General features: G+C 43.7%; 4 protein-coding genes and 1 pseudogene across 10 annotated transcripts in view; 3 read left to right on the forward strand and 2 right to left on the reverse strand.

Annotated features, from left to right (window-relative positions):
* The first annotated feature begins 1,292 nt into the window (after window positions 1-1,292).
* Window positions 1,293-158,911, forward strand: EPB41L5 (erythrocyte membrane protein band 4.1 like 5). 5 transcript variants are annotated; one of them, XR_006820281.1, is made up of 27 exons: window positions 1,293-1,460; window positions 8,717-8,904; window positions 22,434-22,538; window positions 42,153-42,195; window positions 43,181-43,259; window positions 44,719-44,763; window positions 44,933-44,985; window positions 48,768-48,888; window positions 49,021-49,108; window positions 50,067-50,155; window positions 52,886-52,955; window positions 57,346-57,515; window positions 58,579-58,685; window positions 60,136-60,163; window positions 67,610-67,652; window positions 68,226-68,341; window positions 103,258-103,421; window positions 111,271-111,368; window positions 118,624-118,752; window positions 121,875-121,939; window positions 126,631-126,721; window positions 128,895-128,969; window positions 131,230-131,271; window positions 131,631-131,761; window positions 137,055-140,695; window positions 142,732-142,735; window positions 158,901-158,911. XR_006820281.1 is itself a non-coding variant. In XM_046019079.1 (25 exons), the coding sequence occupies exons 2-25, from the start codon at window positions 8,725-8,727 to the stop codon at window positions 137,119-137,121; spliced, it is 2,199 nt and encodes a 732-aa protein (XP_045875035.1). In that variant the 5' UTR covers window positions 1,293-1,460; window positions 8,717-8,724; the 3' UTR covers window positions 137,122-141,777. The 5 variants fall into 5 exon arrangements, 3 of the variants coding, with proteins under 3 accessions (XP_045875035.1, XP_045875036.1, XP_045875037.1); XR_006820282.1 differs by lacking the exons at window positions 142,732-142,735; window positions 158,901-158,911 and adding an exon at window positions 142,005-142,083 and having other exon boundaries at window positions 137,055-137,229; XM_046019079.1 differs by lacking the exons at window positions 142,732-142,735; window positions 158,901-158,911 and having other exon boundaries at window positions 137,055-141,777.
* On the reverse strand, window positions 77,177-77,530 carry LOC123950740 (annotated as a pseudogene).
* A 4,960-nt stretch (window positions 158,912-163,871) lies between the features above and the next one.
* On the reverse strand, window positions 163,872-166,216 carry TMEM185B (transmembrane protein 185B). The gene has a single exon (XM_046019089.1). The coding sequence runs from the start codon at window positions 165,771-165,773 to the stop codon at window positions 164,721-164,723; it is 1,053 nt and encodes a 350-aa protein (XP_045875045.1). The 5' UTR covers window positions 165,774-166,216; the 3' UTR covers window positions 163,872-164,720.
* A 16,033-nt stretch (window positions 166,217-182,249) lies between these two features.
* On the forward strand, window positions 182,250-238,251 carry RALB (RAS like proto-oncogene B). 3 transcript variants are annotated; one of them, XM_046019093.1, is made up of 5 exons: window positions 182,250-182,583; window positions 217,315-217,480; window positions 225,891-226,099; window positions 230,504-230,681; window positions 236,696-238,251. In XM_046019093.1, exons 2-5 carry the CDS (start codon window positions 217,367-217,369, stop codon window positions 236,813-236,815), a joined length of 621 nt encoding a protein of 206 aa, XP_045875049.1. In that variant the 5' UTR covers window positions 182,250-182,583; window positions 217,315-217,366; the 3' UTR covers window positions 236,816-238,251. The 3 variants fall into 3 exon arrangements, with proteins under 3 accessions (XP_045875049.1, XP_045875047.1, XP_045875048.1); XM_046019091.1 differs by lacking the exon at window positions 182,250-182,583 and adding an exon at window positions 192,648-192,799; XM_046019092.1 differs by lacking the exon at window positions 182,250-182,583 and adding an exon at window positions 193,425-193,554.
* Window positions 238,252-283,627: 45,376 nt separating this feature from the next.
* INHBB (inhibin subunit beta B) overlaps window positions 283,628-288,358 on the forward strand; it is a 5,883-nt gene continuing 1,152 nt past the window's right edge. The window contains exons 1-2 of the mRNA XM_046019267.1: window positions 283,628-285,430; window positions 287,948-288,358. The exon at window positions 287,948-288,358 is cut by the window's right edge and continues 1,152 nt beyond it. Coding sequence (XP_045875223.1) covers window positions 284,983-285,430; window positions 287,948-288,358 — 859 coding nt within the window. The 5' untranslated portion in view covers window positions 283,628-284,982. The remainder of the gene's footprint in view (window positions 285,431-287,947) is intronic.

The raw sequence follows: 288,358 nt of genomic DNA on the forward strand, positions 1-288,358 counted from the left end.
GGTCCACAAAACCATTCCTTCACCTCCTTTCGATTTTCACTCAAAGGTTATCTTCTTGTTGAGGCCTTCCTCCTTACCTAGCTGGTATCTAAAATGACCACTTTCTTAGTCCCTTTCTCCGTCCCGTGCTTTGATTTTTCTCTATCATTCAGCACTGCCTAACACAGTATCTAATTTTACTAATCTATCTCATTTATTTTCTGTCACTCCTAATAGCACTTAAGCTGCATGAGGGATTTTTTTTTTTTTTTTTTTTTTTTTTTTTGACAGAGAGAGAGAGGTCACAAGTAGGCAGAGAGGCAGGCAGAGAGAGAGGGAGAAACAGGCTCCTCACTGAGCAGAGAGCCTGATGCGGGGCTCGATCCCAGGACCCTGAGATCATGACCTGAGCCGAAGGCAGATGCTTAAACCATTGAGCCACCCAGGCGCCCCGCATGAGGGATTTTTGTCTGTCTTGATTATCTGGTGTATCTCCGGTGTCTAGAAAACAGCCTGGCCCATAATAGCTAAGTTCACAAATTATCTGTAGAAAGAACGGATGAAATGTCCCCTGGTCACGAAGGATCTCCTTGACCATGCTATGTTAAACAGAAATCTATTTCCCGTTTTTATTTTTTTTTTTCTTCATCATAGCACTATTTAATACGTATTTGTTACCGTCTTCTTCCTGACTACAATGAAAAAGTTCCTCTAACTACAGGGCACTAAAGATTTGCTTAATGAGGGGCACCTGGGTGGCTCAGTGGGTTAAGCCCCTGCCTACGGCTTGGGTCATGATATCCGGGTCCTAGGAGTCCCCTGCCGGGCTCTCTGCTCAGCAGGCAGTCTGCTCCGCCCCCGCCCCCCCCCCCGCCCCGCTTGCCTATCTATCTACTTGTGATCGCTGTCAAATGAATAAATAAAAAATCTTTAAAAAAAAAGATTTGCTTAGTGAATTAATTTCTCGAACGAGTGAGTAAATGAATCTAGCAGCACCTGACGCTGGCCTCAGACAGGACTAAACTACTTTTGGGATGGGACTAATCTGGGGGCTCTCCGCGGGCGTGCACCCCCTCCCAAGGAGGAGTCTGATAGCCAGAGCTAGATTTCGGCAGCGCCCCTTTAAACCAGCCCGGGACGCCGGGCATCTCGCAGTGGTGGCAGATTCAGCAGGGCCTGCCATCGCCGGTTTAACAGGAGTCTCACCCAGCCGGGCGATTTCCGGGGCGGTGTCATTGCCCATTTAAGAGCAGAGCGCCCCGCCCCCCGGAGGGCGGAGCCTAGAGGGGGCTTTAAGGGGCGGGCAGGCGGACGGCTGGGGTCCTTCAGAAGATTAACGCCGGGTGGGCGCGCGTCTCGGGCCGCCATTTCTTGGCGTCTCCAGAGGAGCCGCCCCCTCTTCAGTCGCTCACGGGACCTCCACCGTCGCGTCGCCGGCTTTCCGCGCCACCTTAGCCACCGCGCCTCGGTCCCCAGCCCAGGTAAGCGCGAGGCCCAGTGGCCCCGGCCGCACTGCCCGTATCGGGCTCGGTCCACACCCCGTTTCCTCTCACCGCTCCGCGGGCCCATTCTGGTTCGCGCCGAAGGTCTGTTCTCGCGGCCTCGCTTCGGGGCGCTCCAGCCCCAGCTGCTCCCTTGGCCGGCCGGCAAAATATTAAACCTGCCGGGAGGGGAGGGGCGGCGGCGGCCAATGGGGCCGGGCCGCTGAGTTTCAGGCGATACTGGGCAGCGCGGCAGGAGCGGAGAGCCGGGGGTGAGGCGGGTTACTGTGTGCCGGCCCGACCCCTGCCCGGTCCCGGCCCCCTCCGGAGCAGCCGGGGGTCGCTCTTCTCTAAGAGGTCTCGACTTAGCTGTCTGGCTGGCGAGGGGGATGTGGCAGGTCAAAGGAAAAAAACCGCCGCGATTCGTGGCAAGATCTTAGAACAAAAACCCGGGTGGACATCTGGGGTTGGTTTGCGTAGGACTGCAAGTTCGGCCACTTGGAAATTGTGAGAGGCAGGTGGGTTACCAGCAATGGCGCGATCCAAAGGACCCTCCCCTGACTCGGCGTATTAAGGTTGGGGTTTTTCGATGTGTAAACATTAATTGTACCTGTCACTATCTTTATGATTACTAAGTCTCATGAATTTTAGCTAAGAGCGAGAAGACCCAAGTCTTTTACCCGCCCCGCTTTTTAAAAGAGATTTTATTTGTTTGGAAGAGTGAGAGAGAGGAGCAGGGGTAGAGACAGAGGGTAACGCTGACTCCCTGCTGAGCAGGGAGCCAGACGTGGGGGCTTAATCCTGGGACTCCAGGATCATGACCTGAGCCTAAGGCAGATGCCTCACCGACTGAGCCACCCAGGCGCTCCTCTTTTAAACCTTCTGACAACATTTTAAGTTAATATCAGGAATATTTTGTTAAGAATTAGGGGAGAAATTACCCATAACTCTATTTCTGACATTGCTAAAACAAGCTGAACCCTACTTAACATAGTGAATTATTCGTACAGGTAAGCTAGTTTGCAGGCTTGTTTTCTTTTTATAGGTAGTGGGGCGCCTGGGTGGCTCAGTGGGTTAAAGCCTCTGCCTTCAGCTTAAGTCATGATCTCAGAGTCAAGAGATCAAGCCCCACATCAGGCTCTCTGCTCAGCGGGGAGCCTGCTTCCCTTCCTCTCTGCCTATCTGTGATCTCTGTCTGTCAGTAAATAAAATCTTTAAAAAAAATTGATATGTATTCTGTTGAATTACAGTCTTGCAGGCATTTTCTGTGTTGGGACCAGTGGGTTAAAGATATATCTGTGGCAGTTGCTGTAAATTGGTATATTGCTTTATCAGAAAGCCAATGCCTACCAAAGAATGTGGCCACCAGTCACATTTGACAATATACACATTTCACGACAAACTTGAGTTTTAGATACATATTTAAAAACAACTTCAGTGTGGGGCGCCTGGGTGGCTCAGTGGGTTAAGCCACTGCCTTTGGCTCAGGTCATGATCTCAGGGTCCTGGGATCAAGTCCCGCATCCGGCTCTCTGCTTGGCAGGGAACCTGCTTCCCTCTCTCTCTCTCTCTGCCTGCCTCTCTGCTTGCTTGTGATCTCTCTATGTCAAATAAATAAATAAAATCTAAAATAAAAAAAAAAAACAACTTCAGTGAATTTAGGTAGTAAATGGATTACTTCAGTTTGCATTTTTATGATTGTAATCAGAGATTAAAATGCTTTAAAAAATGTAAATCTATTCTTTGAGAATTCCACTGTATCATTTTAGTGTCAGACAAATTCTTTATTGAGTGCCTAATATTCTGATTGTTGTGCTAGCTAGGTCATCTTGCTGACTCAGTCAGACGAGATCCTTGAGTCTTTAGTGGGGAAGTACCCAGTAAAAAAGATAATTAAGCAATTGGGTATTTAATTACAGTTTTGGTAAAAGTTATAAAGAAGAGTCTAAGGGTACTAAAAGGAGCACTTAGACTCAGGAGTTAGGGAATGCTTTTCTGAAGAAATGGGAGAGGTGAAGTGGAAAGAGAGCATTCCAGAAAGATGGAACAGCCAAAAAACAAAACAAAACAAAAAAGGTCCGCAGTTAAAAAGATCGTTGGATTGAGCAGCAGGGATATCAGGGCAGACTGAACAGCTGGGAGTAGGCTGCCTGAAAGGTGAGGCAGGAGGAAGAGCTGGATCCAGAGCAAGACCATTAATGATTTTTTTAACTGGCATCAGATTTGTGGTTGCTAAAAACCCACTGCTGTAGCATTTAGAATGAAAGTGGTAGTGGGGGATGGAGAAAGAATGAATACGGGAAAACTTTTCTTCTTTTAACAGTTTGTTTTTACATAGGCTTCATGTCCATTGTGGAGCCCAACGCTGGGCTTAAACTCAGAACCCTGAGATCAAGACCTGAACTGAAATCAAACAAGAATTGGATGCTCAACTGACTGAGCCATCCAGGTGTCACTTAACAATTTTTTAAGAACTCTTTTGAGGGGCGCCTGACTGGTTCAGTGCGCTAAGCATTTTCCCAGGTCATGATCCCCAGATCCTGGAGTCAGCCCCACATCCCACTCCTTGCTTAGTGGTGAGCCTGCTTCTCCCTCCCCCTCTGCCTGCAGCTTCCCCTGGTTCTGTGTTTGTTCTCTCTCGCTTGCTCTCTTGCTATCTCTGTCTCTGTCAAATAAAATCTTAAAACAAAGAAAATAAACTCTTCTGACACAGTCATATATTCTTATAGAGGACTTTAGTACCTCTACATGACCCTCCCTCTCCAGCGATAACCTCACTTACCAGTTTGCATGTCTTAGTCCTTTTGTGAATATGTAGGTATCCCACCTTAGAGTGGGATAAAACGTACCACTTTCCTCTGATTTCATTTTTCACTTAGAAATTTTGTCTATGTCTAAGTCAGTTGTATTTAAAAAACAGCTGAGTTGTATAGCATTAATTTGTTTAACTACAGCATGTTGATGGACATATTTAAAATTATGCCCTGAAAATCCTTACTTCTACAATTCGGATCATATCCTATTTTTTAGGATATCCTACCAGCGGTATAATTGCTGAGTGAAAGTGGGAGCACATTAACATTTTTGATAGTGTGGTTAAATGCTCTGAAGAGGACAGTGTAGGAAGGTGATTGTTTTTCCTATATCCTTTTCAACACTGGCTATCTTGAGTCTTAAATGACAGATAATATCTCATTTTTTAGTTTAGATTTCGTTTGTTATTGTTGAGGTCAAATTTTTTTGTTTTTTTAATTTTTGTTTTTTTAATTTATTTATTTGACAGACAGAGATCACAAGTAGGCGGAGAGGCAGGCAGAGAGAGAGGAGGAAGCAGGCTCCCCGCGGAGCAGAGAGCCTGATGTGGGGCTCGATCCCAGGACCCTGAGACCATGACCTGAGCGGAAGGCAGAGGCTTTAACCCACTGAGCCACCCAGGTGCCCCAGAGGTCAAATTTTTTTATACACATTTTCATTTCATATCATCTTTTAGAACTGAGCTTGTTTCTTCATATCTTGCCCATTTTTTTTCTGTTGCATTGTCTTAATTGTTTGTGATAGTTCTTCATTAAACTGCATATTAATCATTCAATTTAAAAGCTCTTTAATATATTGTTTCCTTCTAGTACTTTATCATTTCTTTGATTTTAAATTCTTAGTCTATCTGGAATTTATTTTCATATAACTTCCTTTTATATTTTGTAAAAATAAGTTGTTTGTGGCATTGGGTTTTATGGTTCAAAATACATAGATATTAAATCCTAAAGAAGCTTTGTTTTTCCTTAGCAGGTTAACTGTACTTGAATAATGAATTTTTGTTTTCAAGGTAGAAGATAAGGTGAAAGTCAGAAAGCTTATTTTAAAGATTTTTTTAAATTTATTTGACAGAGAGAGATCACAAGTAGACAGAGAGGCAGGCAGAGAGAGAGAGAGAGAGGGAAGCAGGCTCCCTGCTGAGCAGAGAACCCAATGCGGGACTCGATCCCAGGACCCTGAGATGACCTGAGCCGAAGGCAGAGGCTTAACCCACTGAGCCACCCAGGTGCCCCTCAGAAAGCTTATTTTATAGTTTATTTGCTTTCTAGGACTCGCACAGTTATAGTGCATTTTGAACATTATTTTCCCTTAGAAAAACTTCTGTTTTGTTGTTGTTTTTCTGTTGTGTGTGTGTGTGCTTTTTTTTTTTTTAGAGATTTTATTTATTTATTCGACAAGTGGGCAGAGAGGCAGGCAGAGAGTGAGAGGGGGAAGCAGGCTCCCCACTGAGCAGAGAGCCTGATGCGGGGTTTGATCCCAGGACCCCTGAATCATGACCTGAGCTGAAGGCAGCCCCTCAACAGACAGAGCCACCCACGTGCCCCTCCCATTTATCTTTGACCTAGCTTTCCCTAATGATAACATCAGACAACTTAAAAAAAAAAAATGTTTATTTAAATTAGGATCTAATGTATGTGCATTGTGATTGATGGATTTGTATTTTAAGTCCCTTTTTTTTTTTTAAGATTTTATTTATATATTTGACAAATAGAGATCACAAGTAGGCGGAGAGGCAGGGAGAGAGGGGAAAGTAGGCTCCCCACTGAGCAGAGAGCCAGACTGGGGAGGGGGGGACACCATCCCAGGACCTTGGGATCATGATCTGAGCCAAAGGCAGAGGCTCAACCCACTGAGCTACCCAGGTTCCCCTAGTCTGTTTTAATCTGTAGTTCTCTTTGCATTTCTTTTCCCCTTCCAATTTGTTGTCGAATAAGCTGAAGTAAGTTTAAAAATCCCCAAATTTATCATGTATGTTTTTGCTTGTATTTTCATTCAGACTCTTTTTCGCTATGATCTTTGATGTTTTCTTACCTCTAAAATACAAGTTTTACATGAATTGTTCTGTGGTGTAGTAGAAAGATCAAGAATTTGGAATCAGAAAAATCAACAGTTTGAATCCCTGTCTTCATCATTTACTAAATAATGGATGTGCGCTGAGTGCGGAGCCTGATGCAGAGCTCCATCCCATAACCCAGAGGAAACCTGAGCGGAAACCAAGAGTCAGAGGCTTAACTGACTTAGCCACCTAGGAGCCCCATTAATAAATCTTTTGACACAGAACAAAGACATTTGTGTTAGTAAATACCTCAGAAATTAATGTTTACACATCGAAAAACCCCAACCTTAATACGCCGAGTCAGGGGAGGGTCCTTTGGATCCTTAGTTTACTTATCAAAATAAGATAAAATTTTGGGAGTTTTTCTGAGATGCAAGTAAGATTATTTACTAACCATTTGTTGTACTTAATGAGATGTTCTGGGTGGCTGGCTATTCAAAATAGGAATTATGTCTCAGGAGTTTATAATAAATGAGACAGACATGTAAATAAATAAAATCTGATTAGTGATACAGTAAAATATTTTCATGTTTCAGTGGAAGTGTGATGATGGGAGTGACTAACTCTTTGGTTATCAGAGAATGTTTCTCAGGGGAAATATAGGTAGAGTTGAATTAAAAAATAGGTAGGGAGTCTCTGACACATGGGCTTTCCACATCTGGGATAACAAGTACCTTTCTTAGGCAGCTGAAACAAGAATGGATAGCAAAGTGCAAAAGGAGCAATGTCTGAAGAGAAACCTGAAGATAAAGAGACTGCAGCCAGATGTTATATATGAGTGCTTTGTAAACTTAATCTAAAGTTTTATTTTCTTGGAATTTAAGTAGATGAATATACAAAGGACAAGTATCATGGCTTTGCCAGTTTACTCAGTTATGTAGGACTATTCATATGTGTGATATGTGTATGATAATCTTCAGTTTATAGGGACTTGTTTTTTAATGTACTTGTATTTACTTTTAAATTAGCTTTATTTTAGTCAAGTTTATAAATGTATAAACTACATTTGAGTCACCTAACCTGAAAGCTTCTTTTTAAAAATAGCACTCTGCTGAGTTCTATTCTGTCCTCAAGGCAAACACTTTCACATTTTAAGTAACATGCTTTTATTTCACTTCTTGATATTTGGTTTCAGGAATTATCTGTTGAATTCCAACTTGGCAAGATGAGGAATTGGCTCTCTGCATCTCCTTGTTATATATCTCTTCTTAGTTAATTTACAGTTACGCTTAGATCAGTACTTAGTGTTTATAGTATTATGAATATTAAAACATTAGCTAAGTCATGTAGTATACTGTGATTACCTTCCCTTTTCTGCTCAACTTCTTGTTTTCTCTGGAGTTAATCATTGTCTTTAACTTATTTTTCTCATTCTCTTATTTGCATAAATTAAACATTAGGTTAGCAAGATGATTTTTACGGTATTACCATTTGGGTTTGCTGTATTTTTAAAATTACTAACCAGGGGTGCTGGGATGGCTCAGTTGGTTAAGTGTCTGCCTTCAGCTCAGGTTATGATCTTGAGGTCCTGGAATCAAGTGTCACATTGGGCTCCTGCTTCGTGGGAAGCCTGCTTCCCCCTCTTCCTCTGCCTGCTGTTCCTCCTGTTTATGTGCTCTCTCTCTCTCTCTCTCTCTCAAATAAATAAAATCTTTAAAAAATTAAAAAAAATTACTAAACCTGTTTTATTTTGATTAGACTTAGCATTCTCAATAAAGATAAGAAAAGTGGCCTTAATATAATTTAAGATTATAAAGAATTGACTGTTAAATAGTAATTTAAAATCTTTAAATAATAGACTATTTAACAAAAATGTATTTGAATTTTATTTGTATATTAGCTGAATTAGGTGATTATTTATTTATTTTTTAAGATTTTATTTTTAAGTAATCTCCACAACCTACAACCTACAACCCTGAGATCAAGAGTTGAGTTTTTCATCCACTGAGTGAGGCAGGCACCCGTTTTTGTGTTTTTATTGTGATTGCTCAGAAAAGAAATGGGACTTTTTAGAATTGTTAATGATCATCAAAGGATACATTAGTGTGTGGATTGTCTCCTAATATTTGTAGAGTTATATGGCAATTGTACATAAAATTCATTGACTCGGAAGACCTGATAAACTTCATAAATATTTGTTGTCTCCTGTCAGCTCCTTATAAAATAGACCAGTAAATTTAGAAATGCTGTAAGTCATAACTCTATTTTATATAAAAGTTTTCAAGAACTTTGAGGTAAGTAGCTAGTTTTAATTATATTTTTCAAATTTACTTGCTCCTTTTAACAGTATGTTCATAGTGGTCACAAGATTTTACTAAATAACACCATTTGTCTGACTGCACATTGTGGGAGTCAGCTAATACCTTTTTCTCTCTGGTTTTATTAGTGACAAAAATGCTGAGCTTCTTCCGTAGAACGCTTGGGCGTCGGTCAATGCGTAAACAAGCCGAAAAGGAACGACTCCGAGAAGCTCAACGAGCTGCCACACACATTCCTGCAGCTGGAGACTCTAAGTCTGTCATCACATGTCGGGTGTCTCTTCTGGATGGTACTGATGTTAGTGTGGACTTGCCGGTATGTAGGTTCAGCTGACCATTGTAGATTCTATATGAGACCACTTTCTTCATTTGAACTTTCTCTTGGTAACTTCTGGGGAAATTAGGTAATACGGGTTAGTGTGGATCAGGCAGTGTAACATTGAGGTACATGGATCAGGTAACCTTAGATACCCAGCATGATAGTATTTTTCTGGGATTGTGGAAGTTACTGAAATATTTAATGATATGGCATTTATTGGCATAGATCATTTGTGAATTCTTTATGTGTGTTCTTTATGATGGCAATACGTAGGGTACCCTAGTGGATTTCTCACAATCCTTGTTGAGCAATTATTAAAACAGTGAGAGTATTTGGGAATAATGATACATGTGTACTATAAGACTTTTAATTCTCTGTATTTTTCTCTAACTTTCAAAACACTTCTCACTTTTCCTCAAAACAAATACTTCTTCAGCAGTTTGTTGTGCTTGCCTAAATTTTAAGGAAATGGAGTAAAAGAACCTCATACTTCTCAGCTCTGTTTATGTCTTTGCTCCCAAAGTAGTTTGCAGAGGAGGTTTTTTAATACATTGTCATCTTCATTTCAAGACAGGATGTTGTGATTTTATGAAGATTTTAGATGGTTTCTTTTTACAGTTATGAATGTATAATTATAGCTCATGGTGTGAAACAGTCTGATGTATTTGAAAGGGGTTAACTTATGCATTTATGAGGGGCAAGAGAGGTAACTGTATGGTTCAGAGGGCAGTTGAGTTTCTTTCTGAGGTATTTACTAACACAAATGTCTTTGTTCTGTGTCAAAAGATTTATTAATGGGGCTCCTAGGTGGCTAAGTCAGTTAAGCCTCTGACTCTTGGTTTCCGCTCAGGTTTCCTCTGGGTTATGGGATGGAGCTCTGCATCAGGCTCCGCACTCAGCGCAGGGGTCTGCTTGAGATTCTTTCTCCCTCCCTCTTCCTTCCTCTCTGTTCCTTCCCTTGTGTACATTTTTTCTCTCTCTCAAATAAATAAATCAAACCTTAAAAAAAAGATTTATGTAACTAAGCTATAAAATGTATGATTTGATGTGTCATTGGATGTTCAGTCTTCCCTCTCTGCACATCGTTTTAGTTTACACCTTATATACCAAAATACAATAAAAAATGTCTTTATGCAAGGTGATAGCCTAAATGCTGCTACAGTATACAGTTGAATAAACTCTGAAAGAACTTTAACTTAACCTTTAACTGTGACCTTTAACTCACAGAGTGAGATTAAGGAATTAGTTAATTTAAATGAATATTCTGATTAATAGGATAATTTAGAATGTACTAGGTATATACCTTACACATTTTAAAAATAATGGAATGTAAAAAAAAACAATGGAATGTGATAAAATTAAACATAAGATTTCTTGAAATGTTTGAAGTCATCATCATGGGTATGTTTTATTATCTTTGTACATTAGACTGGACATCTTTAGGGTTTTTGAATCTGGAGGACTTGAGGCATTTACATTTTCTTCCTATAAGGGCTTCTTGAGGGTTTGTCAAGCATTCCAATACATGATATCTCTTTGAGGAGTTTTCATATTCATTTTTTTCTTGATAAGTATCTTAAGGGTTTTGTGTAATAACTCTGTTAAAATACATTAGATATGTGATAAAAAGCTCGGGATTGCTGTGTAAGAGACTGGAAAGAAGTTTCATATTACCTAATGTTTGAAGTATGAAGTCTTCTGGGTTGTGGATGGAGAGGCTAGGAAATACTAGGAAAGTAGACTTGGTAAAGGATCTTTTTAAAGAGGCAGTGTTTTGTGGAGGAGAAACAGCATGAGGTTCTAAAGCAGTGGAACAAATGACTAGTGACTGCTATAGAATGGTTTCCTATGCCTGATATGCTCAGTAGGGTGGATGGCCAGAAATGTTAGCTGACCTCTCATGTAGACCATTGTAGTGGAAAAAGCCGAGAGTTTTAAATTTGACTTTTTGTGGGAGTAGAACAATTGCCTTTTCAGCTCTGCAGGTGAAATCCTAGAGTTAAGATCTAATTCTAGATGCTTGCATGAGTTTAAAATGGGCATTGGCCTGCCAGCTAAACTGGTTTACTGAAAGAAAAAAATAGACCAGAGGAATATTAATTTCTAAAAAGAAAGTTTTCCCTTTTTCTTGATTTAGCTTCTCAGCCAGTCTAGTATGATTCCAAAAGAGGATTTAAAATTGATTTTGAAAATTGGATGAAGCACATACTCCTTTTCCACTAGGATTAAGGTCACTAGTGATCATAACAAGCCATAGTGGAACTAAGATGATTGCCCAGGCAATATGTAAGTGATTATCTGTGATTAAATAGATAATTTAGATACATGGATTTCAGATTAAAATATACCAATAGTAATGGTCATTTTTCCTCCTGCTGTCTTCATCTCAAAACTGGGAGAGGAATTTAAGGACCTTCTACCTGGGCTCCCCCCTCCCTTTTTAAAGAACTAATTACAATGAGAATGCCTAATGCCTTTCAGTGAATGATAAAAGCATCAGGTAGAAATTTCTAACTTCGATCTTTTAAATTTTCTCTTGGAAATGCCACAGAAACTTTGATTTATGAACTTAGTATTGTTTAGTAAATGGTCTTTTATCATTCTGCATCTCCCAAGTTTTAAATTAATAAAAAATGATTAATCAGTTGATAATAATTTAATACATCTACTTTGCTGATATAGGCACTGAAGGCTTTAATTATATAGCCCTTGCCTAGTTAAACCTTTTTAGATAAATAACATTTATAGGTATCCTATGTTTATGAAAACTTAACATTGTTAAGATGGCAGTACACCCCAAATTGATCTACAGATTCAACATAATCCCCTCCAGAATACCAGTTGATTTATTTGTAGAAATTGACAAGCTTATTTTATTTATTTATTTATTTTTAAAAAGATTATTTATTTATTTATTTGACAGAGATCACAAGTAGGCAGAGAGGCAGGCAGAGAGAAAGGAAGGGAAGCAGGCTCCCCGCTGAGCAGAGAGCCTGCCTTGGGGCTCTATCCCATCCTGGGATCATGACCTGAGCTGAAGGCAGAGGCTTTAACCCACTGAGCCACCCAGGTGCCCAACAAGCTTATTTTAAAATTCATGTGGGATTGCAAGGGACTTAAAATAGCCAAAATAATACTGAAAAAGAACAAAGTAGTAGGATTCACACTTAGTTTTAAGCCTCAGTGTAAAACAATGGTAATCAAGATGGTGTGCTACTGGCCCAAGAATAGACAGATGGGGGTGCCTGGCTGGCTCAGTGGAGCATGCGACTCTTGATCTCAGGGTTGTGAGTTCAAGCTGCACACTGGGTGTAGAGATTACTTAAAAATAAAATCTTTAAAAAAAAAAAGAATAGACACATAAATTATTGCAGCAGAATAGAGAATCCAGATGTAAACCCATACATCTGTGGTCAGTTGTTTCTTTGGAGGGGATGTTTCTTAAGATGTTTTTTAATGAATAATTTTTTTGAATTGAAGAAAAGTGGCTATAAAATAAAATTAACCATTTTATTTAATTTTTTAAAGGTTTTGTTAGAGAGCAAGCTAGAGAGCACAGGATGGGGGAGGTGAGGAAAGGAGAGAGAAGCAGACTCCCTGCTGATCAGGGAGCCCAACATGGGGCTCCATCCCAGGGCTGGGTTCAATCTCAGGACTCTGGGATCATGACCTGAGCAGAAGACAGATGCTTAACTGACTGAGCCACTCAGGCACCCCATAAAATTAACTATTTTAAAGTTCAGGGAGTCTCTCTGGCTCAGTTGGAGGAATGTGTGACTGTTGATCTTGGGGTCATGAGTTCAAGCCTCATGTCGGGTGTATAGATTACTTCAATAAATAAAACTTCTCAAAAAGTGCATAATTCATTGGTGTTTAGTACAATCACTGTTGTACAGCCATCACCCCTGTTTAGTTCTAAGATATTTTTGTCATCCCAAATGGAAACTCTGTAACTCCCATTAGCCCCTGATAACTGCTAGTTGGTTTTCTTTCTCTAAGGATTTGCTTGTTTTAGATGTTTTATATAAATGGAATATTATCCAATCTGTGACCTTTCTTTAACTTAGCCTAATATTTTTGAGGTTCATCTGTACTGTGACATTTATCAGTACTTCATTCTTTTTTATGTTGACTAATACTCCATTGTATGATAAATCATATTTTGTTTATCCATTCATCAGTTGATGGACATTTGGGTTTTCTCCATCTTTTAGCAACTGTGAATAGTAATGCTGTGAATATTCATGTTCAAGTGTTTGTTGTAGTACCTGTTTTTAATTCTTTGGGATATGATACCTGAGGGTCGAATTGCTGGGTCATATGATAGTTCCAGGTTTAATTTTTTGTGGAACTGTTTTCCATAGCAACTGTATCATTTTACATTCCCATCAGCAATGTAGGACAGTTTCATGTTCTCTACATCCTCAGCCCTTGTTACTTTCCATTTTTTAAATTATAGTCATCCTAGTGGGTGTGAAGTGATACCTCATTTGTGCTTTCGATTTGTAGTTTCCTAATGATTACTGATGAGCATCTTTTTAAATGTGTATTTGTTATTTGTACATCTTCTTTGGAAAATGTCTATAGTGTTCTTATCTGCTTTTTAAAGTTTTTTAAAAACTAAAAAATTAATTGAAATATAGTTGACATACAGTATTTGTTTTTAAGATATTTATTTATTCATTTATTTAATAAAGATTATTTATTCGACAGAGATCATAAGTAGGCAGAGAGGCAGCAGAGAGAGAGGAAGGGAAGGAAGCAGGCTCCCCGCTGAACAGAGAGCCTGATGTAGGGCTTGATCCCAGGATCCTGGGATCATGACCTGAACCGAAGGCAGAGGCTTTTAACGCACTGAGCCACCCAGGCGCCCCAACATACAGTATTATATTGTGTATAACACAATGTGGACAATTACATACACATTATGAAATGCTAAGTAGTTACCATCTGTCACCGTACAGAGTTGTTATTCTTTATATATGTTTATTCTATTATTTATTTTTATTCATCTATTTATTTATCTATATATTTATTTTATTATATATTTATTCTTTATATATATTTATTCTATTATTGACTATATTCCTGATGCTATATTTTCATCACCATGACTTATTTATTTTATAGCTGGAAGTTTCTACCTCTTAATCCCCTTCATCTGTTTGGTCTATCCCCCCACCTACCTTTCTGGCAATCATCAGTTTATTCTCTGTATTCATGAATCTGGTTTTTTGTGTGTTTTGTTCATTTGTGTTTTAGATTCTGCATATAGGTGAAATCTCATGGTATTTGTCTTTGTCTGTCTGACTCATTTTCCTTAGTTTAATACCTCCTAGGTCCATCCATGTTGTTGCAAATGGCAGGATTTCATTCCTTTTTTCTGGCTGAGTAATATTCCATCACGTATATACGCCACATATTTATTGGTTCATCTATTGGTGGACGTTTAAGTTGCGTCCATATTTTGGCTGTTGTAAATAATGCTGCAGTAAACATGGGGTGCATTTCTCTTTTTGAATAAGTGTTTTTGTTTTCTTTGTGTAAATACTTAGCAGTGGAATTATTGGATCATGTGGTATTTCTGTTTTTAATTTTTTGAGGAACCTTTCTACTGTTTCCCATTGTGACTGCACCAGTTTACATCCTGCTAGCAGTGCATGAGGGTTCCCTTTTCTCCGCATCCTCCACAGTACTTATTTCTTGTCCTATTGATACTAGCCATTCTGGTTGGTGTGAGGTGATATCTCACTGTGGTTTTGATTTGCATTTCCCTGATGATGAGTGATGTTGAGCATCTTTTCATGTGTCTGTTGGCCATCTGTATGTCTTCGGAAAAATGTCTATTTTAGGTCCTCTCCCCGTTTTTTAATTGAATTATTTGTGGGTTTTTTTTTGTTTGTTTATTGTTTTTGTTTTTGTCTTTTTTTTTGTTTTGGTATTTAGTTGTGTGAGTTCTTTATATATTTTGGATATTAACCTCTTACCGGAATATCATTTGTAAATGTCTTTTACCATTCAGTAGGTTGCCTTTTCATTTTGTTGATGGTTTTCCTTGTTTGTGCAAAAGTTTTTTAGTTCGGTATAGTTTTATTAGTTTCTTTTTGTTTTGTTTCCCTTGCCTGAGGGGACTTAAACCAGAAAAATATTGCTAGGGCCAGGGTCCGAGAGATTACTGGCTACATTTTCTTTTGGGAGTTTTATGGTTTTAGGTCTTATAGTTAAATCTTTAATCCATGTTGAGTTAATTTTTGTATATAGTGTAAGATACTGGTCCACTTTCACTCTTTTGCATGTAGCTGTCCAGTTTTCCCAATGCCATTTATTGAGGAGACTGTCTTTTCTGTGGTGTGTATTTTTGCTTCCTTTATTGTAGATTAATTGGCCATATAAGAATGAATTTATTTCTGGGCTCTCTGTCCTGTTCCATTGATTTATGTGTCTGTTTTTGTGCCAGTACCATACTATTTTTATTAACATTAACTTTGTAGTATAGTTTGAAACCTGGGATCATGAGATCTCCAGCTTTGTTATTCCTTAAGATTGCTTTGGTTACGGGGCGCCTGGGTGGCTCAGTGGGTTAAAGCCTCTGCCTTCGGCTCAGGTTATGATCTCAGCATCCTGGGATCGAGCCCCGCATCCTGCTCTCTGCTCAGCAGGGAGCATGCTTCTCTCTCTCTCTCTGCCTGCCTCTCTGCCTACTGATGATCTCTCTCTCTCTGTCAAATAAATAAATAAAATCTAAAAAAAAAAAAAAAGATTGCTTTGGTTATGGTCAGTTGATTTATGACACGGGTGCCAGAGCCATTCACTGAGGGAAAGAATGGTCTTTTCAACAAGTGGTGTTAGGAGAACTGGATAGCCATATGCAAAAGAACGAAGTGAAGTGGGAACTTTAGGTCATGCCATATACAAAAATTAACTCAAAATTGATCAAAGACCTAAACATAAGAGCTAAGGCCATGGAACAAAAAATAGGGATAAATCTTCATGACCTTAGATTTGGCACCAGTTTTTTAGATATGATACCAAAAACATGAATAACAAAATAAGAAAAAATAAGTTGGACTTGTATCAAAATTAAAAACTTTCATGTCACAAAGGCCATTATCAAGAAAGTGAAAAGATTCTCCCATAGAAAGGGAAAGAATACTTGCAGGTTACATATTTGATAAGCACTTGTGTCTACTCTGTATCGTTCCAATTTTAGTATATGTGCTGCCGAAGCGAGCACAGCACTTGTGTCTAGAATATATAAAGAACTGTTACAACCCAGGGCACCTGGGTGGCTCAGTGGGTTAAGCCTCTGCCTTCAGCTCAGGTCATGGTCTCATGGTCCTGGGATCGATTCCCACATGCTTCCCTTCCTCTCTCTCTCTGCCTGCCTCTCTGCCTACTTGTGATCTCTGTCTGTCAAATAAATAAATAAAGTCTTAAAAATAATAAATATTGTTTAGTTTTTGGGGAAGGGCATGAGGGAAGTTGAGGGATTGCCATGAGATTTGGTAGTAAAAGGAAGGAAGGAAACAACAGCAGTTAGAGAATGGCTGGATAAGGAGATCTGAGTTTGTCAAATGAATAGGAAAAATGTATCTCAGGAATTGGTTTTACAGGTACAGGTAGATAATGTAGAATGAACATTCTGGAAAGGAGCACCATCTTATGCTGGGAAAGATGGAAGGCTGATGAAAAGGTAATATCTTGTTGGTTTTAATCTTCAGAAAATAGGATGTGAAGTGAGAACTGGGTTTGAAAGAGGTGGTGACCTGGAATAATTCGTTAGGAGAAAGGAAAAGAAGAATATAAGCAGTAAGTGATGGTCTAGATGCAGCTGAAAACTCAATTTATAATGGGGTAATAAGCAGGGAAGCAAAATAGATAAAGGGGATTAAGAGGTACAAATTTGCTGTTATGAAATAAATAAGTTAGGGTGATAAAAAGTACAACAGAGAGAATATAGTCAGTAATATTGGAATAATTGTGTATGGTGACAGATGGTAACTACATTTACTGTGGTGAGCATTTTGTACTTTATATAATTGTTGAATCACTATGGTGTACACCTGAAACTAATATTATATGTCAGCTACACCTCAATAAAATTTTTCTTTTTAATGTGTGAAGGACTTGAATTGATACTTCTCCAAAGAAAATATGCAAATGCTTGGGACACCTGGGTGGCTCAGTTGGTTAAGTGTCTGCCTTTGGCTCAGGTCATGATCTCGGTGTCCTGTGATTGAGCCCCACATCAGGCTCCCTACTCTATTGGGAGCCTGCTTCTCCCTCTGCCTGCCACTCCCCCTTCTGTGTGCTTGCTCTCTCTCTCTCTGACAAATAAAATCTTTATTTCAAAAGGGGTGGAGGGTGCCTGGGTGGCTCAGATGGTTAATTGTCTGTCTTCGGCTTAACTCATGATCTCTGGGTCCTGGGATCAAGCCCCACATTGGGGCTTCAAATGACTGAATAAAATCTTCAAAACAATCTTTTTTTTTTTTTTTTTTTTTTTTTTAAGAGAGTCGCAGTTGTTTAATTAGCACATGAAAGTATCCTCAGCATTACTGGCATTAGGGAAATGCAAATCAAAATCACATGAGATACCCTTTCACACTTATTAGGGTGATTGTATCAAACAAAATAAACCAAAACAGCCCCAGAAAATAACAAATGTTGGGGAGCATGTGGAGAAATTGGAAGCTTATGCGTTGCTGGTGGAATTGCAAAATGATGTAGCTACTATGGAAAACAGTTGGGCGGTTTCTCAAAAGTTAAACATAGAATTATCATATTCCACTCTTACTTATATACCCAAAGAATTGAAAGCAGGGACTCAAAACAGATACTTGTATATCATTATTCATAACAGTATTCACAATAGCCAAAAAGTGGAAGCAACTCAGATGTTCATCAACAGATGAATGGATAAACTACATGGTATATGCATAATGTGGAATAGCCTGCTACAACATGGATGAACTTTGAAAACATTATGCTAAATGAATAAGCCAGTCACAAAAAGACATAGATTGTATGATTCTACTTATGTAACATATGTAGAATAGGCAAATTCACAAGCCACGGAAAGTAGGAAAGAGGTTACTAGGGATTGAAGGGAAAGAGTGTGAGGAATGGTTGTTTTATGAGTACTGAGTTTCTGGTTGGTTTGATGAAAAGTTCTGGAAATCAAAATGGTGATGGTTGTACACGCTGGGAATGTATTTAATGGCATTGAGTTGCATATGCTAAAATGGCATATTTTGTATTGTGTTAAAAAAAAGGAAGGAGGCTGATGAATGTTAATAAGTGGGGCCAGTGTACCAGAAGTTTCCATGTAGTTGGAGAACCTAGTCATTGAGAGTAACTTTAGAGATAAGGTTGTGATAAGAAGTTGGGGGTATCTAATTGATCTGAGAGGTGACATTCCAAGTCAAATCTATTTGTGGTGTGTAATCCTTAGGGAATTGGAGCTTGGGAGACAGCAAAATTCAAATTCTACACTGTCATTTTTTAGCTGTGCAATTTTGTCATTACTAGAACTTTCTGAACCTTTTCTATATTAAGTATTTGTTAAGTGGACAAATAAACCATAATCATCAGAATAAATGTGAATATTAAATGAACATATGTTTAAGAAAAAAAGAAAGTAGAAGTGCCAGCACTTATGTAGGAAATTTAAAATGAGAAAAATAGAGGAAAAATACTTAAGGAAATAGATTGTTTTCCCAGAATTAAAGAGAGATGAAAGATCGCAGATTTAAAAGCCCGATAAAATACCAAATATTAAGTTACAGTTAAGGAAAAAAACCCACACCTAATCACATTATACTGAAATGTAAGACTATCAAAGATAGAGACGCCTAAAGCTTACCAAGAAAATTAATAACATATTAAGGATCAGAATTCAGATTGTCATCGTACTTTCAACAACAGTATAAGCTGCAAGAAAAAGAGTAATACATTTGGAATATTGAGAGTATTGAAAGAAAATAACTTTGAACCTTGAATTTTATAAGGAGACAATTGTCATTCAGGTGTAAGAGTATGATTAAAATATTCTCAAACAGAGAAGACCTTTAAAGATTATCCATACAAAGTCCTTCATGGGGGACATTTCTGTAGGAAGAACTCAAGTGAGCAGAGAAATCTAGCAGATGCTATTAGATCTATGTGGTGTATACATTAAAGAGTGTAAAGAATGCTCAAAATACTAAAATAAAGATTGTTGTCTTAAACAAATTAGCCACAACCAGAGAAAAGAAATGAGAGAAAGTATGTTCATAAACATGAGAATTGGCTGAGATCATGGGAATGAGGGCATGGTAAAATTATTCTCTTGGTAAAGGGATACATGGATAGCTCTTTATCAGAAAGAAAGGTGGTAAAAAGTGCAGGAAAAGCAAAAATATAAATTGAAATAAAGATGTCCATTAAAAAGCAGAGATTGATGATTTAGTAAAAAAAAATTGTATATGTTTAGTATGTGTATGTGCATATATATATTTTACAAGAAATACCCTAAATCATAATTTAAAATTCCATAGGAGGAGGGGCATGGGTAGGCTGTGTATGAAAATCATTGAAAATTGAGATCCCAGTAATGCTTTTGCTTATGTGGGTTGTATCTATTGATAGTTACCTTATTTTTTTTTAAGCATGGTAATTTATTTTATGCGGTTGTTTAAATCCATTGCTTAAAAATGTTCAAAAGGCACTTTAAAAAACATATTTAAAAATATAGTTTTTCTGACTTATTGGTGGATCACTTAAAATACCACATTTAAAAAAAAATTACTTTATTTTATCAGTGTTCCAAGATTCATTGTTTACGCACCACACCCACTGCTCTATGCATACAATGCCCTTCATAATAGCCACCACCAGGCCCTCCGAACCCCTCACCCTTTTCCCCTCCAAAACCCTCAGTTTGTTTCTCAGAGTCCATAGTCTCTCTCAGTCTCCCCTCTAATTTCCCCCAACTCATTTCTTTCCACCTAATGTCCTCTGGTCACTACACATTTTTAAACCATTCATAATACTATTACCTTACATAATTTTAAAATTCCAAAATGCAAATTTACACTGTGTAATACAACACACTGCTTAGCCAGTAAGATTAGTTTCTCTCTAATACATACTTTATAGGGATTATTAATTGGTAGGGCCCTGAAAAGTTATTTATTTATTTATTTATTTAAAAAGATTTTATTTATTTATTTGACAGAGATCACAAGTAGGCAGAGAAAGAGGAGGAAGCAGGCTCGCCGCCGAGCAGAGAGCCCAATGCGGGACTCGATCCCAGGACCCGGGGACCACGACCCGAGCCGAAGGCAGAGGCCTTAACCCACTGAGCCACCCAGGCGCCCCCTGAAAAGTTATTTAAACTGAACTGATATAAATTAAAAACTAGAGAGGTTAAAGGAGTTCAAACAGCATTATTCACTTCTGAAACTACTTTTAAGAATTGATTTTTCTAGAGAAAACTTGTAAAGTTTTTTAATCTGTATTAAAACTTCTGTTTCAACTCCAATATATAAATGTAAGTCATATTTTTAAATCAGTACAGATTACATAGCATAAAATAAACCGCAGTTTGTCCCCCAGATTGCTTAAGAATGTTTCTGTCAAGCCTATAATAGAGAAATGAGGCAAATGAGTTTTTTGGTTTGTTTTTGAGAAAAGAGGGTCAAGGGAATGGAATCCAAATAACTTTAGTTCGTTAGTAATTGTATATCCAGAATTAGTTTAAAACTGTAGACTCTTAAATAGGGCAAGTATCCTGAGAAGCCCGTAGGCATTATTCTCAGATTTTTCACTTCCAATCTCTTAGGGAAATCTAAAGTTAATTGGCATAAAATTATTAGTAAATGACTGATAATTACCTTACTAGAAATTAAAACTGAAAAATTAAAAAAATTTATCTACTGGTTAATTTTAAAATAGTAGTAATCTACCCCTTGTGTTATAAGTAACATACAAATTTTTTTTAAAAGATTTTATTTATTTTATTTGAGAGAAAGTAGGCAGGTACGTGTAAGAGCATCAGGTGGGGGCAGGGCAGAGAGAGGGAAAAGCCAACTCCCCACTCAGTGGGGAGCCTGATGCAGGGCTCGGTCCCAGGACTCTGAGATCATGACCTGAGTCAAAGTCAGACACTTAACCCACTGAGCCATCCAGGTGCCCTAGTAACTTACAAGTATTTTTTTTTTAACATACAAGTATTTTTGTGAAAAACAGCTATTTTACTAAACAACCAAAGAGTTTAGTGAGAAGAGTAGCATTGTCTTACGCATTTTTGTGTATCTCTTTAATGTCTGGTTTAAGAGAACATACTTAGGTCCTCTTTTCTGCTTTTGCATTTACTCTGTTGCAGTATATTGTTTTAATTGACTTACTACATGAGAGGATCCTAGGGACCTTATGGATCTTTTGAAAGTATCTGGGGAAACCTTTGGGTCCTGAGACCACTCTTGAGAACTGCTTTTTCCAAATAAGTTTCTTTGCTTATTGCTGACCCTCCCTCCCCATTTGGTATCTTCTCTATTGATGTCTGTATTTTTTCATTGTCCCATTTTTCTTCCCACCTTCCATTTTTTATCTGCTCTTTTCTGCCTTATATTGTTTTCCATCTAAGGCTATCTCCAAGTTTTCACTGATGATTCTAGTCTCTGTGACTATCTTGTCTCTAAAATCTGTTGGCAAGTATATAGTTAGTTCTACATGATTCATACTTCAGTGTTCTAAGTTTTCTTGTTTCTCTTTCCAATGACATTATAAAGCACCTTTGAATTAGGGACTCTTAAAAATTGGCAAGACAAAATAAGAGTTTCTCTGTACACTGTTTAGTACAAGGTGATGTTTGTTGGTTGATAGGAAGTAACACTTTCTGCAAAAGTGCATATACAGGGCCGCCTGGGTGGCTCAGTGGGTTAAAGCCTCTGCCTTTCCCTCAGGTCATGGTCCCAGGGTCCTGGGATCGAGCCCTGCATCGGGCTCTAAGTTGGGCAGGGAGCCTGCTTCCTCCTCTCTCTCTCTCTCTCTCTCTCTCTGCCTGCCTCTCTCCCTACTTGTGATCTCTGTCTGTCAAATAAATAAATAAAATCTTAAAAAAAAAAAAAAAGTGCATATACATCACAAATTCTCTTTTGGCCTTAAGTAGTTTACTGGAAAATTTTAGTACTTACACGTTACCTGATATATGGCAGTATTTTTGGTATTCCAAGTAATTTTTAAAAAAAAAACAGATTTTGTAAAGATTTGTTTATTTGAGAGAGAGAAAAAGAAGCATGTCCACGAGCCAGGGGAGGGGCAGAGAGAGAATCTCAAGTAGACTCCCCATTGAGTGTGGAGTCCAGTGTGGGGCTTGATCTCAGGACCCTGAGATCATCACCTGAGCCGAAATCAAGTGTTAGATGCTCAGCTGACTGAGCCACCTAGCGCCCCTAAACCTTGTATAACTAAAACTATCTCCAGTTCTGGCTTGTTGATCTCATGAGTCATTTGTTGATTAATTTCTTTTCTTACCATTTCAGAAAAAAGCCAAAGGACAAGAGCTCTTTGATCAGATAATGTACCATTTGGACCTTATCGAAAGTGACTATTTTGGACTGAGATTTATGGATTCTGCACAAGTAGCAGTGAGTAGTTGTTTTTTGGAACTTCCAGTGTGGGAGCAAAAATGGAAAATTTCAGATGACATGCTAAGTGCTGCAAGGCTGTATATTCTTTTTTTTTTTTGTAAGATTTTATTTATTTATTTGACAGAGAGAAATCACAAGAGAGGCAGGCAGAGAGAGAGGAAGGGAAGCAGGCCCTCCGCTGAGCAGAGAAGGCTGTATATTCTTACTGCATTCTCTTTTTCTTCTGATTTTCTTATGGTCTGAAGTTTTGACCACTTCAGAATAACCTGAAGCGTTTGTTAAAAAAATATGAGTCCTGGCCCTAGCCCATATCATTAGAGCATGATCTTTCCAGCCGAGCCTAGGAAATCTGTCTTTTTAATAACCACTGGGTTGGTTGTTGGGCATACTAAAGTTTGAGAACCACTGTGTAATGGAAAGGGAGCTAAAATAGGAGATTTGTGGGTTCTTACGTAAGTGATAAAAGTTACTAATTTGCAAATTAAGGTGAGTAGTCTAGGTTATCTTTAAAATCCCTTCCTGATCTTTGATTCTATAAATGTTCTTCGACCATGTGCTTTTCAGATGAGAGGAATGTGTATATGATAGGTAGGAAGTTGGAAGCTTTTCAGAGATCTATTATACTAGGATTTGACTGGAGAGTGTTTGAGACAAAGTAGTAGAAGATAAGATTAGAAGGTGGTTTAGGGACCTTATCATCCAAACTGAATACCAAGAGTATTAAATAATAGATAGGCAATATTTATTCTCTAATAATTTGGATTAGGGTTTTTTTGAGCAAGGAGGTCATATTTTGCTTCAGGAAGTATTATATAGAAATACTGTATAGGATTATTTGGAATGGGCAGAGATTGAAGTCAGAAAGCGTCATTGCAGATCCCGGGGATAAAAGTAATATTAAGGCCTGGAATAGGACATTCACAGTAGCAGGGAGGGGGTGGGGCAGGAGTAGAGATAAGGGTATTAAGACACCAAGCTTTGTGTTCTGGAAGTCTGTGATGGAGGAGTGTGTATGTATGTGTATGTGTTTAGTGACACATTAACTGTAGTATCTAGGACTCACAGGAACAATATATAAGAAATCTCAAGTTCTTTTTGGAGTGGGGCATTCATTCATACATTCATTTGGTGTGATTAATAAACTAGAACTAAACTAGAATACCTCTGTAAGATAATATTAAAAACTCACACGTTTTGGAGATGAACTCCTTTGTTGGCTTTATAGAACATCTTGGCTAAATTTATTGCTGTTAATAATGCTGGCTACAATTTTTTTTTCTCTAATTTCCATATCCTTAGTCCCCTTTCCTGAGTTAAAAGAAATTAAGCATGAACAAGAGTACTGGTTACATTTCGGCACACCCATACAATGGAATACTCTGCAGCTCATTAAAAATGGTGACATTTAAAAAAAAAAAAAAGGTGACATTTATTTATTTATTTATTTTAAAAGATTTTATTTATTTATTTATTTGACAGACAGAGATCATAAGTAGGCAGAGAAGCAGGCAGAGAGAGGGGAGGAAGCAGGCTCCCTGCTGAGCAGAGAACCTGACGTGGGGCTCGATCCCAGGACCCTGGGATCATGACCTGAGCCGAAAGCAGAGGCTTTAACCCACTGAGCACACAGGCGCCCCTAAAAATGGTGACTTTTAAAGTGTACTAATTGACATAGAATAATGCAGGAAAAAAAGGGTTACAGAACAATATATTTGAGTTTTTCTATTTAAAAAAAAAAAAGAGGGGCGCCTGGATGGTTGGTCCTTAGGCATCTGCCTTCGGCTCAGGTCATGATCCCAGGGTTCTGGGATCGAGCCACACATTGGGCTCCATGGGGAGGCTTGCTTCCCCCTCTCCCACACTGCCTGCTTGTATTCCCTCTCTTGCTGTGTCTCTGTCAAATAAGTAAATCTTAAAAAAACAAAAGTGGTTATATGTACACACATATGCATGAAAATATTTGCAAAGCTATTTCCCATAGTTACAGAGTTCTCATCTCTGGATGGAGTTTGTAGAGGAGGTGTTTCTTTTATTTTTCATTTTAATGTTATTTCTCTCCAGTTGGACTAAATCTGTTGGGGGCAGGGAATGAGTCTTACTTACCTCTGTTGCCCAGCATGTAGTGGACATATAAAACATTTATCAAATTAAATTCTGGTGCACTACTTTGATCTAAAGACTTGGTTGACTGTTGAGTTTAATATAATTCATCAGTCATCATACAAATAATGGAATTATAGTCTTGCAATCAGTGAAAAAATAAATGATGTTAGGGATAAATAATTCAAAGCTTCCCTTTTTTTGAGGGGTTGTGAAGGAAAAGAGGTAGAAATATGCCAGCATTAAGTTTCAGGTACCTTCTTTCCTTAGGATACATAAATACAGTAGTCTCTTTATCCATGGTTTCACTTCCCATGGTTTCAGTTACCCATGTTCATCCCCAGTCTGGAAGCAGATGATCTTCCTTCTGACAGAAGGTCATTGGTAGCCTAAAGCTACATCATAGTGCTTACACCATTCACCTCACTTCATCTCATCATGTAGGTGTTTTATCATCTCATGGCATCATGAGAAGAAGGGTGAGTACAGAACAATAAGATACTGTCAGACCACATTCACAAAATTTTATTATGGTATATTGTTATAATTATTCTGTTTTATTACTAGTTATTGTTATTAATATCTTACTGTGCCTAATTTATACATTAAACTCTAAAAGTATGTATAGGAAAAAATATATATTGGGTTTGGTACTGTCTGTGGTTTCAGGCATCCACCAGGGGTCTTGGAATGTATCTCCCACAGATAAGCGGGGTGGGGAGTTATTGTGATTGGGGGAAAGAAATAGACATGCAGCCTTTGGTAAGTTGTATTATTTACTCTTTGTTAATATCAGTAATTACTGAATTATTAGATCCATTAATTTTTTTGCCCTCATTTGATACACATATCATTTGATACACATTTCTTTTGGTCATAATAAGTTTTTAGTAATGCCAGTATTAGAACCCTTTTTTTTTTAAGGTTTTATTTCTTTAACTATTTCTACACCCTACATGGGTCTTGAACTCATGACCCTGAGATCAAGAATGCAGCCACATGCTCCTCTGAGCCAGCCAGGCACCCTAGAATTTTTTTTTTAATGATTTTATTTATTTATTTGACAGAGATCACAAGCAGGCAGAGAGAGAGGAAGGGAAGTAGGCTCCCCACTGAGCAGAGAGCCCAATGCGGGGATCGAATCCCAGGACCCTGGGATCATGACCCGAGAGGAAGGTAGAGGCTTTTAACCCCCTAAGCTACCCAGGAGCTCCCGCCCTAGAACTTTTAATCCCTACTCTTTTTAGTTGTAACTTATCCTTTCTAAACCCAGAAATCTAGGCATTAAGATTAAATTTTAGTAAGATTTACTTTTTGTTTTCACTGTTACTGAAATACACTATGTGCATCGAACTGGAAAAACAGTAGTTGGTAGATGAAAGCTATTCAAAATGACCTCTAGATAAAATTTTACATGTTCTTGGGGCACCTGGTTGACTCAGTGGGTTAAAGGCTCTGCCTTCAGCTCAGGTCATGATCCCAGGGTCCTGGGATCGAGCCACATCGGGCTCTCTCCTCAGCGGAGAGCCTGCTTCCCTTCCTCTCTCTCTGCCTGCCTCTCTGCCTGCTTGTGATCTCTGTCTGTCAAATAAATAAAAGAAATCTTTAAAAAAAAAACCCAACTTTACATGTTCTTAAAGTGCTGACTCACACAGTTCTACAATTTTATGATATCAGTAAGCATAGAAAAGACTCTAAGATATTTGTCATGTGGCCAGATTTAACCCCAGAATAAAACAAAATTGATACTTTGCAAACCGTCGGTTTATTGGTGAAGATAGTGAACTTGATCAAGTGAAGTTTTTGGCTAGGGTCATCTGTGTAAACTAAGTTAGCCCTATGATTTTCGTGTCTGTTTGTCTTATTTAGTGTAAGGGTAGAATCCAAAGAATGTTGAGGCAGGGTTAAAAAATGACCAAAACCAGATTAAGACACTACATAAAAAGAGAACTATGGGCCAACATCTCTGATGAACAGAGATGCAGAAATCCTCAACAAAGTGTTAGCAAACCAAATCCAACATCATTCACCACAATCACTTGGAATTTATTCCCGGGATGCAAAGGTAGTTCAGTATTGGCATATCAATCAATGTGATACGTATCAGTAAGAAAAAGGATAAAAACCGTTTGATCATTTCAGTAGATGCAGAAAAAGCATCTGACAAAGTACTACATCCATTCATGATAAAAGCCCTCAACGAGGTAGATTTAGAAGGAACATATCTCAACATATAAAGGCCATATGTGAAAAACTGACAGCTAACCTTATACTCAATTTTGACAAACTGAGAGCTTTTCTCCAAAATCGGGAACAAGACAAGGATGTTCACTCTCAACACTGTTATTCACCATAGTACTGAAAGTCCTAGCAATCAGGTAAGAAAAAGGATTAAAAGGCATTCAAATTGGTGTGGGTTTTTTTGGTTTGTTTTTTAAAGATTTATTTATTTATTTGAGATAGAAGAGCAAAAGAGAAAGCAGGAGCAGGAGGGAGAGGGAGAAGCAGACTCTCCACTGAGCAGGGAACCTGATGCGGGGCTCAGTCCCACGAGTTTGAGATCATGACCTGAGCCAAAATCCTATACTTAACCGACTGAGCCACCCAGGTGCCCCAAAGACATCCAGGTGAGTAAGGAAGAAGTAAAACTTCAACTATTTGCAGATGCATGATATTGTATATAGAAAGCCTTAAAGGCTCCACCAAAAAACTGTTAGTGCATTTCTATACACTAATAATGAAGCAGCAGCAGGAGAAATTAAGAAAGCAATCTCAGGTACAGTTGCACCAATACCTGGGAATAAACTTAACTAAGGGAGCGAAAGACCTGTAACTATAAAACATAAAACTGTAAAACATTGATGATAGAATTTGAACAACACAAAGAAATAGATTATTCCATGCTTATGGATTGGGAGAACAAATTCTGTTAAAATGTCCCTACTACCCAAAGTAATCTGTAGATTTAATGCAATCTCTATCAAAATATCAATAGCATCTATGCAGAGCTAGAACAAATAATCCTAAAATTTGTACGGAACCACAGAAGACTCCAAGTAGCTAAAACAGTCTTGAAAACGAAAGAGCTGGAGGTACCACAATCCCAGATTTCAAGTTACACTACAAAGCTACAGTAATCAACGCAGCATGGCACTGGCGCCAAAATAAACACTTAAGTCCGTGGAACAGGATAAAATGCTCAGAAACAAGCCCACAATTACATGGTCTTTGGCAAAAGCAGCAAGAATATACAATGGGGAAGTCAGCCTCTGCAACAAATGGTATTGGGAAAATTGGACAGCTACATGCAAAAGAAGGAAACTGGATCACTTTCTTAAGTCATACACAAAACTAAACTCAAAATGGATTTTCAACACCTATATGTGAAACCTGAAACCATACAAATCCTAGAAGAGAGCACAAGTAGTAGTAGTTTTTCTGACATCAGTCATAACAGCATTAGGGGAAATAAAAGCAAAAATAAACTATTGGGATTACATGCAAATAAAAAACTTCTGCATTGCAAAGGAAATAATCAACAAAACTAAAATGTTACCTACAAAATGGAAGAATATATTTGCAAATGACATACCTGATAAAAGGTTAGTATCTAAAATATGTAAAGAACTTCTACAACTCAGATCTTAAAAAAACAAATTATCCAATTATCCAAATGGGCAGAAGACATGAGTAGACATTTCTGCAGAGAAGACATCCAGATAACCAAAAGATACATGAAAAGATGCTCATCCTCACTTACCATCAGGGAAATGCAAATCAAACCGACAATGAGATACCACCTTACACCTGTCAGAATGGCTAAAGTAAAAAATAAGGAACAAGTGTTGGTGAGGATGTGGAGAAAAAGGAACACTTTATATACTGTTAGTGGGAATGCGAACTGATGCAGTCATTGTGGAAAACAGTATAGAGGTTCCTCAAAAAAAAAAAAAAAATAGAATTACCCTATGATCCAGGAATTGCACTATTGGTTATTTACCCAAAGAATACAAAAACACTAACTCAGAGGATATATACACCTCTGTGTTTATTGCAGCATCATTAATTTGACAATAGTGAAATTATGGAAGCAGCCCAGATGTCCAGCGATAGATGAATGGATAAAGAAGAGGTGGTATAGATCTCCAGTGGAATATTACTCAGCCATAAAAAAGAACGACACTGTGCCATTTGCAACAACATGGATGGAGCTAGAAGATAAAACGCTAATCAAAATAAGTCAGAGAAAGACAAATACATTTGATTATTTCACTCATATGTGGAATTTAAGAAGCAAAACAAATGAACAAAGGGGAAAAAAGAGAGAGAAGCCTACAGACTCTTAATTATAGAGAACAGGGCACCTGTGTGGCTCATTCACTTAAGCATCTGCCTTTGGCTTAGGTCAGGATCCCAGGTTCCTGGGATCGAGTCCTGCATAGGGCTCTCTACTCAGTGGGGAGTCTGCTTCTCCTTCTACCCTTCCCCCTGCCCCTGCTTGTGATCTCTCTCCTTCTCTCTCACTCTCTCTCAAATAAATAAAATCTTTAACAAAAAATTAATAGGGAACAAACTGATGGTTACCGGAGGGGAGGTGGGTGGGCAAAATAGGTGATAGGAATTAATGAGTACACTTAAGCACTAAATAATGTACAGAATTGTTGAATCACTATATATCATCTGAAACTAATAAAACACTGTATGTTAACTATACTGTAATTAAAATAAAAACCCTGAAAAATGATCAAGGAATTATGTGCTACATTTCAGTCTTAAATATAATGTATGTATGCCTATATATGTAAAATCAGTGTGTTAAAGTTTAGTTTATTGGTCATTTCAGATAAGTCCAAAATATGTATGACTGGAATTATGCATTTACTTTTCTTCCTATGAATATGTAAAATCTGAGTTTGCTCTTGTTTACTTTTGCTTATACCAGCTCATTTTATGTTCACATACACATTTAATGTGTAGTTGAAATAATGTCATATTTACAGAAAAGTTGGAAGAACAGTGTAAATAAATATTTTTGTGGAACTATTTGAGAAAGAGTTGCAGATGTCTCGTTACCCCTGAATTCTTGAGTGTATTTTTCCCACAAGTATATTCTGTATAGCTTAGTGCAGCCATCAAAGCCAGGAAGTTGACATTGTGACATTACCACCATCTAATCCTCAGACTCCATTCATATTTTTCAGTTGTCTGTACAGTGTCCTTTATAGCCAAAGGGTCTAGTTCAGAATCATGTTTTACATTCAGTTGTTAGATTTCTTCACTTGCCTTCATCTTGAAATACTGTGGTCCCCTAGTCTTACCTTGACTTTTACACTTTTGAAGATACAGGACAGTTATTTTATGGGCTGTACCTCCGTTTGGGTTTGCCTGGTGTTTCCTCATGAAGTAGGTTAATCTTAGATACTTTGGCAGGAAAATAGGTGAAGTGATGCGGTGTTTCCTTATTCTGTGAAGTGACGTTTAATTTTATTTTGTCCCATTACTGGTGATCTTAACTTTTAACTTTGAATCTTTTTTTTTTTTTTTTAACAGACAGGATGGAGAGGGGCCTTGGTGGTAGGGAGACAGAGAGAGAGAGAGAATGAGAGAGAATTAAAAAAATTTTTATTGTGTTATGTTAGTCACCATATAATACTTCATTAGTTTTTGATGTAGTGTTCCAAGAGTCATTGTTTACATATAACACCCAGTGCTTCATGCAATCCATGTCCTCCTTAATACCCACTACCAGGCTTACCCATTCCCCCACGCCCTCCCCTCTAAAACCCTCAGTTTGTTTCTCAGAGTCCACAGTCTCTCATGCTTCATCTCTCCCTCTGATTTCCCCCGCTTCACTTTTCCTTTCCTTCTCCTAATGTCCTCCATGTTTTTGCTATGTTCCAGAAGTAAGTGAAGCCATGTAATAATTGACTTTGAGAGAGAATATCTTAAGCAGGCTCCAGGCTCAGTGTGGAGCCTAACATGGGGCCTGATCTCACAACCTTGAGATAATGACCTGAGCCGAAATCAAGAGTTGGACGCTTACCCAACAGAGCCACCCAAGTGTCCTGATACTAACTTTGATCCTTTGATTAAGTAGTGTAATTAAGTTTTTCTTTTTTCTTTGTCTCTTTTTAATTTTTTTTTCTTTTGTGTTAGTTACATTGACAAGACTTTCTTATCAAACTTTCTGTTTATTTATTTATTTTTAATTTATTTACTTGACAGATAGAGATCACAGGCAGGCAGAGAGGCAGGCAGAGAGAGAGGGGGAAGCATACTCCCTGTTGAGCTCAGAGCCTGACTTGGGGCTCAGTCCTAGGACCCTGAGGTCATGACCTGAGCTGAAACTAAGAGCTGGCCACCCAACTGACTGTGCCATCCAGGTGCCCAAAGATTCAGACCTTCTGCTCTGAGAAAAACTCTTGTTAAGAGGGTAAAAAGCCAAGTTACACACCTGGAGAAGATACTTGCAAACCATGTATCTGACAAGGAGCTCAATATATAAAGAACTCCTAAACTCAACAATTAGAAAACGGAAGATATGAAGAGTCATTTAACCGAAGAGAATATAGATAATAGACAAATACATGAAAAGATATTAGGCATCAGTAGGTATCAGGGAAATGCAAGTTAAGACCTTGATGAGACATCATCACACACATGTTTTAGAATAACTAAATAAAAATAGTGACAATTCAAAGTGCTACTGAGGATGTGGATAAACTGGGCTTCTCATATATTTCTATCAAGAATATAAAAATGTTATAGCCATTATGGAAAATAATCTGTCACTTTCCTAAAATAGTAAATATACACTAACCATATAATTCAGCATTTGTATGCATGACCATTTATCCCAGAGAAGTGAAGACTTATTTCCTACAAAACCTGTGCATGATTATTCGTAGCAGCTATATTTGTACTAGAAAAAAACTTGGGAAAAAAAAAAGGTCATGTAGTTGTTTGATTAAATCAACTGTGAACACTCTTCAACAATAGAAAAATACCTATTGATTCTATGGATACTCAGAACAACTTGGATGGATTTCAGGGGCATTATGATGAGTGAAAAAAGCCCAATCTCAAAAGGTCATATACTATATAATTCCACTTATATAATGTTCTTGAAAAGACAGAATTGTGAAGATACTAATGTTGCTAAGGTTTAAGGAAGTTAGAGGTGGGGGGGTGAGTGTGTATTACTGTATCACGTGTACTATCAGGAGTCATGTGAGCATTTTTTTTGTTGTTGTTAATAGAATATTTCTTTACAGTGATAGTGGTATTAGTTACAGAAGTCCAGACTTGTAGTAAAAATGACATATAGGGGGCACCTGGGAGGCTCAGTGGGTTGAGCCGCTGCCTTCGGCTCAGGTCATGATCTCAGGGTCCTGGGATCGAGTCCCGCATCGGGCTCTCTGCTCAGCGGGGAGCCTGCTTCCCTCTCTCTCTCTCTCTCTCTCTGCCTGCTTCTCCATCTACTTGTGATCTCTCTCTGTCAAATAAATAAATAAAATCTTAAAAAAAAAAAAATGACATATAGTACTAACGTCAGTTTCCTGATTTTAATTTGTACTATTAATGTTAGATGTAACCATTGGGGGAGGGTGGGGATGGGACACAGGCCCTCTCACTGTTATCATTGTAACTTCCTGTGAATATTTCATAATAAAGTTTTTTAAAGAATAAGAAAAATAGGGGTGCCTGGGTGGCTCAGTCATTAAGTGTCTGCCTTCAGCTTAGGTCATGATTTCAGGGTCCTGGGATCAAGCCCCACATCGGGCATCCTCTCAGGGAGCCTGCTTCTCCCCCTCTCCCTCCGCTGCTCCCCCTGCTCTCTCCCTGTCTGTCTGTCTCTCTCTCCCTTTCTCTGTCAAATGAAAATTAAATCTTAAAAAAAAAAAAAAAAGTCTGGGCCCAACAAATTAAGTGTCAGGGCCTAGATTTAACCCTCTGGCCTTTGTTAGTGCCCTCTGTTGGTGAAGTTTTTCAAGTTTCATATTTAGAGCTTAGAATTTTAACTGGTCCATCAAGGTTTTTTTGTTCTGTTTTGTTCTTCATTTATTTTGAGAGGGAGTAAGGGACGGAAGGGAGGGGAAAGAATCTTCCTTAAGCAGATTCTGTGCTGAGTGCAGAGCCCAACTCAGGGCTCAGTCTTAGGACCCTGAGATCATGACCAGAGCCGAAATCAAGAGTTGCCACTTGGAATGCCTGGGTGTCTCAGTTAAGCATCTGCCTTGGGCTGGGGTCATGATCCCAGGGTCTTGGGATTGAGTCATACATCAGGTTCCTTGCTAAGCAGGGAGCCTGCTTCTCCCTCTGCCTGCAGGTCCCCTGCTTGTGCGGGCGTGCATGCTTGCGTGCTCTCTCTCTTTCTCTCTCTCTGACAAGTAAATGAATAAAATCTTAAAAAAAAAAAAAAAAAAGTTGGTGCTTAAGCAGCTGAGCCACCCAGGTGCCCCTGGTCCATTAACTTCTTAGAGTTATCTAGAGTGTAGACACTTTTGTCATGTTTCAGGAAAGGGGAACAGAAGATAGCATTTCCCCTTTACTTGGGAAAGCAGGAAAATTAACAGGTTGGTAGTACTTTTTTTTTTTTTTTTTGCCTTTTTACACTTGATCTTAGCCAAAAGGCCAAGAAGCAGGGTTTTTTTTTTTTTTTTTTTTTGCCTTTTTAAAAAGTTGATTTGATAGCTTGTATTGGTTCTGTATATATATATTGTTTAAACTTCCTTTGTTCTCTGTGTAAAAATCCCAAGTAAATTGTCAGCACACAGTATTCAGCAGCTTATTAAAATTAAGTAACACATTTTGATCAGGTTGAGTTTATTCTCAGAAATGCAAGGATGAGGGGCTGCTGGGTGGCTCAGTCGCTAAGCATCTGCCTTTGATTCAGGTCATGATCCTGGGGTCATAGGGTTTGAGTTCCACATTGGGCTGCTTGCTCAGCGGGAAGCCTGCTTCTCCCTCTCCCACTCCCCTGCTTGTGTTCCTTCTCTCTCTGTGTCTCTTTCTGTCAAATAAATGAATAAAATCTTTAATTAAAAAAAAAAAAGAGGGGCGCCTGGGTGGCTCAGTGGGTTAAAGCCTCTGCCTTCAGCTCAGGTCATGATCTCAAGGTCCAGGGATTCAGTTCAGTAGGGAGCCTGCTTTCCACCCCTCCCCCCCACTCTGCCTCTCTGCCTACTTGTGATCTCTGTCTGTCAAATAAATAAATAAAATCTTTAAAAAAAAATAAAATGAAAAAAAAATGCAAGGATGATTCAGTATCAGTTGAGATAATTTGTCATATGTGGTTTTTCATGCCATTTGTTTCCTGTCTTTGTTTTAAGAGGATTGTACTTTCTTGCTCAGTTGATAATCAGGTTCGGCTATGTGTCTTGCCTCTGGCAGTGGAATCTGAGTTGATGTGCTGTGTGCCAGTTCTGAACAGTTTAACCCTTCATTGATGCTTGTTATTGCTTTGGCATATACTTAATTGAAACTACATTCAAAAATGATTGAAACTGAAATCTTTACCACAAAGAAAATAAAGTAACTTGATTAGTTGAAGTTTATGGCATTTGAAGACAACACTATGAAAATGGAGAAGTTAGATCCAAAGCCGAAAGCTAGAAAACACTTAATTGTATAGTGGAACACAGGGTAAATGTGTTAGAAGTGCGTACCTGGAGGCTGCAGCAGTCCTTTCACTTGATAGGAGATCCAAGCTCGTTGAGTTAAAGAGGCTATCCTTGTTCCAGTTTTAGAATTCAGCTATTTCAGGCACTGCAGGCATAATGTATGAGATGTGTTTGTCTTGCTGAGCTTCACTTATCTGAGGTTGTGCAGATAACACTTTAGAATTCTTATCAAGTGGTATTTTGGTGGACCTTTAAGCCTCTTCTTTCTAGCAGAATTCCTTAACTAGACATAATGGACTTTGGCCAGTATGGAATTGACCTTTCAGTCTGTGTACCTCTATCCAACTTTAGAGGCGTGCTTTTTCACATTTTAGGGGCTGAGTGGACATGTGGCACAGCCTATATAGGTGGCACCTCTAGAGAACAGACCTGGTGAATACTCAGTCACTTTACTCTCTTTCTATGCAAATACCTCATTATTAACAGTGACAACAATAACAATCACCCTAGATTAATAGAGGAGTGATAGAAGCATTTCCATGAAAGACAAGATGATAATTTGCCTATTATTACCAGTGCTATTTAATTTCATAACAGAAGTACCAGCAAATGCAGTTACAGAAGTTTTATTATAAAGGCTGGAAAGGAGGAGGTAAAATTATCATTGTTGGCAGGTGATTGGATTATACATCATCTAAGAACCGAACACAAACAATAGGATTCAATAAAATAGTGGGGAGTGAAAAATATGTAGAAATAAATAGTGTATGTTAAATATATGTCCATATTGTAACACACAGGCACACATATATTTGTTAAATAAGGAGGAACTGTAAAAAGATTCCAAAATAGATTACATGCTCTCTCTGGACAGTGAATATAAAACCTGCCTCACCTCCATTTCCATTATGAATTTGACTTTTAAGAATTTTAAGAGGGGGGCGCCTGGGTGGCTCAGTGGATTAAGCCGCTGCCTTCGGCTCAGGTCATGATCTCAGGGTCCTGGGATCGAGCCCCGCATCGGGCTCTCTGCTCTGCAGGGAACCTGCTTCCTCCTCTCTCTCTGCCTGCCTCTCTGCCTACTTGTGATCTCTCTCTCTGTCAATTAAATAAAATAAAATCTAAAAAAAAAAAAAGAATTTTAAGAGGGCATATTAAGGGGCGCCTGGGTGGCTCAGTGGGTTAAAGCCTCGGCCTTCAGCTCAGGTCATGATCTCAGGGTCCTGGGATCGAGTCCCGCATCGGGCTCCCTGCTCAGCGGGGAGCCTGCTTCCTCCTCTCTCTCTGCCTGCCTCTTTGCGTCCTTGTGATCTCTGTCTGTCAAATAAATAAATAAAATCTTTAAAAAAAAAAAAAAAGAGGGCATATTAATAATATGAAGAAAGGCACAGTGGGAAATATACTTGAATGGCTTATCTAACTCTTCTTTTGAAATGTCCTCTAACACAGACTGTTAACACCAAGAAAGTAATCACCCAGGAAGAATTTATAATGAATTTAGACTAAATTGAGGTGTTTTCAGTTAGATTACAGCAATGCACTGTGTTGGTTCTCCATTTTTATTGTGTAGATTTTTTAACATTTTGTTAATTGTTTAAAATTTTCTTTAAAACAATCTTAATTCAGAGCATAAACCTCTACTTTTCAAAGCAGAAATATTTTTTGTAGATGTAGTTGCTTTGAAAGGTGGTTAACATTTCTCTGTTTTAAAGTCTTTGCTCTTTGAGCAAAAGTAGAAGGGCATTTCTTTAGTAGAGCTGTGTAGGTGGTTAGAAATCAGGAATCATTTACTTGAAGAGCTGTTTACAGGCGGGCTTAGGGACGGGGATGAGGGTGTGTGTGCATGTCAGGTTTTTGGAAGCTCCCTAGGTGATTCTTCATTTGATTTAGTTATGTCTGTTGTTTGTGATTACATACTATTTATAATTTCAGACACATGCAGGTAATAATTCTTTCATGCCCAGCTCAATAGGATGGCTTCCCACATCCTTTGATGGCTAAGTTTATCAACCACACTTTAAAATTAGGAAATTAGAAGGGAGTTTGTTTCCTTAAGGTATAATGGGGAAAGAGGACTGTATTAGTTTTACCCTAGGCATACAAGAATCTATATCTGTATGCTCTCACCTTTATCTTCTAATGTAATATAAATTCAACTCCTAAAGGCCCTGATTGATGAAAATCCTATCAGTGCCTGTCTCTGAGTTCTGAATTTTCCAGTCCCTGGGCTTGGAATGTGGAGGAGATGAAAGAAAACAGACTTGAGAATATGCAAACATGAACTCAGACCTTCCCCCAGAAGAACCTCACTCAGAACTCCCCAGCTCCTAAGTTTCACTTTAAAATGTGCTTGATGCGTTATCTGAGTTTGGGTCATCTTAAGGGAGTGCAGATGTTAAAGCTCCTATTATATGCAGGTAAAGAAGAGACTAAAATGCCTGCTTGGAAGAAAACTCTGATCCTTTATCTCACTGGAATGATTTTTTTTTAAAAAAATATTTATTTGACAGAGATCACAAGTAGGCAGAGAGGCAGGCAGAGAGAGAGGAGGAAGCAGGCTCCCTGTGGAGCAGAGAGCTCAATGCGGGACTTGATCCCAGGACCCTGGGATCATGACCTGAGCTGAAGGCAGAGGCTTTAACCCACTGAGCCACCCATGCGCCCCTCACTGGAATGATTTTATGTTTAATGTGCTTCTTAGAATAGTAGGGTACAAATTAAAGATTAAAGGTGTATTTTTTTTAATTAAAAAAAAATTTTTTTAAGATTTTTATTTATTTATTTGACAGATAGAGATCACAAGTAGGCAGAGAGAGAGGAGGAAGCAGGCTCCCCGTTGAGCAGAGAGCCGGATTCAGGGCTCGATCCCAGCACCCTGGGATCAGGATAGGAGCTAAAGGCAGAGGCTTTAACCCCCTGAGCCATCCAGGTGCCCCAAAGGTGTAGTTTTGAGACTAGCCCTTATATGTTCTTAAACAGGAACAAATTTAAGTTATAACCATCTAAGAAAGACTGTAGATTGTTCTTGAAATAGCATGTGATCTTACATTGTTTCCATCTTTACATTCCTCAAAGTTTATTCTGTCAAAATTTATAGTTAGCCTGTTGATGTTCAGTCCATTGTTAATGTTCCCTAGGTTTTATCAACATGTATAAACATTTTTTTTTCCTCCTTCCCTGTTTGAAGAAACTCTGAAAGGAGTCAGAAACCAGTAACATCTTATTGGAGGGTACATGTGCTGATAGAAATTGGGTATTTGGGGGGTGGCCTATTGCAGGGAGTAGAGGGACTGTTGACCATATACTTTTTAATGCTACCCCCATATTAAACCTATATATAAGTAAATTATTTTTATAAAATTCTAAAATAAAGGGTCTGTGAGTATTATAAATAATATGTGCTCCTCGTAGAGTAAGTTGAAAATAGAGGAAAGCACAAAGAAGAAAAAGAAAATTTATCACCAGCAGTATACACTCCCTAGAGATAGCATCTGTTACTGTTTTGTTATAGATTATCTCAATCCAAAAGAAAAAAAAGCATGTTTTTATATATACACTTGTACATTTTGTCAAAACAATTAATTTTGTAACCTGCTTTTTAAAATTTAACAATATATTTTAAATAGTTTTCCAGATCCTTATTTTTAATTGATGCATAGTGTTCTATCATATTGAAATACTTTATTTAACCAGTTCATTCTTGTTGAATACACACACACACATATATCGTCTTAACTTTCACATAATTCCTTTTAAGTAAATCTGTACACATCCGTAATTATTTCTAGGTATAGAATTGCTGAGTCAAAGACAAGTATTTTATTTTTTATTTTTTTACTAACATATAATATGTTATTTGTTTCAGGGGTACAGGTTTACGATATATCAGTCTTACACAATTTACAGTGCTCACCATAGCACAGAACCTCCCCAGTGTCCAAAACTGAGCCACCCTGTCTCTCCCACCCACCTCTACTCCAGCATCCCTCAGTCTGTTATGGTTTGTCTCCCTCTCTGGTTTCGTCCTGTTTCATTTTTTTTCCCTCTCTTTCCCTATGATCCTCTGCCTTGTCTCTCAAATTCCATGTATCAGTGAGATCATACGATAATTGCCTTTCTCTGATTGACTTATTTCACTTAGCATAATACCATCTAGTTCCATCCACATCGTTGCAAATGGCAAGATTTCATTTTTTGATAGCTGCGTATTATGCTACTCCCCCCCACGCACATGCGCGTGCACGTGTGTGTTGTGTGTGTAAGTATTGTGTGTGTAAGTATGTTGTGTATGTGTGTATCTTGCCTCTTCTTTATCCATTCTTCCGTCAGTGGACAGCTAGGCTCTTTCCATAGTTTGGCTATTGTGGACATTGTTGCTATAAACATTGGGTGCATGTGCCCCTTCAGATGACTATGGTTTGTATCTTTGGGATAAAAACCCAGTAGTGCAATTGCTGGGTCATAGGGTAGCTCTGTTTTCAACTTTTTGAGGAACCTCATACTGTTTTCCAGAGTGGCTGCAGCAGCTTGCATTCCCACCAACAGTGTAGGAGGGTTCCCCTTTCTCCGCATTCTCTCCAACAGCTGTCATTTCCTGACTTGTGAATTTTAGCCATTCTGACTGGTGTGAGGTGGTATCTCATTGTGGTTTTGATTTGTATTTCCCTGATGCCGAGTGATGTGGAGCACTTTTTCATGTGTCTGTTGGCCATTTGGATGTCTTCTTTGCAGAAATGTCTGTTCTTGTCTTCTGCCCATTTCTTGATTGGATTATTTGTTCTTTGGGTGTTGAGTTTGATAAGTTCTTTGTAGATTTTTGGTACTAGCCCTTTATCTGATATGTCTTTTGCAAATATCTTCTACCATTCTGTCAGTTGTTGTTTTTTGGTTTTGTTGATTGTTTCTTTTACTGTGCTGAAGTTTTTTATCTTGATGAGGTCCCAGTAGTTCATTTTTGTCCTTGCTTCCCTTGCCTTTGGGGATGTGTTTCGGGGGAAGTTCCTGTAGCTGAGGTCAAAGAGGTTGCTGCCTATGTTCTCCTCAAGGATTTTATGCATTTCTGTCTTATATTTAGGTCTGTCATCCATTTTGAGTCTTATTTTTGTGTGTGGTGTAAGGAGATGGTCCAGTTTCATTCTGCATGTGGTGGTTCAATTTTCCCAACACCATTTGTTGAAGAGACTTTTTTCCACTGGACATTCTTTTCTGCTTTGTTGAAGATTAATTGACCATAGAGTTGAGGGTCCATTTCTGGGCAAAGACAGTTGTTTTTAGGGCATCCTTAAGTTGCCTCCTGGAACAGTTGTGTTCATTTGCATTCATTATGGTGTAGGAGTAATCCTAACCATAGGCATGTGAGATTACCTAGGCAACCAGCAGATATCTGTTAATTCATTGCAGTAGAGTAGATAAAACCTGAAGATAGAGCAACTTCTGGGTTTCATATTGTGGGTAGAAGACTATCTGGGGTATAAAAACTAATTTTATCTTATACCCAATATGTGATTGGCATCAGGCTTTGATAGGTTATTAATATAATTAAGTTTGGGATTTTTGGATATTGAGTTGCTGGCATTGGCTATGATGGATGGACTTTTTGCGTATTAGGTTGACCTCTTTTCTGCTAATAGACTGAATTGTGTTTCAGCTGGCTAGCCTAGGATTCTATTGGAGGGATGTCTAAAACTGAACAGTTGCTAGATTGAAATAGGCTTAAAAGTGGGTGTCCAGGGTTCCTGGGTCGCTCAGTGGTTAAAGCCTCTGCCTTCGGCCCAGGTCATGATCCCAGGGTCCTGGGATCGAGTCCCGCATCGGGCTCTCTGCTCAGCAGGGAGCCTGCTTCGTCCTCTCTCTCTGCCTGCTTCTCTGCCTACTTGTGATCTCTGTCTGTCAAATAAATAAATAAAATCTTTTAAAAAAAGTGGGTATCCAACTGAATTTATTAAAAGATGAGAAGTGGCTGGGGGCCTCCTGGCTGGCTCAGTCGGTAGAGCATGCAACTCTTCTTCTTTTTCTCTTTCTTTCTTTCTTTCTTTTAAGATTTTATTTATTTGAGAGAGAAAAAGAGAGAGAGAGAGAGGCAGAGCCTGAGCAGGGGGAAGGAGGCAGAGGGAGAGGGAGAAGCAGACTACCCGTTGAGTGGGGAGCCCTAATGTGGGGCTCGATTCTAGGACCTTGAGTTCGTGACCTGAGCTGAAGGCAGACACTTGACTGTCTGAGCCACCCAGGCATCCCAAGCACGCAACTCTTGATCTCAGGGTTATGAGTTTGAGCCCAGCGTTGGGTGTAGAGATTACTTAAAAATAAAATCTTTAGGGGCGCCTGGGTGGCTCAGTGGGTTATGCCACTGCCTTCGGCTCAGGTCATGATCTCGGGGTCCTGGGATCGAGTCCCGCATCGGGCTCTCTGCTCAGCAGGGAGCCTGCTTCCCTCTCTCTCTCTTTCTCTGCCTGCCTCTCTGTCTACTTGTGATCTCTCTCTGTCAAATAAATAAAATAAAATCTTTAAAAAAAAATTAAATAAAATCTTTAAAAAAAAAAGATGAGAAATGGCTAAATAGCCTATAGCCTTGGAATCTAGAGAAAATACTGCATAGTATTTAATTGCCTTTTGAAATGTTAACTGAGCATCTTATTTAAATATGAAGAAGTACTTTGCTTATACACTGGTAGTTCTGTGAATTTCACTTTCAGATCTTGGGAGAGAATGGAGAGAAGAGGCTCTGCAAATAGTTACAAGTCTATTAACAATGTAGCCTTGTATACCCAGTCTTTGCCTATCTGGATTTCTGAAACTGAATTCTTTAGCTGTGTGAACTAGTTAGCACAAGAGCACTCCTTTCGTTTTTAGGGTGCTTGGAATTGTAAGCATGCTGGAAAGAACACAATCATGTATATTTTAGTTGGATGAGTGCACCCTGCCACTGTTAGGATTTGGTGTTGTAAAGGGATTAATAGAAGTGAGCTAGGAATGGTTTATCTGTGGAAGCCTCTGGAATTGCCCCTTAATGTCTGTTGGTGTTACGGATATTTCATAGGGGAAGGTTACAGAAATCAAAAGGCTATTAGTTTTGAAACCAGAAACCTGCTAGTCACAATGTTAGCATTTTTTATTTGTAAAGCGAAGAAGCAAAGATTGCTTCATTTAATAGGTGGGGCCTTAGCTGTGAGATAGATCTAATCTTACAGTGTAGGCTGTTTGAAAGAGTACTACTTCTGAGTATTATCTGTTTTGTAAAATTTAAGTGACACTGTTATTTCCCCTTATTTTTGGTTATGGTCTCTTAGTAAATCTTACATTTTTATCACAAGAATGAGCCAGACAATGGAATATGAGGATACACTCCTTTTAATTTTAACATTTTTATAAGAGTCATTTTTGGGGAGGGGGATATGAAAACTAAGGGCAGAATTAAAAATGCCATCCTTGTTACTGTGAGGGAGCAGAGGAAATGTTTTAAGAAGTCCTTTATCTGAGGGGCACCTGGGTGACTCGGTTGACTGTCCGGCTCTTGATTTCAGCTTAGGTGGTGATCTCAGGGTCCTGGGATTGAGTCCCACATAGAGCTCTGTGTTCAACATGGAGTCTGCTTGTCTCTCTCCCTCTGTTCCTCCCCCCTACCCCCATGCTCTTGCTTACTCACTCTCTCAAATAAAATCTTAAAAAAAAAAATCCTATATCTGGTTTTAAGTCACTTTTTGCTTGTGGTCGTAAGTTTGCTATAGATATTGGGGGCAGATAATCCTCCCCCATTTTAATTCTCACTTTTGTTTTTCTCTTTGTGGGATATTTTTAATGATCACTGAAGCATGATGAAAATTAACTTTTATTAATGAAAATGTTGAGTTCTGTCATCTGCTTCACATCTGATTTTTGCTTTTGTTTTCAGCACTGGCTGGATGGTACCAAGAGCATCAAAAAGCAAGTAAAAAGTAAGTGTTCAAAAAATTGTGAACAAAAAGTGAATTTAATTATATGTAATTATCTATTAGAAGCTCTGAGTCCTAATAAAGAGATCATATTTCAGATGAATTTCTTAGCATCTCTACTTTCTAAAGATAATTTCAATTTGATACTTTGACCCACCTGCTAAGTTAATATAGGGTTGATAGTAATCTAGAGTCAAGTGCTTTATAGTTTATTTCTTGGAGGATTTGCAACTTGCAAAGGAGATTAACTTCTCGTGAGATGCTTAACTTTTAGTAGTTTACTTATGTTGGAATTTTCCTGTTTGGCATTTGCCCTGCTCTATAAAATATTTTGAGACTTTAAAGATGTAACTTTTAAAAATTAAGAGTAATGAAGTGAAACAATTCATGTAAAATGTTATTATTCCTAGCAATAGTCGGGGAGGATACCAATGTCCAATTTGTAATCCCATTTGTCCTTTGTCATAAGAGATTTCAGAGCATCTCAACTTTGATCTTTACAAAATAATGGAACTACTAAGAATATAGAAGTTAGGGAGGTGAAATGATAATTAGAAAATGAGGGGGGAACTTGCCATTAGCAGTTAATAACCTAGGCATTACTCAGTACTCAAAAGAAATATAGCTTCTCGGGTTTTTTTAGGGCTGTTAGATTGCACAGTCAAACTTTTATTTGATGCATTTGGCCCAGAACTGTTAGAATTAATCTAGAGCTCTCTATTCTTGGGAGGACAGCTAATTATGATAGTACTGTATGATGGCTGGTACATTTAAAAAATCTACTGATTGATCTTTTTGTGTTAGTCAGGCTTTAATTAAGCTGTACAACATTTTGGTGTGTGAAATATCACCATAATACCCTGTTCTCTTCTGTCTCTACTTCAGTAGACTTTTTAACAAATTTACTGACTGAAAATTCTTACTCGTTGAATAGTTACATAAAAAGTTAAAAGTATTTTTTTGTTTGTTTTTTGGTTTTTAATCACAGTTGGTTCACCCTATTGTCTCCATCTTCGAGTTAAATTTTATTCCTCAGAACCAAATAATCTTCGTGAAGAGCTAACACGGTAAGATCATTCTAGAGCTGTACAAGGTCAAGTTTTGGTCAGCTAGCTGAGCAAGGTGCTAGAAGATTGTCTTTATAATTCTTTCCAGCTTGTAGACCACTAATGAAATGAATCTCTTGCCTTTGGTTAAGACCTCAGACAATAGAATTTCATTTTAGGGGTGCCTGGGTGGCTCAGTGGGTTAAAGTCTCTGCCTTTGGCTCAGGTCATGATCTCAGGGTCCTGGGTTTGAGCCCGGGATTGGGCTCTCTGCTCAGCAGGGAACCTGCTTCCTCCTCTCTCTCCGCCTGCTTCTCTGCCTCCTTGCGATCTCTGTCTGTCAAATAAATAAAATCTTAAAAAAAAATTAGAATTTCATTTTAGGACAGCTTTTTTTTTTTAAGATTTTTATTTATTTGAGAGAGATACTGAGATAGAGACGATGGGGGCTGGGAGAGACAGAGAGTACAAGCAGGGGGAAAGGCAGAGGAAGAGGGAGAAGCAGACTCCCTGCTGAGCTGGGAGCTGGAAAGGGGGATCGATCCCAAGACCTGGAGATCATGACCTGACCCAAAGGCAGATGCTTAACCATCTGAGCCACCCAGGTGCCCCAGGACAGTGTTTGTAAGTGTAGGATTTTTTTTTTCCTTTATCAATTTTCCAAATAAAGAGTTGGTTCTCTAGCATCCTGTAAAGGTAACTAGTAAGTTCTTTTTTTTTAAGTATCATTATCAACTCGTGGGTTTTAAACAGGACTGGTATGGTTGACTATATTGCCGTATTATATTTATTGATGTTGTGTTTATTGATGTTCAGAATGATCTATCTTTGGCCACTGAGAGTTTATTCAAGTTGGCTCCTGACTACCAATTGAAATGCTATTGATTGATGGAAAATATTAGATCTTGATTTGGTTTGAATAGTTTTAAACAAACTTTAAGTAGGTTATATACAATTATTTTTATTTTGTCTTCCATATTTTTTCACTGACTCTGTGTGGTAAATCCATGATTCATACACACATATTGTTTATTAAGTAAAAACTGAGTTAGTTGCTGAGTCCCTTTAGAAGGGTTTCCTCTTGAATACTGTGCCAGTGAGATTATAGCTAATCTCCATAATTACATACATGCCCATATCCTTTCACATGTGAGACTACTTGTATTGTGAGAGTAAAGTTAAATTAGATTACAGCGCTCATTCTCAGTAATTTGCTTAAAACCTTTATCCTTAAGGTGGTTGTACTGTAGTCTGTGGCCTTTTCTGTTCCTTGCTATTATGAACATGCTAGCATCCTCCTGATGCTTATTGTCTCCATTTTTTTGTTGTTGTTTTGTTTTTTCTTTTTTTTTCTTTTATAGGGTCTGTTGTAGGTAAAATTCTATAATTAAGAATGTTTCTTCTTACATTAGAAGAGTTGAATTATTTTTCAAAGTAGATTTTTCTGGTTAGTTAAGTATGTGCTTTTTATTTTCTTTAGGTATTTATTTGTTCTTCAGTTAAAACAAGATATTCTCAGTGGAAAGTGAGTATTATTTAAGGTAAACCACATTTTAGATAATTGAAAATGATTTTGAAAAATAAATTCATAGTTATGAAAAAAATCATCAACGTAAAGTGTGTATTATTTCCACTTACCTTAAAATGAAGCTTATGAAGTTAACTTGTCTAACAAATTCGTGTTTTGGTCTCAGATTAGAGTGTCCCTTTGATACAGCAGTTCAGCTGGCAGCTTATAATCTGCAAGGTAAGCAATTCTTATGTTAACTGTTAAGAAAAAAGCATAATTTTTTTGATATATTTTTAGTTAAGAATTTTAAAAGAGTCAGAAAGATGTGCAAGGAAAGTAACACTGCTGTTATGTAAACTTGTATCAATATCCAACCCTAACTATTACTTTCACTTGTTTTAGAATATTACCTTCTATTTCTTCCCTTTCATTTTATTTGCTCCCTTTCCATCTGTACCTTATTTTCAAACAAAAACTGCAGTCGACTTGATCATTCAGTAAGTATAACGCTGTTTTTTTTTTTCTTTGAAAAGAATGCAGGGATATAGGAGTAAATTTTTGCAATAGTCGCATGTTTTGCTTTCTTTAGGTTTATTCTTAAAAATGAATCTATGGAAGAAATGCTTAGAGCATATTTTAAAGTTCCTGGTGGTAATTTTAACAATATAAAAAAGTATTTTCCAGTAAATGAGATTAATGAAAAACTCAGTTTTGTACCTTGTTAAACAGACCATACACTGTTAAGCTTAGGTTTTGGGTTTTGTTTTTTTTTTGTGAAAAACTGGCATTTTAAGAAAACTGTAACTTCGGTCCTCATTCACAAAACAGAAATAAATATTCTGTTGGAGTATTTGTATATACTAGAATACAAATACAATTTAGTGATTATTAAGGCATTTATACTTTTTTGGTGATTGTATATTTATACCTAATCCCTCTAGGTATATATATTATTTGCAATTATATGGATAATAATAAGACTAAATTTTTACTTATTTTGTGCTTCCACTGATTAAGAAAGCATATTTTCTTGTTGATAGAGGGATTGGTGACCAGAAGAAATTTCTGTACTTCAAAAACTTGTCACTAGTGTAAATTATCTACCTGCCTCCATTTACTATCCTAGTCTGTCTACAACTTAAAATTTGCTTTCTCATCTGCAAAAAGTCAGATACTAGCATGGAAATGCTATATCTCTAGCACTGTAATAATCAGAAGTGTATAATTGCATGCATTTTTTTCTTGAAAGCACATTTTTTACATTTTATTAATTCCTGTGTGAGGTTGATAATTCTAAAACTTCCATCTACTGAAAAGCTCTCTTTGTCAGTGTATGTGTTCTGTCACTTACGGCCTCATACATTTTTTCTGGGTCTCATTGTGTAATTGTCATGATAGCCAAGGTATGTGCTTCTTGAAAATGTGATTTTCTACATTTTTGTGTATTTAACAAAACACTATTCAAAGTAGTGCTTACTAAGTACTTATTGTTTGATTAATGCATTGTGGTTCTATTTTGTTATCTCTTAACTCTACTTATCACATTTTTTTCCTGAGTAAAAGCTCTTTCCTGCTTTCTCTTTCATCCAGGGCACCATTATTTACATGATTCCTTCCTACTTCATAATATCTTCTATATCTCTTTGTCCTGTGTCTAATAGTTTGCCAAATCCTGTTTTAAGGCCCTTAAGAGTAAATTTGCTGAAGTGCTACTCCCATCTCCATAAAATGAGTTCTTTGTTTCTCATTTATGATTCTATATTTTATCAGAATAATTTTTGTTACTAACTTTCTCTCATACTTTCAGTTTTTCCTTGCCATTTTAGTATATACCCTGAACATTAGGTAGTAGATTTTGTTTGTGTTTTTTAAAAAACATTATGGTCGAGGGCGCTTGTGTGACTCAGTGGGTTAAGCCTCTGCTTTCGGCTCACGTCATGATCTCAGGGTCCTGGGATCGAGTCCCCCATCGGGAAGCCTGCTTCCCTCTCTCTGTCTCTGCCTGCCTCTCTGCCTACTTGTGATCTCTCTGTGTCAAATAAATTAAATCTAAAAAAAAAAATTATGGTCCAGACAAAAGAGTAATTTCTTCAGTAATAAAGTTGGCATGATAATAAATATTTTGTAAGGTTGTGGAGAAAATAGATGACAATATATTTCTAATATGTCTGATGTGTAGAGTCAGTGTTCAGTAGATGAGGTATTACCAGTTTTATTTAGCTCAAGATCTATGTATTTCTTCCTATATAGCTGGATTTTTTAAATAAACGTGGAAATAGTTTAATTTTTAAATATGAGTAAAATATTCTTTTAAAGGAAAAATGTCCAAAGTACAGAAAATTAAAATCACCTACCCTGCTTCCCAAACCCACAGTTCAAAGATAACCACAGATGGGTGTACGTAAATGTTTGTGCATTGTCCAGGTTTTTTCCTACTGCCTCCCTTCCCCAAATATTTTTTTACTAATTTTCCTTGAAGGTTTTTTTTAATTTAAACTATATTTTTTTAAAGATTTCGTTTATTTGTGCGAGAGAGAGAAAGCATGAGGGATGTGGGTGGGGAGAAGGAGAAGCAGACTCCCTGCTGGGCTAGATCCCGGGACCCTGGGATGACCTGAACGGAATGCAGACACTTAACTGACTAAGCCACCCAAATGCCCCTCTCTCAGTTACTTCTTTAGGATTAACAATTTATAATTCCAGTATAGAGACTGTATCTTTTTTTTTTTTTTAAGATTTATTTATTTATGTGTGAGGGAGAAAAGTGAGCATGCAAATAGGGGGAGGAGCAGAGGGAGAGGGACAAGGCAAACTCCGAGCTCACCAAGGAGACTGACCCAGGACTGGATCCCATGACCCTGAGATCATTGTCTGAGCTGAAATCAAGAGTGGATGCTAGGGGTGCCTGGGTGGCTCAGTGAGTTAAACCTCTGCCTTTAGCTCAGGTCATATCTCAGGGTCTTGGAATGGAGCCCCGCATAGGGCTGTCTGCTCAGCAAGGAGCCTGCTTCCCCCTGTCTCACTGCTTTCTGCTCTGCCTATTTGTGATCTCTCTCTGTCTGTCAAATAAATAAATTAAAATCTTTAAAAAAAAAAAAAAAAAGAGTTGGATGCTTAACCAGTTGAGCCCCCCAGGCACTTGAGACTGTATCTTTTAGTGGTGTGTGATGTCATGATCTCTGCACATTAGATTCTTTTTGTTTTGTTTTGTTTTTTTAAAGAGAGAGCATGTGTACAAGCTGGAGGTGGGAAGGGGGAGAGGGAGAGAGTCTTAAGCAGGCTTACGCCCAGTGCAGAGCCTGACATGGGGCTTAGTCTCACAACTCTGAGGTTATGACCTCAGTCAAAATCAAGAGTCTGGGGGCACCTGGGTGGCTCAGTGGGTTAAGCCCCTGCCTTCGGCTCAGGTCATGTTCTCAGGGTCCTGGGATTAAACCCCACATCAGGCTCTGCTCAGCAGGGAGCCTGCTTCTCCCTCTCTCTCTCTGCCTGCCTCTCTGCCTACTTGTGATCTCTCTCTCTCTGTCAAGTAAATAAATAAAACCTTTAAAAAAAAATCAAGAGTCTGATACTTAACCAACTGAACCACCTTAGGTACTCCTCTGCATATTAGATTCTTAGTAGATGCCTAGTGCTAATTTTTTTTTAAAGGTTGCTAAGTATTTTTGTTTATTTATTATAAGGCCAAAATGTATTTCTCTAAGGAAGTCTCAAAAGTTTTCCAAAGCTAAGCATTATAATTTAATATAATGAATGAATGTTCATTCAATAAATGAACAGAAACCCATTTATTTGAAAATATACCACCAGCCACAAGTACATGATTGTGTGTATAGACATTGACGGGTTGTTAGTCTGAGCTAGATTTATTTTTGGGAATGATCTGGGTGTTATGACTTGTAGTTTAAGAAAAGTATCTAATTTTAGCAATTTTCATTAACAAAATGAGTTTTGAAGGAAGATTCAGCAGGAAATAAACTTATTAACAAAATAAAACTTTGTGGAATTTATGTTTATAGCTGAACTTGGTGACTATGATCTTGCTGAACATAGTCCTGAACTTGTATCTGAGTTCCGGTTTGTGCCCATTCAGACTGAAGAGATGGAGCTGGCTATTTTTGAGAAATGGAAGGAATACAGGTACTTGACATGTGATCACACTTTTCTTTAACATGGCCACACTGATTTTATATTTGTTTTCTTCTGTTTCTGTTCTTGGTATAAAATTTATATTTATTATTATTTTAAACATTATTGTTTTCTAAATTTCAGAGGTCAAACACCAGCACAAGCTGAAACCAATTACCTGAATAAAGCCAAGTGGTTAGAAATGTATGGGGTTGATATGCATGTGGTCAAGGTAAGAACTATGTTATGATGCTTTTTTAAAATGTTTTTTCCTTCAAGATTCAAGATAACTATGGCATTTTTCAGTATGAGGGAATGCACGGAGATGGCATAGCACTGGGTACTTTGGATGTATTAAAAAGGTTGAGATTAAATATGAGAATCTCACATAAAGGTTCATTATAAGAAAGAAGAGAAACAACCAAAAATCTCCAAAAAGATATATGTGTGCTTTTAAGGTGTTATTACGGTATTTTTTAGATTTTTAAACCATTTTTAATTCTTTCACCTCATATTCATATCATTTTGTATCACTTAAGCTGAGTAGACTTTTTAAAAATTAAAATAATTTAGGACGCAAAGTTGAAAATTTATAGCTTGCGAGGACTTTGAGAAGATGTATGGTGATTTAAGTTATTTCTGGTTTAAATAACTAAATTTTGGGTGCCTGGGTGGCTCAGTGGGTTAAGCCGCTGCCTTCGGCTCAGGTCATGATCTCAGGGTCCTGGGATCGAGTCCCGCATCGGGCTCTCTGCTCAACGGAGAGCCTGCTTCCCTTCCTCTCTCTCTACCTGCCTCTCTTGTGATTTCTCTCTGTCAAATAAATAAATAAAATCTTAAAAAAAAAAAATAAATAGCTAAATTTTTCCTAAAAGGCAGTCTTTTTAAAAATTTGTAATTTAAGTGTTAAATAGAATATGGACAGAATCTGCAAAGAGCTTTCTTTGTAGTGGAAGTATACCACAGTGTATTTTCGGTGATGACATACCTTAAGACTGGTGTTACAGTAAGGTAAATGCATGTATCAGTTTCCCTGAGAACGTTGTTTGCGTATGCTGATTGTTTGAAACACTTTGCATATTAATATTAGCCTATATATATTAATCTAATTCAGTGTGAAAATGAACTGTGAACATGGGAAATCTGTTTTATGCAAATAAAGCTAACACATTTCGTTCTCCTTAAATTAGGCTAGAGATGGGAATGACTATAGCTTGGGACTAACTCCAACAGGAGTCCTTGTTTTTGAAGGAGAGACCAAAATTGGCTTGTTTTTTTGGTAAGCTGAGTTAATGTTACAGATATTGGTTTTGTTTTGTTTTTTTTTTAATTAGTAAAAAACATCTCTGTGAAGTTAGTACATAAAATTGTATTTGACCTGGCGATTCACAGACCTGTACCCTGAGGCTAATAATACATTATATGTTTATATAAAAAATTTGTAAAAAATTATTAAAAAAATTGAATTTGAAAATCAAATGATTCTGAAAAGATTGTGAATAAAAAGCAACTTTCTCCTGTAATATCCCTTACCCATCTTTAGTCCCCCCACCCCGTAGAAGTAAATTTTATACTCTTCCATCCATTTTTCCATTATGTATTAAGTGTTCACATGGACACTTTGCTGTCATGTAGTTCCATCACTGTTTTTAGTACTTCTTGTTCCACAAGCAGTCTCATTACTCCCTACTCTGTGTTGTGTAAAAGGAAGATATTTACCCCTCCCTTTAAGCTGTGCTTCTCTTTTTAGGTCCCAACTTCTGTCATTCATATTTTTATATTATTTTTGCATTTTATATCAAGAATTGATTTTACTTGGATTTTGTAGCCATGGTTAAGTTCTTCATGTCTTGGCTAGTTTTTTCTAAGAATTGAAATCAGGAGATACTGTTCATATTGTTAACCTTGTGTAAAAATTAGTGTAGATCTTTCTGGTATACCAGTGCTATGTACAGGAGCTGAAGATGGGCCCCTGTGGTGTTTACTTCTTCACAGCATGCCAGGATTGTTAGCTCAGAGCCCACCAGCCTAAAACTCAAATTCCTGTCTCGCAGTTACTTTGTAAATAGCCCAATAGGTATACTTTTAATGACTTAGAGCGACTTAGAGCCTGCCTGCTTTGCATGTCCCCCCAGGCAAATGTACCTGACTTCTGCTAGTCTTAGATAAGGCAAATCCTATAGCTCTGAAAGTCCCCAGACCACTCTGCCCTTCAGAGCTCTCTGACCCATACACTCCCCGCTTGCTGCCCAATGCCATTCAGTAACACTTAAGCCCGCTCTCTGATTCCCCTCTCCTACAAGTTGCCTTGCCCACTTCCCCTGCTTTGGTGGTAACTTTGTGCAGCCACCTCTGGAAGGTCTCCCGTTGAAGACTTCCCTTTTCATGCAACCCTGTCTGGACACCTCAGTAAAGTTCATTGCACAATACTGCTGTCGTGATCCTGTCTTTCTTTTGATCAGTCCGAAACTCCTTGAGCTCACAACTGGGGTTACATTTATTTTTTTTCCTGTATAGGTTTTTGTTTTTCCCAGAGTTCCTGTCCCCTCCCCACCCTAGTCTCACACATCCTATATCCTACACAACCATTTGCATTACCTGCCTTTGTCTTAGCCTTATGTTCTTTCACATCCTCAGAGTTGCATTGAATGATTCTTCTGTTCCAGTTGGAACTGTCTGTTCTTCAGGTTACTCTGCAGCTTTAATCTGTTTTATCAGCTAGGATCCTTTGTGTCTTATTCCTGTAATTCTGATCTGTTTCCTCAAGTACCTGCCTAAGCAAAGTGGGGTGTAGGAGGTAAATTGTTTGAATCCTTGGATACCCTAAAATTGTTTATTCTCTTATGCTTTCTTTGTAATTGGACTGAGAATTTTCGGTTGAAAATTACTTTCTCTCAAAAAGTTGATAATATTTCTCTCAAAAAGTTGGAGATAATATTTATTTTTGAATCCAGGTGTCTCTGCTAGGGACTTTCTGAGAGACTTCAGTGGAACATCTTCATAATTGTCTCTTGATAGGTCAAAGAGCTCTGGGGTATTTATTTACCCAGTCCTTGATTGTTAATTCTCTGACAGTTCCAGCTTGCCCCTGTGGGCAGATGGAACACACTTCATGACCAGAGAATGCTGTAGGCCATGAGATAAAGGAAACATCTTTTGTACCACTTCTTAAGGTTGTTGTGAGAATCATTTGAATTAATACATGTACAACACTTATAAGAGTATCTGATACTTCATAGGCATTATATAAGTATTTGTTACACTTAAATAAGCGCTAGCTCTTCCCCTCCTCCTCTACCTATTATACTTATTGTTTTGGTACAACTTTTGTAAACAAGTTATGTCTTGCAATTATATTTTTTGTATAGGTTATAGTTGAAAATTAGAATGAAAGTTTTGTTTTGACATTCACAGGTCATAGAAGTACAGAATTCATATGTGGTAGATTGTTGAGAATTTCAGTACAGGTGGGAGACAGAGTTGGAAAAGGAGCCATAGAGTGAGGCTTTAAAAAAAAAATTTTTTTTAAGATTATAGATGTACTTCTCAAACCAAAATTGATAGAGAAAATAGAGTTGAAGGCCCTAATCAAGAATTTGTTTTCTTTTGTGTCTTTTAACAAAGCTTTATAGTCTTTCCTGTATTTAGTTCTTATGTTGGTTAGTGCTTTACACTAGGCCTGGAGACTCTCCTGTACTATAGCTGGCAGTCTATAAAATATACATATGGATTTCCTCATTTTCTTTCTTTCTTAACATTTTTAATGTCTGATATATGTGCTGCATTGGTTTTATTAGCGATACTGCTTTTGAAATGTTTTTTTCTGTTATCCTAAATATTTTTTAGATTGGAGGCTTTGTTGGTGGGCAGTACAGGTTATGTTTACCCTCTTATCAGTTTTCATTTCAGCAGTTAAGATGATTAATGTGCTAGAAGTAACAACAAACATTTTCTTTTCATTTAGAGGACATTTATTTGAAATCTGGCTTTTCTTCTGATATTGTTATAGGCCCAAGATAACCAGATTGGATTTTAAGAAGAATAAATTAACCCTTGTGGTTGTAGAAGATGATCATCAGGTAGGAACTTTGCATTACTTTTTTAACAATGACAATGTTATGTGTTAACTCAAGTCTAATATTTTTTAATAAAGCCTTCTAAATTAAGAATTACTCTTTTTGTTAGTTCTAGCTCCTAATTGATACACAGAACATGGATGTATCTTGAATGCATTATGCATGAAAGGAGCCAGACTTGGAACATTATGACTTGTATGGTTTCGTTTATGTGATGATCTGGGAAGGGCAGACCTGTAGTAATAGAACAGATCACTGATTGTTTGGGATTAGGGAGAATGGGGAGGCTTGCCTACAAAGGAACAGCATAGAGAATTGGGGGGCATGAGAGAACTATTCTGTAACCTGATTTTGGTGGTAGTCTGTAGTCTCCCTGCATTTGTCAAAACTCACGGAGTCGTGAATAAATAAAAAACTTTATTGCATGCAGAGAATAAATTGAAAGACATACGTATAGATTAAAAGCAAGTTGGGCAAATGTCAAAGAGACTTGCATGCACAGTGATGAGTGAGAAGGACTCCTTAGCAGGGAACCTAAAAGAAGATTCTGAAAATTAAATAAAATCGTAATTTTGCAAGTTTCAAGTTTTATTACCGAGACACATACAAAGGATTGCCCTATTACACAGCTTGGAAGAAAATCATAGAGGCAAGAGAGCATTTTAAAAGGAAGTCTATTGATGATATAGAGGATGATCATTATATTATCAAGAGGTGAATTGATAATGACTCAGAAGAGGCAGATTTCCCATCCAAAAATTTATTTTACAAATATTTTCCTTTTTATATAAGCACATGCATGATTCAGTAATACTTGTCTCTAAACCTAAAGGAAGTTCTTCAAGAAGAATAAAATATAATTCTATGTGATAGAGAAATATGGTGATAATTTAATTGGTGACACTTGTTCTTATTTGGGCCATAAGATAATTGTGCATCTTATAATCAATGTCATTTTATATTTTTTATTTTATTTTTTTAAGATTTTATTTATTTATTTGACAGAGATCACAAGTAGACAGAGAGGCAGGCAGAGAGAGAGGAAGGGAAGCAGGCTCCCTGCCAAGCAGAGAGCCCGACACGGGACTTGATCCCAGGACTCTGGGATCATGACCCGAGCGGAAGGCAGAGGCCTTAACGCATTGAGCCACCCAGACACCCCAGCAATGTCATTTTAGATTTGATCTTAAATAGTATTAGCTTTTTGGATATCTTTTTGAAAGTATTTTATACACATGCACATGCACTCACAAATGTGTCTATCAGTTCTTTTTTACACAAAGTTACCATGCTTTTAGACTGTTCTGTACTAATCCTTTTTAAACTTTACATTACAACTTTTTCCATATGACTATATAGAATGCTTCTTTGTTCTTGTTTAAAAAAAAAAAAAAAAACAAACTAAACTGCACGATATTCTATATGGATGTACCCTAATTTGTTTAATAAATTCTCATTAACATTCACTATATATGCAAGAATTTGTACATTGGCATGTATCTGTAAGGATAATTTCCTGGAGGTGAATTTGCTGGTTCAAATGTGCATTTGTCGTGGATACAGAGAGCCTATCAAGGATCAAACTTCTTTCCTCAGAAGGAGTTGTCAGTTTTATCTGAAAGATGGAAAATGGAATTTCATTGTAGGTGTGATTTTTTATTTCTGTTATTATGAGTGATGTTGAACATCTTTTCATATATTTGAGTTCTTTGTATTTCCTTTTCTCCAAACTCTATTCATAGATATCCTTGCCCATTTTGTCATTTGGCCTTTTTCTTACTGGTTTTGCCCTTTGTGATAGAAACTGTAAATATTTTCTATAGTAGTTGTCTTTTAACATTACTTAATTATGATTTTTGCCACGTACTTAAAAAAATTTTAAGTAGGCAAATTTACTAATCTTTCATGGCAATCTTTCAAGGATTTTTCCTACTTTGAGGTTACATGCTTTCCCATTTTTTTTCTGTGTGTATTTTCTGCTTGTAAGTTTTATTGAAGTGTAACATGTATTCAGATAAGTGCAAAAACAAGTGTGCAGCTTGTTGGATTTTCACAAACAACCTATTGTGTTGACCAGCACCTGGAGAAATAAATAGAACACTGATGTAGGGATATGCTTTCTTTTGTGCCTCCCACCAGGTACAGGCCTCCAAGGATAACAACCATTCTCCTGACTTTAACACCATACATTGGTTTTTGTTTATGTTTTGAACTTTATCTAAGTGAAACTGGACTGACTGTTCCCTTTTTGTCTGACTTCTGTATTTAAACATTGCATTTGTGAGCCGCAGCCCTCTTGTAGCAGATTGCTGTAATTGGCTCATTCTTTTACTATTCTATAGTATTCCATTTTACTTATAGACCACGCTTTTTTATCCATCCTGATGTTGATGGACATTTGAGTTGTTAGTTTATAGCCCTTAGGAATATTGCTCTAAAGGCTAGGATAAGTACATGTTTGGCTTTTGTGGATACTATCAAACTGTTTTCAAAAGTGTTTATACATATACATATTATTATTATACATATTCATATTATACATATACATTTTCACCTGCAGTATGAGAGTTCCCTTTTTTTTTTGGCTAATGTTTGGTATTCTTTTTTTTTTTCATTTTTGCAATTCATGTGACTGTTTAGCACTTACTTACGTATTTACTGAGTATTTGGGTATTCTCTTTTATGAAGTGCCTGTTCAAGTCTTTTGCTCATTTTTTTTGTTGGGTCATGTGCTTTCTTCCTCATTGAAGTTCTTTATGTATTCTGAACATTAGTCCTTTGCAGATAATATGTGTTGTAAGTATCTTCTCCTTGGCTTCTTTTGACTCCCTTAATAGTATGTTTTGGGGGCACCTGGGTGGCTCAGTGGGTTAAGCCGCTGCCTTCGGCTCAGGTCATGATCTCGGGGTCCTGGGATTGAGCTCCACATCGGGCTTTATGCTCAGCTGGGAGCCTGCTTCCCTCCCCCCTCACCCCCGCCTGCCTCTCTGCCCACTTGTGATCTCTCTCTCTCTCTGTGTCAAATAAGTAAAATCTTTTTTAAAAAATAGCATGTTTTGGATAGAGCATTTTTAATTTTAAAGTAATAGAATTCATAAATTTTCTTCCTTTCTGGTCAGTACTTTCTGAGTCTTAAAATTTAAGAATCTTTGCCTATATTGGAGTCATGAAAAAACTACATATAGAGTTTATGTAATGTTTTAAAGTAACAAAATAGTTTAATTTATAAAATACTGAAAGTATACTGGAAAGTGCAAAAAATCTTAAATGTAATATCCATGTCACTCATCTAGATTAACATTTTTGTCATTGCTGCTTTAGAATTCTCTCTTAGAAAGGTAAATTAGTAATAGTGTATTCAGTACAGCTGAGGTCTAACCCTCTGGTTTGTCCCCTTTCTTCCCTGTAGCTGGCCATCATTCTTGGAGGGTACCATTCTCATACTTTCTTTGTCCAAATATAAAGACATCATAACACATGGTGGAATTGTTTTAAAATTTGCATAAATCATATATATATATATTTTCTTTTTTGCAGTTTCCTGTTTTACCTAAACAGATGTAGCCATGTAGATCAATCCGTTCATTTTAAATATAGTATTCTGTAGTATGAATAAATACTACTACAGTCATCTTTTATTCATTTATCTTTTTGTATAGTTTTAAAAAGATGTTATTATTTCCTTGATAATTTCTCTCATTTTGGACATTTCAGGTTTTATGCCAATTTTTACTATTATAAATGAGATTGTGAAGAAAATCTTTTGAATATAAATTTTAGTGTTAAAACCTTTTTCCTTAGAGAGGTGGTAAAGCTTAGTTGTTACAGACAGTCTCTGGAGCACAAATAGGTTCAAATTCTGGTTTCTTCTTTGTGACCTTGGGCTTTATTTCTTGAACTTCAGTTTCCTTATCTGTAAAACAGAGCTAATTATAGTATCTGCTCATTGAATTAATCCATATGAAATCCTTTGAAAAGTGCCTGTGAATGTTAATTATTATCATTAGAATCCTGCAAGTACGGTTACTGTGATGAATAGCATGCACATTTTTAAGTTTTTTGATAGATATTGCCAGATCTTGTATGATCCTTTATATTATAATTATATATTATCCCAAAGTGTGGCAAATAAAGCCTCAGTTTTTGTTTCTCTGAGAAATGAGATCACATAAGTAGAAAGGACTCTTTTAAGAATAATTTTATATTGGCTGTGAAAATGGACCGCTTAATTTCAACTCTGCCTTTTAATGTAGGTAGCTATAGAGTGAGTTTCAGAGAGGAAACTGGATGCTTTATTATTTGATTCTTGGTATTTTGTATTTGTAGCTGAGTAACAAGGGGCAGAACTGTTGGAGCTAGTAATTACCTCTCTTTAAATCCTTTTCTTTTTCAGGGCAAAGAGCAGGAGCATACGTTTGTCTTTAGACTGGATCATCCAAAAGCATGCAAGCATTTATGGAAATGTGCTGTGGAACATCATGCGTTCTTTCGTCTCCGAGGCCCGGTCCAAAAGAGTTCTCATCGATCGGGATTTATTCGACTAGGATCACGATTTAGATACAGGTGAATGTCAATAGCTGCTTGCTATATCTTGCGTTCTTCATAAAGCTGAAAACTGTAGGCTAACCTCTCATTTTACAGATGTAGAAACAAAGGTATAGAGAAATAAAGTGGTTTGCCATGTTTTCTACAGGCCAAAATAAAAGACAAAGTGATACTGTTACTGGTTGCAATTTCTGAAATAGACAGGAAAGCATTGTACTGGTATCATGGATTTTATATCTGTCTGACATGTACTTTATATATTAATTAACCCCCGATTTCAATTCATATAATAAGAGTTTTAAGGAGTCTCCATGCAATAGCTGAATGCCATAAAGAAAAAGGGTATTTATTGTGCACTGAGAGGAAAATTAATCTGGGTAACATTTCTGGTTTTTTATAAATCTGAAGTTATGTTATTTTTATAGATTCCTTATGTGTTGGCCATAAATTAAAAATGTTTTGGTTTACCTGAGAGTAGATTATTGATTGAGTTTTAAGCATGCCCTGAGAGTCACTGTGATTTAAAAAACAGATGGATAATAATCAATATTGTAGCAAGTTGATTGTGTGAGGATCATGAATTATCTCATGTGTGAGGTAATTTCTATTCTACCTATATTATAAGTGAGGAGGCATTTTCTTAACAAAATTTAAGTGAAAATCAAAGAGAGTGGGAAAATAGTTTTAAATATTCCTGGAAAATTACTCTGAAAAGTGTATCACAATTAGAAAAATAACAAAACCTTGAGTTAATTGCAAACTGTGCATGAGGTGAGTGAATGGGGAGAGGAAAGGAGTTGCATAAAAATACAGATACTCCAAAGTTATTCAGTACATTCCTAGGCACATGCATGCTTATGGAAAAACAGTATAATTTGCATGTTGCATATTTCACACAAGCCTAAAGGTAGAAAAATGATGTGGAAAGAGAGACATCAAGGCTATTAGTAGTAGTTCCTTCAGGATGAAGCTCAGGATGGTTCTTTTAAGAAAAACTTAATGTAGACTTTCTCTCATGGGTATCTGATTATTGTAGGCCTTACATTGTCTTATTCCTCTTAATATGCCTCATTTATTTTAGTGGGAAAACTGAGTATCAGACCACAAAAACCAATAAACCAAGAAGATCAGCATCCTTTGAAAGAAGACCCAGCAAACGATACTCTAGAAGAACTCTACAAATGAAGGGTGAGATGCAACCTTGTTTCAAAAGACTGTTCTTCCGTAACATCCATCATGTGCTGATAATGTTTACTTGAAAGGAAGTTACCTGAATTTGTTAATTCCAGTCAACTGAAGTACTCTTATTTATTAACTTTGGTTATGACACAATCAGTGTAAGAAAATAAAAGGGGGGGGCGCCTGGGTGGCTCAGTCATTTAAGTATATGCCTTTGGCTCCGGTCATGATTTCAGGGTCCTGGGATTGAGTCCTACATCAGGCTCCCTGGTTCTCTGTCAACCCCTACCGCCTGCTCGTGATCCCTCTCTCTCTCTCTCTCTCGCTCAAGTAAATAAATAAGTAAAATATTTTTTTTTAAAGAACAAACGAAAATGGAAGAAAAGATTGCCTGTATTGTTGCTGACATTAAACTTTATGTTAATCCCAGTTCAGATACTATTTTGAGTTTGTGTTCACTTTTGTTCATATTAACATTATTCTGTGGAGTAACACTTTCCATTCTCTTTTTGACTTCCAGATTTCATTAATAGTAATCTCTCAAATACCCTTAGGAACTTAAAAAAAACCCACTTTTATATGTTGAATAAATTTTAAGTAAAAATGATTTCATATAGCATTATAATATTAGGATTCTTTAAAAATAGAGTTTAAATTTAAACATCAATATATATTTAAGTTGCTTTAATTATGTAATAAAAAACATGATTTACTTGAGAAACTGAAACTTGTGTTTGGTTTTGTCTGAGTTTGTTTTAAACTACAGATGGAATTTTAAGTATGTCTGATTAGGGTCATCCCGGTTGTCCAGAAACATCTGCCATGACCTGATGTTTGGCATAAAAAACTCATTTATATTCATAATTTTTGTTTGGCGTACAAATTAAATAATACATACCTTTTAATGAAACCACTTTAGTTTGTGATGATTTGAAACCGTGAGTTAACCCTTATTTTCCACTGACAGTGGGTTTTTTTTGTTTTTTTTTAATTTTTTGTTTTTAAAGATTTTACTTATTTATTTGACAGATAGAACACAAGTAGGCAGAGAGGCAGGCAGAGAGAGAGGAGGAAGCAGGCTCCCTGCTGAGCAGAGACTCTGATGTAAGGCTCGATCTCAGGACCCTGGGATCATGACCTGAGCTGAAGGCAGAGGCTTAACAACCCACTGAGCCACCCAGGCGCCCCACCACTTAATCTCACTCTAGGAGGCTTGCAGGTGGTTCTGTTTTAAAAGAAGATGGTATTTTATTGCTTTATTTTTAAAATGGAAGTAATTGTCATTATTGATTTTTAATGATGTGAATCCTAGAACACTTTGTGAAGTGATGATTTTAAATCTGTAAGTGGGAAATATGGCTTAAAAACTGCCTAGATACACTTTTATGAATAGTGAAGCAGTTTGTCATATAAGTGGAAACTAATGGGACATTTTCTTTTTTTTTTTCCCCTCTGTCAGGAAGCACACCAAAACCTGAAGAACTCAGGTGAGTTCAATTCAGGAACAGAATTTAGAATTTAGCATTTATGTAGTTGCTGTCATTAATTAAACAAATATTTGTTGAAGACTTGTCAACATGTTGTTTCCCTGAGCATTGGGAATATAGCAGGGAAAAAAAAATAAACATAATTCCCGATAAAACTGACACTAAGAAAAATAAAGCAGTTTAAAGAAATAAAGGCAGGGGTGGGGGTGCTATTTGTAATGAGAATGACATACATTTGTTATTGGCCTGTAACTGAAGATTAATTAGGGTTCTTGTACACAGAAGCTTAAAGAACAAAGGTTTATTTGCAGATAAGCAATTAATTTTATTCCTGGGATAAGCCCCACTTGGTCATGGTGTATAATTCTTTATATCATATGTTGCTGGTTTTGGTTCACTAGCATTTTGTTGTGGATTTGTATAGTGTATATTTATAAAAGATACTGGTCTGTAGTTTTCCTGTAATTCTTCACCGGATTTGGTATCAGGATAATTCTGGCTTCACAGAATGAGTTGAAAGTGTTTCCTTCTTGTTTTGGGGGGAAGAATTTATAAAAGAATTGTCATTCTTCTTTAAATATATGATAGAATTCACTATTATAAAGGCCATCTTGCCTGGACTTTCTCTTTGTATGAAGTTTTAAAAATTCGTACTTCAGTCTCTTGTTACAGATCATTCAGATTTATTTTTCATTTTGACTCAGTTTGGGAATTTCTGTCTTTCTGGAATTTGTCCATTTCATCTAAGCTATCTGATTGGTGGCATGCAGTTGTTCATGTTTATTTCCTTTTCCTTTTTATTTCTCTAAGGTAGGTAGTGATGTCCCCTTGTTCATTTCTAATTTTAGTGATTGGAGGGGTTTTTCCCTCCTTGGTCAGTTGAGGTAAAGGTTTGCCCATTTTCTGGGCCTTTTCAAAGAACCAGCTTTTGATTCTTACCTATTTTTCAAGTTTATTAATTTCCACTCTGATAAATTATTTCTTTTTAAAAATTTTTAAAAAATTTTTAATATTTTAAGTAGGGTCCACACCCAGTGTGGGGCTTGAACCCATGACCCCAAGATCAAGAGTTGTATGCTATACCCACTGAGCCAGCCTCTGATACATTATTTCATTTCTTATACTTTCTTTAGGTTTAATTTGCTTTTCTTTTTCTGGTGTCTTAATGTGGGAAAATAGGTTATTTATTTGAGATTTTTATTTTTATTTTTTATTTTTTTCTAAATTATTTATTTGAGAGAGAGTGCGTTGTTGTTGTTGGGGGGCAGGCAAGGGACTAGGGTCAGGGACAAGCAGACTCTGCGCTGAGCTTAGGAGTCCAATGAAGGGTTTGTTCTCACGACCCTGACATCATGACTTAAACCAAAATCAAGAGTTGGACATTTACCTGACTGATCATCCAGGTGCCCTTATTCTTTTTTTTTTTTTTTTTTTCTTTTAAAGAGTTTATTTATTTATTTTAGAAAGAGAGAGACAGACAGAGCCTGAGCAGTGGGGAGGAGGCAGAGGGAGGGGGAGAAGCTGACTCCCCTACTGAGCAGGGAGCCCGATTTGGGGCTCCATCTCAGGATCCTGAGATCATGACCTGAGCCAAAGGCAGATGCTTAACCACCTGAGCCACCCAGATGCCCCTGATTCTTTTTTCATACAAAACATTTGTTGCTATAGATTTTCCTCCAGGGACTGCTTTAATAACATTTCATAAATTTGGTATGTTGTATTTTTATTTTTATTTATACCAGATTATTTTCCAGTTTCTCTTTTGATTTCGTCCTTCACTCTTTGGTTACTTGGGAATGTGTTCCTTGATTTCCACATATTTGTGACTATCTTAAATTTTCCTCTTTTTTTTGTACTTTTATTCCACATGGTTAGAAAACATACTTTGTATGATGTTGATCCTTATACATTTTAATTGAAACTTTTTTTATGGCTTAACATAAGATGTATCTCAGAAAATTGTATGCCCTTGAGAAGAATGTATATTCTGTTGTTGAGTGTAATGTTCTATAAATGTCTGTTAGATCTGGTTGGTTTTATACTACTCAGGACTTCTGTTTCATTATTGACCTTTTGCTGAGTAATCCATTGTTAAGAGCAAGGTTTTAAAGTCTCCAATTATTGTCATTTAGTTGTCTGTATATATTTATAATTGTATGATTCTTTTATTATGATGAAATGTCACTCTTTTTCTCTAGTAATTTTTTTTGTTTTGTTTTCTCTAGTAATTTTTTTTTTTTTGAATTTCTAGTAATTCTATTTTGTTTGATTGGCAGTCCATTTTTATTCTGGTTGCTTCTCCATGGTTTATTACTTTACCAAATTTGGGAAGTTCTTAGCCATTATTTCTTGAAATGATCTTTCTTTTCCTTTCTTACCCCTCCTTCTTGGACTGCCATTACATACCTGTTGTTATATGTGATGGTGTCTCACAGGTATCTGAGTTTCTGTTCATTTTTCTTCACTCTTTTTCTTTCTCTTACTCAAGACTAGATAATCTCAGGTGACCTGTCCTCAAGTCATTGATTCTTCCATCTGCTCAAATCTCCTGTTGTGTCCTTTCAGTGAATTTTATATTTCCGTTATTGTACATTTCAAGTCGAGAATTTCTATTTGAGTCTTATTTATAAATTTTCTGTTTAATGATATTTTCCTTTGTGGAGACTGTGTTCCTATACTTCTTTAGATTTTTTTTTTTTTTTAAATTTCCTGCATGTATTTAAAATAGCTGATTTAAGTGGATTGCCTAGAGAGAGTTCTATCTTTTTGGCCACACTCATGTGGAGTAAAGCTTTTACCACATTGAACTTGGGGCAACGGGGAATGAGAGCAAATTGTGGCTCAAATGCCAGACTCAGCTATGAGATTTAGTATATTTTCTTGAATAAATGTTTATTCACTAATGTGTGCTTTTTCATGATTGTTCTTAAAAATAATTTTCACTAGATAAATGTTTGTTTCACTCGGTAGAGAGTCCTCAAACCACCATTCCAGAACTTCTACTTCTGGTGGCTCAATTAATTTTAATAGTACATATTACAATGTATAGTTTCATATAATGCTTAACTATTGGTATGTGTCAGTTTCCTGGAATGTCCGTCAGAGTATCAGATTCAGGACATACTTGCAAATCTAGTTAACTCTTGAATTTGTCTACTCTTATATAGTGGATGTATAACTAGAGCTTCTTCATAAAGAGAAATCGTTTGATTTGAGATACTGAGTGTGGTTAGCGTCTCCCTGAGATGCATTTTTCCCCCAACTTGGAAAACCAGTAAAGTTGGGCTGTGATTAGTGATTCATCACAAAAGCACTTCTCCTGAAGTTTCTTTAGCTGTCAGTAGACTGTTAAAAATAAATCAATGAATAGAGTACGGAGGAAGTGAGCTATTCTCTCTATTGTGAATTTTTAATTAGATTTCTGCCTTTCCTGAATTGTACACTTTTACTTTCATTGTAGTTACTTTTAGGCTATGCTTTTAAGAAAAATGATGGGAAAATGTTAGAGGTATTTTGTACTTTTTAAACTATTTTGTTAGTTTTTTGTTTAATGGAGTATGTCTTGCTTACCTGAAAAGGAGACTGGTACAGAGTATTAGAGCTTAAAATAAGGAAGATAACCTGGTGAATTTACCAGAAATGTTAACAGAAATATAAACATATTATTCAAGCAATAATATGTAGTTGAAAAATCCAGGTTTTTATTTGCAAGGATTTGTCCTTTAAAAATTTTTTGAGGGGTGCCTGGGTCTCTCAGTCAGTTAAGTGTCTGTCTTTGGCTCAGGTCATGATCTCCGGGTCCTCACCCCCAGTTTGGGGCTCCTTGCTTAGTGGGGAGTTTGCTTCTCCCTCTGCCCCTCCCCACCACTCATGAACACATGTATCCTCTCTCTCTCTCTCTGTGTCTCTCTGTCTCAAATAATCTTTAAAAAAGAATCTTTAAAAAAATTTAAAAACTTTTTTTTGAGATACACATTTCTGACCAAAAACTTAAGTATGACTATATAGTCTTTTTCTTAGAATTAAAATTAATTTAATTTTAATAATGAAGTTTTATTATCTTCGCTTGAAAAATGCTTTGGCTCTGGAAAACACAATAGAAATGGGATATGTAAGCAATGATACTTAGTTATTATTTTTTACAATAAACTTCTAGATACGAAATGTAGAGGGGGACCCAGCTCTCCCAAAGGTTATTTAATACTCTTTATAACACTGCTTGAGAGAACCTGAGTTTGGACTGGCATGAATGCCCTTTCATTCTTGCCCTTGTAGTTCTGTTTGCATGAACAGTTTTGCTCCAGTGAACCATGGAAAACAGTACTGTTTGAAAAAGCACAGCTATTTGACCTAAAAAGCTTCTTGACCTTGTACTGTGCCTATTTGAGTAACAGGTTTTTAAATTGGCTGATGTCAGTGGTTTTCCTTATACTATGTTATCTCCTAACTATTCCCCATGGGTCTTAACTAATAAAAAAATATCCTAAGAAGAGGTGACATTATAAAGAATAGATCACATTTCAGTGATTAGAACTTTTTTTACAGGCTTAGCTGACAGAATCTTGAAGATAGAAAAGAGAGGAGAAAAAGGAATGGAGGAGGAAGTGATGAATACAGAGCATATAAGAGCAAAGGGGTCAGTTATTACAGATAGTCCTTTGAAAGGGGAAGCTTGAATTAGATCAGTAATGAGAAGTATTCATTCCTACTTACTCATTCCTGCTTTCAGCGGAAGTGAAGAATGTGTGTAATTATGAGAAAATAATGCTTCCTACATTTCAAATTATTTGAAAATGGGGCTATGATCTCATTAAGATCTATATTATAAGCACTTTTTTCATGGTATTATGTATTAATTATTATTAATGAATAATCGTTACTAATTATTCATATAATTATAATTATTCATTATTGATTATTGTATTTATCACTTGCTAGAGTTATTCTCAGTTAAAGGAAAACCTTCAAAGGGTAACCGAGGGCCTCATCCAGCAGGTTGGATGAGATTTCATAATATCTGGGATCATGGGTTACTTAAACCAGCATTATGTGTTCTGGGAGCAGCAACATTAGCCAAAAGAAATCGTGCCTGACAGGTATATACTTTGCAATTGTGTTGACAACAGTTATACACTAACCAGTATTTTTTTTTTTATGTTTGTTTGTTTTTTTGGTCAGTTTTATTATCACTGTTCTTTGTGTTTTGCTAATATTAATGCATTTAATTCTCCTAACAGTTTCATGCAAATGAAGAACCTGAGGTTTAGAGAGTAGAACTAGTGGTAGTGGCACAACTTGGATTTGAACCCAGGCTACTGCAAGTTCTGGTGACTCAATTTGTAATAGAGATATAGGTAATAAAAAATAAGATATAAAATGGGTTCACTTCTCATCACCTAGCCTTTAGCAAGGCCTCTTCATTCTTTTTTTTTTTTTTTTTTTTAAGATTTTATTCATTTGTTTGAGAGAAAGAGCCTGAGCAGGGGGTTGGGTAGTTGAAAAATTCAGGGGGGAGCCTCAGAGGGAGACAGACTCCCACTGAGCAGGGACCCTGATGGTGGGGACTCTGGGATCATGACCTGAGCTGAAGGCAGACGCTTAACCAACTGAGACACCCAGGCGCCCCAGCCTCTTCATTCTTGAGTTCTTTCTTAATTGGTTGTCTTTCATCAGGTTGTTTTTATTTTGTTCCCACCCCTCTAAGAAAGGCTTCTAGATGCTGTATTCAGAGTTTTGTTTGAGAAGCTTTGCCCATTTCCTTTTCCTTTTTTTTTTTTTTAAGATTTTATTTATGTGCGTGAGAGAGAGAGCAGGCACAAGCAGGGGGAGAGACACAGGGAGAGGGAGAAATAGGCTCCCTGGGGTTTGATCCCAGGTCCCTGAGATCATGACCTGAGCTGAAGGCAGATACTTAACCAGCTGAACCACCCAGGCACCCCTGCCCATTTCCTTTTACTATAATGAAATCTTGACTGTGTATAATATTTTTTGCTTATTTGTTTTAAAGAGGTATCTATTGTTTGTTGGAGAGAGAGCACAGGCAGGGGAAGCGGCAGGCAGAGGATGAAGCAGGGCTCCCTGCTGAGCAAGGAGCCAGATGTAGGACTCGATCCCAGAACCCTGGGATCATGACCTGAGCCGAAGGCAGGTACTTAACTGACTGAGCCACTCAGGCGTCCTTGGGTATGATATTCTTAAATACTTCTATGAAGAGATCTGTGCCTGCTAGGTACTGGCAGTGGTTTCCTTTTAATCTCCTTGGGGTGCCTTAAGTGTTCTTTCCTTATCCCTGAAAGACAATAATTTAAAAATAAAGGATTGAATACATTTAATTCCCTATCTCTTTTTCCTGGAACGTAGTGCTTGCATTAAATTAGTGAATTATTTTCTCACTTTTCAGGAGTGTGTGTGTGTGAACATATTTTCAGTTATCTTAGTTGAATTTTTTACCTCAGGATGCATGTATGCTTATGTTAGAAGGTCTGAAGTCCATTAGCTCTTTTTTCCCATCATTTTGTTGTGGTCGTATGTCATCTCTGAGTTACTTCATTGAATATTGGTTCTCTTTTTTAGCTGTTATGAGGGTTTTTTTTTTAATTTATTTTGTTTTTGACTGAGTTTAAGTGCTTTTTTGTGGGAAGGCGATGGAGGAGGGAAATGAATACAGCCTAACTAAAAATTTAAACACATAGTTATAAATCATTTTGAGTGGAAAGTGTACAGTTAAAGTTAGAAAGTAAGTTTATACTAAGGCCTTTTGCGTTATAAAATGTTGAGCTGTTGCTGACATTAGAATATCTTGAGAAGGTAGTAATATATAAAAGAAGTGACACAGATAAGTTTATGTGGATATTTGTGCTTAATGCCTTGAATTTAAGGTATCATTTGTGCTTCTTTCCCTTTTGCCACCCTTGACAGATACTGTCCAATGAATAAACAAGATTAGTAGTGAACTATATATTTAAGCACAACTTAAATATAGGTATATGGAAATCTCAGATGAGCAGATTATAGAAAAACAAGTATTTGTCTATAAAAGCAAATGTTTTCTGGCATCTTACATTCTTAGTTTTAGGTTCCAACAGTAATTTTCTTTCTTCCTTTCTTTCTTTTTTTTTTTCAAGATTTTATTTATTTATTTGACAGACAGAGATCACAAGTAGGCAGAGAGGCAGGCAGAGAGAGAAGAGAAAGCAGGCTCCCCACTGAGCAGGGAGCTCTATGCAGGGCTCAATCCCAGGACCCTGAGATCATGACCTGAGCTGAAGGCAGAGGCTTTAACCCACTGAGCCACCCAGGTGCCCCCCCCAACAGTAATTTTCTTTATTTGCAGCAAACAATTACTTTAAAAATAAAGCTACTTTCATTACTGTCTGTATAATTTTACAATGTGAAGCCCTTGAATTTTATATATAGTTTTTTAATATGTATTTTTATCCATTACAGTGTTCACAATAATGTTTCAACCCAGAGTAATGGCTCCCAACAGGTGAGATCATCTTAAGCTTCTAAACACTAGAACACTAGTCAGTTATGACAGATAGTGGTATTATTAATTGAATTTTTAGGTGGTATAACTTTGGGAAAGTTTTGTGCATTTTCTTTTTTTTTAATTTTTATATTTTATTTATTTGACAGACAGAAATCACAACTAGGCAGAGAGGCAGGCAGAGAGAGAGGAGGAAGCAGGCTCCCTGCAGAGAGAGAGAGAGCCCAATGCGGGACTCGATCCCAGGACCCTGGGATCACGAGCTGAGCCACCCAGGCGCCCTTCTTTTTTTTTTTTAATCTGTAAAGTGGATAGTGAAACCCTCTGTTATTATGAGATGTTGTAAATAGAACAGGTGCTCTATAGAACATTTTCCATTCCTGTAAATTCCATATAATGAATAAGATACTAATATTTAGTTAGATTATTATTTATCTATGAGGTAATACATAACATTCAAGCATTTGTATGCACTGTGTTCTTAGGTAATATTCCATTTTAATGCTCTGTTTATTGGTGATGGAATCTTTTGTCAGGCAAAATAGATGATTTTTATAATTTTATAACCCACAGGCTTGGGATATGAAATCTACTCTGCCTATGATTCCTTCTGTTCCCTCTGGTCCTGTGCTGGCAGAGATAGAGAATCTTCCAAGGAATCCTGGAATAGACCAGCATGACAGGAAATGGTTTGTTAACTCTTTAAACCGGAATAAAATGTTGCTTGCTTAATGGTATTCTAAATTCCCAGCCATAATCTTAGAATATTTTAAATGTGATTGAAAGCAAATTATTCATATTTGTAAGCTGAACAGAAACATATTACTGAGCAGTCATATTGGGATTGGGAAAATAAGGGATATGTATGAAGAAGGGAAAGCAGAATTGGAAAACATCAGACATCTCTCCTTATTTTGGTTAGCATGATTGGAAGTGGTGGGTTGTTCTCTGTTGAAAAGGACTTTAAATGCTAGTCAGTAGAACCTTTTTTTGGCTCAATAAGGAAAATATGTTCATCTGTTCCACACAGCATAATGCTAGTGCTTTTGGATGTGTTTTTTTCATTAAAGACTAAAGATAAGCCAAAGAGAAACATGCTTATAAACTAAAATAAACCAAAGCATTGAAATACTCCATTTTGGGGGATGGAGAGATAATCTGATGACAGAGAAAATACTTTATTTGTTTAGATTTCCCGGGTCTTTTTTTTTTTACATTCATAGTACACAAATATGAATACTTTGTGACTTACTGGACTGTAATCAGTAGGATTCATCATTTCCCAAATAAATGTATTTGACTTGGAGGGCTCCTAGACAATTACTTCGTTGAGTTGTCATTTGATTGCATCTGTTCAAGTTGTGTGTCTATGAAATGAACTTTGATAATTCATAGGAATTTTCTCTTTTTCTCTTGCTCTTAGTTTGTTAAGTACCTGAAATCTAATGAGTTTCTGTGGTGATCTCAAGGTTTTGGTCAGCTTTCTGTGCAACCAGTTCTTCCTTCATGGTGGTGGGTCAACAGTGGTTGGTGATTATTTTCAGTCTTTGCTATGTAATTGTTTTTCACTGTTATTTTGGCTTAACTAACTTGCAAGGTGCTTTGCTCTTCATTGTTGGGCATACTTTTACTTCAGTTCCAAATAACTTGATTAGTTTCTAAGATTGAAGGAATTTTTTTCTTTATCTATTTTTTCTTTTCCTTTTAACTGGGAACATGATAGAGGAGTACTTTGTGTGTGTGTGTGCATGTGGGCACACACCTAAAGTATGAACAGTGAGGCTTCTAAATATCAAATTTTAGTCTTTATTTTTATAAGTCATTAAAAAGAGTTCTTCAATTCTTATTAAACACAGCTCCAGTAAGCAACTATGTTTTATGGCCTCGATGTTACCACCAAGTCCTATTGGCAAGGAAACCAGACTTCAACCATAAAAGAACTCCCTTAATACATGCTTACCTCTTTTATATTAATACGGAATGATAGTCTGGGGGTGGGTTTTGCATACTATATTATGATACTAAATCTTTAAATGGGCACATATTTAAATCTATTTAATTTATTAGGCACTATGTAGTTCCTTTGACACAGCCTTTAAAAGAGACAATACTGAATCTGAGAGTATTGAATTTTAAGGAAGATGAAAAATTTGGAGCTATGTGTCCTTCTGTTACGTATTTGTGCTGAGACCTCCTTTACTGAAATGGAGTAAAGTGGTGATCCTGAAACTTAATGAGCCTCAGGGTATGTCAGCAGCAGTGGCATGGAACTGAACATAGAACTGATCTGTCTTGGAGCTAATGGATTCCCCAGCCTGAATTTAAAGTGCATTCTGTATTTCACTTTTTGTTTCTGCATGCTTTTATTGTTATTAATGCTCCTAAATGAATATAAAACAGTCCTCCTTTAGAAAGTGATGTTAATAAAATACGGAAATGCTCCCAAGGTTTGAACAATTGGGCAGAATAACAGAATATTACCAGGTAGATAATTTCTAACCATTTTAATCTAAACGTACTTCGTGTTCAGTTCTTTATTCTCTCACTGATCTTCTAAATGACACCGTTATTTCAGTGAATGATTTGGTATATCAGTAATGTAGAATTATCTAATATTCAGAGTATCACCTTTTGAGAAGCAGTTTACATATTAAATCCATTTAACCATTTATAAACAACAACAAAAACAAAACTGAATAATAATTTGGGAAATCTTGCATATATCAGGGAGAACATAAACCTAACTTAATTTCCCAAATTTTCGTAGACTATATATTGAGGGTCATGAATTTTATGGGGTAGATTTGGTGAACAAGTTCTGTATCTGTTGAAGAAAATATGATTTTATTGTAAAAAAGCGTTCAGGCTTGTTCTGAAAAATCCTTTCAGCTAATTTCAGTTTCCTGAAGGAAAAAAAGATGAGGATTCATGTTTTAGTTGAGTTAGAAAAATACTGTATTTAAAAATTTATTCTTAGACATAATTGGGGTGATTTTTTTTGTTTGTTTATAATTATCTTAAATATGTGCTGCCCTTTTTGCTGTGTTACAAAACCTTGGTGTTCTGTGACAAATGTTTCTTTCTACTGGAGGACTCTATTTCTAACCAGGAACTGCTTGTATGCATGCTTCCCTCTTATAGTTTTATAGGCCTATTCTATAGCACTGTGTGATAAAAGGGTATCTTAATATACTTACGAAACTGCTTCTTGGAGGGGCTTACAATCTTATCACATTATCTGTACCTGTTAAATTTCATTTTGAGGTCCTGTGAACTTTGATGATAGAAGGAACAATGATTCTCCTTTGTTAATTAGAAACATTGACGTAAAATTACTTGTTTTTTTTTTGTTTGTTTGTTTGTTTTTAATGTTCTTTCTGAATTTTGTTTCCTGGATTTCAGTTTTGTGAAATCACTTAATTTGGGGAATAATTTTCGCAATTACTCTTTTTTCTATATATGCTTTTGTCCATAATGTAGAAGTGTCCTTTTAAATATTTGAATTAAGTAGATTATAAATATATTTTCCTTTTCATTAGAACTTCAAACAACATTTTTAACTATTTTTTTTTTTTCATTTTTAACTTTGAATTTGATACCAACATCAGGGACAGATAGAATGTTTCCTTCTCTGTGAAATTTCCTCTTTATTTAATTCACTAAACTGACTCTGGTTACTTACTCATATTTGCATATTGAGCTTTTCCACTACATGTAACTTTTTGGATTCTATCCCCCTCCTTTATTCTTGAATGTCATTGCATGGAGTAAATGTCAGTAACTACTTACAGCAGTGTTGCATGCAGGTCACACTGCCTTTCTCCTTTGTTACCTCTTACACATCCATTTTCTCCTATTCCTGTTGACTAACTGTGCTCCCCTCCCACTCCCCAACCATCCAGGCTCTCTGCTGCCAGTGACTGCTGTCAACGTGGTGGAAACCAGTGGAACACAAGGGCCTTGTCCCCACCCCAGCCTGCACATAGAAACTACACTGACTTTGTCCATGAGCACAATGTGAAGAATGCAGGAGTCCATCATGATGTTCATTTTCCTGGCCATGCAGCCATGACTGAGATATGAGTGTTAAGCCCATTAGACACTGGGACTCTTTGTCATGCAAGTTGATTTTCTATACATAGAAGATTGATCACATTAGGAGAATTTGGGAGAAATTACTTTATATTGCATCAGTAGTTGTATAGTGTTTGTAATTGAGTTGTTCTGTGAAAGGGAAAAGAATGTGAAGAAAGCTATATGCCATCAGTGGTAATGAGAAATGCTTTGTATTGGAAGGGTATGTATATATCATTGTAATTTTGGAAAGGTTTTTCATGATTTTAACGTGTTAATACATCACTCAGAAGATGTCTCAAGAGAGAGGTTTGTGTTTGTGTAAAAAGCTTCCTGTTATCTCTCACTCCCACACCATCCAGATAGATTGAGGTGAAAAGAATCAGACACACTAATCACAACTAAGGAGGAGGCATGTCCAGGCACAATATCTCAGTCTTTGGTGAATGAACTTTGATATAGCTGCTTTTCTATACCATTTTTAATACTTCTGTAGTGATCCATGCCTTAATTTCAGTTAAGTGCCTAAGATTCTACAATCATAATTAATGTAATTTATAATTAAAAGTACTTTTACTTTTTAACAAATGAGTAATTACTGAAAGGTCTAGAAATCACAATAATGTGATTCATGTAGAGAGATCATGTAGAGAGATAAACCTGAATGGTTACTTTTACATGATTAAGTAGTTAACTAGTAGTTAATTAAATTTAGTTACATTATTAGTGAATGGTTGTACAAATGGAAAATGTATTTACTTTTGTCTTTTCATTTTTTCTTTTCTTTTCCATCTTATGCCTCTAATAGATTTCCCGGATTTGCAGCAGCTTTATAATCTAGCCTCGTACAACCTTTAAAATAAAAATTATAAAGACCAAACCATATCACTTTCAAATGGGTTAGATATATTACTCTTCGGTCCTTTAGGAACTTCGAATGTAATCATTCAAGCTCTTTGATTTAATTCATAAAGGCAGATATCTGGAAAAAGTGCATTTGTGATGTAATGGGAACTGATACAAGGGAAACATTTTTTTTTTTTGCCTTTTTTACAGTTTTTAGAAATCTTAACAATTTCCAAATGTTAAAACTGTGTATATGGTAATTTGAAGATATTTTATAGTTTGAGAATTCATAATACTTCAAGATAATGAAGCTATATTATAAACAACCTAACCGATATACCATCCTATTTACTTCCGAGATTGGTCTAATCCCTCTCTGCTAGATACAGGTTTCAGAGGGCTTTATTACTGGACTGTTGGTTGCAAATAGAATACAGGTTGTCAATAGAAAATACAAGTAAGCAAAATTAAGATCTAGGAATGAAATTTTTAGGCAGGTTTCAATCTGTGATTTTTATCGCAAACTTTTTTTTTTAAAGATTTTATTTATTTGGCAAAGAGCGTGCTTGCGCGAGACCATTGGCAAGCGCAATCAGGGCGAGTGGCCAGCAGGGGCAGAGGGAGAAGCTGGCTCCCTGCTGAACAGAGCCACATGGGGGCTCAATCTTAGGACCCTGGGATCATGACCTGAGCCTAAGGCAGATGCTTAACCAACTGAGCTACCCATCACAATCTTTTTTTTTTTTTTTTTTAAGATTTTAAAATTATTTATTTATTTGACAGACAGAGATCACAAGTAGGCAAAGAGAGAGGGGGAAGCAGGTTCTCTGCTGAGCAGAAAGTCTGATGCAGGGCTCAATCCCAGGACCCCAGGCTTATGACCTGAGCCGAAGGCAGAGGTTTTAACCCACTGAGCTACCCAGGCACCCCTATCACAGTCATTTTAAGGAGATAAGCTCAAAGTATTCTTTAGCATATCCTGTAAATATGAACAGGTCCATATCTTAAATAACCCACCTCCCTCCCTAAATCTTATCATCATAAAGCATACTTAAAAATGGCCACTAATGTGTATCCTTCATAGTTATTTTAGACTTTACATAGCTCAGATTATAATTGTCAGGTATTGTTGGTGGTGATTTTTTTTTCTTTAAGGCAGGGAATTTGAATCATAACATTTTAGCACAGAAACTCTGGTTTATGTCATTCAGGAAAAGATTTCATGGTTGTGAATATGATTAAGAACTATTTTGGGTTCCGGGGTGGCTCAGTGTTAAGCATCTGCCTTTGGCTCAGGTCAAAATCCCAGGGTCCTGGGATCAAGCCCTGCATCGGGCTCCCTGCTCCACGGGAAGCCTGCTTCTCCCTCTCCCTCTCCCCTACTTGAATTCCCTTTCTCAGTGTCTCTGTCTCTGTCAAATAAATAAAATCTTAAAAAAGAAAAAAAAAAAACGTTTCTATAACAGAAACCAAAGAAGTATAGTAATAAAGCTTTTTGGGTCTTTTAGAAAGTCCTGAGGTTTGACTTTTTATACTCTAAAATTAATCTTGAAATCTGAAGGTTAGACTGCTGAACAATGCCTTATATATATACATCTTAGCAGAATCTTAACTTTAGGAAATAGGGAAGGTTGTAATAGAAGAGTAACATCTTCAGTTGAAAGTGGTCATTTCTGTTCTAGAAGTTGAGTTAATCACTACTGTTATGTTTATGTGATGGAAGAATCACATCATGATTATTCTTTCTTTGAAAGCCTTATTGTAGTTCATATGTAAAGTTCTTATGATAGAAACTGGATTGGTGGGTTGGTAGGGAGAGAAGGCAGTGCAGGGGGTGGGGAAAGTAAAGGGCTAAAACTGAATGGTAGTAGAATCAAATCTGTTTATTTTATACAAGTTTCTATATGATCTAGGATTTCATATCAAATATTGTGAATATTCTTGATACTGATACTTTTAAGATGTACATGTTTCCAGAATTATGAAGAATTTACATGTAGTTCATCCTAAAGTAAATAAATTGTCATCAGCTTATTTATATTCTGCATTTTATTATGCCTAAACGGTAAGTGGTCATACGTTTTAGATTAGGGAACTAATGTCCTCCAGAAGTACCTTACTTGGTCACTATCTTTTTGATCAGAAGAAGCCACCAGCATGTGATTCAACTTCAGTGCTTTGTTTAATTTTATTTAACGTAATTAATTTTAACATCTTGAATTAGGTTAGTTATGTTTCATCTATACTTTTATGAACAGAGAAACTTATAGAAACAGCAAAACTACACTTTCACACATGAAAATAAACAAGCTCTTATGATAATTATTTCTTTTGATGGTAAAACCACTTCAAAGGCTTTTTACCTGTCCCTGAGTATAGTCTAACCCTTTTGCCCTTGATAGGGTAATCATATATATACTTTTAAATGGATTTACAGAGGAAAACAGAAACTTCACTTGTGTTGGGTATATGTCTATATTTTAAAAAATAGTACACAGTAATATATATTTTTAAATACTTTATTTATTTATTTGACAGAGATCACAAGTAGGCAGAGAGGCAGGCAGAGAGAGAAGAGGCCCCCTGCTGAGCAGAGCCCGCCAGGATCCTGGGATCATGACCTGAGCCAGATGCAGAGGCTTTAACCCACTGAGCCACCCAGGCGCCCAGTCATTCTTTTTTTTTAAGATTTTATTTATTTCAGAGAGAGAGTGCACGAGTCGGGGAGACAGGATGCAGGAGAGGGAGAAGCAGAATCCCTCTGAGCAGGGAGCCTAATGCTGTGCAATACCAGCTGGATCCTAGGACCCTGGGATCATGACCTGAGCCTAAGGCAGATGCTTAACCAAGGATTGAGTCACCTAGGCATCCCTTACACAGACATTCTAATACTGTAATATCGTCATTATAATTCAAATCTTTTTTTAGGGGGAATTTTAAAATTTGTTTAAAATGCTGACCCAGAAAATATTATTTATAACCCTTGGGTGAATCTTTGTCCAGGATGTAAAAGATGCCATGTAAACATGTTAGAATATAAAACTGAAGTGTCTTCTGAGTGAAGGGCAGGCAGACATGAGATAAAGCAATGAACTTGACCTTAATTATGGTAGTATCTTTTATTTACTAGATTTTTGCATATTTACTTGGTTGATATGTTAATAATTATTTTGATTAATAGTCTTGCTTTATCACTTTTATGTATCCTGATGTCATGCATTTCAACTTTCCATCTTACCAAAATAGGAAAATAGATGAAGGGGGTGGTGGAAAGGAGTGGAGGATTATGGTGTCTTGGGTTTCAGGAGGGAGAAAAATATTGTGATGACTGGCCTCACAGGAATGAGAAGGCTAATCCTCAGCTTTGATCCCTTTATTATGTATTCACAGACGTAGACTGAAGAATTGGAGCGATGGTTTGTCCATGCTAGTGCAGGATGTACTGATGGTGGAAAGAGTCATTATTTGAACCTTGGTACTTTAACTGTTTTGGTTGGGGCATATGCTTCATTTCTAAACCATAGTTCATTGCTTGAAAGGCTATTATTTTGTGTGTGTTAGGCTTTGAAGATTGGGCCTAAAATAGTAATATTAAGTTGCATTAATTTTATATCCTTAGCATATAGGGTTTATCATATGGATTTGCCAAAATAAAATCCCATAACACTTAATCTCTTTACCACCACGTACTTACTTCCTGTATTTTTATTTTTATTTATTTATTTTTTTTAAACATTTATTTGACAGAGACAGACCACAAGTAGATAGAGAGGCAGGCAGACAGAGAGAGAGAGGGAAGCAGGCTCCCCGCCGAGCAGAGAGCCCTATGTGGGACTTGATCCCAGGACCCCGAGATCATGACCTGAGCCGAAGGCAGCGGCTTAACCCACTGAGCCACCCAGGCGCCCCTTCCTGTATTTTTAAAAAAGATTTTTATTTATTTATTTGACAGCAGAGATCACAAGTAGGCAGAGAGAGAGGAGGAAACAGGCTCCCTGCTGAGCAGAGAGCCCGATGTGGGGCTGGATCCCAGGACCCTGGGATCATGACCTGAGCCGAAGGCAGAGGCTTTAACCCACTGAGCCACCCAGGCGCCCCACTTACTTCCTGTATTTTAACATAAATTACACCACATCATCAGAATTCCAGAATTGTCAATGTTTCCATGTGAGATGCTTATGCATAAGGGATAGAATTTGAAGATACTTCTTGGGTGGGGAAACCTCTGTGTGTTTTTCTCTCTGTGTGTCTCCTGTGTGTGTGTGTCTCTGTGTGCTTTTGTCTCCATATAAAATATGATTGGTCCGATTCTTTGTTTATTATGAATCGTATAGTATTCTCAGCTCCCCATCCTTTCTTTTTTTCAGTTTTATACCTTAATTTGTGACAATCAGCAATTAATTCTCATCCACATTAACTGTAGATTTTTTTTAAAGATTTTATTTGATGGAAATCACAAGTAGGCGGAGAGGCAGGCAGAGAGAGAGAGAGGAAAGCAGGCTCCCTGCTGAGCAGAGAGCTTGATGTGGGCCTCCATCCCAGGACCCTGAGATGATCACCCAAGCTGAAGGCAGAGGCTTAACCCACTGAGCCACCCAGGCACCCTACTGTAGATTTTTGAAAATGGAGACAGGTACAGAAGTGACCAACATGTAGAGCTTGTTTGGGGAATCTTGGTCCTCGTTATGTTTTTGGGACAACTGCACACAGATAGGGTATGGAACATTCCTTATTCCCTTGGCTCAGACAGCTTTGTTGAGCCTGGTGTCAGTGTACACATCTGGAGTTCCCATCTCCTTCATAGCAGATTTACAGATCTGTTCGAGTGCCAGAGGGCCACACTTTTTGAAACCCACCCCATGGATCCACTTGGGAATGTTGGTGTACACTCTGGTTACTGCCCTATTGATGGCAGAATGGCCTTTCTCCTTTTCGTCCGCCTTCTTTGCAGGAGCCATTCTGCCAGGCCCTGGTTGGAAAGCTGAGCTCCTTTTTTTGAAGAATATAGAAATTTCTCATCTTCTGTTCATATAAATTAGCCTTTTACTTTAATCATGTGAAATCATTGTGAGAATTTTGTTCACCCACTTGACATTAACTTTCACGATAGAAATACTAGGCCAGTGAAGCATGTCACTTTCAGTGGAATATGTGTTATATAACTTTATTTCTTCAGTTCTTGCTACTGTGTACATTTTAGCTGCTTTAAGCATGTGGGGCTGGTGGAGAATATATTAGCCTACTCAGAGAATTAGTGAAGAGAAGAGAAAACTTAAAAAGAAACTGGTGAAGGAAAAAAATTTTCTGTTTTTTTAATGATACATTTTTATTTTTATACTGAAGCAGAAGAATAAGTGTTCCTGTTTTTACTAAAGGAATTGTTTTCACAGTTTTTTATTAGATAATTACCTAAGCTTTTGTGTCCCTAACAACAAGCTGTGGCCTTAATTCTAGGTGATGGTGCTTGAGTGAACTTTTACATTTTGTTCCTGATAGTTAGCCAATGTTTTGTTTATATTGGCACAGAGAAGAGATATCTGACTTGGAGAACAACATTCTCCAGGAGTGTGACTGAAGACTCCCTTAGTGGTGTAATAAACCTATACCTCCTCCTCTTGAAAACAGGTTTAACAGCTGTAGATCTTATTTTTTATTCTTTAAGGAATTCTCATTTGTTTTGTTTTTAAGTAATTTTAATGAAGAAATGAGCTATACCCAGTGTTTGGTTAGGATTTATGAGAAATTGGAGATTCCTTAATAAGGGTCTGGTCTATTGACTAATGACTGATTATTGTTAATATTAATATTAATATAAGGGGCGGGTAGAGTAAAAAAAAAAGAATGAAAGGTAAGAGATGATAATAGGAAGACAATTGATGGCCTGCTTTGTCTTGTGAAACTGTTTACAGCAGTATGCAGAGAAATTATGAAAAACATCCTAGAATTAAAAATACCACAAGAATGTATACCATTACATAGAACAATTCTTTTTTTTTAAGGATAAGATGCTACAACTTTTTTTTTTTTCAAAGATTTTATTTATTTATTTGACAGAGAGAGAGGAAGGGAAGCAGGCTCTCCGCTGAGCGGAGAGCCCGATGCGGGACTCGATCCCAGGACCCTGAGATCATGACCTGAGCCGAAGGCAGCGGCTTAACCTACTGAGCCACCCAGGCGCCCCACATAGAACAATTCTCTATAACAAAGCTATGTTTGTAACCCAGCTATTAGCTTCAGGGGTTATTTAATTATAAACTCTCTAGGGGTTTGGAGATAAGAACTACATTTAAAAACTTGCATTAATTCTTTCTGGGAATACCAACTCCAAACCTTTAGAAGTCTTTAGAAAAAGACTTGGGGAGATTAAGGTACTTTAGAATATCCTGGTTATTACTGAGTGGAGCTTACCAGATATGTTAGAGCAATAGCTGTTAGAAGTATTTGTGTGGGGGGTGCCTGGTGGCTTAGTTGGTTAAGCGTCTGCCTTCTGCTCAGGTCATTGATCCCAGGGTTCTGGGATTGAGCTCCATTTTGGGCTCCCTGCTCAGCGGAGAGCCCACCTCTCTCTCTCTGCCTGTCGCTCTGCCTACTTGTGCTCTCTCTCTATCGCTCTGTCAAATTAAAAAAAAAAAAGTATTTGTGTAGTGTGGAAAGGCATTGAAGATCAATACTGAGGAGTTTGTATTTGGTAAGGAGGCCCGTGGCAATCATGGCAGATTTTTAAGCTAAAGATTGGGGAGGCTTGTATTAATATTTCCTTTTTAAATTCATCTTATTACTTGTTGAATACCTACTAGATCACCTTCTTATTCCTCACTTCCTATAGACAGTCATTTATAATTATTCCTTTTTACATACCCTCACATTTCTTGACCCTTCTCCTGTTGTACACATCTAATTAAATCCAACTCTGTCTATTGTACATGTAGATGGACAATGTAAAGTGCAACATTGTTGAATGGTCTCACTTTAAATTTTGGCCCCTGAATGTAGGTCTTCAGTGCGGCCTGAAATCCTATCACATTTCCTTATTCTATACGTTCTCACGTGATGCTGGCGGTAATTTCTCTTCTTTCAAACTCCCACCACCTCCTCACTCCTTTTTTTTTTTTTTTTTTAGGATTCTATTTGTTTATTTGACAGAGACACAGTGAGAGAGGGAAACAAGCAGGGGGAGTGGGAGAAAGAGAAACATGCTTCCCACTGAGCAGGGAGCCCGATGTGGGGCTCGATCCCAGGACCCCAAGATCATGACCTGAGCCAAAGGCAGATGCTTAACGACTGAGCCACCCAGGCGCCCCCACTTCCTCACTTCTCACTTTCCATTAGTGATCTTGCTTCCTATTTTACTGAGAAAATAAGCAACTAGAAGAGATCTCTACTGCTCTCACCATTTCTTCCTTTTTTTATATTTTTTATCTTATTCCAGTTAGCTGGGTAGTGTTATATTAGTTTCAGGTGTATAACATTGTGATTCATGCTTCCATACACCACCCACTGCTCATCATGATAAGTGTACTATTTAATCCCTATCACCTGTTTTACGCACCTTCCCTCTGTTCTCTATGATTAAGAGTGTTTCTTGGTTTGTCTCTCTTCCCTGTGTTTGTTTGTTTCTTAAATTCGACGTGAATGCAGTGATGTGTTATTTGTCTTTCTTTAACTTATTTTGAATATATGTCACATCTTTTATCCATTCAATTGTTGGACATTGGGCTGCTTCCATATCCTAGCTATTGTAAATAATGCTGCTATAAACATAAATGTGCATGTATCTCTTTGGACTACTGTTCTATATTCTTTGGGTAAATACTCAGTAGTGTGATTGCTGGATTGTAGTGTAGTTCTGTTAACTTTCTGAGGAACATCCATCCTATTTTCTACAGTGGCCGCACCAGTTTGTATTCCTATCAACAGTTCATGAGGGTTCGTTTTTCTCCACATCCTCGCCAACACCTGTTGTGATTTAACTGTTCTGACAGGTGTGAAATGATATGTCATTGTAGTATTGATTTGAATTTTCCTGATGGTAAATGATGATGAGCATCTTTTCATGTGTTTGTTGGCCATTTGGATGTCTTCTTTGGAGAAATATCTGTTCATGTCTTTTGCCCATTTTTTAATTGGATTATTCGGTTTTTTGGGTGTTGAGTTAGTGTAAGTTCTTTATATTTTTTGGATATTAACTCTTTATCAGATATATCATTTGCAGATATCTTCTCCCATTCCATAGGTTACCTCTTAGTTTTGTTGTTTGTTTTCTTTGCTGTGCGGAAGCTTTTTATTTTGTAGTGCCAATAGTTCGTTTTTGCTTTTGTATCCCTTGCCTCAGGAGACATACCTAGAAAAAAGCTGCTATGGCCAGTGTCAAAGAGGTGCTGACTTTGTTCTTTTCTAGGGTTTTTATGATTTCAGGTCTTACATTTAGGTCTTTAATCCATTTTGAATTTTTGTATATGGTATAAGAAAGTAGTCCAAATGCTTTTGCGTGTTGCTGTCCAATTTTCCAACACCATTTGTTGACAGGACTGTCCTTTTCCTATTGCATGTTCTTTACATGCTTTGTTGAAGATTAATTGATCATATAGTTGTGGATTTATTTCTGTTTTTTATTTTGGTCAGTTAACTATATGTCCATTTTTGTGTCAATACCATGCTATTTTGATTACCATAACTTTGTAATATAACTTGAAATTTTACCCTTTGTCAGTTTATTATCATCCCTTTATTTCTTACCTGGTCTTCCAACCATTGCCCTTGGTCCTCTACTGTTTCATATTCCCCTTAACAGTGATGGTGATTCTAACTTAGATCATGTCATTCCTCTGCTTAGGTGTCCCAGAGGTTCTCATCTCACACAAACGAAAACCTTAAATCCTCATATTGACAAAAATGTGTTTTTTCCTATACTTTGTCATCTATCAGACTTGACCTTGTTTGCTGCCTCCAAATACTTGTTCAAATATACCAGGTGTTTTCCCTCTCTGGATATTTGTATTTTTACTTCCACATGAATATTCTTCTCTTGAATCTCTTCTGGTTCATTCTCATATCTTAAGTTTCTTACCAGAGAAACCTTTCTCACCCCTCTGTAAAATAATCACACACCACTCCACCTTGTCATTCCTTTTCCCCCTTACCCCGCTTCATTTTTTTCTCACATCACTTCATCTTACATTATATGTTTACGTGTCATCTCTGTATTTGTTAATAGAATGTAAGCTTCATCAAAGGAGAACATTTATTTTTATTCCTCTGTCCCCAGAGCATTGCCTGGCTTGGCACTCAAATATTAGTTGATCAAATGAATGAACGAACGCCAAGCACATTTTGGCATATTTGGTGGTACAGAAGTAGTCAAAATGCTATCCCTGGCTCCCAGAAATTTACATTCAGCTTGTGGAGATAGACGGTTTTATAAATAACTGATAGAAGTGCTAAGTCCTTAGGCAAGCAAGGTCATGGAAGAGTAGAAGGTTGAAGTTAAGGCTTGCTGACATTTGCATCAGATTTTGAGGGGTATTTAAGAGCATTGGATGAATTAATCATTATGGGCTAAGAGAGCTACAGCAGAAGAAAATTTTAACAACAGAGTCAAAGGGAATCATTCCTGAATAATGAGTCTTGGTAATGAGTACAGAATTCATGGGGAGGCATAGTAATAATGATAGCTGATATTTGAGAACTTCTGTGCCTCACATGCATTGTTCTGGAGGTATAGCAATAAATTACTCCAGCAAAACATTTATTCCTTATAGGATTCTATAAGGTATTTAGGCTAGTGAAGAAATTGAGGCACAGTAAGGATATAACTTCTCCAAAGTTACATTGCCAGTATATGGTGAGGCTGGGCCTCCCAAGTCAGCTTGGTCCTAGAACCCAGAATGACACCCATTGTACCAACTCCATACATTGTATAGCTTGATGGGGCCTAGACTGTGGAGAGTAAAAAGGAGCATAATAGTAACTTTCTAAAGAGACAGTGCAAAGAATGAATGTCAATTGGTGAAAGACTAGATAATTAAAGTATACTTTATCCGTACTATGTAATTGGTAAAGAATGAGGAATATTCTTCATGTGTTTGGTTATTGAATATGTCAGTACTACATTGTTGAATTAGAAATGCAAGAGGAGTGTCTGGGGCATGTTTTCATTTTTTTTTTTTTAAAGATTTTATTTATTAGAGAGAGAGATCACAAGTAGGCAGAGAGAGAGAGAGAAGCAGGCTCCCCACTGAGCAGAGAACCCGATGCGGGACTCGATCCCAGGACCTTGAGATCACGGCCTGAGCCGAAAGCAGAGGCTTTAACCCACTGAGCCACCCAGGCGCCGTGTTTTCATTTTTATAAAAAACATAAAACCATGTATGTATTTCTTAAGTGCACAAGAAGTGAACCTGGAAAGATAAATTGAATTTTCAGAGAGGGGGGATAGGGAGACACTGTTTTTGTTGTTCGGTTTTTGGTTCTTTTGCTTTTTTTTTAAGCTAACATCTACTATAAATAGGTAAAAACAAATTAAAAGGCCTTAAAATGTAGTGGGAAACAACACAGACTACTTCAGGTAAGTGTCCATGAAAAAAAGATGGATAGGTGGGGCGCCTGGGTGGCTCAGTGGGTTAAGGCCTCTGCCTTTCACTCAGGTCATGATCCCAGGGTCCTGGGATCGAGCCCCGCATCGGGCTCTCTGCTTGGCAGGGAGCCTGCTTCCTCCTCTCTCTCTCTCTCTCTCTCTCTCTCTCTATGCCTGCCTCTCTCACTACTTGTGATCTCTATCTGTCAAATAAATAAAATTAAAAAAAAAAGATGGATAGAGGAGGTAATGTCCTTATATATTTCTTCATACATTCTTTTTTTTTATTTTAAAGATTTTATTTATTTGACAGAGAGAAATCACAACAAGGCAGAGAGGCAGGCAGAGAGAGAGAGAAGCAGGCTTCCCGCTGAGCAGAGAGCCCGATGCGGGACTCGATCCCAGGACCCTGAGATCATGACCTGAGCCGAAGGCAGCGGCTTAACCCACTGAGCCACCCAGGCGCCCCATCTTCATACATTCTTAACAAATGGATGTGTGCTAGGACATTGCCAAAAGCCATAGATTGAAAATAAAGGTCTGACTATATTTTAAAAAAAACTTTTTGTGTGTACAACCCATCGGTTTTTAGTGTATTCACAAAGGTATACAACCATTATCAGTATAATTCCAGAACATATCCATTATCCCCCAAAGAAACCCCTTACCCATTAGCACTTACTGCTTATTCTCCCTTTCCCTCCAAGTCCTGGCAAACACTGATCTTTCTGTCTCCATAAATTTGCTCATCCTGGAAATGTCCCATAAATAGAATCATATAATTTGTGATGTTTTTCCTCTGCTTTCTTTCACTTAGCATAATGTTTTTAAGAATTACCCATGTTGGAGTGCCTGGCTAGCTCAGTCAGTAGAACATGTGACTTTTTTTTTTTTTTAATTTTTTTTTAGGATTTTATTTTTATTTGCGAGAAAGCACAAGCAGGGGTGAGGAACAGAGAGACAAGCAAGACTCCTACTGAGCGTGGAGCCTGACATGGGGCTCAATTCTAGGACCCTGATATGACCTGAGCTGAAATCAAGAGTCATAATTCACTGATTGAGCCACCTAGGTGCCCTGATCTAGGGTCATAAGTTCAAGCACTGCATTGGGTGTAGAGCTAACTTATATTAAAAAAAAAATATGTTGTAGCATTTATAAGTGTTTGATTCCTTTTAATGGTTTAATATATTCCCTTATAAGGTACATAGTCTTTTATTTGTGCATCAGTTGATGGGTCTTGGGTTTATCCTTTTTGGCTTTTGTCAGTACTGCTCTCAGCATTCAGATAGTTTTTTTTGTTTTTCATGAACAGGTGTTTTCAGTTCTTTTGGATATATTGATAGGAGTGTAATTGCTGGGTCTTATGGTAACTATGTTTAACATCTTAAGGAATGTTAAAATTGTTTTCCAAAGTGGCTGCCCCATTTATATTTTACCAGCAACTTTGTTACCTTTTTCATTTTTGTCATGCTGGTTATTTTGAGGGTGGTAGGTAGCTCATTGTGGCTTTGAGCTGCATTTTCAGGGAGCTAATGATATTAGGTATTTTTAATATGCATATTGGTAATTTGCATGTCTTTTTTGCAGAAATGTCTATTCACATCCTTTGCCCATTTTGAAAATTGGGTATAAGTAATCTTTTATTTCTTTATCAGTAGTATTTGAAATTCTGTCTTCTTTTTATTTGTGCTCCTTTTTCTCTGGAGGCTTGTCTTTATTTAGTGTTTTCATAGAACATTTTACTTCACTTTTGTGGCACATTAGTTTGTCCCTACCTATGCGAAGCAGATTGTATGGAATAAAAGCAAGGCCCTGTGACAGCTCTTAACACCAGGATGATTAATTATTTCTCTGTTCTAGAGAGAGAAAGTAAAAGGACTAAGTAAATAGTGTTTATGTTTTGTGTTTCACATCTTTATGAGATGGGGTGCTCAGGGTTGAATTACTTGCTTTTAGAGATTATACTTTTTAAATTATAATTCTCTTCTGACTTCTCCTTACTTGTAATCACGTATCTGGTCAGAAGTTTCAATGGGGCAGTTACACAAATCTTTCTGGATGAAGGCACAATAAGAATGTTCTATTTAAATCACATACATATTTCTCTAGGGAAGAAAAGAGTGGGTGTAGTAAGTTTATTTAAGCAGTTAGTGAGAGCACGGTGTGCCAGGTTCATTAGTGTTTCATTTTCTCTTGCTGTGTAACAAATACTGGAAAATACAGAGATAAATCCTGAAGTGGCTTTGGCAAACCAGTCGGGAGAAGTATCTTATCTCATGTTACCTATGAAAATTTCAGTAACAGCAGCACACAAGAACGTGGCACAAATGACCTTCAGATACATCACAGCTTGTTCTAAAATGCAAGAGTGTGGTAGTGAGCAAGTAAATGATTTTCACCATTCAAATCTTTTTATAACTTGAATCTATCAGCCACAGGTTTATTGGAAGATGAGTTTTAAGGAATCCTGCTACTTTGGGGGTTTGTTTTGAGATAGAAAGTGGTTGGAAGAGAAATCCTTGCTGGTATCTTCCACAGTAGATGTTCTTTTAATACCTCCCCTCTTGTACACATTCTGTGCTCACCCTCTCTTGTGTGTGCTCTCTCCCCCACTCTTCCAGCCCCTTCTCCCTCACTACCTCTTACACCCTCTCTTCCCATCTTCCTGCTTTGTTTAGTTTGAAAAGAAATAATATTGAGAGTCAGAATGAATGTAATGAGTTGTTTTTGTGTGTCTCCTGACCTGATGATAATGTTTTTATACTTAAAAGTTATCACTCTCCTTTTTTCTCCCCAGTACTAAGCATTTAAAGATTTCCTTGCGATTTTCATCATGCTTAAATGGTAGACTCTCTACTGGGTACATGTCAAAATTAGTAACTCAGTAATTTAGAGACAAGTTGTTTAGTATCAACTGTGTCAGGCACTTTCCTACATTCTGGCAGTGCAGTAGTAACCAAGGCACAAGTTCCTACTCTTATGACATATATTCTAGTAAAGGAGGCTAATAATAAATACACAGATACAGATGCCATGATTTCAAATAGTAACATGCTATGAAGGAAGGAAGGTCATGTCATAGTAAGTGACTGCAGGGTGAGGGATAGGCTTTTGAAGAGATAACCTAAGTTGAGATATGAGTGGTATAAGGGAGTCAGCTATAGAAAGGAGAAAGAGTATCTCAGGCAAACATAACAGCTAATATAGAGGCCTGTCAGTTGATTTTTGAGGAGTAGAAAAGAAAACCAGTGTGGATGGAGCTTGATTAAGAGAATGGTATGATAGGCATTCTGAGGGTGCTAGGAAGGAACCTAGTCAGAGGGCCCTGTAGGCCAGGAGGAAAAAGAATGGATTTTATTCCAACTACAATAGGGCATCTATGGTGGATTTTAAGTGAGAGAGGGATAAACAATAACGTTCTCTTACATAGCCCCAAGGCTGTTCCCACATTCAGGGAGTCAAATATAATACACTGCTATTACCTACTCTATACTGTCCATATTCAAGTTTCCTGACTGTCCTAAACTGTGTTTTATAGCAACTGCTTTGATCCAGTTCAGAATGACACATTAATATTTTGTTATTTCTTGAATGTCTTAATCTGCAGCAGTTCCTCAGCCTCTCTGTCACAGCATTTGCATTCTTAAATAGTACATGTTCATTGTTTCATAGACTGTCCCTAATATGGATTTAATTGATTGATTCTTCATGATTCAATTCCGTTTATGCACTTGACAGCAGAAACATGCGACGTATCTCTACAGATGTGATACATCTTCGGCACATCACATCAGAGGTACTCGATGCTGCTTTGTCCATTACTGATAGTGTTGGTTTTAGACGACTTGGTTTAGGGGTTGTTTATCAGATTTTTCTACTATATTAGTTACCTTTTTTGTAATTAAAAAAATTACTGAATACTTTGTGTAAATATTCTGTCTCCCAGCAAACTTTCACCTACTGGTGAAAATTAGTTATTATGATTGTTACAAAATGGTGATTTGCTGTCATTTTACATTAATTGGTTAGTTGGTAGAACTTTTTCTTACCTATTTATAAGTGGATTCATGGATTCTTTCATTCAATATGTTAAATAGTTCATCACTATTTTTATTCCTTTGATAGTCAGACTGTTAAATCTGGCCAATGAGAACCCTGTCAAACTACATCCTATACCAGTTCCTATGTCCCCCTCACTTTTTTTTTTTTTTTTTATTTTATTTATTTATTAGAGAGATCACAAGTAGGCAGAGAGGCAGGCAGAGGGGAGGGTGGGAAGCAGGCTCCCTGCCCGGCAGAGAGCCCGATGCAGGACTCTATCCCAGGACCCTGAGATCATGACCTGGGCAGAAGGCACCCAGGTATCCCCCCCTCACTTTTTGAGAACTTTTTTAGTTTTTGATACAAGAGCTTCCACACTCATCTTATACTTCCCCTGCCTTAGCTCTGAACTCGGCCTTTTTTTTTTTTTTTTTTAAGAACCTGATTCCTTTTATTTAAAATAGTATTTAGCATTCAAGATCTGGACATTAGATATGTTCATTGCTCCTGTAAATGTCATTGCTTCTAGACTTAGTAGACAGAGTTAAAAAATAGGTATGTTTAAATCATAAATTCATACTGATACTCTGATCCCTATCTAATATGTAGGGTTTTTCTTTGCCTCCCCAGTTCCATATTTCTGTCTTCCTTATCTCCTAGTGAGAAACAACCTAACTACCAGCAATATATTGATTCCATATTTGTTTGAGACATGCTTAAATAGCTTCAGAATTGCTGTACCCCTACCACTACCAACAACAAATCTAAGTAAAGTTCAGTATTTCCCCACAGTTCTCTTTAGACTGAGAGTAAATAAAATACTGAGCTTAAAATTTACTTGGATTAGTTCCTTTTTTTCCCCTGTGTAATTATGGTATTCCTTTGGTAGTAAATACAAATTTTTCTAGATGTTGCTAGATTCCTTTTCATTGGCGATGAAGTGTATTTTTTTCCCTTACAGCTTTATTGAGATACATTTGATGAACAATGAGGTAAATTAATGCAAACTGATAAGTTTTGGCATGCAATATCTGTGATATTAACACCATGATCAAGATTAATGATGGATATATTCAGTGTAGTTTTTTTTTTAATTCTTTCTATTATGAGTGTGTTTTTGTATGTTTAAGAGCCATTTTTTTCTGTGAATTGAGTCTTATTTGTAGCATCTCCTGCCTTTTCAAACAGGGCTGTTCACTTTTTTCTTTATTTTCAAGAAGTTTTTAATGTATATTGGGGATACTAACTGTATAATATCAGTAACTTATATAATAATGTAATGTCAGTAATGCATCTATATAATATCAGTAATCTTGGATCCAGTTAGAGGTACTTTGGTATAAGGTACGCATAATGAATGTAGTTTGTTTCCAAATGGTTCTCCTGTTACATCTACTTAGTAAATTCTGCTGAACAATGGGATGTTCATATAAAAAATAAGGAAATTGGACCCCTACCTCACACCATGTAAAAAAAATGAACTCCAAATTGATCACAGACATAAAATTAATAGTTAGAGTTATAGTAGTCTTAGAGGAAAACACAAGAGTAAATTTTCGTGGACCCAGCAATAGTTTTTTAGATAGGACACCAAAAGCACCTGTGACAAAAGAAAAAATACATTGGAATTCATCAAACATTAAAACTTTGTGTTTCCAAGGATGCAGTCCAGAAAGTGAAAAGAAACCCATGAAAAGAGAGAAAATATTTACAAGTTTTCTTGAGTTCTCTGGAATGACTTAGTTTTTTCCCTATTCCAAAATTAGATTTTAGCTTTCTGTAATTTTTCTAATCAATGACAGCTTGTTCATCTCTTCCACTCCCTTCAAATTTCTCTCTCCCCACCTTTTTATTTCTTATAAGTGAATGTGATTTTGTGTCCTTATGTTGTCACTTTAGAGTGATTTTATGAGAAAGTGATTTTATGAGAAATTTAATGATTTCCTTTTCTTTTTTACATGCTTTGTAATTTTTTGTGAGTTCAACTTGCCTTATTTTTTAAAAAATTTTTAAAATTTTTAAAATTTCTTTTCAGTGTACCAGAATTCATTGTTTATGTACCACACCCAGTGTACCATGCAATACGTGCCCTCCATAATACCCAGCACCAGGCTCACCCAACCTCCCACCTCCTGCCCCTTCAAAACCCTCAGATTGCTTTTCAGAGTCCATAGTCTCTCATGGTTCATCTCCCCCTCCAATTTCCCCCAACTCCCTTCTCTTCTCCATCTTCCCATGTCCTCCGTGTTATTTCTTATGCTCCACAAATAAGTGAAACCATATTTCATTTTCATAAGTGAAACACATTATTTACTGTCTTGTTAATTTTGGCCATTCTAACTGGTGGTATCTCAATGTAATTTTGATTTGAATCTCCCTGATGGCTAGTGATGATGAACTTTTTTTCATGTTAGCCATTTGTATGTCTTCATTGGAGAAGTTCATGTCTTCTGCCCGTTTTTTGACATGATTATCTGTTTTGTGTGTGTTGAGTTTGAGGAGTTCTTTATAGATCCTGGATATCAGCCCTTTGTCTGTACTGTCATTTGCGAATATCTTCTCTCATTCCGTGGGTTGCCTCTTTGTTTTGTTGACTGTTTCCTTTGCTGTGCAGAAGCTTTTGATTTGGATGAAGTCCCAAAAGTTCATTTTCGCTTTTGTTTCCTTTGCCTTGGAGACATATCTTGAAAGAAGTTGCTGTGGCTGATATCGAAGAGGTTACTGCCTATGTTTTCTATGATTCTGATGGATTCCTGCCTCACGTTGAGGTCTTTTATCGATTTCAAGTTTATCTTTGTGTATGGTGTAAGAGAATGGTTGAGTTTCATTCTTCTGTACATAGCTGTCCAATTTTCCCAGCGCCATTTATTGAAGAGACTGTCTTTTTTCCACTGTATATTTTTTCCTGCTTTGTCGAAGATTATTTGACCATAGAGTTGAGGGTCCATATCTGGGCTCTCTACTCTCTTCCACTGGTCTATGTGTCTGTTTTTGTGCCATCAACTTGCCTTATTTTAAACAGGTTTTCTTCCTTTCTTTCTTTTTCTTTCTCTCCCCCCCTCCCTCCCTCCCTTTCTTTCTTGTCATCCTTTCTAGTAAGGCAGTTTTGAGATTGCCCCCACCTGAATTTCTGAAATCCTCAGCTCTGAGGAAGGTCTTACAGTAAGATCTTCTGGAAGAGTTTCCTCCTGTCCTTATGCCAGGGTATGGTGGTCTTATTATTGGTTGCACAGATATTTCTAATTCTTTTTTTTTTTTTTTAAGATTTTATTTACTTAGAGAGAGAGAGTGTGTGTGTGCAAGGGCAAGGGGATGGAGAAGCAGATTCCCTGCTGAGCAGCCAGCCTGACCTGACACTGGGATCATGACCTGAGCCAAAGGCAGACAGGCAACCCCCTGAGCCACCCAGGCGCCCTGATATTTCTCATTCTTCCCTTCATTGCAGGCAAGCACTGTCTTTTCATTGTGAATTGAGCTTCTTCAGCCTTTTGTTCCTATCTAGAAGACACAATACTTTGTTTTAAGTAGTGAGTCTGACTCTTGTTTACAGTCTAATTTGAGGTGTCTTGGGTTTCATTCCTCCCAGGGAGAGTTTTTCTTTTCTTTTACCTCAGTGCCTGTTTCTGCTTTCAGATTCCCGAGTTCCTCCTGGCTTGAGCCCAAGTTCATTAATGGGAGTTGTTTTTGGAAAAGCCTGATTTCTCTGCTTTTCTTTCTTTTGATTACTGTATTCATCTATACAAGGTCAACTCTTCTTTTCCCTTCCTAGCTCTTCATTTGTACATATAAGAATCATTTTTTTTTTAAAGATTTTATTTATTTATTTGAGATAGAGAATGAGAGCGAGACCATGAGCCCAGCCAGGAGATGGAGCAAGAGGGAGAAGCAGGCTTCCACTGAGCAGGGAGCCCAATGCGAGGCTCGATCTCAGAACCCTGAGCCATAGGCAGACGCTGAACTGACTGAGCCACTCAGGCACCCCTAGAATTATCTTATTTTTAGTAATTGAAACATACTTTAAGTTACAGAAATTCTAGTTCTAATCTTATATCCAATTTAATGATTGCCCCTTCCCTCATTCTCATTTTGATAGGAATTTGGTGGTGGTTTGTTCTTTTAATCTTTACTTTTTCCTCTTCACTCTTGTACTTACTGTCAGAAGAAAGAGGAAAGGGGCAGTTTTATATGCATGATGCTATTGTAACCCAGCATGGTGTCATGGCCTATAAATAAATGCTATCTCTTTTGTGCTAAACTCGAATACTTTTTTTTTTTCCAAAGGCCCTCATAGAACTGATCACTTCCCCACATAGGCAGGATACTTCATATTTCACCTTTGGCAACACTCTTCTTTCCTTTATTCCCTGCTCAGCTCTTGTTTGAGTACACTTGTAGGGACGTCTGGGTGGCTCAGTCATTTGGGTGACTGCCTTCGGGTCTTGTCGTGAGGCTCCCTGCTTAATGGGGAGCCAGTTTCTCCCTCTGCCTGACACTCCCCCTGCTTGTGCTCTCTCTCTCTTTCTGACAAATAAATAAAATCTTTTTTAAAAAAAAGTACACTTGTATTTTATGGGTCATCTTACCTTGGTACATTTTGTCTCATGGGTGGAGTTTCATTGAATGGGCTTTAAGCCGGACTTCTACTTGCCCCAAGGGAACACAGGCATTTTTTTTTTTCCTCTCAACTTTTTGTTTTGGAAAACTCAAACCCACAGTAAAATTGAAAGAATGGTGGATGAATAGCCATATGCCTTACCCCTAGGTTTTCTACCTGTTAATATTTTGTCTGTTTGCTAACATTTATTTTCTCGACTGAAGTAATTGAGAGGATCATAAAGCAGACATTAATTAGTACATCCCTAAATACTTCAGCATGTATGTCCAAAAGTCAGACATTCTTGTACAAATTTATCACACTCAAACAATGATATGGTACCATCATCTAATATATAGGTAATACTCAGATTTTCCCAGATGTTTCAATAAATGCCGTGTATAGCTGTTTTCCTGATCTAAGATCCAATCAAGATTAGGTGTTTTTTTTTTTAATTTTATTTATTTATTTATTTTAGAGAGAGGCGGAGAGAGCAGGAGAGAGATACGCAGACTCCACGATGAGCATAGAGCCCAAAGTAGGGCTCGATCTCATGATCCTGAGATCATAACTCAAGCTGACATCAAGAGTCGGATGCTTAATTCACTGAGTCACCCAGTTGTACCTTGTCCAATTTCTGGTCTTTTTTCTCCATGTTATTAAGGGTGGCTCCAGTCAACTCACTGAGTTTAGACTGCTCCATGCTGAAGGAAATAATATGCCCTGCATGGGAAATATATTTACATATGCTCCTAAACTTATAGATTCATGTATCAGATAACTCCCCATGCTCCTGACGTAAGCCTAGTTTCTGATGTTCAGCAACCCCCCACCACAAAGTAAGATGCCATTCTCTTCTTTCACAGGTTCTTTTAGAGCCTCCATTGACCTGATGTGATGTTCCAAGGCCCTACTCTCCTGGGGAGAAGAAAAGTTAGGGTTATACTTGCATCCTTTGAGTTTTCTTATGGAATGTTTTTGTTTGTCTTTTATGGTCTCAATAATGTGGCATTCTTAGGTTCTTTTTTAGTAAGACCTGCTCAGATCTTTAGAATGTAAGATGTATTAATTCTCTAGGACTGCCATTACAAGTGGGTGACAACCAGAAATTTCATTTCACAGTTCTAGAGGCTAGCAGTCCAAGAGATCAAGGTGTAGTAGACAAAATTACTTGCTTCTGAGAGCTATGAGAAAGAATTTGTTGCATGCCTCTCACTTGCTTCTGGTGGTTGCTGACAGTCCTTGGATTGCAGAAGTATCACCCACTCTATGCTTTCATCTTTGTGTGGTGCTCTCCTTGTGTGGGTATCTGGGTCCCAAGTTTCCCCCTTTTGTAAGGATGTTAGTCCTATTCAGTTAAGTATCTACCCTACTCTCTGGTATGATTTCATCCCAACTTAACTATTTCTGCAGTGATCCTGTTCCCAAATAAGATCACATTCTGAGGTACTGGGGATTAGGACTTTAAGAAGAATTTGGGGGTGGGACACATATAGTGGGTACTTTTTAATCTCTGTTCTTCAGAAATTCTGTGACAATTCAACATTCTTATATATATTGGCTTTATTTAATTCCATGTGAATGGTTTTTTCTTAGTTTTGTATGTCAGACTGAATATCTGTGTCTCCCCAAAGTCCATATGTTGAGAATTAATCCCCAGTGTGATAGTATTTGGAGGTGAGGTTTTTAGGAGGTGATAACGTCATGAAGGTGAGTTCCTCATGAATGGGATTAGTGTTCAGAGAGATCCCTCGTGCACTCCTCTTGTATGAGGAGATACTAAAAAAAAAAAAAGGGGGGGGGTCTCTGAACTAGAAAGCCAACCTTCATTAGACACCAAATCTGCCAATACCTATTCTTGGATTTCCCAGCTTCTAGAACTGTGAGAAATAAATTTGTTGTTGATAAGCCACACAGTCTACGTTATTTATGTTAGAGAAGCCTGAATGGACTAAGGCACGTAAGGTGTAGTTAAAAAAACTTCCATCATGTGTTCATGTTGGAACCATAGGAAATGAGCTACCACCAGTTACCACCATCTTTTGTCTAAAAACGTTGCTATCCACATCTTTAAATTTTTATTTATTTATAAAGATTTTATTTGATAGTGTGTGTGTGCACATGAGTGGGGGGAGGGGCAGGAGGAGAGGGAGAGACTCTCAAGTAGACTCTGCACTGAATGCAGAGCCTGACATGGCTCAGTCTCACAACCCTGAGATCATGACCTGAGCTGAAACCAAGAGTCAGATGGTTAACCGACTGAACTACCGAGGTGCACCCACATCTTTAAAAATTTATGATGAAAATTTCAAAATTACATGAAGTATAGAGAATATATAAGGAACTGCAATATGTTCATTAACCAGCTTCAACAAATTCTAATATTCCAGTATTTTTGTTGCTTCTGTTCTTCTATCACTACTGTCACCTCTTTTGATGATATTACTAAAAAAAAAAAACACAAGTGACACTGATTCACTTGATTCACTCTTAGGGAAGATAACAATAGGAACAATGGAAAAAGACTTGAAAACAAGCTAATGAGATGGTTTTACACTAACAGGCTTTTATAGTTTCAGTGTTAAAGATGAACAATGCCTGAATGCCTTTGCTCCAGTGGTTTCAAATTAGTGCTAGCCAAGAAATCCTTTGAATTAAACCTGCCTGGAATTCTAAATAAACATCCATAAGAAGATCATCGTGAGGAGACCAAAAGAACACCACTGTTTCCATACCCATAGATAAGTCACATGTGTCTGGAATCCTTTGTGTCTGTAGAACACATTTTGAAAACCATGATAAGGTGGTTTGTCCAAATTTGTAGAGCTGGGTGGTTGCAGAGATAGGACTGGGACACAAGGTCTCTTGTACAGAAATTCTCTTTGTTCTTACTACCTCTTTTAATAGTTTTTAAAAGAATTATTGTTTTACTTGGATCCCAGACACAAGATATGTAAGTGAAACATGGATTTCATTCTTGTAGGAAAAGTTGGAGCCTTCTAAACAATGGCAATTCCTTTGCTTTGCTCTAACTCAGTATTAGATGAAAAAAAAAATGATCTAAGCTTTGAGTTTTCCCACAGCAGAGGAATTGGGGTGAGAGTCTCCGGTTCTTTAAAAAAACAGTCCATTTAGAATACGTTGGGTTTCTAAATGGAATTGTTTTCTTCATTTTAGTTTCTTGTTCATTGCTAGTATACAGATACACAGTTGATTTTTATTTATTGATCTTGTATCTTGTACCTTTGCTGAGCTAGATAATGTCTAGTCTCTAAATTCTGAGTTTAGCTAAGGTTTTTTTTTCCACTTTATTGAGACATTTTTAAATATTACAAAATTCATTTATTGTTAAGTGTACAATTTCATGATATTTAGAAATGTATGGAATTGTACAGTCATCACCACAGTCCAGTTTTGGGATGTTTTCATCATCCCAAAAAGTTCCTTGTACTGGTCTACACTTAAATAATGTTTCTACCTTCCCATTCCATCAGGCAGCCACTGATCTGCTTTCAGTTTACTATAATTGCCTTTTCTAGACATTTCATATAAATGGAATTATACAGTATGCAGAGGTTTATATCTGACTTATTTCATCTAACATAATATGTTGCTATTTTTTAATGATACTGTTTTTATTATTTTTACTTATTTTTAAAAAGATGGAGGGGCAGTGGCAGAGGTAGAGGAAAAGAGAGCATCTTAGGCAGGTTCCATTCCCAGTGCAGAGCCCAACATGGGGCTCAATCTCAACCCTGAGATCAAGCTGAAATCAAGAGTCAGATGCTTAACCAACTGAGCCACTGAGGTGTGCCTAAATGGTGTTTTGAGGTTCATCCATGGATCTTAGTCTGTTCCTTTTAATTGCCAAGTCATAGTCCATTGTATGGATATACACATTTTGTTTATCTGTTCACAAGTTGTTGGAAATTTGGATTGTTTCTTTGGGCTACTATGAATAATGTTACGAACATTCCTGTATATGTCTTTTTGTGGACACAAGGTATCATTTCTCTTGGATAGACTCTTAGGAGAAAAATTAATGGACTGTATGATAAATTTACATTTTAACTTTTTGAGGTATTGGCAAACTGTTTTCCAGAGTGGAATACATGAGGGTTCCAGTATTTCCACATCCTCTCTAGCACTTGTTATTTTGTCTTTTTGATTATAGCCACTATAATGAGTGAATTGTGGTATCTCATTGCAGTTTTGATTTGCATTTTCCTGAGGGCTGGTGATATTGAGAATCTTTTCATGTGCTTATCAGCTATTTGTATATTGTCTGGAGAAAGGTCTATTCAGCCTTTTGCCCATTTTTATATGGATTACTTGTCTTTTTATTATTATAAGAGTTCTTTGTATATTTTGGATTCTTGTCCTTTATCAGATTTATCGTTTGTAAAAATTTTCTACTAATCTTTGCCTTCTATTTTCACTTCCATATTGTATCTTTTTTTTAAAGATTTTATTTATTTTATTTGAGAGACAGAGTGCATGCAGGCAGAGGGAGGGGCAGAAGTAGAGGGCAGAGAGAGAGAGACTCTTAAGCCTCTGGAGTCTCTCAGACTCCCTGCTGAGTGCAGAGCCCTATGTGGGGCTGGATCTCATGACCTGAGCTGAAACCAAGAATTGGCTACTTCATCAGTTGAGCCATCCAAGTACCCCGCCTCTCCCCCCCCCGCCCCATATAGTGTCTTTTGAAACTCAAACATTTTATTATGATAAAGTCCAGCTTATCAAGTTTTTTCTTTTACGGATTGTACTTTTGGTGTCATATCCTAAGAACATTTTGCCACCTCAAACTCAAGATATTTTTTTTCCCATATGTTTTCATGAAATATTTGCAGTTTTAGCTCTTAATGCTTAGGACTGTTATCCATTTTGATTTAATTTTTATGTATGGTGTGAGGTAAAGGTCTAACTTCATTTGCATATATATTTGTCTTGGCAGCATATTCTTTTCTCCATTGATTTGTGCTGGCAAAAATCAACCAAAAATGTAACAAATTCTGAGCTCTTAATCCTTTTTTTTTTTTTTTAAGATTTTATTTATTTGACAGACAGAGATCACAAGTAGGCAGAGAGGCAGGCAGAGAGAGAGGAAGAAGCAGGCTCCCTGCTGAGCAGAGAGCCCAATGCGGGGCTCGATTCCAGGACCCTGGGATCATGACCTGAGCTGAAGGCAGAGGCTTTAACCCACTGAGCCACCCAGGTGCCCCCTGAGCTCTTAATTCTTTTCTGTTGATTCACATGTCCATCTTTGTGTTGGTACCACTCTGTCTTGGTTACTGGGACTTACAGTAAGTTTTTAAATCAGGTAGTGTATATCCTCCAACTCTTATTATTTTTTTCAAAAGCTATTCTAGCTTTTTTGAGTTTCTATATAAATTTTAGGATTGGCTTTTCAGTTTCTACCAAAAAAAAAAAAAAAAAAAAAAGCCTGCAGAAAATTAGATCTTGAATGTGTTAAGTTTGTAGATCAGTTTGGAAAGAATTCCTGTCTTGACAATGTTAGTGTTCCACTTCATGCACATGAAATGTCTTTTCATTTATTTAGATCACCATTAATTTATTTATTATAGTTTTAAATATACAAGTCCTGCCAGTCCTTTATTTATTCTTAAGTTTTTATTCTTTGTGATAGTGTAAATGGAATTGTTTTAATTTCAACTTCCTGTTTTTCATTGCATGGTATACAGATATACTTGATTTTTGTATGTTGATCTTGTATCCTTCAACTTTGCTGAACTTATTTAATACTTTCTAGGACTCTAGGAAATCTAGGATTCTGTCATCTGCATGTAAAAACCTTTTTTTTTTTTTTTTTTTTTTTAAACCTCTTCCTTTCTAGCCTGGGTACCCTTGATTTACTTTTCTATTCTTTTCCTTTTTTTTTTTTCTTACTCCATTAAGTTAGAACCTTTAGTACAGCGTTGAGCAGAATTTTCTGTCTTATGGAAGAAAACATTCAGTCATTCTGTCATTAAATATGATCTTAGTTGTTGGTATTTTGTAAGTACCTTTATCAGATTAAGGATGTTTTATCTATTCCTTGTTTGTTAAAGAGTTTTTACCACGAATGATGTTGAATTTGTCAAATGTATTTTCTGCCTCTGTTGAGATGATCATGTGTTTTTCTTCTGCTAATATGATATATTACCTTAATTGATTTTGGAATGTTAAACCAACTTTGTTTTCCTTGGGTAAATCCCACTTGATCATGGTGACCAATCCTTTTTATTTCTTACTTAACTTCTTTTTATGTCTTTGACATGGTTCAGTATTAAGGTAGTAATTGTCTGCTAGAATGAGTCAGGGAATGTTGCCTCTTCCTCTGTTTCTGAAATAGTTTGTGGAAGACTGATATTATTTCTTCTTTTAAATATTTAAGGCATTTACCAGGGAAGTCATTTGGGCCTGAGTTTTTCTTTCTGAGATTTTAAATTACTAATTCAGTTTCTTATATGTGTCTATTCAGATTTTGTGTGTTCTGTAGTAAGCTTTGGTCATTTGTACCTTTCAAGGAGTTTTTCCTTATTATCTAAGTTGTTGAACGTATTGGTGTATAGTTTCTAATGTTCCCTTATACCATTTTATTTATTTATTTTAAAGTAAGCTCTACAGCCAACATGGGGCTTGAACTCACGACCCTAAGATCAAGAGCTACATGCTTCACTGACTAAGCCAACCAGATGCCCCTCTTATACCATTTTAATATATGTAGGATCTATAATGATGTCACCTTTCTCATTCCCTGATATTGGTAAATAAATATTCTTTTTTTTCCTTACCAGTTTAGCTAGAGGTTATCAATTACGTTAAGCTTCCCAAAGAACTAGCTCTTGGTTTAATTTGTTTTTTCTATTATTTTCTTTTGATACTTATTATTTTCTACCTTCCACTTCCTTTGCATTTAATTTATTCATCTCTTTGTAGTTTATCAAAGTATAAGCCTAGGTCACTGATTTCCCATGAGAATTTCCTTCTTTTCAAATATAGATATTTAGTACTATAAATAATTCCTCTAAGTATTACTTTAGTGGGATCCTACAAATTTGAATATGTTATGCTTTCATTTTTATTTAATTCAAAATACTTTTCCAGTCTTCCCTTTGGTATCTTTTTTGAGCCATTTGTTATTTAGCAGTGCCTTATATAGTTTCCAAATATTTGGGGATTTTCCAAGTATCTTTCTGTTTTGGATTTCTGATTCTGTTCTGGGCAAAGAACATATGTTATATTTTATATGACTTGAATCCTTTTGAACCTATTGAATCTTATTTTATAGCCCAGAATATGGTCTTTTTCTTTTTTTTTTTTTTTAAAGATTTTATTTATTTATTTGACAGAGAGAGAGAGAGATCACAAGTAAGCAGAGAGGCAGGCGGAGAGAGAGGGGGAAGCAGGTTCCCTGCTGAGCAGAGAGCCCGATGTGGGGCTCGATCCCAGGACCCTGGGATCATGACCTGAGCTGAAGGCAGAGGCTTAACCACCACTGAGCCACCCAGGCGCCCCCCAGAATATGGTCTTAATGGTTATTCCGTTTGCACTTGAGAAAAACATGTATTTTGCTGTTTTGGATGTAGTGCTCTGTAAATGTTAATTAGGTAAAGTTGTGGTTAGTGTTGTTTAAGTCTACTATATTCTTGCTGATTTTCTGTTTGGTTGTTCTATTAGTTATTGAAATGGAATATTGAAATCTCTAATTATAATTATTGATTTGTCCCGTTACTCTTTGTAGGTCTTTGAGTTTTGGCTTCATGTATTTTGAAGCTTTGTCATTAAGTTCATAAATATTTAGCATTGTTCTCTGGATTAAAGGACTCCTTTATCCTGATACAGTGATTACCTTCATGTTAAGTACTGTGCTCTGCTCTGAATTCTACTCTGATATCAATATATTTAGTCAGGTTTTCTTTCAACTAGTATTAGCTTGATACATCTTTTTCTGTCTTTTTATTTTCATTTTTTTAAAATTTTCATTTTTAAATTTCTATCTTTTTATTTTTAATCTCTTTGTTTCTTCATACTTAAATAGTTTAGATAGGCAGTATATAATTGAATTTTCCTTTTTGAATCTTAAATGACAATCTCTGCACTTAAATATTAGAGTGTTAGACCATTTCCATGTATTGTGATTATTGCTATGATTAAGTTTAAGTTTGTCATCTTTGTTGTTTTCTCTTTGTCCCATGTTTCTTATGCCTGTCTTCCTCTCTTTCTGCCTTCTTTTTCATTAACCAGGTTTTAAAAAAAAATCCATTTAGTCTTTTCTTCAGTCCTAATCTATAACTCTGTGTATTTTTGTTTTGTGTTGTTTTGTTTTTGCTTTAATGATTGCATTAGTGTAAACAACTTACCACAGTCTACATTTAAGGGATATTATGCCATTTCAATATAGTATAAGAACCTTACTGTAGGGTACTTACATTTCTACTCCCTAGCCTTTTTATTATCATTTTTCAAGCATTTTACTTTTATGTGTGTTATAAATCCCATTATACAGTGTTCATTTTACTTCTGTCTGTAGGTTTTCCTTTAATGTTTTGTTTTGTTTTTTTTTCCTTTAATGTTTTTTTAGTGCAGGTCTTTGGTCATCAATTCTTTGGTATGAATGACTTTATTTTGACTTTCGTGCTTTTTTCTGCTTGGCAGGGAGCCTGCTTCCCTCTCACTCTCTCTGCCTGCCTCTCTGCCTACTTGTGATCTCTCTCTGTCAAATAAATAAATAAAATCTTTAAAAAAAAAAAAAAAAAAAATAAAATAAAATAAAGTGAACATTCAGTGTTTTCAGGACATTCATAGGATTGTGCTGCCTTTATCACAGTTTTATTTTAGGACATTTTTGTCCCCCTAGAAGAAACCCCATACCCTTTAGCAATTGTTTTGAACAGTTCCTATTCACTCTTACAGGGAAGGCATCTCCTACCCTAAATACTACAGAATGGCTGAACATACAGCACCCAACACTGGACAGATGAGATAGACAGCAATTTGTTAGTCACATATACTCATAGCTCAAGGGAGGGGAAAACCTTACAATATACAGGGCCATGTGGGAGTTCTACTTGGGGGCACAGTGAGTAAGCATGAGCTGTGAGAGCCAGGCTTTATAGTGACATGAGGATGAGGTGACCTCTGGTTTCCACCAGAAGATGTGATTGCTTGTTTGAATAATTTCACAGGCTGGCAGGGAAGTAAAACTCATTAAGAACCAGGTAGAATATAGCTAGTATAGCTAGATGGAGAACTTTTCTCTTTTTTAAGATTTTGTTTTTAAGTAATCTCTACACCCAGTGTGGGGCTCAAACTCAAACCCCAAGATTTAGAGTCACATGCTCTACTGACTGAGCCAGCCAGGTACCTGGGGATCTTTTCCACTGAATGGGAGTGAGAGGGTGGGGGTCCGTATCTGGTAAGAGCAGGGGAATGCGTTTGGGGCCCTGTGAGGCCCAAGGTGTCAAGACAGCACTTTATATTGAATCTTAATTTCTTGGCTTACACCACAGCAGTCAGTCTGCATTCTGCCCTGACTCCTCCTCCAGCCTCTGGCAGCTGCAAATCTACTTCCAGTCTTTATGGATTTGCATGTCCTGGACATCTCATGTAAATGGACTCATAGATTGTATTTTGTGTCTGCCTTTTTCCCTTTAATGTCATATTTTCAAGGGTGATCCATGTTGTAGCATGTGTCAGTACTTCACACCTTTTTATTGCTGGTTAGTATTCCCTTCTATGGTTATACCACATTTTATTTCTCCATTCCTAGTTGATTAGCATTTGAGTTGCTTCCACTTTTGGCTCTAACGTATAATGCTGCTGTGAACATTTGTGTACACATTTTTTTGTGGACATACGTTTTTGCTTTTGTTTTTTAAATAAGGTTTTGTTTTTTGGTTTTTGCTGGATATAAAATTTGGGTTGATATTTTTTTCTTTCAGTGATTTCAAGATGTTCCCCTTCTGCCCTCCAGCATGCATTACTTCTGATGAGAAATCTGCTGTCATCTTTGTCTTTATTCCTTTGAACATATAATGTCTTAGGCTGCTTATGAGATTTTCTTTTTATCATTGGTTTTAAGCAGTTTGATTATGATGTGTTTAGGTGAGTTTCCTTCATATTGCTTGTGTTTAGGGTTTTTTAAAGTTTCTAGGATATGTGGGTTTATTTGTTTCACCAACTTTAGGAAAACTTCAGCCATTATTTCCTTAAAAATTTATTTGGTCCCATTCCCACTTTGGGATTCAAGTTACTCACACAGTACACTGCTTGAAGTTGTCCCACAGCTAACTGATATTCTTTTCATTTTGGGGGGATTCTTTTTTCTCTGTGTGTTTTATTTCGTATAATTTCTATTGCTGTGCTTTCAAATTCAGTACCTTTGCTAATGTCAAATCTGCTGTCAATCCTAGTCAAAATATTTTTCATCGCCATGCTCTCAAGAAGTTTGATTTGGGTCTCTTATTATATTTTCTATGTCTCTGCTTAACTTTGTGAATATATGGAATGCAGAATGTCTTTCTCTGCTAACTCTGATGTTAGTTCCTATTGATTGATTATTCTCTTAAATATGGGATATCTTTTTTCTGCCTCTTTGCATTCCAGTAATTTTTCAGTGTATGCCTGATATTGTGAAATTTACTTTGTTGGATGCTAGACAATTTTATAGTCCTCTAAATCTTCTTGAGCTTTCTTTTAGGATGCAGTTACTGTTTGGAAACAGTTTGGTCCTTTCAGGTCTTCCTTTTATGATGTGTTAGGTGGGCCTGTTGCCATGATTCTCCACTACTGAGGCAAGATCTTTTTTTTTGAGGCAAGATCTTTCTGAATATTTGGTGCCTTGTGAATTATATGTTTTTACAGTGTGGGAACAGGCACTGTGGCCCATTGTGAGTGCCACTAGTTCTTTTCCCAGCCAAAGGGAGAGAGGAAATCCTGTTGGATGGTTCTTTCCCCAGCCTCAGGGAGTTTCCTCACATGTATTCTCTGTTGCTCTACTGAATACTTGCAGGGGACCCTCTGCAGATCCTCAGGATTCTCTCCTTGAAGTGTTGCTTTCTCCCTTCTGGTGCTCTATCTCCCTTAGTCTTTCTAGATTCTCAGCTAAGGGACTCCTCCATGTTCTGCCTCATTTCACCTTTTCTGCACCACTGTGTGGAAATTCTCTCAAGGCTGTCATAGGGCTTACTTTTTTTGTTTCCTGAATCTGTTATCTGATGTCTAAATACCTTGAAAAGAGTTTTTCTTTTTTTTACTCCTTAGGCTATTTTAGGGTAGAGGGGATGGATGCTAAATCTTGTCCCTTTGCACCATTTTTGGCTGGAAAAGAAGTCTGCCCAAATTTGACAGATAACTAAACCAGTTGGGATGCAACCTCTTACATGGATTTTTTTTTCCCCAACAGGTATTTTTGTTAGTATTTAAATTCATGATAAATTTCTTGGTCTAAGTTAGTCTTCTTTCACCCTTACAGCTTGCCTCTGAAAATTGATTTGCTGGATAGTCCAGAGTTACTGGAAACAACCATTGATGATGTAATTGGGGCACCTGACACTCTGGAAATACCCCAAGCGCCAGATGAAGTTAACATAGTCACCAGACAAACTGAATTGGAAGGAACTAAAGAGGAATGCGGGAGTAAGTAAATGTTCTATGTAACATCAAGGATAACTTTTTATTTCACATCTCTTTAAAATTAGCTATTTAAATCTGTTCCTTCAAGAATATTTTATGCAACAGTTGGATTTTAAAATTTAATGAAGAATAGTTATACTTTCTTTTTGGCTTGAGAGTCCATTGAAATAGTTAAGAGCATGCAATTAGGACAATTAAACATTTGTGTCATTTATAAGTCATTAAGCATTCATGAATTTTCAAACTTGCTTTGTACTGTTTGATAAAAATTAAGAGAAAAAAAGTTTCCTTAAGGATTTTCTATATAGCACAGGATTTAATAAATGTTTGGATATTCCTTTGGCTCCTAGAAAGTATTTTGTTATTAATGAGGAGTATTGTTGCCCAGACCAGCAAAAATACACAATCCAGGAAGAGTGCTGTTTTTCTTAACCTTTTAAAAGATTAAAAGGGCCTATTCTCCTGAAACTGTTCCAAAAAATAGAAATGGAAGGAAAACTTCCCTCATTTTATGAGGCCAGCATCACCTTGATCCCAAAACCGGACAAGGATCCTATCAAAAAAGATAATTACAGACCAATATTCTTGATGAACACAGATGTGAAATTCTCATCAAAATACTAGCCAAATAGGATCCAACAGTACATTAAAAGGATTATTCACCACAACCAAGTAGGATTTATTCCAGGGCTGCAAGGTTGGTTCAACATCCACAAATCAATTAACGTGATACAATACATTAATAAAAGAAAGAACAAGAACCATATGATACTCTCAATAGATGCTGAAAAAGCATTTGACAAAGTACAGCATCCCTTCCTGATCAAAACTCTTCAAAGTGTAGGGATAGAGGGCACATACCTCAATATTATCAAAGCCATCTATGAAAAACCCACTGCAAATATCATTCTCAATGGAGAAAAACTGAAAGCTTTTCTGCTAAAGTCAGGAACACGGCAGGGATGCCCATTATTACCACTGCTATTCAACATAGTACTAGAAGTCCTGGCCTCAGCAATCAGACAACAAAAAGAAATTAAAGGCATCCAAATTGGCAAAGAAGAAGTCAAACTATCACTCTTTGCAGATGATATGATACTATATGTGGAAAACCCAAAAGACTGCACTCCAAAACTTCTAGAACTTGTACAGGAATTCAGTCAAGTGTCAGGATATAAAATCAATGCACAGAAATCAGTTGCATTTCTTTACACCAACAACAAGACAGAAGAAAGAGAAATTTAAGGAGTCAATCCCATTTACAATTGCACCCAAAACTATAAGATACCTAGGAAGAAACCTAACTAAAGAGGCAAAGAATCTGTACTCAGAAAACTATAAAGTACTCATGAAAGAAATGGAGGAAGACACAAAGAAATGGAAAAATGTTCCATGGTCCTGGATTGGAAGAACAAATATTGTGAAAATGTCTATGCTACCTAAAGCAATCTACACATTTAATGCAATCCCTATCAAAATACCATCCATTTTTTTCAAAGAAATGGACCAAATAATCCTAAAATTTATATGGAACGAGAAAAGACCTCGAATAGCCAAAGGAATATTGAAAAAGCCGAAGTTGGTGGCATCACAATTCCAGACCTCAAGCTCTATTACAAAGCTGTCATCATCAAGACAGTATGGTACTGGCACAAAAACAGACACATAGATCAATGGAACAGAATAGAGAGCCCAGAAATAGACCCTCAACTCTATGGCCAACTAATCTTCGACAAAGCAGGAAAGAATGTCCAATGGAAAAAAGACAGCCTCTTCAACAAATGGTGTTGGGAAAATTGGACAGCCACATGCAGAAAAATGAAATTGGACCATTTCCTTAACACCACACACGAAAATAGACTCAAAATGGATGAAAGACCTCAATGTGAGAAAGGAATCCATCAAAATCCTTGAGGAGAACACAGGCAGCAACCTCTTCGACCTCAGCCACAGCAATGTCTTCCTAGGAATATCGCCAAAGGCAAGGGAAGCAAGGGCAAAAATAAACTATTGGGACCTCAAGATCAAAAGCTTTTGCACAGTAAAGGAAACAGTTAACAAAACCAAAAGACAACTGACAGAATGGGAGAAGATATTTGCAAATGACATATCAGATAAAGGGCTAGTATCCAAAATCTATAAAGAGCTTAGCAAACTCAACACCCAGAGAACAAATAATCCAATCCAGAAATGGGCAGAGGACATGAACAGACATTTCTGCAAAGAAGACATCCAGATGGCCAACAGACACATGAAAAAGTGTTCCACATCACTCGGCATCAGGGAAATACAAATCAAAACCACAATGAGATACCACCTTACACCAGTCAGAATGGCTAAAATTAACAAGTCAGGAAATAACAGATGCTGGCAAGGATGTGGAGAAAGGGGAACCCTCCTCCACTGTTGGTGAGAATGCAAGCTGGTGCATCCACTCTAGAAAATAGCATGGAGTTTCCTCAAAAAGTTGAAAATAGAGCTACCCTATGACCCAGCAATTGCACTACTGGGTATTTACCCTAAAGATACAAATGTAGTGATCCGAAGGGGCACATGCACCAGAATGTTTATAGCAGCAATGTCCACAATAGCCACTCTACGGAAAAAACCTAGATGTCTGTCAACAGATGAATGGATGGACAGTGGAATACTATGCAGCCATCAAAAGACATGAAATCTTGCCATTTGCGATGACATGGATGGAACTAGAGGTTATTATGCTTAGTGAAATAAGTCAATTGGAGAAAGACAACTATCATGTGATCTCCCTGATACGAAGAAGTGGAGATGCAACGTGGGGGGCTTGGGGGGCAGGAAAAGAATAAATGAAACAAGATGGGATCGGGAGGGAGACAAACCGGAAGAGACTCTTAATCTTGCAGAACAAAAACTGAGGACTGCTGAGGGGAGGCAGGGAGGGAGAAGGTGGTGGGGTTATGGACATTGTGGGAGTGTGTGTGCTGTGGTGAGTGCTGTGAAGTGTGTAAACCTAAGGATTCACAGACCTGTACCCCTGGGGCTAAAAATACATTATATGTTTATTAAAAAAAAACTAAAAAATTAATAAAAAAGGATTAAAAGGGAACCGTAAATTGCATATTGAAAATTTCTGTGTATCTGTGAATTTGGTTTGGGAATAAAGTATAAACTGCCTTTAAATAGGGGCTTTCTATTGAATCTCGGTGTAATATGTGTTCATTTAAAAGCACCTCATATTTATGGCTATTGCCAATTTTGATTTCTTTTTTTTTTTTTTAAGATTTTATTTATTTATTTGACAGGCAGAGATCACAAGTAGGCAGAGGCAGGCAGAGAGAGAGGGAGAGGAGAAAGTAGGCTCCCTGTTGAGCAGAGAGCCCAAAGCGGGGCTCGATCCCAAGACCCTGAGAGCATGACCTGAGCAGAGGCTTTAATCCACTGAGCCACCCAGGCGCCCTGCCAATTTTGATTTCTATCACTAAAGTCAGACACCATCTTTAAACAACTTATAGGGAACTGCCAGTGAGTATGCTATTGTCTCTGAAGAGCATAGAATATAGCAGTAGTATGTAGTAATTTAGAAAGTGTTAATAAAAAGTTACTCCATGCTTCAGGTTAATAGGACATGTTTAAGTACTACTGGTAAATTGGCTTTAAAAATGTATTCCTTTTTTCCTTAAGTAATCAATATAAATAGTGAAGAAAATGTTCTTAGCCAGAAGCAGAACTAGGTTAATACAGAGTATTTCCAGGGTTAAAAATAAAATAATCTTTCTTATAGAGGTGGCAATATTGATTTTGTATATAATTCCATTTTGTATCCATTATACAAATGCAAAAAAACAATTTTTCCTCTCTTTCAGTGATGCCATAGCATAGTGTTAGCAAACTGCATTTATTTAGTGTATACTTCCCAGGAAATTGTTTTGGTTTGGGAGAACATGTTAGAATGAACTTAAGGAAGATGCCTAGGAAATAAAGGAGCAAGTATGATGTAATAACTCTTTAAACAACTCTCTGATAATATCAAAGAATTTATTTTATGATGCTTTATTGGTGAATCTTGGATCAGCAACTTCAAAGGACAGGGAAGCAGATTTAGAATCAGTATAGAGGAGACTTTTAAAAATTTCTCTGCCGTGTATTGGAAGTGTATTGGAAGTAGACACCTAATAGTAAGTGAGCCCCTCATTACAGAAGCTACTCAAGCAGAGCTTAAATGACATTAAAGTTGTGGCAGAAGAAATTATTGTGTAGTGTGGAGGTTTCATTAATAAGATTTACTGAGTCAGATTTATAACATTTGTTCATAGTCATTCAGTGAAAATCGTGTTTTGCTATTAAGAATTAAGGTCTTAACTTCCGTACACCACACACGAAAATAGACTCAAAATGGATGAAGGACCTCAATGTGAGAAAGGAATCCATCAAAATCCTTGAGGAGAACGCAGGCAGCAACCTCTTCGACCTCAGCCGCAGCAACATCTTCCTAGGAACAACGGCAAAGGCAAGGGAAGCAAGGGCAAAAATAAACTATTGGGATTTCATCAAGATCAAAAGCTTTTGCACAGCAAAGGAAACAGTTAACAAAACCAAAAGACAACTGACAGAATGGGAGAAGATATTTGCAAACGACATATCAGATAAAGGGCTAGTATCCAAAATCTATAAGGAACTTAGCAAACTCAACACCCAAAGAACAAACAATCCAATCAAGAAATGGGCAGAGGACATGAACAGACATTTCTGCAAAGAAGACATCCAGATGGCCAACAGACACATGAAAAAGTGCTCCATGTCACTCGGCATCAGGGAAATACAAATCAAAACCACAATGAGATATCACCTCACACCAGTCAGAATGGCTAAAATGAACAAGTCAGGAAATGACAGATGCTGGCGAGGATGCGGAGAAAGGGGAACCCTCCTACACTGTTGGTGGGAATGCAAGCTGGTGCAACCACTCTGGAAAACAGCATGGAGGTTCCTCAAAATGTTGAAAATAGAACTACCCTATGACCCAGCAATTGCACTACTGGGTATTTACCCTAAAGATACAAACATAGAGATCCGAACGGGCACGTGTACCCGAATGTTTATAGCAGCAATGTCTACAATAGCCAAACTATGGAAAGACCCTAGATGTCCATCAACAGATGAATGGATAAAGAAGATGTGGTATATATACACAATGGAATACTATGCAGCCATCAAAAGAAATGAAATCTTGCCATTTGCAACGACGTGGATGGAACTAGAGGGTATCATGCTTAGTGAAATAAGTCAATCGGAGAAAGACAACTATCATATGATCTCCCTGATAGGAGGACATGGAGAAGCAACATGGGGGGTTAGGGGGATAGGAGAAGAATAAATGAAACAAGATGGGATTGGGAGGGAGACAAACCATAGATGACTCTTAATCTCACAAAACAAACTGGGGTTGCTGGGGGGAGGTGGGGTTGGGAGAGGGGGAGGGGGTTATGGACATTGGGGAGGGTATGTGCTATGGTGATTGCTGTGAAGTGTGTAAACCTGGCGATTCACAGACCTGTACCCCTGGGGATAAAAATACATTATATGTTTATAAAAAAAAAAAAATTGGAAGGGGAGGCGAACCATAAGAGACTACGGACTCTGAAAAACAACCTGAGGGTTTTGAAGGGTCAGGGGTGGGAGGTTGGGGGAACAGGTGGTGGGTAATAGGGAGGGCACGTTTTGCATGGAGCACTGGGTGTTGTGCAAAAACAATGAATACTGTTACGCTGAAAAAAAAATTAATTAAAAAAAAAAAGAAGGTCTTAGAATTCTGGTGTCCAATTTATTTTGTATATTCTTTGGCTATAATGTCAAAATCCTGATTCACATGGTTAAGTAGTTATAAATAGTAACTTTTTAAAAAAATAGCTTATCCTGTTATTTTAGGATTTTCCTCAGCCAAACAGAAGTAGCACAGGAAGCTTTATTTCAACCAGAAAATGCCCCAAAACCCAATATTTTAGGTTTTAAGTTTTGGGGTATTTATTGGCATAAGCTAAAGTATTTGTGGTCTCAGCATCATCATGTTAAAATTTAGTATTGCATAATTTGAAGCATTAAGAAAACCAGGAGAAAAAAAAACCCAGGAGATATAAATTAAGAATGTAAATGGAGGCACCTGGGCACTCAGTTTGTTAATTATCTCTTGATTTCTTTCGGACTCAGGTCCTGATCTCACTTGAGATTGAGCTCCACACTGGGTGTGGAGCCTGTTTAACATTCTCTCTCTGCTCCTCCTTCCTCCTTTCTTAAAAAAAGGCATGTAAACAGTAGGAAAGATTTTGTGAAGATCAGTGTTGAATTTGTGATTCTCAGTTTTGTACATTGAAATTACCTGGAAAGTTTTTTTAAATTTTTTCTTATTTTTAAAGATTTTTATTTATTTAACAGACGGAGATCACAAGCAGGCAGAGAGGCAGGCAGAGAGAGAGGAAGGGAAGTAGCCTCCGTGCTGAGCAGAGAGCCCGATGTGGGGCCCTATCCCAGGACCCGGAGATTATGACCGGACCCGAAGGCAAAGGCTTAACCCACTGAGCCACCCAGGTGCCCCTTACCTGGAAAGTTTTAAAAACTACCAGTAACAGAAAACTACCTCTGGAAATTCTGTTATCATGGTTCTAGGATCAGCTCTGGGAATCAGTATTCCTTAAAACTTCCCCATCTGATTGTAATGTATAGCCAAGAGAGGGCTCCACTGAGTTAATTAATGGACACTTTTATAAGATCTTTTTGATCTTATTTGATTTTAAAGAGGAGCAAATGATTTCATAGCTTTTCCCTCCCTTTTACTGGGTTAAATAGGAATTACTATGCATTCAACAGCTTTTTGGCTAAGCATCTGCTTTTGGCTCAGGTCATGATCCCAGGGTCTTGGGATCAAGTCCCACATTGGGCTCCCTGCTCCTTGGGGAGGCTGCCTATCCTTCTGCCCCTACCTCCACTTGTTCTCTCTCTCTCAAATAAATAAATTTATTTAATATAAAAAATAAAATATAAAAATATAAAAAAGATTTTATTTATTTGAGAAAGGGAATAAGTAAGGGGAAGGGCAGATGGAGAGGGAGAAGCAGGCTCCCCAAGGAGAAGCAGGCTCCCCCATGAACAGAGAGCCCAATGCAGGACTCGATTCCAGAACCCCAGGATCATGATCTGACCCACATTTAACCTACTGTGCCACCCAGGCGCCCCTAGAGTGGTTAATTATTTTTAAATAAAGTTCATTTAAAGCTGAATCATGTTTAATATATTATCTTTTCAATGGTTAGAGAAATTTATTTGTAATGTGTTTTGCCGCTAGGCAAACATAATAAAACAAAAGGCTTGTCGGAAACACCTTTGAAACATCTTGTGTTTCAATACATACTCTGTTGAATCAGTGAATGAATAATGTATGTTCTTAATCTGTTTGCTGCACAGAAGTGTAGTTTTAGGCAGTGTATATAGTTAGGGTCAAGGAAAGAAAGTGGCAAAGTACTGAAGTTCGGCAGGAGGAACTTGTATTGTGGTTATGGAAGGATGGTGTCACAGTTGTTCTCTGTCTTTTCTTGGTATCTTTTGGCTAGTAAGCCTTCTTAACCAAACATGCTGTTGAGATTCCATATCTAGGGGCTTTCTACACATGGTATAGATACAAGGCAATATTCCTGTAATGTAGGTTAACTCTTAAATTAATAGTTATCTGGTTGTAGAAAGAAAATTATTTTTTACAGACTTAGAGATTATTCCATTTACTTGTTGGTAACTGGTATTGGAAAAAAAAATTTAAGTATGTGCCCTCACACAGCTGTGACAGCCTGGCAGACTAAGAGGCCATGTTGCCATTTGTTTTTTCCAGCATTAAAAGAGGATTCACGGAAGCTCAAACACCTTGAAGTGGAAAGCAGTCCATTGCCAACTTCTCGTCCCAACGTTGATGTCAACATCAACAACCAGGTATTCATTTCTCCTTCATATACCTGCACACATCTCCAGACCTCCTAGAGATCCCTGCTTTTTCCAAAGCTGATACTTTCTCTTTTCTTTTTCTGGGGAATGTGTGTGTGCTGACTTCTTTCAGACTTATTTCAAAGGCCCAATTCTTGGGTGTTCAGGAGGAAAGGAGGAAATTCGGGCAGTGATAGGAACTGTGAGGTCATCTTCTGAGTGTTTTCCAATATGCATGCAAGGTGCTGTGGCTGCTTTAAACTTATTATTTTGATTTAGCCCATCCTTTTCCTATTTCTGTTCAATAGGTATTGATGTAGTAGAAGGTGACAGCCTTTTAAAATTACAGAAGGATTTGAGACACTTGGGTGGCTCAGTTGGTTGAGCCTTTGACTCTTGGTTTCAGCTCAGGTCATGATCTCAGAGTCCTGGGATCAAACCCTGCACCAAGTGGGGAGTCTGCTTGAGATTCTGTCCTCTCCCTCAGTCCCTTCTCTCTGCCCCCATACCCCATGTGCACACACATTCTCTCTCTCACTCAAATAAATAAAAATAAAATTGCAGAAGGATTTGTTTGAAAAGTAGCTGCTCTGTCACATAAATAGGAAGAGAATCGAACTTGAGATGCTTCAGCTTTGTCCTTCATAACTTTCACCACCCTGTGCCCTTCGAGTTTTAGGTGTGGGGTGAGGGGGTGCATACCAATTTAACCAATTAAACTTCAGTTAATTGCTTGAATATAATTTAAAATTTTTCTTAAATAGCCTATAGGGATAATTAAAGTAAATAGAATGAGATAAAAATAAGTCATTGTATCTGCTACTAGATGTCCCTACTAAGTGGAAGAGTAAATTTTAGATAATGATCTAAAGATACACTTTTTTCCCTATATATAGACAACAGATAACACAGATCTGTTGAATGAATTGTGTTGTGATTTTAAAGAGGAAAAGGGACCAGCTGGTTTGTAGTGTTGTTTCATCCTTGGATAACTAACTGGAATTTCTTCAAGGCCAGTGTGATATAAAGAGTGATTTTCTTCTTCCTTGCCATTTTTCAAGCTGTCCTTTTGAATCCGAGTTTTTTTTTTCTTTTTCTAGTATGTTTTGCTTAGAAATGTCTTTTAGAAGCTGATTAAATTTCAGACTTTGATTTTCTTTCTTTCTTTTTTTTTTTCTTTAAGACTTTAGTTATTTGTCAGAGAGAGTGAAATAGCACAAGCAGGAAAGTGGCAGGCAGAGGGAGAAGAAGCTCCCTGCTGAGTAAGGAGCCTGGTGCAAGACTTGAGCCCAGGACCCTGGGATCATGACCTGAGCTCAAGGCAGACACTTAGCTGACGAGCCACCCAGGCATCCCAAGACTTTCATTTTCCTGACCCCTCAGTATTTTTCAATTGTATTTGTGTGTTTGGTTTCATACTGTCACTTGTTTACTATCTCTGTAAGTAGAAGAATACAGGATCAGAGGCAAAAGAGCTAATTGAAAGCTTTAGATGAAAGCTTTAGAAGGTTAGCAATTAATGAGGGGAAAATGTAATGGAGGACTGGAATGATCCTAAAGGAGAGCGTGACTGGTCAGTCTTGGTGGGCATAGGGTGGAGGAAGAGGAGTGATAGTCTGTGACACTGGAAGGGAGTTCATGGACTTCCACTGAACAGTTATGTGTTGCTTTTGTAAAATTCCCTGCATGTCTCACTATAATATAACCAAGGCTCCAAAGCACAGAATCTATTCAGTTATTCTTGTAGCCTTGAAAAAAGAGAAGTGTGTAGGGTTCAGTGTAGGAAAGGGAGTGTAAGACTGGCTTAGGTAAAGGACAGTGTGCCATCAAGAAACAGTCTCGGGGGGGGGGCGGTACCTGGGTGGCTCAGTGGGTTAAAGCCTCTGCCTTCGGCTCGGTTCATGATCCTGGGGTCCTGGGATTTAGCCCCACATTGGGCTCTCTGCTCGGCGGGGAGCCTGCTTCCTCCTCTCTCTCTGCCTGCCTCTCTGCCGACTTGTGATCTCTGTCTGTCAAATAAATAAATAAAATCTTTAAAAAAAAAAAACAGTCTGGGATTCACATAGCTAGGAGAAATATTAGCTAATATTTAGTGAGAGCTTATTCAATGGCAGGCAGGAACAACAAGAAATACCTCAGTGTTGTACTAAAAACTAGGAGACATCTGACCACCTTACCTTATGTCTTTACAACTAGAGTGTTGTATAAAAGTTGATTCATATTTTATTTATATGACACATTTTTAATCCAGTCTGATTTCTCTACCTCTATAATCAATAGTTCGTGTTTGCTTGGGGAATACAAATTAATCTGAATAATCAGCTTTACTAACTAACCTTAGGATGAAAAACCTATAAAATATATTGTTCTAAAGCAAAGTATCAGTTTTGGATGATCAGCTCTAAGAATTGTATTACTCAGAAGCTTTAAGCCATGTTAGGTTCAGACTAGCAGTACTGGCAGCAGAGCTGACTTCAGACTCATGTCTTGCAAACCCATTTTAGAGGGATCTCATGCCATGTGAGACCTGTGTTACCCCGGATTGATGCAGTCATTTGATTTCCAATACACTGTTGATTCAGCTCTACAAACGTGTTTGCTGTTTACTTTTTATAAGATAAACTAATGAGGGGCACCTGGGTGGTTCAGTCTGTCAGGCATCTGCCTTGGGCTCAGGTCATGATCTCAGGGTCCTGGGATCGAGCCCTGTATCGGACTCCCTGCTCAGTGGGGAGTCTGCTTCTCCCTTAGCCCCTCATCCTGCTCCTGCTCTCTCTCTCTCTAATAAATAAGTAAAATCTTAATTTGTGTATATTTAGTAACAATATAAGGTAAACTGTCTAATCTTCTAAAGCAGAATTCTTAATTTGCAGATCATGGAACTATTCATGAATAATTAGGAGGAGGGCCTTAAACTCTATGAGGAGGGCCTTAAACTCTGTGAATGAATACATATTCTTTGTTTTTTTTTTTTTTTTTAAGATTTTATTTATTTATTTGACAGACAGAAATTACAAGTAGGCAGAGAGGCAGGCAGAGAGAAAAGGAAGCAGGCTCTCGGCTGAGCAGAGAGCCCGATGCGGGGCTCAATCCCAGGACCCTGGGATCATGACCTGAGCGGAAGGCAGAGGCTTTAACCCACTGAGCCACCCAGGCGCCCTTTGTTTTATTTTTTTAAGATTTTATTTATTTACTTGACACAGAGCGCAAGTAAATAGAGCAGCAGGCAGAGGCAGAAGGAGAGGGAAAAGCAGACTCTCTGATGAGCAGGGAGCCCAATGCAGGCCTTTATCCCAGGATCCTGAGATTAAGACCAGAGCCAAAGGCAGATAGTTAACTGACTGAGCCACCCAGGTGCCCCTTGAATATATATACTTGTCATTGATCCATTTATATATTTTTTTCTGAAAAGTATATACTGTTTTGTTAAATTCTCAAAAGGGCCCATGACTCAAAAAAAAGAATGAATCATCACTGACCTTAAAACAGCTCCTTGAATCTCTCCAAGGTACTAAAAAGAACTTTACTTTGGTTAAATGGTTCATGTATATATTTTTTAATCCAATTATTTCAGTGTTGGATCTCTCAAAATTAGGACCTCTTATAAGAATGTACCATGTTTCTTGTAGATTTTACTGTTTACACTATTCACCTTGGTTGTTTGACTAAGTGCCCTTCTGATAGATGTTCACATTTCCCAGCCAAGATTGTTTTAAGAGTGGTTTCAGGTCTGCATCTGGTGGCATTCTGCCTGGAACATAGGCAGACTTCAGAGCAGCTTTAACATCTCTCACCTAAGTTCTCCTGTAAGCTGACTCTGACAGCCAGGACTGCTTTCCAGTGGAGTTGGAGTAGCCACAGTCATTACAGTTCAGGTCTCATTTGGGGTATTTAGGAATCAGGGTGTCCTTTTAATGCTTTTAGTCATCTGTTTGCCACATTTTGGCTATCCAAGGCAGTCATATCAGCAGCATAGCAACTGGCTGCCACTGGAATTATGTACTATAATAAAATAAAGTGAAAATATTTTAAAGCTGTTAAACTCAACTGGTTTATGTACTCATACATCATAATTGTAGAAAATAGATTTAAAGAAGTAGGAAATTTTAAATCTTCATTATTCACTACTAAGAGATAACTACAGTTAACATTTTTTTAAAAGATTTTTTTATTTATTTGGCAGACAAAGATCACAAGTAGCCAGAGAGGCAGGCAGAGAGAGGGGGAAGCAGGCTCCCTGCTGAGCAGACAGCCTGATGCGGGGCTCGATCCCAGGACCCTGAGATCATGACCTGAGCCGAAGGCAGAGAGAGGCTTAACCCACTGAGCCACCCAGGTGCCCTGACACTGCATTTTAAAACGAATCGATTATAAATGTCTTTCTTTCTTTTGAGGACATATTATAGACAGTAGTTAACTTGCATCATCACTGTGTTTACTCAGTTACCTGTTGGACGTTTAGATTATTGCTAATTTTCACTGTCATCATCAGTGCTGTGACAAACAACCTTCTAAATAAATATCTGCCATCATCTGATTATTTTCTTGGGAAGGAAGTAGTAGGTTAAAGTACAGGCAATTTTAAAGCCTTTATGCTTTTGCAAAAATTGAAAGATGGTAACAATTTATGCTTTTACCTGTGATATGTGTTCAATTACTTTTTTTTTTTTAAAGCTTTTATTTATTTATGACTGAGAGAGAGAGCGAGAGAGGGAACACGGGCACGGGGGAGTTGGATAGGGAGAAGCTGGCTCCCCACTGATCAGGGAGCCCGATAATGGGCCTCAGTATTGGGACCCTGAGATCATGACCTGAGCCAAAGGCAGATGCTTTACAACTGAGACACCCAGACGCCCCTGTGTGTTGAATTCTTGTTTATGTTTGGAATATAGACAGAAAAAGAAATCTCTGCTTATGTCAAGAGGCAGGTTGCTCTTAGAATCCTATAATGTCAAATATAAACAATTAACAAGTAATTTCAACTCTGAAACATAATTGACTCTGAAAAGAAAATGTCAAAGTATTTGAATTAGCCATGATTTTTCTTTATTGAGATATAATTAACAAATAAAATTGTAATATATTTAAGGAATACAACATGATGATTTGATATACATATACATTGTGAAATGATTTCTACGGTTGAATTAATATACCCGTTACCTCATATATTTACCTTTTTGGTTTCTTTTGGTTTTTGGTGAGAGTGCTTAAGATCTACTCTCTAAACAAATTTCAAGTATACGCAACAGATGATTAGCTATAGCCGCCATGCTGTATATTAGGTCCTCAGAATTTAATTCATGTTATAACTGGAAATTTGTACCTTTTTACTAGGCTTTACCTATTTCCCCACCCCCAAGCCCCTGGCTACCACCATTCTACTTTCTGTTTCTGGGTTGGATTTTTTTTTTTGTTTATTAATTTCCACATGTAAGTAGTACCATGCAGTATTTGTCATTCTCTGACTTGTTTCAATTAGCGTAATGCCCTCCAGCTTCATCCATGTTGTTGTAAATGGCAGAGTTTCCTTCTTTTTTTAAATTGAAGTATAGTTGACATGCAATCTTATATTAGTTTCAAATGTATGGCAGTGATTCTATAATTACATGCATTATGAAATGCTCACCGGAAGTGTAGTTACTGTCACAGTACAAAGTCATTACAGTATTTGACTATGCTCCCTATGCTAAGATTTCCTTGTTTTTAAAGGTAAATAGTGTTCCATATAAACATTTTACACTCACCACATTTTTTTAAATATTTTTTTAAATTTATTTGGCAGAGAGAAATCACAACTAGGCAGAGAGGCAGGCAGAGAGAGAGGAGGAAGCAGGCTCCCCGCCAAGCAGAGAGCCTGATGCAGGGCTCGATCCCAGGACCCTGGGATCATGACCTGAGCCGAAGGCAGAGGCTTTAACCCACTGAGCCACCCAGGCGCCCCTACACTCACCACATTTTTAATCCATCATCCTCCATGGATGTTTATGTTGTTTCCATATCTTGGCTATTGTACATAATACTGTAGTGAACATGGGAGGGCAGAAGTCTCTTCAGAATTGTAATTTTGTTTCATTTGAATATATGCCCAGAATTGGGATTTCTGGATTATACCATATGAACTACCTATAATTGAAAAAGGACCTAGGGACTTCCTGCAATTAATAGGAATCATTCTCAAGACTAGGCAGTCACAGGCATTAGAGTTTAGTCCAAAGCAGTGGTTCTTAGACTTTTTTTATGTGTATTAGAATCACATAAGGAAGCTCCTTCAACATTCAGATTTTAGGGTCCCACACAGAGGCAGATGTGTGGAAACCACACTGAGAAACACCAAATCAGAATAAGCACACTAATTAAATCTTTCAAATCTGAAAGAACGGCATAGTGTGTAATCCCATACATGGCAGCTAACTGTTTTACAGAACAAAAGCTGTGTCTAAAACTAAGAAAATGGTTAGAGTGAGTTTGTTGTTTAGACCAGCCTTAAATGGTCACATATTCACAGTAATAATAGTGATAAAATGTTGTTGTTGTTGGCCACTCAAGTTAAGTATCATTTGTAGTGCAGATAATTTAAAGTACTTTTTTTTTAAGAAGGCTCCATGCCAAGCGCGGAGCCCAGTGTAGGGCTTAAACTCACCATCAGAAATGAGATCAAGAGCCATATGCTTAACCAAGTGAGCCATCCAGGAGCCCCTTAACCTTCTTAATTTGCTTCGTTCCATTTATTTCTTTTCATAATGGTTTATTTATAATGTTTTCATTGTGACCTTCACTGACTGGACTTGTGCTTTGTTCTGTCATTTTCGTAGTCTATACCTGAGAGGGACTGTTTGTGGCTAAGTAACATTAATTCTAAACAAAATCATCTACCTGGCGACAGCTCCAGAATTGCAGTGGTTTGCCGGTGTAGGGTCTAACCTAAAATCAGCTGAATTACAGCAAACAGCTCATGTTTTCCATGTACGATTTCATTCAAGCATTTGTCCTGAATGATGTAGTGAGTTATTCAGTTGCTGTAAAGACAGGAAATTGGGCTTGATGATTTCTAGAGACCCCTACCAACTCATATTTCATGTTTGTGATTATTGTGCCTTAGTTTGAAACTGCATGTGGGAGGTGACTATTCTTGGACTAGGACATGACTGTTTAAGACACGTGATTTCCTCGTTGTCTGAATATGAATTTTCATCAGCACCTTTCCTATTTCCATATAGCTATAGTCCATCAGAGTTGCTTACAGTATATTTTTAATATCTAGGAGGAGGTGGTGAAGTTGACTGAGAAATGTCTTAATAATGCCATTGAGAGTCCAGGGTTGAATGCCAGAAGAGTTCCTCCTGACTTGAAGAGTAACATTTTGAAGGCTCAAGTAGAAGCAGTGCATAAGGTAAGCTGCCTTTATTTATCTATTTATGTGTTGACATCAGGTCTATTTTCTTTTCTTTTTCTTTTTTTTTTTTTTTTTTTTTTTTTTAAAATTTTTTTTTTTAAGATTTTATTTATTTATTTGACAGAGAGAGATCACAAGTAGACAGAGCGGCAGGCAGAGAGAGAGAGAGAGGGAAGCAGGCTCTCTGCCGAGCAGAGAGCCCGATGCGGGACTCGATCCCAGGACCCCGAGATCATGACCCGAGCCGAAGGCAGCGGCTCAACCCACTGAGATTATTTTTATTAACATATAATGTATTATTTGCCCCAGGTTATAGGTCTGTGAATCATCAGGCTGACACATTTCACAGCACTCACCATAGCACATACCCTCCCCAATGTCCATAATGGTAAGCTGCCTTTAATGGGGATAGTCCTGATGAAGGGAAAAGAACAGCGCAGAGACCCAAAGACACGACCTAGCTAGTGATTAGAGATAGAGAGTAGTACCCATACACATACTCAAGATGGCAGAATGCCTTCCTGAGTCTCAGTACAAGCTAGATTAAGAGGGGACAGTTGTGGGATAAAAAGTTGAAAGTAAAGACCCTCTAGGTCATAAGAAGTTGTTTTTTCTTTTTAAGTCAAATTCCTATAGAAGTGAGTCTCTAATCTTTGCCACTTTTATAGCCAGAAAAACTAATGACTTTGAGGCTCTTATCAACACTAAGTCTGTGGTTTTAGGTCTTTCTTTAGCAATCTGCTATTCCCCACCACCCATCTGCCCTCAAGTTGGCAGAGTTGTGTGTCACAAGAGTGACAGTTACAGGGCGAAGGAGTTGGCTGTGACATTGTGAAGGATGCAGTGTAGGACCAGTGAAGGATGCATGAAGTTTATGGCATCCATCTTTTCCAAAGTCAGTTTTTCCTTGGTGCTCCCTAACTTTCAGCCTTATCCTCCATAGTAAAATCAGAACAGAATTCCTTTTCACTAAATCACATTCTCAACTAGAATTTCAAAATATCCTGTTGTTGAGAAGAAGCACTTTATTCACTCTGTCCCCAAGCACAAGCTTTGAAGGGAACCTGAGATGATTTGCAGAATATTGTTCATGCTTTAGTTATCTATCCTCTCTCCCTGAGTATAAACCTAAGACATAATATTTGCTTGTAAAAGTAAATGTAAAATATGACAGTACAGGCTCTGGAATCAGACAACTTGAATTTGAATCCCATTTCTAGTCTACCACAAACTAGTGTTGTGAGTTGGCAAGTTAGTTTCTCTGAGCCTCAATTTAATTATGTTTAAGAAAGGATATTGGTAGTACCTACCTTAAGGTGGTTTACAAGGATAAGATAATATAATGTAAAGGACATGGAACATAAAGAGTGTTTAAGTGTTGAAATCCCCAATGGTAAAGCTGCATGTTGTATTAGCAGTAGTAGTTGTTGTCACTGCCTTACATTTCATTTATACTTTGGGATTTTTCTTGACTTGAGCAAGAAAAAATAACTTGAATGACCCTAAAATAAGGAGGTTTCATTTTATAGTTAGAAACCTTCCCATGAAGAAAAATCCAGGACCTGATGCCTTCATTGTTAAAATCTACTGAGCTTTTAAGGAAGAAATAAGAGTTCCACACTAACTCTTTCAGGAAATAGGAGAGGAGGGAACACTTCCCACCTCATTTACTGATACCAGTATTACCCTAGTACCAAAGCCAGAAAAAGATTTCATATGAAAACCATAGACCAATACCCCTCTTGTGTATAGATTCAAAAATCCTTAACAAAATAGACCAAGTAGCATTTACCTCAGGAAAAAAGTTGGTTTATCCTTCAAAAACCACTACAGTTCACCATATTAAAAAGTAAATTATCTCAATTCATATGGAAAAGGCATTTCATAGAAATCAGTACCCATTTGTGATAAATGCTCACAGCAAACTAGAAACAGAATGGGGCTTCTTAAGCCTAATAAAGGGCATCAGTGAAAAAAATCTACAGCTAGTGTCACACTTCATGCTGAAAAACACATTCATGGCCAGTATTAGGAATCGACCATGCTTGTGTTGGCAGTGATGGAGCTTCTGCAGTGCACACGGCTGGTAAGAATATAAAATGTTATATAAGCACTTTAAGAAGAATTTGGTGATGTTTTAAACATATACTTCCCACATGACCACACAGGTCCACTCTGAGGTATTTACCCAAGAGAAATAAAAACATAGGTTCACACAGACGATAGTACACGAGTCTTCCTAGCAGCATTATTTGAAATAGGTAAAAACTAGAAACAACCCAAATGTCCATCAGCAGGCAAACTTAAACAAATTGTGGTATATCTTTTCATTGGAATGCTTCTCAGCACATAAAAAGTAATGAATTGGTGATACATGCAGCACCATGGGTGAATCTCAAAAACATCATGTCATTCTAAAGAGATAGACACTAAAAAGGTAGGTATTATGATTCCATTTACATGAAACTAAGGACATAATGCTCACTGTTTGCCATGTGTAGGAGTTTTTGATGAGATTGCATTGGCCAGAAGGGAATGTTGTGGGGGTAGTGAAAATATTGCACATGGTAACTTTGGCGTTGGTTATGCACCTCTGTATTTTTCAGAATTCATCAAACCCTATATTAAAAATGTGTGCGTTTTACTGTATGTAAATGATACTGCAATAAAGTTAAAGAAAAAAAGTGACCCCTTCAGAAAAATGTTTTAGAATTTCCTCTTAACATTTTCTTTGTGTTCAGGAAAAAATAAAAAGTCAAATACACTGCTTAACATCTCTTTCTTCTTTTCATCATGTAAATTCCTAAAATTCTGGCATTGAATCTTTTGGGATTCTGTACATATTGACTAACACATCATGGTATCTTAAATTTAAGTGAGAGCTGTCTAGTACAGGGTGTGAATTTGTGTACTGTTGAAGTGGAAGCGTGGATTATTAATTTGGGTATGGGATGGGGCTGTAATAGGTATAGTATGGATACTTCCATGGGCAAGGTATGATTACCTCTAGAACTGAAGCAAAGTGGTATTTTTGTTCTTACTGGAAAGAAGTATAAATTTCTTGTTACTTTAGTATCCTCAACAAATATTTAATTTTTTTTATGATTTCCTTTTCTTAGGTTACAAGAGAAGATAGCTTATTAAGTCATAAAAACACCAGTGTTCAGGATGCTTCCACAAACAGGTACAGTTTTGGGTTAGACAGAATTAAATTGATGTTTTTCTCCTCTTCACTTTTCTGAAGTGTATCACCACATAATTGCAGGCTATTTGAAAGATGGCTTGAATTCCCTCTTCTGTCCATTACTTAGCTGCTTACTACCTAGTTTTAGATTATCTGGAGGTACTTCTAATTTGTCTCTCTGCATTCTCATTCTTTTACTGAATCAAACTGTAGAGCAAAAGCAATCTTTAAAGATAGTTTTAGTCTTATACATGGTGTGGGATGTATATTATTTCTATTAATTCTAGTGCCATCCTGTTACTGCAGTGGCCTTGTTCTTACAAACTTTCTTATTATGGGCCCTCACACTATTCGAGTAAATTTATTTGCCGTTCTCTCCAAGTCCCTTCTGCCTCTCGTTTCTTTAATGAGTGTTAGGCCATTTATTTGCTTTGTTAGGCTTTTATCCCCTGCTCTGTGCCAGTTTGTTTTTGTTCATCACTGTGTATCCAGTGTTCTCTGCTTTGTCGGTGCTAAACATGTTGAATGAATGAATGCTGTTCCTCTTCCCGTTATTTAAAATGTATTCAGTGAGGAATTTCCTGATTAATCATACTCAGTTCCAGATACTGTAACCAAAATAGGTTTGGTTACAAGAGAAGATAGCTTATTAAGCATATAGCATGCTTTGCATATAGCATGCTTTGTATATACAACTTAAGCATATAGCATGCTTTGTATATACAACTTTACAGTTAGTATTCAGCAAACAAGCTAATCGAGATCAGGTAAAACTGGAATTAAAATTTAACATTTTCATTAATTTCAGTAAATCACTTGGCCCACAATATTTTTATTAGAGCCTTTTAGAACTTCGTCAAAAAATTTTTTTTTTCTTTTTCTTTTTTTTTTTTTTTTTTTTGCCAGTAAGAGGATAGTGGGGTTAGAGGCCTGCCCCGTTCATCGACCTCTTAAAGCTGGAAAGAACCTAGAATGTACTCCAACTTCTAGATTTGCTTTTCCAAATGGCTATTGATGTTTCCCCATAGGACTTGAAATGTATTCTTCTTTTTTTTTTTTTTAATTTTATTTATTTATTTAATGGAAAGAGAAATCACAAGTAGTCCGAGAGGCAGGTAGAGAGAGGGGAAGCAGGCTCCCTGCTAAGCAGAGAGACTAGTGCAGGGCTCAATCCGGGGACCCTGAGATCATGACCTGAGCTGAAGGCAGAGGCTTAATCCACTGAGCCACCCAGGCACCCCTGAAATGTATCTTTAAGTTCTTGTTTAAACTTGGGTCTATTTCTGGACCTTTTACTTTTCTGTTAATCTTTTCTGTAGTCTGTTTTGTTCCTGTGCCATACAACACTTTCAAGAAATTACTGTACCCCCTTTTTTTAATTAATAAATTTTGTTTATTTATTTGAGAGAGAGCACAATCAGGAGAAGCAGAGGGATAAGTCGGCTCCCTGCTGGGCAGGGAGCCCTTTTCGGGGCTCAATCCCAGGACCCTAGGATCATGATCTGAGTTGAAGGGAGCTGCTTAACGTACTGAGCCATCCAGGTGCCCCTACTGTACCCCCTTTTAAAGATCTTTTTTTTTTTTAATTTATTTGAAAGGCAGAGATCGCAAGTAGGCAGAGAGGCAGGCAGAGAGGGAGGAAGGGAAGCAGGCTCCCTGCCGAGCAGAGAGCCTGATGCGGGGCTAGATCCCAGGACCCCGGGATCATGACCTGAGCCGAAGGCAGAGGCTTTAACCCACTGAGCCACCCAGGTGCCGTACTGTACCCCCTTTTAAAAAAGGAAGTATTGGGGCGCCTGGGTGGCTCAGTGGGTTAAGGCCTCTGCCTTCGGCTCAGGTCGTGGTCCCGGGGTCCTGGGATCGAGCCCCGCGTCGGGCTCTCTGCTTGGCTGGGAGCCTGCTTCCTCCTCTCTCTCTCTCTGCCTGCCTCTCTGCCTACTTGTGATCTCTATCTGTCAAATAAATAAATCTTTAAAAAAAAATAAATTAATTAAAAAAAATTAAAAAAGGAAGTATTTCAGGCACAGAGAAAACTGTGAGATTATATAAGAGATTATATATTGGCTATTTACCAAATGTCAAGCATAATATCTTGCAAGCTTTGTAATATCATACAGTACTACATTTTGCTGTAGTTGATTTAGACCATCTTTATCTTTTTTATTGAGTTGTAATTCCCATACCATAATGTTTTCCCTTTATAAGTATACAGTTCAGTGCTTTTTAGTACACTGACAGAGTTTTGTACCATTACCACTGTCTAATATACCACTGTCCATAATATCTGTATCCTCTAAAAGAAACACTACACCCATTGCAATCTCTCCACATACTAGATTTGCCTACTCTGGACAGTTCATATGAATGGAATCACATAATATGTGGCCTTTCATATCTGACTACTTTCATTTAACATAACGTTTTCATGGTTGATCCATATTGTATCATGTATTTGTACTTCACTTCTCTTTAGGCCTGAATAATATTCCATTTTATTAGATATTCCACATTTTGTTTATCCTTATATGAATTGATGGACATTTCTGTTGTTCCTACTTTTTGACTGTTACACTATGCTATCTATGAACATTCACATACAAGAATTTTTGTAGGCATGCTTTCAATTCTCTATGTACCCAGGAGGGTGATTGCTGAGTTAATCATGTAGTAACTCTGTGTTTAACTTTTTGAGGAATTGCCAAACTGTCTTCCAAAAAAACTACAACAGTTTCTGTTCCCATACCACCTTACCCAATGCTCCTTATTCTCCATGTTTAAAATTACAGCCATCCTAGAGAGTATGAAGCGTGTCTCATTTTGGTTTTGATTTTCATTTACCAAAATGAGATTGAGTTGATGAATGTTGAATGTCTTTTGTACTTTGGAGAAACATCTATTCAGATCATTTATTTTTGTGTTAGCAGCTTTATTGGGTTAAAATTTAAATACTGTGTGATTCACCCATTGGAAGTATATAATTCAGTGTTTTTTGTTTTGATGTATCTGAATTTTTAAAAAATCCATATTCCCTTCATTTTAACTACATTTTTAACTATGTAAGTCAGTCACAGTTGATTCATTCTTGTATTAATGGGCCGTATTGTTCCAAATTAATGTTTACGTGTTCTTCCTTATACATGTTTTGAGGATTTTTTTAGGGTGTATACCTGGGAGAGAAATCGCTGGGTCATGACTGAGCAGAATGGCTGCAGAAGCTTTTCATCTCCTTCTTCCTGTTTTTTGCAGAAGTATAAATTGTATGTGACTAATCTTTTCTTGAAGGTTTGGGAGAATTTGTTGTAAGACATATTTCACTCCTTTTATTGTTCACTTTTTCTTATGTTGAGTCCTTTGAGCTGTTGCTTCTTTCTGAAGCACAAAGTTACTTTTTCTCTCTTTTACATTTTATTGCTTATTCAAGTTCTGCATTTTCATTGCTGTCTAAGAATAGGTTTTAAAAAAAATTTTAGTATTCAAGGTGGCCTTTCAATCTGAAGACGTGTATGGGTCTTTTTTCAGTTCCGGAAAATCATAAGCCATTATCTTTTTGAATGTCAAGTATCCATTAGTTGAAACATCATGATCATTTCTGTTTCTCATAACTATCCCTTCTTATTTTTCATCTCTTTGCCTCTTTTTGCCTCATTGTTATGGGTCGTAGCTTCCACCTCACTAATTATGTTTGACTTTTTCAATCTAGGATATATTTCTCATTTTTTCTTATTCTCCTTGTAGGCTTCAGGACCTGCCCCTAATTACACACTTTTCAGCAGTATTAGGAAGGACTGGGATTTCCTATTTGATGTGTTACCTTGGTGAATGATGGCCTTTTGGCTCTAGATTCCCCCCATTTCCTCCCTGGTGTTGAAGCCATCTGTGAAACTGCTCCTATTCTGTTATTCTTACCTGGGATTAGACACTGTTGTGATTCCTGCTGGCAGGGCTACTAACAGATTCTCTGGCGTATACCTCTCACCTGGCTAGTCCTGTTGTACTATCTGGACCACTCGAGGTGTTGCTTCTGCCTTCTACAGCAGAGTGTCCAGCCTGTGTCATTAGACGGCGGCTTCTTCCTATGGTTTTCTGACTATTCTCCCATATCTCAGGTATTCGTCCACTGAGCTTTCCCATTCATGTATTTGATGACAGCTTTTAAAAATCATTCAATTTAGGGGTGCCTGGGTGGCTCAGTGGGTTAAGCCTCTGCCTTCAGCTCAGGTCATGATCTCAGGGTCTTGGGATCGAGCCCCGCATTGGGCTCTCTGCTCAGCGGGATGCCTGCTTCCCCCTCTCTCTCTGCCTGCCTCTCTTCCCTACTTGTGATTTCTCTCTCTGTCAAATAAAAATCTTTAAAAAAAGTAAAAATAAAAATAAAAATCATTCAATTTGATTTATCTTGTTTCTGTATCTTTTTAAAATAAATCTTTTCTGAACTTTCAGTGAAATTTAGTAGGGAAGCAAAATAGTCTACCATTTTGATCCATCTGGTGTGGATATGAAAACTGTTACAAGGTGGGTGGAGAAGGGTCTCACATATGAATGCAACACTAACTGCTATCTTGCTTCTTACAGATTGTCACTTCTTTTTCCTCTACATGAATTATTGCTCTTCTTTCCGAAGTCCTTTCTTCGAACATGTTCCGCATGCCTGTATAGGTGCTCCATGATGTGAATTTATCTTTTTCTTCCAGTGCTGTATTAAATGAGAATAATGTGCCCTTCCCTGAAGATGCTCTTACTCTGATGCATACCACACCTGCAGCAAATGGTTCTGTTCTGAAGGTAACGGACACTTCGATTTCATAGTTTCTGCAAAGACCATATTGAATTGAGTCCTGTGGTATAACCACAGATGATGGTGATTTCTGACTGACACCAGAACTTAAGCAGTGAGAAAAGCATTGAGCTTCAGTTCTCTGGAGAGACTCCCATTGTCAAAATCTTACATAAGAGTATCTCAGGGCTTTTTCAGTTTTTCTGTTAGTTGTTGGTCTTTTGTTTTAGGTGATCTTCGTATTTTTCATTTTTTGATGCTGGCTATACCTCCCTAGTGTCTCAAACACTAGATGGCACGTAGTAGGCACTAAATAAATAATGATTGCTTGAAACACCAGCACCCTATCATTGTGTTGTAGTATAACCAGCTCGTCATAGCCCCTGCTTTTCTGCCCCTTGTCACGCCCGTACCAGTCCAGAAATCATAGAAAGCTAGTTCATTGCTCATTGAATGTTTTAATTTGCAAGTTAAATGAAAAATTACCCTTATAAATGAACGTTTACCATTTTGCTCTTTAACCACATGAATGCATTAACTGTAGTAATTTGTCAAGTATTTCATAAAAAGAAGTTAGGGATCACCTGAATTCCTGCTATCCAAAGACTTATAATTGAGATTTAGGTGTATAATTTTTCAGACTTTTGGGTTTAAAAAAATCCAACTTAAAATATCTTCAGTCAGGAGCTTCCTTTCTGCTAATTAAAATCCTAAAAAGATACATTGACATCGTCGGTCATTGAAAATTAAGTGAAATCTGAAATTTTTTTGGAACAGAGCAGGTCATTTAATTCAGAGATTTATTGCATATTATAATATGTACCAGATAGCATGCTAGTCTCAAAAATTCAAAGGCTAAACATGGACTCTTTTTTCAGAATGCTTACATTCCATTGAGAGAGTGAATTTTAATACATTATGGGAGAGATACATACATCCTGTTTGGGGGCACTCAGGCCACAGGAGGGAGGTGGTGGCAGAAGAGGGAGATGTGAGAAGGGAGAGACAATTTTTTTTTAGAACAATTTTTTCCTTCCTGCGATTAAAATTAAGTGGAATGTTGAGACATAAATAGGAGATTGACCACAGCCTGAAGACAGATAGATGGAAATAGGACTGTATATAAATGAAGGACCTTTTTTGTTATGTGTACTACACCCTAGATACTTACTTTTCTTATCTCCAGTTTGGAATTTTATCTTTTATTGTCTTTAAATTCTTCCTACAGACCTACCTTCTCTCTCTCTCTCTCTCTCTCTCTCTCTCTCTTTCTTTTTCTGTAATAGAGACCCATCTTCCATTAGGTGCTTCAAATACTAATTAAAAAGTATTGATTAACATTTATGAGGAAAGTTCATATTGTACTCTTTTTCAAACAGTGAAGTACCGGTACCTCAGGATAAAGAGGTCTTTGGAATTTAGGCATCTTCTTTACTTACTGTCTCCTGTGCTGAAACTTTTATCTCTCTCTTCCAGTCTAAGAGCTAAGAGGCAGAACAGTCCTTTTTTTTTTTTTTTTTTTAAGATTTTATTTATTTATTTATTTGACAGAGAGAGGAAGAGAGAGAACACAAGCAAGGGGGAGCAGCAGTTGGAGGGAGAGGGAGAAGCAGGGATTCCCATGGAGCAGGGAGCCTGATGTGGGGCTCCATCCCAGGACCTTGGGATCATGACCTGAGCTGAAGGCAGATGCTTAACCAGCTGAGCCAGCCAGGCACCCCAAGCCAGAATAGTCTTAATCCTACCTGAGTTTTGTCTCACCAAAAAGAGTAGCGCTATGAAAATTCCCATAACACTTTTTTTTTTTTTTTTTTAAGATTTTATTTATTTGAGAGAGAGAGGGCACAAGTTGGGCAGAGGGCCAGAGGCAGAGGGAGAAGCAGACTCTCCACTGAGTAGGGAGCTCACTGTGGGACTCGGTCCCAGGATCCTGAGATCATAATCGTTGCTGACTGAGCCATCCATAACACTTTAGCTTTCTCAACTTCTGGTTTTGGTCTAGGTTCCCCTCCAAGCAAAGTGGAATCACTATAATAACCATGATTGTTGAGTATCCCTGTTTGTTTAAAGGTTAACACCAACAAAGGCTGGGTCAGAATTATAAGTTGAGAGGATATGGAAAAAATTTAGTCTGATGAATAATAAGTCATTCAACAGCTATAAATATTTTATCATTCATAGGATGCCACAGATGAATTGGATGCCTTGCTTTTATCTCTAACTGAGAATCTAATGGACCACACAGTCCCACCTCAGGTAAATAGCTTTAAAACAGCAAGTTGAAAAGGAATTTCTGTTTTGAAAAATATTCCTGCTACATTCCAGTTTTTGCCTTTTTAACCATATAGTAAAACTGTTCAATTAAGAGGTCATATTTCAGTAACCACTTAGCCTTGCCTTTCTATTAAAATTTCACCAGTTTAAATTTATGTGTCAACTGTATAGTAACCACATGTTACTGTAAGCCCATTTGTAATCCAGCACTGTATTAAGTAACGTAAGGAAGTATATGGGGATAAACATAAAGAATTTGAAACAATAAGGACGTAGAGTGTAAGAGTGGTTGGCATTGAAAGTATGGCTTGTTCTTGCAGTATAGGAGATTGTGTGTGTTGGGTACTGTGACCAAATTACAATACAAATAAGAAACAATGCTTTCCCTCCAGAGACTTACTGTATAGTTGAGATGAAAGATGTACAAATTCAGTGTGTTATGAGTAATATGACAAGAATTGCTGTGGGAACTAGATGTCATTTTAAAGACTTGGAAGTACAGGTGGTACTTTCTCTGGACCTGAATGTTTGCTTAGATCATTAGTTCTTAAACTTAGGTGTGTATCAGAATCACCTGGAGATTGTATTAAAACACAGATTGCCAGGCTCCACCTTCAGAGTTTGTGATTTGGTTGGGGGGAAGGTTGTGATTTGGTGGTGGCGGGGGGGGTTGGTAGTTAAGGCCTGAGAAGTTGCATTTCTAACATGTTCCTGGTAATGCAGATGTGGTCTGGGAACCACCTTTTGGTAACCACTAGCTTAGATCAGTAAACAGAAACTTTACCAAAGGATAAGGATCATAAGTCTGGAAAAGTGAGCAGGCAGAAGACAAAAGGGATAGTGTCAGTGTTCAGCCATGATAATCCTTTATAAAGATAAAAGAAGTAACTTCAGAGATTAATGCAAGAGGGCCTGAAGTCCAGAGTAGGACTTCTGGGGCCTAACTCAGAACCTTATTCCATGTGCACTCTATTGTAAGTGGATATGGTGATGAAAATCATTGATTAAACAACTTTAAAATTTTTTTTTTATTTTTTAAAGATTTTATTTATTTGGCAGAGATCACAAGTAGGCAGAGAGGCAGGCGGGGGGGGGGGGGGGAGGGGAAGCAGGCTCCCTGCTGAGCAGAGACCCAGATGTGGGACTTGATCCCAAGATCATGGGATCATGACCTGAGCCGAAGGCAGAGACTTTAACCCACTGAGTCACCCAGGCACCCCTAAACAACTTTTTTATATCACTGATACGTTTTCCCTTTCCTGCAAATTTAGAATGCTGCTTTTGTTTTAAATCAAAATCTAGAATATCACATATTTTAGATTCTGCATATGGACTTTCTGTTCTGTTACACTTTACAGATTTCTCTGTTATTAGAAATGTAACACTCTACTAATAACTTTAGCTTTTTTATTGATTTTGATACAGAATAAGGCCTGCCAAGCATTATTATGTAGCTGTTTTTTTATTTTTGCTTGTTAATTCTTTCAGAAGATTTTTAGAATAACTTTTTCTGGTTCCATCCCTCCAAAAATCCTTTGGATTTTTATTTGTAAATGCACTAAATGCATAAGTTTATTTGGGGAAAGAATTGATATATTTATTATAATTTGTGTTCTTAGCTAAGACTACAATATTTTTCTCATTCAAGACTTCTGTTTCTATTCTTAAACTTTGTCAATATAACCCCCCAATATAATTTCTATACTCTACTATTCTCATTATTTCTAGGTCCTTCCCAATTAGTCAGGAGCAATATGAGTGTTTCTATATGCATGAATGATAATTAGAGAATGACCTGTATATAAACAGATTTTTTTTTTTTCTATGTACTATCTTTGTGCTATTCATTTGGATTAGTCCCAATCCATTGTTCAGGAGCTACCAAGAAGACTGTGATTATTTGTAATGAATTGAAATGTCAGAAAATAAAATGTTAAACTGGGTGCTGGGTTTGGGGGGCAGGGGAAGTCCTATTAATATGGAACTGAAAGTAGTAGTAGCTTTCTTGGAGTAGAACATTTTTAAATTAAAGAGATTCTTAAAATTTTAACAGTTTCTTTAGTGGTGAGTATGTCATCTGTGTTACAGAAGAGGATCTTGGATTCAAAGTGCATGTCAGCTCAGGGGGAGCCATTAAGAACTGTCTCCCTCTACAGTGCATTCCGGAGAAGAAAACATTGTGAGCATGATTATGAAAACAAGTCTTCCCTAAAAGTAAACACATATATAAAATTTATTTCAGGTATCTTCAACATCCATGATCACACCACGGTGGATTGTACCAGTAAGTTAATGATATTTGCAGTTTTTATTTTGGTTACCCTTTCAGAGTAAGGCCTAAAGGATTACCAGAATCTTGTTTTTCCTTAAAAATGTGGGTTCATTCCCAAAGTTCTGTTTACTGAACTTAATGGCTTCAGACTAGTGATTTTAGTGTTTCTGTTTATAAAGGCTTAACGCTGCTGATGAAAACAAAAATAAAAATCTAAGGTGGAGTATGTTAAAAAACAAACCAAAACAGCCCATGACCATCAAAATCCTCTTGCTTATTACCATAATCGTTAGGGAAGGTAGCTTGGAGCTGAACTGCTGATGCCCAAGCCGGTGTTGTCACCTCTGCTCAGGTGTGTCTGTCTCCCTCAGCAGAGTGGTGTCCTTTCCAGTGGACTGGCAGGAAGTGGACCATCCTTGGCAGGGAAGGAGGGACATGGTAACAGGGAAGTAATCTCGCTGATTTCTCCCCCAGCACCATTCTTGGTGGATGCTGTGACCAGGTGAGGAAATGATTTCTCCATTGCAGTTCTTAGGCATCTGTTAGGAGGAAAAAATAATAAAATTAATATATTTATAGCAGTAATGTCAGTTCTTCTTTTAATTGAACTTAATTGAAACTGGATAAATTTTTTCCCTATTTAGAATAGTTTTTTCTGTTTTCTTGTCTATAACAATTTTCTACAAAATCATGAAGTAACCCTTATATATTTTTATGAAGTCTTCATAAATGTCAACATATTGACAGGCTTATCTTTAAAAATTTTTATTAAAATTTGTTTATGTCTTTTCCTTTCATTTTTTACTATTATGTTGTCCATCTGTAAGGTGAAGAGTTACAGATAAAAGTGAGGTCAGAGATTCCCAAGATGAGGGCTCCGAATGAGACACCTTTTACCAATACCTGTTACAAGTTCATTTCAACATACTGCTTGCCACAAACAGAAGCTAGACTCAAAAAAACCTTTTGTCTGGCGTGTAGTTCTTCAACTCTTCATTGTTAGGACCAAAACTGTATATATTTTGCAAAAGATGTACAGCTGCCTTCATTCTCACCTCAGGCTTTTCCTGGTGATGTCTGTTTCTCACATCCTCCTGGTGTTGAGAGTGTAGGTCAGTTGAAGTAGATGCTTTCCTAATTAAAGAAGTAATGTCCTCATTAATTGGAAAAATTACTTGAGCCGAATAACTTGAGAGGAATTGATAGTTTCATTTTATTTTTTTTTATTTTATTTTTTTATTTTTTTTTAAGATTTTATTTATTTATTTGACAGAGAGAGATCACAAGTAGATAGAGAGGCAGGCAGAGAGAGAGAGAGAGGGAAGCAGGCTCCCTGCTGAGCAGAGAGGCCGATGCGGGACTCGATCCCAGGACCCTGAGATCATGACCTGAGCCGAAGGCAGTGGCTTAACCCACTGAGCCACCCAGGCGCCCTGATAGTTTCATTTTAAAGTTGTTCTCTTATCTCCACAGTCTTCAAAGTAATATAATCACTCACTCAGCAAACACTTATTGAATGTCTGTTATGTACCAGGCATTGATGTTATCTGGTTTGGCAGCACTGAAGATAGCAGTGAACAAAACAGGCATGGGATTTGCTGTAGGGAATTCACATAAAATTGTCAGATAGCACTGTGTACAGTTTTAATAGGTTATTTTTCTAACCATTTATATGCCTAGTAATTGCCACTATAAAAATAGAGATTATGTGCAGAGAACCAGGTGATAATGCTTTATAATTGAGTTTACACAATAAAATATGAGTTCTTAGGACTTGTAAATTAAAAATTACAGATGAAAGAAGAGATTGTCTACATTCCTTCCCAAAACAAACTAGACATAGAGGAATTAAAGAGATCAAAAGGACAGATAGAGGTAGTGCACCTGAAACTAATATAATGTTAAATGTCAGTCATACTTCAAAAAAAAAAAAAAGATAAATGAATCAGTGGAATAGAATAGGGTCTAGAAACAAACTCACCCATACACAGTTACCTGATTTGTGAAAAAGGGATGGTGTGGTGCTGTGGGGAAAGGATGGCTTTTTAGTAAATCAGCTCGACAAATTAAATACTCATGTGGGAAAAGGTGAATTTTGACCCAACCTCAGACCATACACAAAAATCCATTCTAGATGGATTGCAGATCTAAATGTGAAACATCAGATAATAAAGCTTTTAGAAGAAAATACAAGCAAACATCCTGGAGATCAGGAAATATTTTTTAAACAGGTCAAAAGCTTAAATAATGGGGAAAAAATCAATAACTTGGATTATATCAAGAACTTCTGTTCATTAAAAGAAATGATTTCAAGATCTCAAAAAGGGAAGCCAGAGAGAGAGAGAAAATACTTGCACTTCCTCCCTCCTCCCCATTGATCTCCATCTATCTTTCTTTGACAAAGAAAAGAATCTTTTATATGGCTAGAATATATAAATCTCTTATAAATCAATAAGGAAAAAACAGAGAAATAGAAAAATTGGCAAGACTTGAAAAGGCAATTCAGAAGGGGATATCCAGATGGTCAGTTAGCATACATGACAGTGTGCAACTTGACTAGTCATTGAGGAATACAAATTCAAACCACCATGTAATGACCACTGTCTATTATCAGAACTGCTGAAGTGAAAAAGACACCTAGTATCAAGTGTTGGTGAAGGTATGGGGCAACTGGAACTTTTTAAATTGGAATAACCATGTTGGAAATAGGTTTGGCAGTATCTACTAAAGCTGAACATACCCAGTGACTCAGTGATTCTATTATATACATACCCAGTAGAAATATAAATTAAATGTCTATCAGAGGACATGCAGAAGAATGTTTATAGCAGCTGTATTCTTAATAGCCCAAGCTGAAAACTTTCCAAAACCCTATTAATAGTCAACTACATAAATAGCAATATAGATAATTGTGTGAACATAATTATGTTTATTAGTTTGTTGTGTAGCAAATTGCCACATATTTAGCATCTTAAAACAACACACATTTATAATCTCATTTTCTGTGGGTCTAAAGTCTAGACACAGCTTTGTGGAGTCCTCTGCAACTACCACAAGCCCATTAGTTAATGATTTTCTCTGGTATGTACAGTTTCCAAATGGCAGTCCAGCGCTTCACTTTTAAATATGAATAAGTGCTGTCCTCAGAAGTGTGAAGAGAGCCAAAGATTTCCAGAAGTGTGAGGAAAACCTGAAACCAGTAAGCGGAAAAAGAAGCAGGGAGGAAAGAAGGGAACATGAGCATCAGAAACTTCACAAATGATAGTTTCATGAGAGAGGAGATGCAGTATCCATGAAACACTAACAGGAAATGGAAAAGGAAGGAACACCGCGGTGTTCTTAGAAATTATTAACCATGTTAAGAGTAAAATCCAAAGAATGTGTGGAAGATAAGGTTGAGGAAATCTCCCAAAAAAGTAGAAGAATAAGATGAAAACTAGGACAGAAGAGAAAATTGGAGGATTGGTCCAGGCAGTCCAATATATATGAATCACTGAAGATGCAGAAAGAAGAATAAAGTAAATAAGAGAAGATTGTCAAAGGAATTGAGATTTCTCAGAAGCAGTTTAGTTTAGTTTTGTTTTGTTTAAGATTTTATTTATTTGAGAGACAGAGCATGAGCTGGAGGAGAGGGAAAAGCAGACTCCCCGCTGAGCGGGGAGCCCAATATGGGCCTGATCCCAGGATCCTGACATCATGACTTGAGCCAAGGCAAACACTTAAACGACTGAGCTGCCCAGGCACCGAAAAGTACGTGAGTTTTTAGATTGAGTGGGCCTGAGTACCCAGCACAAAGAATGAAAATAGACAACACCAAGGACCATCATGAAATTTCAGAGTATCGGAGTTAAGAGAGGATATGTAAGTCTTCATAGAGGGAGGTAAAAAAGATTACATGAAAGGATTGGTAATCAGAATGAACGCATACTTCTCTGAAAGCAGAAAGTTAATGGAGCAATGCCTTCAGAATTCTGAAGGAAAATTATTTTTTACCTAGATGTTTATGTCCAGACTATCAGTGAAGTGTGAGATTGGGATGAGTAGACCTGGAGTTTCTTTAAAATATGTATTTCCCATGCGGGTCTTACTCAGGCATTTACCTACTGGAGGATGTGTTTCATCAAAACAAGGTGATTATCCATGGAGGAAGACACATGACCCAGGAAACAGGTATAGGAACTGACCAGGAGGAAAGTAGAGGAAAGTTCTGAGGCAGCAGCTGCCCCACTGGTCTAGGAACAATTTTGTACAGATTTGAAGAGGGGGTACAGAGTTCCAAGAAGGATATTGCCAAGAAAAAACACAAACACATGGCCTACCCCAGTTTTTGAAAAATTAAATGACATGTCTGAATGTACTGTGGTGAGATCCATGGTTCTAGCTGCAGGCTTAAGGACAAATTAGAAATAAGTACAGAAAATGGAACAAACAGTGAAAAAAAGGAAGCAGCTCTTCAATCCAGGAAGAGCAAATTATATAAGAAAAAAATAATATGCTTATATCAGTTGTGAAAATATTTGCATAATTACCACAAACACTGAATATTAACATCATGAAAATTGTTCATTTAACTGTGTTGAAAAGGCAAGAAGGAAGGATTAGGGAGCTGGTGAGTGGGCTCTAAGAATGGTAAGCTTTTATAGTCCATGGCAGGAAGTCACTGTAGAAATAGGCCACTTGGACTTTTGCTAGTTATACATCAGAATCACATGGAGGGCTTGTTAAAACACAGCTTGGGGCTCCTGGGTGGTGCAGTTGGTTGAGGATCCAACTCTTGATTTCAGCTCAGGTCATGATCTCAGAATTATGAGCTTGAGCCCAGTGTTGGGCTCCACACTCATCACTCAGTGGCTTAGTCTTCTTGAGATTCTTTCTCCCTCTCCCTCTCCCTCTCTCACTCCTGCACATTCACTGTGCGTGCACTTTCTAAAATAAATCTTTAAAACAAACACAGCTTACTGGGTCCTATCCTTAGAGCCTACTATTCAGTTTGTCTGGGGGTGGTGCCTAAGAATTTGCATTTATAACAAATCCCAGAGACAACACTTGAAGAAACAGATACAGAAAGTGAAAGAAAATGCCGGGGGAAAAAAAAAAAAACAAAACTGTTGAAAGTATTTGTCTCTATGTAGTAGAAATGGAGAGGGCTGTTACACATGACTGCTGTTTCAACTATCAAGCTTGTTTGTAGTTTTGACATGTTAAATTCTGTCCTTTGTACTACATATTTTGATACTAAGTTTTAATGAAACCAAGATAGATGATGTTACATCCTTGCCTCAGTTCATGCTCTTCAGCTACGGCAGAGACTCTTGGGTGCTCATGCAAAGCCCACATCCTTTTATTTTTCACGTAACTCTGACAAAGCAGATTAACTAGGTGGGAACTCAGCCACAGCCATCTGGGACTATCTGTGTAAAGCACAGAACAGTGTTCCCACTGACCTTGGTATATCTTGAGCAGATTTGCTGTCATGCTCACCACAGTACTGTTCTTGCCATTCGTAATAATAACCCTAACTGATGAAGAAATGATTAAGTGCTTGGTATGTTTTTATTCAAGGCAGTAGGGGAAATTGATATCTTCTCGATTTCATTTCAAGATGAAATAACTATCATTTATCTAGAAAATTCCCTTCTGTAAATATATCTCATTGCTAAATTAGGTGTTGCAACATAGTCATTTAGGTCTGTAGTTTACTCTCAACGTGCTCTGCTTAGCACTGGGGAAGAAATGCACATTGCTCCCACCCCAGTGGTTTCACTGAATAATAATCCCTTCTTTCTTCCTTTCAGCTCTCTTCCAACGTTGGCGGAAGAAACAGTCTTGAAGCAAAAGTGTTTACTGACAACTGAGCTCTGAGGGACTGGCTCCTTCTCACCTGTAACTGGAATATTCGGCGCTCTGTGGCTGTCCGTCCTTGAATCCATTTACGTTGGAATGTTCAGATTCAGGAGCTTGTCCTTACTTGTGAGTAAAAAAGCTCACCGATCTGACTTCAGCTCAATGAAAAACATTTTCCGTCCAGCTGGAAGGGTTTAATTATACTACATATTTGCCCAAATGAGGGTATCTGGTCTTTACTTTCTATAATTGTATTCAAGTTGTATATTCTGAAACAAGGGAATTCTTTTTCCCTGTTGTTTCCTCGAACTCTTGGCTCCATCTAGTGGTTATAATTGTTCATAACCCCTCCATAACCAGGCTGTCTCTGGTAGTCAGTAATAGCCTTTTGAATGTTACTTCTCTCTCTAGTATCAGGATGAGTATCCTTGATCTGAATTCCTGTTAGAGAAGTTCCCCTTATCCGTGCAGTACTGGAAATCAGGAGTTTAGGAAATTAATGAGGACACCTTGTAGGTAGTTTGAGGCCTAACTGTTTATAATTACTACAGTACTAAAGAGAAGTTTAGAATACAGAAGGTTTTCAGGTGTCTCCCATACTTTTGGCTTCTTACTGGCTATCTTAATACTCCTAAGTTTACGTTAAGGTAAGCTAAACCTTGAGAAGAGTACAGAGAAATCAATTGTGCATATTTTGCATCCTGGGTTTTTGTTTGTTTGTTTGTTTTTTTAAGCGTTGCTTCCCCACAGGAAGCCCTCACATGCACCACACACATACTATCTAACTTTCCAGGCTGGATGGAGACAACAGTCACTTCTCCACACTGGCACTGATTTGAATATAGGCTTCATTTCCTTTTAATATGAGGTGAATCAATTTAGAACTTCTAAACTAAACTAAACAAAACAAAACCAAAAGACCAAGACAGAAATAGGGAATTGGGAGTTGAGGGGGTTTTGTTTCTTGAACACCTATGTCTGAAACTATACTTAGCATACTGTAAGAACTGGTATCTCACCTACATTAGGAATTTTGTGTTAATTTTAAAAGGTCTCTAGTTCCTAATCACTTCTGGTATTAAAAAACTCTGTGTAAAAGTAGCACCTGTGCATATAGAAAATGAAGAAGAGTGTAAAAATAGCCTCTTGCAATCCTGACTTCCGGAAGAACACTTAGCTTTAAAAATTCAGAATGCAGGAGGTAAACTGCAGTTGCTGTTGGAAATGAGGATGAGGTAGAAACTATGCTGGTATCGTTGTTAATCCCTGTGGTCAAGGATTGATGTCAAACTATACCTCCTGGAATTTGATGTTTAGTCTTCCACCCTGTATTATGTATATAACAGAGTGTTAGTTTATGTTGCTCAGCACAAGAGAACATCCAGTTGTGTGATCTTTAAAACTCCATGGTTTGGACTGTCCTGTGTTCCCTGTAGCATAGTCATGTGCTAGGCAAACACACACTAGTGTCTGACTGAAAAGCTCAGGAATTGTAATCTTGTGCTGTTTCCCAGGGAGCTGTAGAGTTTGAAACCAGTTTTGCACAGAACAACTTTGCTGAAGGAAAGAAAGTTGGCACTTCTTGCTGGCTGCTTCCCCTTAGCCATTGTGCTGAGCTTGTGAATTTCATTGGTGGAACTCTTGCCAGTTCTTAATTGTAAAACAAATTTTCTCGCAGCTGTAAGTGACAACTGGAACCAAGGACTTGACCAGGGGCCTGACCCAAAACATGTGGGACTGGACATCCAAATTTCCAGGGTGCTGGCAATGTTAGATGTACTGGAAGGTTAAAGTTGTGCGTCTTAACCACAGAGCGGCTAAGGCATTACTAGCTTGGAAGGCCTAAACTTCCCGTCCAGTTTAGGAGGTAGCACCATCTTTATTTTCAACTTTCTACAATTTAGGAATAAGTTGCTGAATATATTCTATAACCTTTGAGTCTGTGGGTACCCGTATTCTTGCCAGTTGGCATATTGAAAAGGACTTTTTTAAAATTTACTTAAATCTCAGGCTAAACGGAGGAAATTCTGTCTTTTGTCCTGACACAAACTGGTGAACATGGAGATTAATATTTTAATGATGAATCAGCCCTGGCAGTTTAGATACCTGTCACGTATAACTTCCCTGTCATGACTGCTGCTGGTGCCTTCCCCAGAGCTGCTGTCACACTGATCTTATTCTTGCTCATCTGAGAGTGGGGGGGGAGAGAATGGCAAGGCTCAGGATATCTGGTGAATGTGTCTGAGAAGGATGGGGAAAGTCTGTCCCTGTGATGAGAGAGAAGTTGATATATGTGCTTCATAAAGAGTGAGAGTGAGATTTGAGATAATAGTGCATAAGAAGGCAGGTGGGTTACATCGAAGTGGGAGGAGGGACAGCTCTGGTGGCATGACCTGCTGTTGACCTTCAGAGCATAGTCCTCCCCTACGAAGATTAAAACCCACCTGCACATCTGAGAATCATCTGATTAAACAAAGCTCTGATCCTCACATGAGATGAAAGAACCCTACTGGCTGTTGAAAACGACAGCTAGTTGGACAGGAAGTTTTTCTCTAGAATGAGGTTCCCATGCACCTTAGTAAGTGTAGCTAAAAAGATATATTGGCAACAATTAAGTCAGAAGTAATGAGAACTCGTTTGAAAAGAGAGCAAGAACAATAGTTGATTTGAGGGCTCCAGCTAGAAAGCTGTTCGCATTCTTCCGTTTGAAGGTAGTTTGGAGGTGATTTATAGCCGAGATAACAGACCCAGATTGGCAACAAATAACAAGGCTTTTAGCCACAGGCTCAGCTGCTCTGTGGTTACTTTCTTCCCAGATTTTCCAGTACCAGATTTGACTGTGGTAACTCATTAGGATCGGTGATGATGGAACTTCTGACTGGGAGCAGATTTGAGGCTGGTGCTGAGAGAGTGGCAGGGCTTCTTTTGTTGTCTTGCCAGGCCTCGTGGGTCTGTGGGGCTTGCAAGGACTGGGTCGGCGCTGCTGCCTCTGTGTCACGGCTCCCCGTGTGTTCTGCCCCAGGAACACTTAGTACAGTGCCATGTGGTCGGCATCTGCTGCAGGCCTTGGGGGCGCGGAAAGGAGAGGAACCTCAAATCAGGCCATTTGATAGCCTGGGTAGGGGAAGGAAGAATTGGCATGATGGTTTAAAATAATAGGTTTCAGCGTTCTGCCCTTGACTCTTCTTTTGAACTTGTGAAATGATAAATGAGATCCTACTTCTTACTGTTGTTGGTCGTATCACCTTCGTATACTCTGGAGGGGCTCGTTGTTCTTCCATGCCTGCCCTTTGAGAAACACTGCTGAACAAAGGAATGACTAGGTTCCTTTGGTCTTGATAAATTAGACATACCGTTAACAGCTTTCCTAAAATGTTTATATTGTTTTAAGAAAAATTCTGTTTAAAAATATTTCTTACAGCCTACTGCTTATCTTCACCTTTATCTGCTTTTGCACAATCACAGATGCTCTCTGGGCAGTTAAGGGTGAAAGCCCTGGGTTGTTCCTTGCATCTTGACTGCTTGTTCTCTTATGCTTCCCAATTCTGGCTACAACCAGCACCCCTGTCTTCTCTTGCAAAAGCTCCAGAATGTCACTTCAGAGACTCTGTTAGAGCAGAATTATTTGGCATCACTTACACTGAGAAAAATCTTCCATCTTTTTCTATAAGTAAGGGTCTTGAGAAGCAAAGCTCTTGTCTTCTCACTTAGAGCAGGGATGAGCAAAGTTTTTCTGTGAAGAGCAGAGACAGTTAGTACTTCATGGCTCAGCTGCACTGCTGAAGCTCACGAGTGGACAGACGATAGCCCGCGCATGGGCTGGCTGTGCTCCACGCAGGGTGCATTTACAGAGACAGGTGCCGACTCCCAAGTCCATGCTTGGTGGCATGGCAGCGTGGCTCCCTGGGAGGCAGGTGAGTACTCACATAGGTTCTGCAACAGCAGCTGTCACGTGACATTTCTAGATGTTGCAGTCCTCATTTGCACACGGACAGGGTGCAGTCCTGGGTCTCCCAGCTCTGAGAGTCTTTGGGAGGCCTCACCAATTTCTAATCAGTCTCGCCATCAGCCTTTCAGTTGCTTTGGAGCCTGGAATCTTCTGCAGACTGAAGAATGTACATTTCTTTATTATTTGTCCCTATTTCCTCTCAAAAATGTAAACACTCTGGTTTTTCAATGATCAGAAGAAAGTTGGAACCTTTCGTATCTATCAGCCTTCAGTGAGATGAGGAAGTTTGTTTGGATTATAGAAATTTGTCCTGAGCCGAACTCTGTCTGCTGTGTTAGCATATTAGTGGAGCTGTAATTATTTCCAGTTCTAAGGTAGGATACGTGAGTCTCTTCATCATGCTGCTTGAGACAATAATTCAGTCACTTCCCAGAATTTCTTTTTATCAGGGAGGCGTTTTAGTACAGACCCCTTGCTCTTCTTATTTTCGTGAGTATATTTTGTCTTCTGGATATGATAGACAGTTGAAAGGACCTCACTAACTATTTTGTTTACTTTTTATATGTGTGAAGCTTTGCGGTAGCTTTTAAAGTGTAATTTATTTTTATATCAAGTGCACTATTCTTCATTGTGTTCCACAGTTTCATATGACTTGTATTAGAAGCACTGCACTGAACTGATTGTCTGTATACTGACGTGAGAACTGTAGGCGCAACCACAAATAAAGCTTTGGTGAAACATGTATGTTCTTACGAGCTGTTTTTAGTTTCTTGGAAGTGTAACACCTGCACTTTTGTTAGGTTAGAGCTGCTATTAATACGAACACAAGGGACCCAATGGAAGCCGTGATCAGAAGCAGCACCAGTTTTCAGTGTCCGTTTTGGTATGTGTGGTACAAATTTGGGAGTAGAGGCATTTTCAAAGTTTAAAAAACCTCATTGGTCATTCCCAGCATATCCTGGAAAGCACAGTTGTTCCCAGGAGCAGCGTGGCACAGCAGAAACACAGCTCTACTACTCAATACCAGGAGACCTTGAATAAATTGCTTAACAAACCCGCACCTCAGTTTCTTTATCTGGGATGGGACGGTGTATTGTCTGTGGTGCAGTGTCTGGTAGAGAGTAGTGGGTGTCCTCCGTCATACCATCCCTGTGAAGAACGTTGCTTCTGGACAGAGTCATACACAACACAGGAGGTCAGCAAGGTTTCTGAGAACAGTCTCTTTCCTGCTCCCCTCCTCCTCCTACCCAGAAAACAGATGGCAATGGGCCTTGAAAACCAAAGAGCTTTTCTTCAGCTCTAATGCATGTATAGGGTGAGGCAGGAACCTGGGCTCTGTGAGCTATGCTGGAAGTTCTCCTCAAAGAGTTTTAGCATTAAGTAACCAAAGCACTCTAACTTAAGCACAGTGACTCACTGGAAAGATATGGGAGCTCTCTGAACAGAGAGGATGGGTGTGAGTGTGGACTTTTTCTCTGGCACCAGCAGGAATGGTGTGGCTGCTCCCTGCTGCTCACACTGACTGTTATTTTGAGTTGGAGAGGGCAGGACACCTGAGAAGGCTGTGGGTTCCCAAAGGGAGGGGGATGGTTAATGGGCTACAAGACAATCACAGATTTTGGAGAAGATACTATATATCACAGTAGTTAAAATCTGAAGAAAAAGAACAGAAAATTCAGGAAAGTGGACTATAGTTGGGTAATTGCTCTTTAAGCCTTGGGAGATAGGGCTTGCACTTTTTTTTTTTTTTTTTGAAAGATTTTACTTATTTGAGAAAGAAGGCACAAGCAGGGGGAAGCCATAGTGGGAGAGGGAGAAGCAGGCTTTCTGCCGAGCAAGGAGCTGGATGAAGAACTCAATCCCAGGACCCTGGGATCACAACCTGAGCCGAAGGCAGACACCTAACTGACTGGGCCACCCAGGTACCCCAGGGCTTGCACTTAAAAAAGTATGTTGGGGCACCTGGGTGACTCAGATGGTTAAGCGCCTTTCTTCAACTCAGGTCGTGATCTCAGTGTCCTGGGATCGAGCCCCATGTCAGGCTCCCAGCTCAGCGGGGAGTCTGCTTCTCCTTCTCCCTCTGCCTCTCCCCCTGCTTGTACTCTCTCTGACTCTCTCTCAAATGAACAAATAAAATCTTCTAAAAAATGTATGTTGATACTCCACATTTATTTTAATGTTATTTCTGTTCTTAAAATATTGAATATTAAAAAAATGAACCCTAAGAAATGGCTTTTGTGGTCAGCACCAAGAAAAGGCAGGAGAGGCAAAAAGGGAGCTCATGTCAGTAAGGCCTAAGAAAATTTGCTCATTGTTGGTTTGGGAGCAGTGTGGTGGGCTTAGGGTGATTTGTCCCAGTAGACATTCAGCCCCACTGTGCATAGGTTCCAAGATTCATTCCCAGAGGAGAGATCCAGAGGGGTGCAGAGGGGCTTTCTCTCCACGGCAGGGTTGCCTGTACCCATGTGGTTCCTGGCAGCCACTCCCTAGCCCTCTGTAGTTCACCCTTCATACCTCCAAGTGCATCATGCAAAGATCAGAGCTAGTTCATGCTCTCAAGCTAGGAAATTAGGGTGCTAGGGTGGGAACTAGAATTTTAAGATGACCTGGTCCCAGGTCCTCAGTTCCCAGATCAGAAAAGAGGCCCAGAAAGGGAAAGGAACTGGCCCTAGTCATACGGCCGGCGGTAGGAATTCACCCCTCTCCTCTCTCACTTACTTTCCTCAGCACTGCTAGTCTTGGCTCCCTAGGTCACAGTTGCCACAGAGCATGGTCTTACTTTTCCTGCAGCACCCCTGAGGTCCTTTCTACCTGGGTCTAGAATTCCCATAGGAGAAGTTTACCCATTTCAAATCTCTGTGGCTCTAAGCAAAGCCTCCTCAGAAGGAAACCACAACATGGAGCTCTGGTCAGTCCTTAACAACTACCATTCTACTCTTCCTGAGTTAGCCTTTTTTAGATTCTACTATTAAGTGGTAGAATTCAGTATGTGTCTTCCCTGTCTGACTTACGTCACTTAGCATAATGCCCTCAAGTTCCATCCATGTTGTCACAAATGGCAGGCTTTCTCTCTCTCATGACTAATAGTCCACTGTATATATGACATGTTCTCTTTAACCATTCATCCATTTGTGAACATGTAGAAAGTTTTTCCATTTCTTGGCTGTTGTCAATAATGCCACTGGTTCTTAAGCAGTTTAGGTTAAGGACGCTCTTACACATCTGGACACGTGGGTAGTTTTGCATACAATTCTGCGTGCTCTGTGATCCCTTAGGGATCCTCAGGTTGGGAGTTGGGTTAATGATGGGACTGTCTGGCCAGGGGAGGTATTAGGGGTGGAGGGGGGGTCTCCTGGGCGACTGCTGGTTCCTCTCACCACTGTCGGCAGCACTGGCCGGCAGCACTGGCCAGCAGCGCAAGCTCAACAGATGCTTGCCTAACCAGGGCCTAAAGGCTCACAATGTTCCCAACCGAGAGTAGTCAAGAGCACAGAACTTTAGGCCAACTTATATAAGTATAAATACTTATGTAAGTATAAAATATGTAAGCATATATAATATAAGTATATAAATATAAGTATAAAATATACCTTCCCAGAGTCCTGTCCATCAGCCTGTCTGCCTTGGGCTTGTATGTGGGCGTGAGACCGTGCCTACCTCACAGTGTGGTGAAGGTGGTGAAGGTTCTGTGAGTTAATACCAGAACCCCTCTGTGTGCTGAAGCCCCCCAGGTCCCTGTCTCCAAGCCAGATCCCTGCCTGCGCCTCTTCCTGCCTCCATATGGGTATTACACAAGCTCCCGAGGCTCAGCATATCATAAGCCAGACTTACAGTATTCTACTGAAGCCCCCCCGCCGCCCCCACGCATGCCCCAATGGCTGCTGCTCAGTGATCCTGGTCGCAGTGAGTTTTTTCCTTCCCCTTGATTCCTCTCTCTCCCCTCCCATGTCCACTCAGTCCTTAAGTCCTTCTGGGTCTGTCTTAAGTGTCTGTTCGTTTTTGCGGCTGTACCTCTTGACCAAGTCAGCATCTGGCTTGAGCTCAGGCAATTGCCGTTGTCAGGTGGGTGTATCTTCCAAGTGTAGGTAGAAATGAAGTCCTGGTCCTCTGCATTGAAACCGCAGGGGCTTCCCATGGCCTGGAACACAAAATCCAAACTCCTTCAATGGCCTCCATGACATGGTCTTCGGCTATGCTGCTTCCACGCCTTTGGGTGACCTGCATTTGCTCTCCCAACTGGTCCTGCCCTCCTTCTGCTGGGAGCTTGGTGGCCCCAGGCTCTGTGCCTTGAGGCTTCTTGTTTAAGGTTCAACGGCTTATTCCTTCCTCCTGTTGTCCCCCTGTGCACTCCACTATCAGCCCCTCTCCACGTCAGTGCCTTAACGAGTTACTTGTTAACTGCCTTCCTGATAGTATAAGCTCGTCCCTTGCTGCATTTGGGGCACCTAGCATGCTTCCTGGTGTACAGTTGCTGCTATTTGTTGAATGATGAGAACTGGAGGGAGATGGCCGAGACCCCAAGACCATGCAGGATCTCACCTCAGTGGTGTAGACACTCCTGCCACAGATGCAAGATAAATTTCAGACCATGTCTGACCAGATCATGGGAAGAATTGAGGACATGAGTAGTCCCACGGACCACCTGGAGAAAAACATTGTGGACCTCACAACACAGGCTGGGGTGAAAGAACTGGAAGGTAAAAACAGGACGCCCACCACACTAAAGAGCTGAAGGTTGCTAATGTACACTGAAATCTGGAACACTGTTTTTACACGCCAAGACAAGACCAAGTGGCTTTTTGAAGCGACTACTATGTGTAGACAGGCATGAGTTCTTCTTATCACATATTATATAATTAGTTGATAGAGCGATTCCCTCCACCCCACTCAGTTCTTGAACATGGTCACTTCACATCTTGGACCTTGGTCAGTTGTGCTGTTAAATATTAAACACCAGAACTTTTGTGGTTCCTACATAAAAGTATCAAAATTTTTCAAAGATTTTATTTATTTGACAGATCACAAGTAGGCAGAGAGGCAGGCAGAGAGGAGGAAGCAGGCTCCCCATTGAGCAGAGAGCCCAATGTGGGGCTCGATCCCAGAACCCTGAGATCATGACCTGAGTGGAAGGTGGAGGCTTAACCCACTGAGCCACCCAGGCGCCCCAAAATATCAAATTTTTTAGTGTAAATATGTATTTGTTGAATGTATGCTGAACTGATTAAGCACCCACTGCGTTCCACAGACCCCATCATGTCCTTAGTTTAGGTTTTCCCTTTTACTCCTTACCGCAACGTCTGTGGTCTCCCAGAGAACCAGGAAGTCTGGCTGCCAGTGGGTGTTGGACCAGGAGCTGAAACAGGTCTGTGTGACCAGAAGGCCTGAAACCAAGTTCTCTCCTTCACTTCACAGCCTTCCGAGTGCTGTCACTAAGAAACCAATGACTGAGTATCCTGTTAGTGATGCGGGGATGTATGTGTGTGTGTGTGTTGGGGGTGTTGGTAAGCAATATGTCTGGGTCATAGATGGTACACTTGTCACAATCAGGATGCGAACCCAGGTCTGCCACGGCCTATCTCAGGCAGAGCCAGAACGTAGGCCCAGGTCCTTAACCAAGACCTGGTTCATTTGAGCTAGCCTTGGAACCGTCTGTTGGCTCCTTTCCCAATCAGAGTGCTGAGGGCTTATACCTTGAGCCCTTTCACCTCTGCCTTGACACTTCCCGACGTCCAAGAGCTGCCTGCAGTCTAACTGGCCCTCCTCACAGGTTCCATCCCTGGAACAGGGTGGAGGGCCTTGCTCCGTGAAACTCACTCAAAGCTAACCCAGCTGCAGCTCAGCATCAGAGTGAATGCATGTGGGTTTGCAGTATTCTCTGACTTCTTCTGAGCGGGGCTGGGTTTAGAGTGAGGTGGGTGGGGGTGCCTACTCTCAGGATCACAGAAGTGCCCACCCAGCACTTGCACAAGCTGGCAAGAAAGTCTCTCCTTACATTTTACATCTTATACACCTCACTCATTCCCCCCCAGCTCGGCCCTGCTTCTGAGGACTGGATGCTGGGCTTTGGATCTTTAGAAGCATCTGAGGATGGGCTTGGGTTAGGAGCTCCAAAGGCAGCCCCTTTCAGCACTGCCATGCCAGTCTCTGAATCTGACTGCAGAGCCTGGAAGTTGGGGTGAGTATACAGACCGGTACAGAGCCCCTCTCAACAGTTACAGCAGCTGTTGGCTCAGAGCAGAGCAGAAGACCAGAGATGCTTAGAGGGCGGTCAGAACAGGCTGGCCCCTGTAGGCAGCGGCCACAACCAGGGATATCCCCGCAACCACTGGGCCGTCATGTCCTCAGTGACCACACGGCGGCGCTGCAGCACCGCAATCAAGAAATAGAACTTTGGCAGCCCTTGCTGGTGCCCCTGGTCGTTCCCAGCCTCTTGCACAGGCCCAAAGGTAACGCAGTCTATGTATCCCTGAACAGAGTTTAGATTTGCCAGCTTTTGAGCCTCACATAAATAGAATCATACTAGATGTGTTCCGAACTTCTCCAACTGTGTCATCAATTCATTCCACAATTATTGATGGAGAATGTACTATGTGCCAGGCTCTCTATTAGGTGTTCAGGACACATCAGTGAGCATCCTCCCCAACAGTCCTGTCTGCACAGAGATTCCACACCATCAGTTGCCCTCCCAAGTGGTCCCCGAGGCCATGCTGACCTGATGAGGCTGACAGTCCTGCCCTCACATATTCTGGAACCGCCTTCTTGGTTCTGCTCAGAATTTTGGAGCTCCCTTCTCCATTGCCCCCAGATATTACAGTCCAATATCCCTTATAAATATAGATGCAAAAATCTTCATCAAAATATGAATCAACGGAATCCAACAGCACGTTAAAGGATTATACACCATAACCAGATGAGTTTTATCCCAGGACTGTGAGGGGGTTCAGCCCCCCAAAATCAATGTAATGCAACACATTAATAAAATGAAAGAAAAAAACCACGATCATCTCCATCAACACGGAAAAGCATTTGACAAAATCTAAGATCCTTTCATGATAAAAAACACTCAGAAAACTAGAAGTTCAGAGAATTGTCCCAACATGTTAAAGGCCATATAGGAAATAACCACAGCCCACACCGTACTGAATGGTAAAGCACTGAAAGATTTCCTTCAGAGATCAGGAACAAGGTAAGGATACCCTGTTTCACTACTGCTATCCAACACATGCTGAAAGTCCTAGCCCCAAGAAATTAGAGAAGAAAAAGAAACGAAAGCCATCAAATTGAATTGGAAGAAGTAAAACCATCTGTATTTGCAAAGGACATAGTCTCATATAGAAAATCCCAAAATATCCACAAGAAAGCTGCTAGAGCTAATGAGTGAATTCCTCAAAGTTGCAGGGTACAGGCTCAACACACAAAAATGTATTGTGGTTCTATACACTTGAAAAAGCAACCAGAAAGATACTAACAAGACAATTCCATTTACAATAGCATTTAAAAAATTAAATAACTAGGAATAAATTTAACCAAGAAGAATAAAAATTTCTACACTGAAAACAACAACAAAACAATTGTTGAATGAGAAAGAAGACCTAAATAAGTGGAATAGGATAGGTTGGCAGGTAGGGAGACAGTATTGTTAAAATGTCAAAACCACCCCAAAAGATCTACAAATTCAGTACAATCCCTAAGATCCTAGCAGGCTTTCTTGCAGACATGGAAAAGCCTATCCTCAAATTCATGAGGAATTTCAGATTTCCTTGAGTAGTCAAAGCAGTCTTGAAAAAGAAGGACAGTCATTTAACTGATTTTGAAACTTACTACAGAGTGGCAATAATCAAATAGTGTGGTACTGGCCTAAGGGTGGACATGTAGACCAATCAAATAGAACTGAGAGTCCAGAAAAAAACCCATATGTCTATGACCAATTTTTAATATTTTATTTACTTATTTCTTTGACAGAGAGAGAGTACAAGCAGGGAGAACAATAGAGGGAGAGGGAGAAGCAGTCTCCCCCACTGAGCAGGGAGCCCGACTCGGGCCTCAATCCCAGGACCCTAGTATCATGACTGGAGCTGAAGGCAGAGGCTTAACCAACAGCCACCCAGGTGCCCTGACCAACTGATATTTGATGAGGATGCAAGACCATTGAGTAGGGAAGGGACAGTCTCTTAAATGATGCTGGGACAACTGAATTTCCACCTGCAAAAGTACGATGTTGGATCTCTACCTTATGATGTACACAAAAACTCACTCAAGTGAGTTTTTCTTTAAATATAAGAGCTAAACTTTACAACTCCTAAAAGAAAACTTAGGTATATATTTTTCATGACCTTGGATTTTGCAATGGAGTTTTAGATATGATTCCAAAAGCATGAGCACCAAAAGGAAAATGGATAATAAATCTTCATCAAAATTAAGAACTTTCGTGCATCAAAGAATATTAACAAAAAAGTGGAAAGATAACCCAGAGAATGGGCGAAAACATCTGCAAATCACATACCTAATAAGGAATTAATACCCAGAATGTATGAAGAACTAAAATTCAGCAATAACAGGGTGAGCAACCCAATTAGAAACTGGGCAAAGGACTCGGATGGACATTTCTCCAAAGAAAATATACGTATGTCCAATAAGCATAGGAAGAGTTGCTCAACATAGTTGTCATTAGGGAAGCAACCAAAACCACAGTAAGATACCATCTAGTGGGATGGCTATCGTAAAACATATAAATGCATTGATAAGGATGTGGAGAAGTTGGAAGCCTTGCACATTGCTTGTGGGGATGTACAATGGCACAAATATTGTGGGAAATAGTCTGGCAATGCCTCAAAAAGCTAAAGAGAGTTATATGATCCAGCCCTTTTCCTTCTAGGTATACACTCAACAAAAGTGAAAATAAGGACTTGAAGAGATCCTGTGTGTCGCTGTTTGTTGCAGCATTATTCACAATGGCTAAAAGGTGGACACAGCCTAAATGTCCATGAGGATACATGGATAGACAAATGTGGTCTACCCATACGATGGACTGTTACTCAGCCACAAAAAAAGGAGTGAAATTCTGATAGAAGCTATAACACGGATGAACCTTGAAATCATGCTAAATGAAATAAGCCAGACACAAAAAGATACATATCCTGTGATTCCACAGGATACCTGAACTATCTAGAATTGGTAAATTCATAGAGACAAGAAGTAGAATCGAGGTTCTGAGGGAGTAGTGGAGAGAAGAGAATGGGGAATTATTGCTTGATGACTGTAGAATTTGTGTTTGGGATGATGGAGAGGTTTTGGAAATGGATAGAATTGATGGTTGCACTACTGTGTGAAAGTAAGGAATGCCACTGAAGTGAATACTTAAAAATGGTAAAACTGGCAAATTTTTGTTCTATGCATTTTACTACAGTAGAAAGGAAGGAAGGAAGGAAGGAAGGAAGGAAGGAAGGAAGGAGAAATAAAGAGGGCACCTGGGTGGCTCAGTTGGTTAAGCGTCTGCTTTTAGCCTAGGTCATGATCCCAGGGTGCTGGGATCGAGTCCCACAGGGAGCCTGTGTCTCCCTCTGCGCCTCCCTCATCCCACTCATGCTCACTCTCACTCTCTCTCTCACAAAAATAAATTTAAAAATCTTAAAAAAATGGGTATGTTGCCCAGTTCAGGCCAATAATGTGGAAGGAGAAACCTGCTGGAGGGTTCTGGAGAAGGTTTGGGGGCAAGCCAACAGACAAGATGCTCTCTTTCTTTTCTCTGGATCTGCTGTTGGCCATCTTGCTTACCAGACTGAAGGGTGAAGCCACCAGGAAAGCAGTGACAGATGGAAAGACATAGGTCCTGGATGATGTCATTAAGCAACTGAACCAATGGTCCATGGAGTCAATCCTCTCTTGGGATTCATAGTTAGGTAGGATAATAACTTTCTTCTTGTTAGAAAAGGAAACACCAACACCCAAGACAATAAATAGCTAAAAAATGCCAACTCTTTACTAGAGCTTAAAATAGGGAATTTTGGGGGATGCCTAGGCTAAGCGTCCGACCCTTGCTTTCAGCTCAGGTGAAGATCTCAGGGTCGTGGGATCAAACCCCATGTCGGGTTCCATGCTCATCGAGGAGTCTTCTTGAGATTCTTTCTCTCTCTACCCCTCTTCACCCCCCTCTCTCTCAAATAAATAAATCTTGATTATTTATCTTTTTTTAAGATTTTATTTATTTATTTGACAGAGCACAGGCAGGAGGAGAAACAGGCAGAGGGAGAAGCAGGCTCCCCGCTGAGCAGGGAGGCTGACTGGGACACAATCCTAGGATCCTGGGATCATGACCTGAGCCGAAGGCAGACGCTTAACCGACTGAGCTATCCAGGCACCCCAATAAAGAATTTTTTTTTTTTAATAGGGAATTTCCCAAAAGACCTGAAAGATGAGAGATGGAGATATTCAGATAAGTTGGAATGACGGCTTAGCTCTACCTAAAAGATTAAGAAAATGGAAGATAACACATCACCTTTCAAATATCTACAACTAGAACAGCCCTCACAGTCCATGGAAGGAAAGAACAACTGTAGAGGACAGTAGAAGATGTTTTGGAGGACAGTTGCCCCTTTCGGGAAGCAGAAGGAGCCACAGGATGGAGAGGACAGGAGCAAACTCGGGACCCAGGAGGGTGAGGCGGTGGGAACCTGGGTGTTAATATGGAGACCACCAGGAAGTTGAAGCAAAAGCTAGTTTTAGAGAAATGAGTCTATGCGGCTGGGTTCAATTCTTATTTGATTTAATTCAAATCAAATAAGTTGTGTGTGAGTTAATTCACTGTGTGTGAGTTGTGTGTGAGTTAATTCACACAGTTGAAAGAAGAAAAAAAATGAAAAATATAGTTGTCACACCAAATTAACCGAAGAAGGTAAAACAGTGGATTCCCTTCAAGATCACAGTAAAAATCTCCAAGCTAAGAAATCTGCCCTGCCATCAGGAAACTCACAGTTCGAAAAGGAGAGGCAGAAAGGGCTCTTGCAGAAGCTTAAGTCCTTCCTGAACTCACCCAGAAAAAGACGAATTTAAACCCAGAGCCCGTCTTTCTCAGGCAGTGGTGCCTGCCCTCCCAGAGCCACTGTGGGAGAAGTGGGAAACCAAAAAGTGCTTATGGTCATTGTGGGGAGTCTTTCATAGCGGAGCTCAGGGGCACATGGAGGTAGGAGAGGGAAAAGGCCCTCCCTCTTGGCACTGCCGGCTACAATGGGGATTGAAGGGACATCAAGGTCATGGGCGGTTACAGGGACCTGGGCACTCAGATGGGGCTGGAGTGGGAGGGTTGGCACCGGGCCCGTCCCCATGCAGAACTTGCAGGGACAGGAAGTCACAGGGGCAGTGAGAGCTGTGCGCTGACCTGCCGCACTTCCTGCCTGGGCCTGTGTGTCAGGGCAGGCTGGCCTCTCCTTCCCCTTCAAGGTGCCGGCCATCACTTTCCCACGCTCTTCCTGGGCCTTTGACCTGAGTCCAGCTGGCACGTATAAGCCTAGCAGGAGGGAGCCTGAGCCACAAGAGGTGCACTGGGTCTCCTTGGGGTAGCATGGAGGGGTGGCAGGGAGGACTGCGCGGCCGGTCCAGCTTCCCACACTCCTGCACAGAGACTGGGCACATGGCAGCACTCTGCTAAGCTCAACCTCTCCGTGCTGCTGGGATGAGAGGGCCGCTGAGAAGTGAAGACGCTGGGCCTGCCGGGGTGCCCCTGGGTGCCTGCTGGTGTCCACAATGGGGAAGGAGGAGAGCGGGGAGCTAGCTGTGGGGCGGAGGGCAGATAGAACCCCCCGCTGCAGGCCGCTGAGGAGCCCTGGGTCTGGCTTGTCCAGAGGGTCTCAGCCATGGCCCGTGGATGGGACAAGTATTTGGGAGCAGCAGGCTGCCACTGTCCAGACGGGTTCACGGGCTTGGGCAGATGTACACTGTGGTCAGAGCCCTGTGGGAAAGGCTCTGTGTCCCTGTGGTGGGAGCTGCTCAGTCCAGGGACCCGGAATGTCCAGGACATACAGACGGGCTTGTTGGGCTGCCGGGGCCTGGAAGAGAGCTTGCAGTCTCTGGCTGGCCTCTCAGGAGTGGCAGCGGTGGGCGCAGGGGTCCAGGCCCATGTCTGCTACGGCTCCGGGCTGCCCTCCCACCTTAGGGTTGAGCACAAGCCGAGGGCCACACGCATCTGGCCCCGTACATGTTGCTGGGTCAAGTCTGGCCTTCGCCTGGCTCTCCCGTCATCACTCCCCCCTTCCCTTGGTGGCCCTGGGAGGCTGGTGGCCGCCCTCCCTGCCTAGTGGCTTGGGGTGCTTCCCACCTCCGCTCCCCCTTCCCTCTACCTCTCTTCTCTCGGGTCCGGCTTCTCGCTCTTTTTGCCTTCAGACCATCCAGGAGCCCCGGCACAGATACTCTCATTCACTCCTGTGTTTATTCTTCTGCTCTTTGGTTTTGTGTTCTGTGTTGCAGCCCCATGGCCATACCCTGTCTATTTTATAACTGAAAATGTGTACATTTTGATCCCCTTTGCCCATTTCACTCAACCCCACCCCACCTCCCAATTATCTGGCAGCTACCAGTCTGTTCTCTGTATCTTGAGTTTGCTTTCATGGTTGTTTTTGTTGTTGTTGTTGTTGTTTCCCCCTGATTCCACCTATAAGCAAGATCATGAGCTCTTTGTCTTTCTCTGTCTGACTTACTTCACTTAGCATGATGCCCTCTAGGTCTGGTTTATTCTTAAACTGACAACGTTCAGGGCCCCTTGGAGATCCAGGGATGACTAACGATGGTTCAGGCCCTGAGGAGATCACTGCCCTGAAAGGAGTCAGATGTAGGAACTGACTGGGCTCTCCTTCATGCAGCAGAGTCAGGGGGCAAGCGTGTCCGGGAAAGCTTCCTGGAGGAGGTGGCATGCTGAGGCTAAGACATGAAAGAAGAGAGGGAATTTTACCACCGGCTGACCTTCAGTAGCCCTAGGCAGAGTGCGCCATAGGTGGGGACTGCCTTTCGGGCCAGATTCTGAGAGTGGCCAGTGGTTAGCGAAATTAGCATCACCATGAATGATAATACAGAGGAAGAGCTCTGAGGGCCCCTCTTCCCTCAACAGAATGATGGAGATTCTGGGTAGCAGAAGGGCCTCAGCAGGGCAGGACAAGCAGCGCAGGTCTGTCTTTTACCCACCCCTCTCCCCCATGCCCGGGAGAGACATGCTGAAAGAGGAGCCAGAGGCTCCCCGGACAGGGATGGAGGGAGGCTCTTCTGGTTGAAAAAGTCTCCCCCAGGCGGCAGAGAACTTGCTGCTCACCATTCAATCTCCCTCACCCTGCAAAGAGGAGAGGCCACCTACATCTGTGACCTTTCTTAGGGTTGAATTGTGTCCCCCCCCCAAAAAAAGTTCTGCTCAAGTCTTACCCCCCTACACCTGTGATTGGGACCGTATTTGGAAATGAAGTCTTTTCAGATGTAATCAAGTTGAGGTGAGGTCCTATGGGGTGTAGGGTTGGCCCTGATCCAGCGATGGGGGTCCTTATAAAGGAAAGCAGAGGGTGATGCAGACACAGAAATGAAGACACACAGGAAAAAGGTCACATGATGACGGAGACAGAGATTGGGGTGATGCACCACAAGCCAAAGAATGCCAACAACGATGGCCTGAGGCCACCCGAAGTAAGGAGAGCACCAAGGACAGATTCTTCCCTAGAAACTTCAGAGGAAGCATGGCTGTATGGACACCTTGACTTTGGATTTCTAGCCTCCAGAGCTGTGAGGGAACAGATGTTCAGGCCATCCGGTTTGGGGCACTTTGTTACAGCCGCCGGAAGCGACAAATACACACTCACTTCCGGAGTGAGCCGCCTCTGGCTTGGGCCTCTCCTCCTGGACCTGAAAGCCGGTTTGGGACAACCGTGCCGGTTGGGGCACATGGGGAGACAAGCTGGGGCCCCACCCCTAAAGTTTCCTCCTCTCTCTCAAGAACTGTTTGTTGATCACCTGTGGGGCTCCAGTGGGGTAGAAGAAGAAGAAGAAGACGGGGGGAAGAAGAGCGTGGGAAAGCCTGTGAAGTTCCTAGCCCAGGCCACAGGCCGCCATGTGGGGTTCCCATGAGCGGAGCAGGGGTACTCTGATCCAGGGCGGGAGGGACCACCAGAGCAGCTTCAGGCAGAAAGCCAGCAAGCCTTGGGGGTGGGGGGCATCCCAGGGCTGGTGGGGGTGGTGCGTGGGAAACTTGCTGGGCATTCCGCCCCATTCAGGGACACGAGAGTCAAGCTGTCTCCTTGTGTCTCAGGCCATCGGTGCTCACATTGGTGACCAGCATGGTTACGGAGGCGCCCAGGGGCTCAGAGGGGTTGGTGGCTCTCCTAGGGGGTTTAAGTCCGGGTCTCTGGCCCCTTCTTTTCCTCAGAGACTTTGTGTTCTGTGTCTGGCTCTGGGATGGTGGAGGTGAGTTCTGCTAGCTGCACTTGGGTGAATTCCCAATGCCAAAGTGAAGGGAGGCAAACCAGTCAGTGTGCTAGAGAAGCTTCCCACCTTGGATTCTTGCCGATGCCTGGAAAGTTCTCAGAACCATCGGGACCCTTTCTCCAGAGCCTAAACAGACCCTGATCCGGGGGCTCAGGGGCAGTGTCTTTTGGGGTGGGACTGGCATCAGAGTGGCCTGGAGGATCTCGGGCTGCTCAGGGTGGCTTGACTTTGGGTCCAGGAAGTGATGGGGCCGAGGGGAAGACCCTCTCTCCTTACTACTTAACATGGACTGCACTGGGAGTCTGGCCATCTCGGGTACAGTGCAGGTGACGCAGTGGTCTTCCTCTCAGAGGAAGGAAAGCTTGGCAGGGAACGGGATTGGAGGCCCGAGCCAGGGACCCATGGTCTGGGGCTCTGGGCAGCGGCGGCTGGTGCCCTCCACCCTCCACGAGGAGGTCCCGGCCGGAAGACCCCTTTGCTTCCCGCACCAGGAAGGGTTTCTGAATCGTGTTCCCGCCTCACCACTGGGGTCACATCTCAGACTCAGCTTGCCCTCCATCGTCCCAAACTTCTTAGCAGAGTTTGCTCATTAATGCCTCTAATACCTTTTCCTTCCCCTTTCCTCATTATCCCTAGAACAGCTGTACTTTGTCAAAATGCAAAATGACTCCCAAATGACTCCCCTCTCTGAATATCTAAGTTAAACCTGTTCACTGTAGGAAAATGATTATATAGGGAAAAGTAGAAAAAAGCACCTGTACCACTTGGGTTCATTTCCTTTCAGTCTTTTTTCTATGGATATTTTAACATTATTTTTATCTTCAATTTCCCTCCCTGCCCTCCCCCGATTTAGTATAATACTATATTTTCAAGGACTCTGAAAACTCCTTATATTTATTTTATAAAATATGTCTATATAAGATATTTCTTTTATGAAATTTCTTTATGAAGTAGATATTTAAGGGACTGCTTAAGGGCCACCTGGGTGGCTCAGTCAGTTAAGCGACACCTTCAGTTCAGGTCATGATCCTGGAGCCCTGGGATCAAGTCCTGCATCGGGCTCTCTGCTTGATGGGGAGTCTTCTTCTTCCTCTGACCATTCCCCGCTCATGCTCTCTCTCTCTCTCTCTCTCTCTCTCTCCCATTCTCTCTCTCTCAAATAAATAAATAAAATCTTAAAAAAAAAAAAAAAGGAGAGAGAGAGACTGCTTAAGATTCCAGTCCTTGGGGATCCTGGGTGGCTCAGTCTGTTAAGCATCTGCCTTCAGCTCAGGTCATGATCCCAGGGTCCTGGGATTGAGTCTTGCATTAGGTTCCCTGCTCAGCGGGAGCCTGCTGCTCCTCCTGCTTGGGCTCTCTCTCTTTCTCTCCCTCTGACAAATAAATAAGTTAAAAAAAAAAAAAAGATTCCAACCTTTGTAACCATGAAGTATTTAATTAATCCACAGTTCTTGGGCATTTAGGTTCTTTCCAGGTTTATTTATTTATTTATTGCTGTGATAGAATGATCTTTTAAAACATAAATCTGCTTAAATCCTTTAGCAGTCTCCATGATCTTCTGGGTATCAAAATGCACCATTCAGCTCTCAAGGCTAGTCATGACCTGAGACCCGCTTCCCTTCCTCTCCTGGATCCCTCCCTCACCTCCTGGATCCCTCCTAGCAGACCCTGGACCTCTGGTCCCCTGAGTGCTCCTCTGCTAAGCTAAGAGGAGCCTAGGGACTGCCGGGATTCTGGCCACAGTCCTCTCTCCATATTGTGGCAGCGATGCTATTTGCCTTCCATAGTCCTTCTGAAGGGCAGTTGTGTTGGCTGTGGTTGGTGATCATGACCTCCAGGGGACTGTCCCCAGGCTCACCTCCATGGCGCAGACGGTGATCGTCCACCCCCTATTAGGATGGGGATCAGGGCAGGTCTATGCCCTCACAGGGTCTACGTCCCAATCCGTGCCTCTTGGAAGGAAGGAAGGGTCTTGGGACTCTGGGGAAGCTTTCCATGCTGACAAAAAGAGACCTTCGGGAGAACTCCCGTTCTTCTGGGGTGACCATCACCTCACATGACTGTGACCCCTGTGCTGTGCCGGCTGAGCGGGAGGCAGATGGCCCCCGGAGCCGAGGCTGTGAACGGCACAGCAGCAAGATGGAAGGCCAGCCTTCCTCGATGAAATGTGGGGCAGGGCACCTGGGACACTGCTCGTTCTGCCTCTGGATTTCCTCTGATGTTCCTTACCGTTTAAGTCACCATCAGTTATCGCCAGGGCATCCTGCCGGAGCTTTCCTCCTTCCCGCCACGGCCCTGGGCCTGCCTGCGCTAAGAGACCTCCACATCAGCAGCAGGAGGGCCCCAGTCACACTCCAGCCCTGCCCCACTCGCCTCTCCTGGTGCTGCTGTCCCGAGGCCCCACTGGGCATCCATGTCACTCACCTGGACACTCTCGGGCCTTAGGTGACTGGCCATGTCTCCTTTGCAGTGAGCCCCCTGCGCTTGGTACACAGTAGGTCCTCAGGAAATGGGAGCTGAGTGAATGTTAGACTTGGTCCCCTGCCTTTGGGCCTTTTGGGCTTAGTGTGCATTGTGGACTGACTCGTGTCCCCACACTGCCCCCCAAATTCACACACCAAACCCGACTTCCCAATGGGACAGTATTTGGGGCTGGGGTCTTTGTTAGATCATTAGGCTCTGATGAGGTCTTGAGGGTAGTGTCCTATTAGGAAGGGATCCTCTCTCTGCCATGTGAGGACCCAGCGAGAAGGTAGGCGTCTGCAGGCTGCAGAGAGAGTTCTCCCAAGAATCTGATTGTGCTGGCTCCCAGCCTTGGACTTCCAGCCTCCGGAACTATGAGAAATACATCTGTGTTAGGCCATCCAGTTTATAGGGTTTGATTATGGCAGCCTGAGCTAAGACCGTGTTTTTAGCCATGGTCAACTGTTGCTTGACCTTGTGGTGTGCGAGCACGCCGTCCTCCTCAGGGCGAGGGCTGCATCTTCTTCCTTTCTGGGCCTCTCCCTCCCATGGACCCGTGGGGCTGGCCCAGGCCACCAGTGGGGCACAGGATGGCCCCCATGGCCTGCTCTGACATGGCCCTTTTCCCACTGCTAAGGGTCCTCCACTGGGGTGTGTGGGTAAGACGGGGACTCAGTGACATCCCAGGCCAGCCCCCTTCTCCCCACTTACGACTTCTGCCTGAAGTCTCTTGGGAGGACAGTGACCATCAGAGACAATCCCAGACGGGCCCTGTTTGGACTCCCGAGGACTGGGCCTGGGCCAAGGTGGCCACAGCCCTGATCTCCCAGCTCTTGGGCATGTGCCCAATGTTGTTAGAGTCCTGTGAGTCACAGCGAGCACCCCCGGACAGGGCAGAGCCTGGCCTGGTCCCCAAGGTGAGCCAGGAGGCCAGGCTCAGGTGTCCTGTGCAAAAGGACAAGGATCTCTCAGGGACCAAGGACAGAGTGCGAGGCTAAGCGGAGGTGGACTGAGGAGAAGGACAAGCCAGGCCTTGAGTAGAGAAAGGAGACTTGAGCAATGTTCGAATGATCAGGACAGCAAGGCCCCCCTCCCCGCCAGTATGTCATTAGATATGCCGCACAGTGGGAAGTGGGGGTGGAGGGGCTGGTGCAGGGCAGCCTGCGGGGCAGGTCGGGGCTGCCCCAGCTAGACATCGGCACGGGCCTGGGGCACCTGCCGCCAGGAGTAGGGGGGCCCAGACTTTGTTCTCATTGGCGGCAGGTGACCCAGGGTGCGTGGGAAGGGGGCAGGGCTGACCTCCTGGAATGGTCATAGGCCAGTTGGAAAATCTTTGAACTTCCCACCCTACCCGCTGCCCCTGGTTAAAGCCTGGAAGGGCAAGGTGGAAAGGACAGGGTGGCTACAAGGGGTAGAACTTTGGCCGCCTGTGGTCGGTCACGTTCCAGCTCTAGAGAGTGTCTTGGGCCAAGAGGAGGCCAGAGGGAGGGGGTCATGGTTTGGAGAAGAGAAAGGAGGGCTGGTGTCACCCGGGGAGGCACCTGTCCGGGAGGGCAGGGGTAGGGGTTTGGGTGAAGCAAGAGATGGGATGGACACAGGGCCCAAAATTTGGCACAAGAGTGTCGCTCATGTCGCAGTATAGAGCTCCAGATGCTGGGTGGCTGTGGCTGAGGCCTGGTGCAGGGGTGAGAGGCGGGAGACACACACGCAGGGCAGGGAGGAGGCAGAGCTGCGGGGGGGGGGGGGGGCTTCAAAACCCACTTCCCCTGCCCCGCCCTTCCGCTGGCTGTTTAACAAACAGGATATCCTGCAAACGCCAACGGAAGGTGGCCTGTGAACCCCGGAGGGTGGCCACTTCTTCCTGGAGGTCATTATCAGCCACCCCAGCCAACACAACTGCCCTTCAGAAGGACTACCGAGGGCAAATAGCGTCGCTGCCACAATATGAAGAGAGGCCTGTGGCCAGAATCCGGGCAATCCCCTAGGCTCCTCTTAGTTCTAGAGAAATGAGAGCCACCAGCAGGACCAGCAAATGGCTCAGGCCCTGCAGGGGCAAATGTGAGTTACTCCACTGGGCTACATAACCCAACTAACCCAGGGGCCTGCCAAGGACAAAGCGAGTATGAAGAATCACAGAGGGAAGAAGCCATCCCGTGATCCGCTGCAGAAAGGACATCTAGGGGCACCTGGGTGGTGGCTCAGTCAGTTGTCTGACTCAGTTTTGGCTCAGGTCCTGATGTCAGGGTTGTGAGATCGAGCCCTGGGCAGGGCTGTTGGTTCGGGAGTTCAGGACAGAGTCAGCTTGAGATGCTCTCTCCCTCTGCACCTTCCCCTGCTCTCTCTAAAATTAAAATATGTGTGTGTGTGTGTGTGTGTGTATACATATATATATATTTTTTTTTTTAAAGGACAGTGTCTTTTATTTTGCAACCCTGCTATGTTGTGCTGATTTTAATATATTTCATCCAGTTTTAATTTTCTTTCCTCTTTCCCCCACTGTAACATAAGGCAGCTGTTCTCAAAGTTCGTGCTCACAGAATCCCTTTCACACGCTTAAAACTGGTGGAGGACCCCAAGAAGCTTTGGCTTAAGTGAGTTATATCAATATTTAGCATGAAAGAAGTCAAAGCCAATAGGTTTGAAAATATTAATTCATGTAAAAACAATTAAGTCCATTATATTAACTTCTTTTAATGAAAAATAACCGTATTTTCCAGGACCAAAAAAAAAAAAAAAAAAGTAGATGAGCAGGGGAGTGGTATTGATTTTGCATTTTGCAAACCTTTCCTGTCTGGCTGTGCGGAAAGAAGGCAGCTGCTCTCCCACGTCTGCTCCCGTGCTCCTTCTGTGGCGCCATGACGGCTGGGTGGGAGAGAGGAGATGGGCTTCTCCCAGAGGTACGGTTGGGAAAGGGGGGACCCTGCTGTGGTCATAAACTTCAATCCACACCTTCTAGAACAGATGGAATCATGACAAACTAGAGGAGGGCGAGACGGCTCCCCGTATCCTTGATGGAGGGTTGGATGAAGAGATGGGTGAAGCAGCTGGGAATCGGGGATTGGGGTCGAGGACCGCCTCTCACCTCCCAGGGAAGGGGGAGTCACTGCTTTGCTGGGGGACACAGGCAGAGCGGGCTAGGTGGAGGCTGGGTGGGGCTGGGAGTCCTGCAGTGTGCACATGGGGGAGGGTGTATGTCACCCCCCCCCCCAGGGATTGGTGGACTTTGGTCCTCATCTTTGGTGACCCAGCATCTGAGCCCCGCCCCCCTTCTTGGGCAAACCCTCTACTGCATGAGTTCCGGCAGAGGCCTCTCTCCTACTAAAGCTAGAGGGGCCAGAGAGTCCCTGCAGAGGAAAGCAATCCTCCCCCTCCTGGCATTGTCATCTTAAGATCCCGGCAGACAGCCGAGGATTACTTGTGGCAATGGGGGGGGGGGTGGCGGGGGGAGGCTGGTGACATGTACTGTGTTGGTGGCCGTGTCACGTGGCCCACACTGGGGCATCCCCACCAAATGTGCCCCATGTGCACCCCGGCCTGGGTTTGGGGCAGCACCGCTTCTCTTGACCCCCATGCACTGGCTGACTGGATCCCAAGCCTCCGGGCAGCGTGGAACTACTGTATGCTCCCGATGCTTCCCTTCCCAGACTGTCCTGTCGCTGTTTGCCACCCAGAACCCAGGAGTGGGCCGATGGGGAGGACCGTCTAGACTCTGCTTCTTCCTTGTTTCCCAGCACCTCCCGCCTGGCCCCTTCCAAATCACCTTCCAGGAGCCCCAGGGCTGCCCTCCGAGGACAGCAAGGTCACCAACCCGTCCTGGAGGGAGCTTCCAGGACCTTGCCCTAGTTTCCGGACAGGTCTGCACAGGGTCTTCCTCGTGGCCCCTCAAATCCCTCGTCACTCCCCTCTCCGAACAGATTCCCCCATTTTAATTAGAAACTATGAACTTTTGAATATTATAGGATGTTTGTAAAACGGCGGAGGAAAATCATTCACGATCAACTATAGATGTTGATTCCTTTCCGGTCTTGAAAAACGATCTTGCGACAGCAGGGCGGCCTGTCCTGCTTCTGCAGGCATGTGCCGGCCCACCCCGCCGAGGATCGGGCTTGGCTTTGTGCTTTGGCTGCGGAACGAGTATCCCCGACAGACACCACGGGTGGGCAGGGGCCACGCGGTGCTGGCAGGGGTTGGCCTGGCCTCTTGTACTTCTGTCAGGACAAAGAAGAACAGGCTCAGGGAACACTCGACGACCACCCACGACGCAACAAGGAATCCCGAACACACTGTGGAGCGGACACCTGCCATCAGACCCACCACCCCGCACTGTCACCACCGCAGCAGACTCGTAGGCTGGCGAGCAGGAGTCTGCACTAGGAAGCCACCGAGATTTCCGAGCAAGAGCAAATCCGTCATCCTGTAGGAGAAACTGCCCTTACAGCACCAGACACATGCGGTGTTACTGTGGCTAGTCGGCATTACAAGGCAATTAGCAAGTGCCCAGGCACAGCTGAGAGATTTGTGTTTTTTTCCAAACTTTCCACAACCTGTCATTCCCACTGGTTTTAGCTAATGCTTTTGAGGCCAGCATGACGGGGGATGGCCCACCTCGGGGTGAGGGGGTGCTGATCACTTTCAGACGCTAGCTCTCTGATGCTGGGTGGGGCAGGGCTGTGGGAGTGTGGGGAGGACCCATCACTGTCTGGAGGGACAAGCCTCCAGCCTGAATCCATAGCCAGGAGGGGCTGGGATCCTCCAAGCCCTACCCTGGATTCCTCCCGCATCCTGCTCCTCCACTCCCCATCTTACTCGAGTCTTCTAGCTAGTGTCTGGCAGTGGAGGGCTGATCAGGGGCTCTAGGCTCCTGGAGAATAAGAGGGGCCTGAAGTTCCCAGGGGCATTTTGCATATCCTGTTCTTGGCTTCTTCCCTCCCACAGGTAGGGTGCTGTGATGACCCTGCTTTCTCGTGGTCCCTTTTGACTGTGTACTTTGTGGGTGTGGAGAGGGCCTGCTTTTGGATCATGGCTGGCTCGGAGTAGGTCCTCAATAAATATGTGAGAAATGAATGAATCCTTGTTGATGAAATGTTACTGCTGCTCAGGCTGCTTCCCGCATTCTGAGGGCTGGTGTCATCTGAGTGTGTCTGTGTGCATGTGCGTGTGCAGGAGACACAGCGAGCGAGCCCGGCACAGTCCTAGGTGACCGAACTGAGCTGTGGTGTCCTCAGGATTTTAGGAAGCCAGGCTCTCAGGATGAGCTTTTGGTGCTGGCATGGCTGGGTAAATCAAGTTACTGACTTGCAGTCCTTGACTAGCAATTCAGATCATTTTTACTAAGTTGCTAATGATAAAAATGGATTCCCTCCTTCCTTTCCTCCAGTAATAGTATCATTACACTTTTCTATTTCAACTTCCTTTTGAAAGTCTCTGTTTGTTCTCAGAAGAGTATCATTCTCCCAGAATGTGGCTTCTGCCTTTCTGGTTCCCTGGTGTACCACTAGTACCTAAATAAGGACCCTGCACTTACTTTACAAATAACCTCAATTCTGCTTTCCCTGTGGCTGACAGATCAAAAAGTCTGGACCTTAAAATAACACCTGATCTTCTCGGCTGTGCTTTGTTTAAGGCTACTCCTTCCAGCGTTCTGATGACAATTAACATTTTTTTGTTATAACCAAGTAATATTCTAAGACTCTTAGCAATGAACAAATCACTTGTTGCTTATTTTGGTTGTTCCTGAAGAGACGTTATTACCTGTGTTGGAAAAATCTAGATGCTAAATGAAAAGTATCACTTTATGGCCTGGTTATCACACTAGAGCATGTCACCTGTTCCCAAAGGACAGTGGCTCCTCCCTCCACTAACAGAGACCTTAAAACTGTAGACTGAGTCACTTAACACCTGAATATTAAGAGCCATGGGATTTTCAATCCCTGTATTTATGCCTGGTACTTTGAGAAGATCCTATACTGGGTACATATTAATGTTTTAAGGACAGCTGCAACAGACACATAACCTCGCATACAAACTTAAAAAAATACTGTTAACGTAATACATAGTAATGCACAGAACTAGAATTCAACAAAATATGCTGCTAAAATAGTCACATAAATATCGTATATGCATGGATTCATTTCATTAGAAAAATTCACTTTTTGTGATATTAAAGACAAGTATCAGCAAAGCCCAAAGAAAAACTATTTTAACAGGAGGAACACTAAAAATAGCAACTCTAAGGCTTATGAACAAGCGGAGGGAAAGAGAATTCTTTACATTTGCTATTATGTCACATGTACAATCTGAAATACAACTTTAGACTAGCAGTGTATAAAAATACTTTTAAACGATATGTCCCATAGGCATAGTACCATTAAAAAAAAAAAAAAACAGCTGTATATTTATTTCGTTTGAGGATCTACTATTCAACTGACTACTCCCAAGCTGGCTTGGACTGCAAGTTCTGCAAGACTGCAAGCCTGGAGTGCAAGTTCTCTCACATGTAAACACCACACACACACACACACACACCACTCGCATGCGCACACACACAGAGCCATGTATTAAAATGACCTCCTACATCTACCATGCATACTGATGAGTGACAGGCATCAATCTCAAACGAGGCATGAGATGATGTGTTTGGCGCCTATTTTCAGTTCCAAGTTTGGGACAGAGGAACAAAGAGGCAAAAGTAAGGTGGATTTTGCGTGTGGATATGGTTCCCAATCCACAGATGGGTGCTCTCCAGAAGAGGAGTTTAATCCGGCATATCGATATTTAATTTTGGAGGCGGGGGAACGTATTTCCCAGGACTCTGCGTTATAACTACCCTGGCCTTCTTTCCAAACATTGGAGCAATTTTAGGAGCATCTGGGGCTGATGTTTCTTCAGCATCTTCACTGTCTTCATGATGTAGATCATACGAAATGTTCCCATATTCTCTTAAAAATGGGAAAATTTCAAGCAGAAACTGACAGAAATCTCTGCGAATACCAAACCACCAATGGTTGCCTCCTTTTCGCCTAAATGTCGTGGCCATTAAAGTTATTAGAGAAAGCCAAAGGGGGACAAATATGGAGATGTGAGAGAATGTATTGTGGCCATCTAATCTGTGAACCAGCAGAACCTCAAAAGTGAGTAGGGGCACGACGATCGTTATCCAGCTGATGGCCATGGTCACGTGGGTCCTCCGCTGTTCCGCAACCACATCTAAGGAGCGCAGGAACAGGAGGGACCAGACGATGTAATAGAGGGAGACTAGGCAGAGGAACGACATGAGAATCCACAGGGGCACGAACACCACCAGCCACGGCCAGTGGATAATCCTGTCCAGCCTCAGGGCGATGAAGATGAACTGCAGGATGTTGACCGAGCACAGGATCTCCAGCTCTAGCGACCTGTCGTGTCGGAAGCCCCAGACGCAGGCGGCCACGGACACTGGGGATACGAAGAACAGTGGCATGAAGACCAGCAGCCAGAAGTGGGTCCCCCTCTCCACCCGGTCGCAGACCAGGACTTCGAACATGAGCAGCAGCAGGTGGATGGCCACGGCGATCAACATGGCTTTGAACTCCACACAGGCCTCCCCCTCGGTGCGGTATCGAGGGTTGCGGGCCCAAACGCCCGCGCCCACTGAGGCGCCTGCGATGACCAGCAGCTTCCACAGCCATATGGGGGCGAAGACGGCCCAGTAGCTCCACTGTATGATGCCGTCCAGGCGGAGGGGCAGCAGCACCGAGAAGAGCAGCAGGCAGGCGTAGATGAGGAACTTACTCGGGTTGAAGTCCTGGAACAGGCCCCTGGGGTTCATGGCGATGCCGCCGCCAGCCCCCCCCCCCCGGGCCCGCTGCTCCGCCCGACTCGGCGGGCGCCGAGTCTCCGCCGCTTCCCGGGCCCGCCGCCTCCCCGCCCCGCCTGTCACAGGTCTAGCTGGGCAGCGGCCGGGGCTGACCGGGAGGAGGTTCCGACCCGCGGCGCCGAGTGGCCGGAACACGTGCGCGCGCGGTCACGTGGCCCGGCCGGAAGCGCGGCGGGGGTGGGCGTGCGCGTGCGCGCCCGCGCCCAGCCCGCAGGACCCGGGGACTCCGGACCGCGCGGCGTCTAGGCGTGTGGCCCTGCCTCGGCCCCGCCGCCCGCCTTCATTCCGTACCCATCCGGAAAGCGGCTACTGTGTGTGGCGCCGGGAGCGAAGGGGCCGGGCGCGCCGCTGACACCCCGGCCGGCTGGTCGCCTGACTTCGGGCGGACGCTTCCTGGCGGCGCCGGCAGCAGGGAGGCGGGAGTGAGCTCACATCCTCTCCGCCGGCCCAGGGGCCGGGCCAGGCGGGGGCGGGGGCGGGGCCGAGGGCGGGGGGCGGGGCGGGGCCCGCCGGGGGACTTCCCGTCGCCGGCTACGACCCCGGGGCTGGGGAGTCGTCCTGAGGTCCGGCGCTGGGAGCGCCAAGGGTCAACGGCGTGGGCACGAGCGAAGGCGCGTGGCCGACGGGTGTGGGAGTGTGGGAGTTTGGGAGCAGGGGGTGGGGGGTGCGGGTAAGCGTGAATGCACAGGGCGGGGCGTGCCTGTGTGGAGTGTGTGTGTATGTGTGTGTATGTACAGTGAGGGGGTGGTTTGTTTACCCTTTGCCGGCGGAGGGGGGCCTGGGCGGGATGGGGTGGGGAGCTTTACCTGGACAAGATGACCTCCAGGGCTGGATTCCGCCTGGAAGGGCAATGGCAGTTCTCGCTGCATGAGGCAGAGGCACAGTGCCTAGGCGGCGGCGGGGACCTCACATCGCCCCTTTTACCCCAGAGGTGGAGGGCAGGTGCTGGGGGGAAGGTGTTAGAACCCTGTGGGGGCCACCAGGCCAAGTACCCGCGAGCAGGTGGTGCTTCCTGCCTCAGGTCACCCGACAGTTTCAGAGCAGAACGAAACTCAGATTGAGGGCTCTGGGCTTTTAAGTCCTGAATCCTCAGTTTTACTTATTTGACCCTGCCTAAATCAGATTCGCACAGAATCAGCCTGGGAAAGAGCACTGGAGCAGAGAGGTCAAGAAATTTGTGTACTAGTCTAGGCCCTGCCACCCAGCAGCTGACAGACCTCAGCAGAGTCACCCTGGTCTATCCCGGCCTCAGTTTCCTGGGCTGTTTCCAAGGTGGTTTCCAAGGGCCAGCGCTGTTGCAGCAGGTCTGTGATTTGGAACACTCCCCTCTCTCTTGCCCACTGGACAGACCCTGGAGTACTCCTTCCTGTCTTCTCCACTTGTCCCCGGCCCAGCGGAGTCCCGGTTGCTCATCCTGCCTGTCTTTCAGATCCCCGCCTGTCCTAAGTCCATCTGCAACGGGAATGGAAAGTCGATGCTAAGGTATGGGGCTCTGAGGGGAAGGTCATCCCAGGAACATGCCTAGTGTCAGTCAGGGTCTCTGTGGGGTAACAAGGAAGGGCTTCCCAAGAGAGGTAGGAGCCACGGTCCAGTGCAGGAGCTGGCTTTTCCAGGTCAGCATTAACAGCATGCTCGTGAAGCATGGTGTGATGTGGACAATCCTAGCCCTCAGAGATCTCCCTACAACTTCCCCCCTACCTCAGCTAGGAGAAAACGGGTGGTCCTGGGGGAGGGACTTGCAACCAGGTGAGCCCTGCCAGGCCTCCTAGATGTGTCTTCACTGCCCCTCGTTTCTAAAGAACCCCTTGGGAATCATTGTTTGGGGGGAGGATGTTAGCTAAGTGGGGCTCTAGCCTTTGTCCCATCCAGAGTTGCTCTGCTCCGTTTTTCATGTTGGTTTGTCTTTTACTATTTCCTTCCAAGAAGGGGTTTGCTGGTTAAAACAATTTAAAATGCAAAACCTTTGTACTGGTCCCAACTCTGAAATGGGCTAAGAAAAATGGGTGATTGTTTTGAGGATCGCATGGAAAGCATTTTGCATTTAAAGGAATGGGAGCTGTTAATATTACCACGCTGGGGAGTGTAAATAAAGCCTGAGGAGGGGAGGGCTTGCCGGCAGCTCGCCAGGTAGACCTGCTAGAGCCACCGCCTCTGGACCCCATTAGAGCAGTCAGAAATCCTCCCCAGCCCACTCCCTGTAGCTAGATGACCTCAGGGCCTCTGCAGCCAGCTCTGTGGCAGACAGGAGCTGGGAGTGCTTCCCATCTCTAGAGCGCCTCCTTTAGGACAAGCACCTGGTTCTCATCCAGGAAGGGAGTTTGGAGGTGGCCCTGCCACGTGTAGCCACTGCCCTGTTCCTGGTGGACGTCAGGGCCTGCTTCCCGCTCTGTGCCAGAGCTGCAGGTGGAGGGCTGCTGCCTGCCGTCCCTTCAGGGGCTTTCCTGGGCACTCACGCCCGGACTCCCAGTGCTGCTGTTTTCCCTGATGTGGTCAGTCTCTCAGGAGCTTGCCCTTGTCTTTATGTTCACCTCGAAAGCTAACGTGGATTGTCAGGTGCCAGGTACTCATGACATAGCCACCTGGGAGGCCGGTACACAAACCAAAGTGTACGTTCATTCATTTACAGAGGGCGCATGGGCACTTCAGTCCACCCCCTCAGGCCTGCCTATCCCCTGAGTCCAGGCGAATGGAGTCCTGAGATGTGTGGTCCTCCCCTGCCCCTGTCGCGGTCTTCTCCCTGCTTAACGTCCTCAGTCCAACTTCCCTTTTCGACCTCAGGGCCCTCCTGTGCTGCAGCCCACCGGCTGGCCAGTTCCTTTTCCCGTGGCCTGCCATATCCCCTGTCCTTCCCGAATGTGCCAGGCATGACCTCGCCATCCCGTGGCCTTGCTCTTCTCTTCTCAGGGCGGCCCACCCCTACCCAACCTCTTTCCCTCCTGACCGCCAAGACCCATGAGGGCTTCAGGCCTTGGGAAACCTTGTCGGCCTCTGGGGGACTGGTGATCCTTCTCTGATCTCCCACAGCATCAGGGACTTTGTTCCTGCCACAGGACTCATTTCAATGGCTTGAGTCTGGTGGGCCATCTTTCCCCTTGTGAGAGTTCCAGACACCCGGCCAGTGCTTAGGTAATAGCATGGGCTTAAGAAAGGCTAGCTGAGGGGCACCTGGGTGGCTCAGTGGGTTAAAGCCTCTGCCTTTGGCTCAGGTCATGATCTCAGGGTCCTGGGATCGAGCCCTGCATCGGGCTCTCTGTTCAGCGGGGAGCCTGCTTCCTCCTCTCTCTCTGCCTGCCTCTCTGCCTACTTATGATTTCTCTCTGTCAAATAAGTAAATAAATAAAGTATTAAAAAAAAAAAAAAGAAAGAAAGGCTAGCTGAGTGAATGAGTGAATAATTTGGCCCTGCTGGTGACCGTGCGTCCCCTGGCCCAGATCCGGTGGTTCCCTTCTTCCCTTTCCTCAGAGCAGTGAGGAGGTGGGAGCCGTAGCCCGCCCTGTCACTGCCTGCGTGCGGGGCCCTGTGCCATCGTCCTGGGCCCGGGCCGTCTGTCCTCAGATAGCGCCTGTGTTTATTAGTCCTTGGTTTCCAATGCTGTCGTAAGAAATTGCCACAAATTTAGCAGCTTACAAAGTGCCTATTATCACACAGTTTCTGTCAGTCAGAAGCTGGGGCATAGGGCGGCCTGGCAGGCTCTTTGCCAGAGTCTCACAAGGCCCAAGGCAGGATGTCAGCAGGGTGACATTCCCTTCTGGAGGTTTCGGTGGTGAATCTGCTCCCACATTCATTAGGCTTGTTGGCAGAATTTGTTCCCGTGGAGTCGTGGGACTGAGGCTCCCGTGCCCCCGCTAGCTCACAGCCGGGGACATTGTCAGCCACCCCGCATTTCCCAGCGTGGGTCCCTCTTCAGAGACACTGACGGTGAATGGAGTTCTCATACTTTCTGGTCTCTGACTGGACCTTCGGCTGCAGCGCTCTTCTGCCGCCGTTTTCTGTTTTTAGGAGTTCATATGATTACGTTGGGCACCGCCAGATACTCCGAGATAATCTGTTTTAAGGTCACCCTAGTAGTAAACTTGAGTCCATTGGCAAAGTCCTCTCACAGCAGCACCCCAGTTAGTGTTTGCATGAGCAGAGGACCCACGGGAATGCTGGGGGGGGGGCGTGTCTTAATTTTTTATATATATGTATTTTTTCAAGTAGGCTCCACACCCCACGACTTGAACTCACGACTTTGAGATCAAGAGTCGCATGCTCTACTGACGGAGCCAGCCAGGGCCATCTTTGGAATTCCATTCAGGCCAGCGCGGCTCTTCCTCCTCCAAGCTCCAGGAGGGGTCCCTGCGCTGGGAGGGCCCAAGGGCCCCCCCCCCCCACACAGACCAGGATGACGATGCTGGGCTCCCGGGTTGCCCTGGGTGACACCTGGGTGTGCTCCCTGTCCCACCAGACCAGTTCCCCCTGAGCAGCTGGAACTGGGGTAGGATTCACGATTTGGCCACTTGCTGAATGTCCTCTGAGTGGGCCGCTTAGGGCAGGGGCATGACCTCTACAGAAAGCCCAGGGGCATTTCACTTTCAGACCCATTTGTGAGTTTGCTCACATCAGCCCTTTCACGAGAAAGCCACAGCACACCTGACCCTCCATGTCCGCCTCCGTGCCCGCCATCGCCCCTTGGCCTTCGGTCCCTAAATGTGGCAGGGTCCTTCGCCCCTTGGCCTTCGGTCCCTAAATGTGGCAGGGTCCTTCGCCCCTTGGCCTTCAGTCCCTAAATGTGGCAGGGTCCATCGCCCCTTGGCCTTCGGTCCCTAAATGTGGCAGGGTCCTTCGCCCCTTGGCCTTCGGTCCCTAATGTGGCAGGGTCCTTCGCCCCTTGGCCTTCGGTCCCTAATGTGGCAGGGTCCATCGCCCCTTGGCCTTCGGTCCCTAATGTGGCAGGGTCCTTCGCCCCTTGGCCTTCGGTCCCTAATGTGGCAGGGTCCATCGCCCCTTGGCCTTCGGTCCCTAATGTGGCAGGGTCCTTCGCCCCTTGGCCTTCGGTCCCTAAATGTGGCAGGGTCCATCGCCCCTTGGCCTTCGGTCCCTAAATGTGGCAGGGTCCATCGCCCCTTGGCCTTCGGTCCCTAATGTGGCAGGGTCCTTCGCCCCTTGGCCTTCGGTCCCTAATGTGGCAGGGTCCTTCGCCCCTTGGCCTTCGGTCCCTAATGTGGCAGGGTCCTTCGCCCCTTGGCCTTCGGTCCCTAATGTGGCAGGGTCCTTCGCCCCTTGGCCTTCGGTCCCTAAATGTGGCAGGGTCCATCGCCCCTTGGCCTTCGGTCCCTAATGTGGCAGGGTCCATCGCCCCTTGGCCTTCGGTCCCTAATGTGGCAGGGTCCTTCGCCCCTTGGCCTTCGGTCCCTAATGTGGCAGGGTCCATCGCCCCTTGGCCTTCGGTCCCTAATGTGGCAGGGTCCTTCGCCCCTTGGCCTTCGGTCCCTAATGTGGCAGGGTCCATCGCCCCTTGGCCTTCGGTCCCTAATGTGGCAGGGTCCTTCGCCCCTTGGCCTTCGGTCCCTAAATGTGGCAGGGTCCATCGCCCCTTGGCCTTCGGTCCCTAAATGTGGCAGGGTCCATCGCCCCTTGGCCTTCGGTCCCTAATGTGGCAGGGTCCTTCGCCCCTTGGCCTTCGGTCCCTAATGTGGCAGGGTCCTTCGCCCCTTGGCCTTCGGTCCCTAATGTGGCAGGGTCCTTCGCCCCTTGGCCTTCGGTCCCTAATGTGGCAGGGTCCTTCGCCCCTTGGCCTTCGGTCCCTAATGTGGCAGGGTCCTTCGCCCCTTGGCCTTCGGTCCCTAATGTGGCAGGGTCCTTCGCCCCTTGGCCTTCGGTCCCTAATGTGGCAGGGTCCATCGCCCCTTGGCCTTCGGTCCCTAATGTGGCAGGGTCCTTCGCCCCTTGGCCTTCGGTCCCTAATGTGGCAGGGTCCTTTGCCCCTTGGCCTTCGGTCCCTAATGTGGCAGGGGCGGGGTCTCCCCTCTGCCTGCAGCAGCCTCCTGCTCCCCTTCTGCCCCCACCCCCCACCCTGGCAATACACATGCGCACACACACTCATCAGCATGCTAGTGGCTAGGGGCCCAGACTCCAGAATCCCTCCCGCCAAGACAGGAGTTCTTGCTGGGCTAGTTCCAAGCTCCATGACCTTGACAACTAACCAGTAGAACTTCTGGCCCCCATCTGTGAAATGGTGATAACCTCACAGCTTGGTGAGGACAAAATGAAACAATGTACAAAAACCCAGTGTATGCTCAATTCTTGCCCCCCCCCCCCCCCAATGACTGCTATTGTTTCTGCCTGAGCAGCAGGTGCAGTGAGCCTCTTTTGGCCCGTGTTCCCAGCTGCACTGTCGGTCACATGCCAGGGGATCATGATTCCCGCTCATCTCGTGGCCCCAGGTGCGCTGTGCCTCTCCCGAGGGCAGGGCCCCATCTCTCATCTCTGGATCTGCAGCATCCAGCATGGGCTGACGCAGAGTAAATGCATCCAGGAAAGCACAGGTGGACAGGAAGGCTGGAGCTGATGCGGCATCTTTCCCCGCTGACCATGGAGCAGGGTCAGCCGTGTGCAACAGCAGCTCATCTAAAGCCACTGGGCCTCGCGGTTGCAGGGAGGTGTCACTGGGCTCTTGCAAAGACCTAGAACATGGCAGCCCCTCATGCTTGCACTGGGCTCAGTATTTCAAAGCACTGCGTCAGCTGAAGCTGACTTTGAGCCCCTATAGCAGCAAAGGCACTCATCTCATTTCGTCGGTGGGGAAACAGGCCCAGTGCCCTGACTTCAGTTCTCCGCTGAGCTTTGCCCTTGGTCCCGCTGGTATCCTGGCCCTGTTCGTCAGCTCAGTCTGGTGAGAATGGCCCCACTGAAGAGACTGCAACCACTGGTGGAGACCCCTTGAGAGTCCGCAACTATTCCTTAATTCCTGTATTCATTGAACAAATATGTTCCAGGCATCTGCCCTGTGATCCAAGCTCCATTCTGATACGGGAGGCAGCTCTGTTCAGTGTCCCCTCCTCCAAGGTGCCCTCCCTGACCACCCCACCTAAAGTCACCCCCTCCCTCCTCCTATCACCCTGATTTATTTCTCTTATGTTAAGTGGTCACTTAAACACACGGTTTCTTCAGGAAAATCGGGAAAATGTCATTTAAAGAAAAAGCTCTAGTCTTACAGCCACAGAAAGCCACAGTTAACATTTTAGTGTATTTCCTTCCCGTTGGTCACCTCTGCAAAGACATATCACCCACGTGCCATTTTATTCTGCTCTTCAGCTTAACGTTAATTCTAAGACTGGCTGATCGTCACATTCTAACATCACAGCTGATGGCTTTCCAGCTGCCGTCAGCCTCTCGAAATTCCCCTCTTCCGAACTGGGTTCCTACTGCTTCTGACAGTCCCCTGGGGGCACTGCCAACTTGAGAAGACTTTACATTAAATTTAAATTCCGTTTCAGCGTTTGCTGGAGGTGTTTGGAGACCATGTGTGTAGTGCAAATTCAGACTCCCACCTGTGTGAGTGTGGGTTTCATGTTCTCAACTGATTATGTTCCCTCCCTGCACCCAGGGCAAGGATGAGACATACGTTCTGCCCAAAAGGGCAGTCTTTCATCCCCCTTGCATTTAGGGACTAGCCCTTCTGGGTCCTAGCTGCTTAGATGTCCCTTGTTAGATAACCCATCCTGGGTATTTTTTTTTTCCTTCCTGATACATGAAATTGTGGTATGTCGTATAATCAATGGTGTCTTAAATGTGATGATACACCATCACTAGAAACATTCTTCAGATTACCATTAATGCATTGTGAGCATCTTTTTTTTTTTTCTTTAAGATTTTGTTTATTTGGGAGAAAGCACGAGCAGTGGGGAGAAGGGGAAGCAGGCTCCCTGCGGATGTGGAGCTCGATCCTAGATCCCTGGGATCACGACCTGAGCCGAAAGCAGAGGCTTAACTGACTGAGCTATCCGGGAGCCTCCTATGAGCCTCTTTTGAATGGCTCTACGATACTACATCACAGTGCTGCCCTCACCCAGCATTCCCCTCACCCATTCATTTGCTGCATATTGGGCTTATTTCTGTTCTCAGAGATAAGGAGCTCCACGGTCTTTCCCACTACACACAGCTGCTTTCTCATCCAGAGGATTTCTTTAGGGTAATTCCCAGAAATCAAATTGCCCGGCTGAAAGAATGAATATGCTGTACATAAAGCCTAGTGTTTTTAGATGCAGATTTTTTTTCTTTTTTCTGTGTTCCCTTCGCACACACGGGGTCGGTGCCTTCGGAAGCAGGAGTACGAGTCCACTTGTGCTGACAGTGGCTGGTCTAGTGCTTTTGGTCTGGAAAACTCTGTAAGGGTGAAGAATTAACGTTAAACGAGGTAAAGAGGCTGAAATTAGAAGCTTACTCAGGTATAAGGTGGCACAAAATTAAAAGCCAACTAAAAACCAGGACTGGTTTGGATGTGCGAGTGTGCCCGTGCGGGGTCGGGGGTCTCTTTGGGTTCGATCATGGTAAACTCCAAATGTTACCAATCGATAAGCTGAGCGCTGGGATAATTTAAACTGAGACGTTCAGATAGAGTTAAGTATGACTAATTCAAACTGATTTGGTGTATGTGTGGGCATGCATGGGAAACTTCGGAATTACGGAATACTGTTGAATAAACAGGTAGTTTGGTGATCCATTCCTGGCATTTACCTCGGTGCCACGGAACCGTTTCAGCAGTTTGCCTGTGTGATGTGAGCTTTCTTCTCGAGTGTCATTTATGCGATTAATTTACTCAGCAAGAGATCTCTCTGTTTTACAACGGTGATCCTCAGTCCTGCTCTCACCCAGACTTCCTGTAAATCTGTCTGGATGAGTGACGTGGTTACTGGGGGCAGGAGCGGACACTTGTAACACTATAATCCCAATTTCACTGTGGATTGTCTTTTACTCTTTCAGAGACTGGTGCCAAGCAGCCAGTAATCACCAAAAAGTACATGCCTGTAGGGATCATTCAGAGCCAGGCCCTGGAGTTACCCTGCACAGAGTTTGGGGCTCTTGCTTCGAAGGGGCTGCCAGTCCCGTCCACTACACGGACAGCACAACAGTGTGCCCGCCTCCCTGCCCGAAACCTTCAGTGACTTCTCGTTTCTCGGGAAGAATCCACATGCCTTACCATGCCCTTCAAGGCTCTGGTTGACCAGCTTCAGTTTCTCTCTCTGATCTCATCTCATCGCTTGCTGGACTCCTGAGGCCACACCAGCATGAGCCAAAGAAGGACCACCTGGATTCAGACCCCAACTCTGTCATTTAACCAACTGTGTGTCTTTGACCCAATGACTCAGCCTCTCTGAGCCTAGGTTTTCTCATCTGTAAAGTGGGAATAATAACATGTACTTCACAGGACAGAGGGGAGATAGTAAAGACATAGGGCCTGGCATGTTTAGGAAATGATCAACATCTGAGCACCGTCCCCTGCCCTCTGCCCTTTCCCCAACCCTCATGCTGCCCCTGGAGAGCAGAATGCCTGGCAGGAGGTGGGGCCACTCTCAGATCCCAGGTAGAGTCAGGCAGCTTGTAACTGAAGGTGAACTGGTGTCCTGGCTGGCTCAGTCAGAGGAGCGTGTGACTCTTGATCTTGGGGTCCTGAGTTCAAGCCCCAAGCTGGGTGTACAGATTACTTAAATTTTTTTTTAATAAATAAAAAATAAAGGTGAACTTATATAACTAAAATAAAAAACCCAGGTGACTGGCACCTGATTCTTTTCTCCCTGAGCCCAGTTCTGCTCTATAGATTATGGGGGCCGGGTGGGTCCGGGGTCTCCCAAGTGCAGATCCCGGGGGCCTCCACCCAGACTCAGCAAATCAGATGGCTGGAGGGTGGGCCCCAGCATCCAAATTTCTTTAAAGCTCTCCCATGAGTCTAGGGACTCATGAGTCCAGGGTTCAGCCAGGTCTCAGAACTATCAGCCAGGTGCTCCCCGAAAAGCCTTTTTCAGCCCTTAGAGTCTGTGTTTCTAACCCCATCAAACGCCATGTGCCGCCTGGGGGGGTCTCATGTCAGTATCTGGGCCAGAGCTCTTCTGCTTTCATCAGACATGGGGAGGTTCGCTGGTGCTGCTCAAGCCACAAAACCATAGTTCAGGACCAGTGTAGAAATAAATCTTGAACCCCGTCCGGTACCTTGCTCCGGACATTGTCAGCGAGGGGAGGAGATAAGCTCACCTCGGAGACCTGGGATGCTTCTCACCACCAGTCAGCTGAATACAGCGTGGAAATACATCTCCGAGGCTGGAAATAGGTTAAATAGGTTAAAACCTAGGCCAAGCGGGTGCCTGGGTGGCTCAGGTCATGATCTCAGGGTCCTGGGATCAAATACCCTGCTCAGCGGGGAGACTGCTTCTCCCTCTGCCTGCTGCTCCCCCTGCTTGGGCTCTCTCTCAAATAAATAAAATCTTTAAAAAACAAAACAGAACAACCTAGACTGAACATCCTTTCCTTCTCATGGAGCAGCAGCTCCTTTCCCAAGAAAGAAAATGAAATTCTGCGCAGTTCCTGCTGGTCTTCAATTTTCCTCCTGTAAGAACATAAACATTATTTACCATGGCTGAGGATCTTTCCAAATTGCCCAAAGTGGCTGTAAACTTCCCAGCTTTATCCAGGGAGCCTTTGCAGTGGTGAGTTACTGTTCACGTAATGAAATCCTATTGCAGACCCAGCCTTACCAGATTTCCCCCCATGCAGATAGGTGATTCGTTGAACTCAAAGCGCTTTTACAGAGCACGGGGGGTTAAAGAAAGAGGTTCTACTTTACAGTTTCTAAGGAAGCAATTAAAAAAAAACGCAGCAAAAACGGTTAATGACTATTAGTACCATAACCGCAGATGTACCAGCAAAAGGGAATGTCATAAATCATATGGGAAGGGGGAGTGGTTTGGGGCATGTGAGGAGCAGAGAGGTACAAAGAACATCTAGGATTTTTTTTTTTAATTGCCAAAAAACCAAGAACACATTTTGAAGTAAAGTAAGGGTCCAATTTCCCCTTTCCGGCAAAAAGGGGCTTCGAAAGGAGAAGGCAAGAACTATTTTCACCGTTGCGTAGAATAATGATGACAATGGTTTCTAAATGCGGCAAGGTGTACGGGTGTGCAGGCTGCCCACACTATAGGAAGGAGGCTCCGGCCAGTGGAGACCCAGCACACAGTCAAGACGTGAACCCAGGCCCCTGCACCCCACCAGCTGGTCTCCACAGCCGTGCAAGGAGTGAGTGGTATGCCGTCCACACTACAGCTCAGCGCGGCCATTCATCAAGGAAAAGCGCTGGAACAAACAGCTGGTTCCAAGTTGTGTTTCAAGATTTATTTCGTAGATAGCCTGTTTCTAACCACGAAGAAATGTGTGCGTTGATATTGGGTGAACAGAGCGGTGAGTGGGTAAGAACCCATTTTCTGAGGTAATAATTTAGTCAGTGCCCAGGATTTTGCAGACGTGCTAGGAAGGGACTTCGTCTCACCCCCAGAGCCTGGGGTCTTGGTGAGGCCCCGCGTGGCCCATCACAGGACAGCCACCCGGAGCAGCAAGATGGGTGAGGCCAGTGCCGGGCGACTGGGAGGTGAGGAGGTGGGGGGTGACACACTCCCGAGCCGTTGGTTTTTCTCCCTTCCTTGCGGCCTTGGTCAGAGCATTGAAATCCCCATTTCTGTCGCAGAGAGCACGAATCTAACCAGCAGACCCTGTGTACTTCCCGGGAGCAAGGGGCTCTAGTCACCGCTGTCTTGTCCCAGTCTGTCAGTGTGGAAATGTGGACATAATCATCAGTTCGTTTCTTTCCTTCATCCCCCCACCTGAACATGGGGACTGAAAGGGAGAGGACAGGGACATTGGACCTGGATGGGTCCCCTCAAGTCTGGCTTCTAAGCACACACGGTAAGTGGTGGCCTCCAGCTTCGTTTCCTTCTCCCTAGATGCAAACAGCCCAGCAGAACTGGCAAAAGGGCATAGTTTTAGGCCGTTCTTCCCGCGCCTGGGTACAGGGCTGTGTGGCCCCAGTTTTCCCGTCCTGCCTGCTGTCCGCTGGCCTCGAGTCCTTGTGTGTAGATTCCCGCCTCTGACTCTGGCATAGAGTTGCGGTCTATTTCTTTCTTTTTTAAAGATTTTATTTATTTATTTGAGAGACAGAGATAGCAAGAGAGAGCAAGATCAAGGAGGAGAGGGAGAAGCAGGCTCCGCACTGAGCAAGGAGCTCCATGTGGGACTCGATCCCAGGACCCTGGGATCATGACCTGAGCTGAAGGCAGGCGCTTAACCCCCTGAGCCACCCAGGCGCCCCTACAGTTGTGATTTAAAGTCTGGGTTTTAGGCGAGGCAGGCCTGGTCTGGATCCCAACTCTGCTTCCCTGCTACAAGATCTTGGGCAAACAGCTTACTCATGGCACCCATCTTTTCCCTTCCTGCAAAGGGTGGGGGTGTGGATTGAGCCCACCCTGGGGGGCTGCTGTGAGATTGGCCGAGTGCAGGCTCGGCAAGGCTCAGGCCCATGACTGTCAGCCGCTCTCCTGTTTAGAAAGATGCTTATTTTTATAGTAGTTTTGCCGTCTGCAATCTTTATCCACTGATTCCTTTCGATGGATTCTGGGGAATGTTGCCTACCAGCTGCAAGGGTTCCTTACCAACCGGATCCTTGTATCTCTTGGATCAGAAGGAGCTCTTCCAGAAACTGTATTCCAACCTCTGTCAAGATCAGCGTTCTGTGTGTAGCTTTGGAGAAGGGAGTCTGATTGTATTGCCTCTTCGGTGGGAAAAGTTACTTTCTACTTGGTCTATGCTGAAAGCCAGCCCCCACTGTGGGACAGAGGCATTTCCTGCATGGTCCGCAAGTGAGGTGGTGGGGGGCTAACACATGGAAGGTCTACAACTCCCCAGAGCCTAGAGCCCACCTCTAGATGGGATATGTGAGAAAGAGGCATTGCTCAGGGTAGGGACCCAGCCGTTACCCCGTATACCTGGATTCAAGCTTTTGTTTCATTTCAGGCTCCCGTTTGGATGCAGCTGGATTCTTCTTCTAAGATAAATATTATCAGGGGCTCCTGGGTGGCTCAGTCGGTTGAGCATCTGCCTTCAGCTCAGGTCATGATCCCGGGAATCTAGGATGGAGTCCCGCATCGGGCTCCCTGCTCATTGGAGTGTCTGATCCTTCCTCTGCTCCCCACCCCCCCGCTTGTGTGTGTGTGCTCTCTCTCTCAAATAAATAAATACAATCTTTAAAAAAGATAAACAATATCAAATGTTTATATGGCACACACCCTGGGCCGGGCACCCTGGGAATCCATGCTCACGGTGGGTGGTAACTTGTTCAAGCTCCGATAGCTAGAAAGCGCGGGCTGGAGTGCACCCGCTGTCTGACTCCAGAGCCCAGCTCTGAACCATCGGCGTGTGGCCTCTCATCCCCCCATGGAGGAGAACGAGTATTTATTGAACACCTACTATGTTCCAAGCATGATGTAGGAATAACAAAGATCTCTGATCACCTCCTTCTTCCCGAGGAACGTTAGAGAGGGAGGGAGGGAGAAGGGGTAGCAGGCGGCATTGCCATCCTTGGCTGGGTTCTGCCAGGCTGGCGCCGAAAAGGACAGGTTGCCCACGAGGCTGGGCTGAGCTGAATCATCCTGGGAGGAGTGCAGAGCCTCCGAGGCTGGGAGCTTCCAGCTCTCCCCACCCAGGTGCAGCTGCCCCCAGGGAGACAACCCAGCACACACAACCCAGAACACAGCCACCAGGGTAGCTGGCTTGTGCCAAGGAACTTGGAAGCCCACCAGCCGGAGCACCTCAGAGCCAGCCCCCAAAGCTGCTTTCCCCAGGCTCGCTGTACAGGCAAGCAGAACCCAGGTGTCCGCCAGTTTTGGCTTTGAGTCAAGGCCCCCACCTTGAAGCCCAGGAGCTCCAGCTCAGCAGCATGGGTTGTAGAATCCAAAACCCAATTAACGCGGGGCTTGGGGGAAAATCTGTCTGACCAGTGGTTTGGCCAAATCTTCAATCGCTGAAGACAGAAGGGCCAACCAGATTGTGTGCCGTGACTACCGTTCAGGGCTGGCCACTGCTAAGCAGGACGGGCCCCCCGCGATGCTTCTCACCCCACTTAACCATGTGCTCCCTCCTGAGTGCAGTGAGGGCATCTCCAGGGCGAGGGGCTCCTCAGGCGGCTGTGTCTTCATCACCAGACCCACTTCCCTTGCACATCAAGCAGCGGCCCCCACTGAGTCCACAGGCCGTTCCGAGGATGACTTATCACACGGTCCATTCAAGGGCTGAGGCGTCGGTCAGGGTCAGAGCCAAGCACCTGGAAGAGCCTTGAGGGGCAGAGGCAGCAGGGGGCTTTCTGCCTGGCCGCCTTACAGACGAAGGGTCTGATGTACACAGGATCCCTAGGGCTGAGTTGTGAGCCACTCTGATCATTCTGGAACAACTGCAGGGAGCATGAGCTGGGGGTTCCCCCAGAGTCTAACCATCTGGGACCTTCCTCCTTCTGTTAGGAGTTTTGCCTTTGAGTGGGGTTGGCAGCCTGCCTGAGACAGGTGCCCTCATCCGTCCCTGGGCTCATGGTCCTGATTTCCCTGATGACTCCCACGCCAGCAGGTGCGCGCGCTCCCCCCCTGCCGGCTGCTGGCGTTCCGGGTGCTTTTGCTGCAGCCAGTGGGGAAGCCCAGCTGACTGGAAACCCGAACAGTGTGCAGAGGTTGGGTGGGTCTCAGGGAAAGAGGCAGACAGGCCCCACCTTCAGTTTGCTGGGGCGGGATGCGTGTTCACAGGTGTACCCAGACACGCGTACAACACGCAACTCACTTCCCTAAGGAAGGCTGACCTCAGTCGTACAGTGACCTGAGCCGGGGCTGAGGGAAGTGGCGGTAAGGACCGCCCTGCAGGGGCGGGCCCCTGGGAGGAGGAGAGGTGAGGCTTGGAAGGTGGGGACTGGAACAGCGTGTTTGCCTCCCAGAGTCATTTCTGCAGGCTGAGATTTGAGAGTCTCTGAACCTCTCGGGAAGGGCTTTGTACCTGGGGGGAGTCAACCAGGATTCCCCTTCTCAAAAACACTGCCGGCCCTTACTCAGAAGGTCCCCTGTTTCCATGACAAGCGGGGGCTCTTCTTGTCATCCCAGGCTTCCTGCTCCTGTTTTCTCTAACTCTATCCCCGATGTAGTGGAACAGCCCTGTGTTGCCTTCCCAGCCACTTCTCGATCTTCCCCACCTCAGGGCCTTTGTTTCTCTCGTGGCCCCTGCCTCGACAGTATCCCTCTTCTCTCCCTCTCTCCTTTGGGTTTGCCAGAACCCTCTTCCTTTTTTTTGAGCCCAAGTCAAGCTCTACCTCCCTCTGGACACAGCCAGCTGCCTGCTTTTCTCTCTACTGTGATGACTCTTTGCCCCGAAGCCCTCTCTTCTTCTGAGATTCCAGTGTCCTTCTCCGTAAACTGGAATGGTACCACGTCATGGGTTTGTTGAGAATGTTCTTTGAGATGGCCTTTGTGGACATGGCCTGCATACCGTAGGTGCTCAATAAATGCTTCCATCTTTTCCTGCTCTGTGCCAGGCACCAGGACAGACAGAAGACTGTGGTCCCTAGCCTCTCAGGGGTCAGGGCACAGAAGGCCAGCAGAGGGGCACCTTACTTCTCCAGAGAGGGGTGGAGGGGAGGGGAGTTGGGGGTGGAGTGGGAGGGGAGTTGAGTTTGGAGGAGGAGCAGAGCTGCTGGAGAGCGGCAGGGGGCAGGGAAGAAGGAGTGAGGGAAGGCCCTGGGACAGAAGAGAGAGGGTGTGAATGATTGAGGTTGGGAGGGTGGGGGGTGGAGGGTGAAGGGGGTAGGGGTGAGAGAAGAGAAGGGAGGAAGGAGGCTTTGTGGCCTCTGTGGCAGAGAGCCTGGACTTCGTAGGAGGCAGAGGCCCGGAAGTCTCGATAAAGGTGCTGAGGGACCACGCCCATCCTGACTGCAGGGAGCGAGTCTGGTAGAGGCAGACCCGGAGGGCAAAAGGTGGAGGGAGGCTGCGGACCCCAGGAGAGGCTGCAAGCGGGCAGCCCTGACTCAGGCGTCATCAGAGACCCTGGGCCTGGCTCCGCAGCCTCATGTTGCCCTTCCTGGCATAAAAAGTGGAAAATTTAGATTTGCTTTTCGAAGTTGTCTTGAGCTTGACCTAGGTAAGGAAGATGGATGGGTCCTTCCTTAAGATGGCCAGCTTCCATTTCCCGTGCGTTCCGACTTCCTTGCATTCATGGTTGTAATCGCTTTGTGCACTGAAGGCCTTGTTTGTCTTTGGCTGGGCGGTTTCTCGTTCCCGGACTTTGCTCTTCGGTTGGGGTTCCCCCTGTCTTCTCCGCTCCCTCAGTGGAGGAGGTTTCCAGCAGGCAGAGTGTGCAGAAGTTTTGAACGCCAGTGACATGGGGGCGGGGCGGGGAGGCTCCCGTCCTTGGGCCCAGAGGGTCTGTTTGGCTCAGTCGTGTGCCCTAATACCCAGGACAGTGCTGGGCAGCCGATTTGTGGTCCATAAATAATGGCTAAATGGATGCTTATTGAATGCCTGAACCTCTGTCCCTCCAAGTCCTGGGTGTGTTGTGGGGTCCAGTACACCCCGCACCTCCACCATAGCCTGAATGTCCAGGATTTGGGGACAGGGGCAGGAGCGACAAACCGTGGAGGATATGATCATCTCAGCCCTCCTCAGGGTTGACCTGTCCCATGTCTTTGGTGCACTCCAGGAGGTCTCGTGCTGTGGTGAGTGTGGCCAGGTGACCTGTGACTGTGTACGTGGGGAGCTGGGGAGGGGGTGCTGGAGAGGCGTTGCCTCCGTTCCACATCTCTGAAAGGTGCTGGCTTCTGTCTGGAAATTGCTCACTTTTCTTATCAGTGGGCTTGGCAGCCGTTGGGGAATTTCTGGAGGGAGGGGGTCCTGGAAGGAAACCACCAGCAGACCGCCATTTCCCTAGAAGCCCAAACACAAAAGGTGGTGTGGAGCTGGGGCCGCAGAGGGGCTGTCTTTTCCCTTAAGAACAAACCAGATCATGTCAGAAAAAGGAAGGCCGTTGTCCTTGAATTTCACGTGTTGCTCTGACCGACGTTCTCAATGTGTATGGGATCATAGCAGTTGGGGGTAGACAGAGCAGAGTCTGCATTCATTAGAGGCAGTCCGGTGGCTGTGATGCCCCTGGGGACCGTAAGGAGGACCCGGATTGCTCTGAAAAGCTACAGGGCAACCCTGGGATTCGGATGTTACGTCCTCATGTGCCTAGCGGTACTCAGAGAGGTCAGGAGCCTGTGAGAGGTCACACAGCATGTGTTGACGGAGCTGTGATTTGAACCCAGCCAGGTCTCTGGCTCCAAAGCCACGTTAAAGCCTCTGCCCCGAAGGGAGGGACAGCAGGCTATCCACAGGTCTGCCATCCTCAGTCTTGGTTTAGATCATTCCAGAGATCGGAGCTTACCATTTCTCACTGGAGTTTACCGTTTTCACATCCCAGCCTCCTCAGGGGTGCCTTCTCCCGTGTGTGCGGCTGAGTCAGTGAGAGGTCGTCTTCCCCCATGGAGATGGGGTCCTCCTGGTGGGGTTTCACGGGACCACCCACCCTGCCTTTGGGTAGGGCAGTGAGAACCGGGGGCAGAGGAGAGAAGGCCTCTCTGCTGGGATCTGGGAAGAGGAGCAAAGTCAGTACCAAAAGCTGGAAAGAAAGCAGCAGCCGGAGGACACAGACTGCTTCAGTCACGGGGCTGTGTTTGTCCTTGGCCGTGTCAGAGCTGACCAGGCACGTCGTCTCCGGGCCGCACCAGCAGACAGAACCACGATGCTGTGCTTACCCGGCAGCGAGGACCCTGCACCAGGGGCTTGCCCTCCCTCCCTGCTCCCAGAGCCTGCCCCAGAAAGCAGACTGAGGTGGCTCCAGCTAGGGTCTGAGGTCCCCACAGACTGAGAAACATCCCCGTTTGCCTCCCAGGGAGGCAGAGAAAGCTTTTTACAGAGAAAGCTTAGGACAGAATCCAGTTCACAGGACGAACATCTGTGGAGTGCCTGCTGAGAACCAGGTCCCCAGAGAGAGGAAATGGCCACTTCACCCCCATGGGTGGGGGGAGTTACTGTCAGAGAACAGAAAGCAAGTGTTGGGGAGGATGCAGAGAAATGGGAACTCTGTGCCCAATGGATGGGAAGGTAAAACGGTACGGCAACTCCTCAAATAATTAAAGGTAGAACTGCCGTAAGATCCAGCAGCCCACTTCTGGTAGGTGCCCGCCGGCATGTGAGGCAGAGGCTCCAAGAGACATCCACACCCTGTGTTCACAGCAGCGTTATTCCCAGAGCCACAAGCTGGAAGCAGCCCAAGCGTCCACCAACGGATGAATGGAGAAGCAAAACGTGGCGTAGGCACACAATGGCGTATTATTCACCCTTAGAGAAAGGAAGGAAATTCTGACACCTGCCACGACATGGTTGAACCTTGAGGACGTCATGCTACGTGAAATGAGCCAGTTGCCACAACAACGAAAATACTGTGTGCTTGCCCTTAGAGGAGGTACTTAGAGTGGTCAAAGTTATGGAAGCAGAAAGGGGAATGGCGGTTGCCAGCGGCCGGGGGCGGGGAGGGGGGAGGTCTGTGTTTAATGAGAGCAGGTTTCGGTTTTCTGGGATGAAAAGAGCTCTGGGGATGGCTGGTGGTTGTGCAACAACGTGAGCGAGCTTCATGCCACTGAACTGTATGCTTAAACACGGTTGGGATGGCGAACTTGAAATTCTGCGTATTTTACCGCAATTGAAGGTGATCATAAAAAGCCAACTCAAAGCAAAGGGAGATACAGGAACCCCAGGGGCTCCTGCAGGCCGGACTGGCACCAAGAGCTGTGCATCGTATTCTTAAATCCCCCACCAACCTCCGGGGACAGCTCTCTCCTTGCAGACAAGGAAACTGAGGCTTAGAGGTGTGCCAAGTCTCCCCAGCCGGGAGGCAGCAGGCCGGGATTTAAAGCATCTTTCGGTTCCAGGCAGTAACTGTGTCATACTGTAGCACCAGGGGCTGGGGGCGGAGGATTTCGGTTGGGGTCCGTCACACTCATCAGTCAGCAGAACAGAAGGAGCGGTGTGGTTAGCTGTGGGAATGTACGGAGAGATCAGCGAGGCTCGAGTCACCGAGGAGGCTGGTGAAGGAGGGTGAGAGTGGATAAAGCCGGACGTCCGGGCTGATCTGCCATTTTCACCCGCGCACCTGTGAGGAACTGAGTTGTTATACACCGGGCAGATGAATGGCAGCGCAGGTTAGGGATGGGGCTTCCTTAGGAGGAAGGTGGAGGAAATGATGGGGAAGGAGGTGGAGGTGGAAATGATGGGGAAGGAGGTGGTCCCGGAGGGGCAGCCCTCTCCCCATCCTCCTCCCTGAGCACTGCCTCACACCCTTTCATTCGAGTCCTGCAGCTGTCCTCACTGGGGAGATGTTATTACGTGTCCTGTGGGGGGAGTCCTTCTCTCCTTCCTCTCCTCTCAGCAAGCACTGCAGCTGAGCTTTGATGATGCTGGTGGGTGGGGAGCGCCGAGATTTGCCCACCCAGAGATCCCTGGGCTTGGGCAGGGTTGTCAGATTTTCTAAATAAAAATACAGGATGCCCAGTTAAATTTGCATTTCAGGTCACCAACGAATGATTTGTAGCATAAGTCTGTCTGCCCCCCTTATTGCGTCTGTACTTGATGTGACAATGCCTACACGTGGGACTTGTGGCAGCTGGATGGACACACTGGGTGTCCCAGGTCAGGGGCTTCCTGGCCTCAGGCAGAGCCAAGCCTACCACAGATGTTGGTCCTTGAGTACAGATGCAGCCTGTCACAGCTCTGCTGAGATGTGTGAGGCAACCTCAGTTGGGCCTCTACCCAGTGTGAGTGACCAGGCAGACAGCAGGGGCCCTAATTGGCCGGAGTGAGTAACACCTGTGTGCTTCCGACACTGCTCTGTGTGCTGGCTGTGGGAGACTGGCCCTGTCAACATGTTGGGGTCTGTGTTCCAGATTGGGCATGCTGTTCTCTGTGTGTGCCTTTCCCATCACCTACCTATATTGCCCAGATCCTCAGACAGCCCTCCAGCTCCCAAGTTCCCTCTCCTATGTCTACCATCCCATGCCTGCCTTACCAGGGCACCACCAGGTCATGAAAAGCATGCTCTTGTCTTTGAGCCTCCCAATCAAACTTTCTCCAGCTGTTCCCCCATCCATCCATCCATTCATCTGCTCATCCATCCATCAACTCACCCATCAATCCATCCAAACATCTATCCAACTATTCATCCATCCATCCATCCATCCATCCATCCACTCATCCGTCCATCCAATCCATCCATCCATCCATCCATCCATCCATCCATCCATCCATCCATCCACTCATCTGTCCAGCCCATCCAGTCCATCCATCCATCCATCCATCCATAACAAATATGTGTTGAGGCTTGCTATGGGCCACTGTAGCAGGCATTTGGCCGTATAACACCTCAGCTGCTGGGAGGGATTAAAAGAAGTTCAAAATGTGAGTGGTGGACAATAGCCATCAGCTATCATTCTTGGTTAAGCGTAGGTCCTGATCTCCTGTGTTTAAGCATCAGGTGATTTTTAGTCTTGCCCTTTACATTCCAGCCCCTCCTCTGGGGACGTACCTGCAGGTGACTTCAGACTGTGAGGAAAAGGGGGTAGGAACGTGGAAGAAGCCAGGAGACCTGCGGAACCTCAACAGTCAGGAGCTAAGCTGGTTCTGCCAAGGCGTGGCCTCTACCTTATCCAGGTGCTCACCCAGGAGGCCTTAGGGCACATATCCTAGAGGTCCCAGACCTCTGGTGCCTGGCCCGGCTCCTGCCCTCTGCAGGTGCTCCGTGCAGACTTGAGACTGACCATCAGAGAAGACTGAGGTCAGAGGGGGGAGGTATCTTGTCTGAGGTCGCGCAGCTTGCAGCTATCAGTGGGAAGTAGCAGAGACTGTGTAAAGAGTATGGATTTCGTTGTCAGGCTCACCTGGTTTGAGGCCCCATCTGCTCATCAACCTCACTGCCCTATCTGTAGATAGGAACTCACAGCTCCCTCTCAGACTATGCAGCCATAAAGGAGGCTGTGATGACGTTATAAAGGGCTGGGCACAGGACCTGGCGCCATGCCAGCCTGAGCTGCTCAGGGGGAGGGTGGACCTTGGTCTCAGCTGAGAGGCTCTCCACAGCCTCCCCTGCCCCAAACATGTCCCTTCCGAGCTCTGGGCCTCTCCTCCTCCCTGTGGGAGGTGAGGACAGGCAGGAGTGGGACCAGAAGGGCAGAGAGCAGAATTCTGACCTCTGGCCGGCCGGCCCTTCCCATCCAGCTCCCAGGTCTGGTCTGCAGAGCTACCTGGAAGGTAAATTGCTTCCTCCAATTTATGGCCCTGAGTGCCGAGACCAGGATTGTCACCTGCCCAGATTGTGCAAGGGGGCTTAGTGCGCACCCCTACCCCTGTGCGGGCTTTGATCTCGGTCCCAGGAGGTCAGTTGGTTGATCACAGTGTGTCTCCACGAAGATGGAAAGGAGGGGAGAACGTGCTGACAAGCAGTGGGGATTAGCGATAATGAGGAAGACTTAGTATTTAATGACAAGACAGATTTGACTTCATTTCTGGGACAGCGTTTTTTGTGAGTGATGATGGCAGAAAGATAAATCGAGCTAATTCAATAATTTAGAATAGAAATGAGTCATTTTTTTAAACGTGTTTCCCAAGTAGATGAATTTCTTTTAGAAGACGAAAGCTCATCCTCTACTTAATTATTGGGCCTCTGCCTTTCCAGAAGAGCCATTCGCAGGAACATCTGGTTAGCTCCTGGAGCTGGCTGGGGCTACAGTGACCACAGAGAAGGACGATCATGACGAAAAGAGACTCTCAATAAGACACATAGCAAAAAGTGGTTTGTAAACCCCCTATAGGTCTTTTATAGTGACAATATATAGGGTGAGCAGCAAAGTCAAGAGTTTGAGCATGTTTGGGAATAAAAGCCAGGGACTTTTCTTGGTAGCTGCCAGTGAACAGCTACAAGAAAGGAAGGCTTGGGGAGGGTACCCAAGCTTTGGAGAGGATTCCAATCTGTGTTACCCTTACCTGGTGCCTTGGGTGAGGACTTGGGGGTCTGATCCTTTTCCTGAGGAGTGGTAAATCATGCCGCTCTAGTGGTTGTGAATTAAAGATCTCCAGTCCTCCCCTGAAGACTTCCTCTGGTCTTAGGTCATGACCGACTGGATGATCCAAAAGTCTAGGAAGAAGTAGGTACCTACTGAACTGTCATTAGTCATTTAGTCCTGAGTGTGAACGAGGGTATGAGACCCACTCCTGAGAATAGGATGAGATCGCAGGGAGTGGGGGAGAGAACACATGGGCACAGAGGGGTGAAGAAATGGAATAGAAAGATGACCCAAGGGACGCCTGGGTGACTCAGTCAGTTGAGTGTCTGCCTTTGGCTCAGGTCATGGTCCTGGGGTCCTGGGGTCGAGTCCCACATTGGGCACCTTGGTCAGTGGGGGGGCCCGCTTTTCCCTCTGCCTGCTGCTCCCCCTGCTTGTGCTCTCTTTCTGTCTCTGACAAATGAATAAATCAAATCTTAAAAAAAAAAAAAAAGGAAAGATGACTCAAGTGCTGAAGGTGAATTCTATCTAGTGTTATTATTTTTTTAAAAGATTTATTTATTTATTTGAGAGAGAGAGAAAGCAGGGACGTGACTGGGGGTAGGGGCAGAGGGAGAGAGAGAATCTCAAGCAGGCTCCCCATTGAGCACCAAGCCTGACGTGGGGCTCAATCCCATGACCCTGAGATCATGACCTGAGCTGAAATCAAGAGTGGGACACTTAACTGACTGAGCCACACAGATGCCCCTAGTTTTGCTATTTTTAAGAGAGTCATTAACACTGAATAGGCAAGAATGGTTTTGTTTTTCCATCCATAGATGGGTAGCACCCTTTCTTTTCCAGTCCAGGTGGCCCAAGCATCAAATGCCCACGGGGATGTGGGAGCTTGTTAGACTCTGTCTCGCAGTACCATCAATTTAAGTAACACTGCAGCCTCCCGGAACACGTCTCTGATGCGAGCCCATGTCCCAGGAAATTGGTCAGTTCTCTGCTCCACACCCTCCCCTGTTCCTGCCTGGCTTTTGAGCCCTATCTTCCTGGGGACAAAGCATGGGGTGGGGGGGGGGGGGGGTAGGGGGTCTGGCTTTCAACTTGCCCCTGCTTCCTTTGCGGTTTGGCAGGCGAAAAACCCGGTTTTAGTCATCAGTTCTCTTGCCCCCCCTCCGCCGCCGCAGTCTCCCCACATCTCCTGTTATTGGAGGGCAGATTACCCTTCTAGCCTCTGCTCCTGTGGACCCCACTTCAGCTTGGATTCCTGCAGCAGCCTCCTGACCTCCATTCCCACATCTGCCCCTTGAGCCCATTTGCCACACAATAGCCAGAGCAGTCATTTTAAAACCTGGATCAAACATGTCACCCTCCTGGCTTGAACCTCCTCAGTCACTCCCTGTCACACCTGGAGTAAATTCCAATCTCCTTATCATCATCTAGAATCCACCACCTGGGATGGCTCCCACCTTCCTCTTTGTCCTTGTGTGGCCTCATTCCCCCTGCTTACTGCATTCCACAAGGGTCTCCCGGCTCTTTTTAAGGGGAGCCTGGGTGGCTCAGTGGGTTAAAGCCTCTGACTTCGGCTCAGGTCATGATCTCAGGGTCCTGGGATTGAGCCCCTCATGGGGCTCTCTGCTCAGCGGGGTGCCTGCTTCCTCCTCTCTCTCTCTGCCTGCCTCTCTGCCTGCTTGTGATCTCTGTCAAATAAATAAATAAAATCTTAAAAAAAAAAAAAAAAGAGGACCAAGCCTCCTTCTGCCGTAGAAGTTTGCACATGCTTCTTCCTCTGACTGAGATACTCCCCTCTCCTTCCCCTCTCCCTCAGCCTTTTTCAAGCTGGATTCCCTTTTCCCCCTCAGGGCATAGCTTAACCGTCACCTCCTAAGAGAGACCTTTTTTTCATTATCCAGTCCCAAGCAATTTGTTAGGACACGATTCTTATTTGTCTACTGGGTTGTCATCTACTGGTTTATTATTCTCTTCTCTGAGCTGTTCACCACTGCGTCCCCAGCTTAGCACACCAGAGGTCAGTCAGAGCAGGCGAGGCTATGCGGCAGTAACAGACAACTTGCAAGTCTTAGTGCCTTCAAACCACAGAGGTCTGTTTCTCAGTCATGCTAAATGTTCACCATGGGTTGGCAGGGGGAGCGCTGTGCACGCTTGGGGGGGTCCCAGCTACCACCCAAACACTCCCAGTGGCCATACCATAGAGACAAGGGCTATGGAGGGTCTCGCGTTGCCAAATAAGTTCTCCACCACCCCCCCCCCCGCCATGATTTATGTGTCCCTTCCACTCACAAGTCATTGGGTGGAGCCAATCACACAGCCTCTTCCCACACAGGGAGCTAGAAAGTTCCATCCTATCCAGTGCCCAGGAGACAGAAGTGGAAATATTAGTTAAACAGCACTAAAGACTCACACCATACTCAGTAAATACTTCTGAAGGAGGGAGTGTCTAGAATGTTCTTTCCACAGCTGCCGAGGGTTAGAGGAACCTTGCAGGACCTGCTGGGGATCTTGTATTCCTATTTCTCAGGCTGTTGGCTCTGCTGGGAGGCAGAGTTCCCTCAAGAGCTGAGAGCCCAGCCGACAAGAGCATCCTGAGGGCTGACAGGAATAATCCCAGAGGCAGCCGCAGCCGGGGTCTGCCAATGTTCTTTCTCTGGTAGGACGTGTTCCTGTGCTGGGAGACAGCCTCTCCAAAAGATTCCTGCCATTATCCTCTGAACCTACCACACTCAGATAGCGCCTGGCATCCCCAGGGGTTGAACAAATGCTCCTACTGGTAGAGTCCAGAATCCCAGAGTACTGAGGCTGAGGCAGGTAGACAGGCGGTTGGGGGTTGAGAGACAGTCCATCCTGCATCACACCCCGTTACTAATCCAAAGGAATGGCAGTTATACATCCCAGGAAAGGTGAGAAAATCTCCCGTGATTGCTGTTGGTGTAGGGATGGGAAAATCCTGATTTGTCCACGACCCTGAACAACTCATTTCACTCGGGCAGGATGCTGCGGGCAGCTCTCCTGTTTAAACTTCCGCCGGATAAAATGGCATCATGACAGCAGCTCCTTTCCACCACGTGGCAAACAGCTTTGGCTGCACGATGGTGGTGTCCCACGCTCCCCGATATCATGGGCCTTGGGAGGAAATGCTGTCCCTGGGTTGAGTATACTTCGTGGCCTCTAGTGGCAATCGCTCTTTAAGCTAACATTGTTGGCCACTGTCCAAGATCGTAGCACTCCAGTTCCTAGTAGGCGTACTGCTCCTGTTGGCAGCTGGGGATACTGAGGCCCACAGAGATTAAGTAACTTCCTAAAGCAACTGCTAGTTCTATGGCAGAGTCCTCCTTTGACCCTCGGCTTCCTGATTCCAAACCTGTGCACTTAATCATTACTCCATAAGAAGAGGTTTGCGTCTGATTCTTCTTCCAGGCTCTAATAAATACTGGAGAACTTCCGTTTTAAGACACCTCTTCCCTTTCTCCCTTACAGTACCTAGCAGTGTTTCTGCCATATACAATAAGTCTTTAATATGTATGATAAAGATAAAACAGAAAATTTAAGGTGGTCTAATACTAGGATACTTTTCCAGTCACACATTCTTTTGTTAAGCCTGCTGTTGAAAACTAAGGTAAAGGTCTGTGCTTTTTGGTACAGCTGTCGGTGGAGGGCCTAGGTCTGTTAGTTGCTTTTACATAGCAATTTAATCAAGGCACAAAGCCTCTCATAAAACACACATGCATCCTAACATATAATTATTAACAAGGAGAGAATTAGCTAGCTGCTGTGGATGTCAACTTGAACAAGAGAGTTTCCATCCCTAGAGGCTATAGAGGCGGGCCTTTAGACAATTGCGATACAGTGTGACAGGCCATGTGGTTTGTGTAGGGGTCAGTGGGGCCACAAATCCTGCTGAAGGGGGTTGGAGAGGATTCAGCTCTAGGGAGGGGCGGGGAGTTAGGAAAATCAACCCAAGGTGAAACCGTATTTGGATAGAAAATGACAAGTTCCCTGGATTTGGAGGACAATGACCGGGGCAGGTTGTGGGAGAAACACCTGTCCGGAGCTTGCCTACTGCACTTCCTGCCTCAAGGAACCTGGGGTTAGGATTCTCCCCCGCGTATGTGATCTGGATCAGTACTTATTGCTAGGCACTGGTCATGTAACTCCGTTAGTGCTAATGGGATGTCCTGTAGCCAAGCCAGTCGTGGCGGCAGGCGGAAGTCCCGCTGCCTCAGGTGCCCCCGGCGGGCGTCCGACAGCCGCCTGGAGCCGGAGACACGCCCGCGCCGCATCATAATTTTGGTTTTTCTATGTCGGTCCGCTGTTCCCTTTTGCTTTCCACTAGTCTGACCTCGCTCTGACCCAAATCCACGACTGGAGCGCTGTCCATCCGCCCACGCCCAGAGTCCCCGGCCCAACTCGACTCCTCCACTGCAGCAGCAGCGGTCACGCGCAGCAAGTCCGGCCGCGGGAAGGAGGACGAAGAGGAGGTGGGCGGGGCAGGCGTGCCGAGCCCGCCCCTCCCGCCCGCGGCGGCTTCTCACTGGCAGAGTCTTCGCCCCTGCCTCCCAGCCCCACTTCGGACTGGCTAATAGGTTCTCAGTAGGCGTGGCCTCCAGGGGGAGGGCGGGAGCGGAAGGAAAGCGCGCTCTCTCGGGAGGCGGGGTTGCCTAGGCGACGCCGGGGGCGCGCTCGGGGGTGGGGAAGCGAGCCAGGGCTGCTCAATGACAAATCGGCAGGGGACTGCTGGGGTCCGGCCCCGGGAGGAGGCGAAGGAGAGGGCGGGGCAGGTTTAAGAGCCGCGGGACCAGAGCGGACAGCCGAGGCGGCGCGGGACGGGTCCCAGGTAAGGGTGCCCGCGCCCCGACAGGCCCGCTCCGGGCGGAGTGGGGCGCGGGCTGGGGAGGTGGGGTGCACCGCCCGGCACTCCGTGGCCGCCTGGCCCCGCGCTCGGCGTGCAGGCTGTGGACGGCAGCGGAGGGCGACGCGGGGTTGCCGGCCGCGTTCGGTCCCCGCAGGTCCCCTGGAGAAGGCCCCGGGGCTGAGGAAATGGGGGCGGCGCCCCAGCCTCTCCCTTTTCGCCGCTCCTTCCCTTTTCCCACAAATGGCCTCTGCTTCCACTTCCTGCCCTTTCGGGCCTCCAGCCCGAGGATAGTTCACTTCCTCAGTTCCTTAGCTGCCGCTGTGGGCAGGGTGAGAGCTATAATCGTGTTGCAAAAACTTATTAGTACCTTAAGAACTTGGACTGAACCGGGGCCGTGTTCCAAAAGTTGTTTGGTCTGTTTGTGTTTGGTCCTGTCTTGCAAGTGAGCCTTAAGTTGTTTCTTTGCTCCCCTCCACTCCCCACCCTTTAGTTCCTTTCTGATAGAGGCTGACACCCGATGTAGGAAGCACCACGGACTTGAACTGTTTGGCTGGACCAGGCTCCTGCCCCTCTTTTCTTGCCCTCTTGTAGGTGTATAAGGTTATCTGGGTCGTGGCTGGTTCAGAACTGCTAGTTCCTGAGATAGGTGTGCTCAGACTGCTTGTTTGAGCAGTGTCCTTTCTGGGTTAATTTACAGATGAATATTGGAAAGGTTGGAGCTTTGATATTTTTATCAGGTGAGTCTTTGGGGGAGAAGTTTCTGGGGCTGGGGGACTGCTTTCGAATTGCCCCTGGAAGAGACTTGGCTGATTCTTCATGTATGTTCCCTGAAAGGTGGTTTCAACCTTTGCAGACCAGGAAACTTTCTGTTTCGACCTAGCTTTCTAACCTCATTTCTTTGTAAGTTTTGGGGATGGATGGTGGGCACTGATTGTCAAAGACTGTAGCGTATCTTTCATTAGGTGTGTAAATGACCCACGTTCTACAGCTGAGCGGCGAGGTTCTTGGATGTCAAAGCCCGAAACAGGTGAAGGCAATGTTCCTTAAATCTGGAGCAATAGAATTAGAGCATGGAAGTCCTCAGAAATAGAGTGACTGTGGAGGCGGCATTGAATATTGGGAAGAAAAGGAGGTCGGGGTGTGAACACCTAGGTTTGATCCTGGTTTTGAAACTTTATTAAGGATGGGATCTTGAGCGTGACTTTTCACCTGTCTTAGCTGTTTTCACCTGTCTTAGCTGTCTTAGTCTACGCAGTGAGAAGGTGGCAATAGTTGTCCTTGCCTATTAGGAGTGCATGAAATTAGGAATGTTGAAGGTGTTCTTTGTGGTAGTGGAGGTGGGATGGAGGTAGGGGTAGGAATAAAGCCAGGGATATACATTCCTTGTGTGTGGTTTTAGTCCTGTCCCCTCGTCTGCTTTCTTCTGACCATATCTGGGTCTTTCCTTCCTTTTCTTTCATGGTATTTCCCATTAGAAACAATGGAGATCTGAGATCTCACTCAGCAAGATTTCCCTAGCAGTAGAAACTTTCCCAGGACTTTGTGAACATGGGACCAAGACACATAGGTAGGAAGACAAGAATTCGAATGTCAGATGGGATCTAGACAGGTGTTGGTGGAAAGTGGAAGAAGTAGAAAAGTTCTGAATTCTTGGCTTAATTCTTAAAGGTAATCTTGCCTTGGCTGGAGATGGCTCGAGCCGCTGGAAATTTGTAAGCCAGAGAGTTGAGGTAATCCGTTGTGCCACATTGGCCCAATCCCACAATGCCTGCTGGCATTCAGTTACTAAATTCCTCTCCACTCATGGAATTTATGGAAGTTAGAAACATTGGTGGAGACGTTTTCTGAGAGCTAAATTTGTAGACAGTGTAACAAGAGTGTTGGAAGAGATCTTGGTGAACTCTTCTAATGTTCCCAGTGTAACTTGTCTTGAGATGATAGGCAAGAGTCCCACTTTTCATTGGCTCTAATCAGTTCCAAACAAACAGCTCCTGCTGTTAGATATGGAAGATGCTTGAGATTTTTTTTCCAGTGAATATGTGTTGTTGAGAAGCCTGAATCAGAGAGACCAGAGTACCAGAGAAAATGGAACTCTTTCCTAATCATGGGGGAGGTGGGTAAGGAAGAGAAGGGAAATGAACATTTTATTGAGCATCTGCTATCCATTGGCACAGACCCACCGATCTAGCTAATACCAGATACATATCTGGCCTGGGGATTTGGTCACCAACTGGCTCGTTTAGCTCCTCAGTTCTTTTGATTACTTAGGAATACAAACATGGGCGTATATGTCTACACAGTCTTACAGGTTTCAAAAAGGAGAGGGGCCAGTGGGCAAGAGGGTGTATGAGCTTTTGGATGGGTGAGAGTGGGAAGAAGGATGAAAGTGGGAAGAAGGATGTGGAAGTGGGAAGTCAAAGAGGGAAGGCATTTCAAGTTTGTGTTACTCTTAAAAAAAGGAACTGCTTATAATTTCTGTTAGTGTTCTCTGTGATGGGTGTCTATGAATCTTTAGGGGAGTTTATGCTATTTGGAAAAAAATTGAAATCTAAATTCAAGAAATAGGGCTGTTAACCAATAATTGCTAATACATTGTTGTGATTGCTTTTGCCAGGGCTTTGTGGGCAATTTGCTATAGTATACTCAAGGCCCACCAGATTGGGAATTGACATAAAACAATTTCAAGTGAGGTCTGATCCAAATGAAAACATGTCAAACTACATAATTTTACTTAGTATATGGCATGAGTTGAAGGGAATATAGAAGTTTGGTCCGTGTAGTTGGCCACGTCTGTAGTCTCTCTGTCTTGAATGAATTTTCTGCTGCATACTTTATTAGCTCACATGTAACAGCTTCAAGCAACAGACATGTATCATCTCCTGCAGTTTCAGAAGTTCAGGAATCTGGGAACAGCTTGGCGGGTGCTTCTGGCTTAGGGTCTCTTCTGAGGTAGTTGTCATCTGAAGGCTAGACCGGGGTTGGAGAATCTGCTTCCAGATTCTGGCTTACTCACATGGCTGCTGGTGGGAATCTTCAGCACCCCATGGTGTGGGCCTCTCCGTAGGACCCTTCACAACATAGTCACTGAGTTTCTCCCCGGAACAAGTGATCTGAGAGAGGGAGAGATTGAAAGCGGACCATCAAGATGGCAAGTATGATATTTTTGTATCTAATCTCGGAGGTGACATACCATCCTTTCTACTGGGACATATGTGGGAGGGGACTGCACGAGGGGAGCTTGAGGACCTTTGGCATTGTCCGAGGCCACCAGATTTCCTTTCGAAGGTTTAGACCATACATTACTGAAAAAAATCTGTTTCACATGCTTACTAAAGTATGTACTCCAGGAGAATAAAATGCCGCTGGAGTTTTGACCATCTTAGAAACTTTTAATATTAGACTTTTAACTTTATGTTCTTTCTTCTAGTTCTTCTTTGTCAGATGCTCGAATTAATTAGCCAAATATGCAGTAGCTTTGGAAATTAGAAATTTAAATCTTGCTGATCCCTAAAGCAAATGGAACAGCTGAGTTTTTTTTAAACCCTAAAACAAATTGTTAAAAAAAATTATTGCCAAACGAGCTCCTTGATGAACAGCTTAAAATTAGTCATTAATCATCTGTGTATTTTTAAAAATAAAACTCACTGGCAAAGTAGCTACAAAAAAAATCTTGGAGAACCTAAACCCTGCTCGCACCCCCCCCCCCCATTATTTTAAATCTTTGGACAATATTTATTTGGACAGCACTTTTTCATTTCTCTTTCGAAAACCTAATACTTTTTAATTATCCACCTGGCTGGAAGGACTTTATTCTTTTAGCTTCTAGATGAAATCTCCCTGAAGGTGGAGAGAGGAGGCACCCTGAGCCTGAAGCCTGATTAATTGACCTCTGAGTTCCCTTCCATCTCTGAAACGTCTGTGATTGTCGTATTTTCATTTAACAAATATCCTTGGAACGATGCATATTTAGAACGAGAGAGTTCATAAATCATATTAAAATGTAACTTCAGAAAGCGAAGGCTGGTGAGAATGGCTTTTGTTCATCCCAGCCCAGTTAAAGTTTGCTCGAGTCATTGTGGGGCAGACTGGACACTCAGCACAGCTTGTATTTCCTTTCTTCCCATTTCTGGCCTTTGTCACATTTGCTGCCCTCATTTGTGAGCTAGTATCTTTCTTTTCTTTCATCCTGCCTCCCTATCGTCCCTCTCCTTCCTCCCACCCCACTCTGCCAGTAAAAACAGGAAAGGATTGGTGGGCGGTCATAGAGTGTGGATTGGCTGGTCCTTTTCTTAGTAGTGGATTTAGTTAAGGTAGTATCTCTACTCATACTTGCATGTTAAGCCTTTTTAAAATCTAAAATTATATGTGCTCATTCATTCATTTCTGCCTTTTTTTTTTTTTTTTTTTTTAAACATCTAAAGGGTTTCTGTACCCAGTTCCAAGGTCGGGTGTATGTGTGTGTTTTTCCGGCCCCACCACACAATCCTCTGCTGACATGAGCTGGGTGTCTACATTTCAACTCAGTTCTGACACTATCTACCTGGACACAGCGTCGGAGTCCACAGATTAAGGGCTTGGTCCCACAAGACCACACTCCACTTTCAGATGCCAGTCCAAGCCCGGATTGTTACCTGTGCTTTTGACTGACTCACTATAAATCAGAGGTTTTCATGACCCCCTGCTGGGGTTTGATTAATGTGCTAGAGCGCCTCTCAGAACTCGGGAAACCCATTTACTCACTCGATTACTGCTTTATTACAAGGGATCTTAAAGGATATGAACAGCCAGATGAAGAGATACATAGGGTCAGGTCTTGAACAAAGGAGGCCCACCATGGTGGCACATGGAAGTACTCTGTCTGGTTCCCCTACCTGGAAGCTCTCGAACCTCCTGTTGGGTTTTTATGGGGGCTTCATTACCTAGACCTGATTGGTGAAATCATTGCCATTGGGGATTGATCCACCCTTCAGCCCTTCTCCCTTCCCCAGAGGTCAGGGGGTAGGACTGGAAGTTCTAAGCCCTATTCAAGGTTGGTTCCTCTGGCAGCCAGCCCTTGTCCTAGGTGGTCTAAAGGTCCCGTCCTTAGCAGGAACCCAGTTGTGGTGGAAAGGCCTTGTTATGAATAACAAGACCCTCATTTCACCTTTAAGGCTCTGAAGCTTTTCAGGAACAGGACAAGAGACTGCATATTATAACAAAAGGTGCTCCCATTCGCCTTAGCATTCAGGAAATTCCAAGGGTTTGGGGATCCATGGGTTTGAGAGAAACTGGATGCAGACCGTCTATATGTGAGAAGTATATTTTGGCCAGCTGAAGGAGCATTTCTTATAATTCACAGTGTCACAGCATCCTGAAATAGTTCTAACATCTAGCCGTTTTCCTCAGATCTGCTGTCGTCCTCAGGCCACCATTGTCTCTGGCCAGGCCTTTTTTTTTTTTTTTTAAAGATTTTTATTTATTTATTTGACAGACAGAAATCGCAAGTAGGCAGAGAAAGAGAGATTGGAGGAAGCAGGCTTCCCGCTGAGCAGAGAGCCCGATGCGGGTCTTGGTCCCAGGACCCCGGGATCATGACCTGAGCCGAAGGCAGAGGCTTTAACCCACTGAGCCACGCAGGCGTCCTGCTGGCCAGGCCTTTTACCCACCCCCACCCCCCCATCTGCTCTTGCCCCTTCCATTTCTCCGCACTCCCACTAGACTGAGCTTTTCAACCTGCACGTCTGATCGTGTCACCCATTTGCTTAAAGCACTTTGGTAGCTTTCCAGTGCCCTCAGCAGAAAGTCCAAATCCCTAAACTGCTGGGCCTGCTGGGTCTTTAATGATCTCGGCCTTTCCTTTCCCATTGTCATTCCGTCTCATGGCGGACTCCGGCTTGCTTTCTGCTCCACGCGGCCACGACGGTCTTCTCCAGTCACTTGATTGTGTGCTGCTTGCTTCCTCTTGCTTCCGGAGAGATTGCGTTCCTTGCTTCCTTTTGCTTTAGGTCTTCCCAAACCAGTCCAAGAGGAGAGTAGGGCATGTGGATGGGACCCTAGGTAGGAAAGCACTGGGCACACTCATGGAACTGAAAGAAGGCAAAGCCGGCTAGGGAAAGAAAGGCTTGTGTAGGGTCTTGTAGGCCATAGTGAAAGGCAGGTTTGGATTTTATTCCTGCACCATTAAAGGGCTCTATGCACACTTTTATTTGTATTTCCGGGAAATTCACCATAGGGGCTATGAGGAAAATGGATTGAAGAGGAGCCAAAGTGGCCATGGCAGGTCATTTAGGAAGTGGTGGCCGTTCAGTGGTTAGTTCCCCGGGCCCCAACGTGGCAGAGGCAGAAGAAGCAGATGTCTGTGAAATGGGTTTCGGGGAGGGAACAAACTGAGTTGGGGAGAGGCAAGGCGAGTCCCAGTTGACTCCCAAGTTTTGGGCTTTAGTAATAACTTGGATACGACTAGTTACTTGAGTGACTACTAGGCGGGGACTAGCAGAGAAGGAGCAGATCTGAAGTGGGGCAGGAAGAATCAAGAACTCTGGTTTGGGAACGTTAAGTCTGAGATTCACACAGGACATCTGTGTGGGGAGGGGTGGCTGTCAGGCAGAGGGAGAGGAGACTGGAGGTCAGGAGAAGGCTCTGGGTTACGTTTGAAAGGTTTGGGAGCCACCAGAGTGGCTGAGGCCGATAAAGGAGAGCGTAGGGCCCTGATGCTTAGATGCCAGGGAGAGGAGGAAGGGCTGGCCAGCGACGCAGCCAGAGAAGCTGCAAGGCCAATGGGGGAGTGTGGTGCTCTCAAGGCCGGGCCAGACCCTATCAAGAGGGAGACTCCAAAGAGAGGGGTTTGAACCGGCCTCCTATGGGCTTTCCCCTTTCCAGGCAGTGTTCTCTCCTGGTTATTACAAGCTCCTTTGTAAAAGGGGGGAGGGAATGGGCGAGGAGAAAGAGAACAGTTTTTACTGGAGTTTGCAATGTGGGGTTTATTGGTGATCCTGACCAGCCCAGTTTCAGGGAAGTTTTGTTGGGGGAGGGAGCCGCACTGGAAGGGATTTTGTGAGTAAAGGAAACCCAGCGCCTTGTTATGCAGAGTGGGGTCCTTGCCCGCCCCCCACCTCAGTCATCTGGGAGTTGGTTAGTTGGTTGGCAGTGCTGACCACCTTTGGGCTCCACCCCAGACCTACTAAATCAGAATACACACTTTTTTTTTTTTTTAAAGATTTTTTATTTATTTATTTGACAGAGAGAGATCACAAGTAGGCAGAGAGGCAGGCCGAAAGAGTGAGAGGGAAGCAGGCTCCCTGCAGAGCAGAAAGCCCAATGCAGGACTCAATCCCAGGACCCTGAGATCATGACCTGAGCAGAAGGTAGCAGCTTAAACCACTGAGCCACCCAGGTGCCCCCAGAATACACACTTTAAGGAGCTTCCCAGGTAACTCAAGTTGGAGAAGCCTTGGTATAGATAACCAGAGCTGGGGGAGATTGTGTCACTAGCTAGAGGGCATATGGCCATGGGTGGGGGGCTGCGTCTTTTGGATGGAGATTAAGTAGAAGGTGTCTGTTCTGTCAGGCGTGATCCCCTACAGAGGTAAAGACTGATTCATGATGCAGGTAAGGGGGTAACGGCAGGAATGACGCTCCTGGGCATGGAGGTAGGGCAGATGGAGTCTAGAGCCTGTGTGGCTTGCTTGGTTGTTGCTAAGAGCAGTAGTGCGCTATCCCTGTAGCAGGAGACGGGAGGACATGGACACGCAGGCTGGGAGGTTTATAGAGTTTGTCCCTGATGACTTGTGTTTGGGAAAAATGAGGCAGGGTCATCTGTCCAGGGTGAGCTTAGGAGGGCATGGGGGGAAATCACAGTAAAATTTCTAGGCAGTGGAGAGTGAATTGCCCATTCCTGGTTTAGGGTCATAAATGCATTTCATATGAAGCTTCAGGAGGCTGGCTGCAAGACTCTTTCCCTCTCCAGCAACGTTCCTTGGCTTGCCAGGTACCGGGGCTGGCAGGCAATGAGAGGGGTGAGGGCGGGACTGTCAGCGAGAGGGCTTTCATATTGTGAGACCTAAGCTGCTGAAGGACGGAGTGGGGCCCGGAGAGAAAGTGCTAGAGGTTCTCTCCTAGATATCTGTGCTCGCATGTGCCCAGCAGGCAGGGAACTGTGGCAGTGGTAGGGTAGTGGGTTTTTAAGCAAGAGAGCTGGAAGGAAGGAGGCGGAGGCTGGAAGAGACGGTTTCTGATGGCGATGCTCAGGGCCTGAGCACAACTGTGTTACAGAGAATGAAGCAAATGGTTTTCAGAGAAGAGGCCAAGGACTCGGGAGAGGCGGAGCCCTGTGACAGGTCATCCCTATGAACACAGGAGTCCCTGAGGAGGATGACAGGAGATGGAGTAGAAAGGAAGTCTGTGAACCAGAAGCAAATACCAGCCATAGATGAGGGAGGTGATGAGGTCCAGAGATACCCGAGGGCAGCAGGGTGGCCGGGGGTAGGGGGTGAATTGCCCATGCCTTGAAGCTGCAGGCTTTTTGCAAGAGGAAGGAGAGTATTTTTCTGAAGGAAGTCTTCTGCTAGAAGGGACAGTGGGAGGGAGGAAGGACACTTTCTTCCTGGCCCTGAGGCACGTGGTGGGAGAGGAAGATAGTATCTGCTTAAGATAGGTGTCCCAGGGCACACCCAAGTCTCCGGGAAGCTAGAAGACAGAAGAGCGTTCTTGGAAGAGGTGAGGGTCTTGAAGAATTGGCTGGCGCTTGGTGCGGGGGTGGGGGGATGGGGGGTGTTGGAAGGTGGAATGAGTCATTTCAGAGGATGGCGGCAGTCCTGTTGGGAAGGGAATTCTAGTAATGAGGGAAGGAGGGTGACATCCCACTTCTGGTGGGGATTGGATGTTCTGGATGCTGCCCCCAGAGAGAAGGTGGACCTGCTTCTGGCGCTGTAGCTCCCCAGTCATGGCCGGCTAGATGGCAGCTTCCCTAGGTTCCCTATCCCTTCATACATGACCTAGCAGGAAAGAGAATGAAGGACTGTTAGAGAAATTTCCAGAGCTGCTGGAGGAGATTGAGGGTAGGTCTGGAGATGCCCACTGGCAATGCCTCTGAGGGTGAGTGATACTGTCTTTTGGGTGATGGAGAAGAGAGAAAGCTCTGAAGGGCCGCTGGTGATAACACTCCTTGTTTCTATATTGAAAATGCTTCCGCGGCCCCAAAGCCTTTTGTACGAATTTTCCCATTTGTTCCTTTCCGGTTACCCTGAAAGATAGACGAGGTGACTGTGGAGGCCGAGTGTGGTGAAGTCATACAGTGAGTGAGGGGCTGAACGAGGTCTAGAAGCCAGACCTCTTCCTTCCCAGTGTGGTGGTCTGGACTGGTGTCATCTTTGCTCTCCGAGGACTGAGTCTCCGCAAAAGAATCCCCCTGGCCTATTCTTGTCCTTCTTAAGGACTAGCAGCTCATCCTGCCTTCGAGTGGTTTGGCTGCTAGACCAGTTTCTTTCTCAGGACTTTCTAGAATATCAGAACGATGTCCAAAAACCAGGTAAGAGCTTACTCTGAGCCAGGTATTACGACAGGTGGTTTCTTATTTAGTCTCCATAATAACCTGAGGATACACGTGCCCTGTGCATTGTATAGAAGAGACTGAGCTGAGGAAAGCGACTTCACTGAGGGAACTAAGGGCTTTAGCTGCCTGACGGCAGACTCCAGACTTCAAACCGAATGTTTTTCCTCCTGTCCCACACTGTAGTTTTATAGAATTACTGAAAAAAACTGTGGTAAAATACACATAGCATAAGTTTGGTCATTTTAGCGTCTATTTAAAAAGTCAGTTCTACACCCAATGTGGGGCTTGAACTCATGACCCTGAGATCAAGAGTTGTCTCATGTCTCTCTTTTTAGTGATTTTTAAGCGTGAATTAAGTACATTCATGACATTGGGCAATCACCCACCACCATCTATCTCCAAAACATTGTCAATGGTCCCCATTTTGCAACTCTGCGCTCCTTAACCACAAACTCCCGTCCTCTCCTCTCTGGCCCCTGGCAATTACTATTCAACTTAACATCTCTGTGAATTGACTCTTCTGTGAAATCGTGTCGTCTTTGTCCTTTTGTGTCTGGCGTATTGCACTTAGCCTCATGTCCTCAAGGTTCATCCGTGTTGGAGCTTCTGTTAGAATTTCATTCCCTTTTCAGACTGGATAATATTCCATTTTGTGGATAGACCACGTTTTGTTTTCCATTCCTTCTTCAGTGGGCACTTGGGTTGCTTTCACTTTCGAATGTTGTGAACGGTGCTGCCAGGAACATGAGCGGACCCATCTTTTCAAGTCTCTGCTTTCCGTTCTTTAGGCTGAATGAGAACTGCTTTTTGTGGTCTTTCCTCCTAGAACTGGTCCCCTAGTTGCCTATAACTTTCTCTCTTTAACGAACTTTCTGCTCCACAGTTCTGTGTCATTGCTAAAAATTCCACTATCTCACACCATGTTTGAAGGTCTTCCCTGCCCCAGCCCAGTCCACTAATGAGCAGACCTGTGTCATGGCTCCTAAGCCAGACTGCTGGGGTTCTAGGCCTTCCCAAGACTAGTTAAGTGACCTTACAAGTTCTCCAAGCTCTGTTTGAGTGCTACGATATACTAGTAGATGCGGTGGAAGTGAAATAGTAGTACATTTCTAAACCGGATTGTGTTTGGATGAGTAATTTAGAACAGGGCCGTGTGTGCTAGTTCCAGACTGGACCTGCAGCTACTGAGAGATAAAGTAGTTCTATTTGGTTTTTAGAGATTTATGTATTTATTTTTGAGGGAGAGAGAACATGGGGGTGGGGCAGTAGAGGGAGAAGCAGACTCCCTGCAGAACTCAGTGCCAGGACCCCGGGATCATGACCTGAGCCGAAGGCAGGCGCTTAACCTACTGAGCCATCCAGGCACCCAAGACAAAGTGGAGCTTTGAGGCTGCCTTTGCAGGTGGAAGGAACTGGAGTCTATATACATTGGTAGACCTCTCCAAGACCAGTGAAATCCTGGATTCCATTGGGGGTGAGCATATGGTGGAAGAGGACTTTATTTCAAACATACCGTATACTTAAAAAAAAAAAAGCCAGAGCTTGCGAATTACCTCCCCCTGTAGTTCAGTTGCTTTGTAGTTCAGGAAAGTCATCATAGAAATGAATTAACTTTTTAAAGTTTACCAGTTACCAGATATCCCCTTGAGACCAGACCTCTCAACCCAGATGGAGAACTCGGTTATTTTTGCCCAGTACTGAGTATCTCCTAAGTACCAGGCATGCTGAGCACACAAAGACGAATGGGCAGCCCTCAGCATGGTGGGAGAAATAGACCTCATCTAAGAGGAAATTAGTGGTTTATCTCAGTGAAACAGTAGGCTTATGGGCAGGCAGGGGGGTCCATTTACGGGAGGGTCAGCCGTGCTCAGGGAGATCTATGAAGGTGGCAGAGAGGAATTTAGGCAGAGTATTAAATTACAGGTGATCCTCCATCGGGAGGAATCACATATGCATAAGGGTACAAACTGGAAGCAGAGTGCTTCTGACGGTGACCTCAGAGCTTTCTGGGTTTTGTTTTAGTTAATTTAGCTTTTGTTCAGTTAGGTGTGTGTGTGTTTTGGGGAACATATAAAGAGATACTCATTAGGAATCAGAAAGACCTAAAACAAATTGCCTTAGGCACTCAGGGGCACTTACTGAAGTTGTTTTGCAGCTTGAGTTTCAGAAAAAAAAACAGCAAAAGACTGGAAAGGAACTTAGATCATTTAATTCAACTTCCTTGTTTTTATAGACATGGAAACTGAGTCATATGTGAACGACAATATAAAAATATTCTATCCACGGGTGCTAATGACAATAGCAGTTGGACGAGGGAGGGGAAAATTGAGTTTCCTTCTTTAAGTCAGTATGCCTTAGGCAAGGCTGAACACGCAGAAAGAGAAACACCGAGAACTCTGATGACTTAAGGTGTGTCTTCCCGGGATTGTCACTGCTGGTGTGCCCTAGTCGGTGAAAAGCAGTAAGAAAATACAAATTTACCAAATAGGGAAGTCAAGACTTGAGTGTTTTCATTTACTAGAAAGATTTAGCAGAGGTTCAGCAGCCACCCTAGTGAGTTTGTGTCCGTGGAGAGATTGTTAGCTAACCTATACACGTTCTTTGCCCAGCGACTAGTAGTACCCCAAGCCGCGGGGCTGTGAGCCACGTCCCCCGTGATTCTGGTCGCTTACGCCATCACGTTCTGCTCGTCCCTGCAAGGGCCTGTGCCCCTTTCTCAGAATGCAAAGTCCTAGGAGAAGATGGTCAATCCGAAAAGGCACTGCCAATTGAGTAACAATTAATGTTCAAAAATACTCTTGGAAATCCTTATTTAAATCAGTGGGTGAAATGATGAGATTCTTATGAATAGTAGGTTGCTCTAATTTTTATTAATTTTATTAATAACCGTGGGGAGTTGGCCTGTTGTATTGAAATACCAGACCCTAAGGCAATGATTTTTTTTGTTTACCCTGAAACTTGTTTGATAAATAAACTTACTTAACATGGTGATCTAGAAGTCTCTGTTGTCAGGGCTTGTGTTATCATCAATAATGACAACCCCATAATAAGTTCAAGTACATACTTAAATAACAACCTTAAGGGAGTCCAAGTCTTTAGTGATAAATCCACAAAGCTTAAAAAAATAGAAATTCATGTCATCCATTTGCCCAAGTTGGCTTCCAAAACAAGGAAATGATGACTTAAACTTTTTGGGCTTTTGGCCGTGAGTACTGGAAATAAGATCTGCATGAGTACAACCAAGTGTTAATTGTACACAGCCCTCTAGATCTTTTTTTTTTTTTTTTTTTTTTTGACAGACAGAGATCACAAGTAGGCAGAGAGGCAGGCAGAGAGAGAGGAGGAAGCAGGCTCCCCGCTGAGCAGAGAGCCCGATGCAGGGCTCGATCCCAGGACCCTGAGATCATGACCTGAGCCGAAGGCAGAGGCTTAACCCACTGAGCCACCCAGGTGCCCCCCTTCTAGATCTTTATGATGACCCTAATTTGGGTAAACTTTATGTTCCTTAGTGCAGCACGGTTTATGTGATAACAGGGAAATATTCCTTCCGTACAAGAGTATAAGAGGTCAAAGGGTGGACCTGCATCCCGGCCTCATGGAGCGCTAATAGTAGTGGAAGAAATCAGCAAAAAGCAAGTAAGCAGAAAAAGAAGGGAATTGCAAGTTGTGATCAGTGTAGTGAAAGAAGCCAAGGGATGAGAGGGTCTACCTGAGGTGCAGGGGTCCTGGAAGGCCTCTCCGAGGAAGCGACATTGTCTTTCATTGTAGACAAGAGTCCTCATCCCATACGGAGGCCAGATTATTTGAATTCCCTGGAAGCACCTTCAACTGGGGTTGCTCTTTGTAGAGCTCATGCTTTATTCATGTAGAATGAAGTATTTTTGTGTCATTATCTTTTCCGCCCCGGCCCTGCCTGCGTCCGAGTCCCTGGACTTGGATTGTATGTGTATTTTCAAAGCCATTCCATGCAGTCAGTTGGGACTCCGTTGGCTGGAAGTGATAGAAATGTAAGGCACATGAGCTCACACCGCAAAGCGGGATTTATTGGGTAGACCCCAACGCATGTCACTGACTCAGCGGAGAAATGAAAAAGCAAGCCAAGAAAGGGGCCGAGGATGCTGCGGGGACTCAGGAGCAGCTGGAACCAGCCCCCTGAAGACTGCCAAGACTGTCCCCGTGTTTCCTCCCCATGTGCTGGCTTTGTCTCTCCTTCTTGCTCTAGATTGGCTTTCTCTTCTTCGCAAAAAAAACATAGCTGCCAGTTTGCAAAAAGGAGTGGTCTGAGGACATGCTTTGTTTGCTCACAGCAGTTTTAAAACGGATTTAATTATTAACATTTAAAAAGGGTGATTTCACATAAAATTCCACATTTTTGGCATCTCTTCAAGAATCAGAAATTTAACATTCCTAAGTCCCTGCGATCAGCAGGTGCTTCTTTTGGGAAGAGCCATACATTGTGCAGAGGGCCACAGGAGGGCTCCTGCTCTTATTTCATCATGGGTCTAGCTGCTCGGTTTTGTCCCATTCCCTAGCTTGGGTCTGGTGCCCTCCTTGGGATCAGTCGGTTTATCCCAGGGAATGGGGCCACGTACATCGTGATAATTCAGTCCTGTGACTGTGCCCATCAAAACTAAGCATTTCAGCTGGAACCTATGACGTAACATGGTTTATCCATTTGCTTTGATGGATGATTCAAGCTAAGATTGCAAAAAGTTGCTGCAGATGTACCAACAACTTTCCAAACCCAATTTAGTAAAAATTAAAATTTAAATATTGATAGAATCCGGTAAAGCATTTAAAAAACCCGATTTCCTGGTTTCTGGAGTTTCTGTTCTATTCTAATGTGTGAAAATCTAAGAACTCATTTTCAAATCAGAATCACTTTTTGTTTCTTTGACTGTATTTCATTACTTGAAGTGAGTCTATCATTTTAAGTCTTCATCATTTTGTCCTATCCTTGGTAAAATTCTGTGCTTTCCTAAGACAGACAATCGTTGAAAAAATATCTTTCTCATTTACTTGGGATTTCTGAAGACTTTAGAACCATAGCGTAAAGTTATGGAAGTTGTTGTACTTGAGTTTGAAGAACAGGAGACCAATAGAAAACCATAGTGTGAAAAAGGGTCTGTTAGGGAAATAGGAAGAGGAAAACCTTCACTTGTGGACCGATTAAGACTAAATGCCTCTATGGGTGACATTAGATTACATTTTGTCATCACCAACCAGATACTAGAAAACTCACGTGAAAAATTATTTTTTTGAAAACTCACAAAAATTTTGGAATCAGATTGTGAAAAGTGAATCAGTTTTCTTAAGATGGTAACATAGCACGGTCCTTGCAAAAACAAAGGTGGTCGAAGAGTTGTTGGTTGTAGAGACAGCCGATCAACAGAAAATAAGAATTTCATTTGAAGGTAGGTTCGTGGTGCCATCCCAACGCATGTTCTACTCACAGAACTAAGGTGAGAAAATGGCTCTGACCTTAATGAACTCAATTCATCTTTAAGTATGTTTTCTCTGATAGGTCATGAGTGAAACATTGCTTAGGAGAGATAGAGAATCTGTTCTCAAAGAGCATCGGGTCCAGTGGAATGGTTTTCAAAGCTGGGCATGAGCTGGAGTCATCTGGAAAGCCTTAGAACGTGGGTGTCAGAACGTCCTGCTCCCAAACTGGAATCCCTACGGGAGTGGGACACAGGCATTTACATTTCTGTCATCATTTTTTATAAATTTTAAAGTGTGGATAAGTACAGAGAACAACGTAACCAACTTTATATAACCAACATTATATCCATCAGTCTGGTTCGATAATTAGCGATTCATGGCCAGTCTTAACATCATCTGTGTCCCAAGTCCCTTCCTCCTTGATAACTGACACAAATCCTGTATATCATGTCACTTCATTTGTAATGAGGTTACATTAAGTTACTTGAAATTTTTAAAAATAATATATCCTTAATATTAGCAAATTCTGTCAACATTCCGGTTTCCCCAGCTTCCTTACACGTTTAGGATCCAAATTGAAGTCCATATGTTTCGTTGACTTTGTGTCTCTTAGTTCTCGTAATTTATGGGCTCCCTCTCCATCTCCTTTTCTTCTTGCAATTTATTTGTTGAAGAAACTGGGTGGCTTATTCCATAGAGTTTCCTTGGTTTTTATGTTGCTGATGGTGTGTCTGTGTGGTAATGCTCACCATATTCCTGTCTCCTGTATTTCCCATAAATTGGCAGTTAGAAATAGAAGCTTTCTTCACAAGACTACATCGTTGATGGTTATTTGTCTTTTTCAAGGTGCTCATAATGTCAAGTTGTGTTTTTTTGTTTGTTTGTTTTTGTTTTTTGTAATGTTAGCAGCCTTTGATGCTCAGGGCCTAGATTTCCTTAATCTGTGACGAAGTGCCAAATGGTGATGGCCCAAATTCTATTATTCTTTGATTTGTTACAAGATTTTGTGAAGGGAAATGTTGCTTTGTTTGTTACAGTTGACCCCTGAACAACACGCCTCTGAACTGGACAGGTCCACTTGTATGTGGATTTTTCTCGATAAATACATTACAGTATTTTCTCTTCCTAATGATTTTCTTAACATTTTCTCTAGCTTTATTGTAAGAATACAGTACAGAATACGTAAAACATATAAAATATGTGTTACTTGAGTGTTCGTGTTATTGATAAGGCTTCTAGTCAACAGTAGGCTCTTAGTAGTAAAGTTTTTGGAGAGTCAAAAGTTATACGTGGGGTTTTGACTCTGTGGGAGGGTCGTTACCCCAAAGCCAAGAATCTGCTGTATTTAGTCACCCACTAGTACAGTGTATAGGAGAAGCACGCTGCATTATTAATTCTTTCCCTGTATTTACCAGTTTTCAAAATAATGAGTTGTTTTCCTAGTCCTCCAACGGGGACCAATAAGGTGTGCTTAAAGTATTATTGTGAAAAAATTTGATGTATTTCAGTCCATTGCGGTTACTGTCTGTACTGGTCTTTAATTGTCCAGCTTTGACTAGTATCTTCACCTTGGCCTCCTGAGTGTGTGTGCATGTGCACAGATGTATTTTTAAAATACTATTACTTTTGTAGTTCACGGCTTTATTATGAAGCCATACAAAGAACCTCTGGGGAGGGCTTCTACTTTAATGATGTACCTTCTAGAATCAATGTTCACAGTAGAACACTCAAGACACTATTTCCCTCATGGAACACTGATGGGAAAATGGGGCATAGTATGTGTCATGGAAAATCATTTCAAAGGCATCCTTGTCTTCCTGGGGTAGCTGGGTGGTTCAGTTGTTACACGGCTGCCTTGGGTTCACGTCATCAGCCCAGGGTCCTGGGATTGAGCCCATCAGGCTCCTTGCCCAGTGGGAAGCCTGTTTCTCCCTCTCGCACTCCCCCTGCTTGTGTTCCCTCTCTCACTGTATCTCTCTCTGTCAGATAAATAAATAAATAAAATCTTTTAAAAAAATGTGTCTGTGTTTTCCTTTCTTAAAATTCTTAAAACTCTTGGGGTGCCTGGGTGGCTCAGTGGGTTAAGCCTCTGCCTTCGGCTCAGGTCATGATCCCAGGGTCCTGGGATCGAGCCCCGCATCGGGCTCTCTGCTCAGCGGGGTGCCTGTCCCCCCCCCCACCTGCTGCTCTACATGCTTGTGGTCTCAAATAAATATATAAAAATCTTTAAAAACAAAAAACAAAACACTCTTAAAAGTCTTAAAACTCATTCATTCATTCCTTTAATTGTCCTCTAGGCAGTTCCAGGTCTCTAACCCACTGGAGGCCTCTGGTTCTAGATCCTGGAGACAGACATAGGAATAAGCCGCTATCTCTCCCCTCAAGGTGTGCGGGTGCGACTGTTGAGCAATAACCACAGGTTTGTGTGTCATTAAGATGTCAACGATATAGGGTTTCAACGCAGGAAGGGAGGTGCTGTCACCACACCCCCGTGCACCTGTGTCCAGCCCTCAGCCTGTTTATTTGGTTACAACTATTGAATAAATTTGGTGTTGGATGTTAAGAAATAAGATTCCATGTCTATTTTCAATACTAGTGGAAATGACGTCTGCTGAGTAGACCGTATCATTGCGTTTTACTTTTTCATTACAGTCCCTGCAATCTATCTGTTTCCTGCGTGACTTCATATTTGAAAGTGCTGGGGTTTTTGGGGGGGAGGGTGCTTCAGGACCCTAATTTAGATCAGATTGTTCTGAATTTGGATTGTAACAGGAAGTGGTGTGAATAAATTGGGATTTGCCTTGACACTTAAACAGTGCTGCTTGTTAAAATGCAGATTCTGATTCATAAGTAATGTACGGAGGCACTTTAAGACCATGCAAATATCCTGTTTGTCATCCAGATCTCCCCTTTAGATTGAGCATCTATTAATGATTCTTGCGGGAACGAGTCTTTACTATGATAGTTACAAAATGTTGATTTTCCAACTCAGATGCGCCCTCTACATTTATCAGTCTTGCCTTTGATGTTCTACTGGAAGCAAGAGCCCTGCCTCTTCCCTTGTTTATTAATACTTATTCTAGGTATGGATTCTCAAATTTCTAATTTTTCAGTGGTCTGTTTTTACTACTCTCCTTAGTTACTTTGGTGCTTAAATTGCCCCAGATTTAGGACTGTTCTCCTTTTTGATTGTTATTTAATGGATTAAATAGAAGAGACAAGCCATGAGACACTCTTGACTTTGGGAAACAGGGTTGTGGAAAGGGAGTTGGGGGGGTATGGGGTAACTGGGGTAATGGGTCTTAAGGAGGGCATGTGAAGTGATGAGCACTGGGTGTTATAGGCAACTAATGAATCACTGAACGTTATATCAGAAACTAATGATGTACTGTATGTTGGCTAATTGAATTTAATTTAAAAATGGATAATATTTTGGGAGACTGAAGTATATATCCAAGTTACCTTCGAGTTATGTTTTGTGGGAAAAAAAGTGCCAAGTGCAATTCTTCACACGTGTACAGTGTTTGAGAGTTTCCCATGTGCTTTGTGGGCCATATTACCTAGGACACTTGAATTTTATGAGGGGGACTGGAGGAGTCAGTTTTCCTCTGCATTTTCAAGTTCTCATTTGATTTTCTTGACAGTCCTGTGATACCGACATGGTGGCATGTCGACTCTACCTACCAACTCATTTTCTGCTAGCCTCAGTTTAACAGAAGACTGATGATTATATTAGCCTCTGGGACTAAGGTCACTAGAAACCACTCCTTCCTCCTAACATGGCTTTGCTTGGTTTATATATTGTGATTTGCTATAAAAACTTCACTTCGCAAGTGAGTGCATTCTGGTCTTTGAGTTAATGCTGAGTGGTAGAGAGATCCCTGTTTCATATTAATGTATCATAGAACATGACATAGAAAAAGCATTTCCCAAACCTTGCCTCCCTGCCCAACCATCTGAATGAAGCTTTTTTAAAGTTTGAAATGGCTCATTTTTCTGTACTGGAATATGTGTGTTTCTTCGTATTGATCCAATGACTTACATGCTGTCGGGGGTGAAGGACACACCTTGCAATGGCTTCTCATTTCCTCCAAGACAGGTTTCTTAAGATCGCGTCTTAGGTCCATTTCTAGATGAACATGTCTCTATTTGGAGACTCCTCCCCCAATCACTTCCCCACCCCATACCTGGTACCCACTATGATGTCTAATGCCTTTGTTCCTTACCGTGTATTCTCATTTATGCATGGAAAGCTCCCTTCTCTCACCCCTATCTGCTGAGTGAATTCTTCAATTCTGAAGCCTTTGCTGATTGTCTTTCCCCAGAGTTCATTATTCTTTCCATTATACCTTGTACATCTTCATCATTGCATGTGGGAAATTATATTAAAATGCTTTAGTTGTATGTCTAACCTTAAGGAATTAAGTTTTCTAAGAGCAGAGACCTGCGACTTGGCACAAAGTAGCACTTAAATGTTTTTTGGACAAAAATGAATTTTCCTGTTAGTAAGTAGAGACCTACTAAAAGTGTTCCCTGGCATGTTTCTCAAGTCCCCTGTAAAAGACTTCTGACCGAGAGAGACCCATGCCAGGACTTGGTGAGATAGACCCAAATTCCCCTCATGGAAGGTCTGTGTTGTGGCTTCCTGTATTGGTCACGAACCCAAATAGTTTGTTGAAGTGATTTAGGAGGATTGCTAACCTCTTAGAGAGAGTTCTGAAATTGTTAGTGAAGGCAGTGGGGGAGAACATGATTGCTTTGTAAAACATGATGTCTCTGCCAAAGTCAGGGATGAAGTGTACTGCTGTCTATGGCTTATGTGGAAATGCATAAAAAAATAAGATGGATTGATGGGTGGGGAGAGGGTGCTAGATGACAGGGATTGTGGTAAAGCAAATGGAGCAAAACGCTCATTGGAAAATCCAGGTGGTGGGTATATAGACTTGCCCTGCCGTTTGTTCAGCTTTGCTGAAAGTTTGAAACTTTTCATAACAACATGTTGAGAAATAAGGATACTTGTAATATTTTTTAAGACTGTATTTATTGGCCAAGCATGTCAATTACAAACACTAAATCATCAACATGCACTTCCTAAACTGTGCTGATTTGTTTTCTTCCTGTTATTTCTCTTCCTCTCTTTATGGAGTCAGCGCTTTCAAATCCCAGTTCCTATGTTGCTTCCTTTAGGAGAATTTCCCTGACCTTCCAGTCTGATTTGGACGTCTCTCCCCTGTGTTCCCAGAGCACCCCTTGTGTCATTCTTCTGCCACAGAATTTATTATCCTGCATTGTGGTCGTTTACTAATCTGTCCGAATCACTAGACTTGGAGTTTCTTGAGTCAAAGACTAGAGAGGTTTCTGGAACACTTTTGGTACAAGTAAGAAAACAACAACAACAACAACAGCAATGAGTGGACTAACAGTGGCTTAAACAAATAAGGGTTTATTATTGCCAATAAGAGTTTATATCTCCAGTGTCAGGAGCCTGGAGGTCAGCATTTCCAGTTTCCAGGATTGGTTTGGTCATGGGCACTTGGCTGGCCCTTCTGCCTTTCTCCTCTCTTTCCCTTCATCAGGTCAAGTTGACCAAAGCGGTTATGTGGGTTGAAAATACCCACTGTGGTTATTTCAGTTTTTGAGCTTTGAGCACAGATCCTTTGGCAGATATCTTTAGACTTGCTGAATAGTCTTCAGTTCATTTATTATGGTTTCTTCTAGAGAAATCGACTTTGCTTTTGGAAAATAACAGCTCAGAATTAGATAGATGTCTACCTGGGTTTGAAAGCCTCCCAACCCCAACCTGGAAGATTATTTCTCCATTTTCATACAACTGTACTAATTCACAGAAACAAGGCTGCTTCAGAGAAATTATGTGATGGATGGTCTGGAAGTTCCAACCTCATGAACCATCCTGAGCTCTCTGGGAAACACTTATGGACCAGAAATTAGGCCAAAAGCCATTTCACTTTCCTAAAGTGAAGCCTTCTGGGGAGGCCCACGCCTTATCCCATTTATTCTATTTTAGTCACAATTCAGATGTGCTTAATTACCTAGTTAATTGCTTAGAACACTTATTAAAAAACACATAATTGGAAAAGGAGCAGTGGAAAGAAGACCTGGCATAGGTAAGTCAGTAAGCTGAGGTTCCATGGAAGGGGGCCGAATGAGCGTACGTCTGAGTCTACTCACACCAGCCCAAGGCTACTCACATAATTGATCTTATGCTGAGGATGGTCCTTAAATCGTCAAGGAAAGATTTAATTATGTTCAGCCTGCTCTAAGAAGACAGATGGATATAATACGTGAGAGATAACATGCCAAACTTCACAAAGATGATCTCAAATAGGTTTTAAATATAGAAATATATAGATTAGAATACTGGCAGGAAATCTGTTAATAGTGAATATCTCTGGGTGGCAGAATCATAAGTGATTTTTTTTCTCTTTTAAAGATAGTTATTTCCGGGGCGCCTGGGTGGCTCAGTGGGTTAAAGCCTCTGCCTTTCGCTCAGGTCATGATCCCAGGGTCCTGGGATCGAGCCCCGCATCGGGTTCTCTGCTTGGCAGAGAGCCTGCTTCCTCCTCTCTCTCTCTCTGCCTGCCTCTCTCCCTACTTATGATCTCTATCTATCAAATAAATAAATAAAATCTTTAAAAAAAAAAGATAGTTATTTCCTAAATTTTCTTTATTTTTTAAAAAGATTTTAAAGTAACCTCTGCACCTAACATGGGGCTCAAACTCATAGGCCTGAGATCAAGAGTCATGCCCTCCACTGACTGAACCAGCCAGAAGCCCATATTTTCTAAACTTTCTATTGAGGATTGAAAAGGTTCAGAGCATGCTATCCCAAAATATGCTGCTTTGACATAGGATTATTTTGAGCTGAAGGCAATTGAAAAGTAAGAGACCAAAATAAAATTCTGTGCCTCCTCCTCTCTACCAGGAAGAGCAGGGCTATTCTGAATTACTCAAGAGCTCTAGACTCTTAACCAGCCCAGAGAAGGCACCAGTGAAACCTGCATAATACTCTGTACTCACCAGCTCTTATTGTCCATCAGTTTTCCCTATATAGTATTTGCCTTCCCACAACTTGTTGCTCCTAGAAGTGCAAAATTCTTTGTTTTTTGGTCTTGTCACTTCTCCACGAAATTTATTATTATTATTTTTATGAAGCTATGTAAGCCGAAGTTCTAACCGTCCCTTTGAGCTACTCATCACTGAGTTTGTGTATGTGAGATGCGCACAGTAATAAACTCCTGTTTGTTTTTCTTTGTGAATCTGGTTTTTTGTCAGTTAAATCTGCAGGGCCCCAGCCAATTAACCAAAGTTAGGTAGAGAAAAACCATAGTTTCTTTTTCCCCCCTCTCTATAGTATTATAACTTTTTGTTTCAATATTTAAAAACATATTTTAGATGTTGAGAACAGTTTTTGTTCACCTCCTGGTATTCTGATAAAGTCATTTTTCTACCATTTTGATTTTGGCTTTGTTAAAAATGCTCAGAGAGTACATTTTATAATAGTTGTCTGAAAAGTCCTGCTTGTTGGATGTGGACTCCCGTGTATGGTGATTTTCTTGGGTTTGTCGTAGGTTGGAATTGTGGACTCTTTTCTATGGGTTTTAGCTTTGACTGTCCTGATCTGTCTTACTACATGTTGTCCTCCCAGAGAGGTTTTGTTTATTACTCTGCCTTGTGCTCCAGTACCATGACTAGACAGGGAATGCTTTTTGTGTTAATTTCTTGGCTTTGGAGAAATGCTATGGTCACAGATTTTCTGGGTATACTTCCATGCAACTGGAGCCCAGTCAGACAGACTTCCTTGTCATTGCCCCCTGTTGGTCAACAAATGTTTTTGTAGTCCATTTTTTACTTTGTAGGTGTGTTCCCCCAAGGGTCTTGGCTTCTCAATTCTCAACTGCAAAAAGGTCTCAGTTCTAACTCCCACCTGGCCTGGGCAGCTGGTCTTCTAGCCCTGTGTGTTTGTTAAATCCGAAGTTACCAAGAACAGCAGCTATTCAGGACTGCAGGAATAGTAGCGTTACTGCCCTGATTGGTTTTGCTCTACCATGGGGATTTCTTACTTTTCTTTTGAGCTCAGCTGTGCATGTAAGAGAACTTTTCAACCTTGGATGTCTGCTATAATCACCTGGGAAGCTTTTAGAAGTCCCCATGACCAGGCTGCATGCCAGGCCAATTCCACCAGAAGCTCCAGGGTGGGACCCACGCTCCAGGATGTTTTTAAAGCTCCACAGGTGATTTCCATTGTGCAGCCAAGGATGGAAACCACTGATCTAAAGCAATGTTGTTTTATTTTGCCTGGATGATTTATGTGTGTGCTGTCTGTATTAATTTATTGTTCTAGTGCTGATGTTTTCAAGTTACCTGGTCAACAGTAATAGAAATAGGAGCCTGTCGTTTTGTAATTAGAAAAAAATTAAAAATTTTAAAAAGCTAGAATTTGCTAGGAAGGAAATCAGCCTTTATTAAGTTCTTCCTGGGAGCTAGGCACTGTGCTTAGGTCATTCACGTATGTTGTCTCATTTAATCCTCAGGAGAATCCTGCAAGGTAGGGGGTGGTTCGTTTTGGCAGATAAGAAAACTGGCTTGGAGAAATCAAATGGTTCTAAGTCTCACAGCTCACAAATGACAGACTCATGCTCAAGCCCATGAGATGCCCAGCCCCATATCCTTTTCCTTACCCTGTGGTATATGTGAAATGGCTTTTCCATACACATTAGTTAAAATAGAAATTGGCACTGAGGTTAAAGTAAGTTCCAGATATTGTTAAATTTACTTATTTGGAAAATTTTATCTTCCCACTAATACCAGGGATTCTTGCCTCTTTATACCTCACATCTGATGTTAAACTGATTTTGACTTATCAATTGTTATTATAGGAAACTTTAATTCATTTTAGTTTACCACCTTAAATACACTTGGAGAAAATAATTTAGTTCTTTCTCTTAACTCTGTCATGTGCCACAAAGAGATACTTATTATAAAAACTGCATTTACTCATCCCCTTCCCAAGTCCATCCTTGGCCCATGTGGGGGTCTGTGTGAGTGTCTGTGCTGGGAGGTAGAGGTACAAGGTAGGGTGAGGAGTAGAATAAAGAGGTGGAGGCTGAGGTCCCTGAGTGCTGGTGTTCTCTGGGGTACCAGCTGACTTGAGGTAGGGGTGGAAAGTGGGAGCTCTCTAGTCACTCCACTTCAGTGAAACACTTTTGAGGATATATTGATTTCTGGTGGCAGATTGTCCTTCCCTACCCACCCCAGCGATACAGGCATTGGATGTGCATACCTATTTTTTCCCACTTTCTGTCCTGCTTTCTCTCTGGCTCTGCTGTGCAGCGTGACTTGCAGGGTTGTTGAAGGGGTTGTTTGATCTCTGCGTGGAACCTAGAAGATTTATTTCTCTGTTGGAATGTCTGGGTTAGGCTTTTCTGGTGCATGTGGATTTCATTTGATTTTTAGTTGGGTAGAAATCAAACTGCTTCTAAGTCTTTGTCTTCTTCATTGGCAGCTCTTCAACTAGGTCTTCTGTTCGTGTGTTGCAACCTCAGAAAACCAGCAGGATGGCCGCAAACAAGAGTAAGGGCCAGAGCTCCTTGGCCCTCCACAAGGTGATCATGGTTGGCAGTGGAGGGGTTGGCAAGTCGGCCCTGACGCTTCAGTTCATGTATGATGAGGTAAGACATACCAGGCACAGATGGCTTTCATCATCGAGTCTGTTGTAACAATGTCCCTTCTCCAACTGTGTCCATGTGCTCATTGCCCCACACTCATGGAGGATCATGGGGCAAATTTGTGTTAACTTGGTTTCTGAATAGCTTCCTGGGGGAGTCTAACCAGCATAAGACCTGGGTTCCTGATTTTTGGTAAGTAATTTCAAATGTGGCAGGGATGTGAGGGGTCCCTGCTTGCATGATTTCCATCATCCTTTATGAATTCTTCTGACACAAGGGAGGAGGCTGTTTCTAAAGAACAGAACAGATACTTAGCTTTGTAACAGTCAATTTGGGGAGCTATTGAAGGGAGAGCTAAGTTGTTGTAAGACAGTCTTTCCCCAAGTGATAGACATCCAGTTCTCTCTACTTCTCCCACACAGCAAAGGGAAACTCGAACCATCCTTGCCTTAAATTGGTATCACTTAATGTGGATAATAGAGCTGGCGCCAGGTCCAGTGTGACAACAGTTTTGATTTCCATGGCAACAAACATCCCTGCCTGATGGCCATTGGCTGGTACTACAGGCAGAGTGTTCTGACCAGAGCTTGCATTCTGTTCACAAGGGTGTGTGCTTTACAAGATTTGCAAACAGAAGCGAACTATAGCCACAGTTGGTTAAGCTCCTTATCTGTTTTCCCTAGACTTGCCCTCTGTCCTATTTCCTCTGATGTTGGATGGTATGGGTGTGGCAATGACCCTTTTTGGGATCTAGCTTAGGGAAGTGGAGTAGGGATACTGTTAGCTGGGAATTAGTGGAATATATTTATGTGGTTTGGAGTCACTTTAGCGTGTGGTTGTTACCAGCTGTCCCACTGTCGGCATGGCTTCCAGGAATATGGCCGCCCCTAGTCTGCTAACTCACCTGGCACTGTGACATGAGATACAGAGCCAGGAGTAGATCGTGGTGTGGATGTTGTCCTGTGGCACCTGACTCTGAAAATGTGTGGGCCGTGGAGGAGACACAAGGGTCGAGACATACGGAGCTGGTCTGGAAACTGGTCTGGAAAGTTCTTCCAGATCTTACAGCTTCTCACAGGGAAGTTCAGTAGAAGTTTCCTAAATTTGACAATAGTCCTACAGCTTTTATGACTAGTGACGTCAAGTCGTTGTGAAGCTGGAAAAAACCCTTCTAAACTTTGAAGAAAAGAGAAATTTGGACTGATTATGCTAGAGGACAGACTACATCGTTTTTTATTCGTTATAGGAAGTAGTACAGAATCACTGGCTTGTCTGGTGAGATAATCAGAGTATACAGCAAACAAACCAAAAAGAAGGTATGCTAGAGAGATGCGAGGCAGTTAATTAGCAAAAATTATTCTTTTTTTTCTTTTTTTTCAAAAGAAAAGTTTTTTGAAAAAAAACTTTTTCAAAAGTTTTTCTGCCGGATTTTGTGATATAAGTGGTATTTGTATTATTTTTCTTTTTTTTCCTTAAACATTTTATTTATTTATTTGACAGACAAAGAGGGAGTACAAGCAGGGGGAGCGGCAGGCAGAGGGAGAGGGTGAAGTGGAGTTTGATCCCAGGACCCTGGGATCATGACCTGAGCCAAAGGCAGATGCTTATCTGAATGAGCCACCCAGGAGCCCCTTATATTGGTTTTCTGTTGCCGTGTAACAAATTCCTACAAATGTAGCAGCCTGAAACAACACACATTTGTTATCTAGTTTCCAGGGGTCTGGCGCAGCTTAGCTGGGTGCTGTGCTCGGGGTCCCACGAGGCTGTGGCCGTGTCAGCTGTGGCTGTGAGCTCAGCTGAGGCTCGGGTCCTCTTCCACGCTCTGGGTGCTGACAGAGTTTGGTTTCTTGCGGGTTTCTTGCAAATGTGGGTGGGAGGCCCATAGGTCCTTGCCACCGGCCCTTTCCTAGGTAGTTCATACGATGGCAGCCACCTCTTCAGGGCCAGTAGGAATGTCTCTCTGGTTAGCTAAGACAGATTCTTATATAAGCAAATGTAATGACAGGGTGATCTTGTGGCCATTGCCATAGTCCGTTGGTTAGAAGCCAGTCACAGATTCCTCTGTATTTAAGGGGAGAGCATCCTACCAGGGCATGACTCACTGAGGGTCCCCTGAGGGTATATTTGCCATAGTAGTTGTCCATTTAAAAAATTTATAATGGATTTTGATTTCTTTTCTCACTCTAGATATTCACTTTTGTATCCAATATTATATGAGTCATTTTATATTCTGTCCTTACAAAAGATGAATAAGCTTCAGACCAAATTTCCTCCTTGAAAGAATAAGCTTCAGACCTTGATTTCCTCCTGGGTCATTCCCTCCCTATATCTCACAATGAGAAACCTTTGTCTTTTGATGTTTGCTTCTCTTTATCTTGTACCAGGGGCCAAAGTGGGGAAGTCTCGTGGAATCTGCTGATTTACTCAGAACTTTTTTTGCATAAAAGAGGTGGGGCATGTCTTGAAGATGGCTTTGGAAGTCTTTGTTTCTGCTTGATAACATAATTGCTTACTAAAAATTCCTTAATTTTTCTTCTGTGGAGTCTGGGAGGAAGAGAGGGTGAGGAGAAGAGATAAGATGGAGACAGGTTTAGAGGAGTAGCTTGTTAATCGAGTTGAAGAAGGGGATTTTGTCCCCCCAGGGAATCACTGACAATGTCTGGAGATATTTATGGGTGTCCCAACGAGAGGACCGGTGCTACTAGCACCTAGTGGGTAGAGGCCAGGGATGGTGCTAAGCAACCTGCGGCACAAAGGAGAGATCCCACGACAACGAATTCTCCAGTGCAGATAGTCTTGTCAATGGCGGGGCTGTTGACACTCTACGAGATGAAGTAGGAGAGTCAGATCAGGATTTGTGTTTTTATTACATATGTTTGTGTGTGCGTATGGTAAGATGGAGGGGAAAAGATGCATGCAGAAGGCTTTTGCCCCCTTTTTCCAGTATCTTCAGAGAAAACACGGAAAGCTGGACTTGATCTTAGTCTGTTTTTTTCTTGGGCTATCATATTTGAGGACTGGAGAGCAGCAGTTGTTGAAAAAAATGATAACATAAAATCAGAGCAAGCAAAGCGTAGAGATGAAGCGATGTATGTTTGGAGAAGTCTCTAATTGATTTTCTAAAATAGTGCTGTCTTCTCGAACCTTCTACCATGGTGAAAATGTTCTGTATTTATGCTGTCCACACGTGTGGCTCCTGAGCTCCATGGCATGTGCCTAGTGGCTATTATATTGGGCAGTAGAGATCCAGAATCATAATTTTGGAGCTTGAAGAAACCTTAGCAGTGATTCCCAAACTTAGCTGATCACAGAATCTCCTGGGGAACTTTGTAAAAAACACCTTCTGGATACTATTTCTAGATTTGAAAATGGGAATCTTTCTTTTTAAGAAGCTCTCTTGGAGCTTCCGACATATGGCCAAGTGTGGCGACTTCTGCCTGAGACATGAGCTAGTCAAGCCTGATTTCGCAGATGAGGAAACTGGGTCCTGCGCTTGGGGATGCCAGTTATCTAAAGTCTCACGGGCTACCCATGTTCTTGGTTCTTGGTCCTGCGCTTTACTCTAAGTTAAAAAAAAAAAAAAAGGAATCATGATTATGGCGAAAATTGCTGTGAAAATTGGATTATGTGAGGAACAGTGGTTCCAGAAGTGTTTATTTTTGGCTAAGTTCTGACTTTGAGAAAAATTGGAGGGAGATCTTAACCTTTTTATCTTTGATCTCTTATACTCTTTAGACTGTCAGCGGCTGGCTCAGTGGCTGGCTAAGGCATGCTCGGTAAGAAGGGGGTCTCCATGAAGTTTGTCTTGGTTTTGTGTGTCTTGGGCATATGAAACTGAATCACGCACAGCCTTGCAAGGCCTGGATCATCTTAAGAGATACCAAGACTGTAGGGATTTCCTGTTTCTAGTGGAAAAAAGAAAACATTAAGATTGCAATCTGTGTTCTAATAATCTGCACACCTTTCCTGGCATAGGTATGCCGTTGTATCAGGACATCTGATTTCCCGCGTTCCGGGAGTCCCTGGAACTCTTGCTGTTTTGACCTTGAAAGCTCAGAAATGAACAATTGAGATGCTTTATGATGATATTCAGAGATTTGCATGGGGTGGTGGGCTTTTTTGGGGTCATGGATTTGTCTCTTTGGAAAGGAGATAAAAGGACACTGTGTGAAGGATAGGTCAATTTTCACACATTATATATTTTAAGATACTGTTAGTACAAACTTAAGAACCTAATACTAAAAATTGTTTTGTTTTTTGTTTTGAAATTTAAAATCACTTGAAGAACGAGTGGCTTTTAATTGGCAGCATGAAGCTATTTTTTAAAAAAATTTATTTTAGAGAGAGGATGCGTACAAGTGAGGGGAGGGGTCGGGGGGAGAGAGAGAGAGAGAGAGAGAAAAGCAGACTCCCTGCTGAGCACAGAGCCCCATGCAGAGCTTGATCTCACAACCCTAAGATCGTGACCTGAGCTGAAATCAAGAGTTGGAGTCTTAACCAACTGAGCCACCTGGGTACCCCAGTATGAGGCTCTTTTTTCTTTCCCTAAAGATTTTATTTATTTATTTGACAGAGAGAGAGATCACAAGTAGGTAGAGAGGCAGGCAGAGAGAGAGGGGGACGCAAGCTCCCCACCGAGCAGAGAGCCCGATGTGGGGCTCGATCCCAGGACCCTGAGATCATGACCCAAGCTGAAGGGAGAAGCTTAACCCACTGAGCCACCCAGTCATGAGGTTCTTTTTCAGGGTATTCTTCAAAGGGCCCATAAGTTCAAATTGATAATTTCAGTTCAGTTTTTAAATTTTTAAAAATTTAGGGGCACCTGGGTGGCTCAGTGGGTTAAGTGTCTGCCTTTGGCTCAGGTTATGATCCCAGGGTCCTAGGATGGAGTTCCACATCAGGGTCCCTGCTCAGTGGGGAACCTGCTTCTCCGTCTCCTGCTTCCCCTGCTTGTGTTCCCTCCCTTATTTGCTCTCTCTGTCAAATAAATAAAAACCTTAAAAAAAACCAAATTTTTAAAAATTTAAATTATAGTTTATTAAGGTGTAATTCGCATGCCATGATATTCACCCTTTTCAAGTGTGAATTCACAAGTCAGTTCAATGCCTTTAATATGTTCACACAGAAGTGCAACCATCACTATATAATTTTAGAACAATTTTCTCAAAAAAAGAAAAGAAAGAAAAGAAAGACCCTACATATTTACATCTTTCCTCATTACTGCCTCCCCTGCTTCCATTCCTGGTTCTTGATAACCACTTTCTATTCTTATGGATTTGCCTATCTAGACATTTCATATAAATCGAATCATATAACATATAATCTTTATATCTGGCTTCTTCACTTTGCATAATGTCTTAAAAGCTCACCATATTGTAACTTGCATCTGTGCTTTGTTCCTTTTTTTTTTTTAGAAGATTTTTGTTTATTTGAGAGAGTGAGCGAGCATGGAGTGGGGCATGGCAGGACAGGGAGAGGGAGAAGCAGACTCCACACTGAGCAGGGAGCCTGATGTGGGGCTTGATCTCAGGCCCCTGAGATTGTGATTTGAGCCGAAGGCAGAGGCTTAACTGACTGAGCCACCCAGGCGTCCTTTCCTTTTTTTTGGATTCTTACTTACTTACTCGAGATAGAGCACTTGTGCATGCGTGCACTCAAGCGGGGGGAAGGGCAGAGGGAGAGAGAGAGCCTTAAGCAGGCTCCATACCCAGCATGGAGCCCAGTGTGAGGCTCTATCTCATGATGCTGAGATCATGACCTGAGCTGAAATCAGGGGTTGGACACTTAACTGACTGAACCACCCAGGTGCCCCAGTACTTCCTTCCTTTTTATCATGGAATAATATTCCATTGTCTGGATATGCTATATTTTATTTATGCCTTCATCAAGTGATAGATATTTGGATTGTGTCTGCTTCTTTGGCTATTTTGAAGAACATTGCTATGAACATTTGTGTACAAATTTTTGTATAGACCTATGTCTTAAATTCTCTTGCATAAATATATTGAGGCACGAAACTTGCTGGGTGTTATGGTAACTGTATGTATAACTTTTTGGGAATGGCAAAGCTGTTTTCCATAGCATGTGCACCATTTTATAATCCTATAAGCAATGTATGAGGGTTTCAATTTCTCCATATCCTTGTCAACACTTATCATTGTCTCTTTTTGATTATACGTCCTAGTAGATATGATGTGGTATCTCATTGTGGTTCTAATTTACATTTCTCCAATGACTAATGATGTTGGGCCTTGTTTGATGTGCTTATTGGCCATTTGTATATCATCTTTGGAGAAATGGTTGTTTGGGTCCTTTCTGTATTTTTAAGTTGGGTTATTTGTCTTTTTATTGTTAAATTTTAAGAGTGTTTTATGTTTTTGGAATACAAGTCCCTTATTAGACATATGATTAATAAATATTTTCTCTCATTTTATGGGTTATCTTTTCACTTTCTTGATGCTGTCTTTTGAAGCATGAAAGTTTTAAATTTTGATGATGTCCGTTTGTGCTTTTGATATCTTATCTGAGAACGCATTGCCAAATCCAAGGTCATAAAGATTTACACCAGTGTTTTCCTCTTAGGGTTTTGGGGTTTTAGCTCTTACTTTTCAGTCTTGACTCATTTTGAGTTAATTTTTGTATGTGATGTGTAGTATGGGTCTAACTTCATTCTTTTGCATGTGGGAATCTGCCTAAACCAGCACTAATTCAATTTTAATAGTACATTGCTGTCATTAATTTAGTATTTTTCTTAACATCTGTGCTTCTGACATCATTAGGATAATTACTTACTTGATGTCTACCACAATGTAAAGAAAAGAGCTTTGAAATATTAATATCATTATTACTCAGTAATACAAGCACTGAGGAAACTTTAGCATTTATTTGAAATTCTTTTGTCCTTAGTCTCTTTTTGTGGGACACAAAATCAAAATATTCTGTGCTAAAGTCTCTTGAATTAATTCTTTCTCTATGTGGCTCTATTACCAATTTAATATTCATTTAGGTTCATTTGCTTCAGTCTCTCTGTTTCACAGCTTTTAAATTTGTTTTATTTGTCCTTCCAGGGGCTCTTTTTGGCAAATGCCTAACAACATCATATGCATATATGTACCGATTAAGATATGTATACACAGACACAAACAACCACTGTATGCACACACGTTTCTTATTCTTTATTCTCCCTACTTTACTTGTGCACAAGGTAGACTGTTATAATATGGAGATCTTTCTGTAACTGTACATAGTTCGCTTTGTCATTTTTCATAGCTGCATAGTATTCCATTGGCAGGCGCCTGTTGCTGGGCGTTTGGGTGGTTATTAAGCATTTGCTGTCACACACGGTGCCACAGGGATCACCTTGTATGTTGCTGTAGATTAGATTCCTAGAAGCAGGGTGGCTGGGACCCAGGATGAGTGCTACTCCAGTGCTCTTAGATTTTGCCAAATTCATCCCCATAAAGACTGCTCCGTTCTCTCCTCCCACCAGCCGTGTACAAGAGGGCCTTTTCCCCAGAGTGTGTTGTCCGACGGTGGGGTTTTGCCAGTCTGGTAGGTGACAAATGGTGTCTCCACGTAGTTAACAACTTCCATTCTCTATTAAGTGAGGATGAGCATCTATTCGTATGTTTAACATCATGTGTATTTATTTTTCTGTGAATTGTTTATGTCTGTTGCCACTTTTTCCCATTGGATCGTTGATCTTTTTTTCCTCTGTTTCTAAGAACTGTTTAAACATAGCTCTTTGTGATGTGGGTTCAAATACTTTCCCCCTGTTTGTCATTTGTCTTTTTTTATAGTGTGTTGTGCCATACGGAAGTTTTTAACATTTTTTATGTAGTCTAATTTATCGATTTTTTCTTACATGGCTTCTGGATTTTGAGTCATAGTTAAAAAGGCCTTCCCTACTTCAAGGTAATAAAAGGATTTCACCCATGTTTTCTTCTGGTGCTTGAGGGGTTTACTTTTATATTTCATTATGTGTATATTTAATCTTCTTAGTCCCTTTTGCCAAATTACTTTTCAGATGAGTTTTATACTTCTGTTGAGTATGTATAAAGAACTTCTGTTTCTCACCCTTGCCCATGTTTGTATAATTTTATACTGAGAATAATATTGCCAAGTGTTCTTTCTGCCCTCTGCTTGGACTCCTCATCTACAAAATGGGAATTTCTGCTCCTGTTTAAAAACAAAATAAGAAGAGGCAGAGCTGAGAGCGATAAAGAACAGAAGGGGTATATGAAGAGTGATTTTTACTTCATAACCCTTTGTACATTGTGTGGTAATGACAGGCACTCGGTAAATATGCAGTTGATTGGAGGCGAAGTGCCCATATATTGAACCGTATGTTTTTGGCAGATCTTCTTTCCCTTAAAACTTTGTTCATTACTGATGATGCTGCTTATTTCCTCAGTTTGTAGAAGACTATGAACCTACGAAAGCTGACAGTTACAGGAAGAAAGTGGTTCTTGATGGAGAAGAAGTCCAGATAGATATTCTGGACACGGCTGGACAAGAGGACTACGCAGCCATTCGAGATAACTACTTCCGCAGCGGGGAAGGTTTCCTCCTCGTGTTCTCAATCACAGAACATGAATCATTTACAGCAACCGCCGAATTCAGGTATGTTTCAATGAAAGAGACTCCAGACTCCGGGAGGCTTTTTGCCTTTCTTTCTCACTGGTTCAGCTTGGCAGGACTTTGGGGCTGAGCACAGTAGTAGAGGGTTGAACTCATTATTAAAGAGAATTCCACTAAAGAATTTTCTGCAACTTTTTGAATCTTGGCACATTATAGTGCACTAGTTGTTATAGTCTCTTAGGGTTGCCCTCTTTTATAATTTCTGAATATAAATTATCTGAAGAATCTGTTGTCCCTAGAGAGGACAAAGCCATTCCATATTCTCAAGAACCTGTAATTTTGTTTTCATATAAATCCTAAGGGACAATGATTGATGCATTCACTTTTTTTTTTTTAAGGTTTTTTTTTTTTTTATGTATTGAGAGAGAAAGCAAGTGAGACAGCGAGTGAGAGAGAGTGCACACGCAGGGAGGGGCAGAGGGCAAGGGGAGAGAATCTTAAGCAGACTCCCCGCTGAGCTCGAAGCCTGATGCAGGGCTCGAGGCCAGAGATTATGACCTGAGCTGAAATGAAGAGTCAGACGCTTAACTCACTGAGCCATCCAGGCGCCTCAACTGTTCATATCTTGGTTTTTTTTTTAAAGATTTTATTTATTTATTTGATAGAGAGAGATCACAAGTAGATAGAGAGGCAGGCAGAGAGAGAGAGAGAGAGAGAGGGAAGCAGGCTCCCTGCCAAGCAGAGAGCCCGATGCGGGACTCGATCCCAGGACCCTGAGATCATGACCTGAGCCGAAGGCAGCGGCTTAACCCACTGAGCCACCCAGGCGCCCTGTTCATATCTTTTTTATAATTTTGCCAGAAAAGTAATCATTTTGCTCCATTTTGAGGTTGATGAAACACTGTCAGGAGACTGCAAGTTGTGGGTCCACGTGACCACTTGCTGCAACTGTAAGGACTGTTAGCCTAGGCGAGTGGAAAAGAGCCCAGCCTTAGAATCTGACGGATCTGCGTTTGAATCCTTGCCCTGCCCCTTAGCACTTTTGTGACCCTGGAGATTGTTTCTCTATCTGAAAATGCACTTGTTAGTTGATGAGATGAAATGAAATGATGCTTTAGGCTGTAAATCCTTCAGGGCAGACACCGTGGCCACCTGCACCAGGTGCTGTCCCCAGGCCTTCTCACAGGGTGTGCAGGGTAGAATATTAACTGCTGTAATGCATTTCAAATACAGCAGTTAAAGGTACCTTAAGTTCATTTCATTATAAAGAAACAGTGAGCTGTTAGGCATCATCCTAAGAGGAATTCTAATGGGAAGGACATCTTTTTCTTTTTACCCCATACGCTTTTTGTTTCTCTTACCCAATTATATTTTTTTCGACGATTCGCCTTATAAACATATCTGTCCAGTTACTTTTGATTTTAAGAACCAGATCTAGAGTCTAACAGGGAACTAAGAAAGGGGGAAAGATTTTTTTTTTAAATGTTTATTTATTTATTTGACAGACAGAGATCACAAGTAGGCAGAGAGGCAGGCAGAGAGAGAGGAGGAAGCAGGCTCCGTGCTGAGCAGAAAGCCCGATGTGGGACTCGATCCCAGGACCCCGGGATCATGACCTGAGCCGAAGGCAGAGGCTTTAACCCACTGAGCCACCTAGGCACCCCAAGATTTTTTTTTTCTTTAGCAAGTTCTGGTCAGAAATTGAGGAATGGACCAAAAATAAGAATGAGGAAACTAAATATCCCTCTAAGATTTGGGGGGAGGCATCAGTGAGCCAGGAAGGCCTCAAGGGGTGATCCCAGCTTGAGTGGAAGGTAATCCAGAGTGAGTGGAAGGTAAATAAAGTCGGGCTCCATTACCATGCTGCCTACTGTCAAGTCTTCAAAGGTGGAACATCTAAATTCTCTGATACTATAGTGTGTGAGTTGTGGTGATCAGTTAAATGACCAGGACTCTTCTGAGCGGTCCTATTAATTTTCAGACTTCCCAACATACCTAGAGTTTTCTCTATGTGGGAATAGCCCCAGTATTCATAAAATTGTGTTTGCAGCTACAGAATCCTGTTTTTATCTGTCCTTGAGTATAAAACACGACAGATGCACACACTTCCTCATTTTCCTGCATATTCTGAGCCTTTTGATTTCCCATCACCCCCATGACTCACCAAGAAAGGAAATGATGGGGTGCCTGGATGGCTCGGTGGGTTAAGGCCTCTGCCTTCGGCTCAGGTCATGGTCCCGGGGTCCTGGGATCGAGCCCCACATTGGGCTCTCTGCTCAGCGGGGAGCATACCTCCCCCGCCCCCCGTCTCTCTCTCTGCCTGCCTCTCTGCCTACTTGTGATCTCTGTCAAATAAATAAATAAAAATCTTTTAAAAAATGTGAAAATTAAAAAGTTTCCTCTTAAAAAAGGGGTGCCTGGGTGGCTCAGTGGATTAAGCCGCTGCCTTCGGCTCAGGTCATGATCTCAGGGTCCTGGGATCGAGCCCCACATCGGGCTCTCTGCTCCGCGGGGAGCCTGCTTCCTCCTCTCTCTCTGCCTGCCTCTCTGCCTACTTGTGATCTCTCTCTCTGTCAAATAAATAAATAAAATCTAAAAAAAAAAAAAAAACCACATTTAAAAAAAAAAAAAAAGAAAGGAAATGATGGGCAGCAGAGGAGTCCTGTCCCGAGAACAGACGTCCTGTCTCCCCACGCCATCCCACACACACACACACACACACATGCACGCACGCACGCGTGCGCGCCATTCGTGCGTTCCCAGAGTTTTGGAGCAGGGTCTCATCTCATCTTGGGAGATGGGTTCCGGTCATTATGCGAGAATAGGGATCCTTAGAAGAAAAAGGACAGATGACTACCTAAAAGAAAAACAAGGGCAAGTTAGTTCTTCGGACTTGAACTCTGGACATTCCGATAAAAGTCACAGGGCTGTCCAGGTGTCTTACGGCATTGGAAGCAGAAGAATGGAGGTGGAGTATCTGACCCTTTGTGGCTAAACTCACATTATGCCTCTTAGAAGTTTTCAAACGTAGCATTTCTGTATTTATGGGAAGATCCCAACATCAAACGTTAGTATGCTCTATCTTCCTTGAAACTTTCCCTGGATAATATTAAAAGCTAGGAAAAATCGGTTTGTAATAAGAGACCAGAGTTAGTACTCCCATTTTTTATTTAATATGTTTATTAATGAGGTAATTTTACAACCTGTGCATGACTAATGAGTCAGAGAGCTGTCAGTTTTTCTTGTTCATAGTTGTGTTGATCATTTAACTTATAAATGTAGTATGTTCTTTGACCTCTGTTGACATGTAGCCTGTAGTAAAGCTACCTAAAGTCAATTTTCAAACATCCGCTTTTCTTCCTTTTTGTTTTTCTTAAAATATTTGCTTATACTTAAATGGACTCTAATGGAAAAAATTTAAAATATTTTTATTATTATGAAATGTTACCCTTTATCATATAAAACCAATGCAGAACTCCACAAAATGCACTTTTGAAGGGGTCTTTTTGGGGAAAGTTTAAAATGTAGGAGTAGAATTGTCTTTACTGGACCAAAATAATGGAAGTGGAATATTTAATTTGTGTAATACTTGGTTTTGATTAATAATTTTAGATAGCTGATAGTTTTAGTAGAGGTAAAATTTAATTGGATTCTTTTTTTTTTTTTTTACTTTGTAGCTGAAACATAATATGCACTAAAATCTGATTACTCCTTAACTAACCCTGTTCTATTGGCTGTAACATTTACTCTATCTAAATGCAAACTATCTTTGGGGGAGCAGAGGCTTACACAGATACAGATTTGGTTAAAACAGAAGTTCACAAAACCATACTTTTATACTCGAGAGTCCTTCTGATGGTTCCATTCTATTCTATAATATTCTGTTTCACTGAGGAAAAAAATTACGTTTGTGACTCATGAAACTGATTTCATGATCTAATGGACCACTGCCTTCCTTATGAAAAACACTGATTTTGTGGCTGTTATTCTCACAAAGTAATCATACCATTTTTTCAGGGGACTTATTAAGTATTTTATGTATGAAGATACTTCTCTTACCTTGTTTTTATCCCAGAGGTTCCCAAGTTGTTCTTTTCCTTAAACATTTTTGGTGCCTAAGTGTAAATGGGAGACCCTGTTGAAATGCAGAGTCCTGGGCTCCTACTCAGACATCACTTCTGTGGGACTCCTGTTGGCCCCAGAAATCTGTGTTTGTGATGAGCGTCCCACATCCTTCTGATACGGGCAAACTGAGAACCAGGCTTTGAAAACACTTGTCTCGTTTATGGCAGGATCTAGGGAGTGCGTCCTTGGAACATGCCCCGAGCGTAATAAGCTTTTCTGCCCTAGGAAAGCCTTTCATTTGAGAAGCATCAATGAAGTTAATTCTTATTCTAGCTGTCTTAGCTGTGTTGTTTGGTTTTGTTTGTTTGGATGCTATCTCAGGGAACAGATCCTCCGCGTTAAGGCTGAAGAAGATAAAATTCCATTGCTTGTCGTGGGAAACAAGTCCGACCTAGAGGAGCGGAGGCAGGTGCCCATCGAAGAGGCTAGGAGTAAGGCAGAGGAGTGGGGCGTGCAGTACGTGGAGACATCGGCTAAAACACGGGCCAATGTGGACAAGGTAGGTGTGCACTTTGTGCGTGTTTCTTAGAAACAGCAGGATGTAGACATCTCGTCTGTTGGGTTGGAGGGAACCGTTTATGCAAAGTAGGGGAGGACTGCCTTTTCCAGATGTCTCACCCAGTATGGTGAGAAGCCCTGGGAGCGTTTGACCCTGGAGTTAAAAAAACGCAGAATCCTCTCACTTTGTCAGGAGCCTTTGTGGGGTATGCTTAGTGCTGACACGGCCCTCGGGAGTATAGCAAGATGAGACCCTGGCTTTGTGCAGACTGTGTGGATGCACACGAGTAGTTCCCTGTGCTCTCATCTGCCATGGCCTCTTGTTCTTCAGGGTCAAGTTCTTCAGCAGGTTTTCAGGGACTTCCTCCAGGACACACGGTGTATCTTGATTTGCTGTCCGTGATTGGTCAGAATCATTCTTTTCACCTTGCCGGCCACTGGCGGGGCCAAAGTGTTCGGTTTTTATAACTTAGCTTCTCAGTAGCATTTACTCTCAGGAATCAACTCTCCAGGGATCAATCTTCTCTTCTCTCTCTCACCCATCCCCTGTATACTTTCTCATTCAGATCTCTGACGCCAATGAAAGAGCGACCTTGACAATGATGAACGTTGACGATTTTTGAAAATCCACCTACCAGTGATTGCTATCGTTAGGTTTGGGGTGTGTTTTTGGTTTGCTTTTGCTTTTTTTGTTTTTAAGAATTAAGGTTCAGAGTGGTTGCCACACAGTCCAGGTAGACAGCCTTAGACATACGGCTTTTCCTTCATCTTCACTTGTTTGTTAGCTCTTCCTTCACGATCGCTGCTCCGGGAACATCCAAACCCATTTCACTTTGGCCTCCTTGCAGCGGCTATATATGCTTTGTTCTGTGCCGCGACAGCATCTGAACCCCCAGAGTGCCTCTTATGTTGCCCTTTCTTAGGGGGAAATAATTCTCCTTTACTTTTTCCCTGACAAGGGACAGACTGGTAATCAAGCTTACTTTAGCTTGAAGTGATGCTCGAACATCGGCACTGAGAATGTTGGCATTAGAAGAGACTCACTTTATTTAAAAAAAAATTATTCAAGTATGATTGACATACAGTGTCATATTCATTTCAGGTATGCAACAAGTTGACTTAACAATTCTGTGTATTACTCAGTGCTTACTACGATAAGTGTGGGCACCGTCTGTCACCATACGGTGTTATTACAGTATTACTGACTAAATGCCCTATGCTGTGCTTTTCATCACTGTGACTTATTTGTTTCATAACTGATGGTTTGGACCTCTTAATCCCTGTCACCTAATTCACCCATCCTCCCACCCTCCTCCCCTTTGGCAACCATGAGTTTGTTCTCTGTATTTAAGAGTCTGTTTTGGTTTATTTGTTTCTTAAGATTCCACATATAAGTGAAATCATATGGTATTTGTCTTTCTCTGTCTTGTTTCACTTAGCATGGTACCCTGTAGGTCCATCCATGTTGTTACAAATGGCAAGAGCCCATTCTTTTTTCATGGCTGAGTAATATTCCTCGGTATGTGTGTGCCTCTGTGTGTGTGTGTGTGTATCACATCTTCCTTATCCATCCATCTGTTGATGGACACCTGTGTTGCTCCCATAATTTGGCTATTGTAAATCATGCTGCTATAAAAATATAAAAACCAGGTCCATATATCTTTTTGAATTAGTTTTCATTTTCTTTGGAGGAATACCCAGTGGTACAATTACTGGATCATATAGTAGTTCTATTTTGAATTTTTTAAGGGACCTCCATACTGTTTTCCACAGTGGCTGCACCATTTTACATTTCCACCCACAGTGTACAAGCGTTCCCCTTTCTCCACATCCTCATCAGCACTTACTTTCTTGTCTTTTTGTTACCAACCTGACAGGTGTGAGAGGTGATCTCTCATTGTGGTTTTGATCTGCATTTCCCTGAGGCTGAGTGATGTGTCTTTTCATATGTCTTTTGGTTGTCTCTACATCTTCTTTGGAAAAATGTTTATTTGGGTCCTTTGTGCATTTTTTTAAAACATATTATTTATTTATTTGACAGACAGAGATCTCAAGTAGGTGGAGAGGCAGGCAGAGAGAGAGAGGAGGAAGCAGGCTCCCCACTGAGCAGAGAGCCTGATGTGGGGCTGGATCCCAGGACCCTAAGATCATGACCTGAGCTGAAGGCAGAGGCTTAACCCACTGAGCCATCCAGGTGCCCCTCCTTTGTGCATTTTTTAATGAGATTATTTGGTTTTTAGCTGTTGAGTTGTGTAAGTTCTTTATATATTTTGGACATTAACCCCTTATCGACTATATGATTTATAAATATCTTCTCCCATTCAGTGGTTGTCTTTTTCTTTTGTTGATGGTTTCCTTCCTTGTGCAAAAGCTTTTTCTTTTGGGGTAGTTCCGATAGTTTATTTTTGCTTTTGTTTCTCTTGCCTGAGGAGACAGATCCATAAATATGTGGCTAAGGCTGATGTACAAGAAATTACTGCCTATGTTTTTTTTTTTCTCAAGCTTTTATTTAAATTCCAGTGTAGTTAACATGCAGTGTAACTTTAGTTTCAGGTGTACAAACACAGTGACTCAGCACTTCCATACGTCACCCAGTGCTCGTACCTGTGTTCTTCCTTTTATGAGTTTTATGGTTTCTGGTCTCACATTTAGGTCTTTAGTCTATTTCAAGTTTATTTTTGTGTATGGTGTAAGAAAACGGTCCGGTTTCATTCTTTCGCATGTAGCTGTCCAGTTTTCCCAACACCATTTATTGAGAAGACAGGTTTTTTTCCCCCTTATGTATTCTTGTCTCCTTTGTCTTAGATTAATTGACCATATAATCATGGTTTAGTTCTGTGCCCTCTGTCCTGTTCCATTGATCTGTGTGTCTGTTTTTGAGCCAGGCCATCCTGATTGGATTACTAACATCTTGGGAGTATATCTTGAAATCTGGGATTGGGATCCCCCAGCTGTGTTCTTCTTTCTCCAGATGAATTTGTCTCTTCAAAGTCTTTTGTGGTTCCATACAAATTTTATGATTATTTGTTCAGTTCTGTGAAAAATGCTATTGGTATTTTGATAGGGATCGCGCTGAATCTAGATTGCTTTGGTAAATATGGACATTTTAACAATATTAATTCTTCCAGTCTGTGAGCGTGAAATATCTCTCTATTTGTTTTTGTCATCTTCAATTTCTTTTATCAATGTCTTATAGTTTCAGAGTATATGTCTTTTACCTCCTCGGTAAAATTTATTCTCAGGTATTTTATTCTTTTTGGTATAATTGTAAATGGGATTGGTTTCTTAATTCTTGTTTCTGCTGCTTCAGTTTTGGTGTATAGAAACACAACAGATTTCTGTAACCTATAACTTTACTGAATTTATGTATATGTTCTAATAGGGTTTTTTTTGCTGTATCTTTAGTGTTTTCTATACATAGTATCATGTCATCTGTGGATAGTGACCATTTTACTTCTTCTTTTTAAATTTGGATGCCTTTTATTTTTCTTTCTTGTCTGAATCTAGCCATGGCTAGGATTTCCAGTACTATTTTGAATAAAAGTGATGAGAGTGGACATTCTTGTTCCTGATCATAAAGGAAAAGCTCTCAGTTTTTCACCATTGAGTATGATGTTAGCTGTGGGTTTTTCATATATGGTCTTTATCATATTGAGGTATGTTCCCTCTAAATCCATTTTTTTGGCAGTTTTTATCATGAACAGTTGTTGTATTTTGTCACATGATTTTTTTCTGGGTCTTTCGAGATGATCATGTGGTTTTTAGCCGTTCTAGAACTTTTTAATGTGATGTATCACAGTGATTGATTTGCAAATATTGAACCACTCTTACATCTCTGGAATAAATCCCACTTGATTGTGGTGAATGGTCCTTTAAATGTATTGTCGAATTCAGTTTGCTAATATTTTTGTTGAGGATTTTTGCACCTATGTTTATCAGATATTGGCATGTAGTTTTCTTTTTAAGATTTACTTATTTATTTGAGAGAGAGCATGGGGGAGGGACAGAGGGAAGAGAGAGAGCATCTCAAGGAGACTCCCCACTGAGTGCCAAGCTCGATGGAGCTGGAAGCGATGGAACCCTATGTGGGCTCGATGTCACGACCCTGAGATCATGACTTGAGTCTAAATCAAGAGTGGGATGCTTAACTGACTAAGCCACCCAGGTGCTCCTGTAGTATTCTTTTTTTGTGGTGTCTTTGTCCGGTTTTGGTATTAGGGCAACGTTGGCCTCATAGAATGAATTTGGAAATTTTCCTTCCTTTTTATTTTTTTGGGGGAATAGTTTGAGAAGAATAGGTATTAACCGTTCTTTAATGTTTGGTGCAATTCACCTGTGAGGCCATCTGGTCCTTAACTTTTGTTTGTTGGGAGTTTTTTGATTACCAGTTCAATTTTGTTACTAGTGATGTCTGTTCAAATTTTTCTTTTTCTTCCTGATTCTGTTTTGGAATATTGTATGTTTCTAGGCATTTATACATCTCTTCCAGGTTGTCTAATTGGTTGGCATAGTGTTTTTTAATATTCTCTTGTAATTCTTTGTATCTTCTGGTGTCCGTTGTTATTTCTCCTCAGAAAGGGTTCACGTTAGAAGCACTTTGGAAGCATCTACAATATAAATCTGTCTGTGATGTGAAGTAGGTTCACTTGTTAGCTATTTTTTCTTCACATTATTTCTCAATTCTTATGTCGATTCCTGTGCTATTCCAAATTTCTTTCTATCAAATTGTGTCCTAGTTGTAGGAACGCACAGGAAATCCAGACATTGTATTTTATTAAAAAAAAAAAAAAAAAAAAAAAACAACAACTCAGGAAGGCTTTCTCGGCATGGAACCATGGATATGTAGTTTTTTGACAGGGTGCTGGTGGTTGGGGCCGTCGCCAGGCACCTTCCATCGCCCCTTCCTCCACTGGACCAGCCTGACCTGCCAAACAGGACCCAGCAGAAACTCATGACTGGCAGCATTGTATTCACTTGTAAACAATTTACACGAAAGGATGGGAGGCTGTTGATAAGATCAGCCCATGAACAACTTCGTCATCATTTTGAATTGGACACATTCCATTCCCTCCTGCCTTTGCTGTTAGAACAAAAAGAAAAAGCTGTAACATCTGAAGCCATTCACTGCTGCCCTGGTGGGTGGGCTGCTTAGGTCACTTTGGGAGGAAGAGGGTCTTTTTCTGTGCCCAGAGCTGGTGGTAGATGCACAGGGAGTCCCCCGACTCGGAAAGTTGGTCTTCCTTTTCACCAAGAAGATATGTCTATGAAAATAAAAGGAGCTTGTAGTTTTGTGTGAACATCCAAAGATTAAAGCCTACATTCAATCTCACACTTTTAGTCTCCGTCATTCCCTCCAAGAAATCTGAAATGTTTCTTTGTAGAAAGCATATTTTGTCTGCTTGGGTATCATTGGCACTTTGGCATGATTGCTGGTAGCAGAGGGCAAAACCCAAACTATTGTGACCAATGATAATTTGTATCTGAATAACATGCTGGCATTCAAAGGACAAGCCTTCTATCAGTTCTTGATAAAGTTCCTTTCAGTGAACATCACAAGGAATGGAACAGTGGCTGTTCCTGAGAATGAGGGCAGGGGCATGGGCACGGGTGGGTGTGGGGCAGCATGTCTCTCCTCCCCATCTCCCCAGTTTCCTGGTGCAGGAGACTGAGTTTGTTTATGCTTTATCCCCCTTCTCCCCACCCCTCCATGTTCTGAGTCTTCTAGTTTTGCCGGGGAAGCTGTCGGGCATAATGATGTTCCTACCTTCAGAAGGTCATGATAAGGGTGACATGGTGGTATCTAAGAAAGTACCCAGTGGCGGGCACTCCTCTTAACCTTGCCCGGTGGCTGGAGATGCTAGAAAGTCTGATGCAAATTTTGGCACAAGGTTGATAAAAATAAGTTTGCTTTTGCTTTAAAATGTAACTACGTAGCCTACTTAGTGGAATTACTTCATGAAATCATTAAATGGCTTTTTCCTCCCTATTTTTTTCACTCCTTCCTCCCCAATCCAGGTGTTCTTTGATCTAATGAGAGAAATCAGAGCCAAAAAGATGTCTGAGAACAAAGACAAGAATGGCAAGAAAAGCAGCAAGAACAAGAAAAGTTTTAAAGAAAGGTGTTGCTTACTGTGAAAACCAAGATGGCGGATGAAGTCGATCGCCGCTAAGGACATGGGGTGGGCTCATTAAGAGAAGAGCATAGTCGACTTCCTGGTGTGTTCCCTGCTCTCCCCAACCTCATTCACACATACTTCTTTAAATGGGGGCAATGTTTGTGACCCAGTGGCTCGCAGAAGAAATAAGCCCTTGTCCGTGCATTGGAACGGCTACTTTGTCAGGAGGTTTTGGGAGTTTCCTTCTCCCTCCCCTTCTCCCTCCCAAAAGTTTAATCACAGATGTAGTGTACAGGTAAGAAATAAGTGTTTGTTGAAAAGAAATGTTCTGTCATATTATTTCCCGCATCTTATTTCCCTCCCTAGTTTTATAACATCACCGTCTTCCATTTTGAAATGAAAAGGTCTTATTAAGTTTTGGGGAGAGGGTAGGATAAGACCCTCCCTAACTCTCATTAGCTTAACAGAAGTACTCAAAAAAATCCACTAAGCTCTAATAAAAGTTCAGAGATTTTTTTTGGGATAAGTTTCTTGGCACTACCCTGTGGATCTGAAGCACAGCAAAAAAATGAAAATAAATATGAGTCGGGCCAAATAGGTCAGTAACAAGCTCATAAAGCCTTCACCCATATGAAAAATGAAGTTGAATTCTTCATATTTAAACAGCCAATTATAGCCTGTGTTGTCTATTTCTCTCCTGTAGCATCCTGATTTTTGTGTAGAGGCTTCTTTTTAGCAGATCAGGTGAGGACTCAAGACTGGTATACTTTATAAAGAATATATCTTGGGATACATCCTTTCCTAGTGGCCAGACATGGTTAGGCTCTTCCTCCTCTGCTGGTAACCAACATCTCTCCTTCTGGTCAACCTCTCTGCATTCAGAGGTCAAGAGAGCCTCTTCTTTTATTTCTTTTCAGTATAATGAGTTCTTCTGAAGAAGGTGATGAGTTGAAATTGTATTCTCAGATCACGAAGCCAGTGCCTGTGCCAGACATTCTGCTACCTCTCAGAGAATTGCTCTGTAATTCTAAATTTAAATTTAGGAGAAGAGGGAAAGGATAAGATAAGCCATTGCCCTTGTACCTCTGAGAATTGGCTGCTACTTCTACTATAACTTTCTTCTGAGACGGCCTTAGAGTCGGTTAGAAAAAGGCTTTTATTGTTGAGATATTGTTATGCTTTCTTGTATCAATATTCTCAGTTTAGCAACCTGAAAATTTTTCCTCAGGAAAGGAGTACTTAGACCCAGTATTCAGCACATTTTCCCCCATTTCTCGGAAGTGATATTCCACATAGAGGTGCCAAAAGTGAACTGGGGTGGGGAGAGTGGGAACCGTTCAAATTTATAGTTAGTACAGAAATTGTGGAAATTATGATCTGAAAGGAAAGCAATCTTGTATCACCTCCTAAAGAATCATGGTCTTTTTTAATAAAAAAAGCAGACAAATAACACTTTTTCAAGTTTCCAGATTTTTTATTTTCTCCTCTTGTCGTACAGGTAAAATGCAAGTATTAAAGAAACTGACAGTAACTTACTCATTATTGATCTTGTTAAATGTTCTGTATTATCAGACAAATTTTGTTTCAGTTAATCCTTTGAACTGGGTTGTGGGAAATATAGTTTAAGTATGATCAGTAATTTTTTTTCCATTTTATTTATTTTTTCAGTGTAACAGTATTCATTGTTTTTGCACAACACCCAGTGCTCCATGCAAAACGTGCCCTCCCTATTACCCACCACCTGTTCCCCCAACCTCCCACCCCTGACCCTTCAAAACCCTCAGGTTGTTTTCCAGAGTCCATAGTCTCTTATGGTTTGCCTCCCCTTCCAAATTTTTTTTTTTTTAATAAACATATAATGTATTTTTATCCCCAGGGGTACAGGTCTGTGAATCGCCAGGTTTACACACTTCACAGCACTCACGATAGCACATACCCTCCCCAATGTCCATAAAGTATGATCAGTAATTTTAACTTCATCTTTCCTTTGGGAGAAAAGACTACTCTTTCTTCGTAAAATTTGAAAGCTTGAGGTTAATCACACCCAAAGTTTTTGAAACAATCTGTTTCTTTTCATTATAGTTTGCTACTGTTTGATATCAGTTGTGGTCAATAGTAGGTAGATTTGGAAGAGGTACAAATCTATTAAAGATGGTATGAATTATTTCATGCTACGGAGATTATGCTTGGTGTGTGCTATTAGTGTATCTCTAAAATTGTATTTAACGATAGCAATCAGAAATGCATCTTTCTAACAGAAGAATGTATACATATGAGGTTCTTTTACATAGAAAAAGAAGGATGCAATATTATTTATAAATTTGAAACACAGTTACTTGCTAAATGATGAACTATTGTGCCCAAAAGCCCACCATTGTTTTCCTAAAGCATTCATCCTAGAAATATTTGAGGACCTCTTTGGTGTCAGGCTCGGTTCTAGGTGCTGGGATGTGGTATTGAACAAGGTAGGCAAGAGCTCTGTTCTCCTGGAGCTTATCCTCCAGTGATGTAGGAGACAAATGAAAATGATCGGGGTAAGCATTTTGATGAAAATAAAACCAGGTAATAACGATACCAAGCGTTTCTGGGCAGCAGAGCTGATTTTGACCGCATGGTCAACAGACTTCTCGGGGGAGTGACATTTCAGCTGAGAGTGCCTGCTCTTGAAGCCAGCTGCCCAGCCTTGCAAAGAGCAAGTCCAAAGGCCCAATGGTGTTCAGGAAAAGACCCCAAAGATCATATGGCTGGAGTAGAATGAGGGAGGGGCCGAGTAGTAGAAAAGATGCAGCAGTTTATGGTTTCATAACATGACGTAGGGGAAAAACACCTAGACGTGTAATTTGCTACAAGTATCGTGTTTCATCAAATGCAAGACGCCATTAATTGCAAGATGTCACCGTAATTTATATACCACTAAGAAAAAGAACCTGCCAATTAAGTGAGCCCATCCTGACTCCGGTGACATAAAGGTGTGGGAAAAACTGCATGTTTGAGATGAGGGGAATTACAGAATGTAAACTTCAGTGGCAGTTGAAATACAGAATTCACCTCTGTTAGTCTAGAAGCTTACAATACAGTAGAAGCTGAACAGTGGGTAAGTAGTAACAGTGGGGAAAATACACATATATATGGTTAATGTTATAGTAGTAAATTCGATGTAGATATTTTTATTTTAAAAATCTGTTAAAATTATTTAATCAAAATTGTAACAGCATGTGCTTCAAAATTCTAACGGTCTAGAAGTGTTTGTAATGGAAGCTCTAGTTCCAGTCTTCCTATTCCAGCCCTCTTCCCCCAAAGTCAGATTCCACACCATTTCTATTCTCAAATCATTCAGTAGGTACTCCTGAGTTTCTCAATACTGTTCCTAGGCCATGATTTCTTGGTTTTTGACCTTAGCCTTTCCCTGAGATGACTTGCTGTGGTAGATGAGGGTGTAGCTCCCTTGTGTCCCTTACCCGTATTCCATTTTTGACAGTCACAGGATTCTTTTAATTCCTCTCTTGGTGACAGTTACACCTTTTAAAATTATGTTATTTGTTTTAATAAATACAAATATTTATTTTTTTAATTCTAATTTTATATTTTCATATAAATATATAAAAAGCCCACAATATTTATTATTCACGCAACACTTGACAGCATCTCTTGGCTCCCCACTCTGAAAGGTGAGGATATTAACACGCCTGCCCTTTATCTCTTGACCCCCTCCTACCTCTTCCTTCTCTGTGACACCTTTCACTTTGGTATTGTCAGGGTCAGGGTGGATGACATGAACATTCCGTTCTGTGACCATCCCTCAAGGTTCCTGGCTTTATCTGCAGATTACTTTTAAAAGTTGAATACCCGTCCACAACAATTTGATTATGGTGACTTACGTAAATATGACTCATTGCTGGGCCAAACACCATGTGGTGATAGCCTCTCCTTCAGGCTAAGCAGTTCTGGTGACACCACACAAAGGAGAGCGGCCTTAGTGTCTGGCCACGTGGTCACCCCTCTCAGTTGCCTGAGTCACTCCACATTCTAGCTTGCTTCATCTTTGGAGTGTCCCCTGCGCCCAGCTCATTTTTCCTGAAGTTTTATTGCTTTTTCTTGGTGGGGAGGATAATAATACAGTCTCTTTCCCCAGGACCACTGTCTTTTGTTGCTTGGTATCTGATTCCGTTGTTCTTTAGGCCTTCCACGTAGAGCGCGCGGATTGCCCAATTTAATGTGGACCTAAGACTTTCTAGGTCCGCCACACAACTGGTGCGTGGAGGCTGGTTTTCACAGACACTTGGGTCCATTCCAGGTTCCTGAGTCTCCCATAGCTTCCTTTATTGGTTTTTAACACGTTGTGCAGGAGGACATTTTCAGAAAGGGTGCGTTAGAGGTAAGCCTTCGGAGTGTCTCACTGTATGAAAGTCTTGTTACCTTTGCCCTTTATTTAATTGCTAGTTTGGCTTGGCATGGAATTCTCAGCTCAAAATAAGTTTCCCTTGGAACTTGGAGGCTTTGCTTCATTGTCTTTGAGCACCTATGGTGCCTGTTAAAACTGGTCTTGTTCTGTTTGTCATCCTTTGTACTGGGCACTCTGCCCCCCCCCCCCCCGGAATTGTAGAGGATTCTCTCTTTATCTGTAGTGTCCAAACAGCACTATGATGGATCTGAACATGGGTCTCTCCTGTTCATCCCGCCTGGCACTCAGCATCTTTCTGTGAACACTCAACTCTCTTCAGCTCTAGAAATGCATTTCTGAAATTTCTTTGAATAATCCTTCTCTTCTGTTTTTCTGTGCTTGCTTTTGCTTTTTATTTATTTATTTGAGAGAGGGAGAAAGAGCAGGAGAGCATGAGCAGGGTGAGGCAGAGAGAGAAGCAGGCTCCCTGCTGAGCAGGGAGCGCGATGCAGGGCTCGATCCCAGGACCCTGAGATACAACCTGAGCCAAAGGCAGACGCTTAACTGACTGAGCCACCCAGGCGCCCCTCTGTTTTCTGTGCTTTCTTTCCAGAACTCCTGTTCTCTGCTTTTGGACCACCTAGGTGCTTATCGGCACCATCTCTTCCTGGGTGTTCCAGGTTTATTTTCTCTGAGGGCCGCCCTCCCTTCCTCCCTCCCTCTCCCTCTCTTTTCATCACCTGTGATTTGCCAAACACTGTTGGAGGTTCTCAAGATTCAGCAGTGACCAAACACGAAATCCTTTGCCCTCTTACACCAGAGCTATCAGCTTTTCTTTTCTAACTCATTTTTTGTGTGTTTGTGTGAACAAAAGCTTTCTTTGTCTCGAATTGTTCCTTTTTCATAGCAACTGTTCTTGGCCTCATGGCTGCAATAGCATGACTTAAAAAAAAAAGATTTTTAGTTAATTAATTAAGGCGGGGGTTGGGGGTGTGGGTGGGGAGAGAGAGAAAGAGTCTCAAGCAGGCTCCACAGTGGGCGGGGCCCGATCTCACAACCCGGACATCATGACCTGTACTGAAACTGACAGAAAGATGCTCAACTGACTGAGCCCCAGGCAACCCCATAGTATGACTTTCTGAGGATGTTAAATCTTCGGAAAGTTCTATTCCTAGAGTTACCTTTGTTTAATTTTTAACCAGTTTTTCTCTCTCTTCTGTTCTTTCTTTTTTTTTTTTTAATTTTATTTATCTGACAGAGCACAAATAAGCAGAGTGGCAGGCAGAGGAAGAAAGGGAGACGCGGGCTCCCCGCTGAGCGGAGAGAGGCTGTGTCGCCTGCGGGAGCAGGGTGGACTGCCGCCAGCATACCTCCGAGTAAACTCACTGTTCCCAGCCACGCTCCATATGCCCGCTGCTTAGTCTGCAGATTCGGGGCTCCGGCTGGGCTGTCAGACCCTCCTCTCCATAGCCCCTTCTTTCCTCCTTTTCCATCTATCATTGCCCTTCTGGAGTGCTGCTTCCAGAACTTGGTCAAACTTCTGCATCACTTAGTGTCCCTCTCTCATTCTCTTAGCCATTGGAGTCTTTCTTGACTAGGACTTGAAGGCAGGGTCAGGAAACAGAGGGGACTGACAGTTGAGCTCACTCTTCCATTTTGACCTGTTCTCATTTTCACAAGTATTTACTATTTCCTTTTTTTTGGCAGATCAGCGTTGCACGAGGGGTAGAGTGAAACCATTGATCTGAGCCTCTGTAGGACTCATCCTCAGTGAGGGGGTCTGTGGCAATCCCTGTTCTACAGAGGTGTGGACTTCATCATGTAGGGTCAGACCTGGGTCTGGCGGGTTGTCTTCTGCCACCAAGTTTATTATTATTTTTTAAGATTTTATTTATTTATTTGACAGAGATCACAAGTAGGCAGAGAGGCAGGCAGAGAGAGAGGAGGAAGCAGGCTCCCTGCTGAGCAGAGACTCTGATGTAGGGCTCGATCCCAGGACCCCGGCATCATGACCTGAACCGAAGGCAGAGGCTTTAACCCACTGAGCCACCCAGGCGCCCCCCAACTTTATTTTGTTTTATTTTTATTTTATATTTATTTCTTTTTTTCTCATCCAATTTTAAAGTGAGGGAATCGGGGCTGTTCCCTAAGCCTGCCCTGATTTTGTTCAGTTTTTTGTCTTTCATATTTTGGGTGTGAACAGATAAAACTGCGGAATGAAGCAGTGATTTCTAGTTTGTTTGATCTTTTTAGAAATGTGGTAGGCTTTGTTCTCTTAGACAATCTGGTCAAGAAATCTGAGTGGATTTACTCATGCTGTTAGTGGATCCTGTGGATCTGTTTTGTTGTCAGGCTTAGGTGTATCCTGTTGGTCAATTTACAGTCTGTCCGCCGTCTTGCTCCCAGGCAATGCTGGTTTAAAAAATGCATATTGCTGATACCGACTACCCAACTTCTTTTTTATGAGTAACTACCTAAGTTTCACTTCTTGAGGATTTTGGAAAGAATGTAAAAAAAATTTTTTTTGTAAGATCTTATTTATTTGAGAGAGAGCGAGGGAGACCACAAGCAGGGGGAGGGACAGAGGGAGAAGCAGACTCTCCACCGAGCAGGGAGCCCGATGCGAAGCTTGATCCGAGGACCCTGAGATGATGACCTGAGCCCAAGGCAGATGCTCAACTGACTGAACCAGCCAGGTGCCCCAAGAATGTAAAAACTTTTTTAAACTAATTTGGGCCCTTGGGTTTACGGCGATACTTCTCTCTGGAGAAAGATCCTTCCTCTGATACCACTCGCCTTCCTCCCGTTTTTGTCTGATGTCAAAGCCGGAGCGCCTTCTGACGTGGTGTCGCTAACTGTTCACGTCTACTCACTCACACGTGTGCCGCCAAGCTAGACATGCTGTCACGCCGGTAGTAGTGTCTGCAGCACGGACGTGTGCTCACTGGCGGTGGCACGCAGCCTTGGCTGCGCCTGAGGAACTTGGCAGCATGGCCCATCTGCGGAGAATTCCCCACCGACGCTAAAAAGCGTCCGCATGGTTAGGCCTGAGCAGGAATGAAGCCCCTGCTGCCAGGAGGACAGAATTGCTTTTGTGCGTCACCTCGTCTCTTACTCTCTTGCAGCAACATCTTCTCCTGACACATGGAGGAAGGGCCAGGCATCTGAACGATTCTGGAGTCCCAAACTCCTTAGGAAAGTTGGCTTCTGTCAACTTTATATTTTAAAACAAACTTAATGGGGCGCCTGCGTGGCTCGGTGGGTTAAGCCACTGCCTTTGGCTCAGGTCAGGATCCCAGGGTCCCGGGATCAGAGTCCTGCATCGGGCTCCCTGCTCATCGGGGAACCTGCTTTGCCCTCTGCCCCTCCCCCCATTTGTGCTCTCTCACCCTCTCTCTCAGATGAATAAATAAAATCTTAAAAAAAATAAAAAAGCTTAATCATTTTGGGTACTTCAACCGAATGCATCTCCAGGTGAGTGTGCCACAGCAATCAAAAGGGTAACCTGATTAACTTCTTAAGGGCTAAGTCACCACATAATCCCTGTGTATTTTCAGGAGGTGCGACGGGAAAAACTTTCCTAAAATCTGATTGACCCAGTGAAAGCAAATGTGCGGTATCCTTATTTTAAATGGTAAAATATGTAAATGACCGCTGGTCCGGACAGTGCTGAGTCAGGTGAGCGGGCTAAGGGAGGGCGACGCCAGGCCCAGGAAGCTTCCTCAGCTCAGCACAGCTAAACACCCAGCTGCGGCCTGGTTCTCAGCTCGTGGGGAGGGGTTGCAGGTGTCCCGCAGAGGTGGGCAGCCAGTGTGGTGCTGGGGACGGTGTCCCGATCATGGAGGCTCCGGGATGCGGTTTCCTGAAGGGCTCGGATGAATGGCAGCACCCCCAAATGTGATTGGCCATCTCTCAACTCCTGCTGTGTGGACTGTGCCCTTTACTGGGGGTAAATTGCATTTAGTGTGTGGATAGGTTTTGTTTTCTTTTCTGCAGAGATTGTGTAGGTATAGGAAAACATTACCCATTTTTTTTCTTTTCGTCTTTAATGGTAAAACCTATTATTATTATTATTATTATTATTATTATTATTATTATTATTATCTACTTCATGCCCAGGAGAGGGAGCCTCGTGTTCTAGAAACGTGAAAAATGCCCTATCGTCATCTCCATTTCTGCCAGGCTGTCTGGGGCAAAGTCACCAGTGACTTCCTCTCAAAAATAGGAGTTTCTGATTTCCTGCAAAATCAGAGGCCTTTTTCAAGTTTTGCTCGTGTGTTCCTGTCTTCGCCTTCTCCTGGTTCTCCCTCAGCCTCGGAATGTTCTGGGTCTCATTCCTTTACTGGCTTCACTCTTGTCCATTCTCATTCTCCTCCTCTGCCTCCCCCTCCTCCCCCACCTCCCCCTCTACCCCCCTCCTTGTCTTCTCCTTATAAAAAAAAAATCAAATTTATTGACAAATAATAAATTATCTTTCTAAAGTCCAGATCTGATCATCTCTTCACCACGAATGTCCTGAAGTTGCAGGATTAGGTCTGGACTCAGCACTCTGCCTACCTTCAGCCTCCCCACCATCGTCCCCAGGACTTCCCTGCCTCCACACCTCCCACCTGCCCACTAGTCCCAGAACATGCCAAGGGATCCACTTCCTGGTGGCTTTCCTGAGTGTTCCTTACCAGCCCTTCGCACGGGTACCCGCTGCTTCTCTGTGTGCTCTTTGGAAGGCACTGCAGGTCCTGGGAGCACACAGACCCCGGGCTCTTCGGCTCAGTCTCCAGGCCTCCTACTGTTTTCGGCCATTGTAGGATCTTGTGTTGGCTAAACTGAGTTAAAAAGCACAAATATAAAGTCATGTCAACTTGATGAAGTACTCAAAGTTTCTTTATCAAGTGGTGGCTCTCTCTCTTTTTTAAGATTTTATTTCTTAAAAAAAAAAAAATTATTTCTTTGACAGAGAGAGACACAGCCAGAGAGGAAACACAAGCAGGGGGAGTGGGAGAGGCAGAAGCAGGCTTCCCGCTGAGCAGGGAGCCCGATGTGGGGCTTGATTCCAGGACCCTGGGAGCTGAAGGCAGATGCTTAGCAACTGAGCCACCCAGAGGCCCCTAAAAATTTTACTAAAAATAATTTATTTATTTGAAAGAAGGAGAGCATGAGAGAGAGAGAGAAGACAAACGGGGGGGGGGGGGCAGAGGCAGAGGGAGAAGCAGACTTCCCCCTGGGCAGGGAGCCCAACGCCAGACTCCATCCCAGGACCCCGGGGTCATGACCAGAGCTGAAGGCAGACGCTCAACAGACTGGGCCGCTCAGGTGTCCTCCATTTGAATTTTGGCTCTGCCCCATATTAGCTTTGTGAATGCGCCACATCCATAACACAGAGATGGCTACAGTGACTTCCACAGTCTCCTGAGAAGAGTCGGCACACGGCTCATAAAGTTCCAGGCATCCTCGGAGGGCCACCTCCCTCTGAGGGGACGCAGCGGCCTCACGCCTTCTCAGCCTCCCATATGCTCACCTCAGAAGGCCTCTCCTGTCCCCTGCTCTGGATACCGTCTCTCTTTCCTTAACATCCTGTTGGTAACTCCTTGCCCCCTGCCTTCACTGTCTCTGCTCCTCTTTCCCACAGACCACCCTCTCGGGCAGGGCTAGGGTCCCCCAAGCCTCGCTTCCCTGTGTCACCCGGCTAAGCACGGCTCAGCACATTCCATGGAGCTGCCCTGCCAGCCTTTGTCTCTGGATGGGGACACCAGCGCCGCAGGTTGTTTCACAGGCAATTGACAAAAACTGTGACAGAGCGCCGTGGCTTCCATCACCAGGCTGCTTTTTATAAAGAACTTTCTAGAAATCTTGTCAGCTTCTGGGATGAAGAAACTTAAATATCAAAGAGGGAAGGGACTGGAAAGCCGTTTTAAACATGGTAATTTCCTTCAGGTCCTTCCTGGAACATTACGTGTGTAATGCACGTGCCGAACTGTAAGAGCAACCAGCAGAGGGCCTGCCCTAAAAGGTGTGCAAGGAGGCCGTGCTGAGTACGTGGAAGCCTGACGCTTACCAGAGTTCTTCCTGGAGCTCCGCAGGCCTTCCTGCGTTGCCGATGGTGTAGACTTTGCAGGCACCTAATCCAGAGGGAGGGAGGGTTTGCTCTGCAGAAGGCTCAGGGCGCCTTCCCTGAGTTTTACATCTGGCGGGTCCAGGGTGAAGTCATGGGGGAAGTGTGCTGGGGAGCAGCGAGGCCAGGGTGGCCCCACCCGTGTAAGCGCTTGAACTGTGTCTAGGTCTTGGGAAGACAATGTTTCAGCCTGTTTCAGAGGTCCTAGGACGGACTAACATGTTACTGTTACCACGAAAGATCGCTATAAACTTTCTTTCTGAGCTAAATCAGGGAGAAAATTCTGGTGGAATTTCTGTTTCACAAAAGGAACTAAGGTTTTTTTTGTTTGTTTCTTTTCCTACTCTGCGTGTCCATCAGAAAAAGAAGGGCCACCCTCTTTCCCCCAAAGCAAACAATCAAATCAGAAAATGAACGTAATAAGACCCAGTTGGTCAGTTCTGAAATTCTGCTCTAACCAGTGTCTCTGGAGGACGACGCACAAGGGAGGAAGTTCTGAATGTGGATGGAGAGAGGGCGTACGCTGGTGCACGCGGACCTGCGGGATGGTTTTCGTAGAGCTGGAGCCCTGGTTTGAGGACATTTCTTGCGAATTCTCTTATTGCAAAATACTGGTGATTCTAGGGGAGATTTTTTTTTTTTTTAAGATAAGTGTCATTTAAAAACATGCCTTTTAAGAAGTTTACATGATGATATACTCATTGTCTGTATACATCGTTTGGAATGTTCGTCAGAGCTTCTCAAGGCATTTTAAAATTTTTATTTCTTTTAAAAAGTTTATTTATTTATTTGAGAAAGCATGAGAGAAAGACAGAGCGCACAAGCGGGAGGAGGGGCAGAGGGAGAGGGAGAAGCAGGCTTCCCACGGAGCAGGGAGCCCGATGCAGGGCTCGATCCCAGGATCCCGAGATCATGACCTGAGCTGAAGGCAGACGCTTCACCAACCGAACCCCTTAAGGCATTTTTTAAAACATTGATGAAATGTGTTCTAGTCCCTGCTGCCTTAGATGTGTACTTTAACAATAACAAAGAGGTTTGTTACTATTCACTAAGCATTTCTGTAGCTGTTTTTCCTGCTGTGATCGTCAGAAATCCTCGATGCCATCCAGCGCTCTTTCTCAATGGTGGAGTCTTTAAATGTCCACATCTTTCCCGACTGAACACGTTCTCCTGTGTCCTGGTGCTTCACACTTGAACACACTTGAACAAAGCCTCTAGAGGACCTCTAGGGGTCATTCTTTTGCCTCTGTCTGGTGGACTCCGAATGCTCCCCGACACGCTTGTTGGCATCCAGGGGCTTCTAGATGTCCCCTAGGAGGTACGGCCCCACGGTCCACGTGGATGGGGATGACTGTTGGACTCTCCTTCCCAGAAGGAGGGCGGGGGCCCAGCAGGCTCTTGGGTAGGCTGGGGAGAGCCCGTTCTGCGACAGGTGTTTGTCCAGTAGCTATCTGTATAAACTCCTGGGCCAGGCGGGGGCTGAAGTGGGTGATGGGAGGGCTGCACCGTGAATGAAACGAGCCTTGACCGGAATCAGCTTACAGAGTCCCGGGGCTATGGCACTGAGGGCGGCGGCTGCATTTCCTGGACTGAACACATCACTTCAACCAACACCCTACTCTGTCCCGAGCTCTGGGCTAAGCACTGGGGATGAAATAGAAACACAATGCTGCCCTCAAGGGGAGTTCCACGTTGTTGGGGCGGGGGGCATGGACACCAATAAGAGTCCAGTTGTAAGCTGCAGTGTGCACACGGCCACCATGCGATTGTGTAATCAACCACATGACTAGCGGTGTGCGGTGTGCGGTCCGTGTTTTGCAGAATGGCGGGGGAATAAATAACGTGGTCTGGGAGGGGAAGGAAAGCTGCTCGGAAGAGGTGGAGAAGAGATGAGTCTTGAAGGGTGAAAAAGGAGAGAGCCAACGAGGCAAAGAAAAGAGGAAGTTTAAGACAAATGGAGAGTAGGAACAAAATCAGAAGGAACAGGGATGTGGCTCGCTGCATGTAGGGAACTCCAAAAGATTCTACCTTCCTGATGGGAAAACGGAGAGGCCAGGTGGCGGCGAGCATCTGGAGGTCACAGCATGGACAGGGGCTCTTCGGGGAGGGACCGTCAGATCGGTTTGGAGTGGACCATTGCTGACGCTGGTGCCAGACAAGGGCATCGAGGAAACACCAGACCAAATCCGTCCTTCCTCTCCTCTGTCCGTCCATCCTTGAGGACAGGACCACAGAAGCTTCCAGGCCCAGCTATAAGGATTGTTCGTAGCTCAAGGGTGGCTTGTGGAAAGAAGGATTTGCATGGAGCAGCTTCCTGTCTTGGCTTAGCAATGAATTTCTGTGCCCGTTGATATGTTATTAAATATTTCCGGGCATCATTTTCTCATCTCTAAAATGGGGATAATGGCATTTTTCTTTTTAGGGTCTTTAGAAAGATTTAGTGAGTGTGTGTGTATAAATCTGTGAGCCATGCTTAGGTTATCATAGATGCAGAGTAAGACGGTACACGATGGATCCTTCTCTCCACGTGTGGTGTTTTACAAGGGGTGTAACATTGGAGAGAGTGGGATCGATTAGCCTCTTGCTGTTGACTGAGATCTTTTTGTGAACTGGGGAGTGGCCAAGGAGAAACAGAGAAGGGTTTGCAGTTGAGATCATTTTCAGAGGTAAAATCAGAACCACTTGGGGATGGGTTGGGGGCCGAGGGGGGTGTGGAATCCACAATGACTTCCGGCGTTCTGCTTGTGGGAGCACCTCGAGGCTGCGGGGGCACCATCTGAGACACGAACCATAGGTTGATGAGCAGGTTTCGGGGGAGGCGGGAGGTCGTCAGCAGGAGAGGTGCACGTGGAGGGCCAGCCCCATGCAGAACTGGAGTCCTCCTCACTCTGGGCAACGCGCTGTCGTGACCGACCGCTGGTGCTCCCCTCCTGCCAACAGCCCCTCTCTTTGCTACATCTGCTGCATCTCCTCTGCCCCCACCAGCACCGAATGGCTCTTGGTGCAGCTCAGCTTCAGCTTCTAATGCTGGACACCCTTGATGGGTGGGTCTATGAGTTGTCTGGTGCGGCGCAAACCGAGCAGCTTGGAAAGCATACATTTATGACCTCACAAATCCCATGAGTTAGGGCATGGGGGCAGCTCAGCTGGGGCCTCCATTCAGGATGTCACAGGCTTGCAGTCCAGGGGCCAGCTGGGCTGTGTTTTCATCTGGAGGCTCAACAGCAGAAGACCCCTACTCTGATCTCCTGCAGGTCGTTGGCGGAACTCGTTTCCTTGAGGCCATAGAAGTGAGTTTCACTTCCTCAGTGGCTGTTGGCTGGAGGCTGTCCTCGGTTCCCTGGGCCTCCTGTGGTTCCCTGCCATGTGGCCCCCTCCATCAGCATTCACATGACAGCTAGCTTCTTCAAGACCAGCAAGCCATAATGTCGTGGTGATCACAATGTCCAGTCATCACAGGAGTGATGGCCATACTGGGTTGCGTAGAAGAAAGTCACAGCACCTGTCCGCACTGGAGGGTAGGTGTGAGCAGCAGGAGGTGGGGATCCTAGGGATCCCCCTCAGGCTTCCCCCTCACAGCCTCAGGGGGCCAGTTACCCTCAGTGCAGAGCAGACCTTATAACATGTCAGCAGGTCTTCTGGGCCAGTTCTCCACCCATCTGGGAGCAGAAGTGGGCAAGTTTGCCCAGCTTAGAGCCGGTGGCCTCTACAGGCTAATTGCCTCTGGTCTTGCTCCAGAGCCTCAACAACACTGCGGACTTGAGGCACCATGGTTGTAGCCCGATACTCGGAGAAGGGCAGGAACTTGCTTGAGCTCACACAGCAGCAAAAATTGTTAGCAGTAAAACCTGTAAGCTACTCATAAAATTCACTTTCTCTAGTTAAGTAGGTACTTTGGATCCTTTGTTTCATGGTTTATTTTGTATTTTTTTAAAGATTTTTTTTTTAATATGGGAAATAAAGAGAGAGAGAGAGAGCGCGCGTGAGCATGAGCAGTGGGAGGGGCAAAGGGAGAAGCCGACTCCTCACTGAGCAGGGAGCTTGATGTGGGACTTGATCCCGGGACCCTGGGATCATGATCTGAGCCGAAGGCAGATGCTTAACGACTGAGCCACCCAGGCACTCCTGTTTCATGATTTAAATTGACATTCTTTGGATGCTCTTTAAGCTTTTTTCATGTTCCATCCCCTCAGAATCGGAAATAGCACACTTCACTGACTTTTCTATACTGATTTTAACACTTACATTAAATCCATTTTCAGTAGCTTGCTCTTAAATACCCAGCATTCTGTTTTCTGCAGCTATAAAAAGTTTTGACATATATAGTTTAAAATAGTTTGATAAGATTAGCGAACATGCTGGGGCACCTGGGTGGCTCAGTCAGTTAAATGACTGCCTTAGGCTCAGGTCAAGACCTCAGGGTCCTGGGATCGAGCCCCGCATTGGGCTCCCTGTTTAGTGGGGAGTCTGCTTCTCCCTCTCCTGTTCCTCCTGCTTGAGTTCTCTCTCTTTGTCAAATAAAAAGTCAAATTTAAAAAAAAGAAATGAGTTTGATCAGAGAGAAATTATGTTAAAAAGCAGCAGATAACCTGAGTTTGCAAGATGACTTGTCTTGCATCTGCCATTGCCATATGCCCCCCCTTCGGCTTACCAGTCTGCTTTCTGATAATAACTAACAAGATAATAGTGTATGTTGGACGCATGTTCTATCTTTTCAGGGTGCTTTCACATTCTTGGGGTTGTTGGGTCCTCCCAGCAGCCCTATTCGCCCGCCAGGCCGACGTCAGCCCGGTTTCTTGGTACCTGGGATCATGGCCACAGTGACCCAGGGAGAGCAGACAGCACAGTTAGTGAGCAGAGCCGGGGCTGGGCCTCAGCCTGAGACTCCCAGGGCGCAGGGACCCGCTGGCAGGCGCGGGTCTGAAGGGGCTCTCCTATAACCCCTCCTTCCTGGTTCCTCAAACACGGCAGGGATGGAGTCCTTTCCGGCCACATGGGGTGGGAGTGGGGGGTCTTCCTCGGAATAAAACTTTCGGCTGCATCTCACAGAATGGTCCTCTCCCTCCCGTGTATATTTCTGTGCACAAAAGACGGACACTTCCCTGCGTCCCTGAGGGGCGCCCAGGCCGCAGCTGCCCGCTTTGGTAAACAGGTAGCGCCACCTAGTGGCCACGGAAAAGTCTGTTTTACCAAGAAAACACCGCGGAGCTGGTCTTTGCCGGCTTTGCAGTGGAGGGTAGCATCTGATAACACCCCGAATGTAAACTGATTCCGTGAGGAAAGCGCTTGCCTGAATCACTCCCTTGAAAAAGGTCCAAATGCAGTTGTTTGGTTTAATGACCTGCATTATTATAGGCTTTGGATTTTGTGTGTGTGCCAAGAAAAAGGGTGAACAATACACAAATTCTTAAGGGCAATGTTCCTTCAGGGAGCTGAGCAGGCAACATAAGCCCCACTGTTTGCAAGGGCCGGTGGTTTCAGTCACATTTTTATGGCATTAATCAATTTGTATTGTAATTTATAGCAATACTCTTCCCACAGTCAGTTTTGTTGACAGAGAAAGGATCTGGAATGGAAAGGACAGCCCTCACCCCTCCGCGGCGGAGTCTTCCTCCTTGGGGAAACAGGAGCAGCGCTCCAAGGGAGCCCAATGGGCAGGAATGTGTGCCCTCCTGCCTGGTCCCAAAGGGCACCCAGACCTTGAGTTAAAGAAACATCCCAGCCCTGCTTCTGTGGCTGCTGCCGTGTGCCCCGGTGGCCGTGCTCACACAGGATGGCCTTTCCTTCAAGGACTGCTCCTCCTAGCCCAAACAAGCTGACCTCAGAGGTCTGAGACAGCCGGGCGGTGAAGGCATGACTGGCGGGCGCACGGGCGGTTGGAGGGAGTTCTGGCCATGACAACGACCTATGAGCTGGACCCGACGGTTGTTTTCATGCCTTCTGCTCGGGTGGGTGGGAGGTCATGGGAAACCATCTCGCACTCAGTGCACGTGGGCGTGGCTTCTTGGGGGATGCCTGTGGCTGCCCCTGACCATGACAGCTGGGCAGGGGCCCACCTTCCAGGCCCCGCCGCCGCCCAGCCTGGCCTTGGGTAGTTCAGGAGTGAGCAGGCAGAGGAAACCTGCTTGCACACAATGATGCTGTGACCATATGCTGCTTAAAATTTCAAAGCAGACTTTTAATACAGTCTCGTGTTACCTAGCTAAAAGTAGCTGTGTGCTTCCTGTTGTATACTTTCACACCTCTTCTCCCTTGCTCCCCGACCACTCCTTCTGTGCGCCCTAAATTACAGATCCTCGCTGGGTCTGAGCATTGAAAGACATCCTTTGGCTTCTCCCGTTCATTAATAGGGGTGCTTATGTCAGCCAGATCGCCTGCCCCAGCCTTTAGTAGCCCCCCTCCGCCCTCCTCCCCTCAATCCTCTCTGGCCCTCCTCTATCCCCACCTGTATGCAGCGGTTCCCTGGCCTGGCTCCAAAGCACTTTCTTTCATCCCTTGATTGGGGTTTTATTTTTAAGAAGAAAGCCAAGCACATTTTTAACAGCCACGGCCAGATGGAGCGAGCTCTTCTGAGGCAATGTAAAGGTAATAAAACAGAGCAAGATGGTGTGGCCTGGGGCTTCATGCCAGCTCTCACTAACCTTGGAGAATACCTTGGTTGTGTAGGAGGCAAATAACCCAGGGCAGTGTTTTCCTAACTTTTTCTGTCCTGAAACAACTGACCGGAGTCTACGCCTTTCCTTATCCTCGAGCATTTTCCAGCTCTGTCTCGGACACTCTTCACGCCTCATGCTGCGTGGGAATTCTTACTTCTTGGTGTCCTTCATCATTGGTTGGTACTCACCGTCTGTCCCCATTCTCCCCCCCGGCCGCCAGCAGCGGCACACGTCCTAACAGGGCTCGTTTCTCCATCGTGAAGTCATTTCCTCTGAACCATAAGCCTTTCCTTCCGGTCCTTCAGCACTGCTTCAGGAACGGGCCCTCGCTCCCTGTCTGTCTGTCTCCCCTACCTCCTCTCTCCGACTAGCTTAGACTAGACTGGATTCTGGTCTGAGAGCCACCGGATCAGGGCTAGCCCGGCTGACCAGTCCCGAATCGTGCTATGCTTCCTGGTCGTCTCTCGATGTGTCCCTGTTGGGTGGCCTCCACTGTCCCCCCGCCGCCCCCAGTCCTAGCTTACACAGCTTCACCCCTAGTCCCTGCCTCGGCCTTTGCACTGATCCCTTGCGCACTCCCTCAAGCACAGCCCCAGTCAGTCACTCTTCCGGTTGGTGGTCTTCAAAGACAGAAGGGCACCCATGACTGCATAGTGCCCCCAGCCTGCAGCCCAGGATTGGGCAGAGTCTCTGATCTCTTCCCCCGGCAGCAGGAGGTGGGTGCACGCTCTGTGTCCCTGGGCGTCACCCACGTGGCATCGTTCTTGGAGTCCGTGGCAGGGAAGGTGGGCTAGCTCCACGCCCAGCCGAGAGGCCCTTCAGCGCCTTGCCTTGGAGCCACGTGCCCTGTGGCCCGTCACACCAGCAGGTTCCCTTCTGTGGGTCCGTGGGCGCTGTGCTCCACGGAGCCAGCCCTCAGCCAGAAGCGTGCTCCTCCTCACGGGATGTATACTTCACCCCAGTGCCCCTTCTCTTTTCCTCAGGTGGAACGAGATCCCAAACACCCCCCCCCCCCGCCCCCGGGTTCTTACGACCGTGTAAGGCAACCATTAGTTAGCTCAAGTTCCTTCTCCACCCAGTCCCTGCTGGGCTCGCTTGCTTGCTCAGCGTGCCTTGGCAGAAGGGAACCCGAGGGAGTGCAGGGATGTGAGGGGAGAGGGATGGGACATTTCCAGTACTGGGGACCCCCTGCACACCCTTCAATCCTCACAACACTGACTGTACCATCACCATTTCGGAGATGGGTCAACTGAGGCCCTGAGAGGTGGGACAATTTGCCTGGGTTCACACGGCTGTCATGTGGTGGAGCCAGGTCTGGCCCCCTTGACCCCATGCCTCCTCTGGAACATTCTGCAGAAAATGGACGCAGTGGAAGAGGTGTGGCCTAACTGCTAAGGCTGGGGAGCGGAGGCTGTTGTGGGGAGTGGGGCAGCTGCTGCCTGTTTAGTGGATTGGGGCTGGTGGGGGGAGGAGGGACTCGTGGGGGCTTGGAGGGGTTTAGAGGGGCTTGGAAGGGCTTGGAGACTTGGAGACTGACATGAGGTGGGGAGATGTCTGAAGGCTGGTGCTTCTAGTTGGGGATTGGGTGGATGGGTCCCCTCACCAGGGTTGGGGAGCAGGAGACTGGTCCTTTCTGGGGTGGGTGGTAAGGGGGTGCTGCGGGCTAAGGTTTGCTGGAGGTGAGGGGACTGTGGGGTCCTGATGGGATGGTCGGATGGCAGGGGTTGTGTGGCCATGACATCTGGGTCCCGGGTCCATTGTCTCTCCTCTGCTGTCTCCCCACCTTTCAGCCCATCTCCCAGACCCGAGAGAAGGGCGGGCTTCGCGCCAAGCCCTGATCTTGGCACCTGCCCTCCACTCCGCCCTGGAGGAGCTTGTCCTTACTGTGCTCAGAAATAGGCTGAGAAGTCAGCGCAAAGATGGGACACTTTGTTTTCACGTACAATGAGAGGGGTGTGTGAACTGGCCAAACAAGGGCCGATTGAGTTTTATTCCCCATGGAAGTGCAGAGATGGGGCGTCTGTAGGTAGGCAGGGCACATGCGGGAGGGGGGAGTGCACCGGCTTCCCCAGGTGGCAGGACAACCGTCTCAGGAGCCAACTTGAGTGTGCGGTCCCTCCCGCCCCAGCCCAGCCCTGCGGGGAGGGTCCCTGCCCTCTCTCGGCTCCTCCCTTTGTGCCCCTCGAGGCTGGGGAGTCGTCCCCTTATGTCTGCGCGCTGGGGACAGGGCACAGCGGGCATGTGGGTAGGTTGGAGTTGGCAGGAGGGATGGAGCAGGGTTTAGACAGGTAAGAGCCCTGCCTGGGACTTGACTCGGAAGTCACCATGTGACGCCCGGGAGCCCCAGCGCTTGAAGTACTTTGCATGCACTGTCATCTCTCCAGACCACAGACACAGTGAGTGGCAGAGCCAGGCTGGGGGCCGGTGACCACACAGCCAGCTGCCCCCCATCCAGCATGTGGCCTCCTGGGAGGGAGGAGCTCGGCCCGGTGCGGCGTCCAGCTTCCGCTGGGGGCTGAGTGAATGTCCACCAGCCATGGCAAGGCCGGCGGGACCAGAACTCTCTCCCGCCGCGCTTACTGATCACAGTGAAGAAGAGGCATTAGGGTTTCAGTTCATCGGCCGCTTCCGACAGACTCACGGAGGTCAGCACCATCAAGGGGGAAGGGTTAGCCTTTGGGGCAAATGGGGAATGAATGAGCTTCTGTTCTCTGACCGCATGTGTTGGAGGCAAACAGACACCTCGCTCTGCTCCTGTAAACACACCTTGTGCAGGTAGACGCTTGTCGGCTCACCTCTCGCATGGGAGAGATGCCCTTCTCATGCCCTGGCACCGCCGGCTCTTTGCTGCTCAAAGGACATGGCAACCTTGAACCAGCTCCCTGTGTTCCTTCCAGCGGGGATGAGATGAGCCGTCAGCATGGCCTGCTCCTTCCCCAGAGCCTGGCAAGGCCCCTGGGAAGGCAGCTCTCCATTGAGCAATACCCAGACACAGTCTCCCATTCATTTCCAGATGCCCCTGGGCGTTGATGGTTTTCTTCCTCCCTTCCCATAGCTACAGATTTTGCAAGATCCGCTTGACACGCGTCCGTGGATCCGTCTCTCCTGGGCCGTCTAGCTCTATCAGGCCGGTGCTGCTTCTGCTCTCTTTCGTGCGGAAGGGTTTCAGCCGCTGCGTCTGGCAAGGCCGGTGGCTTAAAGGAATAGGTTATTAGCAGCGCTCACGGGGCCGCCCCTGTGGGGCAAGTAAAAACCTCTTGTTTCCCAGAGCAGGGTAGGATGGAGCCTCGCACGCTTCCTGGAGCAGGCCTGGGAAGGTGGTGGTTTCCTTTCTAAATGGAGGACAATATCTTTGGCTGTGTTGGAGGGAATACTTAGGGGTGCCTGTGCAAAAAGCCAATTCCTGGTAAAAGAATCAAAGGGAAAACACTGAGATCTCCCAGAGTTATGTGGATCTTTGGAAGGCCTTCTTGACCATGGTAGCTTTCCTGGCTGTGTTGGCTGGAACGGGACAGTCCAGTGGGACGAGGGTGGGGGTGATGCCCAGGTGTAGAAGTCTGGGCTGGTGGTCCGAGCTAACACCATGAGGGTTTCGTTCCTCAGAATGGCGAGAGACACCTCGCTGCAGATACCACACATTCAGGGGGCTGGCGGTTGACAACCGGCGAGAGGCAGGAGGCTGTCTTATAGCAGAGATGTGTACAAAAGGCTGTATCCATGTGTTGGAGTGTGGGATGGGTCCGGGAATATGATACTCTGGGTATCTTCAGAGTCTGGCCCAAGTGTGAGGGCCTGGTCATGTCCCCTCGCCTACGGCTCCTGCTCAAGACCCCAGACCCCTGGAATGTTCTCTTTCTTATTGGAGCCCTCACCTGGTGGCTGACACAGCCATGTTTCCATCAAAACCTGTTTCCTTCCTGTCCTGGGCACCCAGCTAGACGACTTTTGGAGGCTTCTGTCGGGTGTGGCTGTGCGATTAGGCCTGACTGGAGCAGTGTAGGCGGAAGTGGTGTGGGCTGTTTCCAGGCCCGCTGGGGAAGCTTCCCACACCGCGCCCCACGTGCTGGCTCGTCTCCGCAGGATGGAGAGCACGCCAGAGGGGACCCATCCGAGCTGCTGAATGACTGTGCCGAGGCCTGCCACGGCCCACCCAGGCCATGGGGCTTCGTGTGAATGAGAAACCCACCCTCCCTGGCTCTTGGCCGGCGCCCCTCCGTCTTGTTTTCCAGATGGTTCTGTGGCATTCTGGTGAGGGTCAGCCCCTTCCCCTTGGCATTTCTGCATCACCGGCTCCCGTCTCTGCCGCCTCTCCCATCCCAGAGGATAAAGTGCCTTTTTGCTTTGGAATCTCCTCTCGTCTGTCTGTCCGAGCGCCCTCCATTCTGACTGCACCCATCCAAGTCCCTCTTCAGCTTTTCCCCATGAGTCCTTCCTCCTCCCTACGTGTTCCAACCTTACTCTCTCTCGTGGGCTCCATCCCTTCTTGTCCCTACCTTTAACCCCCCACCCATCTTGCTCCTTGTGCCCCTAGTTCTCGTCACCGTCAGACTCTGTGAGAAGTCCTCTCCCCTCGGCACCCCGCTTTCAGACCTCCTCGTCCTCGCTCAAGCTGTGCAGTCTGGCTTCTGTTCCCACGGCTGTTGGTTGGTGACCCACTCTGAGGCACCGTTGGTTGCTACATTTTCAGTGTCTCCACTGTTCCCAGGCCTTAACCTCTCCGTGGTCCCTTTTGCCAGGCCCTCCCTCCTGAGCCGGCTGGCCTTTGTCGCCTGGTTCTCTGACAACTCGTCCCTCTCCACCCCTGCCCGGTGTCCACGCAGGGATGGAAGGGAAGGGTATTCCTGGGGTTCTGGCCTGTGCCTCGTCTCCTTCCCCGTGATCTTGCCTGTCATAATCTGTATTATTAACTCCCTTAGCTTCAGCCGCCAGCTTCCCACGTGGGGACACCTAGGTCCCGACCCTCCTTCAGGATGCCACAATCCTCCGCCTCAATGGTGGGCCTCTCCCAGGACCTCCCATTGCACGCACACATGGTACATGCCAGCCGGATGCCACCGACTTGCAGCCCCCATAGCCAATGCCCCTGTCCCTCCCCTCCAGCTCTGCTCACTATACCCCTGTCTCCCCGGCCTGCTGTTTTTTGGGGGTTGCCGGGGACGACAGGCCAACATCAGCCAGCTGCCCAACCCCGATGGTTCCGAGTGCACCCTCCTATGTTTACCCGTCCACCCCATTTCTCATTCCTGGATCCCGGCCTTCGGAGCCAGCTGGCTAGGGTGGGGAGCTGTGCGTGCATGCGGCGCTCCTGACGCAGCGTCCAGAGTGGGAAGAGCGTGGGCCGTGGGCTTGGGCAGTACCTGGATTCCTGTCCTGGCCCTGCGACCTAGTTGCTGTTGATTTTGGCATTTACTTAATCTTTGTGAGGCTCAGTTTTTGCCTGTAAAATGGTGATAACACCTAGTTTAACAGGGTTGCTCTAAAGATTAAATATGGGAGGTACATGAAACCTCCGGGGCACACAGCAGGTGTCCAGTGATCCTCCTTAGGAGCGCCCCTGGGGATGGCTGTGGGGAAAGCCGGCCTGGGCGCCTGTCTGTACTGCATGCCGGGAAGGCAGAAAAGCGCCGTGACTTCGCTAGTCCTCAGGTCAACTGTAGTTTCTGCTCCAGGGTCTTGCTGATCTGACAAAGAATCTCAAGGCACTAAAGCCATTTATTTTTTTAAAAGACTTTGTTTACTTATTTCACAGAAAGAGAGACAGCAAGAGAGAGGGAAACAAGCAGGGGAAATGGAAGAGACAGAAGCAGGCTTCCCACTGAGCAGGGAGCCAAACGCGGGACTCGATCCACGACCCTGGGATCATGACCGGAGCCAAAGGCAGACACTTCACTGAGTGAGCCACCCAGGCCATTCTTTTCATACCTCATTTTTAAGCTGTTTTACAAATAGCAAATTCTACCTCCAACACTTGCTTTACTCTCTGGGAGAAAATTGGGCCACTGGAAACTCATTTCCTCTGCTGCAGAGGGGGAGACCAGCGGGGGCCTTGATGAGTGGGATGAGCCTCTCCAAGGAATGCTGTTGGGGCCGGGGGCACCGCCAGGGGCTGCACGGGGCGGGGGGGTGCTGGTGTCAGAGGAAGGGTGGCCACCCAGAGCGGGGTCCAGACGCAGGACACAAGATGGGGAAATCCCATGCAGCTTTTAGATCTTTGGCCACTAAACTGAATCGGCCCCGCTAGTCTTTGGTCTGAAGGGCGAGACCTCATGTGACCCCAGCAGGCCAGGGCCGGCCCCCTCGTCACTCTGCCACCAGTGGGGGGTTGGGTTAGCGGGTCATGTATCTCTGACATGTTTCCAATGCTTAATGAAGGCTTTATGCTCTGAGGCTAGGTCCACTGAAAAGACAGAATGATAAGTATAAGAAATCATCCAGGTCCCTCCTGAGGAAGGGAGTCAGCTTTTGCAGAAAGTTCTGTCCCTGTCCGAGGGCCTTCCACTGACCAGCTGTGAAGGCCGGTCTGGATGAGGACGTGGCCCTCTGCTGCTGGGGCAACCAGACCACCAAAGCCCAGACTCTCCAGCTGATTGTTGCCGCTCCTGCTGGTGGGCTGTGCGGTGCGCTTTGCCGTCCAGTCCTCACAACAGACCTGTACAGGCCCTCGGCAGGCCTATGAGCAAACTGAGGCCCGGAGGAACCCATAGCAGGCCGTGTCAACTCAGGCAGGCCCCCTGTGCTGAATGCCTGGGCTGCCCTCCTCCTCCCATCTTTCCGAGGGTGGGTGAGGCTTGACGATATAATTGATGTTAATCCCTGTGTTACTGGGCGGAGGGGACACAGCCTTGTCTGCCAGGAACACCCCTTGTTCCTCCCAGCGTTGTATTTCTGTGAAAAACTCTTGAAAAATTAAAAAACAAAAAACAAAAATCAAAACAAAACCAAAAAAACCCACCCATGGATGACAGAAAGGGGAGAGGCCATTGTTCAGGCGAAATGTTTGCTCTTTGCTGGGCTTTCATCCTTTCTTCACACAATGTCTTGGAGACCGTGGGTTCTGAAAACAGGCTTCCTCGTGGACTGGACCCAAACTTGAGACCTGTCACAAGTGACAGCTGCCCGAGCATCCTCATGGCTGGGGACAAGGGCAAGGAGAGGACACCTTCACAAAATGAAAGCACAGAAGCTTTAAAAGCCACTTGTTTCAGTGGGAAAAGGCTCCGTACAGGCAGCAGGAGAGAGAAATTCACTTGCTGTGACTAAGTACTCAAGGTCGTGGGCACCTTGTTAATTACTGACTTAAAAAAACCCTGTAAGTTTGGTGTCCCCTGTAGCTAGTTTGTGCCACTCCCCTGACATCACCATTTCTGTTAAGGCAAAGAGCCACAACTGTGGGGACAGGCTGGCGCATGTGGGGGAGAAGCCTCCCAACCTGGTCGTCGTCCTCAGCCACAGCCTCTGGAACCTTCGGCAGCAGCACGGAGGAGAAATTATACCTTAATACTTCTTTTACATGAGCTCCTTTGAAAAACGTTTTATAAACAGGTATATTAGAGTAGTGGGTGTGGTTAATGTTACATCAGGGACAAGTCTGAACACCGACCTCTGTCATGGCTTTGGGTCTTGCTTTTCATTTTTATGTGAGGACAAAGTGAAGTAAGGGACTCATGTTAAATTACCTGGAAATGAGTTGGTCAGGTTGGTGTCATCATGGGAACTCCTGACAACTCTTTCCTTCTTTGGATTCCTGGGGTTGCAAGCCTCAGGGCTATGCGAGGGATGTGAGGGGGGCTGGGGACCCGTATGTTATGGGCTGCCTGTGTGAGGGTCTCCCGAGGCCCGGGTGTGCTGACACGGTCACACTGTGGTGGCCATCTCTGGGCTTCAGGCGTGTAGCTGGTTACCCAGCCCCCGCCGAACTTGGTTTCTTGGGCAGAGGGCAAGAGGCGAGTAGGAGCAGGAGGGAAGGAGTGGAGGCTAGCTAAGGCAAGCTTAGCCAAGAGGACCTGTGAGGGGTCTGTGCACCTGGTCTGGGCAGGGCACTGACAGGGGAAAGCCGCGCCGGGACCAGGGTGCGGGGTGGACAAGGGCAGGGCTCTGCGGGTGGCTCTCTGGGATCCACTGGGCCTTGGCACCAAGTGGAGCAACCTCAGGCAGGATGCTTGCCTGCTCTGAGCCTGCTTCTCCTGCTTGAGAATGAGGACTCTGGTGGCTTCCTCGTAAGGCAGGTGTGAGGACTCACAGGGTCAGCCCGAGGGAAACACTTGGCGCGCTCTGGCACAGAGCAGTGAGCTGCCTTTGCTCTACTGTTATGACGTCCGCCAGCCCTTGCCACGGGGAGCCCCGAGACCGTTCGGGGGATGGCAGCGGTGCAGACAAGTGCCGGGGAGCAGGTGGGGAAGGGAAGGAGAGCCTTTGCTGAGCACTTGACGTGGAACCTGGGCTTGACAAATGAGTAGAAATGTATCAGGAGCAATGGACAGGCCAGGCAGAGGGACCAACAAAAGCATGAGGTCGGAAAGGATGTGATGTGTTTGGGGAGCAGCAGGACTTCGGGGGCCTGGGTGCTGGGTGGTGTTGATGGGTCTTCAACGGGGGCAAGGCTGGCCTGGCAGTCAATTTGGCTGCACAAGCCTTAGGTTGTATCTTAAAGGCGGTGGGGCCTGGGGGAGATTTGAAAACGTACAGACTGGACGGACTGCAGAATCTGTTAACAGGGCTGGTTTTCTTATAAGAGGGTGGAGTCGAATACTTAAGCCAATATGCGTGCAAAGCCCAGAGAACACCTGTCTTCAAGGACAAGACTGCTGGGTAGGGAGAGAGTTTTTGTTGTTTGGTTTTGTAATTTGATTTTACTTAAAAAATTTTTTATAAAAGATTTTATTTATTTATTTGAGAGAGGGAGTAAGCGAGAGAGAGAGAGAGCGAGAGAGCACGGCATGCTCTCCTGAGGGGCAGAGGGAGAGAAGCAGGCTCCCCACTGAGCTGGGAGCCCAACACAGGGACTTGATCCCAGGACCCTAGAATGTGACCTGAGCCAAAGGCAGACGCTTAATTGACGGAGCCACCCAGGCGCCCCTGTTTTATAATTTTAAACGAGTAGGAGAGTGGGCATGTGTCCATCCGCCAGCTTTGACAACCGCCGACTTGAACATGCATTTTCGGTGGTGGGAGAGACGCCTTTACATGTGCCTTAGGAAGCTGACTGGGCACTCAGGGGCCTCCAAGCAAGAGGCAGGTTGGTGACAAAGAGAGATATCTGGGCTTGTAGCCTTGTTCCGGTGAGTAACGCTGAGGACCTAAACAAAGACGGGGGCGGGGGGTTTGAAGTAGAATCAGTTGGCTTTGGTGGCCAACCAAATGTGAAAGGGGAAGGCAGAGGGGAGGCTTCATGTGATTAATTACTCACGAGTGGTCATGGGGAAGGAAAGGGTTCGAGGCAGGACAGAAATCCAACCACAATCTCCCAAAGGCCTGAGTGAACCTGGATCACCACGCTCCAGTTTCCCTTGGGTGTCTCCCAGTTCCTTGACTGCTCCAAACTCTTTATACCCCAGGACTTCTGCATGTGCTACTCCCTTTCTCTGGGTCACTTCTGTCCTCACATGTCACATCCACAACTCCCACTCATCCTTCCAGTCTCAGATCTCATGTGTTCTTATTCTTTCTGTCTTGTTGGTTTCCTTCCTGATCCTTATTGATCACAACATACAATCTTTTTGCCTCTTTGATTACCGTCTATACCTCAGATGTATTCTGAATTGGGCTCCAGAACACCACAATAAAGCAAACATCACAATCAAGTGAGTCAAATGAATTTTGGAGAGTTCCCCCATATGTAAAAGTCACCTTTACACTCTACTATAATCTGTTAAGTGTGTAATTGTATCATGGCTAAAAAAAAATGCCCATCCCTTAATGAAAAGACTTTATTGCTCAAAAATTCTAACCGTCCTCTGGGCTTTCAGCAATTCATAATCACTGATCACCGATGGTCACAACAAATAAAATAACCATTTAAAAGTTTTGAAATATTATGAGAATTACCAAAATGAGACACGGGACGCGAAATGAGCCGATGCTGTTGAGAAAATGGCGCTGAGGCAGGATTGCTGCAAACCTTCCATTTGCAAAAAAAAACGCAGTATCTTGGACGCCCCATACAATGAGGTGAATGTACTTACCAAAGTGGATTTTCCATTTGCCTCCACATACTGTAAGCACCATGTGGGCCCACAGGGAGGACCCGGATGTTGGGGGGGGCGGTGCATGAGTAACTCTGGGTGGAGACGTTGGTGGAGGGACCAGGGCTCAGGGCTGCTATAGGCAGGGAGACACAGATGGTTTCTGAGCAGAGGAGGGTACCATGGAAGGCAGACAGCGAGATCAGCCAGTGACAGGAAACCAGAGCAACCTGGGTCTCTCTTAGCCAAACCCCCCATATGCTGTGGGAAGAACTTATGGAAGGACCAACAATGCAACAATTAATTGTGGATACAGAGAATTTTCTGAGAAGCTGATTTCCAGCCTTTGATTTTTAAATATATGGTTTATAAGTCAAGTCAATTAATAGAGGCTTGTATCTGTCATTTAATATGTGTGTGTGTGTGTGTGTGTGTGTGTGTGTGTGTGTGTGTGTGTGATGAATGTGCTGAGAAATTTCCAGGCAGCAAATAACGGAAGAGGTGTAGGTTTTGGGGGAATCTATCTGGGGTCCCCAGGGCTGAGGTGCCGTAGAAACACTGCAAATGCTGGCAGCTCAGAAGGACCCCATCGATGTCACTCTCAGCACGGTGACGGGTAGGTGGGTGGTGAGCACACTGGGGGAAGCCTTACCCCATGCTGGGGAACAACACACACAGTCTGGCTACAAGCCACAGCCCCTATACAAAGACTGTTGGGAAATTCTCCTCTGGACAGAGACCTGCCCTAGCTCGCAGCTCACCACGGCATCCAGCCCCACTCCCCTTTGTGGGCTTGGGGCCTGCCCCTCACCTCGCAGTCCTGGGTCCCACTGGAGGTTCTTGGCACTTGGCTCTGCCACACCCTTGTTTGTAGGTCACTTGGCCTAGAATGTCCTTTGTCTCCAACATGCCCAAATCCAAGGCTTCCTCAAGGCCTTGCGTGTGTTCTACCTGTTCCATGAAGCCCTCCCTGATTGCCCTCCCCTGAGTATCTAGCTTGCATCCAGCCCCTTATTATGTGCTATCTCTGCAAGCCTCCAGTTTTTTCTCTTGTATTCATCTAGTGTTCCCGATGCTAAGCTCTTTAAAAGAAAGTATTACCCTTTCCACATGGTCTGGGTTCTTAAGCGTGGACTTTTAAAAATGCATGTGCATTGATTAGTTGATGGACTGATTGATAAGGTTAGCGGGTGATAAAATGTGATCATACACCAGGCTTAAAAAAAAAAAAAGCACCCATCTGATTTTAAAGGTGGCTAGAACACAAGTTCCTTAGAAAGACCTGGGGAACATGGCTCTGGATTTAGGGCAACTTTGATGTGACCTTGACCCTCTCTTCGTGGTTTTTGTCTTTCAAGAGGAAACCCAAAGGATCTCCCCAGCCCATTTGCTTCAGAGGGGATGTGCCAGGGGAAATAAGGAGCTGTCGGGTTTGGGAGCTGTGATTCTTCTCAGGCCTTTCGGGTTGGAGAGGAGAGACATCCCAGGCAAGCCTTCCCATCGCATTTGCATGGATGCCTTCTGTGTACGTGTGTGCCTGTGACACCGGCGTGGGCCCACACCTGCGACATGCCCCTGCCTCCTCGGAAACGGAGCAGCTCCAGCCACAGCTCCTTGCTCTGTCAAGCGGGTAATCCTGGCAGCTGTCAGACTTGTTGCTCTTTGCAACTCTACCAGTTGGTTAGCTCTGGGTGGATTGCTCAGACCGGGTCACCCTGTTACTGTTGGCTTTAGGCCACTGGGATCTCTCAGCTCCCGTCACTCCCCAGATGCTAATGTCTTCCTAAAATCCCAGGGCAGGAAGGGACCCAAAGAGGTCACCTGGTTCTCCCTCCTGCCTTGAGGCAAGACCACATGTAAATTTATCCCCATGGTCAGGCTTGTGGAGAGCCGACAGAGAGGTCTCCCCCAGGTCACGCCCTGCAGCATTTAACAAGCCCTCCAGACAGGAAACGATGTGCCCTCGCTTCAAGTCCTGCCCTTCTCATCCTCAGAGGGATTTCGGAGATGCTCACCTCTTGAACCTCTGCTGGTGTGTCTGCAAACCCATGTCTGCATTCTGGCTGCAAGGGCACAGATAGGCAGTGACCCAGAGTGTTGGGTCGCTGGAGCGTTCATGGTTTTGCCACCCATCTGGGAGCTGGCTGACGCCCCCCGGGGTCAACTCCAGCTCTGGAGTGCTCAGTCTCGCTGGTGGGCGGTGGGGGTGGTCCAGAACTTGAGCAAAATTTCCGCGGGAGAGAAACGAGGGCAGACCAGGAGGACGCCATCCATACGCTCTAACTGTCATTTATTCAGTCACTCATTTCAGCCGGTTCTTGTGGAACCCACACCACCCGCTCTGCCTTGTGCAGGGAGGAAGCAGAACCAGCGGCCCCCCCAGTTCCTTTGTTGGGCCATCAAGGTGCCCCCTCCTGAGGCTGCAGAATGCTGGGAGGGTGTGCAAAGCCTGTGCAATTGGCGGACGTGTCTGGAACGTATTTGCCCAGCCTCTCGAGCATGCTGTCTGCTCTCTAGGATGACCCAGTGGCCTGCTGGGAACATCCACCCCTCACGTTGCTGTCCTTTCTACTACGTGCGGCTCACACAGTGGTGTCGGGTCCGTCTCACGCCCAGCAGGCACTCAGTAAACACCGATGATGGGTCCTAGGGCTGACCGCTCCCCGTGCTCATCACTGCCCCGAGGGAGCTCCACTGGGGGCCCCCTGCTGCTCCAAGCACGTCACGCACGTCATCCCCTCTGCTATGAGCCGAGTTATGTCCTCCCCATATTCATAACTTAGAGCCCTACCCCCTCCCCTGTGCATCAGAATGGGATTGCATTTGGAGATAGGGCCTTTAAGGAGGTAGTTAAAGTAAAATGAGGTTGTGGGGTGAACTGTAATCCCATATGACTATTGTCCTTGCAGGCAGAGGGGAGTAGGACACAGACACCCATAGAGGGAAGACCAGTGAAGACAGACACAGGAACAAAGAGTCTGTATACAAGCCAAGGGGAGAGGCTCCAGAAGGAACCAACGCTGCTCACACCTTGACCTTAGACCTCCAGCTCAGAACTGTGAGACAAGGAATTTGTGCCGTGGGGGGCACCTCGTCATGGGTCCTTTGCTATGGCAGCCCAAGCAAGCAAACATTCGTCTGGGCAGTAGGCTCCCTTCCCCTCTGGTAGATGAGGCCTAAAGCACCCCCAGACGCCACACATGAAATGCCTGGCCAGTTCGTGAACCTGCCTGAGCCTCTGTTTCCTTATCTGCAAAACGGGAGTAATGACAGATTTGTGGTAGGGATTCCCTGAGATACGACACAATGAGTGTTTGTCCCCATGAGTGCCTCGGCCTGATTTGGCTAAGGAGCCCCCCGGGCCCAGGGTGGAGCCTGGCTCTGAGTTCTGCAAGGGGTTGGCAGTTGACGTTGATGACTGATATGTAAAAGCAAAACAAAACAAAAAAACCTGAAAAACCAACGCCCCCAAAGCCCCCAAACCAAAAACGTTTGCATTCTAGGTAGAATCTGGAGTTGGAAGATTCCAGGCTCCTCCAGTTGGCTTATTTCTCCAACTTGGAAACTTGACTGGACACCCTTGGCATTGGCTTTTCCCACAGGTGTGGATGGGTGGTGCCTACACAGGGAAGGCTCGAGTTAGACAGCTGCTCACTGTGGCTGGGGAGCTTGCGACACGGTGACCTGTCCAAGGAAGCAGACTGAGTGCTGGCACCGGGACCTGTGACTCTTTATGTCTAAGTCCTTCTACGTCAACCTCCAACCCCGGGGTTGGGGGGACAGAAAGGCACGCCTTCCAGGCACTGTCTACCCAGCCAGAACCCAGTGAGGATATAGGAGGGACCAAGCCCTCCAGGACTGAGGGCAGGAGAGTGTGAGCTTGGGGACCCTGGGCCTAAGTCGTGGGTGCAGAGAGGACCAGCCAAAGGGACCATGCTTGTTTAGCACGTGTCACGCTCAGCCTGGCTTGGCTGCAGGAGCCAAGCTTGTCAGCTTCTAGAAAGGCGCTGAGTGTCCGCAGATACCTTCCGGGGCCCGGGTGCCCCTTCTTTTTTTATTTGGAAACTGTCTCCCTGAGTGAAGTAGCCTTGAGCCATCATGACCTTTCTCCACCCCTTGAACCGTGACCTCCTGGAGGGCCACCAGAATCCCACAGTGTCACCCCGTGAGAAGTTGAGTCTGGGAGGGGCTCCGGAGGCGGGGCAGACAGATCATTCTGGAACTCTTCTCTGGGTTGGTCCAAGGACTTGCTCTGCACCCCTCAATTATATTTTAATATCTATCTATACTCTTTCGTACCACAATTACTAAAACATCATTAATTAGGTTACACACACACATACACACACCCAGCTTAACAATGACAGAAAATGCCAAATTCTAGTTGGCAAGGAGCCAGTAGGCCAGGCTCTCCTCTGGCTGAACAGAGGGACCCATTATGTTGGAATATTATTTTCTCATGGTTTGGAGCCATTACATCAGCCTTGATGTAATAACATTGTTGAACCTCAGAGGTGTATTTATTTTGGTTAGGAGTTCAGATAGTTTAGCCGTTAGCCCGGGATTGAGCAAAACCCCAGGTAAAGCCACTCAAGCTGGAAATGAACCATTTTGCCATGCCCCTTCTCTCCCCACCCTAAGCACACACACGTAGATGTTTTTGCATCTCAGGGCACAGGTGGTGACCTCGGTGCTGGTGCATTTTGGGAGGAATTTTGCCTTTTTTTTTTTTTTTCTAAGGTGCCTGGCCAAGGCAGGATGGACTGCTGAGTGGGTACACAAGCCCCAGGGCCGTGGGACTTGGGAAGTCCACCAGCAGCCTTTCTGAAGACAGACGGGGAGGAGGCCACAGCTCTTCTCCTGAAATAAGTGGGTGTAGGTGAAATTCCCCAATCTGCCAGGCACACGGGGAGGGAGGTGATCCACATGCCACTCCAGTGAGTGTCTCAGACCAGGCGTCAGGTGTCCATGTAAGAGCCCGTAGTATCCCAGGGGGATAACTAGAAGCTTCGAATTGTTTCCTTCAGAATCCAGTCCTTGGAGGATTGCGTGTGAGGGGAAAGAGCTATGATGTTGGGGTGGTCGTATCCTTCCTGTGGGAAATCAAGCAGACCAGGACCACTGAAACTGGGTGAAGGGCGCATGGGGGCTCATTGTACTCTTCTCTGCATTCTTGTGTGTATTTTGACATTTTTCTTTTTCTTTTTCTTTTTTTTTTTAAAGATTTATTTATTTGACAGATAGAGATTACAAGTAGGCAGAGAGGCAGGCAGAGAGAGAGAGAGAGGAGGAAGCAGGCTCCCAGCCAAGCAGAGAGCCCGATGCGGGGCTCGATCCCAGGACTCTGGGATCATGACCTGAGCCGAAGGCAGAGGCTTTAACCCGCTGAGCCACCCAGGCGCCCCTTTTTTTCTTTTTTTGATAGAGATCACAAGTAGGCAGAGAGGCAGGCAGAGAGAGAGAGGAGGAAGCAGGCTCCCCGGTGAGCAGAGAGCCCGATGCGGGGCTCAATTCCAGGACCCTGAGATCATGACCTGAGCCGAAGGCAGAGGCTTTAACCCACTGAGCCACCCAGGCGCCCCAGTTTCGACATTTTTCTTAAAGATTTTATTTGAGAGAGAGAGAAAGAGAGAGAGAGGGAGGAATGAGTGGGGGGCAGGTAGGAGCAGAGGAAGAGGGAGAAACAGACTCCCCACTAAGCAGGGAGCCCTACACGGGGCTTGGTCCCAGGACCCTTCGATCATGACCTGAGCCCAAAACAGACACTTACCTGACTGAGCCACTCAGGTGCTCTGTGTATGGACATTCCTACAAGCAAGTTAAAATCAAACCGATTCTTGGTCCTGGTTGTCTTTAGATAGCCCCTTTCTCCTGTAATAGGGAGAGGGAAACAGAGGACAGACACCCAAAGGAGAGGGAAGGGGCAGGAGTGCGTGGGGAGGGAGCAGGCTTCCGAAGAACACGCATCGCCCGTAGACGTGAAAGATGTGTCCTATGCAAATGTGTGTCGTGTTCGAGCAAGGTCAGGGAAGTGTGGTTCTTGGAAACTAGCTTTCTGCTGATCTCTGCCCAGGGCCCACATGCTAGAAGGGTGTCTTCACTCCAAAGAATGCCTTTGTGGGAAAGCCTGGGTGGCGCAGTGGGTTAAGCATCTGACTCTTGGCTTTGGCTCAGGTCAAGGTCCCAGAGTGGTGGGACTGACCTTCACATCGGGCTCCGCACTGGGGGCAGAGTCTGCTTGAGGTTCTTTCTCTCCCTCCGCCCCTCCCTGTCCCCGCTCTCTTTCTCTCGCTCAAATAAAAAAATAAATCTTAAAAAAGAACAAAACACCGCCTTTGGCTTTCTGGGGCATGAGGCGGAGAGGACCGAACAACCAACCTAAATGGGAGCTCCTGGAGGGCTTGCTGGGCCTGCACCACCTCATGCCACACCCAGGGGGCACCAGCCGCTTTGGACACTGAAGCCATGGAGCACACCAGTCCTGATGCAGAAGGGAGGACAGGGGACGCTTCAGTGAGCCAGGAGTGCCTACCTCCAGCTCTGCCCATGGTTCTCCCTCAAGCCCCGCATTATAATTAGCACTGAAGCCTCCCGGCACCCCAGGCAGCATCCCTTCCCGATTACAGCAGGAACTTTGGGAGTGAGGCTGGCCAGCTGCTTCTAGCCTGCGTCCAGGTTGAAGACCACGGGTCCAGCCACTAGATGGATTTCGGCCGTTCCATTGTGTTCGGTTGCATTAAGTGTAGCTCCAGACAACGGCAGATCGGATAACCACGGCCTGGATCTACTATTTCTCCAACACGCTGCCCGTGGCACTCGATTCCCACTAGAGAAAACCAGCAGCCCCCTCCTGGGAGTGATGCCCACCCGTCCAGTCTGTGGTCCTGAGCATGTTCACTGCTGGGGCGAGGGGGTTGGGGGGAAGGAGATGTCCTAAAGGCTGGTGGTTTTCACCCTCTTTTGACTTTAAACTCAATGTAGCAAATCGGTTTGATGTCACCACCGAGAACCCACATGCACGCCTACAAATATATAAACATAGATGCTGAAAACAAGTGTCAGGAAATGGTATTCATCCTTGTGTGTGTAGTGATTTCCTATGGTTTTCTTTTGTATTCCTTTTCCTTGCATTAAATGAGAGTCCTAACTCAGTAACTTTGGAATTCGTGACCTGGTTTTATTTGACATAAAATACTGGCAACCTACCGTCAGTTGGCAAAACGGACTCTGGGGCTGCAGGATCGTCTTCCTCCTCCTCCCACTGCTCTCTGTGGCTATTGTGATACTTTTCTCTCTACTCTTGTCTGTGTTTGAGAATTTCTATAAGCAACTGAAGACAAAATAAAGTCCTGGTCCCAATCCCCTTAGCGGGACCCCTGTTTTCCTCTAAGACCCAGAGAGAGGGGCACGGGACAGGCCGCAGAAGGAGGTAGAAGAAAACCCGGGGAAACCCAGGGGAGCATGGGACTTAGCAGCATCTGGTCAGCCTCCCAATTCAGGGCGACCTGACTCTGAGCCACAAAGAGACAAGGGGGGTGCAAATTCTCCACCCCCCCAACACACACAGCGCACAGCCCTGGAAGAACTGACATGGCTTTTGGTGTAATCAGGGTCACTTACAAGCCCCATCTTGCCAAACCCCAGGGTGGATTCTCTGCTGTGCTCAGCCACTCTTTTCCTCTTCCAGTCACCACTCTGGTCTGCTTTCTCCCCCCGCTCCCCCCCCCCATGCCGGCTCTGGGGCTCCTTTCTGTCCTCTCTGCTGCCTCTCCCAGCTCTAAAGGCAAAGCTCCCCAAGGCCCAACCTTGGACCTCTTCTCTTCTCCATCGACACCTTTCATTGCATGAACTCATCTCGCTCTGGTTTTCAGTACCGTGGATATGCCTGCGGCTCCCAAATTTGTTTCACCTCTGGCCCGAACCCCATACATAAGGGGGGTCCAACTACCTACTCAGCAGACCCTTACCAGTGTCCTCCAAAATCAATATATTCAAGCAGAACATTTTATGACCCCCTCCTCCTCTCCCCACCCCCATTAAGGGCACCCTTATCCTCTTGGTTGCTCAGCCCCAGAAACTGGGATCCGTCCCGAGTTCTCTTCTCCTTTCACACCCCATACCCATCCACTGGCAAGTCCTGGCAGCACTAGCCCCCAAACAGAGGCTGGTCCAGCTGCTTTCACCACCTCCTGCAGAAACACTAGCCCCAGTTCTGTCATCTCTCACCCGGATGATTGCAGCCGTGCCTAACGCATCTCCTGATCCCCGCTCCCTGCCGGCGGTTTCTGCTCCACCTGCAGCCAGAGTACTTCTCATTGGGCAAATCTCATCAACACTGACAAAAACCCTCTAAAACCTTCCCTCACACTTAGAACAAACCCCAGGCTCCTTGACACATGCTGTGTGTTCATTCAGTATTTATTCTGCATTTCTTATTTTCTGATTGAAACCTTGTTTAATTTGGGGCAGTGTGGTACTCAGCTAAGGGTCTGGGTTTTTCAGCCACCTTTATATCTAGGGGTGTCCTAGGAGTTAAAAGCAGAGTTGTCAAGTGGGGCTTTGGGGAGTATCCTTTTTTTTTTTAAAGACTTTTTTTTTGTAATTTATTCAACAGAGAGAGATCACAAGTAGGCAGAGAGGCAGGCAGAGAGAAGGGGGTGGGGAAGTAGGCTCCCTGCTGAGCAGAGAGCCCAATGTGGCGCTCGATCCCAGGACCCTGAGATCATGACCTGAGCTGAAGGCAGAGGTTTTAACCCACTGAGCCACCCAACTCCCGGGGATTATCCTTTTAACAGACCTGGCCCAGACAAGAGGATGCATGGCTCTGCTCTTCTACCTTCCTCCTTCCCACAGAAACAGAGGGAGTGATGGATGTGCTTGAAACAGAGGTGTGATGGATGGTGCTCCAGCAGCCATCTTGTAGTTGTGAGGTAACTTTCATGGAAAACTTATGGAAACTTCATGATAAAGGAGAAGGAACTTGAGCTCCAAATGACCATGGGCCATCATACCTGGCTTGGAATTTCCAAATCTGAGCTTTTCCTATGTGAAATATACCTTGCATTAGCCACTGAGGTAAAATCTAATCCTAAGGAATAGAACTTGCAAAGCTCAATGTGACCCGGCCTCTCCTACTTCCTTCAAGGCTTCTCCTCCTGCTTTGCCGTGTTCCAATCACACTGGCTTTCTTTCTAGTCCTTGAACATTCTAAGTTTAGTCTCACCTTGGAGCCCCTCTCCCAGATCTCTGCAACAGCCTCCTCCTTCTCTTTTGCTCACTCCTCAGAGAGGACTTTCTTGACTTGGGTTGCCCCCTCACCAGTGTGCTTCCCATTAACCTCCTTTATTAAAATTCATGACACTTTCCTCTCTTTGACATTAGTTACTTTAAAAACATATTGGTTGGGCGCCTGGGTGGCTCAGTGGGTTAAAGCCTCTGCCTTCAACTCAGGTCATGATCCTGGGGTCCTGGGATCGAGCCCCATGTCCGGCTCTCTGCTCTGCAGGGAGCCTGCTTCCTCCTCTCTGTCTGCCTGCCTCTCCGCCTACTTGTGATCTCTGTCTGTCAAATAAATGAATAAAATCTTAAAAAAAAACCATATCAGTTATCTATTTCTCCCCTACATGGTAGGTTCTATGAGGACAGAGATTTTGACTTTTTTTGTTGTTTTTTTGGTTTTTTTTTAAAGGTTTTTATTTGACAGAGATCACAAGTAGGCAGAAAGGCAGACAGAGAGAGAGAGGAGGAAGCAGGCTCCCCGCGGAGCAGAGAGCCCGATGCGGGGCTCAATTCCAGGACCCTGAGATCATGACCTGAGCCGAAGGCAGAGGCTTTAACCCACTGAGCCACCCAGGCGCCCCACGATTTTGACTCTTGTTCGCTGTTCTATCTCCTGCACTAGGCATATAATAGGCGCTTAATAAGTGTTTGTTAAATGAATCAGGGGAATACAATGACTTTTCAGAATTTTTGAAGGAAATTTATCTTGGCACGTCAGCATACATCACAGTATCCCTCCCTACATATTTTGGCAAAATAGTTTAGCAAACATCTATGGCTCCCCTGTGACGGCTGGGCTTAGGGACAATCACAGAGACATGAAGATGGCATAGTTGTCCTCCAGAAGCTCAAGTCTAGGACAGATTATTCAGTTCCTTCAATAGCAGAGTGCTGTGTTGGACCCTTCAGCCTCCCAGGAGGGCACTGAGGACAACATCGTTGTCTGGTTTCGATGGAGATGGGTTCTTGGGTTCTCAGGGAGACAGAAGCTGACTAAGAGAAGCTTCCTGGAGGCAGTGGTCCAGTGTGGATAGAATGTTTCCTGGCAGCAAGGCTCGGCAGGCTGGGCTAATAACATAAGTAAAGATAAGAAGGGGTGAGGCATGCAATGTGACCAACTGTCCTGGTTTGTCTGGGACAGTCCCGGTTTTACCACGGAAAGTCCCACGTCCCGGGAGACGCCTTGGCCCAGGGGAAAGCCAAGATGAGTGGTTATCCCAGAGAGACACAGGGCCTGTCCTGGTCACTAGAAGTCACTCTCAGGGACCGGAGGAGGGAGAGGGTGAGTGAGGGGTTGGGGCCGAGGAAGGGGGTTCTTCATAGAAAGCTAGAGAGGTCAGGGGCTCCATGAGAAGCCCCCATCGTCTTCAGGCGGGATTAGAACTTTCCCTTGGCAGCGGTGGATCATGAGACAAGACTGCAGGATAGAAGTGCGCGGCCGTAGGAAAGAGTTAACTCTTTCTTGGTTGAAGAACGATTCTTCCTACAGGAACACACGAGGAACTACAGCTCGACAGCCTGTGTGTTCCGTGTGGCGGGCTTGGCTGCCTCTGCTCTGTCTCCAGAAGCAGCATGTCTCGTACCCCGAGGCAGACGGGGACAGGCTCCTGCTTGCTGCAGCGGCCCACACACTGACCCCTGGCTCTGGAGTAGCCAGCCTGGAGCTGTGTCTGCCAACCAACTGGCACCCCCCCCCCCCCGCCCAGAGCCAGTGTTCCTGGGCAGTTCTGGGAGTTGCCCTGCTTCTTTCAGATGCTGGTCCGGAACCTTTGGTGGAGAAGTGGACTGCCTCCTTCCTCCTTGCCAGTCTCATTCTGCAGACCACGCTTTCTCGATGCTTCCAGGGAAAGTCATTCCAGGGGAATTTGGGGAATGTTTTCTTTTCGTGGCTGTGGTAATGTGGGAGAAGCCAGTCTGCCTGGGCAAGCAGCTTTCTAGTGCAGGGGGTCCGCAGGTGGGGTGGTGGCCGTGCCGCCGAGCCGAAGAACCTGTCTGAACATCTGACATGCCCGGAGTTAGAGACGGGGAAGCATGGCCCCAGCGTGAGATGCCTGCCATTCTGGAATCTTCCTTCTCCCTCTCTTCCTCATGCAACCACAAACTCCCATGAGTTCTGCCTTCTAAGTCTCTCTTGGAGTCAGCAGTAAAGTTTTATAGGGCAGGAAAAGTCCTTAATGTTGTTTTCCTTGCTGTTCCCTTTTTTTTTTTAACAAAGATTTTTAAAAATTCATTTGACAGAGAGAGCGCGCATGCACAAGCGGGAGAGCAGCAGAAGGAGAGGGAGAAGCGGGCTCTTCGCCGAACTTGATCCCAGAACCCTGGGATCACAACTTGACCTGAAGGCAGACACTTAACTGGCCGAGCCACCCAGGGCGCTCCCTTGCTCTTCCTCTTACTGGCAAAATCATCCTGAGACTGGTGCACACGTGCTCCCACCAGCAGCACCTGCCACGTCAGCACATACACACGCCAACACACTCTCCCCACAACACCCATAGACACGTATCATGACACACATCCCAACACCAGACCCCTGAACACACGACACACAATACAAATGTCTTGACAGGCACATACCCCAACACACATAACACGTACACACCAGTGCAAACGCACAGATCCCAACACACACACACACAGGCACACACACACCCCATCCAGTCCTTTGAATTCGGCTCCTGCGTTGACCTTCTCGGGCTTACCCCCATCCCGTCACCCAAACTCAAGGGCCGGTTTGGCTCCCTATTTTCAGCTCTCTGTCTAAGATGCCCCAGGCAATCAATCCTTTCCCCAGAGGGCATCCCACTGCAGATCTCCCCTATGGTCTGCCTCAGCTTCTGCCTGTCAGCCAGCCCTGTCTCCCACCTGGGGAGGCTGCCCTTCTGCAGAGACCCCCCCAGCTTCCGGCCTTAAAGCTCTGGGTCCCCCTGGCCTGGATCATGAAGGAATGTGCTATCCTTTTGGTCCAGCTCTCTTCCTTCCCCGGAACAGTTTGCTCATTCAGAGACTACCCACCTGCTGGTTCCATTTGCTAACTGCTGCGCCTTCCCCAGGTCTCCTTGGGGACCCCTCTGCCACACTTGGCCTGTTTGGTCACCTCTGCTCCTATAGTCCCCTGGCTGTGGGACACCACCCTCTTCTGGCTTTTCTTCCTCACCCCCGCCCCAACTGCTCCTTTTCTGCTTCCTTTCTTTTTTTTTTTCCTCCTACTCCCTACCGGGGGTGAGGGGGGTCACCTCATCTCAGTGCTGAAGACCCTTCGCTGAATTAACATTGGGTTAGGCTGCAAATAACAGAATCCCCCCGGCACTGGTAGCTCAAGCTCCCAAGGTTTTCTTCTGTGTAAGAGAAGAGCAGAAAAGGCAACCCAGGGCTGGTGCAGCTGATGAGGCCCCAGAAAGTCACCATGACCCCGCTCCGGTCCTTCTGTTCCGCCATCCTCAATTTGCGAGGAGTCTGCTGTCTGGAAGGCCCTTGCCAGACCCCCTCCCTGACCCTGACTGGCTCTGCCCTGCCTCGGCCAGGGTCGCTCCAAGCCTCAGCACCCAGCCTCCGTGAAATTCTCCAAGCTCCCCTCTTCCCTCCTCCCTCTGCAAATCCCACAGCGCCAGACCTCTCCCATCCCTTTGGTCCTTACACTCCTTCTGTGTGGCCCCAGGGGGCCAGGCCCTCCCTGCTGTGCTGCCCGAGGCAGGCCGGTGGTGCCCTAGTCTTCTCTTTGCCTGGCACCGTGCCCCATTTCTCTAGGTTCTCCGAACAAATGCCTTGCGCAATGAATAAAAGAACACGTTCTCAACAATAGATGGAGGGCTCAGGAAGGGCTGGAGACGATGCTGAGAGGCCTTGTACCCAGATTATGCCCTCGTGGCTGGGAGGGTTAGCTATCCCCTGTATGTGCAAGACAAGTGAGTGTGTCAGAGCGTGTCCCGGTTTAATTTACAAAGGATTCTTGGTTAGCTAGCTCAGGTAGATGACGCTTTGACCACATTATTTACAGGTATAAATAATGTCATGAAGCGATTTTATAATAATGCATATTCTTAGCATCTTCTGATGAGTGATAGTGAATGTCAGTTGATGAGTATTTTAGTATCTGTGTCCCTGATGAAAGCCAAGGCACTGGCAGCTTCTTCTTTTTATTTTTAATTAAGTTCTTTGCTCTGTGCTGTTATTTCTGAATCAGTAGGAAGTTGTGGGGGTATGAGAAGCGTTAGGCACTCTCAGGGAGATGAAGGTCAAATGGAAGTTTAACGGTTTGGATCTTCATCCTAAAGATGCTTTTTCCTTACGGATCTCATCTATCTGTCTATCTATCATCTATCATCTATCTATATCTATCTACCTATCATCTATCATCTAGCTGTATATGTCTATAACCCTGTATCATCTGTATCTATATTGTTATATCTTTCTTTCCTTTTTTCCTTTTTTGGAAAGGTGGAGAAGGGCAAATCTTCTCAAATCCCTGGCTTAAGACCAACTTGCATGAAAAAAACTCTGGGCAGACAGGCTCCACTGGCAGGGGGAGCCCCGGGGATGCCGCCTGTTAGCCTGAGCTCTGCTCATGGTTCTATTGGCACCACTAATGCGGACCGACTCCGGGCATCTTTCACCAACTTGGAGAATGAACGCTACGTAGGTATTTGTCCTTCAGTAGGCCAGAACTAGAACACTGTACCCCCTTCACAGTGAAGTCTCCTAATTAGATATAAATACATTTATCCATCAGCAAAGATCTGATCATTCCCTTTTTATTCATTTTTGTTTCTCCAGCATTTCAGTCACGATGTGATGTATGGGAAAGGAAAGGTAGGGGAAGAGCTGAGTGTGTTTGAGCCCAGGGGGTGGATGAGAGATCCCTCCTTTCTTGGACTGGACCTGACTCTGGCGGGAGTAGAGGGGAGAAGGGGGTAGGGGGGTGGGGAACACAGTGGCAAAAACTGGGGAGAGCAGCGCAGATGAGTGTGTGTCCAGGGTGAAGGCTGCCCGGTACCGGGAGGGAGAGAAAGGGCTCAGTTTGGAGCATTTGAAATTAACACAGCTTTATGAGCCAGCAATAGGCCTGGGCTGGGCCGGGGATTGAGCTGGTAATGATCCTATTTTTTTCTTCTTCTACAACCACAGTGGTTCCCCCTGCAGAATTCCCTTCAATGGCAAGACAGAGACCCTTTTACTAGCAGCAAGAATTCAATCAGAGTCTTATGTAAGGAAGGCGTGATCTTTCATGAAATGTAACATCATCGTGGCTCTCTTTCTAAACGACTTCACCATGAGAGCCTGGCAGGTCTGGATTGGTGTGACTACGGAGTACCAAGGTGCACTGGGGTTGGGTGGTGGGGGTGGGGGGGGGGGCGGGTTGGTGCGTACTGACTATTGGACATAAAGGTTTTCAGCATCTAGATACATAATGAATTAATCTGTTCATTGCTTTTTAGCAGAAAGGATGTCTTATCTATACCCATCTACAAGAATCGTTTCCCTGGTTTTTTTCTGTCACCTGTGAGAACCTAAGAAATGCTATCTTGGTTGGCTGTGCCTGATTGGTTTTTTGCTGGAGGCTCATTGGACAGGTGGGTCACTTCTCATTCTCCAAGGTATGGATGCAAGGGTCAGCTCTGAAGTTCAGGAGCAGCTAAGAACTGGGGAGTGCTATTTAAGGAGAATTTCATGCTTGGACTTGAGTGTTCCCGAAGTAGACATGGTTGGGCTTGGGGACCCAAGCAAGGAGACCTTTGAAATGCTCCATTTTGCCTTTGTTAGTTGCAAAATAACTGGCTCATTGGGTTCTCGTCACACACGGGTACATGGGAGTTGCCTCCAGGACCAAGCAGGGCAGAAATGGGGTCAAAAAGGATCTTCAGCTCTTCCTGCCTAGCCCAGCCCTGTGTTGATGAAAGGCATCCAACCCTTCCTCTTTCTTCTTTTGGGTCCTCACTGCCACCACCTTCCCTTTGGCTTTCATCCCCTCCCAGTTAGTTCGTGTATTGGACTCCCCAGTAGACTGGGACCGCATACAAGGGTGATGAGGTTGGACTTGAGCTTTGCAATATCTTCAACAGCTAGTTCAGCGGGGTTAGTGAACGAATGGGAAGGAATTCTGGATGAGAAAGTTTGTGATTAATAATTTGAAGTGGGACACTAACTAAATGCTTCTTTTAGTGCCTCTATTTTTCTAGAAAATATACCCACCGGGACGGCCATTCCTATGGGCGCTGTCAAAATATTTCCCAAATGTTACAAAACATGTTAAAGGCTACTCCGGAACAAGCCTCTAACACCTTGCTGGGTGAAGTTGTGTGTGTGGGGTCCTCCAGGTCCTGTCAAGCAAGCTTCTTCCCAGCACCTTGGTCTTACTGAGATGGGTCCAGGGACACAATGATTTCTAGGATTCTTGCTAACACATGATAGATGTTAGGGGATTGGTTGCTGAGAGAGTCCACTGAGAAGAAATGACTGGGTGAGGGAGCCCTACACCCAGGTTTTGCATGACAACCTGGTTTAGGGATTGGCTGGGTCAGCATGCTTATGCCTGGGTGGGAAACAGGAGGGAAGCCTGTGCGCTGTGCCCCGTATGCAGGTCAACTGGAACTTGGGAGTCGGTGTGTGAACTCCAGGCCCACTGATCAGACGATGCTTCCCGCGCCTCGGCGCCTTCCTCAGTTATGCAGGATGAACTGACTTTAGTTAGTCAGCAGTCCCAGAGTTGGGCTGTGCTGGGTGCCGGGAAGCTACAGATGAAGGGCACAGATGGCCTCAGCCCTGGAGCTCATGTTTCAGAGGTGACAAGCATTCCTCCACAGGCCACAGCAGAACGTAACGGGGTGTATACCTGGTGGGGTCCTTCAAAGGTGGGCGCCATCCAGTGGCTCTGGTGAGAAGTACAGGGCTGTCGCCTCAAAACCACCTTTCCCCACCCTCTCTCTTGTCAAGGACTTGCTTCTGTGACCTTGAAAGCGTGAGGTAGCCTGGGGGGCGGGGGAGGGTGTATTCTGAGGGGCACCATGGTGGTGTTTGAGTTTTTCCGAAGGTCAGCTTGGCTCCTGTCCCTTTGGGGGCCTCCATGGCAGTGTCCTGCTTCGGCCCCCGGCTCCAGGTTTGTTCCTCGCCCGTGTCTTGAATTGCCAGGTGGACAGAACATCTCGTCCGGTCCAGCCTCGCGGCTCCTTCCATTCAGACACTGAGCCACTCTGGAAAGTTGTGATGTGGGACAGTGACGTCTGGCCACAGGGGCTCCCCGGCCAGCGCTGGGAAAGTGACCAGCATGTCCCCCAGCCCAACTGTGCCAAAGGGCTCTTTTCAGCCCGTATGCGCAGCGCCACCGGCGTGAGGGCTTTCCTCTTCATCCCACACGCTTCGGGGGCCATGCACGGGCCGCACCTGGGTTCCCTTCTAGCAAACGCGCTCTGAGGCTCATTTATGGTTTCCTTTTTCACTTGTGAACATTTTCAGGATCCCCCAATTGACACTTAACTGTGACTTATGCAAAAGAACTAACCCAAACAGACTCGTGAGAGCTCATGCCTGCGCCTCCTAGAGGAAGCCCTCTCAGGTTTTGTGTCCCGGCTCCACGACGCTGCCATGTTTTCTTCCTGCCTTCCCCATGGGGCCCGAGCTCCTCGTTGGTGGCAGGGAGCCAGCATTCTGTGGTGGTGTGTGTGTTGGGGGGGGGGTGGCCTGATCCTGCAGGAGGGCACTGGCTACAACACGGATGTGCATTATTGCGTTCAAAACTGACAGGCGCGGTCACACCTCTGGCTGGGACTGAAGGCTGAGGTCACCATACAAGGAGGACAGAGCCCAGTGCTAAAAAAGGCTTTGAAGCAACAGGAACAGGTCCTTGCCCCTCAGTAGGAGATGGGGGGCTCCTCCCCCCACAAGCACAAGGTGATCTGGAAGAACTCAATTTACACCCTTGGCTCCTGTGGGCTGGGGGATCAGCAGAGGGCGGGATAATCCCAGCTTCTCGAGCAGATGGTTTCTGACTACCGCTTGACCCAGTTCCCTCCCAGCAGATGACTGACAGCGGGGCTGAGAGCTCTCCACCAGCCCAGCAAAGTGTGGACCCTCCTCTCAACCTCCTCTTTCCTCCTCTTACTAGCAAGGATGAGGTGACTTCTGCCCCTCCCAGAGCCCGCTCAATGAGTAGGACGCTGGATCTTCCCAAAGGTGTGGAGCCCCCCCTCCCACCCAGCCCTATCCAGCCCGGGTGAGGCTCACAGTGAGATCGGTGGGAGCCAGACAGGCCAGGACAGCTGTTGTGAGGGTACTGGGGAGTGCGGGGTGCTCAATTCTTTACTGGCTTAATGACTTATTCCTTCGTTCATTCATTCATTCATTCACTCATTCAATCAACCAAGCATTAGTTCAATAAGCTGCCTCTGATTTGGCCTCAAATGTGACCCACGAGACCTGGTTCTTGTCATCCAGGAGTCCAGGTCCCACAAAAGAGACAGATAGGTAAAGGGATAACAGCCAGGCATTGGGGCGAGGAGTCTAATATGGCAAATAACTCTTCAAGGCACAAGAGGGCCATGGTGAGCTTCACCAAGGAGGAGAGATGGGGCTGGGTCTTTAAGACAGAAGGTGTGCGCCAAGCGGTTGGTGGCTGTGGTGATGGAAAGACCCAGAGAACCAGAGCTTGTGTGCCTGGTGGAAGAGGCAAGCAAAACCGCAGAGGTGGGTGCAGCCTGGTTCAGAGTCCTGCGGTGCCGAAGCACCTCCTTCCTGCCCAGAGACCACAGCCTCCATGGGCTGGGGGGATTGCGAAGGAGATGGAACCAGAGGTCAGAGAGTGCTGTGTGGGTGGGAACAGCAGAGAGCTGGGCTCTGGAAACAGCTCCAAGGACGCAGAAGGGCTGCCATCCTGGGGACCCTCCTGGGCCCCTGCTTCTGACTTCCTGTATCAGGTCCAGTGTTGTCCCACAGGGCCAAGCACCTTCAAGTCGGTTCCTCAGGTTGGGAGGGAGAGGGCGCTCGGCCTCCAGACTTGCGGGCCTCAGCAGGGCTGCAGTCCTGGCTGAGCTCCGCAGAGGCAGGAGCCGGCCTGAAGCTCGGGGCCGCCTGAAGCTTCCAGCTCGGGGAGTGTGGGGAATACTAAGCTGGATGCCACGTTCCAGCTTCATTTCCCCCAGGTCCTGGGAAAGCCAGAATGACCTCCCATCCTGCTCCCTCCTCCCCATCTTGCCTGTTGAGTGGGTGGGGGTCTGGGCAGTAAGGGGATGGCGCAGGGTGGTGTTCCTTGGCCTCCGGGTGCTGCGCCCTGTGGGCACTGTCATGCTACTCTGCGCCAGGTGGGGGCGTAAGGAAGGACAGAAGGAACTGCAGCACTTGGGGTTCTGGATGGGTTGGGTGTTCCGTGTTCACTGACACCGTGGCTTGGTCTGGGCCACCCAAGAAACTATGCCTTAGAATCACAATGTACAGGATTCTGTGAGGAGTGTGACCAAGATACCTTGTTTGGAGCTCCCAAGGTGTGACACAGGTGTTACTGTCCTCCCCCATGACAGGTGATGAGATAAAGACCAGAGAGGGTGAAGACGACCCAAGGTCACTCCCACAAGGCTGGCAGTGGCTGAGAGTCCACTGGAACCCTGGTTTGTCTGAGACCAGAATGGACCACTTGGGGCAGGGAAGCAGTGAAGCAGGAGACCTCGTCAGGCCCGCAAGCCCTGGGGCTCAAAGGCCTTCCTGCCGCAAGGCCGGTTCCCCACACAGTATTTTCCTGGGACTTGGAGCCGGCAGAGGCTGCGGCTGGCCAGACCTCCACGGCCACCGCCTCCTCTACCCCTCCAGCCCGCGGGGACCCACGCCTCGTTCAGTGCTCGGGCGGCCCGGGGCGCTCGGCTAGGGCACTGCAGCCCGGGAGCGACATCCACCCGCGGAGCTAGCCCGCGGCCGCACCGCCGCCCCCGCCTCGCCAAGCTCGAGAAGGTGCACCCCGGGAGGGACGGGGGCGGCCGCGGCCGCGGCGGCGAGAGTTGCTTCTCCCGGTCGCGGAGGGCGGGGGCAGGGGCGAGGGCAGGGCCTGCGCGACCGCGGGGAGCGGGCAAGCACCGGGATCCTGGGCCGGGAGCCCGTCGGTGTCGCCCGCCACCCAGCTGGGCGAGGGTCCGGGGCGCCCACGTGGTGGGAAAGTTTCGAGACAGCAAAAGTGGCCGGGCATTGCGGGGGTGGGGGGGGAGGGGAGCGGGCCGGCTCGCCCCTCCTTCCCGCGAAGGCAGAAAGAAAAAAAGCGGGGGGAAGCGGGGGTGGGCGTGGGGAGCGGGCGGCAGCGACTTGAACAGATTCCGCCCCCCCGGGGGGGCAGCCGGAGCGGGGAGGCACGGACAGCCTCCTCCCGCATGGCCAGGACGAGGAGACTAGCTCACCCCCCCCTTTTTATGCCAACGTCTATCTCAACGCGCGCGCACATACGGAGATTGTACGGCTTTTTTCCCCCCTTGGGAGAAAAAACGAGGAGAGTAAAAGAAGAGAGGGCAAAGAGAAGAACTCCTCGGCAGGCTCTGCACCGTGTCGCGGCCGGGCGCAGGGACGCGGCCGCCACCCTCCCGCTCGCTCTCGGCCCTGCGGCGTGTGCCAGTGGGAGAGCGAGCTAGGGCACCCGCACCCGGGGACGCTGCGAGACTTTTAGACGCTCCAACCGACCTCGCCGCCGCTGCAGCAGGCAGGAGAGACAGGGGCGAGAAGGGCCCTGCCTCCGCCTCGCCTTCCTCGCACGGCGCCCCGCGCCCAGCCGGCCCGCGCAGGCAGGCGGAGGGAGGGAGGCAGCGAGAAGGCGGGCGGAGCGGAGGCCCCGGTGGAGCGCGCAGCGGCCGGCCCGCCCGCCGGTGGATGCGGCGCCCCGGGAGCCTAGAGACAACTTTGCCGTGTGACGCGCCGGGAGGACTGCAGGGCCCGCGGCCGGGGACTCCGCGCCGCCTCTGAGCGGGCCCGCGCGGCCAGCGCTCCCCGGCGCTCCCGCCACTGCGCTCGCTCCGCTCCGCCGCCCGCCCGCCGGCCGGCGGCGAGGACTACCGGCCCGTCGCCGGCGGCCGCGGCCCTTCCTCCGCGCTCAGGTGCGAGCGCGGGGCCCCGCCGCAGCGCCCGCCGCAGCGCCGCGCCAAGCCGCGCCCGGCTCCACTCCGGGGACTCCGGCGCCTTCGCTTCCGTCTCGGCCAAGTTGCGTCGACCGGCCCTTTCGCCACCTTCCCCGCGCGGCGGCCGAGGCACGGCTGCCGCCGCTTTCGCTTCACCGGAGCTGGGGGCTGCGGGGCCCCGACGCGGAGAGGATGGGGGGAAGGCTGCAGATGCCGAGGCGCCCTGAGACGCCCGCGCGGCAGTGACCCTCCGGCCCCCTCCTCGCCGGCGCGCCTCTCCGGCCCCCGCGCCTCTCCGCGCCCCTTCCCCGCCGCGCGGGAACCCCCGCGGCCCGGCCGGCCCCCTCCCCCTGCTAGCCGGCGGCGGCCCTCCCGGCGGGCGGGCGGAGGCCCGGGCGGGCGCGGGCGGGGGCGGGGCGGGGCGGCGCGCCGGGAGCCCGGAGCCCGGCCCTGCGCTCGGCTCGGCTCGCCTCGCGGCGGGCGCCCTCGTCGCCAGCGGCGCACCATGGACGGGCTGCCCGGTCGGGCGCTGGGGGCCGCCTGCCTTTTGCTGCTGGCGGCCGGCTGGCTGGGGCCCGAGGCCTGGGGCTCGCCCACGCCCCCTCCGTCTCCTGCCGCGCCGCCACCGCCCCCGCCGCCCGGAGCCCCCGGCGGCTCGCAGGACACCTGCACGTCGTGCGGCGGCTTCCGGCGGCCGGAGGAGCTGGGCCGGGTGGACGGGGACTTCCTGGAGGCGGTGAAGCGGCACATCTTGAGCCGCCTGCAGATGCGGGGCCGGCCCAACATCACGCATGCCGTGCCCAAGGCCGCCATGGTCACGGCCCTGCGCAAGCTGCACGCGGGCAAGGTGCGCGAAGACGGCCGCGTGGAGATCCCGCACCTCGACGGCCACGCCAGCCCGGGCGCAGACGGCCAGGAGCGCGTCTCGGAGATCATCAGCTTCGCCGAGACAGGTGGGTTGGTCCCACGGGCGGCCAGCAGCGGCCCTAGCTCCCCACCCCCTCTTCACCCTCTCCCACCCCCTTCTCCTTACCCGTCGGCCGCCCCAGCCAGCGCACCCTGGGGGCAACGCGGACTCTCGGCCCTGCCTCTCCCCTCTGGCCCTGTGCGCCCCGTCCTGGTTGCCGTCTTCTTACCCGCCCCCCACCACCCCCGGCAGCATACCTCTTCCTGCTCCCCCTGTCCCCGTCGCTGAACGCCTTGCCCTCCACCCCTGCTCTCTGAAACCGGGCCCCAGCGCCACTGGGCGTGCATCCCCCTCCCGGCAGATGCGTGCGGCCCTGGCTCCGCGGGCACTTGCTTGGTGATTGCTTAATGTTTTTGTTTCCCACGATCAGAGTGTAGGCTTAGCAGTGTGGTTGAAGATGTGTGTGCTTGTTGATATCCGTGGGCTGGAGAAGTGTGTGTGTGTGTGTGTGTGTGTGTGTGTGTGTGTGTGTGTGCACGCGCGCGCGCGCGCTCCTGTGTGAGAGGCCCCGGGGCCGCTTCCATCGCCGGGCAGCGTGGGCTTGCCAGGATTGCTGAAGCCTCACTGAGGAGAGCTAGGCAACCTCTCTTCCGATTGTGTGGGCACAGGAATCGGGCGGAAGGCAGGCTTCTCAACAGGTCCCATCATTTACGCAGAGAAAGACGCGGCTCGGCTCGGGGGCAGCCCGGTGCCTCTCGGCTCGCCTGGCAGCGGTAGCAGCCCCCTCGCCTGAGAGCCGCAGAGTTCGTAGTTAACAAAGGGTAGGAGTCCTTTCTGGAATTTTCTCCCGGCCCCGGATTGCAAATTTCTACCGCTGTCTAAATATAATAATCGAGAGACAGAAAATCTTTCAGAACTTTAAAAGAAGGAGGAAAATGTGCCCGCGCTGAAATGCTGCAAGTGCTTTCCACTCCGCTGTCCTTTTCAGGACTTGAATGAGCCAGGCTGGCTTTTGTGCCTGGAGCTCAGCCCCATTTGTGCGGAGGGGACTGCGGAGAAGGTCGCAGAGGGGGAAGCCCTGGTGCGGGCAGGGCGGGGGTGGGCAGGGAGCTTGTGTGTGTGTGTGGGGGGGGGACGCTTGTGTCACCAGGCTGAAAATGCCCCCCATCCTCCCAGGCAGCAGGCAGACGGTCCTGGTGCCGCCTGGGGATGAAAAGGGATGAAAAGTTTTGCATGGCCGGGTGTGGAGAAAAGCAGAGACAATCGGGCTGGTTTGTGCTTAGAAAGAAATGCATTGCTGTTTTAGCTGTCCGACCGAGTCAGGGAAAGCTCGACATGCAATTAGAGAGCTTGGATTAAAAGGTGCTTTGGGGCCCAGAGTAGAAATGTGATTCTGGAAGGTCGAGAAGGCCTTTTGGTCCCGGTGGCACAAAATGACAGCGGGGGCTGGTGTATTTCTGGTCCGTTTCACGGAGCCAGCTCTTTGACTTATAAATAACAGATTCAGGTCACAGGCAGCTCGTCCAAGACCAGCTTTTAAGGCTGCACTTTCCCCCATTTCAAAGTCAGATGTCAGTGTTATTAGAGGAGCCAGGCGAGGCCTGAGGAGGGGGCTGCAAGGCAGTGGTAGGAGGTTTGATAAAACTAGCCGTGGTCACACAGTTGCCTTATTTGTTCTTCCTGGGGAAAGAAAAATAAAGAGGAAGAAGAAGAGAAAAGTACAGATTGCCAGAAGTCACTGAAATGTACCATGAGAGAGTAGTTGTGTCTAGGTTGGCATGGCCTCTCTTCTTGTTGAGCCGAATTATGGAGGAAACTAACAAGGCAGTTCTCCCTTTTCCTTGACGATATTAACGTGCCCTTAATGGGGAGCCAGCGTCTCCCAAACAGAGTGGACCTCAAGTTTTAAGGCTGAAACTTAGAACTTGTCAGAAGCGAGGGCTGCACTTTGCAGCCTGCAAAGCACACGTTCTTGTGTCAGAAATCTGAGCAGAGCTCGCTTGTTTGCCGTGGAGGTTCCACTGGGGGTTGGATCAGATCATGCTTAGGTAAACACTGGGAAGAGGCGGTAGGTGGCTCAGCTGGATTTTGCAATGCCCTGAGTTAACCAAAAAAAAAAAAAAAAAAAAAAAAAAGAACCCAACCTCTCTCCTGACACAACCCACCCCTCAAATCCTCAGGATCCTGGTTTTGTTTTTCAGATTTCACAGATACCCATAACAACTTGTTAAGATCTTGGCCCCCTGACAAGTTCCTCTGTTGAGCTTTGAGGCCTGACAGCCTGTCTCCAGGGAGCCCTGGCTGGGGAGAGGTGAGGCAGAATTTTAGAGGCCCCGGACCCTCCAGCTCCAAGCCGGTTGGGTGTTTCTCAATGGAAAGTGCTTTTCTCTGCCTCTCCCAGGTTGTACTCAGAGGCCCCGGCCCCAGGAAGAGTCTTTCTGGTCAATAACGTTTTCCAGCTGTGTGGCAAGTTCGCATTCCAGCATCACGCCGCTGAGTGTCTTTCCCCATTGCCTCGTGTTCTCCTTGAATTAACTTGGCCTGCTCTCCCACTTCTCCGCAGATGGCCTCGCCTCCTCCCGCGTCCGTCTGTACTTCTTCATCTCCAATGAAGGCAACCAGAACCTGTTTGTGGCGCAGGCCAGCCTGTGGCTGTACCTGAAGCTCCTGCCCTATGTCCTGGAGAAGGGCAGCCGCAGGAAGGTGCGGGTCAAGGTATACTTCCAGGAGCAGGGCCACGGCGACCGGTGGGACGTGGTAGAGAAGAAGGTGGACCTCAAGCGCAGCGGCTGGCACACCTTCCCGCTCACCGAGGCCATCCAGGCCTTGTTTGAGCGCGGCGAGCGGCGGCTCACCCTGGACGTGCAGTGCGATGGCTGCCCGGAGCTGGCCGTGGTGCCCGTGTTCGTGGACCCGGGCGAGGAGTCGCACCGGCCCTTCGTGGTGGTTCAGGCCCGCCTGGGGGACAGCAGGC

The sequence above is a fragment of the Meles meles genome, chromosome 9 (genome assembly GCF_922984935.1).
Source record: "Meles meles chromosome 9, mMelMel3.1 paternal haplotype, whole genome shotgun sequence".
Taxonomy (NCBI): Eukaryota; Metazoa; Chordata; class Mammalia; order Carnivora; family Mustelidae; genus Meles; species Meles meles.

Bases quoted from the DNA above. Each gene is read 5' to 3' on its own strand.
- EPB41L5 (XM_046019079.1), top strand. From the start codon at position 8,725: ATGCTGAGCTTCTTCCGTAGAACGCTTGGGCGTCGGTCAATGCGTAAA. The intron at 60,164-67,609 runs GTGAGTTCAATT...TATCCATTACAG, and splicing joins CCAAAACCTGAAGAACTCAG to TGTTCACAATAATGTTTCAA. The intron at 118,753-121,874 runs GTAAGCTGCCTT...TCCTTTTCTTAG, and splicing joins AAGTAGAAGCAGTGCATAAG to GTTACAAGAGAAGATAGCTT.
- TMEM185B (XM_046019089.1), bottom strand. From the start codon at position 165,773: ATGAACCCCAGGGGCCTGTTCCAGGACTTCAACCCGAGTAAGTTCCTC.
- RALB (XM_046019093.1), top strand. From the start codon at position 217,367: ATGGCCGCAAACAAGAGTAAGGGCCAGAGCTCCTTGGCCCTCCACAAG. The intron at 226,100-230,503 runs GTATGTTTCAAT...ATGCTATCTCAG, and splicing joins ACAGCAACCGCCGAATTCAG to GGAACAGATCCTCCGCGTTA. The intron at 230,682-236,695 runs GTAGGTGTGCAC...TCCCCAATCCAG, and splicing joins CACGGGCCAATGTGGACAAG to GTGTTCTTTGATCTAATGAG.